Genomic DNA, 277,089 nt, shown 5'->3' with positions numbered 1-277,089 from the left:
TACGGGTACGGGTCCGTACCTGTAGCATCAACCTTCATCGTCTGGTTCTTCTTCTGTGTTTTCATCGTCTGGTTCTTCTGTGTTTTCATCATCTGGTTCTTCTTCTGTGTTTCCATCGTCTGGTTCTTCTTCTTCTGTGTTTTGATCGTCTGGTTCTTCTTCTGTGTTTTGATCGTCTGGTTCTTCTTCTGTGTTTTGATCGTCTGGTTCTTCTTCTGTGTTTTGATCGTCTGGTTCTTCTTCTGTGGTTCCATCGTCTGGTTCTTCTTCTGTGGTTCCATCGTCTGGTTCTTCTTCTGTGGTTCCATCGTCTGGTTCTTCTTCTGTGGTCTGATCGTCTGGTTCTTCTTCTGTGGTTTCATCGTCTGGTTGTTCTTCTGTGGTTTCATCGTCTGGTTCTTCTTCTGTGGTTTCATCGTCTGGTTCTTCTTCTGTGGTTTCATCGTCTGGTTCTTCTTCTGTGTTTTGATCGTCTGGTTCTTCTTCTGTGGTTCCATCGTCTGGTTCTTCTTCTGTGGTTCCATCGTCTGGTTCTTCTTCTGTGGTTCCATCGTCTGGTTCTTCTTCTGTGGTTTCATCGTCTGGTTCTTCTTCTGTGGTTCCATCGTCTGGTTGTTCTTCTGTGGTTTCATCGTCTGGTTCTTCTTCTGTGGTCTGATCGTCTGGTTCTTCTTCTGTGGTTTCATCGTCTGGTTGTTCTTCTGTGGTTTCATCGTCTGGTTGTTCTTCTGTGGTTTCATCGTCTGGTTCTTCTTCTGTGGTTTCATCGTCTGGTTCTTCTTCTGTGGTTCCATCATTTGGTTCTTCTGTGGTTCCATCGTCTTGTTCTGCAGATCTACGAGGCCATCGATAACCACGACGGTTCGTTTTGCGCTGAGCTCCTGTCCTTCAAACATCCCCACGTGGCCAACCCCCGCCTGCAGGTGAGACCCCGCCTCCCAGGTGCTGTCAGCGTTGCTAGGATACAGACTCACCTGTGTTTGTGTTGCAGCTGGCGAGTCCAGAGGAGAAATGTCAGCAGGTTCTGGAACCGCCGTACGATGAGATGGTGGCAGCTCACCTCAGGTCACTGATTATTGATTATAGATTAATGATGATGGATTATTGATTACTGATGACTGATTAGTGATTATCGATTATTTATTAGAGATTAGTCAGCCAGATGTTCCTGTTCTGATAGAACCTTCTAGTTTTTTCCTCTGGCTGATAAAATATGATTAGTTTAACTGATTCAGAGCAGCATTTATTCCACGCTTTGATCACATTTATTGACCTACCTGAACGCTGTGATGTCATCGTTACAGGTGTACCTACGCTGTGGCCAATCACGACTTCGTTGAGGCCTACAAGTTCCAGACGCTCGTGGTTCAATATCCTTCAGAACTGCACAGAAACTGATCAATAACGATAATCAGTAATGCCAATCACTCCTAAAACTGATCAGTAATCAGCTCCTTGACCCGAAACGTCCTTCCTCAGAGCCTTCCAGTCCCACAAAGAGGAGAACTGGTGAGTAGAACGTAGTGGAACGTTGCAGGAATGTTATAGAACGTTTCAGAACGTTTCCGTGTTGTTTCAGGGCGCTGCCGGTGATGTTCTCCGTCACTCTGGATCTGAGGATCTTTGCCAACAACGTGAGACTTTTCTAGTTTTGTTGTTCTCAGACAGACTCAGTTCTCTACATCTAATATTTATGTTTCTTTATCATTAGTCTATTTGTATGGGAATAAAAACATAAATGTACTGAATATAATGAGCTGGACCTCTGAAGAAGAAGAAGAAGAAGAAGAAGAAGAAGACCTCCCTGTGTGGCTGAAAGCTCCAACATTAATGTTTCCAGGCTGAGCAGCAGCTGCAGAAGAAAGCGAAAGGTCAGCCAGGAGAGATGCTGGAGAAAGCAGCAGAACAACTGATGAGCTGCTTCAGGGTGTGTGCCAGTGACAAGTACGTGAAAACTACTGCAGTATTTACAGATACAGTTCTGTCTATCTGTATGCATACATATACATACATACATATATATATATATATATATATATATATATATATATATATATATATATATATATATATATATATATATATATATATGTATGTATTTACGTATGTAGTACTGTGTGTACTACATGTGTATATATATTACTGTATGTGCTACATGTGTGTGTGTACATATATATATATATATATACATACATACAGTAGGTACAGAAAGTATTCAGACCCCTTGAAATGTTTCACTCTGTGTCATTGCAGACATTTGCCAAAATCAAAAAAGTTCATTTTATTTCTCATGAATGTACACTCAGCACCCCATCTTGACAGAAAAAACAGAAATGTAGAAATTTTTGCAAATGTATTAAAAAAGAAAACCTGAAATATCACATGGTCAGAAGTATTCAGAGCCTGTGCTCAGTACTGAGTAGAAGCTCCTTTTCAGCTCGTACAGCCATGAGTCTTCTTGGGAACAAGTTTTTCACACCTGGATGTGGGGATCCTCTGCCATTCTTCCTTGCAGATCCTCTCCACTTCTGTCAGGTTGGATGGTGAACGTTGGTGGACAGACATTCTGAGGTCTCTCCAGAGATGCTCCATTGGGTTTAGGTCAGGGCTCTGGCTGGGCCAGTCAAGAACGGTCACAGAGTTGTTCTGAAGCCGCTCCTTTGTTATTTTAGCTGTGTGCTTAGGGTCATTGTCCTGTTGAAAGGTGAACCTTCGGCCCAGTCTGAGGTCCTGAGCACTCTGGAAGAGGTTTTCCTCCAGGATATCTCTGTACTTGGCCGCATTCATCCTTCCTTCAATTGCAACCAGTCGTCCTGTCCCTGCAGCTGAAACCCCCCCCACAACATGATGCTCCCACCACCATGTTTCACTGTAGGGATTGTATTGGGCAGGTGATGAGCAGTGCCTGCTTTTCTCCACACATACCGCTTAGAATTAACACCAGAAAGTTCAATCTTGGTCTCATCAGACCAGAGAATCTTATTTCTCATAGTCTGGGAGTCCTTCATGTGTTTTTTCAAACTCTATGCGGCTTTCATGTGTCTTGCACTGAGGAGAGGCTTCCGTCGGGCCACTCTGCCATAAAGCCCCGACTGGTGGAGGGCTGCAGTGATAGTTGACTTTGTGGAACTTTCTCCTATCTCCCGACTGCATCTCTGGAGCTCAGCCACAGTGATCTTTGGGTTCTTCTTTACCTCTCTCACCAAGGCTCTTCTCCCACCATTGCTCAGTTTGGCTGGACGGCCAGGTCCAGGAAGAGTTGTGGTCGTCCCAAACTTCTTCCACTGGAGGCTTATGGAGGCCACTGTGCTCTGAGGAACCTTGAGTGCTGCAGAAATTCTTTTGTAACCTTGTCCAGATCTGTGCCTTGCCACAATTCTGTCTCTGAGCTCCTTGGGCAGTTCCTTCCACCTCATGATTCTCATTTGCTCTGACATGCACTGTGAGCTGTAAGGTCTTATCTAGACAGGTGTGTGCCTTTCCTAATCAAGTCCAATCAGTTTAATTAAACACAGCTGGACTCCAATAAAGAAGCAGAACCATCTGGAGGAGGATCAGAAGAAATGGACAGCATGTGAGTTACATATGAATGTCGCTGCAAAGGCTCTGAATACTTCTGACCATGTCATATTTCAGTTTTTCTTTTTTAATACATTTGCAAAAATTTCTACATTTCTGTTTTTTTCTGTCAAGATGGGGTGCTGAGTGTACATTAATGAGAAATAAAATGAACTTTTTTGATTTTGGCAAATGGCTGCAATGACACAGAGTGAAACATTTCAAGGGATCTGAATACTTTCCGTACCCACTGTGTGTGTATATATATATATATATGTATATATATATATGTGTGTGTGTGTGTGTCAGGGTAGAGACTGCGATTTGGTAGAATTGGAGTCTCTACCAGTAGAAACTCCAATCCTACCAGTAGAGATGGAACTTTAAATCTGACCCCTGACCCTAACCTTAAAAAAATTACTGTGTGTACTACATTTGTATATATATTACTGTGTGTACTACATGTGTGTGTATATATAGTACTGTGTGTACTGCATGTATATATTTTCTACTCTCCAGTCGTGCAGGAATTGAGGACTCAAAGAAATGGGGCATGATGTTTCTGAGCAACCAGCTGTTCAAGATTTACTTCAAGGTGAGGTTTAAGGATTGATGGTTGATTGGAGCCTATTGATTGATTACTGATTGATTGATTGATTGAAATGTTTATTTCGAATAAAACAAATAAAAAACAATTCAGAAATTAAACTGATTACAAAACATATTATTAAAAAAGGAGTAGGTTGAAGTGAAACTTATAGAAACCTACCCCCTTTACAATCTTATATTCATGAAATTAAATTGACATACTGTTTTAGCAGCATACAACTGAATTACTTATTCTCAGCAATCTCCAGTAAAGGCATAATGAACATTTACAGCAAAACATATGCAACATTAATATTGAAAACGAAATACCTTGTTATATTTCATTTCTAGCATATTTACAAAGGACAAATGTTTTAGAATTTCTTTTAAATAATTGAATATTTGTACTTCTTTTTATGTCATCACTTAACTTGTTCCACATTTTAACCCCGCAAACAGAAAGACACTCTCTTTTTAGCTTTGTCAGCATACATTTCTTTAAAATTAAGTTCCCCTCTCAAATAATAACCCCCTTCTCTATCATGAAACAGTTTTTGAACTTCACTCGGTAGTTCATTTTTCCTTGCCTTATACACAATTATAACAGTTTTATACTGAACCAAATCAAAAAAATTCATTTCTTGTCATTTTAAAAACAGTTCATTTGTATGTTCTTTATATCCAACATTATGAATAATTCTTAGTGCTTTTTTCTGAAGTATAAACAAAGGTTGTAAATTTGTCTGGTAAGTGTTACCCCATACTTCTAAACAATAATTTAGATATGGCATTACCAATGCAGAGTATAATATGTACATCGCTCTATATGGAAAAAAATGCCTTGCTTTACCCAGAACTCCAATACTTTTTGCCAGTTTAATCTTTACATTTTGAATTTGCGGTTTCCAACAAATTTTTTCATCGAGCAGTACTCCCAAAAATTTTATTTCTGACACTCTCTCAACTATTACTCCATTCAAGCTGATCCGCGCCTCAGTATTACATTGTTTGTTTCCAAACAACATGTATTTGTTTTTTCCAAATTAATTAACAGCATATTTACTTTAAACCATTGGGTCACTTTTTCCATTTCCTGTATAACCTCTTCAATCATTTCTTTTAAGTTTTCCCCTGAACAAATAATATTTGTATCATCGGCGAATAAGATAAATTTCAATTATCAGTGTGTCTGGTAGTAATGGTTGATTGGAGCCTATTGATTGATTATCAGTGTGTTTGCAGATCAATAAGCTCCATCTGTGTAAGCCTCTGATCAGAGCCATCGACAGCTCCAACCTGAAGAATGACTACAGCCCTGCTCAGAAGGTCACCTACAAATACTACGTGGGCCGCAAGGCCATGTTCGACAGCGACTTCAAACCAGGTTATTGATCTTTTTTATTAACATTTGTTAGTATGTAATATCAAGCATTCAGAAATGTCTAACATGTGAAATAGTGAAGTGTACTGCATTTACAGAATGTGAACAGCAGGTAAACCTTACTTACACCTGACTTAAGCTTGAGTTAAGCCCAACCTAAACCTGACTTACACCTGACCTAAACCCAACCTAAAACTGACCTAAACCCAACCTAAACCTGACTTTAACCTGACCTACACCTGACTATAACCTGACTTTAACTTGTCTTTAACCTCACCTACACTTGACTTTAACCTGACTTTAACCTGACTTTAACTTGACTTTAACCTGACCTAAACCTGATGTTATCCTGACTTAAACCTGACTTTAACCCGACTTTAACCTGACTTACACCTGACTATAACCTGACTTAAACTTGACTTTAACTTGAATTTAACCTGACTTTAACTTGTCTTTAACCTGACCTACACTTGACTTTAACCTGACTTAAATCTGACTTTAACTTGACCTAAACCTGACTTTAACCTGACCTAAACCTGACGTTATTCTAACTTTAAGCTGACTTCAACCCAACTTTAACCCGATGTTGTCCTGACCTAAACCTGACTTAAACCCAACTTTAACCTGGTTTTAACCTGACGTCATCCTGACCTAAACCTGACTTGAACCTGACCTAAACCTGTTTTAAACCCCGACTTTAACCTGACTTTATCCTGACTTGAACCTGACCTAAACCTGACTTAAACCTGCAGTCTAGAACTAGTTTAGTTCAACCTGGTTTTGTTCCTGCAGCTGAAGAGTTCCTGTCCTTTGCCTTCCATCACTGCCATCGGTCGAGTCAGAAGAACAAGAGGATGATCCTGATCTACCTGCTGCCAGTCAAGATGCTGCTGGTTAGAGGGTTTTACTGGTTATACTGGTTAGGCTGGTTTTACATGTTCGACTGGTTCTACTGGTTAGATTGGTTCTACTGGTTTTACTGGTTATACTGGTTAGAGCCTTTATACTGATTACACTGGTTAGATCCTCTATACTGGTTCTACTGGTTTTACTGGTTAGACTGGTTCTACTGGTTAGACTGGTTCTACTGGTTAGTCTTTATATTGTTTATACTGGTTATACTGGTTAGAGCTGATATACTGGTCATTCTGGCTTCATCTAGGTTATGCTGGTTAGACAGTCCTGGTTCAAACTGATTGTACTAGTTCCAAGTTCTCCCAGTTTGACTGCGGGTTGTTGTTTCAGGGCCACATGCCGACCCATCAGCTCCTCAGGAAGTACGACCTCATGCAGTTTGCTGACGTCACCACGGCTGTGAGGTAAGCAGGGGGCGGGGCTTCAGGTGATGACATCACAGCATCAGGTGGTCTGACAGGTAATGATGTGTTGCAGTGAAGGAAACCTGCTGCTGCTGAACGAAGCTCTGAACAAACATGAGACCTTCTTCATCCGCTGCGGCATCTTCCTGATCCTGGAGAAGCTGAAGATCATCACCTACAGGAACCTGTTCAAGAAAGTGTGAGTTACCAAAATAAAGCTCCTAAATTTTACCTACAGGAACCTGTTCTCCAAAATAAAGCCCCTAAATGTCACCTACAGAAACATGTTCAAGGAAGTGTGAGTTACCAAAATAAAGCTGATATCACCTACAGGAGCCTGTTCTTCAAAATAAAGCTCCTAAATTTTACCTACAGGAACCTGTTCTCCAAAATAAAGCCCCTAAATGTCACCTACAGAAACATGTTCAAGGAAGTGTGAGTTACTAAAATAAAGCTCCTAAATATCACCTACAGGAACCTGTTCTCTAAAATAAAGCCCTTAAATGTCACCTACAGAAACATGTTCAAGGAAGTGTGAGTTACTAAAATAAAGCTCCTAAATATCACCTACAGGAACCTGTTCTCTAAAATAAAGCCCTTAAATGTCACCTACAGAAACATGTTCAAGGAAGTGTGAGTTACTAAAATAAAGCTCCTAAATATCACCTACAGGAACCTGTTCTCTAAAATAAAGCCCTTAAATGTCACCTACAGAAACATGTTCAAGGAAGTGTGAGTTACCAAAATGAAGCTCCTAAAAATGACCTACAGGAACCTGTTTCAGAAAGTGTGAGTTACCAAAATAAAGCTCCTAAATATCACCTACAGGAACCTGTTCTCCAAAATAAAGCCCCTAAATGTCACCTACAGGGACGTGTCGAAGGACATGTGAATTACCAAAATAAAGCTGCTAAATATCACCTAAAGGAGCCTGTTCTCCAAAATAAAGCTCCTAAATGTCACCTACAGCAACGTGTTCAAGGAAATGTGAGTTACCAAAATAAAGCTCCTAAAAATCGCCTACAGGAACCTGTTTCAGAAAGTGTGAGTTAGCAAAATAAAGCTCCTAAATGTCACCTACAGGAACGTGTTCAAGAAAAAGGGGGTTGCCAAACTAAAGCTTCTAAATATCACCTACAGGAACCTGTTCTCCAAAATAAAGCTCCTAAATATCACCTACAGGAACCTGTTCAAGAAAGTGTGAGTTATCAAAATAAAGCTCCAAAATATCTCTTACAGGAACCTGTTAAAGAAAGTGTGAGTTAGCACAATAAAATTCCTGAATATCACCTACAGGAACCTGTTCAGGAAAGTGTGAGTTACCAAAATAAAGCTCCTAAATATCAAAAGCCAGGATCCTGTTCTTCTAAAGGTCCTTACACACCGGGAGCGATGCGAATAAACGATGCGAAATTGCGAAATATTCGGATGCGAGTTTTGACGCACCTGTCCATACATATCAAGCACGATGCGTTTTTGCGACTTTCCGAAGGGGAGGAAGACGTTGCCGTAATGTATTTCCACCTCTTCTTCTGTTTTCCACCTGCCTGGCCACTCCTCGTCATTTCTCCCTCCTCTCTCTTCTCTCTCACGTACGTGTCCCTCAAATTCCTCCACATCTTCTTCACTTCTTCAACTATAAAGTATGAATAATAATAATATCTACCATATGCCACAGATACTAAAAGCAGAAAACACAACACCGGACGGATTATTTTCAGTTCTGATTAGATGCGTTGCGATGTCTTTCTGTCTTGATATCATGTACTGTAATGTGAGTCGGGGCCAGTACCGGGTAAGCACAACATTAAACTATAATCCATAAACGTAAGGTAACAACCGAGACCTAATTGATGACCGTGACATCAACGCAATTGACAGTGAAAAGTATGTTGTATGCCGGTGAATGGGATGTCGCAACAACACGCAATCTGATTGGTCAGAAGTGGTCACAAAGAATGCGAAACTTTAGAAAAATCGACCATGATCCGAAAAAATAAATGCCGCAAAATCGCTGAGCAAGAAAACGTTGCCGATGTGAACGCGTGTATTGACAGGATACAGGTTCGAAAAAAAATATTGACGTCCGAAAAAAACGCACGTAAAAAACGCACCCGGTGTGTAAGGACCTTTAATGAAACTCCTGAATATTACCTACAGGAGCCTGTTCAAGGAAAATGATGGATGGATGGGTGGATTGATGGGTGGATTGACGACTTTACGTTCTCTGGTATCTCCAGGTATCTCCTGCTGAGGACCCACCAGCTGCCTCTGGATGCCTTCCTGGTGTCTCTGAAGATGATGCAGGTGGAGGACGTGGACATCGATGAGGTTCAGTGCATCCTGGCCAACCTGATCTACATGGTGAGGACCTACAGGTAGACTCACCTGAGCAGCAAGTGGAGTGGAGCTGATCTTTTCCTTCTTCTTGTCTCCTCAGGGCCACATTAAAGGCTACATCTCCCAGCAGCACCAGAAGCTGGTGGTCAGCAAACAGAACCCGTTCCCTCCTCTGTCCTCGGTCTCCTGAACCCTGTTACCCACAATCCTCTGGACTGTTGCACACCTCAGCCCTCCTTTTCTACTCTTTTATTTTGTACTGTTGAATAAATCTCTGCTGGTTTGTAGAACGTCCGTCTGATAGGTTATTCTCTGAGCATTCTGGGTAATGGAGTCTGTTTCAGTAGAATTTCTAAACACTTTATTAACCCTTTAAGCTTCAGTCAATTCCAGCCGTTTTCAGTACAAAAAATCGCTAATATTCTATTTTTAAATAAAAAAAATTACGAAAAATACAGGGAATATTGGACGGGCATCGCGAGGTGCATTTCCTTGAAAATGACCGATTCGGGGATTTTATACGACTTCAGGACATGTTTTGGACAAAATAGTTTACTGGCTTGTGTCATCTGGATGTAAAAGGTTGGATTATGGCCGTTTTTTGTGGAATCTTTTTTTTTGTGTGTAATAATGAACCCGGAAATGTGAGTCGCGCTGTGTGCGTTGAAGCCGTGTATAGAGAACGGATGGATGAATATTTGTTTTTGTCGGACAAATGTGTTTTTCTCACCCGCTGTAGTAATCGCATCTGAAAGTGGTTTATACCGGCAGATTCATGAGAATCTAAGCTTTCCATCGGCGTATAGTGTTTGTATAATCGTGTTTGCAGCCGTCGGACATTCTTGAAATTCCTATGCAAATTAGTAGGTGTACCGCCGGCGGTACACCTACGACGCACTGAAGCGTAAAGGGTTAAGGTCCTGCAGCTCTGAGGAACCAGAACAAGTCAGTGATGTCTTCTGCTCTAAGATCATTTCTGAAGGTTTCAGAAGGTCTTGTTCCAACATCGTCAACCTGAGACTCGTCAAACGTTCCAACGTCTACCTGAGACTCATCAAACGTTCCCACATCGGCAACCTGAGACTCATCAAACGTTCCCACATCGTCAACCTGAGACTCATCAAACGTTCCCACATCGTCTACCTGAGAGTCATCAAACGTTCCCACATCGTCTACCTGAGAGTCATCAAACATTCCCACATCGTCTACCTGAGACTCATCAAACGTTCCCACATCGTCTACCTGAGAGTCATCAAACGTTCCCACATCGTCTACCTGAGAGTCATCAAATGTTCCATCGTCTACCTGAGACTCCTCAAATGTTCCCACAGCGTCTACCTGAGACTCATCAAATGTTCCCACATCGTCTACCTGGGGGTGGAATGGCTCAGTGGGTAGAGTGGCCGTCTTGCAACCGAGGGTTGCAGGTTCGATCCTCGGCCCGTCATGCTCATGTTGAGGTGTCCCTGAGCAAGACACCTAGCCCCTAATTGCTCCTGATGGGTCGTGGTTAGCACCTTGCATGGTACACTTTCAGTGTGTGAATGTGACGTAAAGCACTATATAAATACAGACCATTTACCTGAGACTCATCAAACGTTCCATCATTACCTGAGGCTCATCAAATGTTCCTTCGTCTTCTGTGTCCTTAAACCAGAGAAGGAACACTTCATTTTACAAAAGTGTTACAGTCCTGGAACCATCTCCAACATTTCTGTCATTTTCCATCTGTTTGTTTGGATGTTCTGCATCGTTATTGAATCTTTACATCTATTTTACCCAAAATACAGGAAAAAGAACTTGAAATCAACATATCAAAGCTCTTCGTGATCATCCTTGGTCATTTTGTGCTGCAGTTGAGTTGTTTTCCATCTTGTTTTGGCTTTTTCTTGCCACATTTTGGCCCTTTTACATCCATTGTGTTAGATTTGCATCTCATTTGGGTTTTTCCATAATTTTTCTGGTCATTTTCTCTCCCATTATGGTTGTTCATAAAGAAAATAATATTTTTACAATGATTATAGAACCTGGAACCAGCATGTTTTCAGACATTACCAACACTGGAAATAATGGAAAACACCTTTAGACCTGTTTTGGGTTCAGAGAGTTGAAACCTCATTCAGACATTTATTTTAATGTATTTATTCAAAGTCAGCAAATGTAAGTTTACACATTTCAAATAGAACTTCCTAAAGGAAACATCTGAGACTTCATGTTTCTGCAAATCATCGACCATAGAACAAACGTGTGGTTATTATCAGATTAAAATATCTAAATTCTATGATTTTAGCTTCAGTGAATATTTACTGGTTCCTCGGAGACCCGAGAGGAACTTTGGATCAGCTGATCGGTTCTCCAGAAGATGGTCCTAGATGTTAGTCTCAGCTCTGTTGGCTTTAAATAAACAGTCTGAAGGTAGCGGCTCAGCGGACCTCGGGGTATTGGCCGGAGGTCATGTGACTCAGTAGACCTCGGGGTATTGGCTGACCTGGGAGGTCATGTGACTCAGTAGACCTCGGGGTATTGGCTGACCTGGGAGGTCATGTGACTCTCGGCGGCCTCCAGCCTCGGTCGGATCCAGTTCAGGTACCGGGACAGTTTGGTGAAGACGAAGCCACCGGAGGACGATGACTTCAGCAGCCCAGTCAGGAAGGCCGTCCCTCGCTCCACCGTGGCGACCGGCGTTCCCAACAACAGCCCGTCAAATGACCAGCCCACCTCAGACCTCGACTCGGCAGGTAAGGGTTCCTGGTTCTGGAGCTTCAAGGTTCTGCCAAGGCTCTGAGACCCATTCTGAGCGTTTTGGGTTTGGTTCTGGATCCGGTGCCCTAAAGGTCCACCTGATCTCTGGGTCTCAGTGTGGTTCCCTGAAGGTACATGGGACCTGCTGTGAGATCTGTTTGGGCTCTGTCGGGTTCTGTGTTGGTTCCCTGAAGGTTGGGTCTTCATGCAGAACATCTTGTTACTGAGCGGATGTGAAATGTTTAAGTGCCTGCGACACTCGTCCAGCGTCATGTAGACCAGGTCCTGGTTCTGATTCTGGTTCCAGTCCCGGGTCAGTCTCTTGGCGACGCCGGTCCTCCCAGAATGCATCAGGATGTTCTCGCTGAAGTCCTTGGTGGGCAGGCAGAGGTGGATGAGGGCGGGGCCAAAGGGCAGCAATCCGTCTAGTTGAAGGAGGGCGAGGTCGTTGTCATGGCGATCCGCCTGGAAACGGTTGTGGAGGAACAGCGCTCGGACAGGGAGGAGGATCTTCCTGTTGCCTAGGAGACGAGATAAGACAGGTGAGTGAACTCTTATTGTGAAAATGAAGCAGGATGTTCATAGTCGGCGGTCGGCACCGGTGAGCACGAAGAAGTCGGAAGGTTTGGGGTTGGAACCAGAGGCAAGGAGGCAGCGGGACGCGGTGAGGACGGAGCGCCGGCCCAGAACCACGCCTCCACAGAGCTCCGCCCCCCTGCTGCTGCTGCTCAGCAGCGACACCTGGAGGCAGAAACAAGCACTATCTGCACCATGTTTGGTTTATTGGGGTTAAATGTCTTCTTCAGGGCTTACCTGCCAGGGACAGTTTCCATGGCGACAGGTGGAGGCGGCGGCGTCCGGAAGGCGTCCGCAGGGAAACTCCGCTGAGGACACAAAGACCTTCAGTTATTGGTCGGTTAGTGGGAGCTGTTTGTTCAACTTTTATCTTGAAGCCCACCTTCAGGTTGGCAGCTCCTCCCATCGCTCTGCAGCTTGAAGCCCGACATGCAGGAGCACCTAAAGCTGTGAAAGGACGCTGTGCACAGCTGGTCGCACGCCGCCGGGCCTCCAGTCGGACACTCGGACACCTCTGGAAGAGACCCATCAGTCAACACAACTAACCCGACTCTGCGGTGGAGAGGTGGGCGTGGTCCTACCTGGTTGCTTGTACTGTGGTGCGATGGGTGGCGGCCCTCCGTCTCCCAGTTCTCCCGGTTCAACCAGTTCACAGAGCCGTCCGTGGCGGGGGGCGGGGCAGGAGCAGCTGAAACCGCCCACCATGTCGGTACAGTTCCCTCCGTGAAGGCAGGGGTTGGGTTCACACTGGTCACCGTCTCCATGACAACAACACCTCTTAGTACTTGGGTACAAGTACTTCATAATAATCATTTACTTAGAGTTGAAAGTTAAAGTAGTAAATACTCAACACGTTGAATCTCACTGTAAGTATTCAACCATCCAGTTTAGGCTGAGCAGAGAAACGTTGATCTGTTGTTAGTTTTTACTAATTAAAACAGTCGCTAGTTAGTTACCAGTTAGTTGCCAGTTAGTAAAACTAAACTCATCATAACAAACCATCCAAACTAAATATTGATCACTCCTACAGCTGAATACTAACGTGTTACAGGTGTGTTGTTCTTGACGTGTTATAGGCGTGTTGCAGTTGACATGTTACAGGTGTGTTGATGTTGACATGTTACAGGTGTGTTGTAGTTGATGTGTTACATGTGTGTTGTAGTTGACGTGTTACAGGTGTGATGATATTGATATCTTAAAGGTCTGATGTAGTTGATGTGTTACAGATGTGTTGATGTTGATGTGTTACAGATGTGTTGCAGTAGACGTGTTACAGGCGTGTTGTAGTTGACGTGTTACAGGTGTGATGATATTGACATCTTAAAGGTGTGATGTAGCTGATGTGTTACAGATGTGTTACAGGCGTGTTGTAGTTGACATGTTACAGGTTTGTTGTAGTAGATGTGTTACAGATATGTTGTAGTACACGTGTTACAGGTTTGTTGTAGTTGATGTGTTACAGATGTGTTGATGTTGATGTGTTACAGGCGTGTTGTAGTTGACATGTTACAGGTTTGCTGTAGTAGATGTGTTACAGATATGTTGTAGTACACGTGTTACAGGCGTGTTGTAGTTGACATGTTACAGGTTTGTTGTAGTAGATGTGTTACAGATATGTTGTAGTACACGTGTTACAGGTTTGTTGTAGTTGATGTGTTACAGATGTGTTGATGTTGATGTGTTACAGGCGTGTTGTAGTTGACATGTTACAGGTTTGTTGTAGTAGATGTGTTACAGATATGTTGTAGTACACGTGTTACAGGTTTGTTGTAGTTGACATGTTACAGGTTTGTTGTAGTAGATGTGTTACAGATATGTTGTAGTACACGTGTTACAGGCGTGTTGTAGTTGACATGTTACAGGTTTGTTGTAGTAGATGTGTTACAGATATGTTGTAGTACACGTGTTACAGGCGTGTTGTAGTTGGCGTGTTACAGGCTTTAGTTTTCAGTTAAACGGAACTCACCGCAGTAAATGGTCCAGAACTTGATCTGTAAACAAACAAACAAGTCAGAGCGGTTTGATGGTTCTCGTGTTCTCGTGCTCTAGTCAGTCTGTCTAAACCAACCGTCTGGGTCGTGTCCTCGAAGTATTCTCGAGCCTCCTCGTAGCTGCACATCTCCTCGTAGCATTCCCTCTCCAGGTTCCCTTGCAGGATCTCCTCCAGCAGGAACCGATTGGCCCGTTTGGACCGCAGGAACCCGCCCACGGCTTCAGGTTCTGTGCGGAAAACTGACACCAGAACCCCACCTTACTGGAACTAATGATGCTCTGAGGTCCACCAATCAGACGCTCTGTGTTTACATACGTGTTTATTACACTAGATTCATGTTTACATATGTGTTTATTACAGTGTGTTCTATGTTTACATACGTGTTTATTACAGTCTATTCTATGTCTACATACGTGTCATTACAGTCGGTCCCATGTTTACGTTTAGTACAGTCTATTCTATGTTTACATACGTGTTCATTCATATATTTCTATCAGTCCAATCACCATTAGTTGTCTGTATGACCACCACTTTAATTGATTATTAATAAGTGATTGAATTATTGGTGAAGTCTTACCGTCTCCGTGGACCTGAAGGAAACATCTGAGGAGGCCGATGGCGATCAGAAATGCTGCCATGATGCCGACGACGACACACTGACTGCAGCCTAACACACACACAAACACACAACCAGTACACACACACACACACGCACACACACTCACACTCTGCTGTTCACAGCTCTGACAAACAGCTGCTTACAGTCAGTTAAACTGTTTAACTGCTGCAGATTTATTGAACGTCTTCTTTTATCTCATCTCTAATTGTTTATCTTCAGCTCGTCTCCTGAGTTTCTGAGTTCCTCAGTTCCTCTAAAGAGTTAACTCGGTTCTCAGGTTGTTCTGGACTTTGTTCAGGAAGAACTTCACCAAACAAGCAGCGACCTCTGAAACTGTTTATTTGAGGTAAACAAGGCTTCATCAGCAGATTAATCATTTCATGGGTTCAGGTTTTTTAGCTGAAGCTCAGAGATCCAGGAGCTGCAACCGATTTACACTGCAGCCCTTAGTTTATATTAGTATTATTATTATTAATGTACTGATCCACTCTCAAACTTTCTGTCCACATTTTTAAAACTGAGGTTGTGAAATTCATTTTTTCAGTAAACATTTTCTCCTTCATGCTGGAAAATCAGAATCATTTCATCCAGAAGTTTTTACAGTTGGACATAATGTTCTACATTAGTTCTAAAGTTCTCCATGATGCTGATAAGAAACGTTTGGTTCTCGGTTTTTATTTCATCTTCAGCTCATTTCAGGCAAAAACAAGAAAGACAAAACACAGAAACAGGCTTTTGGTTGACAGAAGATTAAAGACTAAACTAAGTTCTACTGGAAGCTGCAGGATTCAGTTTAACACGTGATGAAATATGTGAAAGTAGAACCTGTTTAACCGTCAGACATCTCAAACTAGAACCAAGAACTGGTTTTCGTTGAAGAAACAACAAACTGGTTTCATGTTTTTCTGTTCGATGAAGAAACAGATTCTTCTCCACGTGTTTCCAGCAACGGTTCTGCTGCCTCATGTCTAGAACCACAAAGAACATGTGAAGAACCGAGAGGAGAACCTAGAGAACTTCACCAGCTGCTGACTGGACCAAAGTCAACGTTGGTTCTGTGGCTCAGATATGATCTGTCCTCCAGTTGGGTACTGACGTGTTACAGGCATGTAATAGACATGTTACAGGTGTGTTGATGTTGATGTGTTACAGGCATGTAATAGTAGACATGTAATAGATGTTTTACAGGCCTGTTGTAGTTAATGTGTTACAGGCATGTAGTAGATGCATTACATTTGTTGTAGTAGACGTGCTAAAGGCATATTGTAGTAGCCGTGTTGCAGGTGTGTTGATGTTGATGTGTTACAGGCATGATGTAGTTGACGTGTTACAGGCATGTTGTAGTTGACGTGTTACAGGTGTGTTGTAGTTGACGTGTTACAGGTGTGTTGTAGTTGACGTGTTACAGGCATGTTGTAGTTGACGTGTTACAGGCATGTTGTAGTTGACGTGTTACAGGTGTGTTGTAGTTGACGTGTTACAGGTGTGTTATAGTAGACATGTCACAGGTGTGTTGTAATAGACGTTTTACAGGCCTGTTGTAGTTAATGTGTTACAGGCATGTAGTAGATGCATTACATTTGTTGTAGTATACGTGTTACAGGTGTGTTGTACTTGAAGTGCTATAGGCATGTTGTCAATGTGTTACATGTGTTGTAGTAGACATGTTACAGACGTGTTGTAGACGTGTTACAGTTGTATTATAGTAGACATGTTACAGGCAATAGAGTATTACAGAAATGTTCCAGGCGTGCTACATGACCAGCCTCTTGATGGCGCTGTGGTTCCTCTTCCGGCGGGTTCCGTTCTTGTCCTGGGGAACCAGCCGGCTGACGCCCTCTCGGATCCAGCGCGTGAACTTGGACACCTGGGTGTAGATGCCGTACTTCCCATCGCGGGCGCAGCCTTCGCCCCAGCTCACGATACCCGTCACGAAGTAGGTGTCCCGGTAGCGTGTGACGTGTGGTCCGCCGCTGTCGCCCTGACAGGCGTCCTTGGCGATGGAGTCGTACCCGGCGCAGAACATGCGGGCGGAGATCTTCAGCCTTGTGGACTCCAAGCAGGTCTTTCGATCGACGTATGGAAGTGTGAGGCGCTGCAGGATGGTGGACGGCCGCCGACCTTCACCCAGACGCCCGAAACCGCTGACTATCCCATCGGGCTGATTCATCAGGACCTGAGAGGATCAAGGAGGAATGCCACGTTACCGTCAAAACCCTGCTGAACCTCACCTCAACTACCTTTGAAGATCATCTCCAGAAGTTTCAGAGACTCTCAGATTTTCTAACGATGTGCGGGAGCCAAGAAGAAATGCCCCTCTTCCGTAGATCAGGAAAGACCTGGAACCACCATGGTTATCAGATGATAAACTCTGGAACTAGTCTCCTCATACTCTAGATGTTTCTCCAGACGTTTCCTCTCTGCTCACTAATTCGTTTTTTGGTGTCTCATTTTAGACCTTCTAAATCCTGTTTGTGTTGTATAAATCTTCAAAATTTCATTCATGTTGTTTTGGACCTTCTAAGTCCTTGGGACTTCATTAAACATGTACACACATACGACTTCACATTTTCTGACATAAACCACAGCCGAACAAACATTGGCCATGTCCATGCTAAGCTAGCATCATGAGACAATAGCTGGTCTGGAGGTTCACCTTTTCGGCGAAGTCCTGCTCAGGTAGACAGGCTGGCAGGATGTACCTGCTGAACTTGATGGGCGTGGCCAGTTTGATGAGGGCGATGTCGTTGTGGTAGGTGTTGGGTTGGTACCTGTTGTGGGTCACGATGGTCTCCACCGTGTGGTCGACTTCGTTACTTTCATTCACCAACCTGTCAAACTCACCTGGAACAACCAACAGGTGAGTCTCTGGTCATTATAAACACAAATAAACTAATTCTGATGTTCAGACACTTTCTGAGAAGATCCTGACTCATTTTACCCACTGTGGACTCATTTTATTCCACTGTGGACTCAGGTTAACCCACTGTGGACTCATTTTTAACCCACTAGTGACTCATTTGAACCCACTATGGACTCATTTTAACCCACTGATGACTCACTATAACCCACTGTGGACTCATTTTAACCCACTGTGGACTCACTATAACCCACTGTGGACTCATTTTAACCCACTGTGGACTCACTATAACCCACTGAGGACTCATTTTAACCCACTGTGGACTCACTATAACCCACTGGACTCATTTTAACCCACTGTGGACTCACTATAACCCACTGAGGACTCATTTTAACCCACTGTGGGCTCACTTTAACCCACTGTGGACTCAGGTTAACCCACTGTGGATCATATTTGCTCTCTAATCTCAAACATTTTGTGATGGTTTAACCCTTTAAGCTTCAGTCAATTCCAGCCGTTTTCAGTACAAAAATCGCTAATATTCTATTTTTAAATTAAAAAATTACGAAAAATACAGGGAATATTGGACGGGCATCACGAGGTGCATTTCCTTGAAAACGACCGATTCGGGGATTTTATACCGACTTCAGGACATGTTTTGGACAAAATAGTTTACTGGCTTGTGTCATCTGGATGTAAAAGGTTGGATTATGGCCGTTTTTTGTGGAATCTTTTTTTTTTGTGTGTAGTAATGAACCCAGAAATGTGAGTCGCGCTGTGTGCGTTAAAGCCGTGTACAGAGAACGGATGGATGAATATTCGTTTTTGTCGGACAAATGTGTTTTTCTCACCCGCTGTAGTAATCGCATCTGAAAGTGGTTTATACCGGCAGATTCATGAGAATCTAAGCTTTCCATCGGCGTATAGTGTTTGTATAATCGTGTTTGCACCCGTCGGACATTCTTGAAATTCCTATGCAAATTAGTAGGTGTACCGCCGGCGGTACACCTACGACGCACTGAAGCGTAAAGGGTTAATAATTATTGTTTTTCTGACTTGCTGAGTCACAGACAGAGCTTACAGTGTGCTGGACTGTGATTGGCTGTTGAACCTACCGAGCTTGACGTAGATGTACTGTGATTGGTTCATGCAGTGGGCGGCGGTCAGGATGATGTATTCGTTGAGGATTGTTCCACCACAGAACCCCTGGTGATCCTCATTGAGGAGCAGAGCCTGGGAAGATAAAACTCCATTTATGATGTACAATGAAGTTAATTGGTGGAAACATCAGCTACAGCTGGAAACACCTGATTGACTGGCAGGTGCTCCATCTGGTATCTGCTCAGCCACTTGAGTCTTTACCTGCCATGGACATTCTCCAGGTGGACAGTCTTCTCCGTTGACGATGCGAGTCATTCCGGCCATCTGAGAGATGATCCTCTGCTCGGTAACTCTTGGTAAGATGGTCTTTGCGGAGGACAGAACGTCCATGTCTCGCTGCTCAGTGTTGTTGATGGTACCGTTCAGACCCATCACGTTCTCCACCGTCGCATTGACCGTCGTCACATTGGCCGTCATGTTCCTCTCGTACCTGAAGACGCTCCGGATGTTTTCCGTGATGAGGGCTCCACATTTGAATTTCTCTGGAGTTGGAGAGAAGTTTAGAGGATTTTTGAGGAGTTTCTTCAGTGAAAGAACCTTGAGGTGGGATTGAGAGCAAACTGGAGAACATGGCTGCCATCAGACCTCCTTGGTTCCTGAGTCTCACCGTTGGAGTCGCAGGATTTATCGTCCGATGCTAAGAAGTATCCGTCAGCGCAGGAACACTGGACGCTGCCTCGGACCACGTTGCAGAAATGTTCACAGCCGCCGTTTGTGTTTTCACAGAGTTCAGGAATAACTGCAGAACAGAAGAAACACAGTTTAAACCACCAGTGGAGCACCTGGACCTTCTAACAACAGCACCTGGACCTTCTGTCCAAACCGCTGAACGCGTCAGGAAGGGGAGGCAGGGCTTTGCTCAGGCTGTGTATAGCCGGGGTGGAGAACTGTTGACCCGCACTGGGGACATTGGTGGACGATGGAAAGAGGACTTTGAGGAACTCCTGAATCCGGTAAACATGTCCTCTATGGATGAGGCAGAGCCTGAAGACTCTGGGTGATCTTTGTCCATATCCGTGGTAGAGTTTGCTGAGGTAGTTAAGAAGCTCCTCAGTGACACCAGGTGTGAATGAGATCCTCCCTGAGATGCTGAAGGTTCTGGACGTCGTTGGACTGTCTGATCCTCTTTGTGGTCTTCATGGATCTCAAGGATCAGCCTCAATGAGAAGGGTGTCTGGTTTGGGGACCTCAGGATCTCTGCTTTTAGCAGATGATGTCGTTCTGTTGGTTCCTCTGACCTTCAGCAGTACTGGAGCGGTTTGCAGCAGAGTATGAAGCAGTGGAGATGAAGATCAGAACCTCCAAGTCTGAGGCCATGGTTCTCTGATGGAAACTGGTGGATTGCTCCCTCTGGGTTGGGGGGAGTTACTTCACCAAGTGAAGGCATTCAGGTATCTCAGGATCTTGTTCAGTAGTGATGGAAAAATGGAGCTAGACATGGACAGGAGGATTGTTGCAGCGTCAGCAGTAATGGAGGCGTTGTATCAAACCATCGTGGTGAAGAGGGAGCAGAGCCTCAAGGAGAAGATCTCAGTTTACCATCCATCTACGTTCCAACCCTCACCTATGGTCATGAGCTCTGGGTAGTGACCCAAAGAATGAGATCATGGATACAAGCGTCTGAAATGAGCTTCCTCTGTAGGGTGTCTGGGCTCAGCCTGAGAGATAGGAGGAGAAGATCAGACATCTGGAGGGAGCTCAGAGTAGAGCTGCTGATCCTTCACCTCTAAAGTAACCAGTGGAGGTGGTTTGGACATCTGATTCTGATCCTCCAGGGAGACTTCCTTTGGAGGTTTTCTGAACACGTCCTCCTGGGAGGACACCCGGGGTAGAACCAGAACTCTCTGGAAGGATTATATATCTCATCCGGCCTGGGAACGCCTGGGGATCCCCCAGGAAGAGCTGGAAAGTGTTGCTGAAAGGAGGAAAGTCTGGAATGACCTGACCCTGGACAAGAGGAAGAAGATGGATGGATGGATGGATGGATGGAGACAGTTGTACACTCCAGCAGAACCTCCTATGGGGTTCCCTAGAGAAGACAGTTGTAGGTCTAACTCCTCTAATTCCCTCAGCTGCTCTGCAGGATAAACTGTTCCACGACCATGAAGGAATGACACGGTTCCTCCTGAATCTGAAGTTTGACAAGAGATCACATATCTCATCTGGCCTGAGAACACCTCGGGTTCCCCCAGGAACCAAATACTTCTGGTAAAGAAACATCTGGAATGATCTACTGCCACCAAGAGAGTCTGAATCAGAAGATGGATGGAAGTTCTCCAAGACTGTGATGGAACCTTTATTAAAACCCAACCTCACCTCCAACTGAACCTTTGATTCAATGAATGTTCTGCAGCAGAACTTTTGATTCAATGAATGTACGTTCAGAGTTGTTCTCACCGACTTGGCAGTTGAAGCCCTTGTAGCCCTCCTGGCAGTAGCAGGTGTAAGTACCAATCCCATCTTTGCAGCGTCCGCCATGATCACACGGCTGCGACTCGCAGGCATCGCCATCTGCAGGACCAGCAGAGCAGGTTCAATTTGTTCTGCTGGAGAACGTCGGTACTGCATCGCGTTCTCACCAGAGGCCAGAACACACAAACTTTAGAACTTGAGCATCTTTATGTTTCAGGGTTTCTGAAAGAACTTCCTTACCCACATATTTGGCCCAGAAGTCATTCTGAAAAAAACAAAACAAAAAAAACCCCAGACGGTTTAGAAAAACTTTAGAATGGATCAGAACATTTTAGTTTATCAGAAACTGAACAGACTAGGATTCTGGTTAGAACTCTAGTCTGTCTGTTCTAAATGTTGGATTTAGTTTCAGATCAGTCAATAAAATCAAGAAATGTTCCAAAACTTGATTTAGTTGAACCTGGTTCTACTTAGATGTTTTTTAAAAAGCTGTCAGTGTGGTTCTACGTGTTCTGGTGGTCTGAGGGTGGAGGAGGTTCTTGTAGTGTCCTGTTGGTGTGGTTCTATGTGTTTTGTTGATGTGGTTCTATGTGTCCTGTTAGTGTGGTTCTATGTGTTCCCTTGATGTGGTTGTACGTGTCCTATTAATGCCGTTTTACGTGTCCTGTTGGTGTGGTTCTACGTGTTCTCTTAGTGTTGTTCTGCGTGTCCTGTTGATGTTGTTCTATGTCTTCTGTTGATGTGGTTCTACATGTCCTGTTGGTTTGGTTCTATGTGTTCTGTTGATGTGGTTCTACGTGTTCTGCTGATGTGGTTCTATCTGTTCTCTTAGTGTGGTTCTGCGTGTCCTGTTGGTGTGGTTCTATGTGTTCTGTTGATGTGGTTCTACGCGTTCTGCTGATGTGGTTCTATCTGTTCTCTTAGTGTGGTTCTGCGTGTCCTGTTGGTGTGGTTCTATGTGTTCTGTTGATGTGGTTCTACGTGTTCTGCTGATGTGGTTCTATCTGTTCTCTGAGTGTGGTTCTGTGTGTCCTGTTGGTGTGGTTCTGTGTGTTCTGTTGGTGTGGTTCTACGTGTTCTGTTGGTATGGTTCTATGTGTTCTGTTGATGTGGTTCTATGTGTCCTGTTGGTGTGGTTCTATGTGTCCTGTTGATGTGGTTCCATGTGTTCTCTTAGTGTGGTTCTACGCGTCCTGTTGGTGTGGTTCCATGTGTTCTCTTAGTGTGGTTCTACGTGTCCTGTTAATGCCGTTCTACGTGTTCTGCTGATGTGGTTCTATCTGTTCTCTTAGTGTGGTTCTGCGTGCCCTGTTGGTGTGATTCCACATGTCCTGTTGATGCTTCCACATGTTCTGGGAGGTTCCTACCGTCTTCTCTCTGTTCTCAAAGATCTCCCGGGCTTCCTCCCAGTCACAGCGCTCCTCTATGCATTCTCTCTCCATGTTTCCTTGTTTGATCTCCTCCAGGAAGCTGTTGGCTCTCCTGGACCGGATCAGAACCTGGCTGGCTGCCGGGCCGTCCAAGAACACTGGAGAGAGAACTGAGACGTGGATTAATGGGAACACATTCCTGCAGAACATGTTCAGTGTCACCTGGATCTCAAACTATCAGTTATTAACAGTCCTGATGGTGGAGCATGGAGGTGGTGGTATAATGATGCTAATGGCATTTCTGGATGAAGGTCTGAGGAGGAACCGGATGCAGAAGAGGAACATTCCAGCAGGAGAATATCCACAGAACAACATCACATCAGAGCTTCTCCACTAGAACCTAGTAGAACCAGAACGTCTAAAACAAGACGATTATTTTCCCAGACGAGTCGGAAGACAAGTCGCTCAGAATTACTTCAGATCAGATCAAAATGACTTTAATTCAGTGTAAAATGACTTCAATTCAGTTTAAAATGACTTCAATTCAGTTTAAAATGACTTCAGATCAGTTTAATTGACTTTGAATCAGATTCCTCCATCTTGGTCCAACAGTTTCCTCCTTTAGTTCCACGGAGTTCCTGCTGTGGATCCTGAATCTAGATACAGTAAGCTAATCTGTTAGAAGTAATCTGATTACTGTGAGGGGCTTCAGTTCCCCTTTATCTCAGCAATGAGATCAACATCATCAGACACAGAACGGATCCACAACCCTCCAGAACCTGAATGAGAACCCTCCAGAACCCAGATCAGAACCTACCATGAGCAGAGGCCGGCCGGAGCAACAGGAGGCCCAGAACCAGACGGAAACACCAGAACATGACGGACAGAACCTGAAGAAGCTCAGAGGACTGTAGAGTCTGACTGGAAGCAGCAGGAGGACGATGACCTGGAGGGGCGGGAGTCAGCTGACCTACTGGGAGGGGCTTATCTGGGGCTACCAGGAAGAGAACTACAGCTCCCAGAATGCTCTGCTGCTAACGTATACACATTAGAGAACTGCAGCTCCCAGAATGCCCTGCTGCTAACGTATAAACATTAGAGAACTACAGCTCCCAGAATGCCCTGCTGCTAACGTATAAACAGTAGAGAACTACAGCTCCCAGAATGCCCTGCTGCTAACGTATAAACAGTAGAGAACTCCAGCTTTAACAGAGTTAAACTGCTGCAGCTTCATCAAACAGAAGAACAAAAAGGTGGGAGGAGCCTCAGCGCTGCAGCAGCCAATCAGCTTGATGAACCTCCACCAGGAAGTTCATCTGACCAGAAATGAAAACGTTTTATAGTAAAAGAAAAACAAACATGGAAACGGTCAAAATAACATACAGATAAATGAATTTAAAGCAAATTCTGTGATTAATTAATGCTTTAAATGTAGAAAACTGGACGTCTTATAATAACAAATCTAACTAAAAAGACAAACAGAAAGCAAATATTTCATTAATGAGTCATAAAAATCTGCTTTATTGGTTTTGTTTTGTTTTTTGTTTTTTGTTTTTTTACATCAAACTGATTTTATTTCCATAAAATAAAATTAGAAAATAAACATAAACATCAAACATCAAAGATTCTGGTTTGTAAACAGAAAAATCATCTTAGCTCAAATCTGACCTTTCAAAATAAGAGTCAATTAATCATTAAATAGGAGCCAAGGATGTTTTCTTTAATTATTTTACCTTAATTACTTGTTATTTTATTATATTTATTATTACAGGATGGTTATTTTTTATTTGTCTTATTTAACTGTAATATGTTTTATTTTTATTGTATTTATTATTACAGAATGATTATATTTATTTTATCTTATTTAATTGTTATTTTATTATATTTATTATTAGAGGTTGTTATTGTTTATTGTCTTGTTTACCTTTTATATGTGTTATTTTTATTGTATTTATTATTACAGAATGATTATATTTATCTTATTTTATTTACTTATTTTATTTATTATTACAGAATGATTATATTTATTTTTTCTTATTTACCTGTTATTTTATTATATTTATTATTACAGGATGATTATTGTTATTTTATCTTATTTACTTGTTATTTTATTGTATTTATTGTTACCGGATGATTCTTTTATTTCTCAAACGCGCTGACCAGTTTACATCTAAACCAGTTTCTGGTCCATCGGGGGTCCTGGTGTCACCGGGTTCTTCATCACTTCCTGGACCCAGTCCACCAGCGCGGCCATGTTGGCGTACAGCCCATAATACCCCGGCTGAGCGCAGCCCCGCCCCAGGCAACCACGCCGGTCAGGAAGTGGGTGGAGCCGAACAGCGTGACCAGCGGGCCGCCGTCGTCGCCGCGGCAGCTCTCCTGCTGGCCCTGCAGGTAGCCGGCACACAGCATGGTACCGGTCAGGTTGAACTGGGCCCGCTGGGAGCACTGGGAGTTCTGGATCAGGGGGACGGTCATCCTGCGGAGGACGGGCGAGGAGACGGCGCTGCTCGGCCCGGCGCCAGTCCTCCTGCCCCACCCCGACACGCTGTGGTACCGGACCTGGAGCAGCTCCCGCTCTGCCAGGGCCCGGGTCGGCAGGCAGACCGGAACCACCAGCCGGGTCAGAACCAGGGGGCGGAGCAGCCGCAGCAGACCCACGTCACTGTCACCTGTCGCCCTGACGAAGCCGGGATGAACCATCACCATGGAAACAGATACCCTCTGTTCAGTACCGTCGTCTACGTCCAGGTTCTGTTCCCCTGGAAACGGAGGATTACAAAATAAAATGCTGTAATATTCATAGAACTACAAAATAAAATGCTGTAACATTTATAGAATTACAAAATAAAATGCTGTAACATTTATAGAATTACAAAATAAAATGAAGTCATATTTATAGAATTACAAAATAAAATGCTGTCATATTTATAGAATTACAAAATAAAATGCTGTCATATTTATAGGATTACAAAATAAAATGCTGTCATATTTATAGAATTACAAAATAAAATGCTGTCATATTTATAGAATTACAAAATAAAATGCTGTAACATTTATAGAATTACAAAATAAAATGAAGTCATATTTATAGAATTACAAAATAAAATGCTGTAACATTTATAGAATTACAAAATAAAATGATCTCCAGTTCTCTTAAACTCTCGGATACCTGCCACCACCGTCAGGTTGTCGGGGTTGTTGCTATGGATACAGTGGGCGGCGGTGATGACCCAGTCAGGTCGGACCAGAACTCCTCCACAGTGACTGTTCCCATTCAGCTGGACCAGAACCTGACCAGAACCCAGAGGAAGAACCTTAATGTTCAGGTACAGGTGAGTCAGCAGGTATGTCGGGAATAAAGTCAGAGTCTTCAGGATCATGAAGGTGTCTCTGTTCAACCTGGCTATGTCTCCATGGTAACTGATGCTGTGGAGCTAGATCTCCATGGTAACTGATGCTGACAGAACAGATCTTGATATGTTGAAGTGACTTCCTAGTCCAGGTGTGCAGGTGTGGTTACCTGCCAGGGACACTCTCCTGGAGGACAGTGGTTTCCTCCAACCACTCGGGTCTGAACAGCATCCGTTTGGTTGAGTCCAGGTTCTTCTCGAACCAGCTGACCACATGGAAACTCCACTGAAACAACAGGAAGTGGTCATCTAGAGAGAAGCTACCAGAACCTTTAGACACCAGGAGACTGGGGCTTCTAACCAATCGTATCTAACCATCACCATGACATCGTTGCAGCTACGTCCTCATGTGTAGAGGCTAAATCTTCTTCTATTCACATCTGAACAATCAGAGGAGAAAAAACTCCAGAATTACTTTGTGTCTTGAGTTTGATCGTTATGAAGGAAACAACATATGAATGAGTGAATGTTAGCTTTCTAGAGGAGATACACCCAAATATTACTGTAAAAAACATCTAAAACCTGAATATTAATGTAATAAAACATCTAAAACCTGAATATTAATGTAATGAAACATCTAAAACCTGAATATTAATGTAATAAAATATCTAAAACCTGAATATTAATGTAATGAAACATCTAAAACCTGAATATTAATGCGATAAAATATCTAAAACCTGAATATTAATGTGATCAAATATCTAAAACCTGAATATTAATGTAATAAAATATCTAAAACCTGAATATTAATGTAATAAAATATCTAAAACCTGAATATTAATGTAATAAAACATCTAAAACCTGAATATTAATGTAATAAAATATCTAAAACCTGAATATTAATGTAATAAAATATCTAAAACCTGAATATTAATGTAATGAAACATCTAAAACCTGAATATTAATGTAATAAAACATCTAAAACCTGAATATTAATGTGATGAAACATCTAAAACCTGAATATTAATGTAATAAAACATCTAAAACCTGAATATTAATGTAATAAAACATCTAAAACCTGAATATTAATGTAATGAAACATCTAAAACCTGAATATTAATGTAATAAAATATCTAAAACCTGAATATTAATGTAATAAAATATCTAAAACCTGAATATTAATGTAATGAAACATCTAAAACCTGAATATTAATGTAATAAAACATCTAAAACCTGAATATTAATGTGATGAAACATCTAAAACCTGAATATTAATGTAATAAAACATCTAAAACCTGAATATTAATGTAATAAAACATCTAAAACCTGAATATTAATGTAATGAAACATCTAAAACCTGAATATTAATGTGATGAAACATCTAAAACCTGAATATTAATGTAATAAAACATCTAAAACCTGAATATTAATGTAATGAAACATCTAAAACCTGAATATTAATGTAATAAAACATCTAAAACCTGAATATTAATGTAATGAAACATCTAAAACCTGAATATTAATGTAATAAAACATCTAAAACCTGAATATTAATGTAATAAAATATCTAAAACCTGAATATTAATGTAATAAAACATCTAAAACCTGAATATTAATGTGATGTAACATCTAAAACCTGAATATTAATGTAATGTAACATCTAAAACCTGAATATTAATGTAATGTAACATCTAAAACCTGAATATTAATGTAATGAAACATCTAAAACCTGAATATTAATGTAATAAAATATCTAAAACCTGAATATTAATGTAATAAAACATCTAAAACCTGAATATTAATGTGATGTAACATCTAAAACCTGAATATTAATGTAATGTAACATCTAAAACCTGAATATTAATGTAATGTAACATCTAAAACCTGAATATTAATGTAATGTAACATCTAAAACCTGAATATTAATGTAATAAAACATCTAAAACCTGAATATTAATGTAATAAAACATCTAAAACCTGAATATTAATGTAATAAAACATCTAAAACCTGAATATTAATGTGATGTAACATCTAAAACCTGAATATTAATGTAATGTAACATCTAAAACCTGAATATTAATGTAATGTAACATCTAAAACCTGAATATTAATGTGATGTAACATCTAAAACCTGAATATTAATGTAATGTAACATCTAAAACCTGAATATTAATGTAATAAATGTCGGATATCTAGCTCTTCTTTGGAACCTTTGGAACGTCTGGTTTAAGTTCCTGAACTTGGTCTGTAAACCGGCTGCAGATGAACATGAACATTAGAACCCAGCCTCCTTTGGTTCTAGATAAATGTGTTCTATCGTAGATAAATGAAGGTGGAACCCTGAGCCACGCAGCTCCGTCCGTCTTCTGCCAGCTGGTACCCTTCAGAACAGAAACATCTCCGACGTTCTCCAGAACCGTCACAGAACTGGTCACAGAGTCCGTTCAGGTAGAGACACTTCAGAGAGTCCTTAAACACTGAGGAGAACCACAACCAGCATCAGTCGAGCATTAGCAGAACCTTAGCAGAACCTGTTCTCATGTGTTCTGCTTCCTGGTCAAACCTTCTGAAGGTTCTGAAGGTTCTACCTGTCTGACAGTACCGTCCCTCGAAGCCCTCAGAACACTGACACTCATACGAGGTTCCCATGTAAACACAGGTTCCGTTGTTCTGACACGGGTTCACCAGGCAAGGATCCCGACCTGACGGGACAGAACATCATAATATTAGATCATTAGAACTTCATGACATTAGAACATCAATCACAGAACACGATCATTTATAACTATAGAAACGACCTGACAGAACATCAGAACATGAGATCATTAGAAAATCAGAACATTAGATCATCAGTCATAGAAAACGATTAATTATAACTATAGAACCAACCTGATGGAACATTAGAACATTAGAACATCAGTCAAAGCAAACAATTAATCATAGCTACCTGACGGAACCTCAGAACATCAGGTAATTAGAACATTAGAACATTAATCACAGAAGCAAATAAATTTAACTACAGAACCGACCTGACAGAACCTCAAAACAATAGAACATCAGAACATTAGAACCTCTGAAAATTGAAACATTAGAACATTAATCACTGTGCTTGGATTAGGAAAATTTGTCTCTAGCCACTGTGGCTAAAGTGCTAGAATTTATCCACACTTTTTCAGTATCTGTACTGCGGCGCGCAAAGTTGTGGACAAAAGACAAGACAGTTGAGGACATCATCTTGGGCTTTGGGAAATACTGATACAATATATTTTTCACCCTTTTCTGACAGTTTATAGAACAAATAATTAATCACTCAATTGAGAAAGTAATGGACAGATTCATAAACAATGAAATGACCAATTAACGCCAGCCAAATAGCAGCTGAAGGCCTGAATAGCAATAATACAGGAAGAAAAAACGCATGGGTTAACAAGTTGGGATGCACAAGGACCAGGGGATTGGGGATGAGGGAAGTGTGTGTGTGTGTGTGTGTGTGTGTGTGTGTGTGTGTGTGTGTGTGTGTGTGTGTGTGTGTGTGTGTGTGTGTGTGTGTGTGTGTGTGTGTGTGTGTGTGTGTGTAGCAAAGGGAGAGGGGTGTTGGTGGAAATGGAGTAAGCCAGGTGCAGAGAGCGAGAGCTGTAGTCTGAATCCTTTTTTCTGATTGGCTGAGTGTGCATCTATTAATGATCGGAAGCATTCGGGTCGTTCCGGTTATACTCGGTAGCGCTCCTCAGTAAAGGAGACGCGGTTTGTTATTTTCCTTAATTATCGCTCTGCAAATTACGAAAAGTTGTAAGTTAACCTTTTTTTCACATTTATTAGGCAAAATTAGCGTCGCCACCGTGGCTAAACATGCTAAAAATGGCTTCGCCATCCTGAGGAAGGCTTCGCCTATGGAGAAGTGGCAAATGGCTAGCGCAAGCACAGAATCATAGAAAATAATTAATCATAACAACAGAACTGACAGAACCTCAGAACATGAACCATAGAGAACAATAAGTTTCTAGTGTCTCTGTGGTGGTTCTGTCTCCTTGTCCTGTCGATGTTCTTCTATCTCCATGGTTCTTCAGGTGTTAAACCTGAACTGATGGTATCTCCTCATCCTTCTGTTCATGTTCTCAGTCATCCAGTTCCTGGAGATGGTAGGAGCAACTGGAGGTTCTAGAAACATCTTCCAGAACCTCCAGTTGGTTCCTTCTGAAGCTCCTACTATCTCATCCTGTAGATGTTCTTCTATCTCCATGGTTCCAGAGGTTCCTCTCTACTCTGCTGTAGAACCCCTCTGTGATGTGTTCAAGGACCGTTGGACTGTTGGCCTGCTGATCTGCTGATCCTTTGTGTTTTCCTTTGTGTTCTGCTGACTCATCGGATGGTTCTGGTGTTCTTCAGATATCTGCTGGGTGTTTGGTGGTTGAAGGTTCTGCTGATATGTTGGATGGTTCTGGTGTTCTTCAGATATCTGCTGGGTGTTTGGTGGTTGAAGGTTCAACTTTGAGTCAAAGTTGATCAGAGATATGACTCTGAAAACAAACTGCTGCAGACAGAACAATTGAGAACCAGGAAGAACTAACAACAGACGGAGGTACTTACGTTCATATGTGAGCCAGAACTGCCTCTGGAGAACCAACAGAACATAGTTAAGTATTATGCTATGTTATGGTTCTGCTGTTAAACTAGAACCAGAACGTTTCTGACCGTCTTGTCGTCGTTCTCGAACACCTCTCTGGCCTCCTCGTAGTCACAGATCTCCTCGATGCATTCTCGTTCTAGGTTCCCCTGTTTCAGCTCCTCCAGGAAGCCGCTGTTGGCTCGGCGGCGCCGCAGAACTGAGTCGGCCTTGGGCTTCTGGAGGAACACTGGAACAGAGAACATTTTGGTTTAAAGACCTCAGGAACAAGGAGGAACCCTGGAACATGTAAACCTGAACCGGAAGCCTTAATGCTGACATGACAAACTGATCCCAGTCCAGTCTGATCTCCAGTAGACCAGTAGAACCACATTAGAACCACCTCTAAAGAACCACAACTCCTAATGGTTCCTGACGTTCACATTTAAGGAATAATCTTTTTACTAAACATCCTCAACAACCTGAAATTTATCCAGAAAAATATATTCAGTTTCATCAACATCCTCAGTTTATCATTTCCACATTACAACTTCCAGATCACAGAGTGTCTACAAAGGAACACAACATTTAGTCACCTGGAGCTGAACCATGGAGGATTTACTGGAGGATCACAAAAAAGACCAAAAAACACAAAATACAACAAAAATGACGGAAAAAAAACGAGACAAAAAACAAAAGTCAGAAAACAAAAGACACAAAGCAACAAAACCAAGACAAAATATTCCAAAAATGAGACACAAAAAGAAAAAAGAGAAATCTAGTATTTTACTTTCTGATCCAAACAACTTGTCATGGTCTAGAAATGGTTTTAAATTTATAGTTTTACTAATTTACAATCTGCAGTTAATGTCTTCTCTGGAATTTTTACACTTTGAGGGCCAGATTGGACCCTATGGAGGACCTGATTGGACCCTATGGAGGACCTGATTGGACCCTATGGAGGACCTGATTGGACCCTATGGAGGACCTGATTGGACCCTCTGGAGGACCTGATTGGACCCTATGGAGGACCTGATTGGACCCTATGGAGGACCGCTTTTGGCCTGTGGACCACATGTTGGACACCCTGGTTTCCTGTGTCCACATTCAGCTTTTTAGAAACTGCAGCTGGAGATTTATTTTCATGATAAACTCTCTTGAAACCCAAAGATAACAAAGCAGAGCTGAACGTCTTACACAGAATGTTTACTGTAGAGTGATCAATAAATTCAGTCTTTGACCTCAAACACAGATTTAGAACACAGAAGGAGGATTTTTCTGCTCAAAACAGAAACCAGAGAAAACAAGATAACAGTTTTAGTTTCATGTTCAGACCTGCAGCAGCAGCAGAGAAACCCAGAACCACCAGAACCACCAGGAACCCGAAACAGCTCCTCGTCAGCAGCATGACGGCAGATCTAACCCCAACCTAACCCTCCACCGCAACCACAGGGTTTATTCAGGCCCCGCCCACCCACTATGCACCGCCCACAGACAGCTAGTTAAGACCCGCCCACCGAGCTGTCACTTGGCCCCGCCCACTGACCCTCTGAATCATGAAAACAACAAGATCAGTAAACAAAGGAGGACATGGGTTCTCCGAAGAACCTAAACAGCTGAAATAATCAACTGTAATCATTAATCTGATTGTAAATCATCGTTTATTGTTTATTATCTAAGCTTTATCTGTTGATTTTAGATTAAACGCAGAATTTAATGGTTCTGGATTGTTCTCCTGATATCCACTGAAATCCATATTATTGTGTATCTGTGATGAGACAGGACCCAGTCAGGCTGGTGCACATCTTTCAAGAGGTGGCAGGAGTTGGTAGTGACAGACATGGTTTAGACCTTTCTGCTAATACATGGATCATTGTGATGGTGGAACCTGGGTTCTAGTTAGAACATTTTGGATCATTGTGATGGTGGAACCTGGGTTCTAGTTAGAACATTGTGGATCATTGTGATGGTGGAACCTGGGTTCTAGTTAGAACATTGTGGATCATTGTGATGGTGGAACCTGGGTTCTAGTTAGAACATTTTGGATCATTGTGATGGTGGAACCTGGGTTCTAGTTAGAACATTGTGGATCATTGTGATGGTGGAACCTGGGTTCTAGTTAGTTAGTTAGTCTACTAACACCTGGTTTGTCTTTGGTCAATATGTTTTAAAGAGGTAATATTTTACCCTGTGTATAACTTTAGGAACTGTTGGCATGTTATTTGATATTTTAACATATTTATATAATTGTCTACCTGAGAAGGTTTTTCTTTTTTCTTTTTTCTTTTTTTTTTTGGAGGTTGTCTTCTCTCAAACCCCTTGAGGGATTTTTGGCAACCCTCCTTCACACTTTTAATGTAAGAAATGCGAATTGTTTGTTTAACTTTGTGTGTGAAAAATAAATCAAATCAAATCAAATCAAACCTAGTAAATCATTGTGATGGTGGAACCTGAGTTCTGGTTAGAACCTTGTGGATCATTGTGATGGTGGAACCTGAGTTCTGGTTAGAACCTTGTGGATCATTGTGATGGTGGAATCTGGGTTCTAGTTAGAACATTGTGGATCGTTGTGATGGTGGAACCTGGGTTCTAGTTAGAACCTTGTGGATCATTGTGATGGTGGAACCTGAGTTCTGGTTAGAACCTTGTGGATCATTGTGATGGTGGAACCTGAGTTCTGGTTAGAACCTTGTGGATCATTGTGATGGTGGAATCTGGGTTCTAGTTAGAACATTGTGGATCGTTGTGATGGTGGAACCTGGGTTCTAGTTAGAACCTTGTGGATCATTGTGATGGTGGAACCTAAGTTCTGGTTAGAACCTTGTTGATCATTGTGATGGTGGAACCTGGATTCTAGTTAGAACCTTGTGGATCATGTTGATGATTTTTTTAATAAACTCTCAGAGTCGTTGAAATACTTCTTTAATCAGTCGATCAATCGATCAGGAACAGTCAATAACTCATTAGTAGTCGGTTCTCTTCCGTCCCTCAGCTGGTTCTGTTGGCTGCTGGAGCCTGGGTGTGGTTCCTGGGTGGTTCTGTTGGTTCTGTGGCTGCGGTGTGGTTGTGGATCCAGTCCAGGTAGTTGGAGACGCGGGTGTAGATGCCGTAGTTCCCGGGTCGGGCGCATCCCTTTCCCCAGCTGACGATGCCCAGCAGGAACGTGGTGTTCTTGTAGCGGGTCACCAGTGGACCGCCGCTGTCACCTTTACACGAGTCCTGTCGGCCGTCGAAATACCCGGCACAGAACATGTTCTGGGTCAGCACCACGCCGCTCTGCTCCACGCAGTCCTGTGTCCGGATGCGAGGAACCTGGAGGCGGCGCAGCAGGTGGGAGGTGGGACCGTTCTCACTGCGACGCCCCCAACCGCTGACAGTGTGCAGACGGACCGCCCACAGCTCCCGGTTGGCCAGTGGCCGGGTCGGCAGGCAGGCCGGAATGGAGAACGGCGTGAAGACGATGGGAGAACCCAGACGCAGCAGAGCGATGTCGTTATCGGCCGTTCTGGGCTGGTAATCCTCGTGCATGATGATCTCTGAGACCTGGACCTCCTGCTCGCTGCCTTCATGGACCTCCGTGTTGTGTTCTCCTGCAGATCAAAACAGAACATCAGCCATCTTCAGGGTCTTACTGGAGAACATACCCTCAAAAAGATCCTATCAATATTAAGGACTGAAGGTTCTACTGTAGATTAAAGACCAGGTGAAGGTTCTGCTGTAGATTAAAGACCAGGTGAAGGTTCTGTAGATTAAAGACCAGGTTTGTGTGTTTGTTTGTTTTATTAAGATCCTCTATTAGCTTTTGCAAAGCAACAGCTATTTTTCCTGGGGTCTTCATAATTTCATTTGTGACAACACCAAAAAGCAACATGTACACAAGGTTCTATTGTGGATTAAAGACCAAGTGAAGGTATTTTCCTGGTTCTGGACTCTCTAACGGGTTCTTCAGGATTCATACCTGCGACCACCTTCAGGAACTGGATCTCGGTGTTCTCCAGGCAGTGCGACGCCGTAAGGATCCAGGTGGGTTTAAGGATCATTCCTCCACAGAACCCTTTGCCTTTGTAGAGCAGCAGAACCTTCAAACAGAACCAGCAGCAGTGAAGACTGTGGTTCTGCTGGATCAGAACTTGCAGCAGAACTCAGCCTACCTGCCACGGACATTCCCCTCTCGGACACTCGGTACCGCCAACGATCCGCAGATGGTTCTCCTTCTTTTCTCCCCCAAGAACCGGAACCATGCCGCACGCTATGGACTCTGCACCAACAACAACAACACAGCTGATGAGCCTTCTGTTTTGATGATCTCACCATGTTCTAGCAGTTCTATAGAACCTCAGTGGATGTTCTACCTTCAGCCTTGCAGTTCCGTCCGTCCTCATCCAGGAAGTATCCATCTGCACACGAGCAGTTCAGTCTCCGTCCGTCCACGTCCTCCTCACAGAAATGTTCACAGCCTCCGTTCTCCAGGTCGCATCTGTCGGTGTCCTGGAACTCTGAGAACATCTTACATTAAATCTGAAGAACTCGGAGAACATCTGAGATTAAACCTGAAGAACTCTGACATCTTCAGATCTGTTGTGTGTCTGTTGTGCGTCTCTGTGTGTTGTGTGTCTGTTGTGCGTCTCTGTCTGTTGTGTGTCTGTTGTGCGTCTCTGTGTGTTGTGTGTCTGTTGTGCGTCTCTGTGTGTTGTGTGTGTGTTGTGCGTCTCTGTGTGTTGTGTGTCTGTTGTGCGTCTCTGTGTGTTGTGTGTGTTGTGCGTCTCTGTCTGTTGTGTGTCTGTTGTGCGTCTCTGTGTGTTGTGTGTCTGTTGTGCGTCTCTGTGTGTTGTGTGTCTGTTGTGCGTCTCTGTCTGTTGTGTGTCTGTTGTGCGTCTCTGTGTGTTGTGTGTCTGTTGTGCGTCTCTGTGTGTTGTGTGTGTGTTGTGCGTCTCTGTGTATTGTGTGTCTGTTGTGCGTCTCTGTGTGTTGTGTGTGTGTTGTGCGTCTCTGTGTGTTGTGTGTCTGTTGTGCGTCTCTGTGTGTTGTGTGTCTGTTGTGCGTCTCTGTGTGTTGTGTGTCTGTTGTGCGTCTCTGTGTGTTGTGTGTGTGTTGTGCGTCTCTGTGTATTGTGTGTCTGTTGTGCGTCTCTGTGTGTTGTGTGTCTGTTGTGCGTCTCTGTGTGTTGTGTGTCTGTTGTGCGTCTCTGTGTGTTGTGTGTCTGTTGTGCGTCTCTGTGTGTTGTGTGTGTGTTGTGCGTCTCTGTGTGTTGTGTGTCTGTTGTGCGTCTCTGTGTGTTGTGTGTGTGTTGTGCGTCTCTGTGTGTTGTGTGTCTGTTGTGCGTCTCTGTGTGTCGTGTGTCTGTTGTGCGTCTCTGTGTGTTGTGTGTGTGTTGTGCGTCTCTGTCTGTTGTGTGTGTGTTGTGTGTCTCTGTGTGTTGTGTATGTGTTGTGCGTCTCTGTGTGTTGTGTGTGTGTTGTGCGTCTCTGTGTGTTGTGTGTCTGTTGTGCGTCTCTGTGTGTCGTGTGTCTGTTGTGCGTCTCTGTGTGTTGTGTGTCTGTTGTGCGTCTCTGTGTGTTGTGTGTGTGTTGTGCGTCTCTGTGTGTTGTGTGTCTGTTGTGCGTCTCTGTGTGTTGTGTGTGTGTTGTGCGTCTCTGTGTGTTGTGTGTCTGTTGTGCGTCTCTGTGTGTTGTGTGTGTTGTGCGTCTCTGTCTGTTGTGTGTCTGTTGTGCGTCTCTGTGTGTTGTGTGTCTGTTGTGCGTCTCTGTGTGTTGTGTGTCTGTTGTGCGTCTCTGTCTGTTGTGTGTCTGTTGTGCGTCTCTGTGTGTTGTGTGTCTGTTGTGCGTCTCTGTGTGTTGTGTGTGTGTTGTGCGTCTCTGTGTGTTGTGTGTCTGTTGTGCGTCTCTGTGTGTCGTGTGTCTGTTGTGCGTCTCTGTGTGTTGTGTGTCTGTTGTGCGTCTCTGTGTGTTGTGTGTGTGTTGTGCGTCTCTGTGTGTTGTGTGTCTGTTGTGCGTCTCTGTGTGTTGTGTGTGTGTTGTGCGTCTCTGTGTGTTGTGTGTCTGTTGTGCGTCTCTGTGTGTTGTGTGTGTTGTGCGTCTCTGTCTGTTGTGTGTCTGTTGTGCGTCTCTGTGTGTTGTGTGTGTGTTGTGCGTCTCTGTGTGTTGTGTGTCTGTTGTGCGTCTCTGTCTGTTGTGTGTCTGTTGTGCGTCTCTGTGTGTTGTGTGTCTGTTGTGCGTCTCTGTGTGTTGTGTGTGTGTTGTGCGTCTCTGTGTATTGTGTGTCTGTTGTGCGTCTCTGTGTGTTGTGTGTGTGTTGTGCGTCTCTGTGTGTTGTGTGTGTGTTGTGCGTCTCTGTGTGTTGTGTGTCTGTTGTGCGTCTCTGTGTGTTGTGTGTGTGTTGTGCGTCTCTGTGTGTTGTGTGTCTGTTGTGCGTCTCTGTGTGTCGTGTGTGTGTTGTGCGTCTCTGTGTGTTGTGTGTCTGCTGTGCGTCTCTGTGTGTCGTGTGTCTGTTGTGCGTCTCTGTGTGTTGTGTGTGTGTTGTGCGTCTCTGTCTGTTGTGTGTGTGTTGTGTGTCTCTGTGTGTTGTGTATGTGTTGTGCGTCTCTGTGTGTTGTGTGTGTGTTGTGCGTCTCTGTGTGTTGTGTGTCTGTTGTGCGTCTCTGTGTGTTGTGTGTCTGTTGTGCGTCTCTGTGTGTCGTGTGTCTGTTGTGCGTCTCTGTGTGTTGTGTGTCTGTTGTGCGTCTCTGTGTGTTGTGTGTCTGTTGTGCGTCTCTGTGTGTTGTGTGTGTGTTGTGCGTCTCTGTGTGTTGTGTGTCTGTTGTGCGTCTCTGTGTGTTGTGTGTCTGTTGTGCGTCTCTGTGTGTTGTGTGTCTGTTGTGCGTCTCTGTGTGTTGTGTGTGTGTTGTGCGTCTCTGTGTGTTGTGTGTCTGTTGTGCGTCTCTGTGTGTTGTGTGTCTGTTGTGCGTCTCTGTGTGTTGTGTGTGTGTTGTGCGTCTCTGTGTGTTGTGTGTCTGTTGTGCGTCTCTGTGTGTTGTGTGTCTGTTGTGCGTCTCTGTGTGTTGTGTGTCTGTTGTGCGTCTCTGTGTGTTGTGTGTGTGTTGTGCGTCTCTGTGTGTTGTGTGTCTGTTGTGCGTCTCTGTGTGTTGTGTGTGTGTTGTGCGTCTCTGTGTGTTGTGTGTCTGTTGTGCGTCTCTGTGTGTCGTGTGTCTGTTGTGCGTCTCTGTGTGTCGTGTGTCTGTTGTGCGTCTCTGTGTGTCGTGTGTGTGTTGTGCGTCTCTGTGTGTTGTGTGTCTGTTGTGCGTCTCTGTGTGTCGTGTGTCTGTTGTGCGTCTCTGTGTGTCGTGTGTCTGTTGTGCGTCTCTGTGTGTTGTGTATGTGTTGTGCGTCTCTGTGTGTTGTGTGTGTGTTGTGCGTCTCTGTGTGTTGTGTGTCTGTTGTGCGTCTCTGTGTGTCGTGTGTCTGTTGTGCGTCTCTGTGTGTCGTGTGTCTGTTGTGCGTCTCTGTGTGTTGTGTGTCTGTTGTGCGTCTCTGTGTGTTGTGTGTCTGTTGTGCGTCTCTGTGTGTTGTGTGTCTGTTGTGCGTCTCTGTGTGTCGTGTGTCTGTTGTGCGTCTCTGTCTGTTGTGTGTCTCACCCAGCTCACAGTTGATTCCACTGTATTGAGGTAAACAGCTGCAGATGTAAGAACCAGAATGAGTCGAACAACTTCCTCCGTTTAGACACGGTGCAGACCCACAACTGTCTGGGACTAAAACACAACAATAACACAATCACACAACAGTAACACAAGAGGAACACAACCGCTAACTCTCCAGTTACCGAGTGTTAATATTTGTGTTGACTGATTTTCTAATGAAGTTAAACTGAACTTACTGTTGTACAACTTCCAAAACTCGTCCTGAAGGAAACACAAACACAGTCAACACACACTGACACACAACAGCTACACAACTTCTGGTACCGCTACTAAGTTCTGGTACCGTTACTACGTTCTAGTACCGCTACTAAGTTCTGGTACCAGTACAAAGTTCTTGGACTATTATTAACTTGTGGTACCAGTACTAACTAGTGGTACCAGTTCTTACTTGTGGTACCAGTATTATGTTGTAGTACCAGTACTTAGTTGTGGTCCTAGCACTAACTCGTAGTACCAGTTCTATGTAGTAATAGCAGTACTTACTTGTGGTAGCATTTCTTAGTTGTGGTACCAGCATTATGTTGTAGTACCAGTACTTAGTTGTAGTCCTAGCACTAACTCGTAGTACCAGTTCTATGTTGTAATACCAGTGCTTAGTTGTGGTACCAGTACTAACTTGTGTTACCAGTACTATGTTGTGGTACCAGTTCTTAGTTGTGGTATTAGTACTAACTTGTAGTACCAGTGCTTAGTCGTGGTACCAGTACTTACTTGTGGCACCAGTAGTAAGTTGTAGTACCAGTACTATGTTGTTGTACCAATGCTTAGTTGTGGTATCGGTACTAAGTTGTGCTACCAGTACTATGTTGAAGTACCGGTACTACTTCGTACCGTCAGCTCCGTGTGCTCAAACACTTCTCGGGCCTCTTCATACGAACATTTCTCCTCCAGACATTCTCTCTTCAGGTCTCCCTTCTGAAGCTCCTCAAACCAGCCGGAGTTGAACCTGCGGGTCCGGACCAGAACCCCGTTGGCTCTGGCCGGGTCCACAAAGACCTTATGACCTGGGTCCCGGGGGACGTTCCAACCCAGGTCCAGGAAGATGTTCTGGCCCGGGTTCTGCAGGACTGAAGAACAAAAAACAGCAGCTCAGGTCAGAGTTTATGAAGAACCATTTCAGAGATCCAACTTCCTGTCTAAACTTTAAGCTTTTATTAAAGTAGTTTTCAATCAATAATCTGTCAATAGATTGACCGACCAACAGCTCTGAGGTCATTTGTTGATTTTCACCTCAAGAAGAAACATCTGTTGTTTGTTTGCAGATTATTTTGTGTTAGCTTGTAGCTGCTATTAGCATTAGCTCCTGTTAGCAATAGCGCCTGTTAGCTGCTCAACCAACAGACATAAATCAGGATAGAGAAAAGTTCTCAGCTGAACTCCAGATATCAGAGAAGTTTCTTTGGAATCATGTAAGGTTATTGTCATCGCAAAGACCAGATAATGACCAGATAAAGACCAGATAAACGTATGAGACTCTGATAGAGCCTGTATGAATGTATAAATATATAAAGGAGATGAATTAAAGCTCCACTTCAGATGTTCTGGTTTGGTTTTCTGACCTGCAGCCGATCGGCAGCCGTGGACGATGAAGACGAAGATGACGAGGACTTTGAGGATCATGGCTGCTGCTGCTCTGGAGGTGAAAGTCTGTTTGAAGCTGCTGGTCAGACTTTATTGATCTGTTTGGAAAAAACCTTTTCCTGCTCAGTGTGATGAAAACATGGAGTTTGTCCTCCAGAGCTGAGCAGGAATCTGAATAAACCATGACTAACGCTAACCCTTTGAACCAGAAACCTTGTAATCCTACAAACCATGATGGTCACTCGAAATAAAAATAAAGAGTGAAGGAAACCCTACACCAACTAATCCTACTAATCCTACTAACCATACTAACTCTACTAACCCTACTAACCCTAATGTGGATTTTTAATTAATTAAAAAATACCATTGATAGTAGAGAGAAAGCTAATTTTCCTAATCAGCGGTTTTAAAAATGTTTCAAACGAATGTGAACTCATAATAATATGACAACGTGTGTGTGTGGATTAAATCAGAAAGAACACGTCATATAATCATTAGATGAAGTAAATTAATCAGTTTGAGATGCGTTCAGGGCCTCACGTCACGTTGGAGTTTATAGAAACCAGAAACTTAAATCAGAACATCGACTCTTAAACTTCACAGAACAAATGTAGAACCAATGTGCAGATTGTGAGAAGAACCAAAAGTTTACTGTCAGAAGAAGAACATTTCAGAACATGGAGCCACAGAACATCACAAAACACCAGAATCACGTTACAGTCGCTGGCTTATAGACACAAGCCCCGCCCCCTCACATATACAAGCGACCCCCGCCCCCTCACCTTTCCAGATAGATAGATAGATAGAGCTAAACTATTTTAAAGGTATAATTTCAGTGAATCTAGAGTTCCGTTGTGGAACCAAACAGAACAGATTCAGAGGAGGATATCAGTTTAATCAGGATCTTTGGTGGACAGTAACTTTGGTTCTTCTTGTGTTTCAGCCCGTTGCCATGACGTTGTCGATCCAGTCCAGGAAGTTTCCGACCTTGGCGTAGACGCCGTACATGTTCTCATTGGCGCATCCCTTCCCCCAGCTGACCACGCCCGTCAGGAACCAGGTCTTCTTGTAGCGGGTCACCAGCGGGCCGCCGCTGTCGCCCTCGCAGGCATCCTGGCCGCCGCTCCGCTGCCCGGCGCAGAGCATGTTCCTGGTGATGTTGAGCTTGGTGTGGAGACGGCACTCCTGCAGAGGAACTCTTGGCAGAACCAGGCGCTGCAGGAACCGTGCCGCCGGGCCCAGCTGGGCCAGACGGCCCCAGCCCGACACAGTGGAGTGGCGGACGGTGGCCAGCGTCCGGCTAAAGGTGCTGTTCCGGGCGGGGAGGCAGATGGGAACCACGTGGCGACCCAGTTTGAATGGCCGGTGCAGCTTGAGCAGCGCCAGGTCGCTGTCAGAGCTGGAGTGGTTGTAGCCGTTCTGGACCAGAACCTTCAGAACCCGCCGCTGCTGCTCTGTCTTCTCATCCTCCTTCAGGTCGTGTTCACCTGCACAGGTAGGAACACAGGGAACATAGATCTGGTTAATTTAATCCATGTTTATTTACTTAATCCTGGTTTATTTTCTCAAAGTCTCAGGTCAACAGGTGAGTTTCAGGTCAACAGGTGAGTCTTACCTGCGGTGACATGGAAGATGGCGATAGGTTTGTGCCAAACACAGTGTGCTGCCGTTAGAATCCACTGATCTGATAGAACGATGGCTCCACAGGTGAACCTGTCGTGTTCCGTCAGCAGAGCCTGAACGGATCAATAATCAATCGATAAATTATCAACAATCAGTCAGTAATCAATAAATAATCAATCAATAGTCAAATGATCAACAATAAATGATCAACAATCAATCAATGGGGTTCTATAACAGACTCAGGTTCTTTAATGGACTCTGGCTCTTTAACAGACTCAGGTTCTTGAACAGACCTACCTGCCATGGACAGTGTCCTTTGGGGCAGATCTGTCCATTAACTACCCTGGGGGCGAAATGAACCAGAGGTTTTCCACAGACAACAGGATCTGATAGAAACATGAGAACCAAACAGATCAGAAGGTTTACAACTGTGGAACACGTTTTAATGCACAGTGTTTCTTTGAGGTCCTCAGATGGTTGCTATGGTGTTTAGGTTTGGTGCTATGGTGTTTGGGTGGTTCCTAGGGTGTCTAGGGTGGCTGCTATGGTGTCTACAGTGGTTGCTATGGATTCTAGCTGGTTGCTATGGATTCTAACTGGTTGCTATTTTGTCTGGATGGGTGTTATGGTGTCTGGGTAGTTGCTATGGTATCTAGGGTGGTTTGTATGGTGTCTAGGTGGTTTCGATGGTGTCTAGCTGGTTGCTATAATGTCTAGGTTTGTTTCTATGTATTCCAGCTGGTTGTTATGGGGTCTAAGGTGGTTGCTATGGTGAGCCTCTCACACCTTGCGGTCTACAGGTGCTGTTGTCCTGGTCCAGTCCGTATCCCGGAGCACAGAAGCAGAGGTGAGAACGATCCGGAAACTCTCTGCAGAAATGTTCACAGCCGCCGTTTCTATAGCGACAGCCATTGGAGGTCAGGCGGACTGGAAACACAAACAAGCTTCAGCTTCAGCGGTCGAATGTGGTTGTGGTGAGGGTTTGGTTGCCATGGCTCCTACCTTTGTCACAGTTGTATCCATGGAAACCAGGTGGACACTTGCAGATGTAGGTGCTGAGGTGGCGGGTGCAGGTGGCTCCGTTCTGACAGGGAGACGACAGGCAGCGATCTGCAGCTGGAACAGGAAGTAGAACATCAAACACCCGGACGTCCCTCGTCAGGGACTTATCAAACCAAACGTACCTGTGTAGGTTCTCCAGAAGTTCTCCTGAGCACAGAGAGAACACATGTTAGTGTACAAGTGGAGAACAAGTGGAGAACCGAGAGAGAACCCGGGTTGGGGTGAGTTTCCACTGACCAGCTGTTGGGGCAGAGCAAAGATCTCCTTGGCCTCCTCGTAGGAACATTTCTCCTCCATGCACTCACGCTCCAGGTTCCCCTGCCTCAGCTCCTCCAGCAGGAAGTTGGCCCGGCGGCTGCGACGCAAGAAGACGTCGGCCTCAGGTCTGTCCAGGAACACCTCACCTGTACCTGGAACAGGGCGGGGCTTAAACACCTGCACTCAGACTGATTCACATCAATGTTAGAGACCTTCTGATGGAACCCTGAACTCTAGAGGTTCCTGAAGATGTTTCACCTTCATTTCTAACTGGCTGCTGGGAGGTTCTAGATATTTATTCTAAGGTTCCACAGGAAGAACTGTGGTATAGCAACCCGGTCTCACAAGGATTCGTGAAACTGTCACGTAAATTAATCTATGGTTTCGTGCGCACCAACACGATTTTCTCATGTTTTTCGTGCTGCAAACAACGAAATTCAAACCAATGTATTTCAAGCGGAAGTTATTTCGTGCCACTCAGAACGTATTTCAAACAGATGTGCTACAACCGGAAAAACTACTGCAACGTCGGGTTTGATTTTATTTTCATATCTGAATCTTAATCACACCCAGCGGTGTAGTCTACGTGATACGCAGGTGTACGCCGTATACCCACTATAAATGTTCCAAATTTCTGTATACCCACTTAAAAATGTGCAAAGATACGTATACCCAGGGGTGTAAACACGCAGGTATACACCTTATACCCACTAGAAAAGGTCCTGAGTTTCCATATAACCACTTAAAAATGTGCAAACACATGTATCAGTATGTTTTATTGACATAACGTCCCCTTTTGAGTAAACTCTCTGAAAAAAAATATGCAAGGTCAGGGGGTGGTCTAGTAGGAGCGTGTCCGATTTGGTGTCACTAGACCCAAAAATGACCGAGCAGGAATGTTTTTTTACATGTTTGAAGGCCTCAGGCTTCTTCACTACTAGCAGGCCTCACTGCTGAATAAAACGGGTTCCCGTGGGGCTAGACCCTTGAAAACAGGTACAGTGCTTCATGTGACTGCTCTGAATAGTCCCACACAATATCAGACTTGAATTCCACTGGGAATGACTTTTATGATACTTGTTGCACAAAATGTCTCCTTCATTTGAAGTCTTCAGATTTACGGACCCTTGACCCCTTCAAAGGTGTTTTCACTGCAGACTTGATCCCAGAGCATTCAGCACACCCTGTTCTATGACTTTATGCACTTTGGTTGATGTTCTCACACTGTAAGGCACGCAGCAAGCAGTCACGTTACCCGTCATCAGGCCAATAGAAAATAATAGGGAGAAAAAAAGGTAAACATTTTACAATTTTCAGACCTTTATTGTGAGACCGTTACGTTTTGTTCTGTGGACAAACGTAGGTATTTCACATTTGGCTATGAGACTGGGTTGTCAAAGAAAATGTATGAAAGCAAAGGTCCAGAACATCATAATGTCTGAATTAGTGTGATATATGCTGATGTAACCTGGTAGTTACATTAGGGTCTGCATGGAATCAAAACTGACCGTCAAATAAATTCAGTACGGTTCAAAAACATTTAGACATTTATTAATAAATAACTTTTTATGTAACTGTATATCTTAAAATAAAGTGCAGAACTTTAAAAAAGTGGCTGAACAACCTGAACCAACTTCTACACATCTTTAACAATACATAAATCTCATAAATGTAAACATTTGAACACTTTCACATTGTTTTCTGTCTTCTATCCCTAATATCTCTGCTGCTTAATGGGAGAGCTGAGCTGCTGCTTGTCCTGCCAGTGTTTTCAATCATGGCCTGAATGGTGTCAGAGCTGTTCTCAGACATATTTAGAGGAGCTCATTGGTGAGTCTGGAACAATATTTGGTTTGGATTATGTTCATAGTTCAGAAAGCTGCCTTACAGCTGTTTGCTGAGCCAAACATGGTCAGCATGTGACCACAGGCTCTTTGATGGAAGAGCTACAGGAGATGATTCAGGAGAAATCCTACAGCTGATGTGGGAATGGAGGATCATATCTAGAGGAAGCCCTCATCCAACCAGCAGACGACCCACTGAGCTGGAGCAGGACAAGGCCTCAGTCTGCCCCACCTGGTGAAGGTGATGGAGGAGAGACAACTTCTTCCATCTGAGAGAATCTTCTCAGAAACACGGCAGATATTCACTGAAAGAAGAAATGGTATCAGCCCATCCAAGCTCAGCCATCTGATTTTTCTGAATGTCAGCCTGCTCTGAGGACATTTATACTGTTTGAATACTGAGTCTGGTTCTGGTTCTGTTCTGGTTCTGTGGGTTCATGTGCAGAGTTTTGTTCATTTGTTTTTTGTGCAAAAAAGTTTTATTGAAATATTAAACAAAAGCAAGAATACCTGTTTTTGTAACAGAGCAAATGTACAAAATGAGTCAATTATAAGGCTTCTCATAAAAACACTGAATGAAAAAGAGTTTGTCAAAACACAAATGATTCATATTTGCCAGGTTAGGCAAAAACATGAGGCTACAAAGAATAATAAATTAGGAGCCGTTTGGGAGCCGAAAGAACCGGCTTTTCTTTGGAAGCAGTGCCAAAAGCTCTCTGAAAAGAGCCGAACTTCCATCACTACTGTCCTCTCTGTCCCTCATCTCTCAGCTGCTTTTTGAAGGCAGAGCTGTGATGTGATTCAGTGATGTCATTGGCTGAGCAGCGTCACGTGGGATGCCTGAACTCGTACATAATTGGTCTGTGCGTTTCTGAGCCGATAGACCAATGATAAACACGGGAAAGCTGCACCCTGCACCGGTAAAATAGAAGCGACCTGTCAGATTTACACCCGTATAGACGGCGTCTGGGTCCGGATCCGGACCGCGGTCGGCCTTTAGTGAGCCCTGTTCTCAGCCAGACACCCCCCCCCCCCCCCCCCCCATCCAGCTTCACCGCTTCCTGACACAGAGAAGACAAATTTATGAACAGGAAAGTGAACGTTATATCAAAAAACATACTAATACATGTGTTTGCACATTTTTAAGTGGTTATATGGAAATTCAGGACCTTTTCTAGTGAGTATAAGGCGTATACCTGCGTGTTTACACCCCTGGGTATACGTATCTTTGTGCATTTTTAAGTGGGTATACGGAAATTTGGAACATTTATAGTGGGTATACGGCGTACACCTGCGTATCACGTAGACTACACCGCTGGGTGTGATTAAGATTCAGATATGAAAATAAAATCAAACCCGTCGCTGCAGTAGTTTTTCCGGTTGTAGCACATCTGTTTGAAATACGTTCTGAGTGGCACGAAATATCCTCCGCTTGAAATACATTGGTTTGAATTTCGTTGTGAGCAACACGAAAAACATGAGAAAATCGTGTTGGTGCACGAAACCATAGATTAATTTACGTGACAGTTTCACGAATCCTTGTGAGACCGGGTTGGGTCTAAGAACCTGTGTTCACCACCAGGCAAGTTCTCACTGGTGGAAGCCGAGGTACCAAGAACGTTTCTGGGATCAGTTCCATCATCAGCCCTAATCTGTTCTCCACCCTGAAGAGGTTCTGCAAGGAGGGTTCCTGAAAGAGGTTCTCCAGTTATGGTTCCTGAAAAAGGTTCTACAAGGATGGTTCCTGAAAGGGGTTCTATAATGATGGTTCCTGAAGGAGGTTCTACAACAACAGCTCCTGAAAGAGGTTCTATAGGGCAGGTTTCTGTGATCAGAACACATAGTCACCACCTATTGTGCACTTGTAGAGCCGTTCTAACGTTCCTCAGCAGTCAGTTTTAGAACCAGCCTCACCTGGAGATTTGTGAGGTCAGTCATGTGATCTGAGAACGACAACCTGATGGAGAACATGTTGAAGAACCAGAATGTGAGGTTCTGACTACCGGGAACCTCTGAGGATAACCTGACCTGAACCTACGGCTGGTTATACGCTGACGTTCTGCTGAGAACTATGGATGGTGAAAACAGAAGAAGCAGGACTGACCTCCAGGAGTCCCGGTGCATTCTGGGATGAAAACCTCAATGAGCAGTAAGAAGACAAGACGCTTCAGTCCTCTGCTGACCGACGCCATGTTTGTTCTGATCAAAGGTCGGAGAGCGGAGCAAACACGGAGCTGCTGTCAGCCTGGAACATGCTTAGTACACGCTTTACTTTGAAAACATGCTTTACTTTGTAAACACATTAACTTTATAAACATGTTTAAGTTTATGAACACACTTTACTTTGTAAACACATTAACTTTATAAACACGCTTAGTACACGCTTTACTTTATAAACACATTAACTTTATAAACATGCTCAGTACATGCTTTACTTCTTAAACACGCTTAAGTTTATAAACATGTGTAGTACATGCTTTATTTTAAAAACACGCTTTACTTTATAAACACATTGAACTTTATAAACACGCTTAGTACACGCTTTACTTTATAAACATGCTTTGCTTTATAAACACATTAACTTTATAAACACGCTTAGTACACGCTTTACTTTATAAACACATTAACTTTATAAACATGCTTAGTACATGCTTTACTTCTTAAACACGCTTAAGTTTATAAACACGTGTAGTACATGCTTTATTTTAAAAACACGCTTTACTTTATAAACACATTGAACTTTATAAACACGCTTAGTACACGCTTTACTTTATAAACATGCTTTGCTTTATAAACACATTGAACTTGATAAACATGTTTAACTTTGTAAACACACTTAACTTTAAACACGCTTAGTACAAGTTTTACTTTATAAACATGCTTTGCTTTATACACACGCTTAGTACACGCTTTAGTTTATAATCATGCTGAGTACACACTTAACCTTATAAACACGCGTTACTTTGTAAACACGCTTAGTACATGCTTTACTTTAGAAGCATGATTGTTACATGTTTAACTTTAAAAACATGCTTAGTACACGTTTAACTTTAAAAACTGTTTATTACACGTTTCTGAGCTGTCAGCAAACATCTTATGAACTCATTAACTCTTACAGCGTCTATAATCATTATTGTTATCTTTAATAATAATGATTGTAGATAATAATAATAATTACGATCTATTATCATTATTATCCTTTACCACTATTTTTATTATGATTAATATTATCGTCTGGCCTGGGAACGCCTCGGGATCCCCCAAGAAGAGCTGGAAAGCGTTGCTGGGGGGGGGACGTCTGGAACAACCCGGCCCCGGATAAGCGGAAGAAAATGGATGGATGGATGGAATATTATCATTACTATCCATTATTACTATTATTGTTATCATTATTATCTATTATTATGATTATTATTGTTGCTATTATTATTATTATTAGCTATTTCCACTCCTAAAGTCACTGCCACCTGATGTCTACCAAACGATTTCCAGTAAAACCTGAGAGTTTCTGATTAATTAAAAACCAAAACCTGTCCCAAACGTACATGCGAGTAATGACTTTAACGGGTTAGCCCTGAAAAAACACTCAGAGAATCCATCCACTTTATGTTTTTATTGTTCTTTAAAGGCTGCTCGTGCTTCAAACAGGTCAAATAAAGGCACAATAATAAATATGTATAATTTATTCTTGTTTAATAGTTCATATGACGTCATCAATAACCATCAAACAGAGACGTGGAATCAAAGCTGAGGGATTGTAAACAGTTGTAGTTCCCCTCCGGTTCTCCAGGGGGCGACACTGCCTCACTGCAGCTGCTTCAGGAGGTCAGGGATGAAGTCCTGTCCATCTTTCAGCTCCTCCTTCCACTGCTGAGGAACAGATTCAGGCCCGGAGGCCCCGAGAAGAGCTCCGAGAGCCGCCCCCCGGTTACAGTTCTCCCCTGGAGAAAACACACAAAGTACTGCAGTAGAAGTACTACTAACTCCAGCCCCCCGGTTACAGTTCTCCCCTGGAGAAAACACACAAAGTACTGCAGTAGAAGTACTACTAACTCCAGCCCCCCGGTTACAGTTCTCCCCTGGAGAAAACACACAAAGTACTGCAGTAAAAGTACTACTAACAGTAGAGGTTACAGTACTACCAACAGTACAGTTACAGTAGAAGAGCAACAGAACGAACCTCCACAGTTGGTGTTGGTCAGAATTCCTCCTCTGAGGTCATCGTGGAACTCATGGGCCAAATAGAACAAACTGGACAGAGCTCCTGTTAGAACATTAAAAAACAGAACATAAAAATAAATCAATAATCTGTTAGAAGATTAAAATAAATCAATAAACAGGACAGAACTGTTAGAACATTAATTATTCTAGTCCTCAGATCATCAGTAAAAAAGTATCTGAACTTTTGTTTTTGGTTCCTGAAGATGTTTCATCTTCATCCAAGAGTCTTCTTCAGTTACACAGTTACAGGTGTTCTACAGATGTTCTACAGATGTTCTACAGGTTACAGGTGTTCTACAGATGTTCTACAGGTGTTCTACAGATGTTCTACAGATGTTCTACAGGTTACAGGTGTTCTACAGATGTTCTACAGGTGTTCTACAGATGTTCTACAGATGTTCTACAGGTTACAGGTGTTCTACAGATGTTCTACAGGTGTTCTACAGATGTTCTACAGATGTTCTACACGTTACATGTGTTCTACAGATGTTCTACAGGTGTTCTACAGGTTACAGGTGTTCTACAAATGTTCTACAGGTTACAGGTGTTCTACAGGTGTTCTACAGATGTTCTACAGGTTACAGGTGTTCTACAGGTGTTCTACAGATGTTCTACAGATGTTCTATAGGTGTTCTACAGGTTACAGGTGTTCTACAGGTGTTCTACAGATGTTCTACAGGTTACAGGTGTTCTACAGATGTTCTACAGGTGTTCTACAGGTGTTCTACAGGTTACAGGTGTTCTACAGATGTTCTACAGGTGTTCTACAGGTTACAGGTGTTCTACAGGTGTTCTACAGATGTTCTACAGGTTACAGGTGTTCTACAGATGTTCTACAGATGTTCTACAGGTGTTCTACAGGTTACAGGTGTTCTACAGATGTTCTACAGGTGTTCTACAGGTTACAGGTGTTCGACAGATGTTCTACAGATGTTCTACAGGTTACAGGTGTTCTACAGATGTTCTACAGGTGTTCTACAGGTTACAGGTGTTCTACAGATGTTCTACAGATGTTCTACAGGTTACAGGTGTTCTACAGATGTTCTACAGATGTTCTTCAGGTTACAGGTGTTCTACAGATGTTCTACAGATGTTTTACAGGTTACAGGTGTTCTACAGGTGTTCTACAGATGTTCTACAGGTTACAGATGTTCTACAGATGTTCTACAGGTTACAGGTGTTCTACAGATGTTCTACAGATGTTCTACAGGTTACAGGTGTTCTACAGATGTTCTACAGGTGTTCTACAGGTTACAGGTGTTCTACAGATGTTCTACAGATGTTCTACAGGTTACAGGTGTTCTACAGATGTTCTACAGGTGTTCTACAGATGTTCTACAGATGTTCTACAGGTTACAGGTGTTCTACAGATGTTCTACAGGTGTTCTACAGATGTTCTACAGGTTACAGGTGTTCTACAGATGTTCTACAGGTGTTCTACAGATGTTCTACAGATGTTCTACAGGTTACAGGTGTTCTACAGATGTTCTACAGGTGTTCTACAGATGTTCTACAGGTTACAGGTGTTCTACAGATGTTCTACAGGTGTTCTACAGATGTTCTACAGATGTTCTACAGGTTACAGGTGTTCTACAGATGTTCTACAGGTGTTCTACAGATGTTCTACAGATGTTCTACAGGTTACAGGTGTTCTACAGATGTTCTACAGGTGTTCTACAGGTTACAGGTGTTCTACAAATGTTCTACAGGTTACAGGTGTTCTACATGTGTTCTACAGATGTTCTACAGGTGTTCTACAGGTTACAGGTGTTCTACAAATGTTCTACAGGTTACAGGTGTTCTACAGGTGTTCTACAGATGTTCTACAGGTTACAGGTGTTCTACAGGTGTTCTACAGATGTTCTACAGATGTTCTACAGGTGTTCTACAGGTTACAGGTGTTCTACAGGTGTTCTACAGATGTTCTACAGGTTACAGGTGTTCTACAGATGTTCTACAGGTGTTCTACAGGTTACAGGTGTTCTACAGGTGTTCTACAGGTGTTCTACAGGTTACAGGTGTTCTACAGATGTTCTACAGGTGTTCTACAGATGTTCTACAGGTTACAGGTGTTCTACAGATGTTCTACAGATGTTCTACAGGTTACAGGTGTTCTACAGATGTTCTACAGATGTTCTACAGGTTACAGATGTTCTACAGATGTTCTACAGGTTACAGGTGTTCTACAGATGTTCTACAGGTGTTCTACAGGTTACAGGTGTTCTACAGATGTTCTACAGATGTTCTACAGGTTACAGGTGTTCTACAGATGTTCTACAGATGTTCTACAGGTTACAGGTGTTCTACAGGTGTTCTACAGATGTTCTACAGGTTACAGATGTTCTACAGATGTTCTACAGGTTACAGGTGTTCTACAGATGTTCTACAGGTGTTCTACAGGTTACAGGTGTTCTACAGATGTTCTACAGATGTTCTACAGGTTACAGGTGTTCTACAGATGTTCTACAGATGTTCTACAGGTTACAGGTGTTCTACAGGTGTTCTACAGATGTTCTACAGGTTACAGATGTTCTACAGATGTTCTACAGGTTACAGGTGTTCTACAGATGTTCTACAGATGTTCTACAGGTGTTCTACAGGTGTTCTACAGGTTACAGGTGTTCTACAGATGTTCTACAGGTGTTCTACAGATGTTCTACAGGTTACAGGTGTTCTACAGATGTTCTACAGATGTTTTACAGGTTACAGGTGTTCTACAGGTGTTCTACAGATGTTCTACAGGTTACAGGTGTTCTACAGGTGTTTTACAGATGTTCTACAGGTTACAGATGTTCTACAGATGTTTTACAGGTTACAGGTGTTCTACAGATGTTCTACAGGTTACAGGTGTTCTACAGATGTTCTACAGATGTTCTACAGGTTACAGGTGTTCTACAGATGTTCTACAGATGTTCTACAGGTTACAGATGTTCTACAGATGTTCTACAGGTTACAGGTGTTCTACAGATGTTCTATAGGTGTTCTACAGGTAATATGATGGACTATGATGGTTTGTGCTGAAGGTAAACATCTCAGAGTCTTTCAGTCAGAACTAAACAAGCTTCCTGAATGAAGGTGGAACATCTTGTAGAACTAGAACCAGAGGTCCAGCTGGTGCTGTCGTTCTGGTGGATCTACAGAAGGTTTCTCCAGACCTTTAGTGTAGCAGGCGAGACCGAGGTGGTTCACGGCGTCTTGATGGACCTTCATCCTGTCCTCAGAGGAACCGGGGAACCTCCAACACAAACAGCAACAGTTACTAACACGTCCTGGTTCTAGACTCAGAACCTTCACCTGTGGACGTCTCACCTGGCCGCCTTCCTCATGAAGCTCTGGCAGGTGTCCCAGGTGTCCAGTGCCTTCAGAGCGCGCTCGGCCTGCTGGCGGACGCTGGCTCCGCCCACCACGGCGTACAGCGCCCGGCTGTAAATGGACACGTAATCAGGAACCCTGGGGTGAGGATGGGTGAGCTTCACGAAGTCCACTGCCGCCGACACCTGCAACAGGTGAGTTACAGGTCAGTCAGGTGAGTTCAGAGGTCAGAGTGGTGAGGTCAGAGGTCACACAGGTGTTTCAGGAAGTTTCAGGATGATGAGTCACTCACAGCTCGCTCCTCATTGGCTGAAGTCGACAGCAGGACGAAGGGGAGGATCATGGGAAGGCAGCCGATGGCGTCCAGCTGACTGTCAGGGAATGAAGAGCTCAGCTTCAACCGCGAACGTTCCTCTGCGAACATCAAGATCTGCGATAACAGAACGTTAGAACACCGTTTCTATAAAAACACCAGGATCTAAGATAGCATAACGTTAGAACACCATTTCTATAAAAACACCTGGATCTAAGATAGCATAACGTTAGAACACCGTTTCTATAAAAACACCTGGATCTAAGATAGCATAACGTGAGAACACCATTTCTATAAAAACACCAGGATCTAAGATAATAGAACGTTAGAACACCGTTTCTATAAAAACATCAGGATCTAAGATAACAGAACGTTAGAACACCGTTTCTGTAAAAACACCAGGATCTAAGATAACAGAACGTTAGAACACCGTTTCTATAAAAACACCAGGATCTAAGATAGCATAACGTTAGAACACCATTTCTATAAAAACACCTGGATCTAAGATAATAGAACGTTAGAACAACGTTCCTCTGCAAACATCAAGATCTGAGATAACAGAACGTTAGAACACCGTTTCTATAAAAACACCTGGATCTAAGATAGCATAACGTTAGAACACCGTTTCTATAAAAACACCTGGATCTAAGATAGCATAACGTTAGAACACCATTTCTATAAAAACACCAGGATCTAAGATAATAGAACGTTAGAACACCGTTTCTATAAAAACATCAGGATCTAAGATAACAGAACGTTAGAACACCGTTTCTGTAAAAACACCAGGATCTAAGATAACAGAACGTTAGAACACCGTTTCTGTAAAAACACCAGGATCTGACATAGCAGAACGTTACATCAACGTTTCTATGAAACGTTAGAACGTTATGCGGAACGTTACGGCAATGTTTCTATGAGGAACGTTACATCAGTGTTTCTTTAAGAACATTCCCTGAGCATTTCCATGACAACATTAGAGCAACGTGTCCCTGAGAACGTTCCCTCTATGTTTGTATAAGAACATTACTGAAACATTTCTCTGAGAAAACTACAGCAACATTTCTCTGAGAACGTTGCAACAACGTTTCTCTGAAAACGTTTTATCAGCGTTTCTCTGAGAACGTTTTATCAGCGTTTCCCTGAGAACGTTTTATCAGCGTTTCTCTGTGAACGTTTTATCAGCGTTTCTCTGAGAACGTTTTATCAGCGTTTCCCTGAGAACGTTTTATCAGCGTTTCCCTGAGAACGTTTTATCAGCGTTTCCCTGAGAACGTTTTATCAGCGTTTCCCTGAGAACGTTTTATCAGCGTTTCCCTGAGAACGTTTTATCAGCGTTTCCCTGAGAACGTTTTATCAGCGTTTCTCTGAGAACGTTTTATCAGCGTTTCCCTGAGAACGTTTTATCAGCGTTTCCCTGAGAACGTTTTATCAGCGTTTCTCTGAGAACGTTTTATCAGCGTTTCTCTGAGAACCTTTTATCAGCGTTTCTCTGAGAACGTTTTATCAGCGTTTCTCTGAGAACCTTTTATCAGCGTTTCCCTGAGAACGTTTTATCAGCGTTTCTCTGAGAACGCTCCATCAGCGTTTCCCTGAGAACGTTTTATCAGCGTTTCTCTGAGAACGTTTTATCAGCGTTTCCCTGAGAACGTTTTATCAGCATTTCTCTGAGAACCTTTTATCAGCGTTTCTCTGAGAACGCTCCATCAGCGTTTCCCTGAGAACGTTTTATCAGCGTTTCTCTGAGAACCTTTTATCAGCGTTTCCCTGAGAACCTTTTATCAGCGTTTCTCTGAGAACCTTTTATCAGCGTTTCCCTGAGAACGTTTTATCAGCGTTTCTCTGAGAAACTTTTCTCAGCGTTTCACTGAGAACGTTTTATCAGCGCTTCTCTGAGAACGTTTTATCAGCGTTTCCCTGAGAACGTTTTATCAGCGTATCTCTGAGAACCTTTTATCAGCGTTTCCCTGAGAACGTTTTATCAGCGTTTCTCTGAGAACCTTTTATCAGCGTTTCCCTGAGAACGTTTTATCAGCGTTTCCCTGAGAACGTTTTATCAGCGTTTCCCTGAGAACCTTTTATCAGCGTTTCTCTGAGAACCTTTTATCAGCGTTTCCCTGAGAACGTTTTATCAGCGTTTCTCTGAGAAACTTTTATCAGCGTTTCACTGAGAACGTTTTATCAGCGCTTCTCTGAGAACGTTTTATCAGCGTTTCCCTGAGAACGTTTTATCAGCGTATCTCTGAGAACGTTTTATCAGCGTTTCCCTGAGAACGTTTTATCAGCGTATCTCTGAGAACCTTTTATCAGCGTTTCCCTGAGAACGTTTTATCAGCGTTTCCCTGAGAACGTTTTATCAGCGTTTCCCTGAGAACCTTTTATCAGCGTTTCTCTGAGAACCTTTTATCAGCGTTTCTCTGAGAACCTTTTATCAGCGTTTCTCTGAGAACCTTTTATCAGCGTTTCTCTGAGAACGTTTTATCAGCGTTTCTCTGAGAACCTTTTATGAGCGCTTCACTGAGAACGTTTTATCAGCGTTTCTCTGAGAACATTTTATCAGCGTTTCCCTGAGAACGTTTTATCAGCGTTTCTCTGAGAACGTTTTATCAGCGTTTCTCTGAGAACCTTTTCTCAGCGTTTCCTTGAGAACGTTTTATCAGCGTTTCTCTGAGAACGTTTTATCAGCATTTCTCTGAGAACCTTTTATCAGCGTTTCACTGGGAACGTTTCATCAGCGCTTCTCTGAGAACGTTTTATCAGCGTTTCCCTGAGAAAGTTTTATCAGCGTATCTCTGAGAACGTTTTATCAGCGTTTCCCTGAGAACGTTTTATCAGCGTTTCCCTGAGAACCTTTTATCAGCGTTTCTTTGAGAACCTTTTATCAGCGTTTCTCTGAGAACGCTCCGTCAGCGTTTCTCTGAGAATGTTCCCTTAGTGTTTCTCTGAGAACCTTTTATCAGCATTTCTCTGAGAACGTTTTATCAGCGTTTCTCTGAGAACCTTTTCTCAGCGTTTCTCTGAGAACCTTTTCTCAGCGTTTCTCTGAGAACCTTTTCTCAGCGTTTCCTTGAGAACGTTTTATCAGCGTTTCTCTGAGAACGTTTTATCAGCGTTTCTCTGAGAACCTTTTATCAGCGTTTCACTGAGAACGTTTTATCAGCGTTTCCCTGAGAACGTTTTATCAGCGTATCTCTGAGAACCTTTTATCAGCGTTTCCCTGAGAACGTTTTATCAGCGTTTCCCTGAGAACGTTTTATCAGCGTTTCTTTGAGAACCTTTTATCAGCGTTTCTCTGAGAACGCTCCATCAGCGTTTCTCTGAGAATGTTCCCTTAGTGTTTCTCTGAGAACCTTTTATCAGCATTTCTCTGAGAACGTTTTATCAGCGTTTCTCTGAGAACCTTTTATGAGCGTTTCACTGAGAACGTTTTATCAGCGTTTCTCTGAGAACGTTTTATCAGCGTTTCTCTGAGAACGTTTTATCAGCGTTTCTCTGAGAACCTTTTCTCAGCGTTTCTCTGAGAACCTTTTCTCAGCGTTTCTCTGAGAACCTTTTCTCAGCGTTTCCTTGAGAACGTTTTATCAGCGTTTCTCTGAGAACGTTTTATCAGCGTTTCTCTGAGAACCTTTTATCAGCGTTTCACTGAGAACGTTTTATCAGCGTTTCCCTGAGAACGTTTTATCAGCGTATCTCTGAGAACCTTTTATCAGCGTTTCCCTGAGAACGTTTTATCAGCGTTTCCCTGAGAACGTTTTATCAGCGTTTCTTTGAGAACCTTTTATCAGCATTTCTCTGAGAACGCTCCGTCAGCGTTTCTCTGAGAATGTTCCCTTAGTGTTTCTCTGAGAACGTTCAGTGGTGGTTCTCACATCGCTCGGTTCCGTCGGCCGGTCCTCCTGCCAGTCGGAGAAGAACGCCCGGTGGAAGGACTCGGCGTATGAGTCGTTGTGCGATCCGGGCGAGGTCAGGAAGTGGACGTAGTCGGCCAACACGGCGCCTCGAGGCTCCGGACGGGAAACATCAGAGAACTTTCCAGAGACCAGAGTCCGAGCAGCTCTGAGAGAACACAGAACATTCAGGGTGTTCTCACCAGCCTGGAGACCTGCAACACAACAAGGACACACGCAGACACGCAATCACTGCTGCACACGCACACAAAACCACACAATCTACAGTTGCGTTGTCTAGTGTAGTATAGTGTAGTGTTGTGTAGCATTGTTTAGAGTTGTGTAGCGTTGTGCACCTTGGTGGTAGTGCACGGAGCCTCTGGAGGACTTCCATAAATCCAGTTTGTCATGGAGGATGATGTTTCCGACCACATCAGGACGTTTGGAGCCAGATGACCAGGCAGAGCGACCGCTGCCAGCTGCAGCACAACAACACAACAGCACATGAGGCCCGTCCAGTAATTGATGACATCATCAGCAGGTGACTGTAGTCCGTACCGGTGTTGGACAGGGTGAGGATGCTGGATGGGTGTCTGTCTCTGGGGGAGCTGAAGCCTGAGATCCAGCCTCCAAAGTCTCTGCGGATGTCCTGGACATCATAGTACCAGTGGACCGGCATGGACATGGAGTCGGCCGCACACATGGCCCACAAGGCCTCGCCCACCGACCGCCTCATCTGGACTCACCTGGATCTACCTGGATCTACCTGGATCTACGTGTAGCACAGAGACATGGGTTAGTGAGGAGCTAGCATCTACAGGCTAGGAGTGAGCATCTACAGGCTAGGAGCTAGCATCTGTACAAATGAACCGAGGCATCGAGGCGTGTCTCGAGTAAAAGTGGGCGTGTCAGATGAAGCTTCGCTTCGAGGCTTGGGTCGCTTCTGAAAAAGTCACGAGACCGATGACAAACGAGGCCTCGGTTTGTGCAGATCACGTGATTGGTTCGTTCAACGTATCGCTGTCCCATAAAAACGTTTCAGATCTCGAGCTCCACTGTGGGTGTTGTTGGCGTTTGTGGAGAGAGGAGTGAGAGCGAGTTGTAGTTAGTATTATTCAGTAAGTATTATTAGTTAGTATTATTCGGTGTGAAATAGCAGTAGCTGGAGGAGTAGGAGAAGTGTAGGAAGAGCAGCAGTTTAGATTATTTCCCAACTGCAGTGCTTTGATGTGAGATATTAGATATATTTTTCTTTTACATTGGTTTATGGGTTGTGTAAAATTATGGGTGTTTGTGTGTCAGTTTTACCATTTGTAAATGTAACTTCTGTATTTGGTGTCTGCACCTTCTGTCACCTTCTTCAGTCACATGGGAACTAGACACTGACGTGTATGTAAAGAAGCCACTGGGAGCCACAGTTCTACAGCAGGGCCTACAAAGCATGTGTTAGTTTCTGTGTTACCTGTTCTGAAAGACAACATGTGTAAGTGAAATATGTACAAAAGTTTTATTATTAATAAAATGAGCTGTAAACTATACACTGGTGTTGGGTAATGATTGATTCATGTGATGGTGCATATATAAATATATTTATATTTATATTGTGGTGACAGTGATTTTACAAGAAAACACTGTAAGAACATTCACATTCCTGCCAGTTCCATGTTTGTTGGTTGTATCACAAATACTCTCTCACAGATGGAGCAAGGAAGAAAGAGGAAGTCCTCACCCGTGTGGGAGCATTTTGAGTTGACTACTCATAATAAGGTTTTTATGTGTGAAAACTCATAATATATTGGATACCTGCCATATATTGAACTATCAGTCCTAATATGTATGATTTTATTAAAGGTGAGGTGTTCCAAGGAGCTGGAGAAATATTGTCCAAAAAAAAGAAACCACCTAAATCCCAGCTCTGTGGAAAAATTCTCTTATTTTTGAATAATATCAAATAAAATGCTGTCCCTGCTTTTGTTTTTCACTGGTACCACAAGCACAGTCACAAAGCAAAAAGTAGCACAAGCACATTTTATTTATGTCGCCCTCATTACAATTAAAAGTATCTAAACACTTTACAGAAATCCAGAACCTGACCTCAATCAAGCAGTCAAACTACAGATCTCAGATCTCTCCCCATTTGTTTCCACTTTCCTCTCTCTCTCTGCTGTCAGGAAAAACAGACACTATATTAAGTATATTACATGTTTATTGGCATTATCATTTAAACACAATTCAAAGCTTCACATAGCAAAGCCAGTGTGTCATTATAGGCACTCTGCCTGTTGTACTGTATTTGTCCACTTGATGGCGCAGTAGAGCAAAAGAAGCACCATGAAGCTTTGACCCATGAGTGAACCAACTGGATGGAAAGCCTCAGTGCTTCATGAAGCTTCATCTCGCCATCACTAGAAATTACCATCTAGAGGCCAAAAACTAGCTTGCAGAGGCAAGAAACTAGCCTCTAGAGGCTAGAAACTAGCATACAGAGACTAAGAACTAGCATGTAGAGGCTAATAACTAGCATTGTGAGATAAGGAACGAGCATTCCTACACCAGTAACTGCTCACTGGCATCTCTAGGCTAACAACTAGCATTAATAAGGGAATTTTTGGTGATTCTGGGTAACAACCTACTTTATTTTATTTTAGCTTTGTTATTTATGGTAACTCTGAATTTCTATCAATATATATTTCTATCAATAAATAAAAACAGTTTGTCAGGTTGAATGAAAGTGTCTTGCAGCAGCTAAATGACCTGAAATAGAAAAACAGCAAGTTACACGTCCTGTTAATCGATAAATACATGATTAATAAATAAATACAGTATGTTAAATATTAATGAATAAATACAGTAAATATTATTGAATAAATACAGCAAGTTACACGTCCTGTTAATCGATAAATACAGTAAGTTAAATATTAAAAACTAAATAAATACCGTAAGTATTAGTGAATGAATGAATAAATAATTATTAATAAATAAAAATAAATACAGTAAGTTAAATATTAATGAATAAATACAGCATATTAAAAACTAATGAATAAATACAGCAAATATGAAAAAATAAATACAGCAAGTTACACACCTTGTTAATAGATAAATATACAATATTAATAAATAAATAGAGCAAATTAAATATTAATACATAAATACAGTTAGTTATACATCCTGTTAAATAAATACAGCAAGTTATGTGTTAATAAATAAATACAATAAGTTAAATATAAAATAAATACAGTCAGTCAAATATTAATTAATTAATGCAGTCAGTTAATTATAAATAACTAACTAAATAAATACAGTGATTTAAATGTTAATAATTAAATAAATAAATACAGTAAGTCCAATATAAATGAGTAAATAAATAAGTAATAAGTTAGTAAACAAACAAATAAATAAATTAATTAATTAATTAGTTAATGGTCAATGTCCTGTTATTTTCCAGCTGATATTAATGAATAAACACAGTTAAATGTCCTATCAGCGGCCGATATGAGAGAATAAAGCCAGTAAGTCAAATATTAATTTAATAAAAACAGTACATAGTAAGGAATAAATACAGTAATTTAAACGTCCTGTTAGCTGTTTTTTTTTAAATAAACAGAGTTAAACGTCCTCACCTGTGTGCTTTCTGCTTCAGTTACACCAGTTTTAATAAATAACTACAGTAATTTCAACGTTAGCTATTTTTAAAGAACAAACAGAGTTAAACGTCCTCACCTGTGTGCTCTCTGCTTCAGTTACGCCAGTTTTAATAAATAAATACAGTAATTTAAAAGTACTGTTAGCTGTTTTTAAAGAATAAACAGAGTTAAACGTCCTTACCGGTCTGCTCTCTGCTCGCTCTGCTTCAGTTACGTCATTGCTGTTACGACATCGTTACAAAACGACAGGAAGTGCTAACGTTAGCATGACAGGCTAAATAACGGTTCCGGTTATACCAAGCGTGTGTTTCTGTGGACTGTCGGAGCTTCATTCATTCTGGTGGTGTATTTATTTTACGGTGTTGTGTTTATTTCACACTAAACCGGCGCTACGGAGGCCGAAGGAGCTCAATGCAGAAAGCGAAGTCTGTTGAAGTTATTGTTCTTGCCTCCCACAGTCTAAACTGTCAGGCAGCCCGCCTCTGTATAAAACGAGATTTATTTGAACACTCAAACCTTTATGGTGTTTTAATAAATTGAAAAGGGTCATGAAACTATCACAAAGATGAGAGACACAAAGGCTACCTTTAGTTTTTTAGTGTAAAATACGTTTATCTTCTTAAAGCCTGACAGACATTTGTCGGATGTAAAAATCCTACTGACACTACGGCGGCCGCTATGGACCATTGTGAAGCGAAGGATAAATCAGTTCAGAGCAGATTATGACTGTTAGCAGATAATTAGCTTCAACTAAACTGCCAATTACTGAATTGTGTTTTTAATCGTTGCTCCGCAGTCAATTCATGTCGGTAGAACCTGCTGTTTGCCGTTAGCTGTTAGCCGTTAGCTCGGAGCGGCTAGCTGTTAGCTCCACGGCTATTGAATGAATTAACACGGAGGCTACTCTAACTACCGGAGCTGCTTAGTGCTTCATTATCTCCCGTTAAAGTGCCTCTGGTACCACTGAACAGTCTGTCCGGTACCGGTACCGGTGACCTCCGGTGCTTCTGTTGTTAGCGCGGTGTTAAGCTAGCTGGATGCTAACGGTCAGTCTGGGATGGAAACGGCAGAGTTACCGGAGACACAAGTCGGTAAGAATCACTAACAGTTTACAGTTAACCGGTTAGATGTAATTAAAGTTAACATAACCAGTCAGAAAACAGGTTAAAGTTAACATAACCAGTCAGATAACAGGTTAAGGTTAACATAGCCAGCTAGATAACAGGTTAACGTTAACATAAACAGTCAGATAACAGGTTAAGGTTAGTTAAAGTTAGCATAACCAGTCGCATAACAGGTTAAAGTTAACATAACCAGTCACATAACAGGTTAAAGTTAACATAACCAGTAAGATAACAGGTTAAAGTTAAATTAAACAGTCAGATAACAGGTTAAAGTGAAAATAACCAGTCAGATAACAGGTTAAAGTTAACATACCCAGTCACATAACAGGTTAAAGTTATCATAATCAGCCAGATAACAGGTTAAAGTTATCATAACCAGTCAGATAACAGGTTAAAGTGATCATAACCAGCCAGATAACAGGTTAAAGTTATCATAACCAGCCAGATAACAGGTTAAAGTTATCATAACCAGCCAGATGACAGGTTAAAGTTAACATAACCAGCCAGATAACAGGTTAAAGTTAAAATAAACAGTCAGATGACAGGTTAAAGTTAACATAACCAGCCAGATAACAGGTTAAAGTTAAAATAAACAGTCAGATGACAGGTTAAAGTTAACATAACCAGTCAGATAACAGGTTAAAGTTAAAATAAACAGTCAGATAACAGGTTAAAGTTAACATAACCAGTCAGATAACAGGTTAAAGTTAACATAACCAGTCAGATGACAGGTTAAAGTTAACATAACCAGTCAGACAACAGGTTAAAGTTATCATAACCAGTCAGATGACAGGTTAAAGTTAACATAACCAGTCAGATAACAGGTTAAAGTTAAAATAAACAGTCAGATGACAGGTTAAAGTTCACATAACCAGTCAGATAACAGGTTAAAGTTAACATAACCAGTCAAATGACAGGTTAAAGTTAACATAATCAGTCAGATAACAGGTTAAAGTTAAAATAAACAGTCAGATAACAGGTTAAAGTTGACATAACCAGTCAGATAATAGACAGGGGGGAAAAAATTAAGCAAAAGCCAGATCAAACTACTGAATTTTTAGAAGAGTTTTGAATGTCGAAAGTGAGTCAGAGTTGCGGATGGGAGGTGGAAGTGAATTCCAGAGTTGGGGGGCAGCGGCTTCGAAGGCTTGGTCCCCCAAAGTCCGGTGCTTAGTACGGATGATGGGCATCAGGAGGTTTGAGTGTGCAGAGCGAAGGTGACGGGAGGGTCGGTGGTGTTGGAGGAGGTCAGAGAGGTAAGAAAGGGCCAGGTTATGGAGGGACTTGTACGTGAGGAGGAGAAGTTTGAAATGGATACGGTATGGAACCGGGAGCCAGTGAAGCTGTTTGAGGATGGGGGTGATGTGCTCCCTGGAGTGGGTGTGGGTAAGAAGGCGAGCAGCAGAATTCTGGATATATTGTAATTTTTGCAGTTGAGTGAAGGGAAGACCAAAGAGAAGGCTATTGCAGTAGTCAGGTCTGGAGATAATGAAGGCATGAATGAGTATTTCAGCAGTGGTGAGGGAGAGTGAGGGGCGGAGACGTGCAATGTTGCGGAGGTGAAAAGACGTTTTGGTGACGTGTTTGATATGTGATTGGAAGGAGAGGGTGGGGTCCATGATGACGCCGAGGTTGCATACAGAGGGGGAGGGGGTGACATGATGACCGTCAATTAGCAGTGTGAAATTCTGAGCAGAGGGGAGAAGAGATTTGGGTCCGATAAGAAGTTCTGTTTTGTTGGTGTTAAGTTTTAGAAAGTTGTCCATCCAGGTTTTCTTATCAGATAGGCAGTTGGTTATGGTGGAAAGGATGATGGGGGTGATGGATTTAGAGGAAACGTAAAGTTGGGTATCGTCGGCATAGCAGTGAAAGTTAAGTCCATGGTGGCGAATGATTTGACCGAGGAGGAGCATGTAAATTGTGAAGAGGAGGGGTCCAAGCACCAAACCTTGGGGATCGATAACAGGTTAAGGTTAAAGTTATCATAATCAGCCAGATAACAGGTTGAAGTTAACATAACCAGCCAGAAAACAGGATAGAGCTAGTTAAAGCCTGGATTTGTTGATCCTGTTAACAGAATAATTCTGGGTTTGTTGTTTTTGTTTTCAGAGCGTGCAAAGACGTTCTGGGCTGAGGAGGACGTGGACCAGGCGTTTGACGGGTTCTTTGTGTACGTGGACCACCTGAAGAGGGTTCTGAAGGCCCACACGGCCACAGACAAAGGTTTGGCTCTGTCTCCTTGCTGGTTTTAGCATTGTGTTTCCGTGGTGACACTGGTGTTGTTCTTCAGAGTATGTCCAGGCGCTGCGGCTGTTGGAGTGTCTGGAGGGTTCGTCCTCGACGTCTCCAGCAGATCAGGACTCCTCGGTGGTCCAGGTGGTCATCGGCTCAGGTAGGACCAGTCTGAAGGTGCAGCAGCCACGGGTGAGCCTCGGTTTCACTGTGTTCTCGTCTACAGATGAGCTGCTGCCGGCTCAGTTCTCCCACAACAGCCCCGCCTCTGATGGAACCCAAAGCTCTGCAGCGCCACCTGCCGGCCAGGACGAATTACTGCCACCTCTGCTGCCAGAACAGCTGCAGTACCAGCTGCACACCTGCTGCAAGGTGACTCACCTGGAACTGTTCTATCTGGAACTGTTCCCCTCTTCTAACCGGAACTGTTCTTCTCCTGCTCTAACTGGAACTCTTCTTCTTCTGTTCTACTGGAACTCTTCTTCTCCCGTTCTAACTGGAACTCTTCTTCTCCCGTTCTACCTGGAACTCTTCTTCTCCTGTTCTAACTGGAACTCTGCTTCTGTTCTACTGGAACTCTTCTTCTCCCGTTCTACCTGGAACTCTTCTTCTCCCGTTCTACCTGGAACTCTTCTTCTCCTGTTCTACTGGAACTCTTCTTGTCCTGTTCTAACTGGAACTCTTCTCCTGTTCTAACTGGAACTCTGCTTCTGTTCTACTGGAACTCTTCTTCTCCCGTTCTACCTGGAACTCCTCTTCTCCCGTTCTACCTGGAACTCTTCTTCTCCTGTTCTAACTGGAACTCTGCTTCTGTTCTACTGGAACTCTTCTTCTCCTGTTCTAACTGGAACTCTTCTTCTCCTGTTCTACTGGAACTCTTCTTCTCCTGTTCTACTGGAACTCTTCTCCCGTTCTAACTGGAACTCTGCTTCTGTTCTACTGGAATTCTTCTTCTCCTGTTCTACTGGAACTCTTCTTCTCCTGTTCTAACTGGAACTCTTCTTCTCCCGTTCTACCTGGAACTCTTCTTCTCCCGTTCTAACTGGAGTTCTTCTTCTCCCGTTCTAACTGGAGCTCTTCTTCTCCCGTTCTAACTGGAGCTCTTCTTCTCCCGTTCTAACTGGAGCTCTTCTTCTCCCGTTCTAACTGGAGCTCTTCTTCTCCCGTTCTAACTGGAGCTCTTCTTCTCCCGTTCTAACTGGAACTCTTCTCCCGTTCTAACTGGAACTCTTCTTCTCCCGTTCTAACTGGAACTCTTCTTCTCCCGTTCTAACTGGAACTCTTCCTCTCCTTTTCTAACTGGAACTCTTCCTCTCCTTTTCTAACTGGAACTCTTCCTCTCCTTTTCTAACTGGAACTCTTCTTCTCCTGTTCTAACTGGAACTCTTCTTCTGTTCTCCTGTTCTAACTGGAACTCTTCTTCTGTTCTCCTGTTCTAACTGGAACTCTTCTTCTGTTCTAACTGCAGCTCTTCTTGTCCTGTTCTAACTGGAACTCCTCTTCTCCTGTTCTCCTCCAGACCTGCCTTCCCAGTTTACCCAGCATGCCTCAGTCCACGCCTCCGTTCTGGGGTCAGAACCCACTGAAGGTTCCGCTGCTCTGTGGGTTTAAAAGGCTGAGTGCCGTTCCGCTATCATCGCCAGGAGGGGGCGGAGCCAGCGAGGACGAGGGCGACCAATGCGACTGGGACGTCATCTACAAAGCACCGTGTGGACAGAGCCTACGTAACTATGACGACGTGATGCGTTTCCTGCTGGCAACAGAGAGCTACGATGTCCTGCAGGTCAGCTGGAAATACTCTGTTACTGGGGAAAGGACTCGAGTACTCCCAGACCCCAGATTACATGTTTTTACTGACTTCATTTGACAAATGTTATTTATTACACATCAACTATTTAAGTTTTATATATATAGATATAGTGAATGTGTTTAATGATTTATTTCAGAAAAGATTTAAGAAATAGTTGAATTAATATATTGTAGTTTAGATGTTTGAATAAGAACCAGAATCCTTCGTTTTCTCGCTGCAGATGGACTTCTTCACCTTCAGCGCCGCCGTCCGATTGGACCCGCCCCCGATGGCGGGCCCTCGGCGCCCGGAGCAGGACCTGAGCCGGGGGGCGGAGCCGACGCCGGTGGAGCTCTGCGTCGGGGACGGTGGCGTCCGGCCGGCAGAGTTTAGGTACCGGAAGGACCGCTGGCCGCACGGTTGCTTCCTGAGCCGCGGCCCGGCGCTGTTCCATGACTGCTGCGACTGTCTAGACGGCTGCAACGATGCAAGCAGCTGCGCCTGCATCGCCATGACCACCGGGGGGCGCCACTACAACCACCACAGGCTGCTGGAACCAGTGCTGTCAGGGTGAGGAAGAATGAGTAAAGGTTGTTGATGATGATGAAGGTGGTGGTGATGATGATGATGAAGGTGATGATGATGATGATGATGAAGGTGATGATGAAGGTAATAGTGATGATGATGAAGGTGATGATGATGATGGTGATGGTGATGAACGTGATGATGATGATGATGAAGGTGGTGGTGATGATGAAGATGACGATGTTGATGAGGATGAAGGTGATGGTGATGATGAGGATGATGTTAAGGATGGTGATGGTGGTGATGAAGGTGATGATGATGATGAAGGTGGTGATGATGGTGGTGATGATGAAGGTGATGATGAAGGTGGTGGTGATGATGAAGATGACGATGATGATGATGAAGGTGATGGTGATGATGAGGATGATGCTAAGGATGATGAAGGTGATGATGAGGATGGTTCCATCAGTGTGTGAATGGGTGAATGTGACATCCTGTAAAGCGCTTTATAAATACAGACCATGTACCATGATGGTGATGATTTTGGTGATGATGATGATGGTGGTGATGGTGTTTCCATGGTAACCCTCCCTGTCTCCAGGCTCTATGAATGCGGTCCGTGGTGTGGCTGTGACCGGTCTCGTTGTCAGAACCGGCTGGTCCAGCGAGGGGTCCGGGTTCGGCTGCAGGTCTTCCAGACTCCGGACCGTGGTTGGGGTGTCCGTTGCCGTGACGACCTGGACCGCGGCACCTTCGTGTGCGTCTACGCCGGCGTGGTGCTGCAGCGAGTCCCCACTCCCACCGAGCCGCCGCCGCCCAAGCTGACCCGGGCCGACCTGCCATCGGACGACGAGGTGGAGGTGGTGACAGAGTGGCTGGCCCCGCCGGTGTTGGAGGGGCGGAGCAACCTGCTGGAGACCCCGCCCCCGCCCACCTCACTGCCGCTGCATGTCCCCGTCATCCAGAGACATGCTGATGCCGCCGCCGTGCCTCAGGACCGGGACAAGGTGTGTCTGAGTCTGTCTGACCAATCAGCAGCATGCAGGCCCTGCAGCAGCCAATCAGAGCAGACCAACAGAATGACTTCTTTTTGGAACATATCTTTACTTTTTATATGTTTCACATTTTAAGTTTCTTTATTTTGTCGACTTTTCCTAAAAATAATTATTTGTTCTGGTAGAAAACTTTGTTTACTCATTGAGTTTTACTTTTAGTTTTATTTGTAGTTTTACTGGTGGTTTAGTTTGTAATTTTACTGGTGGTTTAGTTTGTAGTTTTACTGGTGGTTTAGTTTGTAGTTTTACTGGTGGTTTAGTTTGTAGTTTTACTGGTGGTTTTGTTTGTAGTTTTACTGGTGGTTTTGTTTGTAGTTTTACTGGTGGTTTAGTTTGTAGTTTTACTGGTGGTTTAGTTTGTAGTTTTACTGGTGGTTTAGTTTGTAGTTTTACTGGTAGTTTTACTGGTGGTTTTGTTTGTAGTTTTACTGGTAGTTTTACTGGTGGTTTAGTTTGTAGTTTTACTGGTGGTTTAGTTTGTAGTTTTACTGGTAGTTTTACTGGTGGTTTAGTTTGTAGTTTTACTGGTGGTTTAGTTTGTAGTTTTACTGGTAGTTTTACTGGTGGTTTTGTTTGTAGTTTTACTGGTAGTTTTACTGGTGGTTTAGTTTGTAGTTTTACTGGTGGTTTAGTTTGTAGTTTTACTGGTAGTTTTACTGGTGGTTTAGTTTGTAGTTTTACTGGTGGTTTTGTTTGTAGTTTTACTGGTAGTTTTACTGGTGGTTTAGTTTGTAGTTTTACTGGTGGTTTTGTTTGTAGTTTTACTGGTAGTTTTACTGGTGGTTTTGTTTGTAGTTTTACTGGTAGTTTTACTGGTGGTTTTGTTTGTAGTTTTACTGGTAGTTTTACTGGTGGTTTAGTTTGTAGTTTTACTGGTGGTTTAGTTTGTAGTTTTACTGGTGGTTTAGTTTGTAGTTTTACTGGTGGTTTAGTTTGTAGTTTTACTGGTGGTTTAGTTTGTAGTTTTACTGGTGGTTTAGTTTGTACTTTTACTGGTGGTTTAGTTTGTACTTTTACTGGTGGTTTAGTTTGTACTTTTATTGGTGGTTTAGTTTGTAGTTTTACTGGTGGTTTAGTTTGTAGTTTTACTGGTGGTTTAGTTTGTAGTTTTACTGGTGGTTTAGTTTGTAGTTTTACTGGTGGTTTAGTTTGTAGTTTTATTGGTGGTTTAGTTTGTAGTTTTACTGGTGGTTTAGTTTGTAGTTTTACTGGTCATTTTGTTTGTAGTTTTACTGGTGGTTTAGTTTGTAGTTTTACTGGTGGTTTAGTTTGTAGTTTTACTGGTGGTTTAGTTTGTAGTTTTACTGGTGGTTTAGTTTGTACTTTTACTGGTGGTTTAGTTTGTAGTTTTACTGGTGGTTTAGTTTGTAGTTTTACTGGTGGTTTAGTTTGTAGTTTTACTGGTGGTTTAGTTTGTAGTTTTACTGGTGGTTTGGTTTGTAGTTTTACTGGTGGTTTAGTTTGTAGTTTTACTGGTGGTTTAGTTTGTAGTTTTACTGGTGGTTTAGTTTGTACTTTTACTGGTGGTTTAGTTTGTAGTTTTACTGGTGGTTTAGTTTGTAGTTTTATTGGTGGTTTAGTTTGTAGTTTTACTGGTGGTTTAGTTTGTAGTTTTACTGGTCATTTTGTTTGTAGTTTTACTGGTGGTTTAGTTTGTAGTTTTACTGGTGGTTTAGTTTGTAGTTTTACTGGTGGTTTAGTTTGTAGTTTTACTGGTAGTTTAGTTTGTAGTTTAACTGGTGCTTTTGTTTGTAGTTTTACTGGTGGTTTAGTTTGTAGTTTTACTGGTGGTTTAGTTTGTAGTTTTGCTGCTGGTTTAGTTTGTAGTTTACTGGTGGTTTAGTTTGTAGTTTTACTGGTGGTTTAGTTTGTAGTTTTACTGGTCGTTTTGTTTGTAGTTTTACTGGTGGTTTAGCTTGTAGTTTTACTGGTGGTTTTGTTTGTAGTTTTACTGGTGGTTTAGTTTGTAGTTTTACTGGTGGTTTAGTTTGTAGTTTTACTGGTGGTTTTGTTTGTAGTTTTACTGGTGGTTTAGTTTGTAGTTTTACTGGTAGTTTTGTTTGTAGTTTAACTGGTGCTTTTGTTTGTAGTTTTACTGGTGGTTTAGTTTGTAGTTTTACTGGTGGTTTAGTTTGTAGTTTTACTGCTGGTTTTGTTTGTAGTTTTACTGGTGGTTTTGTTTGTAGTTTTACTGGTGGTTTAGTTTGTAGTTTTACTGGTTTAGTTTGTAGTTTTACTGGTAGTTTTGTTTGTAGTTTAACTGGTGCTTTTGTTTGTAGTTTTACTGGTGGTTTAGTTTGTAGTTTTACTGGTGGTTTAGTTTGTAGTTTTACTGCTGGTTTTGTTTGTAGTTTTACTGCTGGTTTTGTTTGTAGTTTTACTGGTGGTTTTGTTTGTAGTTTTACTGGTGGTTTTACTGGTGGTTTAGTTTGTAGTTTTACTGGTGGTTTAGTTTGTAGTTTTACTGGTAGTTTTACTGGTGGTTTAGTTTGTAGTTTTACTGGTGGTTTTGTTTGTAGTTTTACTGGTGGTTTAGTTTGTAGTTTTACTGGTGGTTTAGTTTGTAGTTTTACTGGTGGTTTTGTTTGTAGTTTTACTGGTGGTTTAGTTTGTAGTTTTACTGGTGGTTTAGTTTGTAGTTTACTGGTGGTTTTGTTTGTAGTTTTACTGGTGGTTTTGTTTGTAGTTTTACTGGTGGTTTTGTTTGTAGTTTTACTGGTGGTTTAGTTTGTAGTTTTACTGGTAGTTTTACTGGTGGTTTAGTTTGTAGTTTTACTGGTGGTTTTGTTTGTAGTTTTACTGGTGGTTTAGTTTGTAGTTTTACTGGTGGTTTCGTTTGTAGTTTTACTGGTGGTTTTACTGGTGGTTTAGTTTGTAGTTTAACTGGTGCTTTTGTTTGTAGTTTTACTGGTAGTTTTACTGGTGGTTTAGTTTGTAGTTTTACTGGTGGTTTAGTTTGTAGTTTTACTGGTAGTTTTGTTTGTAGTTTAACTGGTGCTTTTGTTTGTAGTTTTACTGGTGGTTTAGTTTGTAGTTTTACTGGTGGTTTAGTTTGTAGTTTTACTGCTGGTTTTGTTTGTAGTTTTACTGGTGGTTTAGTTTGTAGTTTTACTGGTAGTTTTGTTTGTAGTTTAACTGGTGCTTTTGTTTGTAGTTTTACTGGTGGTTTAGTTTGTAGTTTTACTGGTGGTTTAGTTTGTAGTTTTACTGGTGGTTTAGTTTGTAGTTTTACTGGTGGTTTAGTTTGTAGTTTTACTGGTGGTTTTGTTTGTAGTTTTACTGGTGGTTTAGTTGTAGTTTTACTGGTGGTTTAGTTTGTAGTTTTACTGGTGGTTTAGTTTGTAGTTTTACTGGTGGTTTTGTTTGTAGTTTTACTGGTGGTTTTGTTTGTAGTTTTACTGGTGGTTTAGTTTGTAGTTTTAACTGGTGGTTTTGTTTGTAGTTTTACTGGTGGTTTTACTGGTGGTTTAGTTTGTAGTTTTACTGGTGGTTTTGTTTGTAGTTTTACTGGTAGTTTTACTGGTGGTTTAGTTTGTAGTTTTACTGGTGGTTTTTGTTTGTAGTTTTACTGGTGGTTTAGTTTGTAGTTTTACTGGTGGTTTAGTTTGTAGTTTTACTGGTGGTTTAGTTTGTAGTTTTACTGCTGGTTTTGTTTGTAGTTTTACTGGTGGTTTAGTTTGTAGTTTTACTGGTGGTTTAGTTTGTAGTTTTACTGGTGGTTTAGTTTGTAGTTTTACTGGTGGTTTGTTTGTAGTTTTACTGGTGGTTTAGTTTGTAGTTTTACTGCTGGTTTTGTTTGTAGTTTTACTGGTGGTTTCGTTTGTAGTTTTACTGGTGGTTTAGTTTGTCGTTTTACTGGTGGTTTTGTTTGTAGTTTTACTGGTAGTTTTACTGGTGGTTTAGTTTGTAGTTTTACTGGTGGTTTAGTTTGTAGTTTTACTGGTGGTTTAGTTTGTAGTTTTACTGGTGGTTTAGTTGGTAGTTTTTACTGGTGGTTTAGTTTGTAGTTTTACTGGTGGTTTCGTTTGTAGTTTTACTGGTGGTTTAGTTTGTCGTTTTACTGGTGGTTTTGTTTGTAGTTTTACTGGTAGTTTTACTGGTGGTTTAGTTTGTAGTTTTACTGGTGGTTTAGTTTGTAGTTTTACTGGTGGTTTAGTTTGTAGTTTTACTGGTGGTTTTGTTTGTAGTTTTACTGGTAGTTTTGTTTGTAGTTTTACTGGTGGTTTAGTTTGTAGTTTTACTGGTGGTTTAGTTTGTAGTTTTACTGGTGGTTTAGTTTGTAGTTTTACTGGTGGTTTAGTTTGTAGTTTTACTGGTGGTTTTGTTTGTAGTTTTACTGGTAGTTTTACTGGTGGTTTAGTTTGTAGTTTTACTGGTGGTTTAGTTTGTAGTTTTACTGGTGGTTTAGTTTGTAGTTTTACTGGTGGTTTAGTTTGTAGTTTTACTGCTGGTTTTGTTTGTAGTTTTACTGCTGGTTTTGTTTGTAGTTTTACTGGTGGTTTTGTTTGTAGTTTTACTGGTGGTTTAGTTTGTAGTTTTACTGGTTTAGTTTGTAGTTTTACTGGTAGTTTTGTTTGTAGTTTAACTGGTGCTTTTGTTTGTAGTTTTACTGGTGGTTTAGTTTGTAGTTTTACTGGTGGTTTAGTTTGTAGTTTTACTGCTGGTTTTGTTTGTAGTTTTACTGCTGGTTTTGTTTGTAGTTTTACTGGTGGTTTTGTTTGTAGTTTTACTGGTGGTTTTACTGGTGGTTTAGTTTGTAGTTTTACTGGTGGTTTAGTTTGTAGTTTTACTGGTAGTTTTACTGGTGGTTTAGTTTGTAGTTTTACTGGTGGTTTTGTTTGTAGTTTTACTGGTGGTTTAGTTTGTAGTTTTACTGGTGGTTTTGTTTGTAGTTTTACTGGTGGTTTAGTTTGTAGTTTTACTGGTGGTTTAGTTTGTAGTTTTACTGGTGGTTTTGTTTGTAGTTTTACTGGTGGTTTTGTTTGTAGTTTTACTGGTGGTTTTGTTTGTAGTTTTACTGGTGGTTTAGTTTGTAGTTTTACTGGTAGTTTTACTGGTGGTTTAGTTTGTAGTTTTACTGGTGGTTTTGTTTGTAGTTTTACTGGTGGTTTAGTTTGTAGTTTTACTGGTGGTTTTGTTTGTAGTTTTACTGGTGGTTTAGTTTGTAGTTTTACTGGTTTAGTTTGTAGTTTTACTGGTAGTTTTGTTTGTAGTTTAACTGGTGCTTTTGTTTGTAGTTTTACTGGTGGTTTAGTTTGTAGTTTTACTGGTGGTTTAGTTTGTAGTTTTACTGCTGGTTTTGTTTGTAGTTTTACTGCTGGTTTTGTTTGTAGTTTTACTGGTGGTTTCGTTTGTAGTTTTACTGGTGGTTTTACTGGTGGTTTAGTTTGTAGTTTTACTGGTGGTCTCGTTTGTAGTTTTACTGGTGGTTTTACTGGTGGTTTAGTTTGTAGTTTTACTGGTGGTTTTGTTTGTAGTTTTACTGGTGGTTTCGTTTGTAGTTTTACTGGTGGTTTTGTTTGTAGTTTTACTGGTAGTTTTACTGGTGGTTTAGTTTGTAGTTTTACTGGTGGTTTAGTTTGTAGTTTTACTGGTGGTTTAGTTTGTAGTTTTACTGGTAGTTTTGTTTGTAGTTTTACTGGTGGTTTAGTTTGTAGTTTTACTGGTGGTTTTGTTTGTAGTTTTACTGGTGGTTTAGTTTGTAGTTTTACTGGTAGTTTTACTGGTGGTTTAGTTTGTAGTTTTACTGGTGGTTTAGTTTGTAGTTTTACTGGTAGTTTTGTTTGTAGTTTAACTGGTGCTTTTGTTTGTAGTTTTACTGGTAGTTTTACTGGTGGTTTAGTTTGTAGTTTTACTGGTGGTTTAGTTTGTAGTTTTACTGGTAGTTTTGTTTGTAGTTTAACTGGTGCTTTTGTTTGTAGTTTTACTGGTGGTTTAGTTTGTAGTTTTACTGGTGGTTTTGTTTGTAGTTTTACTGGTGGTTTAGTTTGTAGTTTTACTGGTGGTTTTGTTTGTAGTTTTACTGGTGGTTTAGTTTGTAGTTTTACTGGTGGTTTAGTTTGTAGTTTTTCTGGTGGTTTAGTTTGTAGTTTTTCTGGTGGTTTAGTTTGTAGTTTTACTGGTGGTTTTGTTTGTAGTTTTACTGGTGGTTTAGTTTGTAGTTTTACTGGTAGTTTTGTTTGTAGTTTAACTGGTGCTTTTGTTTGTAGTTTTACTGGTGGTTTAGTTTGTAGTTTTACTGGTGGTTTAGTTTGTAGTTTTACTGCTGGTTTTGTTTGTAGTTTTACTGGTGGTTTTGTTTGTAGTTTTACTGGTGGTTTTGTTTGTAGTTTTACTGGTGGTTTAGTTTGTAGTTTTACTGGTAGTTTTGTTTGTAGTTTAACTGGTGCTTTTGTTTGTAGTTTTACTGGTGGTTTAGTTTGTAGTTTTACTGGTGGTTTAGTTTGTAGTTTTACTGGTGGTTTAGTTTGTAGTTTTACTGGTGGTTTTGTTTGTAGTTTTACTGGTCGTTTTGTTTGTAGTTTTACTGGTGGTTTAGTTTGTAGTTTTACTGGTGGTTTTGTTTGTAGTTTTACTGGTGGTTTAGTTTGTAGTTTTACTGGTGGTTTTGTTTGTAGTTTTACTGGTGGTTTTACTGGTGGTTTAGTTTGTAGTTTTACTGGTGGTTTTGTTTGTAGTTTTACTGGTAGTTTTACTGGTGGTTTAGTTTGTAGTTTTACTGGTGGTTTTGTTTGTAGTTTTACTGGTGGTTTAGTTTGTAGTTTTACTGGTGGTTTAGTTTGTAGTTTTACTGCTGGTTTTGTTTGTAGTTTTACTGGTGGTTTAGTTTGTAGTTTTACTGGTGGTTTAGTTTGTAGTTTTACTGGTGGTTTAGTTTGTAGTTTTACTGGTGGTTTAGTTTGTAGTTTTACTGGTGGTTTAGTTTGTAGTTTTACTGGTGGTTTCGTTTGTAGTTTTACTGGTGGTTTAGTTTGTCGTTTTACTGGTGGTTTTGTTTGTAGTTTTACTGGTAGTTTTACTGGTGGTTTAGTTTGTAGTTTTACTGGTGGTTTAGTTTGTAGTTTTACTGGTGGTTTAGTTTGTAGTTTTACTGGTGGTTTAGTTTGTAGTTTTACTGGTAGTTTTGTTTGTAGTTTTACTGGTAGTTTTGTTTGTAGTTTTACTGGTGGTTTAGTTTGTAGTTTTACTGGTAGTTTTGTTTGTAGTTTTACTGGTGGTTTTGTTTGTAGTTTTACTGGTGGTTTAGTTTGTAGTTTTACTGGTGGTTTAGTTTGTAGTTTTACTGGTGGTTTAGTTTGTAGTTTTACTGGTGGTTTAGTTTGTAGTTTTACTGGTGGTTTCGTTTGTAGTTTTACTGGTGGTTTAGTTTGTCGTTTTACTGGTGGTTTTGTTTGTAGTTTTACTGGTAGTTTTACTGGTGGTTTAGTTTGTAGTTTTACTGGTGGTTTAGTTTGTAGTTTTACTGGTGGTTTAGTTTGTAGTTTTACTGGTGGTTTAGTTTGTAGTTTTACTGGTAGTTTTGTTTGTAGTTTTACTGGTAGTTTTGTTTGTAGTTTTACTGGTGGTTTAGTTTGTAGTTTTACTGGTAGTTTTGTTTGTAGTTTTACTGGTGGTTTTGTTTGTAGTTTTACTGGTGGTTTAGTTTGTAGTTTTACTGGTGGTTTAGTTTGTAGTTTTACTGGTGGTTTTGTTTGTAGTTTTACTGGTGGTTTTGTTTGTAGTTTTACTGGTGGTTTTGTTTGTAGTTTTACTGGTAGTTTTGTTTGTAGTTTTACTGGTGGTTTTACTGGTAGTTTAGTTTGTAGTTTTACTGGTGGTTTTGTTTGTAGTTTTACTGGTGGTTTCGTTTGTAGTTTTACTGGTGGTTTTGTTTGTAGTTTTACTGATGGTTTTGTTTGTAGTTTTACTGGTGGTTTAGTTTGTAGTTTTACTGGTGGTTTAGTTTGTAGTTTTACTGGTAGTTTTGTTTGTAGTTTTACTGGTAGTTTTGTTTGTAGTTTTACTGGTGGTTTAGTTTGTAGTTTTACTGGTGGTCTAGTTTGTAGTTTTTCTTGTAGTCCTCTTCCTGGTTTCTGGTTCGTGGTCCTGACTCCAGGCTACTGTTTTTTTTGTCGTCAGTTTCAGATGGTTTTGGTGGGAGGAGCCGAGCCGACGCCTCCTTCAGCAGGTAAACAAACAAACAGAAAGACTTGTTGTTAATTTTATCCACATTAATTCTGGTTTTCATTCAGTTAAAGACGAGAGTGACGATAAACAGCCGTGATTGGTTCCTGTGTGTCAGGTGACCAGAACCAGAAGGTTTCCATGACAACGTTGCTGCAGGTCAGAACGACAACGAACATCCAGAAAGACTTAAAGAGGACGATGGACGACGTGTGTCTGATCGACGCCAGCAGGGAGGGCAACGTGGGCCGCTTCATCAACGTGAGACCATAAACAAACAACATAAATAAACAACAACAAACAACACTAATGATGGCAGCAGGGAGGGCAACGTGGGCCGCTTCATCAACGTGAGACCATATACAGCATTAACAAAACAAACCGCAGCATAAACAACATAAACTACATAAACAAAACAAACGGCAACATAAACAACCAACAACAACGAACAAAACAAACAAACTAAAACAACAACATGAACAAAACAAACAGCAACAAACAAGACGAATAAAACAGTCGTGACGCCATGTGTAGTTTATTGTCGTTTTATTTTGATTATCAACGTGAGCAATATAAACAAGAACCCAGACACATGGATCTCTAATCCTGGTTGAACCTGAATTCTTTCTTCCTGTTATTTTATCCTGTTTATCCTGTCGTGATGTCACTCACCTGTCTGACCATATTTGGATGTTTGGCTCCGCCCACAGCACAGCTGCCAGCCCAACCTGTTCGTGCAGAACGTCTTCACGGATTCCCATGACCCCTCCTTCCCTGTCGTGGCGTTCTTCACCAGCAGGTGAGCAGGAGGTGGAGCCATCTTCAGGTGATCTCTGGTTCACCTGTTCAGTAATAAATGTGTCTATCAGGGTGGAGGCGGAGCTATCTTCAGGTGATCTCTGCTGCTGGTTTACCCGTTTATCTCTGTCTATCAGGGCGGTGGTGGCCGGCACTGAGCTCACCTGGGACTACGGCTCCGACTCGCCCGCCTCGTCGCCGTGGCAACAGGAAGCGGTTTGTCTGTGCGGCGCTGACGGCTGCAGACAGAGGTTCACCATCCAGGAGAAGCTGTGTGACGTCTGCGACGCTCAGACGGAGGCTCAGTGAGATTTATATCCAGACCACTGATTTATTAGCAAACTTTGTAATAAACAGTAAAATCAGACGAGTTCAGTGCTTTTATTTTGAAAGGCTGTCAGGATGTTTGTTCCTCCTTTAACAGAACCGAGTGTTTAAACTGTTTTCAGCAAGAATAACCCTTTAAACTACAATCAACTTTTATATTATGCTAAATAAACCTTTAAATTATGTAAAATAAACCTTTATATTATAATAAACCTTTAAACTGTAATAAATAAACCTTTATTTTATACACTCAGAAAACTGAAACAGTAATATACTCAGTTTATTTGGTGAAGCATTTTTACACTTCAAAAATCTAGCAAATTTTAAAGCTGTGAAATCGATTCCATATAATCAGGGAGTTTGAATTGAGGCAGCTGTGTACGACCACATGGAGCAGCATCACTTCTAAAATGAAGTATGTAAACTAAAAGCCTCCGTTAATGTAGCAGCATCCATACGTCTAAACCACACTGAGTAAATACAACTGGAAAGCTCAGCGCATGGGACTGAAGATTCGGCTTTTATTTCACCAAACTAACAGTTTTATTAACTAAATGTACCACAGTACACTAACACAACACACTTCAGCTGTTTACATGAAACTCAACACAAACATCGTTAGCTTAATGCTACGTTAGCTTTAATCAGACTGAGCAGCTAGCTCGGTTAGCATCGCTAACATTAAAGCTAATATTTACTGGATGCTAACTCTCTTCCCTGGTCAGCACACACATAAATAAACTCCACCAACATCTGGAGTGCATGGTACACATTATATCTGACACTACAGCTTCATATAAAGTAACAGCAGCACCGATAAGAAAATAAACGCTTACCGACCAATCAGAGTCAATAATATGTGTCTGCAGCCGGATGCTGTACGAATACGACCCGCACGAATAATCCCCGCATGAATACGGCCCTACACTTCCGGTAAGTTTAGAGCACTTTCTAAAGAGAGCGCCACTTACCGAAAGCAGCACGAATACGCCCGCACGAATAGACCTTTTCGCAGTGACGTCAGAGTCGGGGACACGTGACCATACCTTCCTTAGCAACGCACGCCGCCATTTTAAGAGGGGGCAACAAAGTCATTAGCAACCATGATTTGACCGCCGAAACCACGCGGTTTTGACCCGGAGAAAAACGTCTGGTGATTATTTCGGAAATCTTGAGCCAAAAGCCAAGCTACGGTATAAAGAAAAAATAGAACTGGTTGGTTTGCAGTCATGTCCGTACCAAATTCCTCTGGTTTCATGGGAAAATGACCCTACCACGTGTCCAGATCTTCATTGGCACTCCATTTACGAGTACCTTATCAACAGCCCAGGCATCCACACAATGGAGAAGATGAAGACTTATAAAAGCCTGGACTCATACGTTTTCTTTGAGGTATGCTTATATTTATATGTTTTTGTGCATACAGGTCAATGTCAGAATGATAAATGCTTTGTAAGATACGGCTACACCAGCTCCGCTATGCTAAGCTAATGTTAAGCTAACGGGGTGAGCCATTACACCTTTTAATTTCAAGTGGAAGTCGTGTATGTATATTAGTTAGATGTGCATTATCAAAACTAAGAGTCAGATACCTGTAAATGAGCTCTACCCACCCGAGGCCCAAGGGTATGAGGTGCTAACAATAATGAGGACAATGCTGCTGATTACAGCAAAGTAGTTAGCAGAACGAAAGGGAGGAGAGAAGGGAGACTTGTTTGTTCAGTATTGAGTTTAGGAGTGTTTAACAATAGCAGTGTGAGTAGAAAGAGCCCTGACTTTTTGTGGGAAGCACAGCTAGCACTAGCCTAAGCTAAGTAGCTAGCCCTCAACATTTCAGATAATTATAGACATCATAAGCTGCAGTCAATTCCAGCCACTTTCAGTACAAAAAAATCGGTAATATTCTATTTGTAAATAAAAATATGACGAGAAATACAGGGAATATTGGACGGGCATCGCGAGGTGCATTTCCTTGAAAACGACTGATTCGTGGATTATATACCGACTTCAAGACATGTTTTGGACAAAATATGTTACTGGCTTGTTTCGTCTGGATGTCCAAGGTTGGATTATGGCCGTTTTTTGTGGAATATTTTCATCTGTGTGTAATAATGAACCCGGAAATGTGAGTCGCGCTGTGTAGTTGAAGCCGTGTACAGAGAACGGATGGATGGATATTCGTTGTTTGTCGGACAAATGTGGTTATATTACCCGCTGTGGTAATCACATCTGAAAGTGGTTTATACCGGCGGATTCATGAGAATCTAAGCTTTCCATTGGCGTATAGTGTTTGTATAATCGTGTTTGCAGTTTCAGACATTTAGCAAATTGCTTATGCAGATCTCAAAGTGTACCGCGGGCGGGACACTGAAGTGCAACTGAAGCGCAACGGGTTAAGCTTATTAATTAATAATTTCAGAAAATCAGTTAAGGGTTAATAATTTCATGAAACACAACATACCATTGACGAAATGCTGACTGCAAACATAGGACCATTTTGACTGTGGGCTCCATGTGGTTCCATCATTGTTAATCCGCTTCAATGCTTTGAGCCATAAAGTCCTTTTCTGGCCCTTTCCAGTCGGAATTCTGAAAAAGGAAATGTTCTTGTTGCTCCATGAGTGAGAACTACAGCCAAAAACAGCGCAGGTTTTGGGCATATCTGCTTTTGGTCGTTAAAATCGGGTGGGAAAAGTGGGAAAGTACTGGTCGTCAAGGCAAAGCATACCCCTCTTAAAATGGCGGAATCGCGTTGCTCGGGGCAGTGACCGGCGGTGACATTCGATGATGACGTTTCGGAAAAAGGTCTATACGGCCCTACCGCAATTTACGTTTTACATTGGCGATTTCATTCAGAATATACTTACAACACAAAAGGATTATTCAAGGAGAATTCCCCACGAATACGACCCGCACGAATAATCCCCGCATGAATACGGCCCTTTGAACGGGGAATTCTCCTTGAATAATCCTTTTGTGTTGTAAGTATATTTTGAGTGAAATCACTAATTTAAAATGTAAATTGCGGTAGGGCCGTATTCGTGTGGGCGTATTCATGCAGCCTCCGGTAAGTGGCGCTCTCTTTAAAAAGTGCTCTAAACTTACCGGAAGTGTAGGGCCGTATTCATGCAGGCCGTATTCATGCAGGCCGTATTCATGCAGGTCGTATTCATGCAGGTCGTATTCGTGCAGCATCCGGCTGCAGACATACACTTCTCATCAGAGTCCTTTCAGTGTCTGCTGGTAGAATCAGTCGAAGGTAGAAAACTGGTTAAAACAAGCCAACAGGCAGAAAAACTGTTTGTGGAAAAGGTTCTGCTGCTCCACCGATAAATAAACCAACAGTTATTATATCAGAATTAAATAAAAACAGGAGAACAGAGTCTCTGCTGCCTCCTCCATAGGACCTGTCAATCATTCCATTCTTTGCTGAGATAATCCATCCCACCTCACAGGTGTGCCATATCAAGATGCTGATTAGACACCATGATTAGTGCACAGGTGAGCCTTAGACTGCCCACAATAAAAGGAGACTCTGAAAGGTGCAGTTTGGTTTTATGGGGGGGTCCATTCCTCTTCAATATCTGTGTGAAGTTGCTGGATATTGGGGGGAACTGGTCCACGCTGTCGTATACGCCGATCCAGAGCATCCCAGACATGCTCAATGGGTGACATGTCCGGTGAGTCTGCTGGCCATGCAAGAACTGGGACGTTTTCAGCTTCCAACAGTTGTGTACAGATCCTGCGACATGGGGCCGTGCATTATCCTGCTGCGTTATCCGGCTTCCTGGCTTTCCCGTATGAAGCGCTGTAAACTCTATTTTAAGGTGCAGACAGCACAACTGAGCCTTTCTGAAGAGCAGCTGGCGTGACAGTGTTTCAGTCAGGAGCTTTCTAACTGAGCGAGCCAACCTGAAGAAAGCGTGGAGAGACGATGCCGAGGTGTGGGAAGAATTTTTTGAAGAAAGACCAAATGAATGTGTTTTAGAAATGTTTTATATGTAGACTTGTGATGACACAGTACGTCTGTTCCTCTGATTTTATTTTTTTTATTCAGAATGTAAGAATCTATTTTTATAATGCCCTCTGAGCAGACAAAGCTTTGGGCCCCCCCTCAGATCTCTGGCGCCCCCTGGGGAGGCGTGGAGCTCAGGTTGGGAACCAGTGTGCACGTGAATGTTATGCTGTCATCAATGGTGCTTTGTGACATTTGTGAAGCTGTTGGTTTATCTGACAGCTCGTTGAATGATGCTTTTCCTCAAACGCATCGCCCAGAGACCCCCTAAGGGACCAAACCCTCCGATCACATCAGGATAAAGCTCTAAAATGCTTCTGGGTTGAAGACGTCCAGCAGCCGCTTTGATGTCCTGCTGTCAGTGTGTCTGTAAATGAACAGGAGCCCCTACAAGCTCAGTAATGTTGTGTACTCATGGGAACATGCCGAGTCCTTTAGTGCTTCCCTAATGAACGGTAATGATCTGAACTGTGTTTCTCTGTCTGGAAATGAGTTCTGGACTTTTTCAGTTCTGCTGCCCCTTAAGCTTCACGGGCCCGTATTCGGGCCGAAAATGGCCGGCTGAAGTTTAACGGCAAAAGCATTTTTAGCTTTAAACGGGACGATAGAAACACTATACATCCATGGAAAGCTTAGAGTCTCATGAATCCGCCGGTATAAACCACTTTCAGATGTGATTACCACAGCGGGTAATATAAACACATTTCTAAAACAAACAACAAAAGTTTAAAGGGACACATGAAGGGCATAACTTACGTTTTGATGGTCTTTTACCGGTCAACGATGAAAATAATCCACAAAAACCGGCCATAATCCAAGAGTAGTCATCCAGACAATACTAGCAAGTATCATATTTTGTCCAAAACATGTCTAGAAATAAGTTAATAATCCACAAATAGCTCGGCTCCGTGCACGTCCACGTGGCGCATGGTGGCGCTGCGCGTTCCATAATTCACTGCATTTTTATCCATAATTTTATGAAGCTTTCTGTAATCCACACGATCTCGGTCAGAAAATGGCGACTGAAGCCTCTGCTTTCGATCCCAACCGCATTTCAACCAATCAAGTGACTCATCGCTGCCTCCGAAGCCTAAACAGCCAGCCGTTGCCCAGACCGATGGATCCATAGATATATACAAACACTAGATGGCTCGTGAGCGCTGTCAGCCTATGGGGAGCGACGTCGCCACATGGCGGCCATCTTGGGACAGGGCTGCTCGATCACTCATAACATTAAAGTCAATGGAGCATGGATTTTAAAATCACTGTAGATTGCTCAATTTTCAACCGATTTTACAACAGCTTGGTTTGTTATAAACGTCAGAGATGTACTTCTTTTACTGCTTACATAAGAATAATTAAAACCATTGAATTCATATAATAATGAACACAGATATCAGCTTTTTTCAGCATAAATGGATGTAAATGTAATTTTAATATTTAGCATTGCACTTTTTTATTACTATCAGCTTTCTAATGCACAGATAAAAAACAAAGCTCAACCAAAATCAATGCACAACAAACAGAGATGTTGTCTTTTCTTTTCATGAACCTGGTGCCTACATTACCCACAATGCATTTCGGCTGCAGGCAAACTAATCCAGGCATAGATGTATACAAACAATAAGTCTAAGGTCTCAATCAAAGTCTCTTAACAAGTAAATAAATACAACCACAACCACAAAGAATGTAATTTCGCCTAAAGATTCGGTTCTCAAAAAACGTTGGTCTCAGGAAAACCTAATAATTGAAAATCAGATTGTGAGTAACACCATCTTCAATGTGAGTAGCCAGGCAGAAAAGACACACAACTATGCCGCATTTTTCAGAACGAAAAGCTGCGATTTCGGAATTGAGCCCGAATCATAGCCACGTTAATAAGGCTTGTAATAAACTAAACCGTTTGTAAATCAATCAAGAATTGAGCGAGTTATGAGTGTTAAAGTGAGGAAATCATCCACCTTACCATTGACTACAGTACAGTGCGCCAGAGCAGTCCCCTGTCCTAAGATGGCCGCCAAGTGACGACGCCGCCGACTTCGCCTTGAGACATCCAGTGTTTGTATATATCTATGGATGGATCTGGTGAGTCTCATCTCTCCACTAAATTCAGAGCAAAATGACGCCGGAGGAAACGTTTGACTGACAGGGCTGATAGCCAATGAGCTTGCTGAATAGCCGAGAGGCGGGCTTTAGCGGCTCTGTGTGAGTTTTCACACCTCCGGCTCTCCTGCTGCAGCTTTTCTCTGTCTCCGTCTGTGCCTCTGATTCAGATCAAGATCCACACTGAAGCTTATCTGAAGTGATTTTTTTTAGTTCTTTATGAGTTTTTGGAATGAAAATAGTGTGAAAAAACGCTAATAAACGACTATATACCATTTTTTCACAGGGTGTACATAGGGTGTCCAAAATTGACATAATTGGGCATATTAGTACAAAAACGTGTGAAACACTCATTTCTTGTAGTATTGCTCTGAAATTTTGTCCTGAACTATGTAAGACCCCAAGCTGTTGCCTTGTTGTGTTTCAAGCTCTCACAGTGCTGCCACACTAATTTTCAGGTGTTATATTAGGGAAAAATTTAGGCGAGAATAAAATTCCTCCTAATTCAGTGTGTTCCAACATAAATAACTCTGTGCCAGTAGAACCTAGAGTAATTCTGACTGCACTGGGTGACAATGCAGGTTGTCAGCTTTCAAAGGAGACCCCAGCCATGCCTGTACTCCAAACAGTTCAAGAACAGCATTCAATTTACTTTCTGTACATCTTCAGTAGAAATTTCAGGCGAAAATTGACCGCAGCTTAAGGGAGGAACTCATTCACACAACAAGCAAGAAGAGCGAGTTTTACTGATAAATATGGAATCACTTTAGATATGTTTAGGATTTTTGGAAGATTTTTGCTCATTAAAAAAAAAAAAACATTTACAAGAATTTTCTTGCCAAATTTGTTTTTTAAATAAAACTTTTAAGGAATTACTGTAATTTTCTTCCTGAAGGTTTTGCAAATTTTCAGAGATTTGTGGATTTTTTTTGCTGAATTTTTGGATTTTTTTCCAGACAAGGAAACAATATTTTTTGGTAAATGAAGGCAACAGGAGGGTTAAAGATAAATACAGCTGGTGTCTGAACGTGGAGGATGAGGTCTCCAGAATTAAACCCAGAACAGACTGACTGTGCTCCACATCCATCTCCTCAGCAGAGACTGAGCCTCACAGGAACAGAGTTATGACCAAAACGGACATTTTCACCTCAACCATGTTCTGTTTCCTCAGTGCCACAGCTTATGGCTGTTACTCTGACTGCTTCCATGGAAGTTAAAGGGTAGAAATCAGTACGTTTGCACATGACAGCAGCAGTGTTCTCTGATGAACTCCATGGAGATTCAATTCAATTTTATTTTATTTATATAGCGTCAATTACAGTCAAATCGTCTCAAGACGCTTTACAGAACCCATATGCCTGAGATGACTCTGACATGTTCTGCTGTCATCATGGAGTAAACCGTTAGATGTAAAATCATTTCATGGTGGTCAGGCTGTTCTCTTCCTTCTTCTGTGTTTATTTACAGCTATCGGTGTGTGTCGTGTGCACGTTTTGTTGGGTTTCAGTCACCGAGGAGGACCGTGTGGGTCACCAGGCTCAGGAACTGTTATTTTGGGGGTCGGGCTGAAAGGTTTGGGAACTCCTGCTTCAAACTACAATAAATAACCAGTAAACTATAATAAATAATCTTTAAACTGTAATAAATAAACATTTAAACAAAAATAAACCCTTATTTTATAATAAAAAAAATACTTGATATGAGCTGCAGTTTTCTGACCGGCCGCTCCACCTGGGGGCGCTGTGTCCTCCACCAGACCAGAATGCAGCCTCCTCAGCAGAAGAAGCAGACCTCCGGGTCCAGACACCGACTGTCCTCCGGACGTGTAGCCGACCATGAGTGCTCTCCTGCGGCCTGCCGTCCTGCTCCTCCTCGGCCTCTCCCTGGCCGTCCTGCCCGCGTCCTCCTCCCGGTTCCGGATCCCTCCTCACGACCAGGTGGCCCGGATGGCCCGGTTCGTCGCCCACCGCTGTGACTGGGCCTCCATGGCCACCGTGTCCACCCACCCGCCGGTGGTCGGTCAGCCCTTCTCCAACGTCTTCTCGGTCAGCGACGGTCCTCCGGGGACCAGCTCCGGGGTGCCCTACCTGTACCTGACCCGGATGGAGGTGTCGGTCCAGGACCTGCAGGTGAGTCCAGAAACCTGTTCAGTAGCGACTGGCGGTGGGTCAGAACCTCCACAGAGAAGCCCTTAGACTCTGGTTTATACCGTATTTAAGCTCGTTTATATGCAGAAATATGCATAAATATACATTTAAATTAGTTTAAAGTGTAAATACTAGTAATGTTTACACTTTAAACGCATTTTTATGTACATAAATATACATAAATATGAATTTAAAGTGTAAATATTCTGTTAACTTCTGTTCTTTCTAAAATATTTACACTTTAAACTCATTTGTGTATTTATACATATAGATGGGTTTTGTAGAATATATTTTAAACTCATTTATTTATAAATATGTGTAGGATATATACGTGGATTGACTTGTAGCTTCTTAAGATGTTCCACCTTGGATCAGAGGTGGAACATCTTCAAGAACCAACGATGAGTTTTGTGTCTTATTTTTGTCGTTTTGTGTCATTTTGTTGTTTTGTGCTTTAAATGTTCCAGAGTCTGTCGATAAAACTCCACTCTTCAGTTTGTGTTTAGCTGTAGCATGACTCAGCAGTTTGTGCTGACAGTGACTCAGCAGTTTGTGTCATGCGAGGGTCTGCTGCAGATAAGAGTTTATCTGTGAAAACGCTTTAAGCTGCAGAACAGTAGCAGAGTTCAGGTTCATTACTGAGGCAGTGAAACCTGTAAAAGGCTAAAAGTTCAGTTTTTATTAAACTGTAGAAAGCTGCAGATCAAGTTCAGTTTTTATTAAAGTTTATAAAACTGCAGATAAAGTTCAGTTTTTATTAAACTTTAAAAGCTGCAGATAAAGTTCAGTTTTTATTAAAGTTTATAAAACTGCAGATCAAGTTCAGTTTTTATTCAAGTTTATAAAACTGCAGATAAAGTTCAGTTTTTATTAAACTTTAAAAGCTGCAGATAAAGTTCAGTTTTTATTAAAGTTTATAAAACTGCAGATAAAGTTCAGTTTTTATTAAACTTTAAAAGCTGCAGATAAAGTTCAGTTTTTATTAAAGTTTATAAAACTGCAGATCAAGTTCAGTTTTTATTCAAGTTTATAAAACTGCAGATAAAGTTCAGTTTTTATTAAACTTTAAAAGCTGCAGATAAAGTTCAGTTTTTATTCAACTTTAAAAGCTGCAGATAAAGTTCAGTTTTTATTAAACTTTAAAAGCTGCAGATAAAGTTCAGTTTTTATTAAACTTTAAAAAGCTGCAGATAAAGTTCAGTTTTTATTAAACTTTAAAAGCTGCAGATAAAGTTCAGTTTTTATTAAACTTTAAAAAGCTGCAGATAAAGTTCAGTTTTTATTAAACTTTAAAAGCTGCAGATAAAGTTCAGTTTTTATTAAACTTTAAAAAGCTGCAGATAAAGTTCAGTTTTTATTAAACTTTAAAAGCTGCAGATAAAGTTCAGTTTTTATTAAACTTTAAAAGCTGCAGATAAAGTTCAGTTTTTATTAAACTTTAAAAAGCTGCAGATAAAGTTCAGTTTTTATTAAACTTTAAAAAGCTGCAGATAAAGTTCAGTTTTTATTAAACTTTAAAAAGCTGCAGATAAAGTTCAGTTTTTATTAAACTTTAAAAAGCTGCAGATAAAGTTCAGTTTTTATTAAACTTTAAAAAGCTGCAGATAAAGTTCAGTTTTTATTAAAGTTTATAAAACTGCAGATAAAGTTCAGTTTTTATTAAACTTTAAAAGCTGCAGATAAAGTTCAGTTTTTATTAAACTTTAAAAAGCTGCAGATAAAGTTCAGTTTTTATTAAACTTTAAAAAGCTGCAGATAAAGTTCAGTTTTTATTAAACTTTAAAAGCTGCAGATAAAGTTCAGTTTTTATTAAACTTTAAAAAGCTGCAGATAAAGTTCAGTTTTTATTAAACTTTAAAAAGCTGCAGATAAAGTTCAGTTTTTATTAAACTTTAAAAGCTGCAGATAAAGTTCAGTTTTTATTAAACTTTAAAAGCTGCAGATAAAGTTCAGTTTTTATTAAACTTTAAAAAGCTGCAGATAAAGTTCAGTTTTTATTAAACTTTAAAAAGCTGCAGATAAAGTTCAGTTTTTATTAAACTTTAAAAGCTGCAGATAAAGTTCAGTTTTTATTGAGGACAAACTTCTCTGGACAGAATAAAGTTCAGACTGAGTTAAAAACAGGATCACTGATGTGGGGTTAGAAATAAGTGCAGACGTGGTGTTGGTCTGAAACACTGAACAATGATCCTAAACCTGAACGGTTTAGTTTATATTTGGGTATAATCTGTCTAACTAGTAATAAACAGACTCAGACTACTGATGACAGTAATGATACTAACAGAGGTCAGTAGGTGGCGCTAGTTCTCCATCTGACTACAGCATGGAGCTGATGTGTGTTCACTCATCAGTAAAGTTCATTAATTCATCTTTTAACATGTTTACCATTTATTCTGAAATACAACAAAATAAACAGCTACAAAGCAAAATAATAAATAAATGTAGTTCATAAAGCAAACTGTAGTTCAGTCTAAATAACAAACATTAAAGTGTTGTAAGAACTGGAAAGTTGGTCATAAAATAATAAATCCAGGTTACTGCAGACAGCTGCTCTTCTCTGACATCGTTACTTCTTCTCCAGATGTTGAGGTAGTGTTCAGTGTTCTGATGTCCAGGTGTTGAATTCCTCTGTAATGAACGAGCACACGCGTGTTCTAAACCGGTCTGATATTGGAACCTGTAAAATCCTGCTCCCTCTGATAATTTAACTGAGTAGCCGCTTTCGAATGGTTAAATTAACTACCAGTGACGTCTGTTAACGGCAGCTTTTCCTCTCATGGGTTTGGCTCTTGGTAAGTTGTTAGGTTAAAGTTTAGAGGTTAGGAAAAAAACCCAAGGATAAGTTTGTAATTATGTCACCCACGGCCCCAAAGACGAGTCACCTCTCAGAACCTTTTTTAGATGTAATGCACACAATAACCTGACTTTCTACCACCAGAGAAATATAAATAATTAGTGATTATGATGGGCATAAAGTGAATTTCCAATCTGTTAACTTTAGCTGCAGGAAAAATGTTTATTATAATATTTCAGCAGGGGCAGCATGAGCTCTTAAATCACAACAATCAAACATTAAAATTATTTCAGTGGCTCAGCATGACTCGTAAGTAGAACTATGCTTTCATAAGAGAGAAGTAATAATCACCCAGAGTACATAATTTGGAGACAGAGCAGCCGGCTTGGACATAGTCGACTGCTCACCTGAGACCCGACAAGCCTTTGAGAGCCGCCGGGGTCCAGGGGGAAGTGGACGGGGGTCCGGACCAGATTTAGATCTGCAGGTATCCAATTTAGTTGTTTGAGCCAATAAAAACTTTGTTAATCCATTCTGGTGTTGTTCCTTTGGAAATAATAGAGTCCAGTAATGTTCCTTCAGTCAGTGTTAAATCCAGATCACAGTTCTGTAACCCTCAATGCAGAATAAGCAGTACTTTGGTCCATAATTCCATCAGAACAGTTATTCCTTTGCAGATCATGTTGAATCCCCCGTCCAGAGTTACGTGGTAAAATCCCCTTAGCTCAGGGCATTTCTACCCTGGTTTGCATCGAGCGACTTCCACCCAACGACCCCCAACTAGCGTCTGGATCAGATATAATTTATAGTGAACTGAACCTTTTGCATAAGCAATGACTGCACCCTTAATTAACACAGCAATGACTCATACTAAGTTAATTTGAGCTTCATCTCTACCCCCTCCCCCCTCACACACGTGTACCATGCACCGACCACATGGACACCTCCACTTTTAAGGAACTGAAGCTCTCTGCCCCCCCGATCTCTCCTGTCTGCAGCTCAGAGCAGGCCTCTGATCAGGAAATAGAGAAACAGATGTCAGCCTCTAACTGTCGCTGGCATCCCATTGTGCAATCTTTTGGACAATGTGTACAGACTTATTAAAAAAACCCAATCTATTCTGAGTTTAATCTTTACGGTGAACATTTGACCCTGGTTCACTTAACTCCTGACTTCTCACCTCTTTACCTGTTTAAAACCTCTTATTTTAACATTTATCAAAACTCTTAAAAGCATTCCCATTTCATAAAGCATAAGTTCCCCTTTTTAGTCAAATCTATCAAACACATCAGTTTCTATGGTAACCAAGAACACTTTCCACAGTGAGCTGCTGTTCTGACCTGGTTACTTCTTAAAACAAAGATTATCATGACAACCTTTCAAAAATAATCAAACCATCACTTTTTACAGTGAGTCACGCTTCTGATTTTTACACTGTTTCAACATTAAGGAATGTAAGAATAGACACTTGGTTAGTTCAAACTCATTCATTGGGTTATGGCATAACTTGATCCTAAATCACAGGTTATAACATCACAATGTTCCCTTATTCAGCTGTTGTTCTGTCAGAGTCTCCCTCTTGTGGCTGATTCTGGGATCTCATATCTCCATGCTCTACAACAAACCTCAGTGGTGGAAGAAGCTCCTGGAAACCAGCTGCAGGTTTCAGAGGACAGCACCTCTACTAATAAATAATTATTAATGAACAGTAATTATTGGACGGTCCATGGGTCTTTCTTCCTTCCTTTATTATCTTCGTGGGTTTTTAGGATCACATGGTCCAAAGCAGCAGAAGCCAAAGAGCTGTTTAACTTCTAGCCACACATTTATTATTCAGCCAAGGAACATGCTGGAGTCCTGGGATGACCAGCGTCCGTCCATCAGCAGCAGTCCTCTAAAACAGACCAACAGATTGGGATGAACTTTCCAGAGAAGGTCAGAAATGCCTCAAGCATCAGGTGATCAGATTTTATCAGTGATGTTTCTTATAGTCTGGATCTATGGATTGGTTAAAGACGTCTATCACTGCCAGATAGCAGCACAGCTTCACTGTAACCATGACAACAAGTGAATACTACAGCATGTCTCTATATTCGATCCAAACTCGTTTACAGGCTTCACGACGGAGTTTGATGATGTCATCACTGTGCACCGGTAAATCCACACGTTATTTTATCTGATTTCATGATAGGCAGAAAAATGAGAACGATATCGACCGATATTACATTTAATGCCGATATCAGGCCGATAATATCAGATATCAACTTTTATACTTTTTAACGTCCAGAGATTCAGAAAATTTCAGAAGTTTGAATGAAAATAATAAAAATGAAACCAAATGGTTCATTTAAGATTTAATCTACCTGTCAGGTGTCTTACCTGTCCTCTCAAGTGCCTTACTTGAGAGCCTCCGGTTGCGAGACGGCCACTCTACCCACTGAGCTATGCCTCCCCTACATGTCTTACCTGTCCTTTCCGGTGTCTTACCTGTCCCCTCCAGGTGAACCCCCAGGCGTCTCTGTCCATGTCTCTGGCTCAGACTGATTACTGCAGACAGCAGGGCTTCGACCCTCAGAGTCCTCTCTGTGCTCACATCATCCTGTCTGGATCTGTGCTGCAGGTACACACTCACCTGTTCTCACCTGTTAGTCCAGGTGTTCCAATCTGACCAATCACACGACTTCTCTGTGTCTTCAGGTAAACGGGACGGAGGAGGAGTTTGCAAGGAAATCTTTGTTTGTTCGACATCCGGAGATGATCGACTGGCCAACGGACCACAACTGGTTCTTCGCCAAGTTCAACATCACACAGGTACTACTAAAGTACTGCAAATAGTACTTCAAACAGTACTATGAATAGTACTAGTATTAATACTATTAGTACTGTGAATAGTACTACTGATACAATCATCGGTACTGTTGTAGTACTACCATCAGTACTATGAATAGTACTACTAGTACAACCATGCTCTGTGTACTTCTCGGGGTATTTCAGGTATTAAACATTTCCGTCTCTCAGCCAATCAGATCGCAGCAGCTCACCTGTCTCCTTCTCCTTCCAGGTGTGGGTTCTGGATTACTTCGGTGGAGTGAAGACCGTCTCTCCAGAGGAATACTTCCAGGCCACGCCGTTCAAACACCACTGATGGGAGTTGTAGTCCTACGGGTGTGTTTGTAGTCCTACGGGTGTGTTTGTAGTCCTACAGGTGTGTTTGTAGTCCTCAGGGGGTGGCCATGTTGATTTAAAAGAACAATGTCACTTTAAGAAGACCCTGAAAAACCAGCAAACTTCAGATTTTCTGAAGTTCTCCCATTTTAGTGGAAAATCTGAAGTTTTTATAGACTTTTTAAGGAGGGTTTTTAAATATGAATCCACATTTCGTCAACACCAGGTTTTATTTTAAATTTATGATGTCATTGTGATTTATTTTTGATAAATCTTTCTTTTTTTGATCTTTTCCAGATAAGTGCCTTCAGAATCATGAGACGAAATGACTGCAGATTTATCCTATTATGAGCTTTATCACTTTATTCATTCAGAACCTTGAATTCTACTTTAAATTAAAAATCCTCTCATATAAGTTGTTCATTTCAGTGTTTTTAGGCTTTAATTTGAATTAAAACATTTAAATTCAGCCTTTAAAGTGAATAAATCTGCATTAAATGTGTGAAATTGTTTTTGTTGTTTGGACATAAATCAGAACATTTAGATCCATCATTAAACCAGTAGAAACCGTTGAATCAATCCAGAGGAAAGCTTTGAAGTCATTTTGTTTTTCTCTGCATTATTGTGATTTTTATAAAACAGTTTTTATTCTCGTTTATTTTTAATAACTTCGTCAGAGGCTTTTATTTCAATATGAAACCTTTACTTTTAGTTGTGTTGCTGCAGAAAACCGACTTTATAACAAATGAAACGCACAAGAAACTACTCTTATTTTGACATATGCTTAAAAACGAGCTTGTTGGGGGCGGGGCTAGTGTATGATGTGGGCGGGGCTTGTAGTATTTCCTTGTTTGAGGGCGGGGCTTCAGTCATCCTTTAGATCTGGATGCTGCTGGAACCAAAGTTTGCTGTTAAACATGATTGTTGTTTGTATAAATAAAGGTTTGAGTTTAAAATGAGACGTTTGGATTCAGTTTTTATTGTTTCTAAGAGTGTGAACGTCTGTGGAACAAAATAATAAGTAATAATTCAGATCCCCTTGGTCGGTCTGGTGAGGAGGTTCTTTAGTGTTCTAGATGATGGAGTGAAGATGAGGAGGTTCTTTATTGTTCTAGATGATGGAGTGAAGATGAGGAGGTTCTTTATTGTTCTAGATGATGGAGTGAAGATGAGGAGGTTCTTTAGTGTTCTAGATGATGGAGTGAAGATGAGGAGGTTCTTTATTGTTCTAGATGATGAAGTGAAGATGAGGAGGTTCTTTATTGTTCTAGATGATGGAGTGAAGATGAGGAGGTTCTTTAGTGTTCTAGATGATGGAGTGAAGATGAGGAGGTTCTTTAGTGTTCTAGATGATGGAGTGAAGATGAGGAGGTTCTTTATTGTTCTAGATGATGAAGTGAAGATGAGGAGGTTCTTTATTGTTCTAGATGATGGAGAGAAGATGAGGAGGTTCTTTATTGTTCTAGATGATGGAGTGAAGATGAGGAGGTTCTTTAGTGTTCTAGATGATGGAGTGAAGATGAGGAGGTTCTTTATTGTTCTAGATGATGAAGTGAAGATGAGGAGGTTCTTTATTGTTCTAGATGATGGAGTGAAGATGAGGAGGTTCTTTAGTGTTCTAGATGATGGAGTGAAGATGAGGAGGTTCTTTAGTGTTCTAGATGATGGAGTGAAGATGAGGAGGTTCTTTATTGTTCTAGATGATGAAGTGAAGATGAGGAGGTTCTTTATTGTTCTAGATGATGGAGAGAAGATGAGGAGGTTCTTTATTGTTCTAGATGATGGAGTGAAGATGAGGAGGTTCTTTATTGTTCTAGATGATGGAGAGAAGATGAGGAGGTTCTTTATTGTTCTAGATGATGGAGTGAAGATGAGGAGGTTCTTTATTGTTCTAGATGATGGAGTGAAGATGAGGAGGTTCTTTATTGTTCTAGATGATGGAGTGAAGATGAGGAGGTTCTTTATTGTTCTAGATGATGGAGTGAAGATGAGGAGGTTCTTTATTGTTCTAGATGATGGAGTGAAGATGAGGAGGTTCTTTATTGTTCTAGATGATGGAGAGAAGATGAGGAGGTTCTTTATTGTTCTAGATGATGGAGAGAAGATGAGGAGGTTCTTTATTGTTCTAGATGATGGAGTGAAGATGAGGAGGTTCTTTATTGTTCTAGATGATGGAGTGAAGATGAGGAGGTTCTTTATTGTTCTAGATGATGGAGTGAAGATGAGGAGGTTCTTTATTGTTCTAGATGATGGAGAGAAGATGAGGAGGTTCTTTATTGTTCTAGATGATGGAGAGAAGATGAGGAGGTTCTTTATTGTTCTAGATGATGGAGTGAAGATGAGGAGGTTCTTTATTGTTCTAGATGATGGAGTGAAGATGAGGAGGTTCTTTATTGTTCTAGATGATGGAGTGAAGATGAGGAGGTTCTTTATTGTTCTAGATGATGGAGAGAAGATGAGGAGGTTCTTTATTGTTCTAGATGATGGAGAGAAGATGAGGAGGTTCTTTATTGTTCTAGATGATGGAGTGAAGATGAGGAGGTTCTTTATTGTTCTAGATGATGGAGTGAAGATGAGGAGGTTCTTTATTGTTCTAGATGATGGAGTGAAGATGAGGAGGTTCTTTATTGTTCTAGATGATGGAGTGAAGATGAGGAGGTTCTTTATTGTTCTAGATGATGGAGTGAAGATGAGGAGGTTCTTTATTGTTCTAGATGATGGAGTGAAGATGAGGAGGTTCTTTATTGTTCTAGATGATGGAGTGAAGATGAGGAGGTTCTTTATTGTTCTAGATGATGGAGTGAAGATGAGGAGGTTCTTTATTGTTCTAGATGATGGAGTGAAGATGAGGAGGTTCTTTATTGTTCTAGATGATGGAGTGAAGATGAGGAGGTTCTTTATTGTTCTAGATGATGGAGTGAATATGAGGAGGTTCTTTATTGTTCTAGATGATGGAGTGAAGATGAGGAGGTTCTTTATTGTTCTAGATGATGGAGTGAAGATGAGGAGGTTCTTTAGTGTTCTAGATGATGGAGTGAAGATGAGGAGGTTCTTTAGTGTTCTAGATGATGGAGTGAAGATGAGGAGGTTCTTTATTGTTCTAGATGATGAAGTGAAGATGAGGAGGTTCTTTATTGTTCTAGATGATGGAGTGAAGATGAGGAGGTTCTTTAGTGTTCTAGATGATGGAGTGAAGATGAGGAGGTTCTTTAGTGTTCTAGATGATGGAGTGAAGATGAGGAGGTTCTTTATTGTTCTAGATGATGAAGTGAAGATGAGGAGGTTCTTTATTGTTCTAGATGATGGAGAGAAGATGAGGAGGTTCTTTATTGTTCTAGATGATGGAGTGAAGATGAGGAGGTTCTTTATTGTTCTAGATGATGGAGAGAAGATGAGGAGGTTCTTTATTGTTCTAGATGATGGAGTGAAGATGAGGAGGTTCTTTATTGTTCTAGATGATGGAGTGAAGATGAGGAGGTTCTTTATTGTTCTAGATGATGGAGTGAAGATGAGGAGGTTCTTTATTGTTCTAGATGATGGAGTGAAGATGAGGAGGTTCTTTATTGTTCTAGATGATGGAGAGAAGATGAGGAGGTTCTTTATTGTTCTAGATGATGGAGAGAAGATGAGGAGGTTCTTTATTGTTCTAGATGATGGAGTGAAGATGAGGAGGTTCTTTATTGTTCTAGATGATGGAGTGAAGATGAGGAGGTTCTTTATTGTTCTAGATGATGGAGTGAAGATGAGGAGGTTCTTTATTGTTCTAGATGATGGAGTGAAGATGAGGAGGTTCTTTATTGTTCTAGATGATGGAGTGAAGATGAGGAGGTTCTTTATTGTTCTAGATGATGGAGTGAAGATGAGGAGGTTCTTTATTGTTCTAGATGATGGAGTGAAGATGAGGAGGTTCTTTATTGTTCTAGATGATGGAGTGAAGATGAGGAGGTTCTTTATTGTTCTAGATGATGGAGTGAAGATGAGGAGGTTCTTTATTGTTCTAGATGATGGAGTGAAGATGAGGAGGTTCTTTATTGTTCTAGATGATGAAGTGAATATGAGGAGGTTCTTTATTGTTCTAGATGATGGAGTGAAGATGAGGAGGTTCTTTATTGTTCTAGATGATGGAGTGAAGATGAGGAGGTTCTTTATTGTTCTAGATGATGGAGTGAAGATGAGGAGGTTCTTTATTGTTCTAGATGATGGAGTGAAGATGAGGAGGTTCTTTATTGTTCTAGATGATGGAGTGAAGATGAGGAGGTTCTTTATTGTTCTAGATGATGGAGTGAAGATGAGGAGGTTCTTTATTGTTCTAGATGATGGAGAGAAGATGAGGAGGTTCTTTATTGTTCTAGATGATGGAGAGAAGATGAGGAGGTTCTTTATTGTTCTAGATGATGGAGTGAAGATGAGGAGGTTCTTTATTGTTCTAGATGATGGAGTGAAGATGAGGAGGTTCTTTAGTGTTCTAGATGATGGAGTGAAGATGAGGAGGTTCTTTATTGTTCTAGATGATGGAGTGAAGATGAGGAGGTTCTTTAGTGTTCTAGATGATGGAGTGAAGATGAGGAGGTTCTTTATTGTTCTAGCCACAGTTCAAGCATCCAGATGCAGCTTCATCCATCTGCTTCCAGTGTCCTAAATGAATAACAGCTGGAATCGGTCTGTGTGGATTCAGGATCCCCGTTAATGTTCCCCTTCAGTTCACCAACGAGAATCCAAAGCAGAACCTAGAAGGAGTCCAGACCAGTGGATGTACAGGGTTAGTGGGTTTTTTAGGGGTTAGTGTGATAATCAGGGCTAGGGTTTATTTTATGGCTAGCAGGATTTATCAGGGTCAGTAGGGTTTATTCGGGTTTGTAGGGTTTTTTAGAGTTAATTAGGGTTTGTAGGGTTAGCAGGGTTAGGGTTTATTAGGGTTAGTAGGGTTAGGGTTTATTAGGGGTGATGATGGAGGGCTCTGTGAGTCTTTCATTTGCTTTGGGTTCCTGCTGAACTTTTATTTTTCTAAATATAATCTATTGTAATCTGACACCAGAGTAAATACTGGAGGATTTATAAATAATCTGATTACTGTGGTGGACAGATTAGAATCATCTGACATTTCAGTGATGTTGAAACTTCCGAAACTCTGAGCCCATGGTTCCATCTGAGGAGAGGTTTACAAGTGTAGTTGGGTATGTGTGTGCAGTTGTGTATTTATCTGTGTGCATCTGCAGCTCCTCACCACTTGTGTGTTGTGTAGCTGTGTGGTGTGTGTAGTTGTGTGTATCTTTGTGTGTGTGGGGGGGGGTGTATGTAGTTGTGTGTCTGCAGCTCCTCACCACTTCCTGCTTCAGTCGAGTCGACGCTTTGAGGGGAGCAGTTTGCAGAACGTTGTTTCTTCAGTTCGACGGTTTAAGATGAGGTTCTGGACGCTGGTTCTGGTTGGTGCCTCCATGATTCCCCGGACAGGTGAGAACCTCCAACACACCTAGACGACCTTAGATGAGAGAACCTTAGATTAGAGAACCTTAGATTAGAGAACCTTATAGAAACATCAGCTTCTGATGGTTCTCTGTGTGGGTTCTACCTGAACATGGTGGTTTCCAGACTCAGAACAAAGAAGCTGTGGAGGATTTAAAAACGTAGAACTGTGAGCAGCTTTAGTTGAAACTGGAGAACTCCAACATGTTTGTGGAGAACCTTCAGACTGAGCTGATGCAGACGAGGCTCTTTGTTCGTCTGCAGCAGGAAATAGATTTAGGTCGATGTTTTCAGACGTTAGGAGGAAAGTCAGAGTTTTTCTCTCATGTTTGGTTCGATGTTCCATTCATGTTCTTAAAGAGAACCCACCAGCAGGTTTGTTCTGTTTTCTGTTAAAGAGTTCCCAGAGTGACGCCATTTATCAGCCAGAAACTAAAAACAGAAGACAAATCTCCAGATCTACAACTGGAACTTATTGTGATGAGTTTGGTTCCATCAGAAAAATGAACTCTGAACTTCAGGTTGAGATGTTTCTTGATGGTTTTCTATCTCCATGGTTCCTCAGATGTGCTTCTGTAGAGATTCTGTCCTCCATGTCCTGGTAGCCAGTCATCTCCTCAACTGTAACTGTTTTTCTGTCTCCATGTTTCACTATGCTGAATGGATCTCAAACACCTTTCTGCTCTGTTCACTGTCTTTGAGCCATGCTGCATTTTACTCTGTCTAAAATTTTCCAGAATTACTAAAAATGTGTCTAATATGACTTAAATTTTGTCCAAAGTAACCAAATATGCCAAAATAACTCAAATGTGTTCAAACTTTCTCAAGAATTGTCCAAAATAACCTGAAACGAATTTAAGATGACTAAAAAAATGTCTAAAATAACCTAAAACTTGTCCAAAGCCGTATAAAATTGTCCAAAATTTGGTAAAATTTCATCCAAAGTAACAAAAATAAAATAACTGACTCAAAATTTGTCCAAACTTACTTAAGAATTGTCCAAAATAGCCTGAAAAGTCTCCATAATTACTGGAAACGGGTTCAGAATGACTCGAGCTGAATTTAAAATGACAACAGAAGAGACAAAAAAAGATGCATCTCCACATGTTCCACCATGCTGGATGTTTCTCCAGATATTCCACAATGCTGGATGGTTCTCCAGATGTTCCAGGATGTTGAATGGTTTTCCAGATGTTCCTCCAGAAAACACTGCCTGCAGTTCACCCAAGAACTCTCTGAACGTTTCCCTGGGGTTCTGATCTGAGGTTCTTGAAAGTTCTTGTGGAGAACAGAATCCGTAGAGTAGATGTTAACGATGTCTGAGCAGCTGAAAATGAATCCAGGTCAACTCTGTTTCCATTTCCTTCATCTGTCACCAGAAAAAAAACATTTTCAAACATTGTTATAGAATCTAGTCTTCTAGGAGTGATACCTATGGTCCATACCTAGGGTTGATATCTACGGTCCATATCTATGGTCCATACCTATGGCCTGTATCTACGGTCCATATCTATGATTGATATCTACGGTCCATATCTACGGTCCATACCTATGGCCTGTATCTACGGTCCATATCTATGATTGATATCTACGGTCCATATCTACGGTCCATACCTATGGCCTGTATCTACGGTCCATATCTATGATTGATATCTACGGTCCATATCTACGGTCCATACCTATGGCCTGTATCTACGGTCCATATCTACGGTCCATACCTAGGGTTGATATCTACGGTCCATATCTACGGTCCATACCTATGGCCTGTATCTACGGTCCATATCTATGGTTGATATCTACGGTCCATATCTACGGTCCATACCTATGGCCTGTATCTACGGTCCATATCTACGGTCCATACCTATGGCCTGTATCTACGGTCCATATCTATGGTTGATATCTACGGTCCATATCTACGGTCCATACCTATGGCCTGTATCTACGGTCCATATCTATGATTGATATCTACGGTCCATACCTATGGCCTGTATCTACGGTCCATATCTATGGTTGATATCTACGGTCCATATCTACGGTCCATACCTAGGGTTGATATCTACGGTCCATATCTATGATTGATATCTACGGTCCATACCTATGGCCTGTATCTACGGTCCATATCTATGATTGATATCTACGGTCCATATCTACGGTCCATACCTATGGCCTGTATCTATGGTCCATATCTATGGTTGATATCTACGGTCCATATCTACGGTCCATACCTAGGGTTGATATCTACGGTCCATATCTACGGTCCATACCTATGGCCTGTATCTATGGTCCATATCTATGGTTGATATCTACGGTCCATATCTACGGTCCATACCTAGGGTTGATATCTACGGTCCATATCTACGGTCCATACCTATGGCCTGTATCTACGGTCCATATCTATGGTTGATATCTACGGTCCATATCTACGGTCCATACCTAGGGTTGATATCTACGGTCCATATCTACGGTCCATACCTATGGCCTGTATCTACAGTCCATATCTATGGTCGATATCTACGGTCCATACCTGTGGTTGATATCTACGGAACACTTGGAATAGTTAGTGGCATTAACATAATGGTGGAATCTCAGAGAACGTTAGTCTTTATGTCATCAGTGATATCAATCCAATCATCAATCAGTGGAGCCTCTAAGATGGACACAAGCTTCCTGTCTATTAGAGGTGTAACGGTACACAAAAATCACGGTTCGGTTTGGTTCGGTTCTCAGTTAAGGGGAAAAATGAAAAAAAACCAGCTGATATCAGAGCTGGTATGACTTTCTGGCTGAAGTGTGGACGAGAAGGAACTTCATAACTGGGCTCTATTATCTAAAATAGGAAATCTATTTTCTTGTAATTGCTTTTTTTTTATTTTAAACAACACCATTCAGTTAGGCTCTTGTTTACCACCATAAATATACTAGTAGGCTAAAAAAAATACACAATGTAGTCATTTATCTGTAGCAAAGAGTACAACAATAATGTAAAGTTACTGTAAGCTGACCTTCATCAGTTTAAAACCTCAGTTCTGAACAACGGAGTACGGCAGTAGATCTGCTGCTATGAAAACACCGTGGACTTGGTTATTGCTTTAGCCCGTTCTGAAATGCTAGGCAGGGTTTGATGAAATGATGCTGGGAGCATCGTTTGTACAGTTCTCTGTTTTTCCTAGCAGCAGGGATAGTTAGACTTGGATGGAGCTTTTTCTAATGTGTGTCTAAGGTTGACGTGTTGCTGGATGCAGAGCTGAGGACAGCTTCAGTGTCGGCGTACGGCTTTCGTCTTGTCCACTTGTTCTTCTACTTTTTCTTCACTGGGAAACCGAAGTGATCCCAAATGGGTGATTTTAATGACGCCGGAGCGTCTTCCAGCTCTAGCTTCTTCTTGTTGTTGCTAGCATTAGCCATGAAGCTCCAGCAGGAGAAAAACGATCCGTCACATCCTGTGGTTCACTGGAAACTCCTCCTTGTTTTTAGTTCCGCATACTGTGCTACTGTGAGCCAGAGAAGGCCCACCACAACAGTGGGCACTACAAAGTTTTAGGTTTCGCAATTAAAACAATTCTGTACATTCTTAATAGTCTTAAAATTTTCGTACCGCGGTACACCTCTGTACCGAACCAAACGGGCCTGTACCGAATGGTTCGGTACGAATACGTGTACCGTTACACCCCTACTCTCTATAGAACCTCTCTCTGAGGAAGTAGTCTGGAAGTTCTTCATTGACTCTCTTTGTACTAAAGGAACCACAGTAGACAGGAACTCCATTCTCTGCCCTGACCTTAGATCTGAGGAAGGAAGATCAGAGAACATTTCAGGAGTTTGGTTCTTTTTGTTCTCCTGAACTAACCTCCAGATCTTTTGGGTGGGCCCATGAGTGGGTTCCTTCTGTCTAAGAGGTGTTTAGGTAGAACCTCATCTGAAATACCTGCCTGAAGAGGGAAGCTTGAGATGGAAATGTAGGGTCCCTAAATCTAGGATCTTGTTTTATCTGTCTTCATTTTGGAGTTCATGGGTGAAACCATAGTCTGTTCTAGAGAACACAGAACCTCATGAACAGATGGTCTCACTTCCTGTTAGAACATTCAGATGGTTCTCCAGCAACCAGAATCTCTACTGTTTCTTTAATGTTCTCGACTGTGCTTCTTTAACGTTCTCTGCTCTGTTTTATTAATGTTGTCTACTTAAACTCTGACATGTTGTTAGCTTTCTTTAGTCTCCAGGTTCTAGTGAGAACTCTGCAGAACCTGTCTTGCTAATGAAACCAATGTGAATCAGTGTGTTTGTGAGTCATGAAGAGTTCTGGTAAACAAAAAGTGTGACGATGTTTCCGCTGGTTCTGAACATTCTGGGTAGGTTTAGTCACTTCATGTTCTCCAGCTGAGAGTTCAGTTTCAGTGGAAACTTTTTGCGTTCATTTCTGCCTCTGCTGTTCTAACAATCTGATGGAGACCGAAAATCAGTCACTGAACGATTAAACTGTAATGAGTCAGCTGTTTATGGAGGGTGTTATGTGACTCGCACTGACATCTAAACCAGACTAATCTCCTTTTCTATTTTTACACGATTCCCCAAAGCAACACAGCATCATCTCTGTATAGAGTGACTTTAAGTTGTTTGTATGATCAATGGAAGGCCAGAAAATACCTAGATTTAGAACCAAGTTTCACTCTCACCACCATGATGCTGCCACCACCGTGCTTCATTTCATGATCGTGTGTTTGTGATGTGTGGTGTTTATTCTGATGGACATAATTCTTCAGATGTCATCAGAGAGAAACTTCCTGGAAACTCATCAAATCGACCTGCAGCCGAGGCTCCGCCCACCTGTGATGTCATCATGGTTCTATCAGCAGAAACTTAAAGTCTGACAACATTTTATTCTAATGTCTGAAGACATTTTATTCTAACGTTCGACACCATTTTATTCTGTTCAAATGTTTTAAGTGTTTGATGATTCTGTTAAACCCGGTTTGCTGAAACAGACGGAGGGCAGAAGGAAGAGGACAGAGTTAGAGTTCATCCTTTAGGTTAAGGTTTTAGTGTGTGTCAGTAAAACACACACACAGTAACACACAACCACACAGTAACACACACACAGTAACACACACACACACACACACACACACACACACACACACACACACACACACACACAACCACACAGTAACACACACACAGTAACACACACACACACACACACACAACCACACAGTAACACACACACACACACACACACACACACAGCTGTTACTAATAACCACGGTGAGCAGAGGAGGAAACCACTGAGCTTCACATCGACTCAGAACTTCCTGAGGAGAAACTGAACGTGAGAGAAATCAGAAGTTGAGCTTTAGATGTTCCATCAACTGTTCTCTGTTCTTCTGTTCTCTGTTCTTCTGAAGGTTCTGGACACCAGTTTAACTTCAGACATTCTATGAACTGTTCTCTGTTCTTCTGATCCCTCAGAGGCCCTGAAGTTCTACGATCCAGAGCTCTGCTTCATCCTGGACGGGTTCCTGGGACTCTACGGCCTCGTCATCACCGGGATGTTCATCAAGGAGAGGGTGGGTTCTAACAGGAACCTCTGATATTTGGTTTGTTTATCTCATTTAGAACATCTTCTGTTCTCTAACCATGGTTTCTGTTTGTCTTTAGTTCTTTAGAACCAAAGTGAAGGAGGAGAACGTCTATAGCGTGAGTCACCATCCTTCATTACTGAAGAACCTTGAGTTTGTTGTGTTTTGTTCTCTTTGGTTCTATTAGTAAATGTTCCTTCGTGATGATGACTGAATGTTCTCGTGTTCAGGATCTGGGAGGTCCGGGTTCTGGAAGCTTTCCGCTGATGAGAGACGCGGAGAGAGGAAGGGTGAGTTCCATGTGGTTCTGCAACAGAACCGGAAGTTCTTACAGTCAGACTTCAGAAGGTTCCAGCAGTTGCTTCTACATTTGTTCTCCAGAGAACCTTTGTGGTGTTGGTTCTAAACATCTCCGACTGTTACTGGGTCTCTTTAGGATCTGTTTAAGGTTCTCTCAGGGTTCTGAAATTAATCGTGAAGTTATGACAAGAATCTGAACTGATCCTCTGGAACTACACAGTGGATAAGAGATGAGAACCTTGTAGAACCCCAAACACTCGCTGGAGGAGACTGAGAAAACCCTAAAAGACTCCGTGGCAAACTAAGAACACCCATAAAGAACCTCATAAGGAACCCAGTGAACTCCAGAGAACCAATGAAGAACAAATAATCCCCAAGAAACGTTAAAAGACCTCTAAAGTAGTAGAGCCCTAAAGTACTCTCTGAGGAACAATGACTCACAAAGAAGTCTGACAGAACCCAGAGAACTCAGGGAACAATCAAATCCTCGAGGAACTTTAAAGAACTATTACTTCCAATAAACACTGTGGAACTTGAAAAGACTCTTTAAAAAACAGAGTAATGTCTAATCAAAAAATGACCCTCAAAGAACCTTTAAAGAACCAAATGAAGTCGAAGAACAATCCCCAAAGAACACTAAAAAAACAAACAAAAGGCAGCCTTAAAGGAACCCCAACAAACCCCAAAGAACCCAGTGTGAGAACCCCTTTAAGACACTAAAGAACAGTGTCAGTCTCTAAAAACAAACCCCAGAGATCCTGGTGTGAGAACCCCTTAAAAACAAAGAAACCTGAGAACCAACAGTGAACTCAAAACAATAACATCTAAAAAGATCTACGATAAACTGAGAACTCAGACAAAAAACTCAGAATGAACCTTACTGGACCCTGTAGTTCTCTGAAAGAACTCTGGCTAATGTCCACAGAACCCTCAATATCAACATTGGAACAGTTTCTCTGGGATCTTAATCGACTGCTAAAGGTTGAGGAACCTTCTTTTCTGCTTTTCTAGAACAGTTACGATCAGGAGTGACAAGGTTCCATAATCCTGCTTTGATAAACATTCATAAAGATAAACCCTGAAGAACTGTCTAGAAGTTCCAGAACATTTGATAGAACCTGTTAAACTGTGGACTGATTTTTCTCTGTGATGTTCTGTCTTTTAGAACCGCAGAACTGATGACGACACGTACACGGTAACCGACACAACGTTCTCATTTTTATTCCTAAAGATGTTTGTTTGTTTGGAGGTTCTGCAGCTTTTTGAACTTGTTCTGTAGATAACTTTAGAACACAAAATGATCGTCTTTACTTGTTGTGTTTTTATGTTCTGCATGTTCTTTGTTATTTACATGATGTTGGTTCTAATTTCAGGATCTGACCAAACGTACCGACGGAGAATATAAGGAACTTCCTCTGAAACGAGAGGTCAGGGGTTCTCGAAGTTCTTCATGTTCTTTAGATTCTTCATGTTCTTTAGGTTCCTTTGGTTTTTAGGTTCTTAGGGTTTTTTTTTGGTTCTTCAGGTTCTTTTGGCTATTCATGTTCTTTAGGTTTCTTTAGTTTTTACTTTTTCTGGTTCTTTAGGTTCTTTTGGTTTTTAGGTTCTTCATGTTCTTTAGGTTTTTTAGGTTCCTCATGTTCTTCATGTTCTTTAGGGTTTTTTTTAGGTTCATCAGGTTCTTTAGGTTCTTTAGGTTCTTCATGTTCTTTAGGTTTTTTAGGTTCCTCATGTTCTTCATGTTCTTTAGGTTTTTTTTAGGTTCTTCAGGTTCTTTAGGGTTTTTTTAGGTTCTTCAGGTTCTTTGGGTTTATTAGGTTCTTCAGGTTCTTTAGGTTCTTCAGGTTCTTTAAGTTTTTAGGTTTTTTAGGTTCCTCATGCTCTTTAGGTTCTTTAAGTTTTTTATTTTTTTAGATTTGTTATGGTCTTCATGTTCTTTAGGTTCTTTTGGTTCTTTAGGTTTTTTAGGTTCTTCGTGTTCTTTAAGTTTTTAGGTTTTTTAGGTTCCTCATGTTCTTTAGGTTTTTTAGGTTCTTCATATTCTTCATGTTCTTCAGGTTCTTCATATTCTTCATGTTCTTCAGGTTCTTCATATTCTTCAGGTTCTTCATGTTCTTCAGGTTCTTCATATTCTTCAGGTTCTTTAGGTTCTTCATATTCTTCATGTTCTTTAGGTTCTTCATATTCTTCATGTTCTTCAGGTTCTTCATGTTCTTTAGGTTCTTCATATTCTTCATGTTCTTCAGGTTCTTCATATTCTTCATGTTCTTCAGGTTCTTGATCAAAGCGTTTTTTCAGATTTACTGACGTTTGGTTCTTGATGTTTCAGCAGCGTCAGAGGAAGACCGATCAGGTTTATCAGGTGAGAACGTTTTCTAGAACCTTCTGTTCAGTTATTAAGCCTCCAACACTGACTGACTGATTATTGATTCACTGATTTATTATGAATTGATTGTTGATTGATAATTGACTGATTATTGATTATTGATGTGTTCAGGGTCTGAGTTCTGCCACCAGAGACACCTATGACTCCCTGCAGATGCAGCCGCTTCGCTAAAGAACCACAGTTCTAGATGTGGAAGCAGGACTGGGACCAGGACTGGAAGCAGGACTGGAAGCAGGACTGGGACTAGGACTGGGACCAGGACTGGGACCAGGACTGGAAGCTGGACTGGGACCAGGACTGGGACCAGGACTGGGACCAGGAAGTCTTTATTTTTCTTTCCTTTCTTTTTGTTGAACTTCTATAAAATCTGGTTCGTTGGTTAAAGTTCAGCCTCAGAAATCTGAGAAGTTCCAGTTTTTTTCCTGAATTGTTCTTTAAACCTGCTGAGATTATTAGAAATGAGAATTAGATTCATTAGAGAACAGGAAGTTCTTTTAAATCAATTATTATGAAAACAGGAAGTTGCTTTAAATAATTTATTATGAAAACAGGAAGTTATTTGAAATGATTTATTAGAGGACAGGACATTTATTTAAATGATTTATTAGAAAACAGGAAGTTATTTTAAACATCATTTCAGTCATTTTTTCATTTAAAAACACCAAATGATTTCAACATTTCAGCTTCTCTAATGTGAAAAACTGTTTTTTTATTCATTCATATTTTCAGCTTTTTGCTGATGTTCTTGTGGATCAGGACGACATTTATTGTTATTTTATCACATTTAGGCTCTTCAGGTTCTTCAGGATCTGAACAGAAAGATGAATTTCAAACAACATATTTGACCAGAAGGTTGTATATCTGGACGTTAAATCAGAAACAGAGTTTGTTAAATTCAAGTCAGTGAATTTCCTTCTCTGATTTCGATCTTATTGATGTTTCAGTTTATTTTAGGGAGTTTGTATTCAAATTATTTACAGTTTAAAGAGTTTAAAGTTCATTTACCTCCAATATTATCTTGTTAATTATTAAAACTAATTAATCGAATGAACCAAGAGGAGAAAATGCTCCCAGATAAAAACAAACATTAACTTCTGATGTTAATATTCGTCTTGAAATCGGCTCAAAGCCCCAAAACATTTCAGAAATATCCAATAAATAAACGAGTTGTTCATCATTCAACTGTAAAAATTAACATTAGATTTTCTCGTCACGGTTTTACAGGACGCTGCAGCTTTAATGTTTTCTGTTGCTTTGTTCATATAAAATATTATAAATGCTTGAATCCTTTCTTTTCATTTTCTTGTATTTTTCTGATGAGTTTTAAACAACAGCGTAAATGAATCACTTGTTCTGATGTTTTCCTGAGAATTTCTGCTGTTTGAACAACAGTATATAGTAGTATATCGTCTATTTTGCTTTATTAATAAAATCCTGTTTGAAAAAACATATTCAAGAGTTTTGTGTTTTCAACTATGGATTTACATAGTCTTATGGATATTTTAAGGATAAATATGTTTTTTAAAGGTTTATTTACGACTATGTTGTGTCATTTTATTTATTATCTACTATTTCATTAAACAGACACCTTTATCCAAAGGGGCATACTTTTTTATTTTATTTCATTTGTCTTGTGTTTTGCCGTTTCCGCTAACAACGGTTTTATTTTGAAATGTACAGGAAGTAGTATTTGTGCTAGCAGCGGCTAACTGGACGCTAGGAAACAGCTGGTTAGCATTTAGCATTTAGCCTCCTGCGCTGCCGTAAAATGGCCGCAGGACCACAGCGTTAGTATCAGTACTAAAGTAAACAATAACGTAAACAAAGCGACGCGTTCATGAATTAATTCAGCTTCTTTAACGAGCTAATTAGCAGCTAACAGTTAGCTTAGCTCCTGACCACAACACGGAATCCCTGCGTTTCTTCGCTCGTCCGCAGCCGCAAACTTTAACCTCAAAAAACGCACATTTTCAAAGTGTGCAAATGGAAACAAACGCACCGAAGAGACGAGACAACAAGAAGTCTCTGCGGGTGAAGGTGATTAGCCTCGGGAACGCAGAAGTCGGGAAGGTAAAGGACCAAAGGATTAAATTAGACAGACTCTAAATGGACCTCCGGCAGGATTTAACTAGAGATTTATCAGCTGTGATGAAGCTTCCCGTTGGTCCTTTTCTTACATTTAAATGATTTAAATGGGCTTTGAAATATAGTGTTCGCTTTAATAATCAACATTTCTGCTCATTTAGATGTCGACTTTAATGATTTTTGAGGCTCTGATTTAGTTTGTTAAATCTGTCGCCAGACTCCAGTTAAAAAATCAATTAATTTGCTTTTAACCACAAACTCTCCCCCAATCCAGCAGCTGTTGAGTGTTTATGTGGAAGAGTATTTTATTTTCTATAAATCGGCGTATATTCCATTCATGAAGTTAAACACGTGTTCTGTATTCCCATTAATTGGCAGCAGCATCTCTGCAGCGGTTCAATTAGACAGAAGTGGTTTCAGCTTGGTGAAAAGAATTCTTCTGACGGCTCTGAAATCATCGTATTTTTGTTTTTAACATTTTCTAAAGTGTCTAAAAATGTATTTAATATGTAAATGACAGCTTTCAGATGAAGATTCTACTTTGAAATGTTCCAGAGCTGCATCATCAAGCGTTACTGTGAGAAGAGGTTCGTCCCAAAGTACCTGGCCACCATCGGCATTGACTACGGCGTCACCAAGTGAGTCCAGCGCTGTCCAGGTGTCTACATGTGTGTACAGGTGTGTCCAAAGTCATCATGTCTGTGTGTTGCTTCAGAGTGCAGGTACGAGACCGAGAAATCAAGGTGAACATCTTCGACATGGCCGGACACCCCTTCTTCTACGAGGTGAGGAACACCTGTCTTCTTCTGTGGTGTCACCTGTCTTGTCCTGTCTTCTTCTGTGGTGTCACCTGTCTTGTCCTGTCTCCTTCTGTGGTGTCACCTGTCTTCTTCTGTGTCTCAGGTGCGTAACGAGTTCTATAAGGACAGTCAGGGGGTTCTCCTGGTGTACGACGTCGGCCTCAGAGAAAGTTTTGACGCTCTTGACTCCTGGCTGGGGGAGATGAAACAGGAAATGGGCTCGCAGGCCAACATGGACAGTATTGTGTTCGTCGTCTGCGCCAACAAGGTGAGTCTCAGCCAATCAGAGACAATTATATCCTCCACCAATCAGAGACATCCTGAACTTTACCCATCTCATATAAGTGTTTTTGTTCAGCTGCAGTTCACTGTGTTGGTTTGAGTTTCAGCTCAGGTTAACTTCTCAGATCAGGGTTTAACCTCGTACATGTGCAGGTGGACCTGACGAAGCGGCGGGTGGTGGACGAGGGTGAAGGCCGGCTGTGGGCGGAGTCTAGAGGCTTCCATTACTTCGAGACGTCGGCACAGAGCGGTGAGGGCATCAACGAGATGTTTCAGGTACGCCATCGTTAACTGGTCTGTGGTGGCGTTGAACTGGTCTGTGGTGGCTTTGAACTGGTGGTGAGCTCTGTGTCCTCCACAGGCATTCTTCTCCTCCATCACTGATATGTGTGAAAACGGCGGGAAACGCCCGGCGACTGAAGTCAGTGTGGGCTTTACCAAGGAGCAGGCCGACACCATCCGACGCATCCGCAACAGCAAGGACTCCTGGGATATGTTGGGCGTGAAACCAGGCGCCACACGGTGAGTCACTGTAAGAAAGGCATGTTTACCCACTGTGGATTCATTTCTACCCACTGTGGATTCATTTCTACCCACTGTGGATTCATTTCTACCCACAGTGGACTAATTTTAACCCACTGTTGACTCATTTCAATCCACTGTTGACTCATTTGTACCCACAGTGGACTCATTTTAACCCACTGTGGATTCATTTCTACCCACTGTGGATTCATTTCTACCCACTGTGGACTCATTTTAGCCCACTGTTGACTCATTTTAGCCCACTGTGGATTCATTTCTACCCACTGTGGACTCATTTTAACCCACTGTGGTCTCACTTTAACCCACTATGGATCATTTTTAACCTTGCCAGCAAGTTGATTTCACGTGATATTTGTGAGTTCACAAATCTCTCAAGAAACCATCTTGCTCCGCTCCAGCATTCACTTTTCGTACAGCACCAAGTTGGCACGGGCCAATCACGCAGCAGTATTCGTGTGTGGGGCGGGATATCCGGGTGTGAAGACGACACCAAGCACCAGTAGATCAAAACAAACACGGCAACGGAGGACAACGATCGTGTAGATGCTGCTATTAAGTCAGTTTTAGCTGAATCTCCTATCGCTTCTTTGAAGGAAGAACAACGAGAGGCGCTTTGCTCATTTCTGGATGGTAAAGATGTTTGTGCTTTTTTACCTACGGGTTTTGGTAAGAGTTTAATCTACCAATTGGCTCCGCTCGTTGTGAAGATCCCGCGATTGGCTAAAAACAAACCTGTCAGAGGCGGGACATACTGTTGCATTGTCCAATCCGTGCCTCTTTCCTCCGAACGGATTTACATGGAGCGGTCCCAGATTGATATTGTGGAGTACTATCAAGTACTACACAATTATTAATCTGGCTATTGCCAGGTTAGATCATTTTAACCCACTGTGGATTCATTTTAACCCTTTAAGCTTCAGTGTACCGCCGGCGGTACACCTACTAATTTGCATAGGAATTTCAAGAATGTCCGACGGGTGCAAACGCGATTATACAAACACTATACGCCGATGGAAAGCTTAGATTCTCATGAATCCGCCGGTATAAACCACTTTCAGATGCGATTACCCAGCCCGATCTCACGAGGATTCGTGAAACTGTCACGTAAGTTTTAGTTTCGGTTTCGTGTGCACCAACACAATTTCGTCATGTTTTTCGTGCCGCTCACCACGAAATGCGCACCAATGTATTTTAAACGGCGGACTTTTCGTGCCACTCAGAACGTATTTCAAAAGAATGTGTATATTATATTTTTAATGTAAAACCGTGGCGAATCCAACGCTATATTTTGCATGACATCGTCCCTAACCATAACCCTAACCATAACCCTAACCATAACCTAACCATAACCTAACCATAAGCCGGTGGTACACTTACCAATTTGCATAGGAATTTCAAGAATGTCCGGCGGCCGGCGGCCGCAAACGCAATCACACAAGCAGTATACGCCGATGGACAGCTTAGATCGTCATGAATCCGCCGGTATAAACCACTTTCAGATGTGATTACCACAGCGAAAAACATTTCGTGGTGAGCGGCACGAAAAACGTGACGAAATCGTGTTGGTGCGCACGAAACCGAAACTAAAACTTACGTGACAGTTTCACGAATCCCCGTGAGACCGGGTTGGATTACCACAGCGGGTGAGAAAAACACATTTGTCCGACAAAAACAAATATTCATCCATCCGTTCTCTATACACGGCTTCAAAGCACACAGCACGACTCACATTTCCGGGTTTATTATTACACACAAAAAAAAGATTCCACAAAAAACGGCCATAATCCAACCTTTTACATCCAGATGACACAAGCCAGTAAACTATTTTGTCCAAAACATGTCCTGAAGTCGGTATAAAATCCCCGAATCGGTCGTTTTCAAGGAAATGCACCTCCCGATGCGCGTCCAATATTCCCCGTATTTTTCGTAATTTTTTTTATTTAAAAATAGAATATTAGCGATTTTTTTGTACTGAAAACGGCTGGAATTGACTGAAGCTTAAAGGGTTAACCCACTGTGGACTCATTTTAACCCACTGTGGACTCACGTTCTGTATGAGCAGTGATGGCTTCATGTTCCTGCTGTGTCGTTTCTAGGGAGGAGGTGAACAAGGCGTACAGGAAGTTGGCGGTTCTGCTGCATCCTGATAAATGCGTCGCTCCGGGCAGCGAGGACGCCTTCAAGGCCGTGGTGAACGCTAGAACGTCGCTGCTGAAGAACATCAAATAGACTGAACTGGACTCACTGCTGGTTGTTTGTTTGTTGTCTTGTGTGCCATGTTGTTATGCCAACCACCAGGTTAACCTGGTTAACCAGACTAACTCACCCAATCTAACTTATTTATGTGGAGACGGACAGAAGCTGAGCAGGGACAAACCTCCCCTGATGTTTTAGGTTTAAATATGTTTACTTTCGTTAAATTTAAAATTTTCATCATCAGAAAGGTTGAAATGAATATTTCTGGTTGTGATTCTGATGTTGAAGTGGAGAATCCAAACATTTAAAGTTCTGTTCTGAGTTTTTGTTGCATTAGAAGCGTGATGAGGCGGTTAGTTTGGTTAAATGTTTATTTTTTTTAGTTCTGGATGCATTGGAACGTCTTTTAAAGCCAAATCAGAACAAGTTAAAGTTAGAACATGTTCTGGATCCAGACCTGCCAAGAACCGAACCAGAACCAACATAGAACCAGACTGGTTTATTTATGGACTTCTCTGGGTTTGTTCCCTGGAACGTATTTATTTATTATTATTTATTGTGTCAAACTGATCATGTATGTTCGTTTATTACACATTTAAACTTGTTCCGTCTTTATTCCTGTTTGTGATCATGGATTTTTTTTTACAGATGTGTTCCAGTCTAGTTCCCTAAAGGTCTCGTTTCTGAGCTTTAACTCTATTTATTTATTTAGCTTCTGAAACTGTTCAACTGTTTGTTGCTTTAAATTATTCTTTCTCACACTTGTTCACCTTTAGTGACTCATTTTCTGCAAGTTACTGATTTAATCTACTTTTACATAATTAGTTCTCTCAAAGTTCTTCTTTTCCCCCTCATTAAGTATAATTAGTTCCCTCAAACTGCCAAACAGTTGCCTGAAATTATTTCAGAGATCTAATGTGAACCTCACATGAGAACTGTTCCCTGAAATACATCTCTAATCCAGATCTATTCATTCTCAGCTCTGAAGTGACTCCACTAGTTCCCTTAAGTGTTCTTTCCTAGATAAAAAGTTTAATCAACTGCAGGTTTTTCAAGGAGATTCTGCAGAAAGTTTCGGCCGTTTTTCTCTGAATCCTTGAAATCGGATTTGTCTTCCAGCACGAAGGTTTCCATGATGAACGTTGAGGTGAAGAACAGACGAGTCTGTTAGTTTGTTCCCACAGAAAGCATGTTGTCATAGTTTTATATTTTATATGTGTGTCCGCAGGACTGAATAAAAACAGGCTGAGCTTCCACTGCAGCTCTAATGTCATCTTTATCTAGAAACATCAGGCTCATCTTATTTGGAAAAGATCTAAATGCTTTTGGTTCTGGTCTGTTGACACCTAGAAGAGCTGCAGCTTTGGTGGAAGCTAAAACTCAGGCCTAGTAGAAATTCAGAGAGGCCATGGAGGAGGACTTTTGGTTGGCCTTGAGAAAGTTCTGGCCAACTGACACTTCGGGAAGGAAGGGAGAATTCGACCCAGGCTGACAGCTGGAGAGAGAACTGAGGATGTTGTCGGGCGGTGGAAAGAACATTTCAAGGAACTGTAAAACCTGCTTAACGCATCCTGCAGTGAGGATCCTGAAGACTCTGGGGAATCTTCGCCCTAATCCATGACAGAGGTCACCAAGGTAGTTAAGAAACTCCTCAGTGGCTCCAGGTGTGGACAAGATCCTCCCTGAGATGCTGAAGGTTCTGGACATTGTTGGACTGTCTTGGCTGACACGTCTCCACAATGTGGACATCAGGTACAGTACCTGTGGAGTGGCAGACCGGGGTGGTGGTTCCCATCTTCAATAAGGGGGACCAGAGATGGAGTTCCAACTATCAGGGTATCACACTTCTCAGCCTCCCCAGGAAAGTTTCCTCTAGGATGCTGGAAGGGAGACTCTGACCGATTGTTGAACTTCAGATTCAGGAGGAACAATGTGGATTCTGTCCTGATTGTGGAACGGTGGATCCGATCTTTACACTGGTGGAGCTGCTGAGGGGGTCATGGGAGTTAGATCTATCAGTCTACATGTGTTTTGTGGATCTGGAGAAGGTCTATGACTGTGTCCCCTGAGGACCTCTGTGGGGATACTGAGGGAGTATGGGGTACCAGGCTCTCTGATAGGAGACATTCAGTCCCTGTACAACCAAAGTGAGAGCTGTGTCCATATACTCAGGACAAAGTCAGACTTGTTTCCAGTGGGTGTTGGACTCCTCCAGGGCTGTCCCTTGTCTCTGATCCTCTTTGTGGTCTTCATGGATCTCAAGGATCAGCCGGGGTGAGGAGGGTGTCTGGTTTGGGGACCTCAGGATCTCTGCTTTTAGCAGATGATGTGGTTCTGTTGGTTCCTCAGATCTTCAGCAGCACTGGAGCGGTTTGCAGCTGAGTGTGAAGCAGTGGGGATGTGGATCAGAACCTCCAAGTCTGAGGCCATGGTTCTCTGATGGAAACCGGTGGTTTGGTCCCACTGGGTTGGGGGGAGTTTCTTCTCCAAGTGAAGGAGTTCAAGTATCTCAGGATCTTGTTCACCAGTGATGAGAAAATGGAGCTAGAGATGGACAGGAGGATTGGTGCAGCATCAGCAGTATTGAAGGCGTTGGACTGAACTATCAAGGAGAAGATCTCAGTTTACCATCCACCTACGTTCCAACCCTCACCTATGGTCATGAGCTCTGGGTGGAGACCCAAAGGATGAGATCATGGATACAAGCGTCTGAAATGAGCTTCCTCTGTAGGGTGTCTGGGCTCAGCCTTAGAGATAGGAGGAGAAGCTGTCGCCTCCTTACATCAGAGACTTTCTGAGCCTGGAGGAGACCCTGAGGTCGACGCAGAACCTGCTGGAGGATTATCAGGACTGAAGGACCTGAAACGACCCGCTGCCTCCTGATCCCACATCAGTAGAAGGAAATAGTAAACACTAAATATAAGGTGTCTGTTTATAAAAACACATATAATAAAAAGAATGAGAAGATAGTAAAGAATAATGACATTTAGAAACCAAAAACTTCTGTTAGCATCAACACTGTTCAAGTTTGAAATTAAGTAAAATACTTAGAAGTGCTAAACATGAAGAAAAACTGTTACAAAGGTTACTATAAAAACAGTAAACTGACAAAAAATAAATTTAAGGTTGAACATATTTTAACTTTAGATAAAAAAAACATGTAATAAACGTGGAATAATGTGAAAAATACCAGGATTAAATTAGAAATATGGAAAAAGAAAAACTTAAAGATTCTGTCCAAAATTAAAACCCCTAAAACTACAAAAGACTTGAAGGGTCAAGAAATGGAAAAGTAGTTTGTAATTTTAGACAATACTGTTACAAGTAATCTGATTACTGTTGGTCCCAGTGATTACAAGTAATCTGATTACTGTGGGTCCCAGTGACTGCAGTAATCAGATTACTGTGGGTCCCAGTGACTGCAGTAATCAGATTACTGTGGGTCCCAGTGACTGCAGTAATCTGATTACTGTGTCGACGTGTTTCCTGACACAAACCCGGTGTGACCTGGTTGGAGGTCGGCCAATCCCATCATGCACCTGAACTCTCCGTTAATCTGTGATTAATGAGGTCCTTGGAGTTTCAGGGAGTCCTCAGACATCTGCTGCCTTACATCAGCTCAGGACACCAAGAGCTAAAGGTTCTCCTCCAGGAGCTAAAGATTCTCCTCCAAGCCTGGAGAACGATGACAGAATGGTCCAAGAGGAATGGGTTCCGTCGGAGGAACTAAAGCAAAAAATGCTAAGAGGAACGCTGAAGATGGAACAAAGAGGAAACTCAGGAGAAGCTGAAGTCTTCATCTGGAACCAGAAGGTCAGTGGATCAACCAAACCGTTCATCTGAGTTCTTTAAAGGTTTTATTTCTACCTGCTCTGGTTTGGTGACCAGACGTTAAATCAGATCCACCATCTGTTCCATCAGCCCCGTTCAGCTCAGAACTCATCTAGACTCATCACGTTTCAACATTTTCTGCTAATTCTAATTCTAATTATCAGGTTGTTGAGCTGCAGGTTCCACATGAGCACAGCCAGGCGGAAACTGAACTTTAAGGTAGATAAAATCGCCTGGGTTCAGGTAAATCCCAGAGAAACCTGTTTAAATTTACTTCTAACTGCTCAGAATTCAGTGAAGCTACCTGGCCCAGCAGGAGCCAGAAAAGATGGAGGCTAAAAGGCTAGTTCATGGAGGCTAACAGGCTAGTTCATGGAGGCTAACGGGCTAGTTCATGGAGGCTAACGGGCTAGTTCACGGAGGCTAACGGGCTAGTTCATGGAGGCTAACGGGCTAGTTCACGGAGGCTAACGGGCTAGTTCACGGAGGCTAACAGGCTAGTTCACGGAGGCTAACAGGCTAGTTCACGGAGGCTAACAGGCTAGTTCACGGAGGCTAACAGGCTAGTTCACGGAGGCTAACAGGCTAGTTCACGGAGGCTAACAGGCTAGTTCATGGAGGCTAACAGGCTAGTTCATGGAGGCTAACAGGCAATTAAATGGAGTCTAACAGGCTAGTAAATGGAGTCTAACAGGCTAGTTCATGGAGGCTAACAGGCTAGTTCATGGAGGCTAACAGGCTAGTTCATGGAGACTAACAGGCAATTAAATGGAGTCTAACAGGCTAGTAAATGGAGTCTAACAGGCTAGTTCATGGAGTCTAACAGGCTAGTTCATGGAGTCTAACAGGCTAGTTCATGGAGTCTAACAGGCTAGTTCATGGAGTCTAACAGGCTAGTTCATGGAGGCTAACAGGCTAATTCATGGAGGCTAACAGGCTAATTCATGGAGGCTAACAGGCTAGTTCATGGAGTCTAACAGGCTAGTTCATGGAGGCTAACAGGCTAGTTCATGGAGTCTAACAGGCTAGTAAATTGAGTCTAACAGGCTAGTTCATGGAGGCTAACAGGCTAGTTCATGGAGGCCAACAGGCTTGTTGACAGAGGCTAAAATGCTAGTTAACAGAGGCTAACAGGATAGTTAACGGAAGCTAACGGGCTAGTTGATGGAGTTTAACAGTCTAGTTGATGGAGGCTAACAAACTAGTTAATGGGAACGAACAGGCTAGTTAATGAGATTAACGGGCTAGTTAAAGGAGGCTAACAGTCTAGCTAACGGAGGCTAACAGGCAGATACATCCAGCACAGTGAAATTTCCTTCTAGAGTACATGAAGTCTGTAGAGGTGGTTTAAATGTAAATGGTAAACATCTCTAACATTAATTTTTCCCTCTACTGAAAACCTGTGGGTTCTTAGAAGAACGTCGGACATACTGATGCCAAAATAGGAGAAATTCACCTTTAGTTTCAGTTTTAGTTTTTTTAGGAGCAACTAACTGCAGGTGTTGAGGGAACATCTGGATCTTCTAAAGGTTTCAGTGATTCATGATGATATAAAGCCGATGCTGTGACTTTGCAGGGAGGTGGAATCACCTGGTAACCATGGACGACGGCTGCATGCTGGAGAACGGCGACTGCAAGGTGGCGCCGCACGGCCCTGATGTCACCTTCAGCACCTTAAGCCCCGCCTCCGGCCTCCAGCGCAAACGGCTGCTGTGGCAGAACGCCGTCAGAAACATCATCGACCAGCACAACCTGTACACCCTGAGGCTTGCCGGGGGCCTGGACCGAGGACGGCACTGCATCACTGTGACCGACGCCTACATCGCTGAAATCAACAGGTAGACACACCTGTTAGAGTCAGGTTTACCTAATGCTGACTTCAGGTTAAACTACAGAGATCAACAGGTAGTTAAAGAAAGTTTTCTTCCCCCATTTTACACCGCTTTTACTAGGTATCAACTGACAACAAACACGTGTTTCAAAACTGGAATCACCTAGTAACGAGACAATTTCTGAGTTGGAATCTTACATTGATAGACTGTACAAAATGATGCAGAAACCCGAGAACAACGCACTCGAGAAGAACTCAGCTCTAGCGACAATGACAGACATATCCACTGACATACGCCAAATGAGATCCTCAATAGAAGCGATGCAAAAACAGCTAGCAAAACGGGACCTTCTTCAAAAACTTAAAGAAGATGTTGATGATTTAAAACAGTCTTTGGATTTTCATGTCGCCTTAACAGAAGTCTTGAAGCAAGAAAACGCGTCGTTGCGCCTAGAGGTTAGCCAACTTAAAGCTGCTGTCCGGAGTTTGAATCGCAGCGTCTCCCAAAACACTGTTGGTCCCTCCCTCTGATTTCGCCCCTTTATTTGTGCACGCGCTCAGTACATGAGAGAAGTGCCCGGAGTGCTGCAGCATCTCGCCTGTTTTGCTGTTTTCCCCTCTTCTACATTTAGTACATTTAGTAAATAATAAAGGAATTACGTTAGAATGCTGTATTGAGTCTAACTTGTCCTAATACCAAAATAACATGAATCTGCTAGGACGAACGAGTAAAGTTTCAATATGTGATTACACTCGTGTATCCCTCTGGATGACGTTGTTAATCAAACTTAGTGCATTTACGCGTGTACATGTGTTACATTGTTTATTTATTTCTATCTAGAGTTCAGAACTGCATGACTCCTCTGACGAAGAGTATGTCCCAGACGCCCCAACATCTTCCTCCAGAGGTCGGGCATCTAAACGAAGCCGTCAGGCGGGCTATGGAGGCCGTGGTCGGGGAGCGACGCGAGCACCCCGAGCCAAAAAACGTCCTGCAGTCTCTTGGCCTGACAAGCCGTGGGATTGGTAACTTTTCTGGAAGTTGCTGAGCCCTGATGCTCTCTCCTCCACAAGCAAAACAAATGTGCGCGCAGTTGCGTAACGCGTAGCTCGCCCACCTCTGCATGGGCTTGCTTGCTGTGCGCGTAACCGTTGATTGACAGCATGACAAAGCTGAAGCTCGAACTTGATTGGTCGGCAGCGACCGGCGCTTTTTGGAATAACATGGGGGTCTATGAGAGGAAGGCGGAGCTCAGGAATAAATTTTCATATCGCGTTATACTAACTTTATATTATAGTATCGAACTAGACTAACACATTTAAGCTTTGTTAAAAAATGATACATAAATTGAAAACAAACGGAAACTCCGGACAGCAGCTTTAACGATTTGACAGCAACTTTACAAAAGAACTCAATAAATGCTCAAAACCAGATTCTTGATTTGCTGTGCAGGAGTATGCGGGACAATTTCATTATACATGACCTCCAAGAGCAACCAAAAGAAACATATCAGACAACTGAACAAATAGTTAAATCATTCTTCAAAACTCACCTCAAGATGGAAGATCGCGAAGTTCAACAAATCCAACTGGCACGGGCACATCGCTTGGGCCAGCGGCAAGAGGGAACACCCCGAAGTCGTCCCATCGTAGCCAGACTTGTGGATACCAGGCACAAGACCATCGTCATGGGGAAAGCCAGAGAGCTAAAGGGGTCCAAGCTCTCCGTGAGTGACCAGTTTCCCCCTGAGATTATGCAGAGACGCAAGCTGCTCCAACCAGTGTTTGCCGAGGCAAGGTCCATGGGGAAGAAAACCAGGCTATCCATTGACAAACTATATATCAACGGCGAACTTGATCGTAACTCCAAAATAACTTCTTGGCTTACCGGAGGAGACTACAGCAGCGGACATGCTTCTGAGCTAACCGAGGTAAACACCGCCGCAACTCAATGACGTCATCAGAGCGCCCTCAGTTCCCAGTCTTCAATACTGTTCTGATTCTTTTGAACTCTTTATTTTCTTTCTTTTATTTTTGAGTTTTGTTGTCTTATCTGTTTGATTATATGTAACTCTAACCCTTTTTTTCAAAGCAATATTTCTCTGCAATTAACAATACAATTTTTCACTTTAACTTAGTTTTCACTCCAAACAAATATAGCATATAAGCTGATTACTACTTGCGTACGCAATTTCTTTTTCACCCTTGTCTAATCTTCTTTATCTCTTTATTTTTATTATTATTATTATTATTATTATTATTATTTGCGGTAAGGGGGAAGTTAATGCAACTCTCTTGACTCACTATTTTTATGTTGTGTGTTTTTTGTTTTGTTTGTGTTGTACCTTTGCACTTACAGGAGAATACATTCATAAACACCTACATACACACACCTTCACACCTCCATGGACATGTCAAACTACCTTTGTTACCATTTCAAGATGACATCTCTCACATTTTTAACATGGAACATTGGAGGAGTTGGCTCACAGGTAAAAGAGAACAAAATACTTAACCACCTCACTTATCTACAATCAGACAATTGTCTTTTACAAGAAACACACTTTGCTAAAGATGAAAACAATACATTGCGCACTTCACAGTTCAGTCACATATTTTCTTCCTACTATAACACCAAACAAAGAGGGGTATCTATTCTCATAACAAAAGAATCTCTTTCATTCACAATAACACCATAACTGACCCAGAGGGAAGATTTGTCATTTTAAACATAACAATAAATAATAATCCAATAACGATAGCAAGCATTTGTGGGCCAAATTCTGACTCCCCATCATTCTTTCACAACTTTTTCTCAACAATTTCCAGGATTTCAGATGGCCCAATCATAATTGGAGGAGATTTTAACACTAATAAATCCATCATTGGACAGAAGTACATCTAACACCAGACTCTCACAATCAACTGAAATAATTAAGCAATATATGGAGGAGCTTGGTCTTGGCGATGGTTGGCGGCTGCAAAATTCCACAACAAGAGAATATTCATTCTTCTCTCCGGTCCATAAATCATATTCATATTGACTTCTTTCTCCTTAGCAATTCTATTCTGCCAAAACTTTCAAATTTCACAATCCACCCCATAATAATAAGTGACCATGCACCCGTTACTCTCACCTGGAATCAAACTCACCTTGATAGAATGATTACACCCCCTAGATGGCGCTTCAATACTTCTCTTTTAAAAGATCAGCACTTCAATAACCTAATTCAAAGACAATGGGCATCCTTCCTAGAAATAAATGAGTCCCCAAAGTCATCACCATCGGTTCTATGGGAAACGGGGAAAGCAGTTTGAAGAGGGATAATCATTTCATACTCCACATACAGAAAGAAAAAAGAACAACAACAACAATCAGAACTGGAACGTAAAATCAAACAACTCGAAATCATTAATGCAAATAATCCTACAGAACAAACTGAAACAGAACTGCGGCAATATAAACTCCAAATAAATGATATAATACACAAAAACAACATTTATGATACAAAGACTCCGTCAAGAAGCTTTTCAACACTGCAATAAGTCCAGTAAATATCTGGCAAACCAACTCAAACAAAATCAGGAAAAAACACGCATTGTTAGCATAAAGAACTCAGCAGGGAAGCCGACACAATCCCCAACAGAGATTAACAAAATATTTAAAGATTTTTATGCAAAACTATACTCATCTGAAAATGACACATTTCAAAACGATATAAACACATTTCTCACTGACATTGAGCTTCCAAAATTAACTCAGGAACAACAATTAATGCTTGATTCACCAATAACAGATAAAGAACTGGAGAAGGCACTAAATTAATGCCAAACAATGAATCCCCTGGTCCTGATGGCTTCCCTGCTGAGTTCTATAAACATTTCTGGTCTATTCTCACTCCACTTTTTCAAAGAGTTATCACAGAAATAACAGAAATATCTAGATTACCCAACCATATGAATTCTGCCATAATCTCACTTCTTCTTAAACCTAATAAAGATCCAACCACCTTCTAGCTACCCCCCCCCCCATATCACTGATCAACGTCCACCTCAAAATAATCACCAAGACATTATCCCACCGTTTAGAAAAAGTAATTCTGTCCATAATTCATTCAGATCAAACTGGATTTATAAAAGGTAGACACTCTTCAAACAATACACGCAGACTGTTCAACTTACTGGAATATTCGACGTCACAACAACAACAACCAACAATCATCGTCTCACTAGATGCAGAAAAAGCATTTGACAGAGTTAACTGGTCATTTTTAACATCTACTCTCCAAACATTCGGCTTTGGGGAATCATTTATAAACTGGATTCACATTTTCCACACCTGTCCCACTGCCACAGTACTAACTAATGGACTAACATCACAACCGTTCACATTGGACAGAGGAACTAGGCAGGGATGCCCACTCTGTCCCCTTCTCTTCACCATATTCAGAGAACCTCTCGCTGCTGCAATCCGCCAAACCCCAGGTATCACAGGAATAAGAACTCCCACTGCACATCATAAAATAAGCCTATATGCTGATGATATACTCCTCTACCTTCAGCAACCATACACCTCTCTCACAGAAACAATATCTCTCATAAAAACATATTCACATGTCTCTGACTATTCCATCAACCTTCATAAATCTGTTATACTCCCAGTACGGTGGGACGACTGGAATGTGGCAGCCCATAATACCACCTATTCTGATATGCACAAACTACATCACATACTGAGGCATTAATATTTCCCCCAGGCTGTCAGAGTTGGTCAGTTTAAACCTCTCATCAAAACAATAACAGCCTTAACCGGTGGAAAAATCACCTTTTATCACTCATAGGTCGAATAGCTGCAATAAAAATGTTCATTCTGCCAAAAACCACTTAACTTCTGTCTATGATCCCAATTCTTCCCAATCAATCCTGGTTTAAATCTCTGGATTCAATAATAGCATCATTTTACTGGAAAAATAAAACCCCACCAATCAAACTCTCCACATTACAAAAACCCAGATCACAAGGAGGCCTCAATGCTCCTAATTGTTTTCATTATTCATTAGCTATCAATTTACAATATATATACAAATGGACACACCCCACTCCATCTGACAGGACCTGGCAAGAAACAGAAGAAACGTTTGGTCAAAACATTCTGCAGTACTTCAATAAAACAACATCCATGCTTCAAAATCTCAACAATATCCTCCACTCTGACAGCCTGGTGGAAACTCCACATGAGCACCTTCTAGACTAACACCTAAAAGGAATAATCTGGATCTTCTAATGAACAAAAAACCCTTACACTCTCACACATGGGCAGAGAAAGGCATCACACAGTGAGAGCACATCTTTCACAATAACACACTGGTTTCATTTCCATATCTTGTCCAGAGGTTTGGCATCAGGAGAACACAGTATTTAGAATATTTCCAATTACAATCCTCAATCATGTCCTATTACAAAACCAGAAATATAAATCTTGAATTACCCCCAGAACCTTCAGAACTTCTCCAAATTAAATCTAGAAAAAACTCACAGCCAAAATATATCAAATAAAAACTAAATCAGACAAAACAATCTCCATCCCACACCACAAATGGGAACATGACTTACAATGATGATGCCAGTTTCTGGACAAAGATCTGCAATGACATCTATACCATGTCAAAAAGCACAAATCTACAATTGATACAATACAAAATAACACAGAACACATTTTACAAGACAGAAACTCTCAAAATTCACCTCAATGTATTAACTGCACCTGTCAAGTGGGGCCTAGTTATTTGAGATCCCAGGAGCAACCACCACCTAAATACAAGCTTTAAGCAGACCAATGAAAAGTTAAAATGAGAAACACTATAAGTTAACCACATGATTATGCTTATGCTTGATGCAAGAATGATTTTAATAGGCTGATATATATTCTGGAAATGATGATTGCTATAGAAGAGAATGATTTAAAATAAGTTATTTGATCATGCTAAGAAAAATGATTTAAAGAAGTGATTCAGTGTAACTAAGTGAGTTTTGAATGGAAGTAATCTGTGCTGTTCTGAGCTGTATGCAGACAGGATGGGAAAAGCAGAAGTCTCCTCAGAAATGAGGAACTTGGAGTTTCCACAGGATGACAGGATGGGCTCAGGCCTACATTGTCATGACAACTGAAGTGTGTGTAACAAGTGGATGTGTTAACAGAAAAGATGGAAAGAATGATGTATGCGTGATAGGAAGAAGGTTGTGTCTTAAACCTATGAATTAATTACCTGGGCGTACCTATTAGTTAGAATTGTGTGTGAAAATGTGTATGTGCTAAGCTGAAGTCGAGCTAGGGTATAAAACCCAGAGACACAGACACTGAATTGGGAGTTCTCCCCTGGAGGGGGGAGATGCTGCTCGCCGGAGCTGCCGGGGAGCATCGCCAGAGTTCTGAAGAATCTTCACCGGACCCTTTTGCCCAAGAGACGTGAAGACAACGCAGGACTTAGGCTCCAGAGTTCGCTGAGAACATCGTTGGAAGCAAAGTCTTTTTCTGACTTTGTTCAACAAGCGAAGACCACACTCTGCTGAAAGGAGAGTCCTGAGAGGTCTACAGTTGTCCAAAGAGATGAAGAGAGGCAAGCACCCATGGCATCCAGAGAGGCACAGGAGGCAGCAGCAGAGGGCTGCTCCACTCCAGGGGCTGGAGGACCCAGTGACCCACCACAGCCTGATGAGACGGGGGCTTTCCACCACCACCACCCGACTGAGAAGACAGCTGAGACGCCCGCACTTGTGTTCCAGCTGCTACTAAAGATAACTGCCAGACCAACGATTGGCTATCGGGACCTTTCCACTCCCCCTGCCTAGGAAGAACACCCTCCACCCACAAAGAAGACTTCGTACCGAGTCTACTGGTCGATCGAGTGGCTCTCCCAGACGCAGGTCAAGACCGGGCGTGGCAGCTAAGGCCTGGCTGTCCGCTCTCTCTCCTAAATTTACTAATTAGAGAAGATTCTTAGGTACGCTCAGCTTAGTTACTTTAGTATAATTTATAATCAGAAATAATTAAATTGTTTAATCATGAATTGATGCTGTGCCCTTGCTAAAACTTGCTTAATAAAACGCTATATTGCATTTAAAGAGAAGTCTAATGAAATGATTATGATTCACCTATTCTGCATAGTGGTAAAAAGTTAAGTTGATTGTGTGCATTAAATCTAATGGTTCTTAAAGGTTACTTTAATCCAACTAGTTATTTAAACATTACCCCTGAGGTTAGTTTTCCAAACCTCTAAAACGAACCTAGGAATATCAACAAGTGCCACAGTTTTAAGAGGAAAGCTGTCGTTAACAAACGTGTTCAATAAATCAATTCTACTACTTAGGAGGGCTGCTTAGTAAGCGAGTATTTATTGGAGTAAGAGGGGTAAGACGTTTGGAAGAAGACAGTTAGGACCTAGGCGAGTATTCCTCGACACCAGCTTAATTATTCTGCTGAAACCTGTCAGGTGGAATACTAATAGGCAGATAGAATCTAACCCTTTAAACGGAGAGCTGGTCCTGATTTAACCTGAGGCAAGGGTTAAAGAAGGCTATACTGAACGACATGGCGTCCCTGGGTGGGCTTGACTACGACTAAGAGAGAAGTGCCCAAAAGAAGATTCTGAGGGTCCGGCACCGACACCTAGAATCAACCGCCAGAACCTTTCAGTGGAAACTGGGGAAGAGAGGGCCAATCTCTTCTGACCGAGGGTCCACAGCTGCGGAGATTGGGGAAGGAAAAGGACGAGACCTTCTGACCGAGGATCCACAGCACGGGTGATCAGCCGACAGAGAGACTCGGGATCATCACGCCTGACGGGAGGTACAGTGAGAACCGCAGGCTAGAAGAAGCCGCAGTGACCTTGGGCCAGCGCACCCCAGAAAAGAGGCACCGCGGAGCAGCCAGACAGAGTCTGCACTCATCCCTGCTCAACGGTCCTACGAGAGGTTTTGAGGAAGCAGACAACTCGAGACGACAAAGACGATGGCTGAGAGCCAGTCAGAGAAAGATGTACTCGTCCCTGCCAAAGAAAAAGAGCCAGTTCAAGAAGACGCGAAAGTCGGAGGCTCCGATGAATCAGAGGAAGAAGATTCATCCTCCAAAACCCCAGTGCCCGGGGAAACAACGATCAGTGAAGTGGTAAGAGAGTCCGCTTCGAAGAAGCTTCACCCAGGTTCCACTCCGGTACCAGAACCAGATTGTACTGGTAGGAGAGGGATGGAGCAACTGTCTGCAAGAGACACAGATGAGGAAATGAGAGTTACAGGACATGCTGCATCGCAGGGTGAGAGCTCAGACGCAGATGAGGAAGTAAGGCCAAAAATAGAGTTGGCCACATCAGCTGCAGGCACCCCGGCTGCAGAGGCAGAGAAGCGGCTGTAGAGGATGGCAGCTGTCACTAAGGAAATGAGTAATTGAAGCACCAGAGAGTCCAGACGAGATTGGGGGGCTCACTGATTGGGAAACGACGAGGTGGATCGTTTCGTCCAGAAGAGAAGAATTGCTGTCAGGATCGAGGAATGGGACCAAACCCCTAAAAGAAAAATTGTCCCAGAGAAGTACGTGGAAGAAGTGGTGCGGGTCGTACATGAAGCGCTTGGCCATGTGAGCACACTACCTACCCGTAGGGAGCTGGAGAAGCTGCAACTCTGGATTCCAGAGCGCCGTATACGACAAGTACTGAGGGCCTGTGAAGTATGTGGTCGATACAACGCAGGATGCCGAGGGCGAAGAGTAGACGGGCTCACCATCCGGGAGCACTATTCCCTGGGGTTCTATCTGCATGGACGTAGCAGGCCCAATGGGGGTTGCAGGGAGAAGAGGTGAGAAATACCTTTTAGTGCTGGTGGACTCTATGTCATTCCATATGGTTACTAAACCAGTGAAGAAAGCTAACAGCTACAGTGTGGTTAGCATGCTAAGAAGAGCTAAATACGAGAAGCCTGACATAATAAAGCAAGTTTTAGATAGCAATACAGTTTTGCTTGAAAGAAGAGGAATCCAAGAAGTGGAGCAGCTAGAGCCAGTTCCAGATTAAAGAAAACCAGGAACCAGAAACCATGGCTACGAGCACACAAGGCTTACCACCCTTCGTCGGAGTAGCCAACGTTAAAGGGGTGGTTACTATGCAGAGAAATACAACGAGGCTCTGGGCAGGCAGAGCCCTGAAGAAACTGGATGATGCTGAAAGCAGAATCCTGTCAGATGATGAAGAGATGCAAGTCATCGGCGGCTGTGAGGACACATCTGAACTGTTGCAGATCGTGGGGGAAGTGACCGTCACCACTGAAGACGATGGACGGACGCAGCTGGGTGATGTGGTTAACCTGTCTGCTCCAGAGGATGATGAGTATCTTTTAAAATGACCTGGTGTTAGCTACCTGTGATCTCAAGGAGAGGGTGTCAAGTGGGGCCTAGTTATTTGAGATCCCAGGAGCAACCACCACCTAAATAAAAGCTTTAAGCAAACCAATGAAAAGTTAAAATGAGAAACTATATAAGTTAACCACATGATTATGCTTATGCTTGATGCAAGAATGATTTTAATAGGCTGATATATATTCTGGAAATGATGATTGCTATAGAAGAGAATGATTTAAAATAAGTTATTTGATCATGCTAAGAAAAATGATTTAAAGAAGTGATTCAGTGTAACTAAGTGAGTTTTGAATGGAAGTAATCTGTGCTGTTCTGAGCTGTATGCAGACAGGATGGGAAAAGCAGAAGTCTCCTCAGAAATGAGGAACTTGGAGTTTCCACAGGATGACAGGATGGGCTCAGGCCTACATTGTCATGACAACTGAAGTGTGTGTAACAAGTGGATGTGTTAACAGAAAAGATGGAAAGAATGATGTATGCGTGATAGGAAGAAGGTTGTGTCTTAAACCTATGAATTAATTACCTGGGCGTACCTATTAGTTAGAATTGTGTGTGAAAATGTGTATGTGCTAAGCTGAAGTCGAGCTAGGGTATAAAACCCAGAGACACAGACACTGAATTGGGAGTTCTCCCCCGGAGGGGAGAGATGCTGCTCGCCGGAGCTGCCGGAGAGCATCGCCAAAGTTCTGAAGAGTCGACACCGGACCCTTTTGCCCAAGAGACGTGAAGACAACGCAGGACTTAGGCTCCAGAGTTCGCTGAGAACATCGTTGGAGGCAAAGTCTTTTTCTGACTTTGTTCAACAAGCGAGGACCACACTCTGCCAGACAGAGAGTCCTGAGAGGTCTGCAGTTTTCCAAAGAGATGAAGAGAAGACAGCACCCATGGCATCCAGAGAGGCACAGGAGGCAGCAGCAGAGGGCTGCTCCACTCCAGGGGCTGGAGGACCCAGTGACCCACCACAGCCTGATGAGACGGGGGCTTTCCACCACCACCATCCGACTGAGAAGACAGCTGAGACGCCCGCACTTGTGTTCCAGCTGCTACTAAAGATAACTGCCAGACCAACGATTGGCTATCGGGACCTTTCCACTCCCCCTGCCTATGAAGAACACCCTCTGCCCACAAAGAAGACTTCGTACCGAGTCTGCTGGTCGATCGAGTGGCTCAACTAGACGCAGGTCAAGACCGGGCGTGGCAGCTAAGGCCTGGCTGTCCGCTCTCTCTCCTAAATTTACTAATTAGAGAAGATTCTTAGGTACGCTCAGCTTAGTTACTTTAGTATAATTTATAATCAGAAATAATTAAATTGTTTAATCATGAATTGATGCTGTGCCCTTGCTAAAACTTGCTTAATAAAACGCTATATTGCATTTAAAGAGAAGTCTAATGAAATGATTATGATTCACCTATTCTGCAAAGTGGTAAAAAGTTAAGTTGATTGTGTGCATTAAATCTAATGGTTCTTAAAGGTTACTTTAATCCAACTAGTTATTTAAACATTACCCCTGAGGTTAGTTTTCCAAACCTCTAAAACGAACCTAGGAATATCAACAAGTGCCACAGTTTTAAGAGGAAAGCTGTCGTTAACAAACGTGGTCAATAAATCAATTCTACTACTTAGGAGGGCTGCTTAGTAAGAGAGTATTTATTGGAGTAAGAGGGGTAAGACGTTTGGAAGAAGACAGTTAGGACCTAGGCGAGTATTCCTCGACACCAGCTTAATTATTCTGCTGAAACCTGTTAGGTGGAATACTAATAGGCAGATAGAATCTAACCCTTTAAACGGAGAGCTGGTCCTGATTTAACCTGAGGCAAGGGTTAAAGAAGGCTATACTGAACGACACACCCAAGACATTACAGACAGCTACATTCACGCCATTTGGTTCTGTTCACCTGTTTTCCTGGTGACAGAATCACTCTGTGCCCTCCTGGACTGCCACATCCCATAATCCCCCTCACTCTGCCTACTGGGAGACGTATCATCCACCACACTCAACCCTTCATACACTCCACTCCTGCTGACAGCCCTAACCATCGCCCAGAAAACCATTCTCACTAACTGGAAATCAAAGACGTCAATAAGCATACCCCAATGGAAAAACTTCTTATCTGACCATATTCTGACAGAGTACCAATCGACAAAACCTGATTTTATGACAATGGATCCCCCCCAATTTCAAACCACACTCATAAATTTCCTACAAAACTAATTTGTTGACCAGCTCCTCTAATGTTTCATCCATCTGCACCTTTTTATCTCCCACTCCAGAAAAGCCTACCTTCTTGCCTGTTTTTTTGTTTTTAATTTTAATTTTATTTTTGTTTTTGCTGCCTTGGTTTACTGTTTATTATTATTATTATTATTATTGTTGTTTTCTGTATTGATTTACTTGTACTATTTTTTGTTTGCTATTGTATATAGTTTAAAAAGGGAGGGGGGGATGAGAGAAAAGGAAAAAAAGAGAAATACATATATATTTATAAAGAAGAATAGTGGGAAGGGGGGAGGAGAGAGGAGAGAGGGGGAGGGAAGGGAAGGAGGGGAATAAAGGTGTGTGTGTGTATATAAAAGAAGATTAAAAATGATAAAATACAGTGATGGCAATATGAATGGTTGTAATAATGATAGTAAAGTATAAGAAAGGGAAAAGGGAAGAAAAAGAAAGAGGGGAAGGAAGGAAGGAGAGAAAAAGGAAAGAAGAAAAGGAGAGGGGAGGAGGGAGAGGGAGGGGAGGGAAAGAGGAAAACAAAAAAAAGAGAAATCTTGTGACACATTATCCCTCAGTTTTTGTTTTAATGCATCACAAAGTCGACAAACACATCCTACCACCAAGTGAGCCGGCAGTTAGCTTCACTTTTTTAATGCATCACCCCTAAATAGGCATAGAAAACAATCATTAACGAGGATTCAATGTGTTGCTTAAAGTTTAATTTTCTTTGGACAGCTCCTTCCTACAGTTCTTTTCAACCATTACTGCTACTCTGACTAAATTTCATTAATTTCCCCTTCAAATATATTTTGTTACATCTCCTTGATCCTTGTTTTTTTTCTTCTCCTTTCTTTTGCTCCCTCATCTCCCCCTCAATTTAGCATTATCATACTATAATGTGTGTCGACTTCCTTTTGTTGTCTGTTTGCCATGTTTTTTTCTTATTCTTTTATTTACTTTTTTTAGTGATTTATTATTATGACATTGCTGTTTAAAACACTGCCTCTGCTTCAGCCCTCCTCATTATCTCTGATGTTACTTTTATTGTTATAACCAGCTAAACAATCACCAAGAAAGTACCACAAACTAGCACATGTACACACTCACCCCTACACTCCCGCACACACACAATACTCACAACTTATTGTATGTTTCAGTTTTGTACCCCTGTTGTCTGTTTTTTTTTTTGTTCATTGCACAATGTTTTGTATGCTTACATGTTATTAAATGTGAATAAAGGGGAAAAAAAGAAAGTTTTCTCTCTGCGTTGTCTTGCAGGCAGATGAAATAAAGTTTTCTCTCTGCGTTGTCTTGCAGGCAGATGAAATAAAGTTTTCTCTCTGCATTGTCTTGCAGGCAGATGAAATAAAGTTTTCTCTCTGCATTGTCTTGCAGGCACATTTAATCAAATTTTCTTTCTGTGCTGTCTTGCAGGCAGATTCGTAACAAAGCGTCTCGTGGAGCCTTCTGGCAGAAACGTCGATCGTCTGCAGCTCGAGTTCATCCGACGACACCAAAGATCTCCACGGCGACGCACAACAGACATGACCCACTGAGCGACACCGACTTCTTCGTTTCCTGTGGATCGACTGTCCGAGGCGTCTTCATTCCCACCATGCAACACACATTCAAGTAAGAACACACCTGGAGTGAAGCTCCTCCTCCTCAGGATTGCTAAATTCAGTGTTTCTTTGACTGAACGGCAGCTTTCTGTGTTGAATCTGAGGTTCTTATAGAACCTTTGCTGACCCTGATGGTTCCTCCTGTAGGTCCTCGGACCTGGAGCAGCTCTACCAGCAGTTCTCTTCGGCTCAGAGGAGAACCTCGCTGGTGGTCACCAACACCATTGACCTGTTGATCCGGCTGCTGGTGTCGCTGCTGACGTGGCCGCCGGGCTGGGGGGGCGTGGCCTGCGATTGGCTGGCCGGCCTGTCGGCGCTGCTGTGGGCGGGAACCTGCGTTCTGTCGCTGACCCGGAGGGAAGTGACATCATCACCGCGGTGGCTACGTTTCCTTGCGCTGATCAGCTGGGTGTCGCAGGCCGCCCAGGTGCTGGTGGGCGTGTTCACCTGGGCGGACAGTGACCACTCCTGGTACGTCTTCTTCTCGCTGTTCTCCACCTACACGCTGCTGCCGCTGCCCCTCCTCTGGGCCATCGTCGCCGGGGCAACCACCTCCACCCTGCACCTGTTGCTGGACGTCTGCTGTCACTACGGCGACCACACCTTCATCCAGAAAGTGGGTTCTGTGGAGGAACATTGCTGATGGCTTTTCATTTTTAATGGCAGCTTGTGGGATTTGGTTTAAAAATGATCTGAAAAACTGTTCACAGCAGCTCCACCATCTGGTGACACATATGTTGGTTGTATCTGTGCAGGTGTTGTCCAAGGCCTTGCTGTACCTGGCCATGAACACCGCAGGTCTGTTCATCCACTACCTGTCTGACCGCACCCAGAGACAGGTGATGAAGAAAGTAGCACACCTTTAGCTCCACAGCCCTTCGAGTGTCTCTCCTTCATTCCACCGTTATCCACAGTTCTGTTTTTTTTAAATATTTATTATTTTCTGTCAAACACACGCTTACCTTTTGTTGTCTGCCATACCCCTTGATTCAACCGCCTGTAGTTCTTTGTTGTTTTACCTTCTGTCACTGATTATCAACCATACACAGATTAACCACTACTCACCCTGTAATTACTTCCTAACCCTAATTTCTCCCTACCCTCTGACCATACCTATAAAATGTGTTCTTTCTAAATGTTCTGGGTCGATTTACCTCCACAGGCTCATGCTCTGTGTTTGTCAGAATACCAATAAACACCATCTACCGCAAACTAGCAAGGACTAAGAGTAAAATTTCTTCAACTCAGGCCTTCCTGGAGACCCGGCGCTGCATCGAGGGGCGAGTCCGACTGGAGAGGGAGAACCACCGACAGGTCAGGGGCGTTTCCAGGTGTCCTTAATATTAGGAACCCCTCTAATCACCACCTCTAACCTGTCCACACCTGGATCCTCAGGAGCGCCTGGTGATGTCCATCCTTCCTCGCTTCCTGGTTCTGGAGATGATCGCTGACATGGCCATCATGGATGACTACCTGCTGCCACAGCAGATCCAGAAGATCTACATCCACCACTACAAGGACGTCAGGTCCACAACTTTAACCCTAACTAGCCTTAATGCACCCCTAACTAACCCACCCCTATCTAACCCGAATCCACCTCTAACTAACCCGAATCCATCTCAAACTAACCCTAATCCACTCCTGACTAACCTTAATCCACCTCTAACAAACCTGAACCCAAACTAAAGACTAGAACCCTGAGGAACATCTTGTGCTAGCTGTAAATTAGCATGTACATGACTGTAAATCACCCAGAATAGAACCCTGAGGAGCCCCTTGTGCTAGCTGTAAATCACCAAATGACCCAGAATAGAACCCTGAGGAACTCCAGCATTAAATGAACTCCTTTTGTCTGTCAGCTGCTAAAGAGTCGAGTCTTTCCAGAACATCCAGACGGGTTTGAAAATGAACTGATGATGATGGAAAGCATGAGACGTTCTCGGACTTGGAGATGGTGGAACTATTAGAATGTTCTGACTCTACTTTGTCTCCACAGCATCCTGTTTGCAGACATCATCGGCTTCACGTCGCTCTCGCTGATTCTGTCAGCACAGGAACTCGTTAAGACTCTGAACGAACTCTTCGGTCGCTTTGACAGGCTGGCTGAGGTCCTCATTTATTTTATATTTATCAGTAGTTTTAATTTTGTGTTGTATGAGCTCCATATATACAGTTTCCTCCATTAGAGGTTCCATTAAAGTGTTTTATCTTCATATATTCAGTAGTAGTTTCGCAGAACTGTGTCCCCAGAAGCTTCCTGTAGGTGTACACGTCTAAATACAGTCTGTGGTTGATATTTCACTTCATGGACTCCATCTAATGAGGCTCCTACTGTCAGGTAGAAGGAAGAAGAGGCTAAATAACATGGTGAACATGAAGGCCTACTATGTGTGCTGAAGAACCTAAGATGAGAAGATGATGGAAGACAGGAGGATGACGTGGTGTTTCTGTCTGTCTTTGTAGGAACATCAGTGTTTGCGCATTAAGATCCTGGGTGACTGTTATTATTGTGTGTCAGGAGTCCCAGAGCCCCAGAGAGGACACGCTCGCTGCTGTGTGGAGATGGGCCTCAGCATGATCAACACCATACGGTAACCTCTATACCTTCTGTGTCACGAACTAGGGAGGGCTGGACCCGAGCAGAGAGCCACACTACCAAGACCAGAGGAGATTTCGAATGATTTATTGCAGGGGATGAATAGTGGCTCGGTGGGGGGAAAACCAGGGTGCAGGAGCGGGGAGCAGCTGGTGTAGTGGGGTTTTTTGGCCAGGAACGGGGGGTCCAGGCAGGAACAGAAGGGGTCCAGGCAGGAACAGAAGGGGTCCAGGCAGGAACGGGGGGTCCAGGCAGGAGGAAATCGGTGATGAATGGGTTGGGGAAAACGGACGAGGGTTCTGGGTGGCTGGATCCCGGACAGCTGGGTCTGAGTGGAGGCAGGAGAAAACAACGTAAGAAGAAAGGCAGGAAGTCAAACAGATTTTGCAAGAGGCTAGAGAGCGAACTGAACTGTGTGGTCTTTGTTCAACAATCTGGCAGGGAGTGGAAGGATGAGCCGGTTCTTATTGCTGGGGTGAGTAATCAGAGTGATGATCGTCAGCTGTCCGGGAGCCGTAGAGGAGGTTGATTGCCTGAGTGGAGTCAGCTGGGAAGCTAGACTCCACTCAGGCACCGAGCTGCAGAGGGAGATACAGGGCAGAGGAGTGGATGGGAGACAGAGAGAGACAGGGGAAGAGGAGCAGACAGGAAACCGAAGAGACAGAGGGAGAGACAGAGACAGAAAGGGGGTATTGGGGAGGTCAGGTGGGAAGGACGGGGGTGAGGAGGGAGCCCTGACATTCTGTTCCTCCATCCAGAGATGTTTTCAAGGTTCCTCCACACTGTCTGAGCTTCACACTAACTCTGGTTTCCATGGAGAACCCCTGAACCAAGTCTGAAGCAGCTGAAGTCTGTTTTTACAGCTGGATGGAGAAAATAGTTCACTGTGTGCGGAGTCATTTTAGGAGCTCTGATTAGGGGAACTATGACTCCTTCTAGACCCCCTGATTAGGGGAACTATGACTCCTTCTAGACCCCCTGATTAGGGGAACTATGACTCCTTCTAGACCCCCTGATTAGTGGAACTATGACTCCTTCTAGACCCCCTGATTAGTGGAACTATGACTCCTTCTAGACCCCCTGATTAGGGGAACTATGACTCCTTCTAGACCCCCTGATTAGTGGAACTATGACTCCTTCTAGACCCCCTGATTAGGGGAACTATGACTCCTTCTAGACCCCCTGATTAGTGGAACTATGACTCCTTCTAGACCTCCTGATTAGTGGAACTATGACTCCTTCTAGACCTCCTGATTCCTGCTGACTCTGTGCTTCACTGGTTTTTAGTTGCTCACTGATCTTCCTGGATCTTTTTCCATCTTTGTCGAGTCTCTCAGTTAGATGTTTCTTTTCCTCTGTTCAGTTCTTCTCCATGTGGAGCCATGATGCAGACATAGATAGACCCAGTCCATAGGTCCAGGACTGAGAACGTTCTGCTGTTCTCAGCTCATTTAGAACCATGTTCATCAGTTAGACTGACTGGAATCACAGCTGGACTTCAGTTCTCTGAGGTTCTACATTGTGTTCTGTATTGTGAGTTTAGCCCCCACAGTGTCTTTGTGTTATTATGATTATGATCATTGTTCTGCAGGTACGTTCGTCGGGAGCTGCAGCAGGAAGTGGACATGCGGATCGGTGTCCACTCGGGTTCGGTCCTTTGTGGTGTTTTGGGTGTTCAGAAGTGGCAGTTTGACATCTGGAGTTGGGATGTGGACGTAGCCAACAGTCTGGAGGCTGCAGGAGTTCCTGGGTCAGAAAGTCTTTGTTTTATCACATTCATCTGAAAGTTGTCAAACTACACAACTTATCCAGAGAAGTAGAGACGTACCAAAGGCAGGACATTTGTGAATAACTTCATGGACTTTCAGGCAGATTCACGTCTCGCAGGCGACTCTGGACTGTCTGGGTGGGATTTACGAGGCGGAGGCGGGGCATGGCCAGGAGAGAAATGAGTTCCTACGGAAACACAACATCGACACCTTCCTGATCCGCCCGGCGCCACGTGAGGAGGCAGAGCCTCCAAAAACGAGACGTCTGAGCTACGAGGAGATGACAACGTGGAGCGCTGAGCTGCCGTTTGGAGACATTCTGGGGATGAACTTTGTAAGGACGCCTGTCATCCTCAGCTCTCTGGTGCCGTTTCTGTGATTCTCACCTTTTCTGCTTTGTCTAAATCAGATTCTCGCCACCTTCACCAACGGCTCCCTGACCCAGCTGCCCAATCAGGTCGCAGCTCAGCGGTCTGGGTCACGGGAGGTCAACAAACGGATTCGTCAGGCCATGGAGGTCCGGAGCAGCGAACGAATGAGGAAGGAGCACATCACCACCTTCACTCAGGTGTTCAAGGACTCTCACATGGAGGGAAAGGTAACCTGATCCCTGTGGGGGCGGGGCTTGTCTCAGGTGTGTCCAGGTGAGTGATGTCTTTCTGTCTCTCAGTACTCCCAGATGAGAGATGAACTCTTCAAGTCCAACATGGTCTGTTCCTTCATCCTGCTGATGCTGCTGATGGCTGTACAGGTGCTCATCCCCTCCCCCAGGTACACCTGTCTGCCCACTCACTGTTCTTCTGTTAACATCTTTAGCTATAATTTCTGTTAGTTCCTGTTGTCATTTACCTGAGAACATCGTCTGCATAGAACCGGATTTTTCCAGCAGGTTCTCAGTCGGATCCTTTCATTTGTCGTGTTTAAACAAAAAAGTTTGAAAGTAAACTAATTATTGTTTGTGTGAAATCATCCGTGGAATCACCTGACAGGCCTTACCTTAGTAACGTTTTATTAAGGTTTTGTTAACGTTCTATTAACATTATCCTTGGATCTTCAGATATCTTCCAATGGCGGCTCAGTTCGTGGTCAGCGGCGGCGTCTACTTCCTGCTGCTGCTGCTGACGCTGGGGAGGAGTTTAAGCATTGCCCCGCCCCCCTGCAGTCGCTCTGCTGCTGGATTCATGAAACTAAAAACGCACGAACGCTGCTGACGCTCACCGCTGTCACCATCAACTTCAGCGTCGCCTCGGCCGACATCGTGAGTTTAACCAAACCATCGTTAGGTTCTAAAGAAGCATCAGGTTTCACAACACTGAGTTCTTCATTCATTCCTTCCTTCCATCCTTCCTTCATCCTTCTTTGCTTCCTTCCCTCATTCTTCCTTCCTTCCTTCGTTCGTTTGTTCCTTCCGTCGTTCCTTCCTTCGTTCCATCCTTCCTTCCTTCCTTTCTTCCATACTTCCTAATATCCTTCCTTCCTTCCTTCCTTCCATCTTTCCATCCTTCCTTCATCCTTCTTTCCTTCCTTTGTTCCATCCTTCCTTCATACTTCCTTCCTTTGTTCGTTCGTTCGTTCCTTCCGTCCTTCCTTCCTTCGTTCCATCTTTCCTTCCTTCCTTCCTTCCTTCTTTCTTTCCTTCCGTCATCCCTTTGTTTCATCCTTCCTTCCGTCTTTCCTTGCTGCCTCCCTTCCATCCTTCCTTCATCCTTCCTTACTTCCTTCCCTCATCCTTCCTTCCTTCATTCCTTCCTTACTTCCTTCCTTCCTGCTTTCCTTCCTTCTTTTCTTATATCCTTCCTTCCATCCATCTTTCCCTCCATCCTTCCTTCCATCCATCTTTCCCTCCATCCTTCCTTCCTTCATTCCATCTTTCTTTCCTTCCTACTATGCTTCCTTCCTGATGTCCTTCCATCCATCCTTCCTTCCTTCCTTCCTTTCTAATATCTTTCGTTCCCTCATCCTTTCTTTCTTCATAATATCCTCCCTTCCATCCTTTCATCCTTCCATCCTTCCTTCCTAATATCCTTCCTTCCCTCTTCCTTCCTAATATCCTTCCTTCCATCCTTCCATCCTTCATTCCATCCTTCCTTCCTAATATCTTTCCTTCCATCCTTCCTTCCTTCCATCTTTCCTTCCTTATATCCTTCTTTCCTTCCTTCCTTCCTCAGCTGTGGTGTGATTCATCAGAGTCGTCCATTAACAGCAGTGACTACCTGTTGTCTCCGCCCACCTCCACCTGGCCTGACATCAACATATGCACCCATCCAGAGGTGAGCCTGAGGCGTGACCTCACTGTGATGTCATGTTAGCCATGTGTGGTGCTAACCATGGCTACCTGTGTGCAGTACATGTTGCTGAGCGGTGTGGTTGCCATGGTGACATGCGCCGTGTTCCTGCGGCTGAGTTGCGTGTTGCAGCTGGCCGTCCTGCTGCTGGCCGCCGCCCACTACACCTACGTCATCGAGACGCACAGGTACAGCCAGGTGTTGTTGAGCCACACTGCTACTTACCAAAGGGGCAGCATGGCTCAGTGGGTAGAGTGGCCGTCTTGCAACAGGAAGGTTGCCGGTTCGATCCTCGGCCCGTTGTGCTCATGTTGAGGTGTTCCTGAGCAAGACACCTAATCCCTAATTGCTCCTGATGGGTCGTGGTTAGCGCCTTGCATGGCAGCTTCCGCCATCAGTGTATGAATGTGTGTGTGAATGGGTGAATGTGACGTATCATGTAAAGCGCTTTGGGTACCTTACAGGTATACTAAAAGCACTATATAAATACGGACCATTTACCATTTACTTTCTGTTGGTCTGTGTGTCTCTCACCTGTTGTTGTTCTTGTCCTCAGGTCCCACCAGCTGTGCAGGAAAGGAGTCTGTGTGGTTCTCATGGTGATGTTTGTGGTGGCCGTCCTCTACAACGGATGGAAGGTTCATTCTGTTTTCTTTCTTTTTGTGGTTGTTTTGTGTGTCTTTGTGGTTGTTGTGTGTCTTTGTGGTTGTTGTGTGTCTCTTCGTAGTTGTTTTGTGTCCCTTTGTGGCAGTTTTGTGTGTCTTTATCTCTGTCTCAGTCCTTCTTCTTCGGTGGTAGCTGGAGGGAACTGCCCGCTTGGACTTTCTGTGGCGTCTCCAGGCGAGGAAGGAAGTGGAGGACATGAAGGAGCAGCGAGAACACAACGAGTGTCTGCTGCTCAACATCCTGCCGGCTCACGTCGCAAAACACTTCCTGGAGAGAGACCGCAACAACGAGGTATGACACTCACCTGTCCAGGTGTGTTACACTACGTCACCTGTCCACAGGTGTGTTACACTACGTCACCTGTCCACAGGTGTGTTACACTACATCATCTGTTTACAGGTGTGTTACACTACATCATCTGTTTACAGGTGTGTTACACTACAACACCTGTCCACAGGTGTGTTACACTACATCACCTGTTTACAGGTGTGTTACACTACAACACCTGTCCACAGGTGTGTTACACTACATCATCTGTTTACAGGTGTGTTACACTACGTCACCTGTCCACAGGTGTGTTACACTACGTCACCTGTCCACAGGTGTGTTACACTACATCATCTGTTTACAGGTGTGTTACACTACAACACCTGTCCACAGGTGTGTTACACTACATCACCTGTTTACAGGTGTGTTACACTACAACACCTGTCCACAGGTGTGTTACACTACATCACCTGTCTACTCAGTGCTACTAAAATGGTATAAAGGGCATAAACACAACTGTGTGTGTTGTGTGTCTCTTTTCTGTTGCGTGTCTGTTGTGTGTGTGTGTGTGTGTTGTGTGTCAGGAGTTGTATTCCCAGACCTATGAGCGGGTCGGAGTTCTCTTTGCGTCTCTTCCTGGGTTCTCTGAGTTTTACGAGCAGAAAGAACTCGTCCATCAACACGTGGAATGTCTGCGCCTCCTCAACCTGATCATCACCAACTTTGATGAGGTCACCACACACACACACACATACACACACACACACACACACACACACCTGTAACCTGTAGAACATCTGTAACACCTGTCGAACATCTGTAGAACACCTGTAACCTGTAAAACACCTGTAACCTGTAGAACACCTGTAACCTGATGTTTTTTTTTAAATCTTTTTTTGTATCTGTGTGATGTTTTTGTGTCTTTGTTTTGTGTCTGTGTGATGTTTTTGTGTCTTTGTTTTGTGAGTCTGTGTGATGTTTTTGTGTCTTTGTTTTGTGTATCTGTGTCATGTTTTTGTGTCTTTGTATTGTGTATCTGTGTCATGTTTTTTTAATCTTTTTTGTGTGTCTGTGTGATGTTTTTGTGTCTTTGTGATGTTTTTGTATCTTTGTGTTGATGTTTTTGTGTTGTTTTGTGTATCTGTGTGATGTTTTTGAATCTTTGTTTTGTGTGTCTGTGTGATGTTTGTGTGTCTTTGTTTGTGTATCTGTGTGATGTTTTTGTGTCTTTGTTTTGTGTGTCTGTGTGATGTTTTTGTGTCTTTGTTTTGTGTGTCTGTGTGATGTTTTTGTGTCTTTGTTTTGTGTGTCTGTGTGATGTTTTTGTTTTGTGTATCTGTGTGATGTTTTTGTGTCTTTGTTTTGTGTGTCTGTGTGATGTTTTTGTGTCTTTGTTTTGTGTGTCTGTGTGATGTTTTTGTGTCTTTGTTTTGTGTGTCTGTGTCATGTTTTTGTATCTTTGTTTTGTGTATCTGTGTGATGTTTTTGTGTCTTTGTTTTGTGTGTCTGTGTGATGTTTTTGTTTTGTGTATCTGTGTGATGTTTTTGTGTCTTTGTTTTGTGTGTCTGTGTGATGTTTTTGTATCTTTGTTTTGTGTATCTGTGTGATGTTTTTGTGTCTTTGTTTTGTGTGTCTGTGTGATGTTTTGTGTCTTTGTTTTGTGTGTCTGTGTGATGTTTTTGTGTCTTTGTTTTGTGTATCTGTGTGATTTTTAAAAAATCTTTTTTGTGTGTCTGTGTGATGTTTTTGAATCTTTGTTTTGTGTGTCTGTGTGATGTTTTTGTGTCTTTGTTTTGTGTGTCTGTGTGATGTTTTTGTGTCTTTGTTTTGTGTATCTGTGTGATGTTTGTGTGTCTTTGTTTTGTGTGTCTGTGTGATGTTTTTGTGTCTTTGTTTTGTGTGTCTGTGTGATGTTTGTGTGTCTTTGTTTTGTGTGTCTGTGTGATGTTTTTGTGTCTTTGTTTTGTGTGTCTGTGTGATGTTTTTGTATCTTTGTTTTGTGTGTCTGTGTGATGTTTTTGTGTCTTTGTTTTGTGTATCTGTGTGTGATTTTTTTGTCTTTGTTTTGTGTGTCTGTGTGATGTTTTTGTTTTGTGTATCTGTGTGATGTTTTTGTATCTTTGTTTTGTGTGTCTGTGTGATGTTTTTGTATCTTTGTTTTGTGTATCTGTGTGATGTTTTTGTGTCTTTGTTTTGTGTGTCTGTGTGATTTTTTTTAATCTTTTTTTGTGTATCTGTGTGATGTTTTTGTGTCTTTGTTTTGTGTGTCTGTGTGATGTTTTTGTATCTTTGTTTTGTGTATCTGTGTGATGTTTTTGTGTCTTTGTTTTGTGTGTCTGTGTGATGTTTTTGTATCTTTGTTTTGTGTGTCTGTGTGATGTTTTTGTTTTGTGTATCTGTGTGATGTTTTTGTATCTTTGTTTTGTGTGTCTGTGTGATTTTTTTAAATCTTTTTTTGTGTATCTGTGTGATGTTTTTGTGTCTTTGTTTTGTGTGTCTGTGTGATTTTTTTAAATCTTTTTTTGTGTATCTGTGTGATGTTTTTGTGTCTTTGTTTTGTGTGTCTGTGTGATGTTTTTGTATCTTTGTTTTGTGTATCTGTGTGATGTTTTTGTGTCTTTGTTTTGTGTGTCTGTGTGATGTTTTTGTATCTTTGTTTTGTGTGTCTGTGTGATGTTTTTGTGTCTTTGTTTTGTGTGTCTGTGTGATGTTTTTGTATCTTTGTTTTGTGTGTCTGTGTGATGTTTTTGTGTCTTTGTTTTGTGTATCTGCGTGATGTTTTGTGTCTTTGTTTTGTGTATCTGTGTGATGTTTTTGTGTCTTTGTTTTGTGTGTCTGTGTCATGTTTTTGTGTCTTTGTTTTGTGTATCTGCGTGATGTTTTTGTGTCTTTGTTTTGTGTATCTGCGTGATGTTTTTGTGTCTTTGTTTTGTGTGTCTGTGTCATGTTTTTGTGTCTTTGTTTTGTGTATCTGCGTGATGTTTTTGTGTCTTTGTTTTGTGTATCTGTGTGATGTTTTTGTGTCTTTGTTTGTGTATCTGTGTGATTTTTAAAAAATCTTTTTTGTGTGTCTGTGTGATGTTTTTGAATCTTTGTTTTGTGTGTCTGTGTCATGTTTTTGTGTCTTTGTTTTGTGTATCTGTGTGATGTTTTGTGTCTTTGCTTTGTGTGTCTGTGTGCAGCTGCTGGACGAGTGTTTCTTCCAGGAGGTGGAGAAGATTAAAACCATCGGCAGCTCCTACATGGCAGCTTCTGGTCTGTCACCTGACCCACAGGTGAGTCATGTGACTGACGCTGTGAGCTGATTGGTCCATAGGTCACCAGATGTGACGCTGTGTGTGTGTTTGTGTGTCTGTGTGCAGGAGTGTGAGGACAGCTGGCATCACCTCAGTGAGTTGGTTCTGTTCGCTCTGGCCATGATGGAAACGCTGAAACACATCAACACACACACAGGAAGTGACTTCCAGCTGAGAGTGGGTACGACAACACACACACACACACACACACACACACACACACACACACACACACACACACACACACACACACACACACACACACACACACACACACACACACCTGTGTGATGTCATGGCTCCATCTTTACCTGTGTGACGTCATGGACAGGTATCGCCCATGGGGCCGTCATTGCAGGTGTGATTGGAGCCACTAAACCTCAGTACGACATCTGGGGAACCACAGTCAACATGGCCTCTAGGATGGAGAGTACCGGGGTCAGCGGCAAGATACAGGTAGCACACCTGTCTGTCTACCTGTCTGTCTGAACACCTGTCTGTCTGAACACCTGTCTGTCTACCTGTCTGTCTGAACACCTGTCTGTCTACCTGTCTGTCTGAACACCTGCCTCTCTCTCTACCTGTCTGTCTGTCTTAAGGTTCCAGAGTCCACCAGCTGCATTCTGGTAGAACGAGGTTTTCTGCGACAGTTCAGAGGGAAGATTTACATCAAAGGCATCAGCGAACGTCACGGAGAGGTAAGTGAGAAAGGTAAACATCAGACAGGTAAACATCAGACAGGTAAACAGGTAAACATCAGACAGGTAAACAGGTAAACATCAGACAGGTAAACATCAGACAGGTAAACATCAGACAGGTAAACAGGTAAACATCAGACAGGTAAACATCAGACATCGTCTGAACAGCTAACCTATAGACACAGGAGGTTCTAACAGGTTCTGTTGTGGCTCTTTCAGGTACACACGTTCTTCGTGTCCAGTCAGGAGGAACGTTCCAGCTTCGTGGAGCGTGGTGGTGGCCGGGGCTTCAGCCTCAACAGGAACACTCTGGGAGCCGTGGTCTACAGCCTGGTCCAGGCCAGGAAGAGGGAGAAGCTGAGGGAGGAGAACGGAGGGTTCCACCTGGTGGAGGCCCAGTAGAATGGAGGGTTCCACCTGGTGGAGGCCCAGTAGAACACATGGTCTGGATAAGGACGTTGCCATAGAGACGGAACTCAGTCGTTCTACTAGTGAAACAACCACAGAACAGGTTCTGTATATGATGGAACCAGAACATGAAGAAGTTCTCCAAGGAACCCAGAATATTTAAACATTTTGTTAATCAGTTTTCAGGCATTCGAAGCTCAGATTTGGTGAATGTTCCCGAAGGAACCAAACATCTTAGATGAAACATTGAAGGACCGTTGGAAACATGAAGATGTGATCAGGAGAGCCTGTGGTTCTGGAGTTTTTAAAGATCGTCTTCTGATGTCTCCTGGTGGAACCTGGTTGTGACTCATTTTGTTCTTTTGGAGCTCCCATGATGCTTTGCAGGATCCAGTCTTTAGATGAGCAGAAACTGAAGGACAGATTCTCTCTGGAGACCTGAACATTTGTTCTGCTGGACCTGATGGTTCCTCTGACCGAGTCGTGACTCTTGAGGACTAAACAGATTCGAGGCGTAAAAGTGAAGAAGTTCTGCTTTTAATTTGAAGCTCAAACCGAGGAAACGACATTTTCAGAGACGCTGCAGAAGGTTCTGATGGACTCACTGGATTTCTGGATTCAGATGTTTTTCTCATGAGGATCGTCTGGACGAATGAAGAGACAAAAAGAACTTCAAGCTGAAGAAAACGTGTTTAAGAGGATTTGACTTTTTCAACCATCAGGTCATCTGAAGCTGGAACAACAAACTGTGACCAGTAGGTGGAGCTGTTTCTGGAATAGAACTCCTGGTAAACTGGACCAGCAGACATTTTTAGATCGGTAATTTTTAAACTTTATTTGATTTAAAATCTGTTTTCTACTGACTGAATTCTGGAACCATAAACGTAGAAAAATCAGCCTTCAGAAGGAGAAACTCAATAAAAACCAGGAAAGAGATGGAGTTCATCTGGTTGGTTAATATCATCCATTATCCATCCATCCATCCATCATCCATTCATCATCTATCCATTCAGCCATTCATCATCCAACCATTATCCATCCATCATCCATCCATCCATCCATCCATCCATCCATCCATCATCCATCCATCCATCCATTATCCATCTATTCATCATCTATCATCCATCCATCATCTATCATCCATCCATCATCCATCAATCGTCCATCCATCATCCAGGGGCGGCATGCCTCAGTGGGTAGAGTGGCCGTCTTGTAACTGGAAGGTTGCCGGTTCGATCCTCGGCCCGTCATACTCATGTCGAGGTGTCCTTGAGCAAGACACCTAACCCCTAATTACTCCTGGTGGGTCGTGGTTAGTGCCTTGCATGGCAGCTTCCGCCATCAGTGTGTGAATGTGTGTGTGAATGGGTGAATGTGACATATCATGTAAAGCGATTTGGATAAAAGCGCTATATAAATACAACCATTTACCATTATCCATCCATCAATCATCCATCCATTGTCTATCATCCATCCTTCCATCATCCATCCATCAATCATCCATCCATCCATCATCAATCATCCATCCATCATCCATCCATCATCAATCATCCATCCATCATCCATCCATCCATCATCATCTCGTCTGTTTCAAAGGTTTTCAGGTCAGTGGTCAGTCTAGCGTCTTTCGTCTTCTAGCTAAAGTCCACCCCTCTGTAAGAAGGACTTACCTAGAATCAGTTCTCCATGCTTTATTCTGTGGTGTTGGATTATTGTAACTCCCTGTACATCGACATTGACCAATCAGAACTCAACATCTGCTGTTGTCCAGAATGCAGCAGCTCATCTCCTAATCTGAGAACATAACGCCGCTGCTCTCCTCACTCCATCAGCTTCTGGTTCAGGAGGGATTTTAAAATTCTTTTATTTGTTTTTAAGTCTCTGAATGGACTCAGAACATTTATTTGACCTTGTTAAAGTGCTTCAACCCTCCAAAACCCTGAGGTTAGCTGACCTGATGGTCAATTCCTCCATTCCTCATGAGAACCAGAGGAGATCCCATCGATCCTCTCTGTGGGTCTGAGAACAGCCTCTCCATTTTAAACTCATCTTCAGACCCACTAGTTCCTCCTTAACCTCTGGCTGAGTCCTTCTAACGGACCTTCATCTGGTTTAATGTTTCTTATTGTTGATGATTCATTTTACTGTAGAGCACCTGGACAGGTAACGACCTATCACATGTTCACCTGTACAGGTAACAGTCTGTCCCAGGGCTATACATAGAGACAAACAATCACACCTACAGACAGTTTAGAATCACCAGTTATCCTCAGCATGTTTGTGGACTGTGGGAGGAACCTGGAAAAAAGCCACACATGTACAGGAGACATGAAGGCTGAATCCCAAACCGCCCCCTACACACTATCCCTACACACTATCCCTACACACTATCCCTACACACTATCCCTACACACTATCCCTACACACTATCCCTACACACTACCCCTCCGTTTGCGCGTTCCCGCGGAGGGTCCTCCATATTAAGGGCCGTCCCAAACCGCGTAGTGCGGAGGGGGAGTGGACTGTTCAGCCCTTAAATAGCGAGTCTGCATCGATGCTCACTCTGGACAACTTTTTCAGGAAGTGCAACGTTGAAATGGAGGAGGAAACAAACATATTGATGTGAGTTCCACATGCGTCCTTTATTTCTCCCACGCCTTTTCACACTGACAGAACATCACAAAAAGAGTGGTGTAAAAAGATAAATCAAAAGAAACAAATCTTCTTCTCTGCTGACCTTTGATTTAATTGTGCACCCCCTGACACCTTAAAATTTGAACACAACTGACAGAATTCATTCATTCATTTGTTGGATTGAAATGCCAGATAATAGGATTGGAAAACATGTGAGTGAAAAAAAAGTGGGACGCTTTCGTCTTCTGGAAGCAGCAGCGATCCTTGTTAGTTGCAACCTGTGCCACAGCGCTACAGCCATGACAGTAGGCGTCTTTGTGTTACCATGGCGATGACGTCTTCCGTTTTCCGGTGAGGCGACAGGGCGTCCCATTCCTGACGATCGTATTTATACCCTCCCCCTTCAATAATCAACCCGGTCTCACGGGGATTCGTGAAACTGTCACGTAAGTTTTAGTTTCGGTTTCGTGCGCACCAACACGATTTCGTCACGTTTTTCGTGCCGCTCACCACGAAATGTTTTTCGCTGTGGTAATCACATCTGAAAGTGGTTTATACCGGCGGATTCATGACGATCTAAGCTGTCCATCGGCGTATACTGCTTGTGTGATTGCGTTTGCGGCCGCCGGCCGCCGGACATTCTTGAAATTCCTATGCAAATTGGTAAGTGTACCACCGGCTTATGGTTAGGTTATGGTTAGGTTATGGTTAGGTTATGGTTATGGTTATGTTTAGGGACGATGTCATGCAAAATATAGCGTTGGATTCGCCACGGTTTTACATTAAAAATATAATATACACATTCTTTTGAAATACGTTCTGAGTGGCACGAAAAGTCCGCCGTTTAAAATACATTGGTGCGCATTTCGTGGTGAGCGGCACGAAAAACATGACGAAATCGTGTTGGTGCGCACGAAACCGAAACTAAAACTTACGTGACAGTTTCACGAATCCTCGTGAGATCGGGCTGCAATAATAGGTGCCCTCCACAGCTGCGAGTGTGACTTCTTTTGGAGTGACACTCGGTAGTGGAGGGGGAGTGTGTAGGGGGGGTTTGGGACATAGACTGTATATAAAGATGGACGTAGCATCTGGCTCCAGAATTGAAGCAAACCCGGAAGTGTCAAAAACTTGCAATATCCCGCCGTCCGCTAGGGTTGGCTCCAAAAAGCTTTTTCTCCATAGACCCCAATTCATTTTTGGAAAAAATAAAATTTGATAGACTGATGTTCTACAGCTCAGGATTTTTTCCCCATTAGTTTTCATGGTCAAAATGAGAGATCAGGTGGCCGATCTTAAAATAAATCAATACTGAATTTTAAATAAATCATTAAAGTTGGCAGAGCCAGGGGCGTGGCTATACTTGATGGACAGCAACAGAAGCCTCTGCGGTAAAATGTGGGCGGGATAAGAGAGTCCTCAGCCAATCCTGCCCCTAGTTGCTCTCCGGTCCAGTCTGTTTGATGACGCTTTTTACGTCACTGGCTCCAAATAATCCAAAACGGCGACCAGGAAGTAGCAAAATCCGGGCTTCATTTTCTCGCCGTTGAAACCAACGGGTGACGTCACGGTTAGTTTATGCCTGATTTGGGATTCAGCCTGAGACTCCATGCAGGAAGATCCCAGGAGCAGGGACCTTGTAGTTGTAAGGTGTTGGTGCTAACCACCGAGACACTGTGCAGCCCTCAGACAGGAAGTACCCCTTCAAAATGAAATACATTCAACATTATTGCAGACAGCATTTAACTCCTTCAAAAATAAAACTCAGTCAGATCATTGTGCTGAAAAACAGTAAATCTATAAGTCTGTTTTTACTGTAAAATTTTAAATATATAAGTCTGTATATTTAGATAATACAATTTATCTTTTAATATATATGGTTTACATATATATATATATATATATATATATATATTAATGTATTAGTTCTTTTATGATATATTTTCTGCTTATTAATGTATGATGTCATTATGAGAAATGTTTTATAATGTCTGTTAAACCTGGAGTCCCTCTATGTGCATCTCTCTCTCTCTCTCTCTCTCTCTCTCTCTCTCTATGTATATATATATATATATATATATATATATATATATATATATATCACCATCCAAATAATCAGAATCAGGTGTTCCAATCACTTCCATGGCCACAGGTGTATAAAATCAATCACCTGGGCATGCAGACTGCTTTTACAAACATTAGTGAAAGAATGAGTCGCTCTCAGGAGCTCAGTGAATTCCAGCATGGAACTGTGATAGGATGCCACCTGTGCAACAAATCCAGTCGTGACATTTCCTCTCTCCTAAATATTCCACAGTCAGCTGTCAGCTGTATTATAAGAAAGTGGAAGTGTGTGGGAACGACAGCAGCTCAGCCACCAAGTGGTCGGCCACGTAAACTGATGGAGCGGGTCAGAGGATGCTGAGGCGCATAGTGCCAAGAGGTGGACAACCTTCTGCAGAGTCAGTGGCTACAGACCTTCAAACTTCATGTGGCCTTCAGATTAGCTCAAGAACAGCTTCAGCAGAGAGCTTCATGGAATGGGTTTCCATGGCCGAGCAGCTGCATCCAAGCCGTACATCACCAAGTGCAATGCAAAGCCTGGGATGCAGTGATGTAAAGCAGCCGCCACTGGACTCTAGAGCAGTGGAGACGCCTTCTCTGGAGTGACCAATCACGCTTCTCCATCTGCCAATCTGATGGACCAGTCTGGGTTTGGCGGTTGCCAGGAGAACCATACTTGTTGGACTGCATTGTGCCAAGTGTAAAGTTTGGTGGAGGGGGGATCATGGTGTGGGCTTGTTCTTCAGGAGCTGGGCTTGGCCCCTTCGTTCCAGTGAAAGGAAATCTGAATGCTTCAGCAGACCAAGACATTTTGATCAATTCCATGCTCCCAACTTTGTGGGAACAGTTTGGAGCTGGCCCCTTCCTCTTCCAACATGACTGTGCACCAGAGCACAAAGCAAGGTCCATAAAGACATGGATGACAGAGTCTGCTGTGGATGAACTGGACCGGCCTGCACAGAGTCCTGACCTCAGCCCGATAGAACACCTTTGGGATGAATTAGAGCAGAGACTGAGAGCCAGGCCTTCTGGTCCAACATCAGTGTGTGACCTCACAAATGAGCTTCTGGAAGAACGGTCAGAAATTCCCATAAACACACTCCTAACCTTGTGGACAGCCTTCCCAGAAGAGTTGAAGCTGTTCTAGCTGTAAAGGGTGGACCAACATCATATTGAACCCTATGGATTAGGAATGGGATATCACTTATATTAATATGTGAGTCAAGGAAGGTGAGCCAATACTTTTGGCAATATAGTGTGTGTATCTATCTATCTTTATGTATGTATGTATATATATATATGTTGTTGTTAGTCCTTCACAGGCGAAGAAGACCTTGACTTCTTCATGATACATGAGGGGTGGCATGTGTGCGGAGATGGCTAATTAAGTCAATCCTTGCACAGAGAAGTCTGTTGCAGTGGGGGCAAGGGATAAGCGGGGCTGACTATCTTGTCTGCGCTGCCGTCTCTGCACTATGCTAATGATGCATCTCTGCTCAGCGTCAGACACACCAGTGTTTACAGTGGATCACCAGACAGAGCGTTCCTCAGCGTTCTCCTCCAAGGTAGCAAGAGGAACAAACTGGGTCATAAGAGTGTAAGGGGGGAATGAATGAAGTCATGACTTGCGCATGAATCAGATTTCAGTGAGGGAGAGTTGCGTGGGATTGTCAGCCTCATGCTCTTGTCCCAGTCCATCTGGATCCGGTGGCATGACATAGTCTAGATGTCCTGCTAGTGTGTATATATATATATATATAAATCATCCTTTAGATGTTAACTGTTGTTTACGCTGCAACTGTAAAATCTTTTTTCCCACCATATTTCCTGTTTTCTTTCTTCCATCCTGAATTTCTTCCTCAAAGTGAACAGAAAGCAGCAGAAATCCAGAATATTCTGCTGGAGTTTGGTTCCACCACGGTCCTCCGGTTCTAACTGATGTTCTGCTGATCACATGACTTTGAGGAGATAAATGTAAAGAATGTGTGACTAAATAAAAACCTCCAGTTTCATGAAAGATTAAACTGTTTCAGAGCTGGACCAGAAAACATCAGTCGACTCTTCACTGAGTGTGTAAATACCAGTTAGACTTTTTAATGAAGACCCAGATATTAAACATTCTAATGTTTATCATTTGCTGAACTGTTTATTCTCATGTTCATATTGACTCATCTCTGACAGACATTGTTGAAAATCAGCCTATTCTTCAATTAACCAAACCAACAGAATATGTGTGAGGCTATTTCTGCCCAGTTCTTTTGATGGAGTAGTCAGGAGACTTCTTCTTAAAATCAAAAGCATTTATTCCAGTGCTGCGTTGTTCCGCTGTCCTCTGTCACAGCTGATGTTTTGTTGTTATCGCTCTCGTAGGAATGACTTCACCGCTGCAAAGCAAGATTAGAGACTGCACACACACCAAGCTCATGTTCTTTACTGATTACGGCTTACGTCAAAAACTGTCTGTACTTTGCTTATCAATCACTTTATGTCTTGATCCTCCTTGCATTCAAACACATGAGTAATAAGTAAAATAAAGCTGGACTTTTCTTCTTTGTTTCATTACAGTCACACCGTGGTAATGATGCTCTTCACCTTCCTGTTCCTCAGAACCAATACAACTAATTATGAAACACACCATTTCCCACAACATTAATGATTTTATTTCTTATTGAACAAATACTTCTGATTGTTTTTGCTGTGGTTTAGATTATAATTACCGTCATTTCCTGCATTTACTTTCATTTATTTTTTTACATTCACAGTCAGAGATCTTTGTGCTGTTGCTGTTAAATAATGAACTCTTTCTGCTATTTTTTCATATCCTTTTATATGATTTTTATGACGTTTTTGGCTCCACTGAATGTTTTTTCATTGATTATTTGCCTGAAGCAAATAATAAATGAAAATGTATTTATTCTATTAAATGCAACTTTATTTCGTATTTTGGGTCTTTCTCTGTGTTTTTATCATTTTATTGTAAATTAAATGTAACTTTATTTAATATTTTCAGTCTTTCTGTTTTTTTCATTTTATTGTAAATTAAATATGACTATATTTCGTATTTTCAGTCTTTCTCTGTGTTTTTTAAATCATTTTATTGTAAATTAAATATGACTATATTTCGTATTTTCAGTCTTTCTCTGTGTTTTTTAAATCATTTTATTGTAAATTAAATATGACTTTATTTCGTATTTTCAGTCTTTCTCTGTGTTTTTTAAATCATTTTACTGTAAATTAAATATGACTTTATTTCGTATTTTCAGTCTTTCTTGGTGTTTTTTCATCATTTTTTGGTAAATTAAATTTCCTCAGGTGTTGCTCCATTCAGCCTGCTGACGTCACGTATGTCTCCACCAATCAGCAGCTCCAGGAGTGGTGACCTTTGACCATTGTGTGAATGATCAGCTGGAGGTCAGAGGTCAGCTGACTGTCCAATCATCTCCGGATTGATTGATCATTACCGGGAGGAAGCCCCGCCCACCGGGCTGTCAGTCCCGCAGCGGAGCCGCTCGGATCAGTAGACGGACGGAGCCGAACGGAGCCGAACCATGACCGACACGCAGACCCTGTCCGGGTCCGAACCGGACCAGCTGGTCTTCTTCGTTAACGGAAAGAAGGTAAAAAAATGAATCCGGTTTGGTTTGAAGGAGCTGAAAGAAGCAGAGGAAATGAATGTGGAAAGGATTTAATGTTTGATCAGGTTATTGATGAGTTGTTTCAATGTTTGTTTAATCACATTATTGATTATTGAGCAGGTGTTATCAATGTGTGTTTAGTAATATGGATCTCAATCTTTTCCTGGTTAAATCTGCAGAAATGAATTGATAAAAAAACAGCAGATTAAAAGTAAATAAATCAGATCAGAGCTGTTTTCTGTAGTAGTATTTGTAGTATTATTTGTAGTATTATTTGTAGTATTTGTAGTATTATTTGTAGTATTTGTAGTATTATTTGTAGTATTATTTGTAGTATTTGTAGTATTATTTGTAGTATTTGTAGAATTATTTGTAGCATTTGTGGGAGTATTTGTAGTATTATTTGTAGTATTTGTAGAATTATTTGTAGTATTTATGGGAGTATTTGTAGTATTATTTGTAGTATTATTTGTAGTATTTGTAGTAGTATTTGTAGTATTATTTGTAGTATTATTTGTAGTATTTGTGGGAGTATTTGTAGTATTATTTGTAGTATTTGTAGTATTATTTGTTGTAGTATTTTGGTATTATTTGTAGTGATCCAGGTTCTTTGAGCCTTAAGGCTCCAGTTTGGTGTTTATAGTGAATAAATCAGATTAAAGCTGTTTTCTCTAGTATTTATCATGGCATTTGTTGTAGTATTTACTGTAGTATTTGTGGTATTATTTGTAGTACTCCAGGTTCCTTCAGCCTCAAGGCTCCAGTTTTTGGTCTAAAGTGTAAAATGTGGCATCACGAGGGAAGCAGAGAAGCTTGAATTATTGACCAGAAAATGAATGTTTCATCTGTAATGGATTAAAGCGGATCTGAATCTGTTCTGAAGGTTTATTTCTGACAGTTTGATGTTCAGTTAATCTGCTTTGATTTCTGTTTTCCTCCAATCAGAAAGCTTCTCTTCCTGACTGAATGTTTGGTTGCAGGTGGTGGAGAAGAACCCAGATCCAGAGATGAACCTGCTGACGTTCCTGCGCAGAAAACGTACGTTTAGATTTCATGAGAACAAAGTTTCTCAGTGAGAACGGAGCAGCTGGACTCTGTCCTCCACTTATCAGTTCCTAGCATGCAGCTCTCTGGTTTATGATTGGTTAGAATACGTTCTACTAACGTTCTACTAACGTTCTACTGACGTTCTTCAGTCAGTTTCCCAACATGCAGCTCTCTGGTTTATGATTGTTAGAATACGTTCTACTGACGTTTTTCAGTCAGTTTCCCAACATGCAGCTCTCTGCTGGTTTCTGATTGGCTCCACCAACGTTCCACCAATGTTCCACCAACGTTCTTCAGTCAGTTTCCGGCTTCATTCAGATGGAATCAGAGCAGAAACATCTCTGATTCACTGTGAGGTCAGTGACTCAAAACAAAGTCCTGCTCTGATTGGACGGCAGGAATTCAGCTGTTTCCAGGGTTCAGGAACCTCCGTAAAGAGAACATAAAGACTCATAGAGTTCCTGTAAAACGGATTGTTCAGCTATGAAACATTTGAATAAAAAAATCTTTCATGTTATCCTCCTTCCATCAGTATCTCTTGTGTTTTGTGCTTCATTTCATGAGCGTGTGGTGTTTACTCTGGTGGTGAAAATGCTCCATTCTGGTCTCCTCAGACCAAAGAACCGCCTTCAGAGGAGTCATAGAGTCTTGGTGGCCTCTCTCTCTGGTCTCTTTCTCCTTCAGAGGAGTCATAGAGTCTTGGTGGCCTCTCTCTCTGGTCTCTTTCTCCTTCAGAGGAGTCATAGAGTCTTGGTGGCCTCCCTCTCTGGTCTCTTTCTCCTTCAGAGGAGTCATAGAGTCTTGGTGGCCTCCCTCTCTGGTCTCTTTCTCCTTCAGAGGAGTCATAGAGTCTTGGTGGCCTCTCTCTCTGGTCTCTTTCTCCTTCAGAGGAGTCATAGAGTCTTGGTGGCCTCCCTCTCTGGTCTCTTTCTCCTTCAGAGGAGTCATAGAGTCTTGGTGGCCTCCCTCTCTGGTCTCTTTCTCCTTCAGAGGAGTCATAGAGTCTTGGTGGCCTCTCTCTCTGGTCTCTTTCTCCTTCAGAGGAGTCATAGAGTCTTGGTGGCCTCTCTCTCTGGTCTCTTTCTCCTTCAGAGGAGTCATAGAGTCTTGGTGGCCTCCCTCTCTAGTCTCTCAGGTCTTGAGGACGTCCTGCTCTAGTCACATTTATTCATGTTCCATCTTCCTTCCATTTCTTAATGATGGATTTAACTGGACTCAGGGAGATCTTCAGGAACTTTAAATGTTCTTGTATCGTCCTGACTGATGCTCTTCAACAACCTTTCTTCAGAGTTTCTTGGTTCTTCAGTCTTCATGGTGTAGTTCTATCCGTTAGTTCTAATCCACCAGAGACTGGACCTTCCAGATCTAGGAGTTTTTAATCCTCCAATCACTGACGTCAGATCAGATCATCCATTAATGACTTGTGGACCAGCTCAGTTCCATCAGAGAACCTTTAAAGGAGGAGAATATTTATGAAATCAGAGATTTTAGATTTTACATCTTCATTAATGACATTACCGAAAAGAAACCAATTTTCACTTTGACATGAAAGACTCTTTTCTTGTAAAGTCTGGTAGAAATTATCTGACTAAATTGACCTTAATTCATTGTTGAAAAGCAGTCAAAGTAGAAAACCTCCTGCAGGTGAAACGTTTCCAGAGACTGAGGTTGGGATTCCTTTTGATGGATCCAGTCGTACCTGATAACGGACTCTAGAAAGATCCAGAACATCGTTAAAGGCAGTTCAGACCTCCAGTACTGGAGAAGAATTTCTTCAGCTTCACACTGATGAACAGTGTGTGTGTGTGTGTGTGTGTGTGTGTGTGTGTGTGTGTGTGTGTGTGTGTGTGTGTGTGTGTGTGTGTGTGTGTGTGTGTGTTTGTGTGTGCAGTGGGTTTAACAGGAACCAAGCTGGGTTGTGCTGAAGGTGGTTGTGGAGCGTGTACCGTCATGTTGTCCAGATTCCAACCAGACACCCAAAAGTTGCTGTATCCTCACAGTGGGTTCAAGGGTGTGTGTTTTAACTGTGTGTGTCTGTTGGGTGTGTGTTAGTTGTGCTTTAGGTGTGTGTGTGTTTGGTGTGTGTCTAAGTGAACTAACTGAACCTTCTGAGATCTTTAACTCCGTCCAGTCACTTCTCCGTTAACGCCTGCCTCACACCCATCTGCTCACTACACCTGGTTGCTGTGACAACGGTGGAGGGAATCGGCAGCGTGGCCAGAAAGCTTCACCCTGTTCAGGTTCGATCCAGTTATTTAAAAATAAATAATCTCCAACCCTTTCTGAACACAGTGATGTTTCATCTCAGACTGGTGTTCATCCATGGTGGCCACCAGGGGGCAGAAGAAGCAGAATAAAGACCTCATTACCAAAACTGTTACTGATGTTAGAAGAACAAGAAGTCCAAAACCCAGTCCAGAACCGGGTCAAAACTTGTATAAAACCCTGGCTGAAACCAGTATAAAACTAAACCCAGTCTAGTTTGCTTTGTTTAGTTGTTATTTCATTGAACTAGAACTCCACCAACCAATCAGGATGCTTGTTTTGGTTCCAGGAGCGAATCGCCCGGTCTCACGGCTCTCAGTGTGGATTCTGTACTCCAGGAATCGTCATGTCCATGTACGCTCTGCTGAGGAACCAGCCAAAGCCCAGGATGGCCGACATGGAGGAGGCCTTCCAGGGTATTGATCAGTGTATTGATTATTTATCGGGTTATTGATCGGTTTAGAAGTCGTCAGTTCAGACTCACAACTAAACTGTCTTTACCTTCAGGGAATCTGTGTCGCTGCACTGGATACCGACCCATCCTGGAGGGGTTCAAGACCTTCACCGTGGTGAGAACTCATTCTGGTTTGGATTAAACCATTGTAACCCACTGTGGTTTATTAGAAGATGTTCCACCATCAGCTGTAGATTTCCTCCATCAGATGTAGATGTTCCACCATCAGATGTAGGTGTTCTTCCATCAGATGTAGATGTTCCACCATCAGCTTTAGATTTCCACCATCAGCTTTAGATTTCCACCATCAGATGTAGATGTTCCACCATCAGATGTAGGTGTTCTTCCATCAGATGTAGATGTTCCACCATCAGATGTAGATGTTCCTCCATCAGATGTAGATGTTCCACCATCCGATGTAGATGTTCCACCATCAGATGTAGATGTTCAACCATCAGCTGTAGATGTTCCATCATCAGCTGTAGATGTTCAACCATCAGCTCTAGATGTTCCACCATCAGCTGTAGAAGATCTTCTCTGCTCTGTGTTTTTATGTTTTACAGAATCTGGGTTTAATTTCAGGAGACTGTTTGTAGAATAAATGAGTGATCAGATATCAACCTAAGCTCTGATGTGGTGGAGTCTCTGTTCCTGCCATCTGAAGGTCTAAAGTGTGTTGGTATTTTTTCCTCCAGGAGGCGGCGTGCTGTGGAGGCAGAGGGCGGGACAACGGCTGCTGTCTGACCAATGGGAGCGGAGATGAGAAGCTCTTTGATGATGTAAGTATGAGTGTGGTTTCTACAGCAGCTTTAATGTTCTCGCTTGTAAACCTGTGTTTGTTTTCATTCAGGAAGCTCCGCCTCTTTTTGATGCCGCCGAGTTCACACCCTTTGACCCGACACAGGAAGTCATCTTCCCCCCCGAGCTCATGGTAAACACATGCCAGTCAACATGGCAATGATCTGAAATTATGAATCCTTCACAGATACATTTGCCTACATATGTATACAGCAGCATCATCTGCAAACAGTCAAACAGAAGATTTAATTTCAGTCCTTCCTTCCATCCTTGCATCCTTCCATGCTTCCTTCCATCCTTGCATCCTTCCATCCTTCCTTCCATCCTTGCATCCTTCCTCCCTTCCTTCCATCCTTTCTTCCATCCATCCTTCCTTCCTTCCTTCCAAATATCCTTCCTTCCTTCCTTCCTTCCTTCCCTCCTCCCTCCTAGACTCTGTCCAAAGGTCAGAGATCACAGTCGCTCTGTTTCCATGGCGACCGTTCCACGTGGTTTCAGCCGACCAGTTTGGATGAATTTCTGTGTCTGAAATGGAAACACCCCAATGCCCGAGTGGTGGTGGGGAACACGGAAGTGGGTGAGTCAGCCTCCTACACGTTCGTTCGTTTGTTCGTTCATTCGTTCATTCGTTCATTCGTTCATTCTGTCTGTCTGCAGGTATTGAGGTGAAGTTTAAGAACATGGTTTATCCAGTGATCCTTTCTCCGACCTTCATCCCTGAACTGAACGCTGTGACTCACACCGAAGACGGTGAGTACAACTAGTACTGGTGACACCAACTAACCCCAACCTACCCCAACTAGTACTGGTGACACCAACTAACCCCAACCTACCCCAACTAGTACTGGTGACACCAACTAACCCCAACCTACCCCAACTAGTACTGGTGACACCAACTAACCCCAACCTACCCCAACTAGTACTGGTGACACCAACTAACCCCAACCTACCCCAACTCGTACTGGTGACACCAACTAACCATAACTAGTACTGGTGACACTAGCTCTAACTAACCCTAAACAACACTAACTAGTACTGGTGACACCATCTAACTCTAACTAAGCCTAACTAGTGCTGGTGACACAACTAACCCTAACTAAGACTGACTTGTACTAGTGAGATAAACTAACCCTAACTAATCTGAACTAACCCTAACTAATACTAACCATAACTCCTACTGATAACGCTAATTTACCTTAATTCATAATTATACACTAACACTGATTAGTCCCAACACTAACTAATACTAGCTAACATTAACTAACTCTAACTGATCCTAACTCCAACACATGCTTATAACACGAATTAACCCCAACTAATCCCAACACTAACTAACATTAACTAACCCATACTGATACTACTAACTGCTAGTAACTAGTTAGTTCAGATCATTCTCTACATTAACAAACAAACAGAATGAGCAGGTTTTCAATCAAATAATGTTGAGGAAGAAAAACTCAATGAAGATGTTAGAAGTTAGAAACATTTAGCTGAGTCAGTGCTAACCAGTTGGTCAATGCTAACCAGTTGGTCGATGCTAACCAGTTGGTCAATGCTAACAGTTGGTTGACGCTAATCAGTTAGTTGATACTAACCAGTTGGTTGATGCTAACCCGTTGGTTGATGCTAAACAGTTGGTCGATGCTAACCAGTTGGTCGACGCTAACCAGTTAGTTGATGCTAACCAGTTGGTTGATGCTAACCAATTGGTCAATGCTAAACAGTTGATCGATGCTAATCAGTTAGTTGATGCTAACCAGTTGGTTGATGCTAACTAGTTAGTTGATGCTAACCAGTTGGTCAATGCTAAACAGTTAGTTGATGCTAACCAGTTGGTTGATGCTAACTAGTTAGTTGATGCTAACCAGTTGGTCAATGCTAAACAGTTAGTTGATGCTAACCAGTTGGTCGATGCTAACTAGTTAGTTGATGCTAACCAGTTGGTCAATGCTAAACAGTTAGTTGATGCTAACCAGTTGGTCGATGCTAACCAGTTAGTCGATGCTAACCAGTTGGTTGATGCTAACCAGTTGGTCAATGCTAAACAGTTGTTGATGCTAACCAGTTAGTTGATGCTAACCAGTTGGTTGATGCTAACTAGTTGGTTGATACTAACCAGCCAGAAATGAAACATCTTGTGTTTGTTCTCAGGAATTGTGTTTGGAGCAGCATGCACTCTGAGTCACATGGGGGCGACACTGAGGCAAGCGGCCGACAATCTTCCTCCTCATCAGACCCAAGTCTTCCTCGCTGTTCTGGAACAGCTGCGATGGTTCGCTGGACAGCAGATCCGAAACGTGGCGGTGAGTCACTGTTTACTGTCTGTGAGCCGGGTCAGAATGTACCACGGAACAGGATGACCAGCAGGGCAGCAACGTTTCAGCAGATACACCAGCTCCTCTGGGATTAAAGTAGATTAGTTTACCTTCTCCTGAGTTGCCAGGCCGAGGATAGGGTTAGCGTTCCCTTAGGTTCTCCAGGGTTAGGGTTCCCTTATGTTCTCCAGGAAATACTGTTCAGCTGTTTGAAAAGAACTTCATCTTCCTTTTTTTTGTTCCGTTGTTTATTTGTGTAATACAGAAGTGTTGTTGTGTTATTTGTGTAATAGAAGTGTTGTTGTGCTGTTCATTTGTGCAGTAACTATTTCTTATTTGTGTAGTAACTATTGTTATGTTTCGTATTTGTAGAATAAACCTGTTGTTGTGTCTTCAGGCGGTTGGAGGGAACATCATGACTGCTAGCCCCATATCGGACCTGAACCCTGTGTTTATGGCAGCAGGCTGCAGACTCACACTGATGGACAAAGGTAACTCTCCCTTCCTTTATTTTGAAAGGGCCTACATCCCATAATAAATTAGCTGTACAGGCAACAGTCTGCAATCACGTGACCTCTAAACCGTGTTGTCCTTCAGACGGCAGCCGTGAGGTTCAGATGGACGACAGGTTCTTCACAGGTTACAGGAGAACCATTTTGAGGCCGCAGGAAGTCCTGATCTCCGTACACATCCCATACAGCAGGAAGGTACAGCGTCACCCAGCAATCATTGTCTGTCACCCAGCAACCACTGTCTATCACCCAGCAACCACTGTCTGTCACCCATCAACCACTGTCTGTCACCTAGCAACCACTGTCTGTCACCCAGCAACCACTGTCTGTCACTCAGCAACCACTGTCGGTCACCCAGCAACCACTGTCTGTCACCCAGCGGCTGCTTCCTGTTGCCTGGTAACCACAGGTGTGTCCTCCTGACTTTGTCTTTCCTCCCCAGAATCAGTTTGTCTCCGCCTTCAAACAGTCTCCTCGCCGCGAGGATGACATCAGCATCGTCACTGCAGCGATGAGCGTCACCTTTACGGCGGGGACGAGTGTGGTGGAGGACCTGAGGCTGAGCTACGGCGGCATGGCGCCCACCACGGTGCTGGCTCGGACGACGGCCAGACGCCTGCTGGGAAGGTAAGACGTCTCCAGAGATGACTGAAGGAAGGTAGGAGACAGGAAGTAACCGTCCCCTGTCCTGCAGGCCATGGGGGGAGGAGCTTCTGCAGGATGCCTGCTCCTCATTGGCTGAGGAGATGAGCCTGGACCCATCAGCACCAGGTGGCATGGTGACATACCGACGGACTCTCAGCCTCAGCCTGTTCTACAAGTTCTACCTAACGGTGCTGCAGAAGCTGCGACTGCAGGTTCTCTGGTTCTGTTCATTGGTTCTATGGTTCTCTGTTCTGTTCTCTGGTTCTGTTCACTAGTTCTGTGGTTCTGTTCTCTGGTTCTGTTCACTGGTTTTCTGTTCTGTTCTCTGGTTCTGTTCACTAGTTCTCTAGTTCTGTTCTCTGGTTTTGTTCACTGGTTCTCTGTTCTGTTCTCTGGTTCTCTGGTTTATTTAATGTTTCCGTGTCACCTGTCAGGGTGTTGCCGTGGACGACGTGTCCTCAGATTGTCTGACAGCTACACAGGTTCATCATCCAGAGACGCCGACCAGCGTCCAGATCTACCAGGTAGCCGGTGGTCACATGACTCCACCAGGAGAAAGACTTACCTGAAAACATCTGGTCCAGGTGTGTCACTCTGCTCTCCTCCTGTAGGCGGTGCCAGAGGGGTGGAGCCAGGATGACGTGGTGGGCCGTCCCATGATGCACCTGGCGGCCATGAAGCAGGCCACAGGTGAGGCCGTTTACTGCGACGATGTGCCGCTGTACGAGAACGAGCTCTACCTGGCCCTGATCACGAGCACCAAGGCCCACGCTCGGATCCTGTAAGACAGCTGAACACTCCTGAACACACCTGGACACACCTGTGCAGTCTAACTCACACCTGTTCAGTCTAACTCACCTGTTCAGTCTAACTCACACCTGTTCAGTCTAACTCACCTGTGCAGTCTAACTCAGGTCTGTTCAGTCTAATTCACCTGTGTTTTGTGTTGCAGGTCGGTTGATGTGTCAGCAGCAGAGAACTCTCCAGGTGTCGTTTGCTGCCTGTTTGCCAACGACGTCCCCGGCAGTAACGCCACCGGACCGATCGAATACGATGAGACCGTGTTCGCCGATGGCCAGGTATGTTTCTGTGAATCGACCAATCAGGCGGCTCCTTGGGGTTCAAGTGGGTCACATTTCCGTCCTCCGTCCAGGTGACCTGTGTGGGACACATCGTTGGCGCTGTGGTGGCCGACACCCAGCTCCATGCTCAGCGAGCCGCCAGAGCCGTCAGGATCGAGTACGACGAGCTGCCGCCGGTCGTCACCATCCAGGTGAGACTCACCTGAGCTGCCGTCAACCAATCAGAGGGTTAGTTTCAAGCTGATTGCTGTTTGTTGTTTGAATGACAGGAGGCCATCGCCGCCCAGTCTTTCTATCAACCAATCAGGACCATCCAGAAGGGAGACCTGGAGGTGGGGTTTAAACAGGCCGACCACATCCTGGAAGGTAAGATGACCTCCTCTGATTGGTCCTCAGGTATTGATTATTAACAACTAATAAGTGATCACTGTCAGGTGAGATTCACATCGGAGGTCAAGAACATTTCTACCTGGAGACCAACGTCACTCTGGCTGTTCCCCGAGGAGAAGATGGCGAGATGGAGCTGTTTGTGTCCACGCAGTCGGCCTCGAAGACACAGGTACAAGTGCTGCAAAACACAGGTCCAAGTACTGCAAAACACGAGTACAAGTACTACAAAACAGCTACAAAACACAGGCACAAAAGTACTACAACACACGGGTAGAAAACACAAGTACAAATACTGCAAAAACAGGTGCAAGTACTGCAAAACACAGGTACAAAACACAGGTACAAGTACTGCAAACACAGGTACAAGTACTGCAAAACACGAGTGCGAGTAGTACAAAACACAGGTAAAAAACACAGGTATAAGTACTACAAAACACGGGTACAAGTACTGCAAAACACAGGTACAAGTACTGCAAAAACAGGTACAAGTACCGCAAAACACAGGTAAAAAATACAGGTACAAGTACTGCGAAACACAGGTACAAGTACAGAAAAACACAGGTATAAGTACCACAAAACACAGGTACAAGTACTGCAAAACACAGGTACAAGTACTGCAAAACACGGGTACAAGTACTGCAAAACACAGGTACAAGTACCACAAAACACAGGTATAAGTACTGTAAAACACAGGTACAAGTACTGCAAAACACAGGTACAGGTACTGTAAAACACGGGTACAAGTACTGTAAAACACAGGTACAGGTACTGCAAAACACGGGTACAAGTACTACAATACAGGTACAAGTACCACAAAACACAGGTATAAGTACTGTAAAACACGGGTAAAAGTACTGCAAAACACGGGTACAAGTACTGCAAACTATAAGTAACACAACTCAGGTAATAATATCGCAGTAAACAGGTACAAGTACTGCTAAACGTGGGTCCTGTATTTTTCTTTTTGGTACCTTCTGCTCCAGGCGCTGGTGGCCAAGGCGCTGGGTGTCCCCGCTAACCGGGTGGTGGTTCGAGTGAAGAGGATGGGCGGAGGTTTTGGAGGGAAGGAGAGTCGGACCACCCTGTTGTCCACTGTGGTTGCCGTGGCAGCGAACAGGTATGTCCCTGATCAATGACCAATGATAAACCGCTGAACATGGTGAGACTGTCTTTGTTTCAGGCTTAAAAGGCCGGTCAGGTGCATGTTGGACCGAGACGAGGACATGTTGGTCACTGGAGGACGACACCCCTTCTATGGGAAGTACAAAGTGGGTGGACGCCCCCTGCTGGCCGGTCATGGTAGTGTTGGTTGTTTCTTTTACAGAGTTGTGTACTAATCTTTGGACTCGCTGCAGGTCGGGTTCCTGGACAGTGGCAAGGTGGTGGCTCTGGACGTGTCCTACTACAGCAACGCTGGAAACTCCAAGGACCTGTCCCCATCAGTGAGTACTGCCCAGATCACTGCCGCCTCCTCCTGATGGTGTTCTGACATCATGTGTTCTCTCTCAGATCATGGAGCGTGCCCTGTTCCACATGGAGAACTCGTACAGCGTAGCCAACATCTGCGGCCGTGGCTTCCTGTGTCGGACCAACCTGCCATCCAATACCGCCTTCAGGGGCTTCGGGGGGCCACAGGGCATGATGGTGGCCGAGAGCTGGATCACTGACGTGGCTCAGTGCCTGGGCCGCTCGGCCGATGAGGTTAGTGATGGCTAAAGACCTGCAGTGTCTAATCAGTGTGTCCGTCCTCCTGCTGACACCTGAGACTAGCAGCGTCCAATCAGTGTCTCCGTCCTCCTGCAGGTGCGTCGGTTGAACCTGTACAAGGAAGGCGAATTGACGCCCTACAACCAGGTCCTGGACCATCTGACCCTGGACCGCTGCTGGGACGAGTGTCTGTCCCGCTCTGGATACCAGCAGCGCCGAGCTGCCATCGACCTGTACAACAGGTGAGCTCCTGTTTATTTTTTTGTATTTTTTTATACTTTATTTTTATAGAGTCAGTTATTTTACAATGCACATAAAAAAACACACTAAACAAAACAAAAAACAAACAAAAAACAAAACAAAACAAAAAAAAACACAAAAGGCACAGATGGGGAGAAGAAGGAGGGGGGTGAGGCAAATCACAATAACAGCATGTGTCCACAATAAGAAGCAGAGCCAAGTCCAGAGCCAGGTGAATATAGATAGCCAAATATATCAGCTCTTGCAGCTCCCTCCGATCACAATCTCTTCACTACCTCGAGGTGAGACAAAGGTCTCCCTACTTAGGCACTTAATCAGTACCTACAGAGTATATCCAGCAGTACATGAGGTTAGTCCTGTCCAGCAACTGTTACCGGATCTTGTTGTGATGAAGGGGCAGTCACTCCATATTAGCTGTCCATTTCCTCCAATATGAATTGAATTTGTCCATACACAGGTTCAAGGAGAAAGTCAATCTTTCCATGTCATATATTTCTTTGACAATTCCAATCCACTCCTCTTTTGAAGGAGGGCTCTTTAATAGCCATCTTCGTGTGATAGCTTTTTTACTACTAACATTATTTTAACCAGATATTTATCAGGAACGCTGATTGTAGGAGAGATATTACCGAGGTAGACTGTGCAGAAATCTAGTTTTAGCTCAAAGCCTATAATCAATTTAATTTCCTCTACTACATCCCTCCAATAAGATCGTATAATCGGACAATCCCAAAAAACATGGAAGGGATCCGCTTGAACGTTTCCACATTCTCTCCAGCACCTACCATAGCTTGGCTGACCTTTCTGAAGCTGTTTAATTTTTGGAGTGATATAAAATCTAATTATATTCTTCCACGAGAATTCCCTCCAGTGACCTGAACTGGACGTGCTCCTTTGAACTTTACAAATGTTTCGCCATTCCTCTTCTGAAATTGTTGTTTGTGCTTCTCTTTCCCATTTGGATTTAATGTAAAGAGTGGAGGAGTCATTAAGTGATTGTAAACAGGAGTAGATTCGAGTCGTCAGTTTCTGGTTTAATTTAGATTTGTATGCGTCAATTAAAATATTCACTAAATCAAAATCTCCTTCCTCTGTTGTCTTTATATCACGGTTAAAATGGGTTCTAACTTGAAGGTATCTGAAGAAGTCTTGGTTTTCTAGGTTGTAGTTATCTTTACATTTTTGAAAACTGTGTAATCTCCCTTTATCAGAGATAAGACAACACGCTGTGATACCTTTAGAAAGCCGTTGTTTGAAACGCCCATCCAGCTGGGCAGGTTTAAAATCTTCATCATGTGCCACCCATCGTAACAGTTTAATGTGGTTTTCCAGTTTGTTTTTACGGCATTCACTGAACCAAATGTTTAAGGGCGTTTTTGTCCAGCTGCTTAAGTTTTGTTTGTGCAGTAAATATAGGTTTCTGTCTCCAAGCAAGCTCTGCAGGGTCTATCCAGTTGACTTCATTCTAAACTTTTCCATTTGGCATTGTAATGTGGGCTGCACAGATAAATCAGGTATCAGATTTATAATAGTTTTCAATATTTGGCAAAGATAGTCCTCCTTTTTCTTTGGGCAATTGTAATGTTTTGCATCTGATCCTTGGTTTGAGGCCTTTCCATATAAACGTGGATAGCATTCTTTTCCACTCCGTTAGTTGTTTTCCAGGTATTTCTGTTGGTATAGACATAAAGAGAAAAAGCAATCGTGGCAAGATACTCATTTTAATTATATCTATTTGATTATGTAAGTCCAGTGGTAGAAAACTCCATTTATTTAAGTCCATCTTTATCTCTTTAGTAATCGCTAGACAGTTAGTTGTGTAAATGGTGGATAAGTCTTTTGGGATTTTTATTCCTAAATATTTAATAATCTTATTCTCCTATTTGAAATTACAAAGGTTAACTATTTGTAGTGACGGAATATAATTAAATGAAATAATTTGTGTTTTGTGGATATTTAATTTATAACCCGAATAATAACCAAACGTCTTTAAGGAGGACATTAATTTTGGTAAACTCAGTTCTGGCTGCGAGAGGGTGATTAAAATGTCTGCATAAAGACAAGTTTTAAACTCCATATCTTTAATCCAAATTCCTCTTATGTCCTGGTCTTCTCTAATAGCCTGAGCCAAAGGCTCGATAAATAGTGCAAACAGGGCTGGACTTTAGGGACATCTCTGACCACAGCCTCTTTCAAGTGACACCGGATTGGACAAGCTACCATTTATTTTAATTCTGGCTGAGGGGGAGTAGTATAAGTTTTTAAGATATGTGATGATTTTAATATCAAACCCAAGTCTTTGTAATGTTAAATATAAATATTCCCAACTAACTGAGTCAAATGCCTTTTCGGCATCAAGACTAAGGAGAATGGATTTATCTTTACTTTTACTCATGTGTTCCATTAAATGTAAAGCACGTCTTCCTGTGTCTGTCTTGTTTTAAGGAATCCCGTCTGATCTTCATCTATTATATCCGGAATAATATTTTCTAATCTTTTTGCAATTATTGATGCATATAGTCTAAATTTAAAATAGATATCGGCCTGTATGAACTGCATTCAGATTTATCTTTGCCCACCTTAGGAATTACAGAGATGATGGCATGTCTCCAGGATGCTGGAGTTGCTCCTCCATTAAGTGTAAAGTTAAAACACTTCAGTAACGTTGGTGACAGTAACTCTCTAAATGTTTTATACCATTCTGCAGAGTATCCATCCTCTCCTGGCATTTTATTTGTTTTGAGTCTGGAGATAGCGATATCTAGCTCTTTTTGTGTTATTCCATTCATCATTATTTTATTCTGTTCTAATCCAATTGATGGTAAGTCCAGGGAATTAAGAAAATGTGTAATGCTCAAACAGTCTGCTCCTTCCGGTTGTGTGTATGGGTTTTTATAGTAATTTTCAAAGGACTTTTCTATCTCATCCAATTTATGACATGTTTTTCCAGAATGTGCATCTTTAATTTTGTGGATGGACCTTTCCTCCTGCTGCTTTCTTATCCTCCAGGCTAAGAGTTTTTTAGCTCTTGGTCCGTTATCATAGTACCTTTGTTTAGTAAATTTAGCCTTCATTTCTTCATGACTGTCGTATAGTTTGTTTAGGTTATGTTTACAGAGTTTAATCTGATCCAATAATTTGGGGTCATTAAGTTACATGTGTTTCATTTCAAGATTTCTCAGTTCCTGTAACAGTCTTTTATTTGTTTCTGTTTCTCCCTTTTTTTAACTGAGGACCATAATATAAGTTTTCCTCTAATTACTGCCTTGGCGGCGTCCCATACAGTACCAGGTGACACTTCATCGGTGTTGTTTTGTTCTAAATATTCTTTAAATTCCTTGTGGATATATTGCTTACACAACGGATCGTTTAATAAACTCGTGTTAAGCTTCCAGGTCGTATTTTTTATTTCGGTGTCTAGATGCAGGGATAAGTATACACCTGCGTAGTCTGAGATATCTTTAACTCCTATTTGACACTTCGAGATTCTGTATCTTTCTGAATTAAACATGAAAAATAATCGATTCTTGAGTGGGCATTATGAGGATGTGAGAAGAATGTAAACTGCCGTGACGTTGGGTTTAATTCCCTCCAAACATCCATCATACCTACTTCAAGGAGAAGTTTCTTAACGGTGACTGTCTCAGGATTCGTTCTTTTTGTTACATTAGTAGAGTCGAGGGAGGGTTGTAATTGTATGTTCCAGTCTCCACCACAAATGAGGATCCCGTCTGTCTCTTCTGCAATCAGATCAAATATTTTCTTCAAAAATATTTTATCATTACCTGGGGGTCTATACACATTTAATAATATTACCTTTTTATGGTCGATGTAACCTTTAACTAAAATGTATCTTCCCTCAGTATCCTTTATCTGTTCGGAGAACTGGAATATAATTTTGTTAGAGATTAGTATTAGAACTCCTCACTTTTGTCCGCGTTCATAAGATGAGTAGTATGCATTTTTAAAGCCCAAGTGTTTAAATTTTTCATGCTCTTTGTCACTAAGGTGAGTCTCCTGCCAGAAAATAATATGTTGTTTTTCTCTTTTCATTTTAGTGATCAGCTTGCTCCTTTTGATAGGATTTTGTAGCCCATTAACATTCAAAGTGATTATATTATACTCCTGATTTAACATTCTACCTCTCTATTCTAATGCACGTTTTCCCCCTTCATTAATCTAAACAAGTAAATAAAAAACCATCTGTGCAGAACAAAACAACCAAACAAAAATAAAAATAACCTCCAACAGTGAAGTAAAGTAACAACTTCTGAACAGGGAGGGGAGGCCTCCAAAAGGAGGGCCCCTCCAGATGCATCTTAACATCGTCCTATAAGCGAATATAGTTCGCACAGTTAGTGGTTTGGTGCAGCTTCAAACACCCAGTGAAACAGTCCAGACAATACTCTCTTAATAATGCGAGCTATGACCGCTTATTCTCATAAAAGAAACAGAAAAGGGTACCTTCACAAAGAAAAAGCTCTTGTCAGTTCTAGTCTTTTTTTATACAATTATCATCATTAATAGTCTTATATTCTTCTCATTATAACTCACGAGTACACCTCAAGTCGTGCTCTCTCGGAGAACTCGCTGGAACCTCTGAAGCTTCTCCCTGGCTCGTTCGATGTCTGTGGCCCGGTTCCGACGTCTTGAGGATCCACTGACCTGCCAGGCGTTTTCTCCCAGCTTCTTGCGGGCTGCCACAGCTGTCAGAGATGTGTCAGCAGTTGTAGTACTCTCATCGGTTACTTCATCAGCTGTTAGTAGCCCCTTTTTCAGCATATCCTCCGTCGCCTCCTCGGCACTGTTGTACGTGATGGGTCCCTCTTCATAAAAGACTCGGAGTTTAGAGGGTGGGGGTGTTTGGAATCTGAGTCCCCGTTTTTTTAACAGTTTCCTCAATGGCGCATATTCCTTCCTTTTTTTTAAAAATAATTTCTGCAGGGTAATCGTGGTCGAAGTACACTCTTTTCCCATTAAAATGTATCTGTTTCTTTTTCCATGCTGTGCTCAGCACCAGATCCTTAGTTTTATACATGAGGAAGTGAGCAATCATGGATCTCGGGGCAGCTTGCGGTGATGGTTTTGGTCCGAGAGACCGGTGGCAGCGTTGTAGTTTAAGGTCAATGTCCGGGAGTTGCAGCTCTACTTTAATAAATTTCTCCAGAAACTCACATGCATTGCTCCCTTCTTCTCCCTCGGGAATCCCGAAGATGCGGAGATTATTTCTGCGGGAGCGTGTTTCCAAGTCTGTTAATTTGGACACAATACGCTCTTGCTCCTTTAAAACTTGGAGAAGTGCATCCTTCGCGTTAACACTCCACTCCTCCACCTCGGCGACTCGGTTCTCCACCTCCTCCGCCCTAGCCTCTGTGTTCTTTAGCTCTGCCCCGATCTCGCTCAATTTCAGGTTAACTTCATCTTTGAAGTTTCCGATCTCTTCCCTCATGTCTCGTTTGATTGTCTCGCAGAATCCTCTCAGTTCTTTTTTCATGTCCAGATGTCCCGCTTTTATATCAGCACGGATAGCATCTATGCTAGTTTGCAGAGCATCCATTATAGCTCGCACATTAGCATCATCTGCGTCGACGTTTCCTGTTGCCATATCTTCGTTTTTCTCACTATTAGGACTCGTTGTGGTCTTAGCGTTTCTTAGTCGATATTTCCCCATAGAAGTATTCCGGTATCAGCACATATATTGCTCTAAAACGAGGGAAATGTCGGACCCCTCTGGGAGCTCACAAACTACACCACAGACCAGATCGCGGCCATCAGGTGAGCTCCTGTTTAACTTTACAACAGGTGAGCTCCCGTTTAACTTTACTACAGGTGAGCTCCCGTTTAACTTTACTACAGGTGAGCTCCCGTTTAACTTTACTACAGGTGAGCTCCCGTTTAACTTTACTACAGGTGAGCTCCCGTTTAACTTTACAACAGGTGAGCTCCCGTTTAACTTTACTACAGGTGAGCTCCCGTTTAACTTTACAACAGGTGAGCTCCCGTTTAACTTTACAACAGGTGAGCTCCCGTTTAACTTTACAACAGGTGAGCTCCTGTTTAACTTTACTACAGGTGAGCTCCCGTTTAACTTTACAACAGGTGAGCTCCCGTTTAACTTTACTACAGGTGAGCTCCCGTTTAACTTTACTACAGGTGAGCTCCCGTTTAACTTTACTACAGGTGAGCTCCCGTTTAACTTTACAACAGGTGAGCTCCCGTTTAACTTTACTACAGGTGAGCTCCCGTTTAACTTTACAACAGGTGAGCTCCCGTTTAACTTTACTACAGGTGAGCTCCCGTTTAACTTTACAACAGGTGAGCTCCCGTTTAACTTTACAACAGGTGAGCTCCCGTTTAACTTTACAACAGGTGAGCTCCCGTTTAACTTTACAACAGGTGAGCTCCCGTTTAACTTTACAACAGGTGAGCTCCCGTTTAACTTTACAACAGGTGAGCTCCCGTTTAACTTTACTACAGGTGAGCTCCCGTTTAACTTTACTACAGGTGAGCTCCCGTTTAACTTTACAACAGGTGAGCTCCCGTTTAACTTTACTACAGGTGAGCTCCCGTTTAACTTTACAACAGGTGAGCTCCCGTTTAACTTTACAACAGGTGAGCTCCCGTTTAACTTTACAACAGGTGAGCTCCCGTTTAACTTTACAACAGGTGAGCTCCCGTTTAACTTTACTACAGGTGAGCTCCCGTTTAACTTTACTACAGGTGAGCTCCCGTTTAACTTTACAACAGGTGAGCTCCCGTTTAACTTTACAACAGGTGAGCTCCCGTTTAACTTTACAACAGGTGAGCTCCCGTTTAACTTTACAACAGGTGAGCTCCCGTTTAACTTTACTACAGGTGAGCTCCCGTTTAACTTTACTACAGGTGAGCTCCCGTTTAACTTTACAACAGGTGAGCTCCCGTTTAACTTTACTACAGGTGAGCTCCCGTTTAACTTTACAACAGGTGAGCTCCCGTTTAACTTTACTACAGGTGAGCTCCCGTTTAACTTTACTACAGGTGAGCTCCCGTTTAACTTTACAACAGGTGAGCTCCCGTTTAACTTTACAACAGGTGAGCTCCCGTTTAACTTTACAACAGGTGAGCTCCCGTTTAACTTTACTACAGGTGAGCCCCTGGTAACTTTTCTTGATAAACGATGACTGCAAAGAGACACCGAAACAAACACATAAGGATCACTGGTTGAAGTGAAATGAGGGAGAAGAAACAGAAAACAACAGAAACATGCAACAACAACAATGAAACTCACCATAACCAGACAGACATACAAATACACGGAAAGGAATACTAGATGCAACACAACGACAATACTAAAAATAACAGCAGAGAAAGTCAGAAATTAACAACAAACAAGATGTATAAAATGATCCCAGATAGACAAAGAACAGACAATCAATGACAATAATGAGGTACAGACAGACAGTCGACCACTAAAACACTCAGAACTGGAGTTTTATTGTGGTTTTGTGTCAATCTGAGTCTGAAGACAGATGGGTCACCTGCTCAGGTGAAGGTTCTGATCTACCTCTACAGTTAGAGGGTAGGGTAAGGGTTAACTCTAACCAAATCAAGAGTTTCAGGTGAGCAGGGACAGAACTTAAATACAAATATTCTGCCATAAAGACACAGCAGGTTAGTTTGGTGAAACAGGTGATTGGAGTTAACCCTAACCCTGGAGGAGGAATGTTTCCTGACAGCAGGAAGATAAAACTTTAGAACAGTTTGAGAGAATAAAAAATCAGAAAGTCAAAACTCTTCTTCTGTTCTTTGCTCAGACAGAACCGCTGGACCAAACAAGGCCTTGCTGTGGTTCCCACCAAGTTCGGCATCAGCTTCACTGCCGTCTTCCTCAACCAAGTGGGTTCTTACCCTAAACTAACCTTAACCTCATAACCCTAACCCTAACCTTAACCCATTAACCCTAACTCTACCTCAACCAGGTGTGTTCTAGCTCTAACCCATACTGTTGAAGATTCCTGCAGAAACAGCTGTTGGGGTCTTCATGTTGGGTTCTTCGTGTTGGGTTCTTCATGTTGGGTTCTGGTTTGTGTTCAGGCCGGTGCTCTGGTTCACATCTACACTGACGGTTCGGTTCTGCTGACCCACGGAGGAACCGAAATGGGACAAGGACTCCACACCAAGATGGTCCAGGTACAGGACATCAGGAACCATCAGCTTTTTACTGGTTTTAAAATTATACATCAGTTCTTTAAAGCTTTGTTACTTTAAGATTTGTAATGTCTGCACCATCATGTGGCCATTAGAGGAACTGCAGCTCTACATTAAAAATAGTTAAATATTTAAGTACTGAAGTTGTAAGGCCTGGTTTAAAGCGTTGACAGATTTATGGGATGTCAGGAAGCTTTTGTTTAGTGATAAACAACCATTCAGGGATGTAAAACACTGAATCATCTGCACACGCGTTGATCCTTATGTCCTTAAAGTTTCGTCTTTGGGTGTTCCAGGTTGCCAGTCGGGTTTTGGGGATCCCGTGTTCAAAGATCCACATCTCAGAGACCAGCACCAACACGGTGGCCAACACCAGTCCGACTGCCGCCTCCGCCTCCTCCGACCTGAACGGCGCTGCGGTGCTGAACACCTGCCAGACGCTGGTCAAACGCCTGGAACCATACAAGGCCAAGAACCCCAAAGGATCCTGGGAGGACTGGGTGAGGATGTGAAGAACATCAGGATAGAACCACAGCCGTAGCAGCTGTGACTCTTACAGAGATAATAATAATAATCAAATACTGAGTTTGATTTGTCAAAGTGGTGAGAATCTTTAAAACATTTGCTGTATTTATTTGGGTTCTGAATCTGTTGTCACAGTGTTTCTGTGTGTTGCAGGTGAAAGCAGCGTATTTCGACAGAGTCAACCTCAGTGCAAACGGGTTTTATAAGTGAGTTCAGTCACTGGTTCGGTTAATGTTTGACGGATGAACAGAGTTTTACTGCTTCTGTTTCTTATCAGGACTCCAGATCTGGGTTATGACTTTGATTCGAACTCGGGCCGAGTGTTTAACTACTTCTGTTACGGCGTGGCCTGCTCGGAGGTGGAGATCGACTGTCTGACTGGAGCTCACAAGGTCTCAAAACTGAAGCTGAACAACCAATAAATTCATTAAACAAATAGTTTAACAAATCAATTCAACACACAGAAGCATAAAACACAACAAAGTGATAAAAACAATTATAAAGTGACATAAATCCAACACAAGGGGGCGTAATGCAGCTACAGCACTACATAAACTGACATGTCAAATTTAATCAGTTAATCAATTAAATCAATTAACTTTAATTAATAATGGTTCCCCTTCAGGATAAGTTTTTACACATAAATCCTGTTGCAATCTGTGCATTATACTCTTCTATGCTGATGACACCATCACATCTTTAAACATCGTTAAGGCGTATTTAAATTAGTCTTTCAGAATCTGAAACTGAATCAAAATAATGATTCCTGATTACAACATCTACAGAAACTGACCATGTTTTTCATGTTCCAGATTATTCCACATGTAAAGAAACATGTGGAGAGAGCTCTTCTGAATTTCTTTGCACCTGATTTGCTGAAAAGTGAAAATAAAACACCACCATCTATGAGCTGAGGATATAAAACTCCAACAGTTTAGTCACAAACATCAGACCAGCTTCAGTTTAGTGTCTTCAGATTGGGGTTTTATTTGGAGCTTTGACTGTTTCTGTTTTGTTCCAGAACCTGAGCAGCACCATCGTGATGGATGTCGGTCACAGTCTGAACCCAGCCATCGACATCGGACAGGTCAGTGAATCGCCAGTATTCTGTACTTCCTCACAGTAATCAGCTTAATTCTAACAGTAGTGTCTCTGATGTCAGATTACAAACGACCAGTTCAGATTTTTTATTACATTCAGGCTCCACAGCAGGAACTCTGTGGAACTAAGGTGAGGTTCTTTGGTTCCTCCTTCAGTCCTTCGTATGTTCTCCTTTATTTCTGATAAACCTCAGCGTGGAGGAATCCAGAGTCCACTCATTTCTGCTCACATCTTCTCACATTCTGATACATTGAGAGTGGATGGAGTTTATGTTTAGGTGATGTTATCCAGGGCTGGAATATTCTGTATTTCATCAACGAGTCAGTCACCAGTAGACATCAGATCTGATGCTTTTACTGTGGAGGTCAGTGCTTCCTGTGCTCCCGCCTCTGTAGGTGGAGGGAGGCTTCATGCAGGGTTTGGGTCTCTTCACCCTGGAGGAGCTCCATTATTCTCCTCATGGTGTTCTCCTCACTCGGGGTCCAGGTTCCTACAAGATCCCGGCCTTCGGCGACATCCCGACCCGGCTGACGGTGTCGCTGCTGCGTGACGCCCCCAATGATAAAGCTGTGTTCGCCTCCAAGGTACCCACTCTGGTTCTGTTCATCATCAGAACGTTCTGAAGATAAATGCTGACCCATCTCCTCCTCACCAGGCTGTAGGTGAACCTCCGCTCTTTCTGGCGGCGTCTGTTTTCTACGCCATCAAAGATGCCATCAGTGCAGCCCGGTCCGAGTCGGGCCTCAGTGGTCCCTTCAGGCTGGACAGTCCTGCCTCGGCCGAGAGGATCCGCAACGCCTGCAGCGACCGGTTCACCAAACTGGTAGGAGAACCTCCTCCTGGATCGCTAGGGCTCTTTATGGGTCTGATTGTTGGTTTATTAGCTGGAGAGATGAACAGCAGGTGGCGCTAACGCTCGCTGAGATCATTCAGAGAGCTTCAACAATAAAGTGAACTTATCTTCTATCTGTTCCGTCGCAGTAAAAACATTCTGTGATGTTTAAAAATTTCACAGTTTGCAGATGACACCATCCTGTACATCAGAGAAAACCTCTACTCTCCTGCTGCTGAGGATTTCTTTAGTTTCTGTTTCTGGAGTCACAGCTTTGATCTAGATCATTAAACTGTTTAAAACCCATAGAAAAGTTTGTATCCTCAGCTTTTCACTTTATCTCCAAAGTAAATAGAAAATGATGGTATTAAACATTTTATTAGACGTGTAAAAATTAAAGATCAGTGATTTGTTTTTGGTAATATTTAATAAAAGACATCATCTTGGTTTCCTGGTGTTGTTAGTCCCTCAGTTCTTTAGACCCAGTGGTTTTTGTGTTGCAGTGTCCTGCTGCTGGACCGGGAACCTTCCAGCCCTGGTCTGTTCAGGTGTAGGACAGAAGAGCAGCAACACCATCAACAGCACGTCTTCATAAAGAACCACTGAACAGGAAGCAGAGTTCTCCCTCCACACTAAAAGCATGTAAATCCTGATTAAAGACGTGTCAGTTCTAAAGAACTAATCAATAACTGAAGATTCACTCACTAATATGTAATTAATAACCCAGATTTATTAAAGAGGAGCTGATTTGGTCTTATTTTACTGTTACTCTTATTGAATCTGTTGCTGCAGTTTTTCTCATCACATCTGTAAAATAAATCTGAATGAAATGATGGTTCTGTAACGATGAAACAAAACTTTTAGAACTTTAATGAGACGTTCCTTCCATTGAGCCTCAATCATCAGTCTTCTGTTAATAAAGTTAGAAGGATTTGAATCTTTTCCTGCATTCAGCTCCTCTCTGAGCTTTAACATTTACAGCATTTAGTGTAGAAAAGTTCCATTGTGAAGCCAGAAGGTTCCAGAGTTCTGCGTCTTTAAGGAACCCCTCCCCTAAAAGCCCCCTCTCGTCTGATTGGTCGACTCCTGGAAGCCTCCTGATTGGCCGGTGTTTTTAACCGGCTGATAAAGAAGTCCGTTTAACATGAACATGACACTTTACATGAAGTTTGGGTTAGATGGTTTCTATGAGAAGGAACATGAAGGTCTGAGATGTTCCTGACTGAAGCTCAGCTCTGTGCTGCCTGGAGGTTAAATGAGAACCCACCATGTGACTGACATTCTTCACACTGGATTCACAGTTAGCATGAAGCTGTGAACATCACTGCAAACATCTCCTATGTGCATGTGAGCTTCATTTAATACGGAGAACCCCTGACACATCTGAGGGAGGTTTAGACTGGAACTTAGACGATTATGAAGTAAATCAGTTCAAAAGCAGCACAAATACTCCTTCACAGGGAGGTTTCACAGATTAACAGCAAAGAATACCAAACAATTTTTAAAGAAAAACACTTAAATGGCACCATTAATCAACCAAAAACTGTTAAAACTGGAAGAATCTGACGGTTTCTCCATGAATCCTCTGGAATCTGCTGAAAAGCAACAACATAAACATCTGGAGATCCATTCAGCATGGTGGAACATCTGGTGATCCATTCAGCATGGTGGAACATCTGGAGATATGCAGGAGAGTAGAGAGGAAACATGGAGATAGAAAAACATCTCCATGATGAGGAGAGAACATTAGTTCAGTTTAACATCTGAGGAAACATGGTGGTTCCAGATTTTTACGTCTTTTAACATAAATCATCAAGCAACTGTTCACAGAATAATTGAGACCAGTTAAATCCAGTTAAACCAGTATAGAAACCAATTAAATCCAGTAGAACCAGTACAGAGCTGAAAACAAGCCCAGGGTTAGGTTAAGGAATCCTCAATTAAAGATTAATAACATGCAGTTCTTTATTATAGTACTACAGTAATATAATAGAATAAGGTAATATATTAGTACTACAGTAATATAGTACTCCAGCAGCAGTACAATAATACTACAGTATAGTGGTAAAATTGTAGTATTATAGTCCTCCAACAGCAGGGGGCGCTGTGTTCTCCTCTGATCTCCTCTTAAAAGTAGCTCAGTCCAGCTTCAGCTCAGTCTCAGGATCATGGCTCCCAGGAGGATGGAAACCAAACCTCTGATCTTCTGCCTGAAGACGCTGCTGCTGCTGTACTCCTTCATCTTCTGGGTGAGAACTTTATTTGTCTGCTGTGTTTCTTCATATTCTGGCTGAGGACCTGGTTCATCTTCTGGTCCATCTTCTGATTTTCCTTCTCTGCTGCTGACTCCTTATTTTTTAGCTCACAGCTCAGATTTCACTTAAACCATTGTTCATGTTTTAGACATGTTTCTGTAAAGTTCCTGTTTTCTGCTGGTTCAAACCAGATCAGCCCAGTTGTTGAGTTAAATTAAACGGAGAGTTTATTGGTTTACCGGTTAGAGGTCAGACGTTCAGTAATTATCTGGAGTCTGAGGAATGAGGAGAGAAGCTCCGACACCAAGACGATAATGAAGACCTGAACTCACAGTGACGCTGCTGGGGGTTGGTTTTTACTAGTCCTGTTTAACTGGTCATGTTTTAAATAGTCATGTTTTAGCTATTCCTGTTTTTATCTGGCTATCATCACTACTGGTCAGGTCTTTAACTAGTTCAGCATAGTAACTAAATGCTGCCTCACCTTGCTTGGTTCTTGTTCTTGGGACACACAACAAACCAGTTCCAGATGACCTAAGGGGTCTGGATGCTTTGAAGGGAACTAGAAGATCGAGCATATACTGTGGTCCAAGACCATTCAGTGCTTTATAAACAAGCAGTGAGATTTGAAGTCAATCCTTTGACTCACAGGAAGCCAGTGCAGGGATTTAAGGACTGGTGTAATATGGTCCAGTTTCCTAGTGTTGGTAAGGACCGCGATGGCAGCATTCTGGATCAGCTGCAGCTGCCTGATTGATTTTTTGTTAAGACATGTGAAGATGTCATTGCAATAGTCTAACCTACTGAAAATTAATGCATGAATATTGTTTTTTCATGTCTTGTTTAGACAGAAACCCCTTAATTCTAGCAATGTTTTAACTAGCTATCATCACTACGAGTCCTGTCTTTAACTAGCTGTCATCACTACTAGTCCTGTCTTTAACTAGTCCTGTGTTTAACTAGTTACATCACTACTAGTCCTGTCCTTCACTAGTTATCATCATTACTAGTCCTGTCCTTAACTAGCTCATTGCTACTAGTTCTGGTTGTTGTTTACTAACCCAGTTTGTGTTCTGGTTGTTGTTTACTAACCCTACCACCACGAGTACGACTGTTGACTCGTCTCTAGTTGTGACTTTGGTTGTTGCCTCCGTCTGTTACCTGTCCAGGTGTGAACCAGACTCAGTTCCTGATTGTGTTGTTGCTGTGTTGCTTTGTGTTGAAGTATTTGGGTTTGTGATTGGGGTTAGGGTTAGGATCGGCGGTTTGGGTTGTTTCTGGTTCTTCTTTTCTCTACCCACTCCTGTTCTTCTGACTGCTTTCCTGAGTCTGAACTCACAGTTTGTTGCTTTGAGCTTCTGTTGTCGTGTGTTTGTCATTTTGTCACTTTGCTGTTGGAGTCATGTAGAGCTGAATCACTGAACTCCTCCCTCTGGTTCAGACCAGTTAGAGGTTCGTTTTTATCACATCAGTTAGCACACTTACAACATGGAACATATCGTTCACACTAATTAATAATGAGGCTGATTTTTAACGAACCTGTGAACCCGATGGTCTGTTATTGGGTCAGAACAACTGATATGGTTCCTCTGGATTAGGTCAGTGTTTTCATTGATAACCAGTATTTACCTAGTTAAATAAAGGTCAGGTAAAGGTCAAATAAGGGTGAAATGAAGGTGAAATTAGTAAATAAACAGATATTTATGTGACACTGAACAGAGCTGCTGCTGTTCCCTCCATGTTCATGTGTTCACATCACTGCAGAAGGTTCCAGAGAATAAATTGATGAACTATATTTAGTTTTTAATAACCCTCCTGCATTCCTTCCTGACCTGGCCTGTGGCTCCGCCCCCTCAGGTGACAGGTGTGGTCCTGCTGTCAGTGGGACTATGGTGGAAGTTCATGCTGGGTCCGTACACTCTGCTGATCTCCAGTGGTCCGTCCAACGCTCCCCTAATCCTCAGTGGTACCGGAGCCGCCATCGTGCTGTTCGGGCTGTTTGGCTGCTTCGCCGCCTGCAGGGGGCGCCCCTGGATGCTGAGGCTGGTAGGCCTGAGTCTCTTTCTGGGTTCTGCTTCCTGTCAGCACAGTGACGAGATGCTGTTAGTTGTTCTGCATCAGTCTGTTCTGTGTTGAGACTCTTGGTTCTGGTCCAGGTCTAGGTCTAGTCCTCTAGACTGCCTCAATGACTTCAACCACAACATATTCAACATTCAACCAAAACCAAAAAAGTTCCACCAATGTTCTAGGACCAGAACCAAAGAGCTTCAGAGCCAGAGCTGGTTCTTTAGTGGGTAAAATTTTCGATCTTCAGCTCTACTGACCACAGATGAAGGTGGAACAATGACCGGAGGTTGTCCTTCAGTAAAACCTTCTGTTTCTTTCCTGCTGACCCCTCTTCAGTATGCCATCTTCCTGTCGCTGGTCTTCGTGACGGAACTCATCGCTGGAATCTCTGGATTCGTCTTTCGTCACGAGGTCAGAAAAACTCCAGAGTTTGCATCGGATCAGCTGTTGGTTCTAATGGATTCTGTTGGTTCTGACAGGTTCTGTTGATTCTGATGGTTCCTGTTGGTTCTGACAGGTCCTGTTAGTTCTGATGGGTTCTGTTGGTTCTGACGGGTTTCTGTTGGTTCTGTTGGGTTTCTGTTGGTTCTGATGGTTCCTGTTGGTTCTGATGGGTTTCTGTTGGTTCTGACAGGTCCTGTTGGTTCTGATGGGTTTATGTTGGTTCGGATGGGTTCCTGTTTGTTCTGATGGATTCTGATGGATTCTGATGGGTTCTGTTGGTTTTGATGGTTCCTGTTAGTTCTGATGGTTTCTGTTGGTTCTGATGGGTTCTTTTGTTCAGATCAAAGGAACATTCCTGAGCTCGTTCGGTGAGGCAGTGATGAGATACGATGGACGAGACGACAGAAGTCTGGCTGTAGACGGCGTCCAGCGCAAAGTGAGTCTCAGATTAACAGCTAATAGTTCTTCATTAGAGACTCTGTTTCATTACAGAGGCTAGAAATAGTTGAAGAGTCCTGATAAATCCTCAACAACATTCAGTTTAAAGTCAGATTCATGATAAATCCTCAACAACATTCAGTTTAAAGTCAGATTCGTGATAAATCCTCAACATTCAGTTTAAAGTCAGATTCATGATAAATCCTCAACAACATTCAGTTTAAAGTCAGATTCATGATAAATCCTCAACATTCAGTTTAAAGTCAGATTCATGATAAATCCTCAACAACATTCAGTTTAAAGTCAGATTCATGATAAATCCTCAACATTCAGTTTAAAGTCAGATTCATGATAAATCCTCAACATTCAGTTTAAAGTCAGATTCATGATAAATCCTCAACAACATTCAGTTTAAAGTCAGATTCGTGATAAATCCTCAACATTCAGTTTAAAGTCAGATTCATGATAAATCCTCAACATTCAGTTTAAAGTCAGATTCATGATAAATCCTCAACATTCAGTTTAAAGTCAGATTCATGATAAATCCTCAACAACATTCAGTTTAAAGTCAGATTCGTGATAAATCCTCAACATTCAGTTTAAAGTCAGATTCATGATAAATCCTCAACATTCAGTTTAAAGTCAGATTCATGATAAATCCTCAACATTCAGTTTAAAGTCAGATTCATGATAAATCCTCAACATTCAGTTTAAAGTCAGATTCATGATAAATCCTCAACATTCAGTTTAAAGTCAGATTCATGATAAATCCTCAACATTCAGTTTAAAGTCAGATTCGTGATAAATCCTCAACATTCAGTTTAAAGTCAGATTCATGATAAATCCTCAACATTCAGTTTAAAGTCAGATTCATGATAAATCCTCAACATTCAGTTTAAAGTCAGATTCGTGATAAATCCTCAACATTCAGTTTAAAGTCAGATTCATGATAAATCCTCAACATTCAGTTTAAAGTCAGATTCATGATAAATCCTCAACAACATTCAGGTTAAAGCGCAGCAGCTTCTCACAGACTGATGTTTCACCTCTTTGATCATTTACTTCTAAACAGATAAAATAAATACTCGGTGTGTTTTGTTTGCTGATATTGTTCATATGTTTGCTCTTCTACTTATGCAGAGTTTTATTCAGTCATTCATGATTCTAATTTTTAATAACTTAATGACATCCTGCTTGTTAATGAACTGAACGCTGTCAGTCAGTGACTGTAAAACCACCAAAATGAGGACCTTCTGTATTTACAGTTCTGATCGTATCACACCGGTGTCGCAAGTGTTTTTGTTCATATCATATGTTCATTTGGTTCTCATGGTTCTGTTCTTATTCCTTCATACTTTTAGTTCTCATGTTAATAAATCACATGGTTTTTATTTGGACATGAACCAGCAGAACTGTCTTCCATTGACTTCACTCAAAGATTGACAGACTGAATGTCAAAGTAATTAAAAATGACCAAGAAGCTAACTCAGATGTTGAAAATAATGTGGATGTAAACTTTGAAGTATTGTTTCTTTATAAACCATTTACGTCTAACTGCTTATAATCACCTGTAGGGGGCTAAAAATGTACTAAACTATTAATAAACGCACCAAAGGTTTGTCTTTTGGTAGTTTTGGTTGTTTTTTTAAATGCAGTACTTTTAAACCTGCATCCTTCACTTAGCACCGCCCACAACGACTGTGATTGGCTTCAATAAATACATAAAACCAGAGTGTTTTAATCACCTGTTGAGGTCATCAGGTGAAGTCAGACCTTGAAGTTCTATAGAATGTTCTTGAAAACAAAGACTGTGGTTCTTTCTATGCTGATGATGTTCTAACATCTGTGTGTGATTGTTGAACAGAACCCATTTATTCAGCCTGTTTCCTCTTCAGCTGCACTGCTGTGGAGTTTATAACTATACCAGCTGGTTCAGCAGTGTTTATTTCTCCGTCGGAGGGATCCCTGCCAGCTGCTGTGTGACATTCTCCGACTGCAGTGGAACTGACCTGAAGAACACCACTGTGGCGGGACGCAAAGTCCACAAACAGGTCAGCAACACAACCAACATTAACCTCTGCTGCTGGAGTCACAATGAAACCATCACATCAGAGCAGCTCTGGTAATATTAACTTTTTTGTAAACTAAAAATTTGCTTAAAGAGGTTTAAAAGTTGTTTTTTTTATTTTTCACGAACTCCAAAGCCGACAAGTTGACTGAGATGGTTCTCCAAAATTAATATATGTTGATAGAAACTGAATTAAAATGATTGTCTAGATCAAGTCCAGATTAGAGTGCCTGTATAACCAGAGTAGCGACAACTGGGGATTTGACGCCATTTTGTTTCCATTCACTCAATATGGGACTCGCAGCGCGAGGTGCACATTCACGAAAACTATGGATTGTTTACTGATTTCAAGACATGTTTTGGACAAAATATTTTACTGGCTTGTTTTGTCTGGATGTTCAAGGTTGGATTATGGCCGTTTTTAGTGGAATATTTTCATCTGTGACTAGTTTTGAGCCTTCAAAGGTGAGTTGTGCTGTTTAGGTTATTTGCTGTTTGTTGGACAAATGTGTTTATATTACCCGCTGTGGTAATCACATCTGAAAGTGGTTTATACCGGCGGATTCATGAGAATCTAAGCTTTGCATGGGTGTATAATGTTTCTATCATCGAGTTTGCAGCTTCGGTCAATTTAGCAAAATAAGTTTGCACATACGGGCCGCTGAAGTTTAACGGGTTACCCCGTTAAACTTCAGCGGCCCGTATTTCATGAATCTCCATGCATGAAAATGGTCAAAGTCAAAATAACCACAACTGCCTAAAATCACATCAAACTTTTCTATCTGTCATTCACCCATACATCATAACATGAAAGTACATACATGGGACTAACCTGGCACAAAAACCATGAAGTCGGTTTCCATCCCACTCTCCAGACTTTATTTTCACAGTTTCCTTCTTTCACTATTACTGGGAAATCTAAACATGTGGAATCCCTTCTCTGATCGATTTGTGCACCCAAAGGCACAACAGCCCGTCATTTTTCAGGTATTTATGAAGCCAAAAAAGACCTAGAATTACTCTCTGCGGTGTAAACAACGTTAAAAGGAAAACCCGGCGTTCATGAATTGGAAACAAAATGGCTCCTATACATCACATGACCAAAATTTTTTGGACCCGTCATGTCGCCACTCTGGTTATACAGGCACTCTATTCCAGATGTTCCCACAGCGCCACCTGCTGCTGCTGGGTTTTATTTTATTTTAGTATTGAACCTTTATTTAACCAGGCTAAACACGGTCTGGTACCTTCTACACCAGCTGATCTTCAAGTCAAAGGGAATCATTAGCAGCTGATACTTTACTAAGATGTGAAACTAGAATATTTGATGGACGATGATCATGATGACGATGATGATGAAAATGATGATGATGATGACGATGATGATGATGATGATGGTGATGGTGATGTGATGATGATGATGATGGTGATGGTGATGTGATGATGATGATGATGATGATGATGATGATGGTGATGTGACGATGATGATATTGATGATGATGATGATAATGATGGTGATGTGATGGTGATGATGATGATAATCATGATGATGATGATGGTGATGTGACGATGATGGTGATGGTGATGTGATGGTGATGGTGATGTGATGATGATGATGACGATGATGATGATGGTGATGTGATGATGATGATGATGATGATGATGGTGATGTGACGATGATGATGATGATGATGATGATGATGATGATGATGGTGATGATGATGGCGATGTGATGATGATGGTGATGTGATGATGATGATGATGATGATGATGATAATCATGATGATGGTGATGGTGATGATGATGATGATGATGATAATCATGATGATGATGGTGATGTGACGATGATGGTGATGGTGATGTGATGATGATGATGATGGTGATGTGATGATGATGATGATGATGATAATCATGATGATGATGGTGATGGTGATGATGATGATGATGATGATAATCATGATGATGATGGTGATGTGACGATGATGGTGATGTGATGATGATGATGATGATGATGGTGATGATGATGGCAATGTGATGATGATGGTGATGTGATGATGATGATGATGATAATCATGATGATGATGGTGATGGTGATGATGATGATGATGATGATAATCATGATGATGATGGTGATGTGACGATGATGGTGATGTGACGATGATGGTGATGGTGATGTGATGATGATGATGATGGTGATGTGATGATGGTGATGATGATGATGATGATGGTGATGTGATGATGATGATGATGGTGGTGATGGTGATGGTGATGTGATGATGATGATGATGATGATGGTGATGATGATGATGGTGATGTGATGATGATGATGATGATGATGATGATGGTGATGATGATGATGGCGATGTGATGATGATGGTGATGATGATAATCATGACGATGATGGTGATGTGACGATGATGGTGATGTGATGATGGTGATGGTGATGATGATGATGGTGATGATGATGATGGTGATGGTGATGTGATGATGGTGATGATGATGATGATGATGATGGTGATGATGGCGATGTGATGATGATGGTGATGTGATGATGATGATGATGATGATAATCATGATGATGATGGTGATGTGACGATGATGGTGATGTGACGATGATGGTGATGGTGATGTGATGATGATGATGATGGTGATGTGATGATGGTGATGATGATGATGATGATGGTGATGTGATGATGATGATGATGGTGGTGATGGTGATGGTGATGTGATGATGATGATGATGATGGTGATGATGATGATGGTGATGTGATGATGATGATGATGATGATGATGATGGTGATGATGATGATGGCGATGTGATGATGATGGTGATGATGATAATCATGACGATGATGGTGATGTGACGATGATGGTGATGTGATGATGGTGATGGTGATGTGATGATGATGATGGTGATGATGATGATGGTGATGATGATGATGGTGATGGTGATGTGATGATGGTGATGATGATGATGATGATGATGGTGATGATGGCGATGTGATGATGATGGTGATGTGATGATGATGATGGTGATGTGATGATGATGATGATGATGATGTGATGATGGTGATGATGATGGCGATGTGATGATGATGGTGATGTGATGATGATGATGATAATCATGATGATGATGATGGCGATGTGATGATGGTGATGATGATGGTGATGATGATGGTGATGTGATGATGATGATGATAATCATGATGATGATGGTGATGTGACGATGATGGTGATGGTGATGATGATGGTGATGTGATGATGGTGGTGATGGTGATGATGATGATGGTGATGATGATGGTGATGTGATGATGGTGGTGATGGTGATGTGATGATGGTGATGATGATGATTGTGGTGATGATGATGGTGATGATGATGGTGATCAGGGGCGCTGTATAGGGGTGAAAAGTTAGGACAATTCCAAGGGCCCATGGATGACAGGGCCCCCAAAAAATATGTTTTAATTATTACACTTAAAGCTGCTGTCCGGAGTTTCTGTTTGTTTTCAATTTATGTATCATTTTTTAACAAAGCTTAAATGTGTTAGTCTAGTTCGATACTATAATATAAAGTTAGAATAACGCGATATGAAAATTTATTCCTGAGCTCCGCCTTCCTCTCATAGACCCCCATGTTATTCCAAAAAGCGCCGGTCGCTGCCGACCAATCAAGTTCGAGCTTCAGCTTTGTCATGCTGTCAATCAACGGTTACGCGCACAGCAAGCAAGCCCATGCAGAGGTGGGCGAGCTACGCACTACGCAACCGCGCGCACATTTGTTTTGCTTGTGGAGGAGAGAGCATCAGGGATCAGCAACTTCCAGAAAAGTTACCAATCCCACGGCTTGTCAGGCCAAGAGACTGCAGGACGTTTTTTGGCTCGGGGTGCTCGCGTCGCTCCCCGACCACGGCCTCCATAGCCCGCCTGACGGCTTCGTTTAGATGCCCGACCTCTGGAGGAAGATGTTGGGGCGTCTGGGACATACTCTTCGTCAGAGGAGTCATGCAATTCTGAACTCTAGCTAGAAATAAATAAACAATGTAACACATATACACGCGTAAATGCACTAAGTTTGATAAACAACGTCATCCAGAGGGATACACGAGTGTAATCACATATTGAAACTTTACTCGTTCGTCCTAGCAGATTCATGTTATTTTGGTATTAGGACAAGTTAGACTCAATACAGCATTCTAACGTAATTCCTTTATTATTTACTAAATGTACTAAATGTAGAAGAGGGGGAAACAGCAAAACAGGCGAGATGCTGCAGCACTCCGGGCACTTCTCTCATGTACTGCACGTGCACAAATAAAGGGGCGAAATCAGAGGGAGGGACCAACAGTGTTTTGGGAGACGCTGCGATTCAAACTCCTGACAGCAACTTTAATATTAAGCCCAGTGTTTTAATATTGTGTGTTTCAAATATAATACAGTTCATATTCGCTATGTTTTTATTGCACTAAAAGTTGAATATCCATTGACAAAAAGTAAACATCTATATTGACTGACCACCTCCCTGTATCTGCATGAAATGGTTTGGTCCGCTTTAGCGTCACTCTGACATAAATTCCAACAAATTATTTTTTATCACATCATGAGCATTATGAAATTATTTATGAATAAACAAATAACCTTCTGTCTGTACTGGCTGATGGACAGTTGGAAATAGTGAGTATCTTACCTCAGCCTGCATGTAAGTTACAGGTAATATTAAAATAATACAGTTTTATATGTTCATTAGGGCCATTAAATGGCAGACAGATAGATACAGACTTCATTATTATCTCCCTTCAGAACACACACACACACACTAATGAAACATTGTTTTTAAAGTATGTAATCAAGTGGTGATGATACAGAAGTGCAAATAATTTGTGTCAATGCTCTGTAGCCATCTACTGGTATGTGGAATATTTTAATATATATATACTGTATATATCACAGACAGTATATATGCATTACATGCATTTTGTACTTCCTACAGAGCCAGGGCCCTCTCATATAGAACCAACAGTCACAGCAGAGGAAGAAGAACAAGAACAAGGGAAAGAGAGACAGGTGGAAGAATGTAGTGGAAAGGCAGAAAGTGTTGACCCAGGTTTGTGGCCAGCAAATTTAACTGACAAAGACAGAGAAGCTATTGTGAGGGCATTGTCCACTCGAGATGATGATGATGTACTGCCACAGGATTCTGAGGGAAAACCATTCCCAGAATACTTATGGTACAGTAAGGCAGCTAATAGGAGGGAAAAGGTGAAGAGAGACTGGATAACTCACAGCAAATCCTGTAATTCACTGTATTGCATCCCATGTGTGCTTTTCTCACATTCACAAAAAAGACCTTCTCTGAGTGCACTGAACAGCCAAAGTGGATATAAAATGTCTGATGTAAAATGGCGTCGAATGTATGACAAATTCCCTGTCCAAGAGAAGAGTACACCACACAGGGACTGCTATTTGAAATGGAAAAACTTGCAACAGTCAGTAATGGCTGTTAGTGGGATTGACTCTCAGTTGCAAAAATGGATCCAGACAGAAACTGAGAAAAACAGAGCTCTCTTGCAGAGAATTCTAGATGTAACACTGCACTTGGCATCAAGGAATTTACCTTTCAGGGGTAAAACTAAAGACCTAGATAATGTCCAAAATGGAAATTTCTTAGGCACACTAGAGCTTTTGTCTCATTATGATCCACTGCTTAATGAGCACTTGCAAAAAGTCAGGGACCAAAAAAAGGAACCAGGCTGACACATTATCTGAGTTCTGACATTCACAATGAATTCATTGATTTATGTGGTAGAAGAGTTTTGAAAACGATTTTGAAGGAACGGGAAGAGGCTATTTATTTTTCAGTCATCTGTGATGCTCCACCAGACATTTCCCACACTGAGCAGAATGTGGTGCTCATCAGATATGTGAGGTATAGCAAAGAAACAGATGACTGGGAGATCACAGAACGGTTCTTAGAATTTAAGGACTTTCACAACAAAACAGGAAGTGAGATAGCAGAAATGATTGAAAATGTGCTTGATGACAAAGGGATGAACATTGGAGACTGCAGAGGGCAAGGTTATGGCAACGGGGCAAACATGTCAGGAAGGGTCAAGGGAGTCCAAGCCCAGATACTAAAGAAAAATCATCTTTTCCCCCTGTGCCTCTCACACCTTAAATCTTGTAGGTGTGCATGCTGCATAGACGAGCCCAGAAGTAGCAACATTTTTTGGCTGCATCAATCGCCTTTACTCACTTTTTAGTGCCAGCACAGAACGCTGGGCCATCTTTTAAGAGAAAACCGGTTGCTCTTTGCATCGCCTCTCAGATACCCGCTGGAATGCAAGAATCATGGCTGTTAAACCTGTAGCACAACACCTTCCTTCTGTCACAGAGGCCCTTGACAGTATACTCACAACATGTAGACTCACCAGTGAGGCCAGATCAGAGGCTAGTGGTCTGAAGAACTACTTCATGTCATTCAATGCCATTGTCCTACTCACTGTCTGACTCAAAGTACTGCAGTGCATTGATGACAGGAATGTGGTTCTCCAGTCTGGAAAAATCTCTCTTGACTCAGAGGTAGCTAATATCAGTGCCTTAACAAAAGAGATGCTGGCTCTTTGAGATGGATGGAAGTCACTGCTGTCTGAGGCCACACTGATTGCAACACAAATGGATGTTACACCTCAGTTTAACCAAGAACATGTCGGAAAACGGATTCTTTTGTTACTGCTACTGAGGGAAAAACACGACGCAAGGAAGACTCAGAGTCAAAATATTCAGTTAAGAATATTTAGTAAAAAATGCAAAGGATGGACAGATATACGTGCACGCAGATTCTAACTTGGTCAGACGCTGACAGCAGAAATTGCTAAAGCTAGACAAATGGTTTTCTGCATGCAGCTGTGATCACAAGAAAGAATGAATCTCTGAGCTAATACATGAGTTTTTAAACTAAGAAATTGCAGTCTTCTGATTGGCCCCACGCTGAGACAGCCTCTCCGGATGTCTTGGGTCTTGTCCAATCACCTCCGTCTTCCTCCTGCAAGAGGTGTCTCTGAATGTGTGTGTATGTGGCCGCCCCCTGTGACCTTTACACAGATCTTTAAGAGCTCAGTTCTGCTGAGATCTGCAGATTTCTGTTCCATTTGGTGTTGAATTAAACTATTTACTGATTCAGTTTTATTCAACTTAACTTTAAACAACAATTTGATAATTTAATCTCACCTTATGGCAGATTTGAATGATCCCATTCCCTTTATTGATTTACTTTAATCTTATTTTATTAATATCAGATTCCTATGTTCTTTCCCATTTTATGGTTAATTTAATACATTGCTAATTTAGATTCTTCTATAGTATTTTCTCACTAAGCTAAATATATTAATCCTAATTCTCAACAGTGTTTTAACTTTTATTCTTGTTTAAGCTTTGTAGTGGGGGCCAGTTGCCCCACTACGTAAGATCTCTGTGTAACCTGATCACTCTATGCATTAACACTTTAATCCTAAGCTCTAGGTCTCAAAATATCTAAGTCTCACCATTGAAACATCAGAGAATCCAGGAGCCAAATCTGCAGATGCCAAGATGTAAAGTGTTTTTTTTTTTCGATACAGCACAGACACAAACAAACACTTGAGAAAGGTCCCAGGAGCCCTCTGAACCCACCGTCTGACAACTGAACCCCTTAAACCCTCCGAGCAGAGGTCAGTTCAGGCCCTTAACTCATCTCTCTTTTTGCCACTGCCAGTATTTGCACAATTAAGGAAAGAGCGAATCTTTACTCCCTAATAATTTTAATCAAAAAACTCTTGGCTTGCCGGCACCTCCCCTGTGGCAGACAGCCTCCCCCAAGCTTTCTCACGCGAACACCTGCACCCTTATCTCCAAACAATACTTTTGTTGATATTGGCAGTAATTCCGGAGGAAACAAACCACAGACTATCTGCAAACCATTTCAGTCAGAGGGCAAAAGGCCTGCTGTCAGATACACACACAGACACAGATCCAGCATCTAGCTGCTGTTTGAACTTTTCACCCTCCCTCTGCCTTTCTGTGCGTATGTGACAACCTGCACATCCAGAACGAGAATTCAAACATGCACCCATAAGCACTTTAATACATTTGAGTATAGAGTTAATACAAGTTGCAAGCACATTAATATATGATTAACACATAATATGATCAAACGAAGATTAATAATGATTATCAGTAATAGTAAAAGAGTAATTAAATGATGATTACAAGTAATGAATAAAAGTAATAACATGATTACTAAGCAAAAGTAATTAAAATGATGATTATAAGTAAAAGTAATAAAATGATGATTATAAGTAATAAGTAAAAGTAATTAAAATGATTATAAGTAATATGCAAAAGCAATAAAAACATGATAGTTTAATACACATGCAAAAAATGAATATTCCCCACAAACACAGTCGGCAAAAGAAAAGAAAGAGATTTCACGATGAGACCTCTCAAGAGGAGGCAACTCAGGACAGTGCAGCAACAGTGTTTTGGAACACAGTGTTTTTTACTGCTATGGACAGCATCATAAGTAACCTCGACACCAGGTTCCACACCACTGCAGAAATAGTTGAGGAATTCTCTGCTGTTTTAAAAGTTGGGCAGATCAGTGAGGATAAAGTCACTTCTGTATGCCAGCCACTTGTCAAAAAGTATTCCAGAGATCTCACGTCTGATTTTGAAAATGAAATAAGACACCTTAACTCAGTATATGCTGCCACTTTCCCCCTAAACCTGTCTCCTCTTGGTCTCCTGAATGCTATTAACAAGATGCAACTACAAAGTATTTTTGGAGAAGTCTGCATTGCTTTACGCATATTTTGCACATTGCCTGTGACTGTTGCTGGTGTGGAGAGAGCATTCAGTAAATTAAAACTGATAAAAAAAAAACTATTTGAGGTCCACCATGAGTCAGGACAGACTTTGCAGTCTTGCAATGTTGTCTATTGAAAGTCAGTTAGCCAGAAAACTAGACTCCAAAGACTTAATCAATGACTTTGCTACCCAGAAGGCTCGGCGCTGGACTCTTGGTTAGTCAGGCTGAGCAATGACTATTCAGATAATGCTAACAGCCAAAAAGAGTTCTTTGAGTTCTTTCTTCTTATTTGTAACATGTTTACCTTTTAATTTGATGTTTTTTCTTGTTGGCATATATGTGCAGCTATAGGTGTTGTTTTCATTGTTTTGAAATGATTATGTTAAGTTATTCTACTTGAGAAGTTAATATACAGTATGTTTAAGTTTGTTTTTATTTATTTATTTATTTATTTTCATATATTTTTTATATATTTTTTTCATTAATGTTACGACATTTTTCCATGCTGTGGTTTAAAATAAAAAACATTGAGACTGTAATAGATGTCACTTAGTACATTTTTATGGTGGCTGTTAATCTTGCATCAAATGGTGAACTGGATGATGTTTGCAGATTTGCATGTACAAATCACCAGTAGTAAATCTTGCTAGTACTAGTCTAGAACTACAAGAAGAAAGACAGTTGCAAGCCTTTAATTAGAGTCATGTAAAGCTTTGATGAGACAGTTAGGTCCTAGAGATGTGGTAACAACGGTAGCGCAGCAGCACAGAGGGGGCCCAATTTAATTTTTTTTCATGGGGCCCAAAATTCCTGGCGACGCCCCTGATGGTGATGATGGTGATGGTGATGATAATGGTGATGATAATGGTGAAAATGATGATGTGATGGTGATGAAGCTCATAATGGTGATGATGATGATGATGATGATGATGATGGTGATGAAGACGTTGTTTCTCCAGGGTTGTTATGAGGTGGTGACATCCTTCACAGAGAGCAACATGGGAATCATCGCTGGAGTCACGTTTGGTATCGCCTTCTCTCAGGTATTACTGTAGTACTACTCTGTATACTGTAGTACTACTCTGTATTTTGTAGTACTGCTCTGTATTTTGTAGTACTGCTCTGCATACTGTACTACTCTGTATACTGTAGTACTGCTCTGTATATTGTAGTACTACTTTGTTATTCTGTAGTACTCCTCTGTATATTGCAGTTCTGCTCTGTTTTACTGTTTTCATTACTGATTTACTCATTGTTTTCGTCCACTGCTGTGTTTAAAAGCTTGTTTTCTTTAAAAAGCCACAAACTGTAGAAACAGAATGAAATTATCCAAATCATCAGAATCACTTCATTCTCCACACAGATTCTGGTTCAAACCAACAGTTTGAACCAACACATTTACAGTTCCTGATGTTCTGGTTCCACACAGCTGCAGGACTTTAAATGAACCACAGTGAAGAACCGTGACAGAAACGATTCAGTAGTGTTAGGGTTAGTTCAGAGGGTTGGAGGGGAAAAGCTGAGTGCAGAATAAAGAAACTAAACCAGATATTACATAATGATTTAAATCATATATTAAATGCTATTTTAAATCATATATTAAGTACTAATGTAAAGTAGATAATAAATTGTTGTGTCTGTTTCAGCTCATTGGAATGTCTTTGGCCTGTTGTTTGTCTCGCTTCATCAACGCCAACCAGTACGAGATGGTTTAACAGGTAATCCATCTTTAAACTAAACTAAACTAACCAGAGATGGTTTAACAGGTAATCCAGGTTTAATCTAAACTAACCAGAGATGGTTTAACAGGTAATCCAGGTTTAATCTAAACTAACCAGAGATGGTTTAACAGGTAATCCATCTTTAAACTAAACTAAACTAACCAGAGATGGTTTAACAGGTAATCCAGGTTTAATCTAAACTAACCAGAGATGGTTTAGCAGGTAATCCATCTTTAAACTAAACTAAACTAACCAGAGATGGTTTAACAGGTAATCCAGGTTTAATCTAAACTAACCAGAGATGGTTTAACAGGTAATCCAGGTTTAATCTAAACTAACCAGAGATGGTTTAGCAGGTAATCCATCTTTAAACTAAACTAAACTAACCAGAGATGGTTTAACAGGTAATCCAGGTTTAATCTAAACTAAAATAAACTAACCAGAGATAGTTTAACAGCAGTGGTGGCTGGCCAATACAGGGCGTTAAGGGCACCCCCCCCCCCCCCGTGTTTTTGATTTTTAATTTTTAAAATAAATATTTTTTAAAATAAACAATAATCAGTTATTTTTAGCACCATATGTGTTTAAATTCGTCATGTACAAAATAATTAGATTTTTCAGGGAAAATAGTTTCCTGCTCATCTCTGCTGAGCTGCTGGAGAAATCTCCCCTCAACTAGCAGAGCAGCCAATGACCAACAAGAGATTAGACATAGCAACAGAAATTTATCCAATCAGCGTCGTTGAATCTGATGCCCAGAGGGGTGATATCGATTTCGCCCCAAGCCAAGTGAGCATGTGTGAGTGTGGTGGGTAACTGTGACAGTAACAATGATGGCGACACAGACGGTGAAAGTGTACGATCTGTTCTCCTAAATCCTTCTGAAAGGAGAACATTGGTGGAAAAACTCAAAATAAAACAGCGAGGCCCAGATCAACCTAAAATCAAAATAAGTCAACAAACCAGCAAGAAAGGTAAATTTTATACAAGAGGCTTCTCTCATAATTGGTACAAGAGGAAGGCTTGGCTAGCTGGGTCTAGTCATGCAAATGCTTTATATTGCTTCCCGTGTTTGCTCTATAAAACGGCTGGGACAGACACGGCATGGACTGTTTCAGGAGTAAGAGATATGAAACATTTATCCGAGAAAATAAAGAAACATGAGAGTAGGAGGGCACATATGGAGAACACCGTTAAGCTAACGATGCTAGGCAAGGCTAACATCGCGACGCAGCTAGATGAAGAGATGAAGAGTGACACACAGTTCCACACTGAACTGTTCTGAAGTGGCCTCCAATGATCCCTGATCTGAATTCTACTGAACATCTGTGGAAGCAGCTGAAACATGCAGTCTGGAGAAGGACAGCCTTCACACCTGAGACAGCTGGAGCAGTTTGCTCAGCAGGAGTCCACACGTGCAGAAGTCTCACTGAGAGTTACACAAATCACCTGACTGCAGTGACGAGTTTAAAAGGTTGGACAACAAAATATTAAGTTAAGGGTACCATCATTTCTGTCCAGGCCTGTTTCATATTCATGCAAAGTAATCTTCAACAGAAGAGTACTGTCTGTCTGTATACACACACACACACACATTTATTCCCTTGACCAGATTTTTCTTTGTATAAAGTTGACTTTAGCACATCATCCATAATGTATTGCACTGAGTAATGTGTGGATATTTTGTCTAAATAGTGTTTCTTATGTAATCTGCTCATCATTTTCTGGCTTCTTCGCTGAAATGTTGAAATCATCCAAATTGTTGCAGATTGTATTTTTCTTTGTCTGCTAACTGAAAAATCACTTAATTGTTGCAGTTCTGATCAGTTAGTAACATTTATCTTTGTCATAAACTACTGTACAGTATTTTTCTGTTCTAGTATTAATTTCTTAATATACTTAACACTTAACATAATACTTGAGTTGTCAGTTCAACGCTAATGCACTGTTTCATGAGCTCAGCTGTAGAGATCATTTATTGCCAAAATTGTGGTTACGCAATATGTTGTTCATGTTTTGTGCAAAAATGCCTCAAGTTATTAATATTGGCATTAAATAATTATTATTTCTCAGAGCACTGATATCCTGCCGTTTCTGTTCAGTTGTATCGGGATGCTTACTGAAACTGACTTGATGTGGGACAGCCCCACCTAGAATATTTTTCACCAGCCGCCACTGTTTAACAGGTAATCCATCTTTAAACTAAACTAACCAGAGATGGTTTAACAGGTAATCAAGCTGTAACCCAACCCAAACCTAACCCTAAATCTTAACTTAGACTTAAACCTAAACCTGAACTTAATGCAAGTTTAAACCTAACCCTAAGCTAAATGTGAACCTAACCCTAACCTAAATTTAAACTTGACCCTAACCTTAGCTTAAACCAGCGTAACTCCTGGATGAGTAAAAACTGCACCAACTTCCTGTTTTCTGTCTTTTCCAGAGAGATGAAGAAGTGTGTCGCCGTGGAAACCTGTTGTATTTATTTAGTGTTTTGCTGTGAAAAAGGGAACGTTTTTTTTAAAAATTAATAACAGTAATATTCTGGTGGAGTCACACTGAAACCATCCCTGAAGAAACACTGAAGGACTTGTTCCATTGTTCTGACTTTAACTTTGATTCTATTCTGAGCGAGGAAATAAACGGTGGAATCAAACTGGGTCGTGTTGATGAATCCCATGAAAGCATCACATATGGGAGAATCTAAATGAGTTATAAAATGGAAAATGTGACAAGAACTGTACATAAAAAATAATCACTGTGGAGGTAAAAAAATATTATTATTATTATTCTTAGAAAGTTCATGGTTTTAACGTCACAGTAAAGATTGTCACATTTCAAATGGAAAACCACGATCTATATGAAGGCAGAGACATTTTTATGAAAAGCTCTGAGGTAAGTTTGTAAAGCTAAGACATGTACACAGACGGTGTCATGAAAAGAGACTACACAAAATACACGACATCATCTGGCTCAAAGACACGGCTGACCTCCACCATCCTGGACCATGGTGTTCTACCAGCAGAGTTCTTCACAGTCCACTGTATGGACAGAACATCTAAAGGTAGGTGTCTGTCTGACGACCAACAACTGGTGCAGAAATGTAGTTTATCTCTCTAAGTCCTGCTAACCCAATCTGGAACGTTTAACCATCAAATGTCGGCCTTTCTACCTGCCTCATTAATTCTTCTCCATCATCCTCAGTGCTGTCTTCATTCCCCCCAGGAGGACACGGATGCTGCTTTAGCCTAGCTACATGAGGCTATCTCCAGCTAGCAGGCTAACCACAGGGAAGCCGCCCTCATCGTGGCCGGGGTCTCCATCCTCCACCTGTCCAGGTACAAGCAGCGGCTGAAGCCATCAGCCCTGAAGGAGAGAGAAATGACGTGTTGGTCTGACCAATCAGAGGCCGTCCTGCAGGACGCCTTGGAGACAGCAGACTGGGAAATGTGCCAACCAGCTAGCACCGGTGTTCACGGAAACATCCAACCTGTCCTCTCCCAGTACTTCATCCCCAGGTGCTTGAAGCAGTCCGTCATTGTTCCAGTCCCCTAGAAAGCCCAGCTGTCTGAATGACTACCGGCCCATTGCTCTGACTTCTGTGGTGATGAAATGCTTCTTAATAGATGCAGAAAAAAACAAGAAATACATGAAATACTTCTTAATACATGAAGAAAACAACTATATATATATGTGTGTGTGTGTGTGTGTGTGTGTGTGTGTGTGTGTGTGTGTGTGTGTGTGTGTGTGTGTGTGCATTGTGTGTTTTTTCAGTCTGTAACAGGAGCTCAGTGCATTTCACCGTTTTTCTCTGTATAATTGTGTTGGTAATTAATAAAGTTCTTCAATCTTGAAACATCATAAATGAAACCTGATCAAAATAAAATTGTCTCAAATCATAAATCAGCTGTTAGTGAAAAATAAAACATACCAACATTAAATTTCTAGAAAAAAAAGAGAAAAGAGTTGTAATGTTGCTAAGAAGCCAGCAGGAGGCGCCAACATCAACCCTAATAAACAGTTTATTCATTCATTAACAAGCTTTAGTTTCTATGACGGCGTTTTAGGGCCACATTGACTTTTTTTTTTTTTTTAGACTTCGAGAATAAAGTTGTCATTTTACGAGAATAAAGTCGTAATTTTACGAGGATAAAGTCGTAAAATTACGAGAATAAAGTCGTACTTTTATGATTGAATAAGAATGAAGCTCCGAGAAGTCAGTCAAGAGTAGCTTACAGGAAGATCTCCTCGTTGACGACCATCTCTTCTGTATTGCTGTTCCACATTGTTAGCAGGTAATGTAACATCCACATCTATGTCTATAAAATGGTTTTTGTTTTAGCTAAAAATTGGTTTGAGGTACAATTTAATTAACTTGTTATCTAAGGCTGCCTCCAGCTAACTATCAAGATAGCTAGATAGTTAGCTAAATTTGCTGGTTCGTAGGTTAAATATTAGCCCACGGTTTTTCAAAATTATCCACGTAATAATTTTACGAGCCAGGTCTGTGAGTCGGCGTGCCACGTTTTGGACAGTTACTGATAATTCTCGTACAATTCTGTTAAATGTCGGGCTAATGTTCTGCACTCAGACTGATCGGTGATGTTTCTGTTTCCTTCGTCAGAATTGGGAACCTCAGTAGATGATGCAGCTAAGCCTACTTCAGAAGATGCCATAGCAGAGGACAACTGGAAAATAAAAAACAGGTAGCACAAGGTAGAGCCTATTTATAATGCCTATTTGCTCCCAAGTCTAGCTTCTACCATGGCACGAGTTTTCAAGTTTGTTTTGAATGTGTTTATCTATGGAAGTTGTCTTAGTGATACACCTGTTCTCAGATATAATTAGGTCATACAAGCAAATATCACATTCCTGTGGTGTGATTGTAATTAACACAAATGCGCTCAACCGTGACAGATTCAATGTCAGCTCAAATCAAATCAAACATATAACATCATGGGGAGCAAGATAACAAACATTATATTTACTAGTATCTGAACGCACACTAAGTTCACCACAGTATTAACAATAATGGTCCGAAGAAACTCTCCCCCTCTCATTAAAATTTTGATTACATTCTAATGAGAACTTTTCTACACTCACCATTCACTTAGTTGTTTAGTACTCTTTCTTGTCATTAGCTGCTCATTGTTTTCCTTCATTTTAACTTCCCTGTTTTTTATTCTGCAGATCCAGGATCAGGGCCGGCCCTAGGACTTTGGTGGCCCTAAGCAAGAATTTTTTTGTGGCCCCAAAACATGCACAGGGCAACTACCAAATCACGTGCACAGCTTGTAATTGGGTTAAAACACACATGCACATGAGTAACAACATTAACAGATTTATGTTTTATTGGAATAAAGACAGGGACAAAATGCGAATCCCACACATATTGTGGTGTGGCCCCCTCTAGTGGATGTGGCTATAAACAACGGCATAGAGTGTTTATGCCAGCGGCCGGCCCTGTCCAGGATGACAGAGAAGTCTGATATTGTAGCTTTCTTGAGAGTTCGAGGTGTTCCAGAGGAAACAGTCAATTTGATTGAAGAGCAAAAGGTACTGTCCTGATAGTACTATAAAATAAAACAGTCCCACAGCCGGTTTTGTTTTGTAACTCTGAGGGGGCAAGAAAATGAACCTTTAAGAAGTTTGATTTCCATAAACTAGACTGAAAGCAATATTTGTTATTTCCAAATGACATATTGCAGCATTTCCAAATCATAGAATTTGGTTTCTATGTTGTAATTATGAATACACACGTGGACAAAATTGTTGGTACCCCTCAGTTAAAGAAGGAAAAACCCACAATTCTCACTGAAATCACTTGAAACTCACAAAAGTAACAATAAATAAAAATTTATTGAAAATTAAATAATCAAAAACAGCCATTACTTTTGAATTGTTGATTAACATAATTATTTAAAAAAACAAACTAATGAAACAGGCCTGGACAAAAATGATGGTACCTCTATAAAAGATTGAAAACTATTTGACCAGAGTGACATGATTAACTCAGGTGTGTCATTTAATTGACATCACAGGTGTTTCCAAACTCATAATCAGTCAGTCTGCCTATTTAAAGGGAGACAAGTAGTCACCCTGCTGTTTGGTGAAAAGGTGTGTACCACACTGAACATGGACAACAGAAAGCGAAGGAGAGAATTGTCCCAGGACATCCGAAAAAAAATGATAGACAAACATCTTAAAGGTAAAGGCTATAAGACCATCTCTAAACAGCTTGAAGTTCCTGTGACAACAGTGGCTCATATTATTCAGAAGTTCAAGACCCACGGGACAGTAGCCAACCTCCCTGGACGTGGCCGCAAGAGGAAAATTGATGACAAATTGAAGAGACGGATCGTTGGAATTGTATCCAAAGAGCCCAGAGCAACCTCCAAAGAAATTAAAGGTGAACTCCAAGGCCAAGGTACATCAGTGTCAGATCGCACCATTCGTCGTTGTTTGAGCCAAAGTGGACTTCATGGGAGACGACCAAGGAGGACACCACTGCTGAAAAAAACTCATAAAAAAGCCAAACTGGAATTTGCAAAAATGCATGTTGACAAGCCACAAAGCTTCTGGGAGAATGTCCTTTGGACAGATGAGACCAAACTGGAGCTTTTTGGTAAGGCACATCAACTCTATGTTCATAGACTGAAAAACCAAGCATACGAAGAAAAGAACACTGTCCCTACGGTGAAACATGGAGGAGGCTCAGTAATGTTTTGGGGCTGCTTTGCTGCATCTGGCACAGGGTGTCTTGAAAGTGTGCAAGGTACGATGAAATCTGAAGACTATCAAGGCATTCTGGAGAGAAATGTGCTGCCTAGTGTCAGAAAGCTTGGTCTCAGTCGCAGGTCATGGGTCTTCCAACAGGACAACCATCCAAAACACACAGCCAAAAACACCCAAGAATGGCTGAGAGAAAAGCGTTGGACTATTCTAAAGTGGCCTTCTATGAGCCCAGATCTGAATCCCATTGAACATATGTGGAAGGAGCTGAAACATGCCATTTGGAGAAGACACCCATCAAACCTGAGACAACTGGAGCTGTTTGCTCATGAGGAGTGGGCCAAAATACCTGTTGACAGCTGCAGAACGCTCATTGACAAATACAGAAATGGTTTAATTGCAGTGATTGCCTCAAAAGGTTGTGCAACAAAATATTAAGTCATGGGTACCATCATTTTTGTCCAGCCCTATTTCATTAGTTTGTTTTTTTGAATAATTATGTTAATCAACAATTCAAAAGTGATGGCTGATTTTGATTATTTAATTTTCAATAAATTTTTATTTATTGTTACTTTTGTGAGTTTCAAGTGATTTCAGTGAGAATTGTGGGTTTTTCCTTCTTTAACTGAGGGGTACCAACAATTTTGTCCACGTGTGTAGTACTTGATTTAGTAAGAATCTGTTAAATAAATTGTGCGCAAATTTGCTCAAAGTGTTTGGTTAAACAAGCTGACCGAAGCACTATCTTGATGCTTGTTCTATCTGGAGTATGAAACATAAATGGATTACTGAGGAGGGCTGTGTAATACGACAGTGACTTTTTTAGCTGGAGTGATCACTACTATGCTGATAACAAGCGTTATATACCATACAACTCTGCATCAGAACACTTGCACAGCAACTGATGCATGTTTTCTTTGCTTTTTACTGGACATATTTAAGTTTCTTGTTTCTCACATTGTTCTCTCACATCTTTAGTTAACAGACCTGTCCCTTCCCTATTCACAGATTGACAGAGAGGTCGTCTTGCTCATGGAAGATGCACAACTGTCCAATTGTCTTCCATCATATGGAGATAGGGTTGCCCTGTTCAACTTTTGCAAGCGTAACACAAACTCATCAAAGCGGAAACAGAGTCTTTTTGAGAAACTAAGACAGAAACTCAAAGTTAGAAAGAACAATGACAAAGAGGATGAGGAGCCAGAGACATCGAACAGCACAGAAAGTAGAACAAAGCAGCAGACAAGAAAAACTGAAATAGGATGGATTCACAGTGACAATAATGTGACAAAACAAGTGAGAACAAAACAGGGTGGAGGGACAAGAAAAGTCACAATGAACATTAAGGCTACTTTTGACGACATATTACAACAAGGAAAAGCCCTGTTCTTTCCAGAAGGTGAATCTTGCAAAGGTCATGAATCTGACCTTGAATTTGATGTTTGGGATTTCAAGCAAATTTCTCTTCCCAAGGAAGTTTCTATTGAACAAATATTCAACACTGTCAAACTCCCAATTTTGTGCTTTTACTTAGCAACTAAGCCAAAACTAGTGTTTAGTGAGGAGTCTGATGTTGAGCTTACTTGTTACTGATGTGTCTGAACCTGATGTTGAGCTGCTTGATGAAAGTTTAACACCAGAGTTCACAACTACTGAAATCAGTGATCCGGTCACAAACTTTGCTGTCCTAGGCGATGTCTTGGAAGTCACAGAGGCAGACACGTCTGATTCTGAAATCATATTTGGTGCACAACTAACAGCTGATGATGAGTCTCTCAGTGACACACTGATTTACCGTCCAGATCAGCTCCCTCCTAGCACTCTTCATACTTAGCCTGAAATAACCTTAGTCTTACACCACTCAAACAGCTTCAGTGAAATGATAGAGGCATTCTCTGACCCTGACATTATGAACAAAACCCTGAAAGTAAAACGTCTGCTTCCTTACAACTCAGTAGAAAAGGGGAGTGGTTCTGGTGTAGTCAGAGATGTCTACTGTAGTTTCTGGACAGAGTTTTATGAACGTTGCACACTTGGAATGACTTTGAAAGTGCCTTTTCTCAGACATGATTTTAGTGCTGCTACATGGAAAGCAATTGGACGAATTCTCCTGAAAGGGTTTCAAGATTACCAGTACTTACCCATCAGACTAGCTCCACCTTTTTGAGAAATGGTGCTTCTTGACAGAGTTAACAGTGATCTGAAGACAAGTTTTCTTCAGTTTGTGAGCTGCCAAGAGAAGGATGTCTTCAGACAGGCTTTAGAATATGTGGTATCTGATCTGTTACATGTATTACTTAATAAGTTAGTAGTATAGAATCTGTTTTGTTTGTTCTAGTATCTGATATGAGTTGCTTGTTTTATGTAGTGTCTGCTCTGGTGTCTCTGACCACAGATGGAACCTGCATTATATTCAACCCATGCCATGGGAAAGTGTTCTCCTGTTTACAGAGCCCTGCTGGAGGTGTTTTTATGAGGGTTCTTCTGTCTAAAACACTGATTTAGGGATTCTTCAGCTGTTGTAGACAAGGGGGAGTTGTTTGGGAATGCTCTCTGCTTTCCCCATATGGTAGGCAATAAAGAACCATTTGTTTTAACCCCTCCTATATGTTGAAAACCTATAAAATCTGATTGCTGGTCATTGTCAGCAAGGAGGATTCAATTGGCCGACTCCTTCCAGGCAGGTTCTGTCTGTACTGATGCTGCTCTTTCTTTTAATAAAATACTTTTAAAGAAAGTCAGTGTCACGGACGTCTCTCCTTCACCTGCACATCATGGACACCAGAGAGAGGAACAACGACAAATTCTTTTCATCCGTCGATGCAGATGATCTTCTTGAAGTACTGGACACTTATGAGTGTAGAAAGACTGTCACTGCTGCTACTCTGTCACACATTTTGAACAAAATTTCTCACAAGGAACTCATTCAAAAAACGATGTTGTAATCGACTGCTGGAAAGAAGTTACACAGCTACAGTTCAGTCTTAGCTCAGAGGAACTGGCCCAAATATACACCAACCTCAAACCAACCGGAAAAAAAGTGATAGGGATAGTAAACTTTCCTTCAGAGATGACAAAGAAGGAGGCGGAGGTAGCCGACCACCTCAAGAAATACATCAGGGAACTCAATGATGAGAAACTTGGGAAATTTTTACGGTTCTGCACTGGTTCTGATTTGCTTGTGACTGGACACATTATGGTTGAGTTTGCAGTTCAAACCAACTTCACCAGACGACCCATAGCACATACATGTGGAATGATCCTTGTACTGTCTGACAGCTATGACAATTTTCCAGATTTCCGAAGCGAGTTTAATTCCATTCTCGAGAGTAACATCTGGATAATGGACATTGTATAAGCAGAATGTGTGGGTCGTCAAATGCAGCAGATTTTTTCTCGGTGAAATCTAGTTTTGCTGCTTTACTGTGTTTTGACCTGTTTCTGTGTCTATTTTACATCACACCAGCTTTCATGCAACCACAGTTTTGATTTACTTGCAGAAACTGTAAAATGGTTGAAAATGGTTGTGATGAAGCCAATGTTTCTACATCTTATCAGAAAAATGTATTCAACAGTTGTGATGAAAATGATATTGCTGGTTATTCACAACAAAAATGTACTGATCTGTTGTAATCAGACAGAGTTTACTAATGGTTCTTGCTGTTAGAATGTCTTTGTTGCTGAGGATTACAAAAGTAAGTGAAAGGCCGTGATTTCCTGAGGTCATTTGCATATCTATGTAAAGAGCTTTATTCTCAATGTTTACCCACTAATGAAGTTAGTAAAGGACACGTTTGACATCATGTGTTTGAGTCATTTTTAATGAAAAATATGCATTTGTTAAGCATTTCTAATGTTCCCTCAGTAGTGGCAGAAAAATACATTAACTTGTTTGCGTAAACTCTGTTACTGACATTCTTTGCATTGGAAGGCCTATTTCCATTTTAAGCTGATGTATTTACTTGTATACGACAGTTTGTTTTCTCCATTATGGGTCAAAATGCAAATGATTTTTGCTGGTATTAATTGTACATAGGGCTGCTGTAGTATGACATAGCCTGAATAAGAGTCCTTCAGTTTTATGGGATGGGACATGCTCTAGTGGTAACCACTCATACAATGTGTTTGAATATCAAAACAAAGAAAAAGAAAAGCATCAGTTGGAAAGCTGGTCTAATTCAGACAGGAATGCTACAATGCCATGTCAAAGAATCTAAATATTGTCAAGTATCTCATTTCTTAAAAATGAGTATGGATCAATGGCACTGTATGCATCCACAGGAGGGTTCCAACCATTTTCACACACGAGGAGAATGCAGAGCTCAAAAACAGTCTCATCACAGGGGTACTGTCCCTTGGGTGTGCACTCTTCCTTGCACAGAGTAACTTCCTCAGGTGATACAGTCTGGAGTTTGTCCTCTGCTCTGTAGAGTTGTGGCATAGACAACATGAGAATGGGCCGTCCACTGTCCACACCATGTGCAGGCCTCGATCTTATCTTGTGTGTATTCCATGTTCTGACAACCTCATCGAGTTCATCCTGTGACAGTTAGAATGACAGGCGAATGACAATGCAACCACTGCTACCAAAATAAACAACCAGGGCTCTATTTTTGTGACGCAGCTCAGGGTAGTGCAGCTTTGAGCACCCTGCGCAGTGGAAATTTAGTGCCAAAACAGTGCGCCGAAGGTGCGCTGAAAGCTCGCCATCTCATTTCAGGGCGATAAACAATGACAGAAACCACTATTTAATGTTGCCGTCGATGCCAGCGTATACAGTTGCATCTATATTAATTGTCCCACATCAAAGACGTTTGTCCTGACGGCAGCTGGAAGTGTGATGTAAACAAACGAGTTCTTATGTTTTACGCCGTGGATGTTACTTTGACCTCACGGAGGAGAAACTACAGGACGGAGAGAGGCTGAACAGCATGTGATGTATCAGCAAACAGAGCAGCAGAGCGCACGGAAGAGACCACCTGCTGCACAGCTCAGGCCTTAAATGTGAGTGTTCATGTTCTGGCCACAATTTACTCTCTTAAGAGATAGAAGATTACTCATGAAACAAATACATTTTATTTAAATGCGTCTCCTTCTTCTTCCTCCTTGCGCGCTTGGACTGCTTTTTGGAGAAAGAAGGAGCCTGAGGAGAGCCGTCCTCTGGTCAGCTGAGTCTCTAGCTGCCTCATCATCTCATGAGATTGAACGCAGAAGCTGCTTATTTCGCAAATAAACGGTTAATCAAACGTATTTGAATCTTTGTCTTTGTGTAATCCGGAGTTACTCATTAGACGCCAGGTCTATGAAAAAGAGCCCTCAGAGTTTATTTGTAAGACCCTACAGTATGTAAAAGGTGAAAGCTTTTCCAACACTGTAGCCTACCTGGATGAGATTTAGGAAGCAGAACCGTACGAGGTTTTTGTCCAGGAAATCTCCACTGAAATGTCCGTCATCTTTGAGGGTCTGGAAAATGTCCATCCAAAATTGTCCAAGATCTTCCGCAGGAAGATCTGCATGTCTCTGACGTGTCCATTTTCAGAGCCTAGGTCAGCTCTCAGCCGCTGTGGACAGCCTCCAATGCGTGTCACAGCGTTTATGAAATAGTCAGCAATTACCTTGGGATTACTGTTAGTTGTGTATGCCTCCATCCACATGATGTGACGACTGAACCCATCAGTACAGCCATTAATAGCAATGCCATAAGGCTTGAACTTATCGTAGGAGTCCATATTCCATATGGCGTTGGGTGTGCAGGTGTAGTGCCGACGTCGTAGACGCCTTGCCCGCCATATCTCCACTCCATCTGGATCCAAAATCTTGATTACCATTCTGACGGTTTCTTGAGATATTACAAACCCCCTCTGAATAGCCCGCTGATGTATCCAGCGATAGCCCTGCAGTTGCCCAGTACCAGCCAGCTCCTACTCGATGAAAGAGACGATTTCCTCCAAGTCTGTGTGATTCTTCCCCCGAAATAGGCCCATTTTTTTGCATATTCTTTTTAAAGTTCTAATGCTAATAATAATGTGATGTAGGTGGGCCAAAAGTTGAAGAATCTCCTTGTTTGTCAAATCTATACTGAAGTATAGTTTCACATCGCACTCCACAGGTCTCATTTTTATGACGCAGGGCACTGTATTCTGGTAAAATTACGACTTTATTCTCATAAAATTACAACTTTTTTCTCATAATATTACGACTTTATTCTCGTAAAAGTACGACTTTTTTTCTCGTAATATTACGACTTTATTCTCGTAAAATTACGACTTTTTTTCTCGTAATATTACGACTTTATTCTCGGAAATGTACAACTTTATTCTCGTAATTTTACGACTTTATTCTCGTAATATTACGACTTTATTCTCGAAGTCTAAAAAAAAAATTAATGTGACCCTAAAACACCATCGTAAGTTTCTGCTAATGAACGATGACAAAAAATAAAACATGAATCTAATAAATCACAGTCAGATCCATAAACATCTTTCCAGCTCTGGTCACCCCCAAAATCAGTCTATCAAATTTTATTTTTTCCAAAAATGAATTGGGGTCTATGGTGCAAAAGCTTTTTGGAGCCAACCCTCGTGGACGGCGTGATATTGCAAGTTTTTGACACTTCAGGGTGGGCTTCAATTTTGGAACCAGATGCTACGTCCATCTTTATATACAGTCTATGGTCACCCCATGGAGGATCTATGGAACAGTCCAGATTTCCATCTTCCAGTGTTTATTTCTAACTTCATCAGAGGAACGTTCCACCTCCTCACGGAATAGAACATGTTGGCTGAATCCCAAACCGCCCCCTACACACTATCCCTACACACTATCCCTACACACTACCCCTCCGTTTGCGCGTTCCCGTGGAGGGTCCTCCATATTAAGGGCCGTCCCAAACCGCGTAGTGCGGAGGGGGAGTGGACTGTTCAGCCCTTAAATAGCGAGTCTGCATCGATGCTCACTCTGGACAACTTTTTCAGGAAGTGCAACGTCTAAATGGAGGAGGAAACAACATATTGATGTGAGTTCCACATGCGTCCTTTATTTCTCCCACGCCTTTTTCACACTGACAGAACATCACAAAAAGAGTGGTGAAAAAAGATAAAACAAAAGAAACAAATCTTCTTCTCTGCTGACCTTTGATTTAATTGTGCACCCCCTGACACCTTAAAATTTGAACACAACTGACAGAATTCATTTATTCATTTGTTGGATTTGAAATGCCAGATAATAGGATTGGAAAACATGTGAGTGAAAAAAAAGTGGGACGCTTTTGTCTTCTGGAAGCAGCAGCGATCCTTGTTAGTTGCAACCTGTGCCACAGCGCTACAGCCATGACAGTAGGCGTCTTTGTGTTACCATGGCGATGACGTCTTCCGTTTTCCGGTGAGGCGACAGGGCGTCCCATTCCTGACGATCGTATTTATACCCTCCCCCTTCAATAATAGGTGCCCTCCACAGCTGCGAGTGTGACTTCTTTTGGAGTGACACTCGGTAGTGGAGGGGGAGTGTGTAGGGGGGGGGGTTGGGATTCAGCCGTTTAGTGCCATCGTGCATGAGGGAAATACACATAGAGATAGGAAACATGTTAGTTCTTTAACATGATTGGCTGTTTGTTTCATCTCCTCCTGTGATTGGCTGTCTGATCCGTCCTGTTGCTCTTCCCCCCGCCCCCTCCTGGTGCCACTTCCTGGTTAACGGAACCGGAGCCGCTGAAACTCACCGACAGCAGGCGGAGTCTAACCCCGGCTCACTGCACCTGCTCCCCGGACAGAGCAGCGGGAAGCAACCGGGACCGAAGCACCTCCAGCGGCCAGGAGCAGCGCCGACACACGGTGAAGGCCGGACACGGAGCTCCGAGCCTCCCGGTGAGTGTAACCGAGCTGACGGTGTTTGCGGCTGTGAGCACCGGGAGTTTACCGGTTAGTGACGGGCGGAAACACGCAGCGTTAAAGGGTTTATGTGTCCGGTGTGTTTCGACGTCGATTATCCGGTTTAACATTCGTTAAATGAAGCGGGAGCAGCGTGGATCCATTACCGGACAGACCGCCTTTAGGCTCGTCCATCTTCGACTATAGTGTTTTAAAACAAGGTGGTTCCATTACCGGACGCAGCCTTCAGCAACTCGATGGACGCCCGTGTGACGGAGCTGTCTCTGATTGGCTGCAGGGCTGATTTCAGCTAATTGATCTTTAATAAACTCACACACCTGTTCAAAACTGAGGGGACGGTGCTACCAGAGCTGTCCGGTAATGGATGGAAGGAATAAAATAATGTTTAAACTTCAACATGTGGACCAGTTTTAGTGCTGCTGATTTTAGTAAACCCGGAACTGAAGAGAACAGAACTTCATGATTTAAGGTCCAAACATTTAATCAGAGCTCTGATAGAAGAATGTAAAAAGAAAAAAAACAACAACTCATAATCAGACTGAAAATAATCTGAATAAAAACTGACTGGAAGAACATCCGAGCTATAGATGCTGTAGTTTACAGACGGCCCCTGAACAACTCACAATCCTATCTATCTAGCTATCTATTTGTCTGTCTGTCTCTCTATCGTCTTGTAGTAAAGTGAATTGTTTGTTTAATTGATCAGCTATCTAGGATTGATCAGGTACATTTTCTGATCACATCCTATTTGTCCTGTTTCTGATGGTGAACTGAAACCATCCCTTCTTCTTCTTCTGTGGTTTATTTCAGGTGGGGTCTGTGGGGTGAAACGTTTGGCTGGAGACCCCATCAGGGACCCAGAGGGTCTGGCCGTCCTGGTTGGTCCAAAGTGTATGAGGTCAGGATCTGGTTGAGGATCTAATCCTGTAAGAGGCTTAGCGGCTAAGTTTGGCACTGCCCTGTAAAGCTCTGCACCATGATGCAGATCTGCGACTCCTCCAACCAGAAGAACTCACTCTTCACCGCTATGACCCGCTTCATCGGCGCCGTCAACAACATGGACCAAACGGTGATGGTGCCCAGCCTGCTGCGGGACGTCCTTTTGGATGACGGCGCTGAGTCCAAGCCGGGTTCCTCCTTCTTCCACCACGACATGTACAGCTCCTACGTCCTGCTCAAGTCCATCAGGAACCACATGGAGTGGGGCGTCCTGCAGGGAGACCAACGGCGGCGGGACAAAGACGACGTGACGGAAGACGACGATCTGGAGAAACAGTTCCACTTCCACCTGAACGGACTCCACACCGTCCTGTCCAAGCTGACACTGACCGCCGACACGCTGACCAACCGCTACAAGGAGGAGGTCGACTGCAGGAAGTGACACCAACCAACCAGGTCCACTTCCTGTCAGCTCCAGGAACTGACAGAAAGTGACCACAAGCCAACCAGGTCCACTTCCTGTAAGCTAAAGGAACTGACAGGAAGTGACCACAAGCCAACCAGGTCCACTTCCTGTCAGCTCCAGGAAGGGACCACCCACCAACCAGGTCACTTCCTGTCAGCTCCAGGAACTGACAGAAAGTGACCACAAGCCAACCAGGTCCACTTCCTGTAAGCTAAAGGAACTGACAGGAAGTGACCACAAGCCAACCAGGTCCACTTCCTGTCAGCTCCAGGAAGGGACCACCCACCAACCAGGTCCACTTCCTGTAAGCTAAAGGAACTGACAGGAAGTGACCACAAGCCAACCTGGTCCACTTCCTGCTAGATCCAGGAAGTGACCACCCACCAACCAGGTCCACTTCCTGTCAGCTAAAGGAAGTGACAGGAAGTGACCACCCACCAACCAGGTCCACTTCCTGTAAGCTAAAGGAAGTGACAGGAAGTGACCACCCACCAACCAGGTCTACTTCCTGCCAGCTCCAGGAACTGCCAACTGTTTAGATTCTCCATCAGTCAGCTGTTTGTTTGGTCCAAACATCTTCAGATCACTGATGAAAGAAATTACTCTTTCCTCATGATCCAAACATTGCTTTAACGGTTTTCTGATGTTAAACTAACGGATTAATGATGAACATCGTTTTATTTATTCACCCGTTAAAACTCTGAAACAGAAATATTCAGTCAATTGAACGTTTTTAACATTTTCTCACCAAACATTCAAACCAGTCACATCTGCACCTGAACTTTTCTGTTAAAACAGGAACCAAAGAACCCATCGGACGTTCTGCTCCTTTTACTGTTCGGTTCTTTCCTGTTTAGTTTTGACTCTGAGAACCTTTGAACGGTTTCTAACCTGACCAAGTGCTGAGATTTTAAAAACTCTGAACTTATGTTGCTTCGATTCCGATGTCTCTGAATCCGTCTGACGTCCACAAACATGGTGGAAGATGTCAAAGTGTCCTTGAAGCAGCAGAAACTAGACGCTGGATGAAGGTTTCTGCAGATTGTTTCACTCTGTCTGTTCCTCACCTGCTTTTCTTTGCACTTTTTCTCTCGTATTTTCGTGCTGCAGATTCCAAACTATGCAAACATCGACTCACCAAATGCTTTGATTTTTATGTGAACTCAAGAAAACGTGTTGATTTCTTCTCCTACAAAGTTCAGAAGCATAAGAACATTTCAGGTTGAAGTGAAGAAACAGATTTACTGCAGAGTTTATGATGTTTATATAAGATGGAAGTTCTTCACTTGGAGCTTCTGAAAATCAGGACTTTCTGTTTTCAAATTGGTGGTTTTAGACATTTTATAGACAAAGTTTCTTCTGAAAACACTTTGATATTTGGAAATGACAGAACTGAAGATAGTCCCAGAAACATTCATTCATTGTTCCACTAAGTTGAAAACCACGTTTAACGAACCCGAATCTCAATGATGAGAACCAGCCAGAAACATTGCAGATGAAGCTTTAATCTGGAATAAATGGAGTCGCTGACATTTTTTTATTAGCAAACTGTGTCTAAAAGTCTGAATGTTTCTGTTTAATGTTCTGCTTGGAAATTAAAGGTCTGCTGAATATTTTCTGTTTTAATAAATTCTGAGATAATCAAATCTTCAAGTCTGTGAATGTTTAGACACAAACTCTGATGTTCTACAGATGTTCTAGTCTTACTGATCCCCACCAGGTCTTTTAGGGAGGTTTATTTTGGAAGCCCTTGTTAGTTGTTGAAGAGGTTCCGGATGTGTTTTTAGAACTTATTAATCCTGAAAGGGAGTTTCTGTGCCAGATGTTGCTCAAAAAATGACAGTAACATGAGAATAAACCAGCAGTAGAACCTTTAAAGTGTTTTAAACTGAGTCAGGAAGTCCACAGAGGAACAGTTTAAACTGTACAGCGAAGACGGCTTCAGGATGTTTGACTTCAGATATAAAATGCTTCTATTTTATATGAAGTCCATCTGCTCAACTGTAATCTCCCATAATCCCTCTGACCTGAGAGCTGAACAGACTCAACCAATGAGTCAGTGAATGCCTCATCGTCAATTTATAAATGATTCACTCTGAATCTAATTTTAACGCTGAACAATTTCAGCCTTTTGCTTCTAATGGGACTAAACAGGTTGATAAAGTCTGTAATAATAAAAAGGAAGTTCTACAGAGTTTGTCGTAGATGATGTGATGGTTGTGAATCAGGAACTAAACAAAAACCTGAATCACAAGACTCTTCCAGAAACATCAAAAACATTTCAGTCTGATTCTTTCTTCAGACCAACAGTTTCTCCGGGAAATGTTCAGATGTTCTCTCTACAGACTTTATTCCACATCATGTTTAAATCTTTGGCTGTTTTTCTGAAACTTTAGGACTGAATGACTTTATTTATCCAAAAACACAGATAGAATCCAGTTAAACAGGAAGTGTTTCTGCTCAGAAACAGAGACTTTAAACTGAACACCAGATCTGACCTGAGGTTCTGTTTTATTCCCTGTAGAACTCTGCAGTAAGATGTGTTCTGTTGACGCCCCCTGCTGGCTCCACCAGGTAACCTCACCTGAAGCTGCTCAATGTTTTCTCTGGATGTTAAAAGACACAAACTGCAGAGTTAAAAGACACATTTTTATTGAATATTCATATCAGTGTTTCTGCAGCTCTGTCCACTGGTCGATAAATATTCAATGTTTCACTGTTGAAGTTAAAGGTAACCATCAGGTAGGAAGAAGTTAAAAACTTAAATGGTTTTCTGTATAAAACATTCTGCTGTTTCAGGACAAAGAATCAGAATCAGTTAATGAACTCAGATCTAAATACATAAAACCTAAAAAACAAGGTAACAGTCCAGGTGCTGATTGGATGAACACGCTGCGTCCTGATTGGTCAGACAGACTCTACATGCAGAGAGAGAATAATTTCAGAACAGCGTCTCTGAAAGACAAAAAGACTCAGATTAATTCACAGAAACATGGAAGACAGGTAACAGGAGGACGGGTGTGTCTGGGATGTTACCTGGCGAAGGGGATGTATGACAGACCGTACCTGTGAAACAGACAGAGAGGTGACATCAGACAGGTGATATCAGACATCCAGGGTTCTGGTCACATTAAACATGTTTCCTGCAGACTGAAGTCATTGTATTTGGTATTTCTAAGAAACATCGTAGAAACTCGCTTTCAAAGCAAATAGTTCCTCTGGATGGCATCACATTGGCCTCCAGTACTACTGTGAGGAATCTTGGAGTTATTTTTGACCAGGACATGTCCTTTAACTCACACATAAAGCAAGTCTGTAGGACTTCCTTTTTTCACCTGCGTAATATTGTAAAAATCAGGAACATTCTGTCTCAGAGTGATGCAGAAAAACTAGTTCATGCTTTTGTTACTTCCAGGCTTCACTATTGTAATTCCTTACTATCAGGTTGTCACAATAGCTCTCTTAAACATCTACAGTTGATCCAAAACACTGCTGCCAGAGTACTGATGGGAGTTACCAAAAGGGATCATATTTCTCCTGTACTGGTTTCTCTTTCGTTGGCTTCCTGTTAAATCTAGAATAGAATTTAAAATCCTTTAAACTGTCATTCTTAAGATATGCCCTACAGGCATGGAAAAATGACAAACTCTCACAGCGTAAAAGATGGTGCACAGCTCAGTATCTTCAGTTCTTCTGGGGGTGTTACTACTGTTAAGAATTACTCCTGGATTTTTGTCAATTATTGCTCTCTCAAACATCTTCATTTGATCCAAAATGCTGCAGTCAGAGTACTGACGGGAGTTAGCAACAGAGATCATATTTCTCCTATTCTGGTCTCTCTTTATTGGCTTCCTATTAAATCCAGAATAGAATTTAAAATCCTTCTTCTGACATATAAAGCTCTTAATAACCAATCTCCATCATATCTTAAAGATCTGATAGTACCATATTATCCTAGTAGAACTCTTCGCTCTCAAGCTGCAGGCTCACTTATTCCTAGAATTTCTAAAAGTAGAATGGGAGGCAGAGCCTTCAGTTATCAGCTACTCTCCTGTGGAACCTGCTCCCAGTTTGGGTTCTGGAGGCAGACACCCTCTCTATTTTTAAGACCAGGCTTAAAACGTTCCTTTTTGACAAATCTTATAGTTGGGGCTGACTGGGTGACCCACAGGGGTTCGGCTTGTGTCTTCATTGCACAGCTGACCCCCTCTTGGACGTCCCTTCGTTCTGCCCCTAGTCATGCTGCTATAGGCCTATAGGCTGCTGGGGGACCTCTCTATCTACCTTTGTATTTAGTATATATGCCGTTATTGCATTACACTAACTCTGTTTGTCCCTGTGTCCTTCCTCCGAGTGTCCCTGGTCCCAGAGCTGGATGCTTCAGATCTGTGGTTGCTGTCCCACCAACTGGCCCTACCTCTACCTCTACCTCCTTCCAGCAGCAAATAAGATAAGATAGACTTTATTGATCGCACAAAGGAGAAATTCACCGTTGCAGAGCTCTTAGGAACAAACAGAGGGGTGCAAAAAGTCACGAAAGGTGCAAGTACAAGATAATAAAGATAGTAAGAAATGGTAAAATAGTAAAAATGTACACATCTAAGGATAGGAAACTTTTCTTATATACATTGTTATAAGATAGAAAACTTTTCTTATATACATTGTTATAAAATAAGATATTACACATAGTAACAACTACACAGAAGTGTTCTACAGTCTGATGGCAGTGGGGATGAAGGACCTGTGGTAGCGCTCCTTCTTGCACTGAGGGTGTCTGAGTCTCGTGCTAAAGGAGCTGCTCAGCTCCACTACAGTCCGCTGCAGTGGGTGGGAGCTGTTGTCCATGATGGATGAGAGCTTGGTCAACATCCTCCTCTCACCCACATCCATCACAGAGTCCAGTGGGCAGCCCAGGACAGAGCTGGCCCTCTTGGTCAGCTTGTTCAGTCTCTTCATGTCCCGCTCTGTGCTGCCCGGGGCCCAGCAGACGACAGCGTAGAGGAAAGCAGAGGCTACCACAGTGTTGTAGAAAGTCCTTAGTAGAGGTCTGCACACTCCGAAGGACCTCAGCCTCCTCAGAAGGTGGAGGCGACTCTGGCCCTTCTTGTACAGAGCATCGGTGTTGTGGGACCAGTCCAGTTTATTGTTGAGGTGAACACCCAGGTACTTGAAACTGTCCACTGTTTCAATGTCCTGCCCCTGGATGTTCACTGGTGGATGTGGGAGTGTCCTTCTCCTGAAGTCGACCACCATCTCCTTCGTCTTACTGGTGTTGAGGCACAGATGGTTGCACTCACACCAGTCCACAAAGTCCATGATGACCGACCGATACTCCAGCTCGTTCCCCTCAGACACACGGCCCACAATGGCGGAGTTATCGGAGAACTTCTGGAGATGGCAGCTGTCCGTGTTGTAGGTGAAGTCCGAGGTGTAGATGGTGAAGAGGAAGGGCGAGAGGACGGTGCCCTGGGGCGCCCCGTGCTGCAGACTACCACCTCTGACTCGCAGCCGCGCAGCCGCACGTACTGTGGACGGTCAGTGAGGTAGTCAGTGGTCCAGGCAGCGAGATGTCCATCAACTCCCGCGTCCACCAGCTTCCCCCGCAGCAGCGCCGGCCTGATGGTGTTGAAGGCGCTGGAAAGTCAAAGAACATGACTCTCACAGCGCTGCCGGCGCTCTCCAGGTGAGTGAGCGCTCGCTGCAGCAGGTAGATGACGGCGTCTTCTACCCCTATGTTGGGCCTGTAGGCAAACTGCAGCGGGTCCAGGTCGGAGCTCACCACTGAGCGGAGGTAATGGAGGAGGAGCCTCTCCATGGTCTTCATGAGGTGGGAGGTGAGGGCGACAGGTCTGTAGTGGGCCAGTTCCTTGGCGTGAGCTGTTTTAGGGACTGGGACCACACAGGAGGTTTTCCACAGGACGGGGACCCGCTCCAGGCTGAGGTTCAGGTTGTAGAGGTGGCAGAGGACCTCACAGAGCTGGTCCGAGCAGGTCCTCAGCAGCCTGGGACTGATGCCGTCTGGTCCAGCAGATTTCCTCTGCTTCAGTCGCCTCAGCTCTCCCTTAACCTGGTCTGGTGTGAAGGATTTTGGGGGGGGGGGGGGGGGGGGGGGGAGTGAGGTGGGCTGCAGGGGGTGGGAATAGTCCATGAGGGTGAGTTGGGGGCCGGTGAAGGTGTCGCAGGAAGGGGAGGGTCTGCTGGGCTGGGGATGTGTGAAGAGGGGGGAGCAGGAAAGGGGGCAGAGGGGGTGGGGGGAGAGTCAAATCTGTTAAAGTAACAGTTCAGCTCGTCCGCCCTGCGCTGGTCTCCATCAGCTGTCCCTCTGGCACTCTGTCCATGTCCAGAAATGTTCTTAAGTCCTCTCCACACGTCCTGCGCGTTGTTCTGAACCAGCTTCTCCTCCAGCCTCTTCCCATAGTCCTTCTTGGCCCTTCTGATCCGCCACTGGAGCTCACGCTGCACTCTCTTCTGCTCCTCTCTGTCCCCTGAGATGAAAGCCCGTTTCTTCTGGTTCAGGAGGGCTTTGAGCTCAGGGGTGACCCAGGGGTGGTTGTTGGAGAAGCACCGTACCGTCCGAGTTGGCACAGTGCTGTCCACGCAGAAGTTGATGTAATCTGTGATGCAATGCGTGAGGCCATCGATGTCGTCTCCATGAGGACTGTAGAGCAGCTCCAGTCTGTGGTCTGGAAACAGTCTCTGAGTCTCTCACTGGCCTCATCTGTCCATGCCTTCACAGTTCTCTTCTGCACAGGTCCTCTTCTCACCTTGGGTGTGTAGTGGGGGAGCAGATGAACCAGGTTGTGGTCCGAGCGGCCCAGTGGGGGGAGGGGGGCAGCGGTGTAGGCGCCTTTCACATTCACATACAGTAAGTCCAGTGTCTTGTCGCCCCGCGTGTGACACGTGACATACTGTGTGAAAGTAGGGAGAAAGGCAGAGAGGGAGGCGTGGTTGAAGTCTCCACTGATCAGGACGAGCGCCCGGGGATGGCGGCTCTGGGCTTCGCTCACGGCGCTGTGGAGTCTTTCACACGCTGTCCCTGCATGAGCTGATGGTGGGATGTACACGCAAAACACAATCACGTGCAAAAACTCCCTCGGTAGATAATACGGCCGCAGCGCCACCGTAAGCATCTCCAAGTCCCGCGTGCACAGCTGTTCCTTCACGTTTGCTGGGTTACACCACCGCTCATTCACGTACACAGCCAGTCCTCCCCCAGACTTTTTGCCGCTTCCCACCGCGTTCCGGTCTGCGCGCGCGAGTGTAAATGGTTCCCTACATAAAGAGTCAGGTTCTGCTCCAGGTTTTTTTCCCTGTTTAAAGGGAGTTTTTACACTGGGAGTTCATATGGGTTCTGAAAAGCGTGTTTAGACAATCTGACCTGTAGTTGGCGCTATATAAATAAACTGAATTGAATTGAATCAGATAGGTGACCTCAGACAGGTGTGTGCTTTACCAGGTAAAGGCCACAAACTGCAGCACACAGAAGAGCAGAGCCAGTCCATAATTCTTCCACTGCAGAGAAACAACGACATGATTTAGACTGATAGACAGGTGTACAGGTAGACAGGTGACATCAGACAGGTGTACAGGTAGACAGGTGACAACAGACAGGTGTACAGGTAGACAAGTGATGGCTTCTCACCCAGAGAGCAGCGCAGAGCGTCAACACCAGACACACCTGCAGAGACAACGTGATGCATTCAGGTGAAAACTGTAATCTAAAAGTCTACCAGCAGCTGCTACTTTAAGGTTCTCACCAGCATGACAGCGGTGGCCAGCGCTCGCTCTTTAGCACACATGGTTCTCAGCTGCCGGCTCGGTCCAATCAGGAACATGGTGCTGAAACACAGAACCACCGTCTGAGCTGCACCACCAGAGGGCGGCGTTCCCTTTAAACTTACACTGGAGGGTCTGGGAATGATGTGTAATGTAGTTCATCCAACCCTCCCTTTAAATCTACACTGTAGGGAATGATGGGTAATGTAGTCAGTTCATTCAACATGACACTAATTTGGGTCTGTTTGGGTCTGATTGGTTCTAACGGTTCTGGTTAGTTCTGGTTGGTCCTGGTTAGTTCTGATTGTATCTAGTTAGTTCTAGTTGGTCCTGGTTGGTTCTAGTTGGTTCCTGGTTAGTTCTGGTTGGTTGTAGTTAGTTCTGGTTGGTTGTAGTTAGTTCTGGTTGGAACCTGGTTGGTTCCTGGTTGGCTGTGGTTAGTTCTGGTTGGTTGTAGTTAGTTCTGGTTAGTACCTGACCAGAGCGCAGATGTTTCCCACACTGTAGAGGACAGCAAACACAGCAAGACCAACACCTGGAATCCACAGCAGACAGGTACCCTGAGACAGATGGACAGGTGTTACCATGGCAAAAGACAGAGCGGTTACCGTGGATACAGACAGACTGTTACTATAGAAACAGAGAAGCCATTACCTCAGGTAACGAGAGCGGGACAGAAAACGCCGAGACAAAAATGACAGACAGACTGTTGCCGTGGCAACAGAAGACCGGAAAGCTCCCGTTGAAATGGATAAAGAGAGGAAACTAAAGACAGCCATTTTCTGTGTACAGGTGTGCTGTCACCACGGAAACACAGAGAAAGAGAAGACAGAAGCATTGTTGCCATGGGAACATTGGAGGTAAAACAGTTTGGACAGGCTGTTACCATAGAAAAGAACAGAAGAAGAAACAAGATGGGTTGTTCAGTCAGAAAACAGATCAGACAGTTGCCTTAGTAACAGACGGTTGCCATGGTAACAGATGGCGTGGCGTCGGGGTGTCCTGAACTCACCAGGATGGAACTCACAGTGCCCAGAACAAAGCAGATCAGGAAACCCTTCATCCTGGTTCCCCACGCCAGGGTCGACGCCTGATTGGCTCTCTGGAGAGATGACGTCATCATCATTGATATCATCATCATCAGTGTTCACATTCATTATTATTTATAAATGTTTAGAATGTTTGTTGTATTTACATTATTAGTTTATACTACATTTATTATATTTATGTATTTGTATTTACATCATTTATTTTTATTGTACATTTATTATATTTATATGTACATAATTTGTTTTTATAGTACATCATTATATTTACAGGGTTAGGTCATTAAAGTTACCCAGTTTTCCTTAAACTCAATAATATAATAATAGTAATAACTCTCTTCTATTGAAAACATAGTTTGATCTCTTTAATGTGTGAATTAAACCTGAGAGGATCTGGAACTAACATTTATACTTAAAATGAGGGACATTCATGTTTTACATCTCTTGTTTCATCAGTACAAACATATGATATATATATTATAAATTATAAAGGCAGAAAACAGCACAGTTTAGGTTTGATAAAATGATTAATTCAACTATAGATGTTAAATATGAAGGTCTTTGATGTGAGTTAAACCTGAACATTTACTAATAATTTAACTTATAATTAGGCCGAATCAGCTGTTAATAGTTCCTGATTGAGGTGTTTCCATCCACCTGTTGATAACTTTGACCGGATATCTGTGACAACCAGGAAAAGTGAAAAACGGGAAGATTCTCGGTGGAATTCTGCAGCGTGTGTTTTCCAAGTTTGTAAGCGGGTTTCTGGAGTTTTTTTCTGGATGGACAACAGAGATACTGATGTCTTCTGAAAGTGAAACCCCACTGGATCAGAACATAATCATTTAGTGTCCGTGTGTTCACATCTGACTGACTTATGGGCATATTTTTGACTCTAAAACCGGCTTCCCGACGGCGCTAACTAGTTCCCCGCTAAGGAGCAGCAGCTAATATGCTAAATGCTACAAACAGCACCTCCAGGATGCCGCTCCCGTCCGCGTTCCCTTCAGCGCTCCCGTCATCCTGCCCGCTCAGAACCCTCTTCAATTTATCCATGAAGTTCCGACTCAACCCTCCAGAGTCTTCAGAACCTCCAGGAAAAGTAACTTTCAGGTATTTTCAGGTGTTCCACCGAAACAAGAGGCATCAACAGGTGCAGCACTTCCGCCTGCAGTACCGCCTCTGACCACAACAGGACCAAAGGAGGCGCTATTTCCCCGCAGCTGATTTATTCATGCAGGTATATTTATTTACAGGTGAGCACAGACAGGTGCACTGATGATAAACATGACAGAGTTATGGACTAAAAACAGACAGCAATAAGAGAATTAAAGTACATCTTTTTTTTTTAAATTTTACCTTTTTTACCCACATTTGACACCAGGATCATCTTCTAGACGAGGTTCCTGCTGGTTTCTAATTTATTTTAATAATCAGATGGAGCTTCAGAATAAGACGAGGTTCCTGCCGGTTCCTAATTTATTTTAATGTTTCATTAAATATGATTGTTACTATATTTGACTGTAGATAGAAGCTGACTCTGAGTCAATCAGGAGGAAGGACTTTCTATTACAGGTGTGTTACCTGTAATAGAAAAAGAACAAAATCCAGGATTTATTACAAGAATCTTTCACTGCATCCTCTCCTAGTAGTTTAATGTGTTTCAACCTCTGGTTCCCAACATTAAGGAGTGGCTGGGTCAGTCTGATAGGTCACCATTGGAAGAACAAGTCTGTAGTTCATATAAACTACCAGTGGTTCCAGGTGTGTCCAGGTGAGCTTCAGGGCACCTTGACCCGGGTGGAGCTCCAGTAGACGGGCTGAGGGACCAACACCTGGACATGACACGTTGGACATGACTGTTTCCTCCACAACCACTCCTCGATGCACTGCAAAGACACATCACAGTCAGGTACGCCTCCATGACACACCTGGACACCTTTAAAGGCAGATTTGCCTGCACAAAGTCACCTGCTGCATGTTAGCATGACCTCACCTACCTGAAGAGGATCAGGTAGAGCAAACAGAGGCTCCCTGAGGGTTTAGGAGTGATCCTCAGGTGATCTGGCTGTGGTCTGACCTCTGTGTGTCAGGTGTGTTACCTGTGTATCTCAGGTGTGTTACCTCTTTGTGGAAGGTGTGTGAACACTGCAGCTCTCTGGTTCCTCCACTGCCTTGCTGTAAGTCGTTGTGACAGATAAGACACACGCTGTAGGCGTCACTCTGCAACACAAACGGGGTTTCTGGTCACAATGCGTCCTGTTGTATTAAAATCAAAGTGTCTTTAAACCTACCAGAGACATGACGTTTCGTCTCCTGAACTGGCTCCGCCTCACGGAGGGCGTGGCCTCTGGGATTGTGGGTATGAGGGAGGGTCTTCGCTCAGTGGTGGGGATGGTGGCTTCCTGCGGGGATGGAAGGAGGCGGCGGGAGGACGACCGATGCAGCAACACCTTGGCCGTTAACGGAGCTCGAGTGGACGAGTGCAGACGAGACAGCTGCATGGCAGAGAGCGTTGACTGGAAACACAGTGAAGCTTCATTTAGCTTTTAGACACATGAGAGGACTTTACAGGTGGCTCACGAACACATGATGGAAAATATGATAAATAAAAGACCAAATATAACAACAGATTTCAAGCAACAAGACTCAATAAAACCTGCAGTTTACAACAACAGTGAGAACAGATCTATGGAGGATTGTGACCTCTGGAAAAACTGCTTTAGTGAAGTAGAACAGCAGAATATTTCTTCTGATGATCACAAACTCATTCTTTACAAAGACTGTATTTACAATTCAGAACACAAAGTAGAGCTTCAGAGAACCAAAGAGTCCAGCTGTGACTCCAGTCAGTCTAACTGATGAACATGGTTCTAAATGAGCTGACAACAGCAGAACCTTCTCAATTCTGGACCTATGTCTGCATCATGGCTCCACATGGAGAAGAACTGAACAGAGGAAGAGAAACATCTGACTGAGAGACTCGACAAAGATGGAAAAAGATCCAAGAAGATCAGTGAGCAACTAAAAACCAGGGAAGCACAGAGACAGCAGGAATCAGGAGGTCTAGAAGGAGTCATAGTACCGCTAATCAGGAGGTCTAGAAGGAGTCATAGTTCCACTAATCAGAGCTCCTAAAATGGCTCCACAGACAGTGAACAACTTTCTCCATCCAGCTGTAAAAACAGATATCAGCTGCTTCAGACTTTGTTCAGGGGTTTTCTATGGAAACCAGAGTTAGTGTGAAGCTCAGACAGTGTGAAGGAACCTTCAGAACATCAACCTCTATGAACGGAGGACCAGAACTAAACCTGGTTGCTGCTCAGAACTAAACTTTCAGATGAAAGTTTGCTGAAGAACATTATAAGAAGCCTGATGGATGCCGGAGAACATTCTTTGGTCAGATGAAGATCAATGAGTTGGGCTCAGATGGAGTCCGGATGTTTGGTGAGAACCTGACCAGGACTACCACAGTGGATGGATGGTCCTGACAGTGAAGCACGGAGGTGGAGGTGTGATGATGTGGGGCTGCATGAGGTCAGAAGGTGTTGAAGACATTTCTAGATGCAGCATGAAGGTCTGAGGAGGAACCAGAATACTGGCTGACCAGATGAAGAAGAGGAACATTCCAGCAGGAGAACATCCAGAGAACAACATCACACCAGAGCTTCTCCACTAGAACCAAACTAAACCAGGACCTGAACAGTGTGAGTCCTGAAGCCAGCAGAACCTTTGAGGTGTTCTTCAGAGAAAGGTAGAGCAACCCAACCCCTCCAGCAAAGAGCAGCTGAAGAAACCAGAGAAGAATGTGAGAAGATGTGAGCAGAAATGAGTGGACTCTGGTTCCTTCATGAGAAGTACTGAAAGAGGAACCAAAGAACCTCATCTTAGTTCCACTGAGTTCCTGCTGTGGAGCCCAGATTTTATCTAGAATCTGATCTGTTGTTTGTAATCTGACTTCAGAGACTCTACTGTTAGAAGTAATCTGATTACTGTGAGAGATTACAGATTAGAATTACTGAACATTTAGATTCACTAAACTGTTGTATGATGTGGAATAACTGAATGACAGAAGTGGAAAAGGTAAATAAATGATAGTTTCAGTAATAAATACTAATAAAAAATACTAATTATGGGCTACAGAGGACAGGAAAGCAGTAAAATATCTGATGGTTTCACTGTTTTTAGCTCCTTATCGTCTGAAATGTTTGCTTCCTCCTCTGCCTGTAATTAGCTTGGTGGGTAAATAATCTGATCCCGTCAACACGAGTGTAAAAGCCTCATTAGAGGCTCTGAGGACACGGTTCTCTTTAGCACCCAACTAGAACAAAGTGGTCTGAGCCAACTGAGCCGCAGCTAAAAATGGAACATCTGATAGATGAGCTGCTGTGAAGGACCTCCACTGATCTCACTGACTTTGGTCGTGGAACTGCAGCTGAATCTGCTGGAAGTAAACAGTCTGTTCCTCTACAACCTCCCAGCAGCAACCTGACATATATAACCATCAGCTCCCACAGGACAGAAAGGAAGACCTTCTGTTTGACATTAGTTGGAGGGAAAATAATGGACAGTAATGGACCAAACTCATAGAAAACAGAGAGAGGTTTGTTTGTTTCTACTGCTTCAAATGGTTCCAGTTTGGTTTCAAAACAGCAATAAAACTAGAAAAGCACTCAGAGAGTGCAGATCTCCACCAAGGATAGAGAGGAAAACAGGAAACCCATGCAGTAAAGGACCATGAGCTGGAATCAAACCTGCGTCTCTGACACAGTTCTGTTTACAAATCACCTTCTTAACCAGTTGAGCTATCTGGACGTCTTGCTCCAACTTGTTGGACGACATACTAACCTATGATGTTTTTGTCATATTTTGGACCACATACTAAACCACATACTAAAAAATTCAAAGTGATCCAGAATCCAGGATCCTTTCCGGATTGCCACCAGCTCTTCCTCTTACCATAGTCTACATCCCCTCAAAATTTCATCTGAATCTGCCCAGGCATTTTTGAGTTATCTTGCTAACAGACAGACAGACAGACAGACAGACACACAAACGCCGGGTGTCACATAACCTCCTTGGCGGAGGTAATAATATCAAAACAATGTCCACTGGTACAGCTGCGAGCAGAATGATTCCTCCCCCTATGAGGCTGTATCTTCATCTATGAGGCTGTATCTTCAGGTCCTATGAGGCTGTATCTTCAGCTCCTATGAGGCTGTATCTTCAGCTCCTATGAGGCTGTACCTTCAGCTCCTATGAGGCTGTATCTTCAGCTCCGATGAGGCCGCATCTTCAGCTCTATGAGGCTGTATCTTCAGGTCCTATGAGGCTGTATCTTAAGCTCCTATGAGGCTGTATCTTCAGCTCCTATGAGGCTGTATCTTCATCTATAAGGCCGTACCTTCAGCTCCTATGAGGCCGTACCTTCAGCTCCTATGAGGCTGTATCTTAAGCTCCTATGAGGCTGTATCTTCATCTATGAGGCTGTATCTTCATCTATGAGGCTGTATCTTCATCTATAAGGCCGTACCTTCAGCTCCTATGAGGCTTTATCTTCATCTATGAGGCTATATCTTCATCTATGAGACCGTATCTTCAGCTCCTATGAGGCTGTATCTTCAGCTCCTATGAGGCTGTATCTTCAGCTCCGATGAGGATGTATCTTCATCCATGAGGCCGTATCTTCAGCTCCTATGAGGATGTATCTTCATCCATGAGGCCGTATCTTCAGCTCCTATGAGGCTGTATCTTCATCTATGAGGCTGTATCTTCAGCTCCTATGAGGCTGTACCTTCAGCTCCTATGAGGTTGTATCTTCATCAGCCTTTAACTCCAATGACCTGCTGTAGATGGAGGTATCGTCTCTAATAAGCTTCTGGCAGCTCCTTGGGAATTTTAGTCCATTCCTCGTGGGCGATGGTCTCCAGCTCATCGATGTTCTCCGGTCTACGTGCTGCAGCAGCTTTCTTCAGATCACCACAGGTTCTCCATTAGATTTCAGTCTGGAGGTTGTGATGTCCACTCCAGAACCTTCCAGACTGTCTTCTCTAACCAGCCTTTGTTGGTTCTGATGTGTGGTTGGGGTCGTTGTCTTGCTGGAATGTCCAATTACACCCAAGCTTCAACTTCTTCAGGGACTGAGGGACGTTCTTGTCCAGAACATCCTGGTACTTCCTGAATCCATGGTGCCTTCAACACGTTGGAGACTCCTGGTTCCATCAGAAGCAGAGCACCCCCACAGCATCCCAGATCCACCACCATGCTTCACAGCAGGCAGGGTGTTCTTCTCCTCGTAGGCCTCGTTCTTCCTCCCAGATATTCCTCTAATCCATAGGACCAAAGAGCTCTAGTTTGGTCTCATCAGTCCATAGAACCGCCTCCCAGAACTTCTGTGGCTCTGATAGGTTGTTTCTAGCAGACTGGAGACCTTTGTTCTTGTGGTGTGTCTTCAGAAGCGCTGTCCGTCTAGGAGATCTGGCATTAAGTCCTTCAGCATGGAGTGTGTCCACAGAAACATTAGTTCCTCTTCCAGCCAGATCTTCCTGCAGGTCCTTGGCAGTAAGCTGAGGGTTCTGGTCCATCTGTCTCCAGGAATCTGGATGTCTTCTTTTTTTTTCCCACCACGACCATGTAGCGTACCCACAGTACCGGTGGATTTGAACTTACTAATGATGCTTCCAACAGTGTCTCTGGGAACATTCTAGAGCTTGTAGATCTTCTTGGACCCATTTCCTTTCTGGTGCAAAGCAACTATCTCCTCTGTAAACTTCAGGACATCTCTCTGGTCTGAACCATGGTGCTGCTAGAGGACAAAGTGTTCTCTAGCAATTTATAGACGTCAGTATTACTCAGTGTTCACCATGTGCGACTTCACCTCAAAATGTCTACATACAGGTGGATGGCATCTGAGTTGTACTGCCATTATGTGTACTACCTTAGCATTATATATAGGCCTGGAAGGTTCTAGAGTGGACATCACAACCTCCAGACTGAAACCTAATGGAGAACCTGTGGTGGCTCTGAAGAAAGCTGCTGCAGAACGTAGACCTGAGAACATCGCTGAGCTGGAGACCATCGCCCACGAGGAATGGACTAAAATTCCCAAGGAACTGCCAGACGGTTGTTAGAGACGATACCTCCATCTACAGCAGGTCATTGGAGCTAAAAGGTGCTGAAAATAAAGCCTCATAGGACCTGAAGATACAGCCTGATAGGACCTGAAGATACAGCCTCATAGGGGGAGAATCATTCTGCCTCCTGCTTTTTTAAAAAAAAAAAAAAAAAAAAAGAAAAGAAAGAAGTTTCATGTTGGATGAATTCTGAATTAAATCTTGATTTCTGCTTTGGTTTTATATCCAATAAACTAACTGTCCGCCTCTCCTCGGCAGCTGGAATGTTGCTCATTTTGCCAGAATGTCAGAAACATCTGGAAGTTGAATCATTTTACATGTTCTGGAGCTTCTGACGTTACCTCAACTTCCTCCTGGTTGGATGCTGAAACTTTCTATTCTTTGTGAATGTTTGAAGAACTTCACAGTTGTTCAGGTTCTGCTGATGGACCCTGTGGAAGGACTTTTAGATACCGTTTACACTGACGACTGTTTTTAAACTCTGGGTTGAGGTTCTTACCGGACACGGCAGTGACGCCCGGCGGTCGGCCTTCATCTGGACCGGAGCTTCTAAGCTTCTTCTGCTCTCAGGTCTTCCTCCCTCTGACTTCTCTTCCACCTCCTCTTCCTCAGTAGATTTCTTCTGAAGTTCTCCACCTCTGTAACGGTGCATCCAAGCGTTGAAGATCTTGGCATCTTCCTCCTCGTCCTCCTCTTCCTCCTCATCCTCCTGTTTTTCCTCTTCCTCCTCCTCCTCTGGCAGCAGAGGGATTGGGTCAAAAAATACGTCAACTTCTTCTTTGTCTGGATCCATCAGAAGAAAATGTGGTGCTAACAGCTAATTAAGTTCAGCAACACTTTCTCCTGAGCTTCACGAAGCTACAGTCAGGCTAAGATAAGAGCTGCTAGCTTACGGTGATGCCAACACGTTATTTAAATTACAGCTGATGAAGCCAGCTGGGTGACAGGTGAGCAACAGGAAGTGGGATTAGCAGCTGATCCAGGTCTGATAGTCGATCTCTGAACATCCATCCAGATTCAGCATTGTCCTCTCAGAGGTTCTTCATCCACCTTCACCCAGTCGTCTTCGATGTTTCTGCTCTTGTTTCTGCTCCTGGATTGTGTGCTGCTCTGAAGTTAATCCATTTACTGCAGGAGGAGCAGATTAGAACTGATTAATGTCACTTCACTACCTTCAACTGTTAGCTGTAGAGTAATCTAACGAACAGAACCATCAGTCTGGATCTCATCAGATCCAATGTAGAACACAATCTATAATACAAACTATTAGTCTGGACCTCATCAGATCCAATCTAGAACACAAGCCATTAGTCTCGACCTCATCAGATTCAATCTAGAACACAAACTATTAGTCTGGACCTCATCAGATCCAGTCTAGAACACAATCTAGAACACAAACCAAACCATGAGTCTGGACCTCATCAGATCCAATCTAGAAGACAAACCATTAGTCTGGACCTCATCAGATCCAATACAGAACACAAACAATTCATCTGGACCTCATCAGAACCAATCTAGAACACAAACCATTAGTCTCGACCTGATCAGATCCAGTCTAGAACACAATCCATTAGTCTGGAACTCATCAGATCCAATCTAGAAGACAAACCGTTAGTCTCGACCTCATCAGATTCAATCTAGAACAGAAACCATTAGTCTGGACCTCATCAGATCCAGTCTAGAACACAATCTAGAACAGAAACCATGAGTCTGGACCTCAACAGATCCAATCTAGAAGACAAACCATTAGTCTGGACCTCATCAGCTCCAATCTAGAACACAATCTAGAGCATAATCTATAACACAAACCATTAATCTGGACCTCATCAGATCCTATCTATAACACCAACAATTAATCTGGACCTCATCAGAACCAGTCTAGAACACAAACCATTAATCACACAAACCATTCATTTATGACGACATTCATTTATGATGACTGTGACTGACACAGCTGTGAACAGTCAAATGTCTCTGTAAGGTGTCTGTCTGTTTTTAGTGTTTTTTAGTCCTTTTCTATTGGATTTTAGTATACGTTTTTAGACTCTTTCATTTAAGGCTTTTGGGATTAATTTGTAGCAGTGGATTGGCAACGTGAATGGTGATACTTGGTGGATCTGAACTAGGCCTGTCTAGCAGCCAAGCCAACAGCCTTGCTGTAGCCACCATTTGCCTTGGGCTCCCTGCTGCAGCCCATCCATCCACCAGGCTAAGCCAGGCCCAGGTGCTGCTGCAGGTTATCCATCCACCAGGCCAAGCCAGGCCCAGGTCCTGCTGCAGGTTATCCATCCACCAGGCCAAGCCAGGCCCAGGTCCCGCTGCAGCACATCCATCTGAGATCTGTTGGACTCTGCTATAGCACCACACTGGTCAGTGCTAACTGCTGCTGCTACTGCGGGAGCTTGCTACAGCTCCACACTGTTGGAGCCTAGTGAACCAGGCTGGGGATCTGCTGACATAGGCCAGGAGGCTGCTGGACCAGGTCAGGCCTTTGCTGACAACAAGACCGGATAATCTGAAAAAGCCATCCATAATAATGACCACCAAAGAGATAAAAAAGGATGTGGAAGAATTGAAAACTTTCATCAACATGATGGGTGAGCAGCTGGAAACCACATTAGAACAGCAATGAACTATCATGAGCCTTATGAAGGAGTTTCAAGAACTTAAAAAGCTTACTGAAGAACAACAAAACAATCAGCTTTTTGGAGACAAGAGTTGCAGATCTTGAACAATACACAAGGCTTAATGATGTGATTATTTCCGGATTGACCCTTAGACCACCCTCATATGCTTATGCTGTGAAGGGAAAAAATGGAGATGATGACAGTGAGCAAAATACCTCAACTGAGGAACAGGTAACCCTGTATCTCGAGAGTAAAGTTATACATTTTGACAGAAAAGGTATTGAAGCCTGTCACACCTTACAGTCTCGGAATCCAAACGTTAAACCTATGGTTATTATGAGATTTGTGAATAGAAAGGACAAAATGAATTTACTAAGACAGGGAAGGAAATTAAAAGGCACAAATGTATATATTAATGAGCATCTCTCCAAAGTGAATGCAGAACTAGCAAGGAGAGCAAGATTTCTTAAAAGACAAGGAAAGATTTTGGCTACTTGGACCTCCAACTGCAAAGTGTATGTGAAGACGGGCGCATATGAGAATGCTCAAGTTATTTGCATTAGAAGTTCAGAGCAACTGGATAAGTTGTGCAATATCAGCTAAAAGATTATTGCCTCGGAGTGGTTTAATCTAGTGTGTATTAGAATGTATTCTTAGTGCAAGTATAACTATTGTCCACTGTTGGTTACACATGGTGTTTTCACTATCAAAAAAGGGAATACAAATTGCTCATCTAAATATTTGCAGTTTAAAAAACAAAATTTATGAACTATCTTCTGTCCTAGAGTCAAAAATTCATATAATGGCTGTTACAGAAACACATTTAGATGACACTATAGATGATGATGCTTTGGCAATAGAAGGATACAACATTTTCAGGCTTGACAGAAACAAGAACGGTGGAGGAACTGCATTTTATGTACAAAATCATATTCCAGCTAAAATAAGAGCTGATCTAAGCCAATCTGATATTGAAGCACTTTGGCTTCAAGTGCATTTTCCACATCGTAAACCCATTCTGATTTGCTGTTGCTGCAGACCACCATGTGAGAATATTGAAAATCTGCATAAAATATGTACAATGATCCAAAATGCAAGTGATACAAACCATGAAATGTTTATTCTTGGAGATATGAACATTGATTGGTTTTCAAATGACTCAATGAAAAAAACTCTGATTAATACAATTACCATATGTAATCTGGAGCAGTTAGTGAATTCACCAACAAGGATCAACACAAATAAAGATGGACGTACGACATCTACATGTGTTGATCATATATATACAAATTGCATTGAGAAATGTTCTAATATAATTTCAGTACCCGTTGGTTTCAGTGATCATAATGTAATTGGTGTGGTTTTTAAAACAAAAATTCCTCGGGCAGGACCTAAAGTAATTTTTAGAAGAATGTAGAAATCCTTTTCGAATAGTGATTTTATCATGGATGTGGAAAATGTAAAATGGGATTCAGTACTAGAGAATACACATGCGGAGTCTGCATTGAACAATTTTTGTAAACTATTTTCAGATGTGTGTGACAGACATGCTCCGATAAAAAAAACTCTCTCTGCGAACTTTTAAGTCTCCTTGGTTAGATGCAGATTTGAAACAGTTAATGAAAGAAAGAGATCAAATGAAGAGTTCATCTGTAATTTCTGGGAACACTGACGACTGGCAAACTTATCGGTCACTAAGAAACAAAGTAACAAAAATAAATAGGCAAAAGAAAAAAGAATACTACCATACAAAATTTAGAGAATGTGGAAATAATACTAAACACTTGTGGAAAATCATCAATGAACTACTAAGTCGAAGCAAAATGAGAAGAAAGTCAACATTTATTGAGCAGAATGGAGTTTTTATTACCAAACCTTTCAAAATTGCAAACTACTTCAGCAATTACTATCAAAGAAAAGTGGAATTAATATGAAATGAGATGCATGGAGCTGGTAGTAATAGGTCGGAAACAATTATCACAAAACAAATTATGTCTAAGAAAAACTGTTCTTTTATTTTCAAACCTGTTGAAACTAAAGAAATTCTAAAACTAACAAATATTAACAGCGATAAACCCTGTGGAGTTGACAATATGGATGGGAGACTGCTAAAGATTGCAGCTGAATCAGTTGTCCAGCCTTTATGTCATATTTTCAATTTATGTTTTGAAGAAGGCATTTTTCCCGATTTATGGAAAAAATCAAAAGTAATTCCTGTTGTAAAAAATTCAAAAGAACCATTGTCAGGGCAAAATAGCAGACCCATAAGCATTTTACCTGTTTTGAGCAAACTGATGGAGGGTGTTATGTTCAAACAGATTCAAAATTATTTTAATGAAAACCATCTCTGTACGGATGTCCAACATGCTTATAGGGAAGGCTATTCAACAAGTACAGCCCTCACAGCTCTTACTGATGACTGGTGGAAGCAGATTGACACTCAGCACTTGATTGGAGCTGTGTTTCTTGATTTTAGCGCAGCCTTTGATCTAGTTGATCATCATCTACTGCTTAGAAAACTCGCAGCATATGGGTTGAAAAGCTCAGCGGTGAGTTATCTAAGTAGTTATTTGACAAACAGAACAAAATGTGTGACTTTCAATGGCAGTCTCTCAGACCCGGTAATCCAATTGTGTGGTATTCCACAGGGCAGCTGCCTTGGCCCTTTATTATACAGCATTTTTGTAAATGACATGCCAAAGGTTTTGCGTAAAGCCAGTATGACAGTGTATGCTGATGATACAACTATACATGTCTCTGGCCCAAACCTGGATCAGGTCAGTAGCTTACTACAAAAAGAGCTAACTGACATTCATGAATGGGTTGTGGAAAACAGGCTAAAATTGAATATATTAAAAACAAAATGCATGACATTGGGCACTAAACGAGCAGTGAAATAGGCTCCAAGATTACAAATTCTACTGAACAACCAATTGTTAGAACAAGTAACAGAGATTAAACTGCTGGGAGTCACTTTAGACCAGACCATGTCATGGAAAACACACATTAATAATATTGTATCTAAAATGGGCAGAAACATATGTCTTATAAAATGTAATGCCAATTTTATGTCTACAGAAACAAGAAAACTGGTACTGCAGTCTTTGGTCTTATGTCATTTAGACTATTGTTCTTCTGTATGGTCATGTTCAGATAAAAAATATCTCGATAGATTACAGATAGCTCAGAATAGGGCTGCCAGAGTACCTCTTGGCTGTCCCTTTCGAACTCATGTTGAAAAAATGCATCTATAACTATCATGGATGAAAGTCAAAGACCGACAGGAATTTAGTTCTGTGTTATCCCTTCATAAAATCTGGACCTCACACAAACCGTTTATCCTGTTCTCTAAACTTCAACCTACCTGTGATAGACACGAGTTTAATACAAGACAAGCTGCAAATGTTTCATTTTTGTTACCTCGGCCAAAAACAAATGTACTGAAAAAAACCTTTATGTATAGAACAGTTTCAAAATGGAATATTTTGCCTCCTTATGTGAGAAAAATTAAAAATCACTGTGCATTGAAAGTCAATCTGAAGAAGTATATGGGAACTTGATCAATATATTCTTAATGTATTATTATACGATTTTAACTGTATGATTGTATGCTATTGATGTAATTTTAAACTGTCATGATGTTTATAAATGTTAATTGTAGTGATCCACTGTAAATACAAGAATTTTTAAGGACCCCAGGAAGAATAGCTAACTGAAAGGTATAGTTAATGGGGATCCTAATAAATAAACAAATAAACAAACAAAATATGGACCTCATCAGCGCCAATCTAGAACACAATCTAGAGCATAATCTATAACACAAACCATTAATCTGGACCTCATCAGAACCAATGTAGAACAGAATCTAGAACGAGGTTAAAACCTATTAATAATGTTATAGGGTTAGGGCTAGGGTTAGATGTTGGATGTACTGCCAAATTCTCTGAAACGCCTTTGGAGACGGCTTATGGTAGAGAAATGAACATTCAATACACCAGCAACAGCTCTGGTTGACATTCCTGATGTCAGCATGCCGATTGCACGCTCCCTCAAATCTTACCACATCTGTGGCATTGTGCTGTGATAAAACCTTTCAGAGTGTCCTTTTATTGTGGGCAGTCTGAGGCACACCTGTGCACTAATCATGGTGTCTAATCAGCATCTTGATATGGTACACCTGTGAGGTGGGATGGATTATCTCAGCAAAGGAGAAGTGCTCACTATCACAGATTTAGACAGATTTGAGAACAATATTTGAGAGAAATGGTGATATTGTGAATGTGGAAAAAGTTTTAGATCTTTGAGTTCATCTCATAAAAAATGGTAGCAAAAACTAAAATGTTGCGTTTATATTTTTGTTGAGTGTATGTTCACAGAAGCCCTCTGGGCTGATATACATGACTGACTTCACACCAATATTCTACTTGAACCGTTTCTTCAGAAAGATATTATTTATGGTTTTGGATTAGAAAACAAGGACTATGACTTCTTGATTAACAATGCCCTCATCCTCGGGAAATTTTATATACATAAATGCAAATACATGATGGTAAATCCTAGGTTTTATGTGTTTTATAAGGAATTTCTATATCTTTCACCAAAGCCCTTACAAAAATGAAAACTAAACATGCAATGAAACTGTTCAACTTGATTGATAATTAAACTGTTTCATTACCAAATACCATTGAAATTGTGTTCCACAACGTTCTGTTAAATGATTTATCAATAAAGAGGAAAAAAAAATTCTATTTCCTCATCACGTGCACCAATGACGTACATATAGAGCTAGACCGCTCACTGGCCGCTGAGAGGCGGTAAATAGGAGCTGACTTCCGGTAGTGGTAAGACGTGGTGTCAGATTGGAACGTCAGCACGGTATGTGACTTTGTGTTTCGTGATTTACCAAGGTACAGTAAACTTCTGTGTTGGAATCAAGTCACAATGCTTGAAATACGTTGAGAACACCAGACCAGGAGGCCCTAGACCAGCACTGGCTGGGTTTTTCAGTGACTGCAGCTGAGCAGACTCTCCTCAGGAGAGCGCCCAGTTCGCTGTCATACTCATGGCTCGTCATTCCCCCTGTGCCTGTGGTCTCACTCTGACCTGGTGACGGGTGACAAGGCTATTTTTGTCATCAGAAAATATGTGTTAATGAACTAGAAATCTGTTTGAGAAGGTGAGCAGCACGGCATGATCATATCTGACACTGACAGTGCATACGTCACTGCATAGCACTTAGCAGTTAGCACTTCTGCTAGCTCCTTCAATGCCACCAGTTTGATTCCTTCTCTGGAATGTAAGTGAAAGGAAACGTGCTGACACTCACCTTGCAATCATCCCATCATGAACCTGTTAATGTAAGTGTCTCTGTTGTTATGGTTTCAGGTGGGTGTGGCTAATATCTGACCATGGTGAAGTCGTGTGCTGCCCTCTCCTGCACCAATCCATTTGGAATATTTCCTTTCATAAGTAAGTGGCTCTTTTATTTGGGACATTCTGCCTCAAATTTGCTCTGCTTCTTTGTTTGCAAACAGAAAGTCCTTCTGACCTTGGCTTGAGTGCTGCACTCAGCCAGTTTAGCTGAATCACTAACTGTACAGTGTAAGCTGGTGTGACTACCAGTATTCAGTGACAGTCACAGTGCATCATTGTCTATGGATGGATTATAATATGCCACACATTTCAGGTTTCCCAAGCAGTCCAAGGACAGCACACTGAGAGATCAATGGATACAGGCCATCAGTAGAGAAGTGGTGAGGACCAAGAGGAGATGATCATAATTATGTCTGCAGCAACCATTTCAGGGAGGAGGACTTCATCCTCTCAAAACATGCTCAACACAAGCTTCTCAGGCCAGGAGCTGTACCATCCCTCAGTTTGGGGAAACCAGAGAAAAAGGTTATGTTCCTTAATTGTTAATGGTTGCTCATTATTTCAGTTTAGTTCTTTTCTTGTCAGTTTGTGTGGCTATGAAAATGATTCAGGATCGGTTTTTGGCTTTCATTGTGATTTGCAGCCATTCGTTGTGATAATGTTTTCTTTCAGGTATTGGTGAAACAGAAACACATCTTTTGGGAATTTGCCATGTTAATTCTTTTATCAAATGTTGTAGATGGCAGTGAGGACAACCCAAAGCAGCCCGGCAGCAGTGGCATTATACCAGCACATCCACATGGAGTCCTTTACTAAAACAGTTCTATTTAGAAATCAGTGACTTTCCAATATCCTTATTATTTCCAGCAATGCCTATAAATTCCTGTATTTTGAGTAAAAACTCCTGGATATTTTGAAGCCTTTTGACGCACTGAAAATTAGTAATTTGTTCACTTTGTGAAAATTATGTAGAAAAGTACACTTTTGGTGAGATTTTTAAAAAGCCATGCATCTCATATCGTCAAACTGCTTTTCTTGAAACAATTTAGGCTATTTCTGGGAAAACAGGCTACTTCCTAAGTTTCAAACTGAAACATTTTGTTTTTGCCCTAAAGTTGGCGTTTTATAGCAAATTGTTCATGGACTTTTATTGTGAAATATATATTTCCTACAATACTCCTATATTTTCTCAGAGAAGACTTTTATTTTGTCATATTTCTGTCAGGTGCACTTGATACCCTGTAAATATTTTATTGGAACATGGATATTTGCAACTGAAGCTACAAGTGGTGTAACTATTGTAATGCATTTATCAACACAAACTTTTGTCTGGGGGGTGTATTTTATATTTTTGGTAACAAGTTGGAGCAGTATTCCTTTGTAAAAATAAATAAATACTTTCAATGGTTTCCTTCGTTATATAGTGCCTGTTTGTATCTCTGGAAGTATTTGGTCTAGAAAGTCATGGCTGAGCTCAAACTACTCAAAAATCTCCAGATTGACTGAAACTTCAGCCTCTGTTTGCAGTACTAAGGCTGAGGCCTGTGAACTTTCCATCCCTCTTTACCATAAAACATAATTTAGATTTTTTGACTACTGCATGTGCTGCTTTTCAAAGTCCAACTGAATAATGTGAATTGGAGAAAAATTATTTAAAACACTAATTTTCTTATTTGGCATTGGTTTGAATATTTTCTAGAGCCCATGTAAGTGAAACACTAATGCTGCAGAAAGTATGACACATTTGTTATTGACACAATCACTGCATCAGCATTCAGCACTCATTATCATTGTGTGGTGGTCTCTGTTGTAGGCAGAACATGTGAAGAGGCTAAATATGAAGGATAGTGGAATGGAGGCTCTGTGTTCTGCTATTATACGAGTGTGATTGCTGTAGAAACATGCCTTCTGCTTTGTTTTTTCTTGTCTGTGAGGGCTAAACAACGCTGTGATTGCCGTGAAAACGTGCCTCGGACAGAGATTTTATTGTCTGCTAACAGTAAAAGCCGTAACATAACACATATTGTCCCATCAGTGATGACAAGCAGGCCTTGAAGTTGGTGTATTCACACAGGATCAAATAGCGCTCCATAGCTTCTTGCCACTACCGGAAGTCAGCGCCGATTTACCATGGCGCCGCTGTTGTCCGCCAAGCAGTGAGCGGTCTAGCTCTATATATACGTCATTGGTAGGACCTGTGCGTAAATGCTTCTCCTTTGAGTTCTCAGCTCCTTCCAGTTTGACTTGACACATAGACTGCTTTGCACTCTGTCACCTGTACCTTCAGAGCTCTGAATAAAAGAACCAAAGATTTATTGCAAAGAACAAAAAGGTTTTGCCTCCACAGCAGCTTGTTTTGAAAATGATTGTATTTGATGATTGAATGTTCTTATTCATTGTAATACTGTGTGATGTGTGCTAAAAGAGGAACGAGGACACGAGCTATCATCAATATTATTTCATCTTACATGTCTAATTTTAAAAAAATATGACATTATATAAATATGCACTACTGTTCAAAAGTTTGAGGTCACTTAGAAAAGTCCTTTTTCTAGAAATCAGTTCTTTTCAGTGAAGATAGCATTAAATAAATGATAAATCCAGTCTTGACCTTATTAATGTGGTAAATGACTATTGTAGCTGTAAACATCTGATTTTTAATGGAATATCTCCATAGGGGTACAGAGGAACATTTCCAGCAACCATCACTCCTGTGTTCTAATGCTACATTGTGTTAGCTAATGGTGCTGAAAGGCTCATTGATGATTAGAAAACACTTGTGCAGTTATGTTAGCACATGGATAAAAGTGGGAGTTTACATGGAGAACATGGAATTGTCTGGATGACCCCAAACTTTTGAACGGTAGTGTACAGAAGGATATGGAAATCATAACACAGTGTTTGAGCGGTCGTAGGTGAGCTGGTCTGCTTGAGCTGCAGTGAGTACTGGAGAGGACTTCATACATAGACATAATAAAGAGTAGACGCCGCATCGACCGCTACTGTCCATTGGGGCTGACGAGCGGTGGGGCCGCCATCTTGGTCCGGTCATCCGCTTCACTCAGCGCTGTTTGACAGCACATTTAATCCATCTTAACTCTGAATATTAAACTGATTTTCACGCGACAAATGGTTCGGCGTATTTTAATATTCATAGCAGGAATAATAGATGGGTCATTCCAGAATTGGAGGACGATTTAGGCATCCTAACCTTTGAAAAATCGACCCTTTATTTTATCATTTTCTGTCACGTATTTAAGAAAACCAGGTAGTAAGGCATCAAATAATGTGATTCGTCCAGCTCAGGCATTAAAGTTACACTTTTTATGAAATGTTTTATTTGATGTGCGCCATGCATAGTGCAACCCTGTTATGAACACTCAGGAACCTGAAAAAAATATAATTTTTTCAAAAATGTTTAATAAATCCTTTACCATTAAGTAAAGAAGGCCACATTCACATTGGATAATCATTTAATTTCAGTTGAGACTTGACCTCTATTAATTTAAACAACTTTTGAACTCTGGCATGCCCAACTTTTCAATATTTGCATGTTTTTTGTTTGTTTTTTGTATTGAATTGCAAATATTTGCTCAAATCCATTACATTTCTGTAGAAATTAATTAAAACATTTTAAAATGTCTGTTGTAAATAATCTTAACATGAACATTGAAGAGTTCAGTTCAGTTCAGTTGATAATCTCATCCAGGTGGTTATTGCAACATTGACATACTTTTGCTACCTGGTGGTAATAAAAGAAACAAATAGTAATTTATATTCCAGAAAACATAGTAATACATTTAAATAAGACAAGTAAATTATGCTAAATTATACAGACACATTTTATTTTACTAGATAATTGGTTGTCCCTCATGAGTTGTCTGAAGGAAATGCAACCCTGTTACTCTAATTACAGTAACAGGGTTGAAAATCAATGCTAATGTTAGCTTTTTTTCAGGAATAGATGCTAGCTGAGGAATATAATGTTACTGTTAGCATCAAGGACAGACTTAGTTATATGAATAAATAAAGAAAACTTTTAATTTATTTGTATTATTATGATAATATGAGTAACAGGGTTGCGTTGGTGAGAGTGACCCACTCAGTGAAGGCTTAAAAGATTGCCAAAATATGAAAGATAGAAGAGAGACCTTACCTTTGGTAAATGCTAAATGGTTGTATTTATATAGCGCTTTTATCCAAAGCGCTTTACATGATATATCACATTTACCCATTCACACACACATTCACACACTGAGGATATCCCTGGTGTTCCCGATTACCCAGCACGCCACCCAGGGGGTGCATTTCCATCTGACAATGGCTGTGGTCTCCACCCCCCCCCCCCCCCCCCCCCCCCACTTTTAAAAACAAACTGACGCCCTTGGTAAACACACACACACTAATATATGTTAGAGAAGCAGAAAATAGCTGTAAAGCCAATTATTTTAATAATTTGAAGAGACAATATATGATTACGCCATATACACATATATATATACAAAATACTGACTAATGAACACATATTTCTATATAAAACAATAGATAGAAGTTATATATCAGAAAAAATGAATATATCTAAATCATAGATGGAGTATCAACATCATTCACATATATACAGGCTATAATAGATAAAAGTTATATATCAGAGAAAATCATACTACATATATAAATCATGTATGGAGTATCAATATAATCAATATATCAGAAAACTGACTAATGTGTTCATTAGTATTTTGTTTATATATGTATATATAGTAACCATATATTGTCTCTTCAAATTATTAAAACAATTGACTTTACTGCCATTATCTGCTTCTCTAACATATATTAGTGTGTGTGTGTTTGCAGTGTTTGCAAAATACCTGTCTACAGGCGAGCTTAATATCAGAATATTCTATTACCTATTATTATTATTATCTATTATTCCAGCTATGGATATTAAAATACGCCAAACCATTTGTCCTGTATCATAGCTACATGTATGACGTTTGCAGCAAAAAATAAAAATAAAAAACGAGTGAAAATCAGTTTAATATTCAGAGCTAAAATGGATTAAATGCGCTGTCAAACAGCGCTGAGTGGAGCGTGTGACTGGACCAAGATGGCGGCCCCACCGCTCGTCAGCCCCAGTAGGCAGTAGCGGACGATGCGGCGTCTACTCTTTGTTATGTCTATGGCGAGAACCGTCAGCTCTCTGCGCAGGCGCAGACCTGTTCTGTGTGAGGTCCCTTTAAAGGGGCGGAACCGCCGTTAGCTGCTCTGTAAACACTATTAGCCGTTAGCTTCCGCAGCTATCGGCAGGTTAACGGAGCTTTAACCGGGAGAACGGAGAGCGTGCAGGATGGGTACGTGCTCACCGAGCCTCTTACTCTGTTCACCGGGTTTTAATCGTTCGGAACCTGTGTCCATTCTGTTGGCCTGTTAGCCAGCATTAGCCTGCTAGCTCCACTGATCCACACTCCAGGCAAAAAAACATTCACTTTTAACAAACCGGCTGAGGAAAACATTAAACTCTAGAGGTGCCATTAATGCTGACAGGTGATTGTAAGTTTGAAGCTGTTAAACTTCAATTCGGCGTGTTTGTGAACACCAGAAAACAATAATTTTAATCAAAGTAAACTTGTTAGCATCAGATGCTAGCTGCCGTTAGTGGGTGTTTAATCTGCTAACTATCAGTGTTTCTCATCTGTTAGCCTCAATATTACAACTGTTTCATCCACAGCAGTGCATTTATTTAACATCCATCACCAGTTAACTAGCACTGACCGAGCTGCAGACACAGCTGGAGGTTAAACTCAATTAATATGTCTATGAGACCTGAAGACTAGACTCTAGATAAACTGAAGACTAGATTTAGGGATCCTAAACCCAGGTTTAATGAGCCTTCCTGTGCTGGTATCCACCCTTAAATCTGATGGTTTCTATTAGTCCAGACTGAAACCTGTTGGTTTGTTTAGCAGCAGTCACCTGATAAATACATAAATAAATACCTGTCTGTGTCACTCACCTGTATCAGCCTGTTTATATGCCACAACTACAGGTGACACCAGGACAGGTGGGTTAGTACAGACAGGCCTGTTCCCAAAACCAGTTCACCAAATTAACCAGGACTAGTTAGTGTGAGGGCTGCACAGTGGAGTAGTGGTTAGCGATTTTGCCTTGCAGTAAGAAGATCCCTGGTTCAAATCCCGGCCTGGGCCTGGGATCTTTCTGCATGGAGTTTGCATGTTCTCCCTGTGCATGCGTGGGTTTTCTCCGGGTACTCCGGCTTCCTCCCACAGTCCAAAAACATGCTGAGGTTAATTGGTTACTCTAAATTGTCCATAGGTGTGATTGTGTGTCTGTATATGTAGCCCTGTGACAGACTGGTGACCTGTCCAGGGTGTCCCCTGCCTTCACCGAGTCAGCTGGGATAGACTCCAGCACCCCCCATGACCCTAGTGAGGATAAAGCGGTGTATAGAGGATGGATGGATGGATGGATAGTTAGTGTGACTCTGTGTAGGTTAGTATACTTAGTCTGGATTATTATCAGGTTAGTTTAGTTAGTATGGGTTTTTATCAGGTTAGTTTAGTTAGTCTGGATTACTATCAGGTTAGTTTAGTTAGTCTGGATTATTATCAGGTTAGTTCAGTTAGTCTGGATTACTATCAGGTTAGTTTAGTTAGTCTGGGTTTTTATCAGGTTAGTTTAGTTAGTCTGGATTACTATCAGGTTAGTTTAGTCTGGATTACTATCAGTATAGTTTAGTTAGTCTGGATTATTATCAGGTTAGTTCAGTTAGTCTTGGTTATTATCAGGTTAGTTTAGTTAGTCTGGATTACTATCAGGTTAGTTTAGTTAGTCTTGGTTATTATCAGGTTAGTTCAGTTAGTCTGGATTACTATCAGGTTAGTTTAGTTAGTCTGGGTTTTTATCAGGTTAGTTTAGTTAGTCTGGATTACTATCAGTATAGTTTAGTCTGGATTACTATCAGTATAGTTTAGTTAGTCTGGATTATTATCAGGTTAGTTCAGTTAGTCTTGGTTATTATCAGGTTAGTTTAGTTAGTCTGGATTACTATCAGGTTAGTTTAGTTAGTCTTGGTTATTATCAGGTTAGTTCAGTTAGTCTGGATTACTATCAGGTTAGTTTAGTTAGTCTGGATTATTATCAGGTTAGTTCAATTAGTCTGGATTACTATCAGGTTAGTTAGTCTGGGTTTTTATCAGGTTAGTTTAGTTAGTCTGGATTACTATCAGGTTAGTTCAGTTAGTCTGGATTATTATCAGGTTAGTTCAGTTAGTCTGGATTACTATCAGGTTAGTTTAGTCTGGATTACTATCAGTATAGTTTAGTCTGGATTACTATCAGGTTAGTTCAGTTAGTCTGGATTATTATCAGGTTAGTTCAGTTAGTCTTGGTTATTATCAGGTTAGTTTAGTTAGTCTGGATTACTATCAGGTTAGTTTAGTTAGTCTTGGTTATCAGGTTAGTTCAGTTAGTCTGGATTACTATCAGGTTAGTTTAGTCTGGATTACTATCAGTATAGTTTAGTCTGGATTACTATCAGTATAGTTTAGTTAGTCTTTCTCCACATATTAACTCCAACTTCTTCCTCCTCAGCCTCCTCTCTTCCTCTCTCCTCCCTGCGCCTCCTTGTTCCTCCTCTCCGCCTGCTGACAGCTGCAATGTGGCAGGTTGCTCGCCAACAGAGCGTGAAGCATTATGGGATGCTGGAGGATTTTGTTTCCATGGTTACTGATGCCATCCCCCAATTTGTAACGGAGCGACAGAGGAATCTGCTGCTGCTGGCTCTGAGGGCCAAGGTGGGTATTGAACTAACTAACCAACTAAATCACTCACCAAGTAACCAACAACCCAACAAACTATCTATCTATCTATCTATCTATCTATCTATCTATCTATCTATCTATCTATCTATCTATCTATCTATCTATCTATCGTGAAAAAATGAGGACACCCCATTAAATATTCAATTCTTTATCAGGAAATGTTCACATATCGATGTCTAATGTCGTTTTTATTTATCTCTGAAAAGAAAGTGAGTTAATTGCAGGTAAACAACAAAAAATGTCCTTGTTTTTCAAATTAAGCAAAACATATCAACAAAAATGTATATTCTGAGGAAAAAATTAGGACACCCTACCCATTAATAGCTGGTGTTACCCCCTTTGGCTGAAATAACTTCAGTGTGATGCTTCTTGTACCATCTACCAGTCTCTGACGTCGGTCTGAGGAAAGTTCACCCCACTTCTCAATACAAACTTCTTTCAGCTCTGAGTTACTTGATGTCAATTCACCCCACAGCATCCCAGTGGGATTAAGATCTGGGGTTTGATCTGGGCTTCGGCCATCCCATGACTCTCCATTTCTTAGTCTTCAGCCAGTCCTTGGTGGATTTACTGGTATGTTTTGGGTCATTGTCATGTTGCATGGTCCAGTTCTGCTTCAGCTTTAATTTTTTCACAGACAGTCTCACATTATCCTCAAGCACCCTCTGATAGATGGCAGAATTCATGGTGGATTCTGTAATGGAGAGCTGTCCAGGTCCTGCTGCAGCAAAACATCCATAAACCATGACATCTCCACCTCCATGCTTCACAGTTGGTATGAGGTTTTTTCCCTGGAATGGTGTTTTTGGTTTATGCCAAACATGTCCTCTGTTCTAGTGTCCACATTATTCTATTTGAGACTCATCTGTCCAAAGAGCATCATTCCAGAAGCCTTAGTCTTTGTCTTTGTTCTCTCTGGCAAACTTCAGTCTGGCCTTCATGTTTGTCTTAGAGAGCAACGGTTTCCTTCTTGCACACCGTACATGAAAGTTAAACTTGTGCCGTCTCTTTCTGATTGTAGAGGCATGCACCTTCACATCAACGGTAGCAAGAGCCTGCTGTAAATCCCGTGATGACATTTTAGGGTTTCTGGAGACTTCTTTTAGCATCTTGTGGTCTGATCTCGGGGTGAACTTTCATGGACGGCCAGACCTGGGCATGGTGGCAGTTGTTTTGAAAGTCCTCAACTTGTAGACTATTTTACTGACAGCGGAATGACTGATTTCAAATTCCTCTGAGATGTTTTTAAATCCTTTACCAGACTCATAAGCTGCTACAGTCTCCTTTCTGATGGCCCCAGACAGCTCTTTCAATCTCTCCACGGTGTTCATTCTCACTTCAACAGTCAGGAGCTCTCCACACTAAATGTCTGAGGCTTAAATAGGGACAGCCTCTTTCCAAATGCTGACGAATGTTCTAATCATGTGCACCTGATGTGAAACAACTGTGTGATTTGAGCGATTTTAAGTGGCAATAAATGTTGGGGTGTCCGAATTTGTTCACATGACTATATATATGATAATAATTACTGAATTTTTAAATAAAAACAAGATTAGATGATGATATATTGTTTTTATCACGAGGTGTGAGAATAATCTCTCTAAAATGTAGAGAAAGATAAAAACACCAGCAGTAAATGGTAAAAACATGTCAGTTCTCTGTTTCCAGCTTTGTTTCTGGAAACACAGAACATTTTTAAGTCATGGAAATAACAAAATTTATTAAAATTAACCACATGTAGAAGTTTCTGAGCAGAACATGATGGTCCTGATTCACTGTGTCGGTTCTTCAGGTGACCCTGTCTGACCCCGACTCACCTGCCGTCCACAAACACCTGGACAGGATCCGGTCTGTCTCCAGGGCAACGGTGAGGACGAACTCGGACTGATTCCTCATTTTGTCCTGTTAACTGTCCATATTAGAGATGAGAGGGAAGAAGACATCAATACAAAGAGTACATCATCATGGAGTCGTCATAGAGTACATCAATACACAGAGTACATCATTACACAGAATACATCATTATACAGTTCCAGTTGGGATTCCAGTCAGTCTAACTGATGAACATGGTTCTTAAATTGATTGTTTTCTGCTGTTAGTAAGACTTCCAGCTTCTCTCTGAGCTCCTTAATTGTAATGTTAAAGGCTGTTCTGTGACATTGTGGAGCAGCAGCTGAAATGACTTGATTCAACTGGAGTCATGTGACTGCAGGGAATTCTGAGATATCGAGGAGTAAAACATCCTGAAATGGTGTTTCTGTCAGCAGCTGGACCAGGAGGTTGATGAATGTTGTTCTGCTCTGGAAACTCTCAGCAACAAACTGAAGCAGACTCCTGATGACACTAAGTGCCTCCTACAGGTCAGTGCTGCCCTGAACCTGTTAGCATGAACTACCATTTCTCCATCAGTATTTATATAAACTACCATTCCTCCATCAGTATTTATATAAACTACCATTCCTCCATCAGTATTTATATAAACTACCATTCCTCCATCAGTATTAATATAAACTACCAGTCCTCCATCAGTATTAACATAAACTACCAGTCCTCCATCAGTATTTATATAAACTACCAGTCCTCCATCAGTATTTATATAAACTACCAGTCCTCCATCAGTATTAACATAAACTACCAGTCCTCCATCAGTATTTATATAAACTACCAGTCCTCCATCAGTATTTATATAAACTACCAGTCCTCCATCAGTATTTATATAAACTACCAGTCCTCCATCAGTATTAACAAAAACTACCAGTCCTCCATCAGTATTTATATAAACTACCAGTCCTCCATCAGTATTTATATAAACTACCAGTCCTCCATCAGTATTTATATAAACTACCAGTCCTCCATCAGCATTAATATAAACTACCAGTCCTCCATCAGTATTTATATAAACTACCAGTCCTCCATCAGCATTAATATAAACTACCAGTCCTCCATCAGTATTAATATAAACTACCAGTCCTCCATCAGTATTTATATAAACTACCAGTCCTCCATCAGTATTAACATAAACTACCAGTCCTCCATCAGTATTAATATAAACTACCAGTCCTCCATCAGTATTTATATAAACTACCAGTCCTCCATCAGCATTAATATAAACTACCAGTCCTCCATCAGTATTTATATAAACTACCAGTCCTCCATCAGTATTAACATAAACTACCAGTCCTCCATCAGTATTAATATAAACTACCAGTCCTCCATCAGTATTAATATAAACTACCAGTCCTCCATCAGTATTAATATAAACTACCAGTCCTCCATCAGTATTAATATAAACTACCAGTCCTCCATCAGTATTTATATAAACTACCAGTCCTCCATCAGCATTAATATAAACTACCAGTCCTCCATCAGTATTTATATAAACTACCTGTCCTCCATCAGTATTTATATAAACTACCTGTCCTCCATCAGCATTAATATAAACTACCAGTCCTCCATCAGTATTAATATAAACTACCAGTCCTCCATCAGCATTAATATAAACTACCAGTCCTCCATCAGTACTTATATAAACTACCAGTCCTCCATCAGTATTTATATAAACTACCAGTCCTCCATCAGCATTAATATAAACTACCAGTTCTCCATCAGTATTAACATAAACTACCAGTCCTCCATCAGTATTTATATAAACTACCAGTCCTCCATCAGTATTAATATAAACTACCTGTCCTCCATCAGTATTAACATGAACTGCCAGTCCTCCATCAGTATTTATATAAACTACCAGTCCTCCATCAGCATTAATATAAACTACCAGTCCTCCATCAGTATTAATATAAACTACCAGTCCTCCATCAGTACTTATATAAACTACCAGTCCTCCATCAGTATTAATATAAACCACCAGTCCTCCATCAGTATTAACATAAACTACCAGTCCTCCATCAGTATTTATATAAACTACCAGTCCTCCATCAGCATTAATATAAACTACCAGTCCTCCATCAGTATTTATATAAACTACCAGTCCTCCATCAGCATTAATATAAACTACCAGTCCTCCATCAGTATTAATATAAACTACCAGTCCTCCATCAGTACTTATATAAAACTACCAGTCCTCCATCAGTATTAATATAAACTACCAGTCCTCCATCAGCATTAATATAAACTACCAGTCCTCCATCAGCATTAATATAAACTACCAGTCCTCCATCAGCATTAATATAAACTACCAGTCCTCCATCAGTATTAATATAAACTACCAGTCCTCCATCAGTATTAATATAAACTACCAGTCCTCCATCAGTATTAATATAAACTACCAGTCCTCCATCAGTATTAATATAAACTACCAGTCCTCCATCAGTATTAATATAAACTGCCAGTTCCATCATTGTTTCCCTGTGTCCTCCAGGAGGTCTTCAACCAGAACTTTGATTTGGCCCTCCAGTCCTTCATATCAGACTTCCTGTCTAGGATCGACCAGATGTTCCCCGTCCCAGACTTCAAGCAGGTGAATCTTTCCACCCAGAAAGTATGTCCTCATAATGGGATTCATTACCAGGTTTCAGAACAAGTGGATCCTTCCACCCAGAGGTCCAGAAAGTAGGTCCTCATCAGGTTAACTACCAGGTTTCAGATTCTCACTCTGATCTAACTTGGATAGAAATTTAGGAAACGGTTAAAAATCTGGATATTTATGCAGAGTCAAAACTCTTTCAGACATGGTTAAAACTCAGTGATATTATTGTACAAAGTAAATGAAACAGCAGCTGCTCTCTCTAACCTGGATTCATGGGGATCAGGCGGCCTCTTGGCTCAGCACTGCCCCTGGTGGCCTGGATGACTGTCTGCAGGAGGCCGACAGAGAAGACCTGAGGGAGCTACTGACCAATCAGAGCAGTCTAGCAGGACGAGCCCCCACCACAGGTAGGAAAACACACACAGGTAACTGATCACATCCAGGTAATTCAGGTGTTCTTTACTGATTCTGTCGTTACCTTCAGTTGCCTGTGATGCTGAGAAGACCCTCCTGTCCGCCTGGTCCCACCCCTTTTTCACCAGCCTGACCAATCCTGATCCTCCTACCGCTGACACTGTCACCCAATCAGACCGCCCGGTTCAGCTGGATGTGGAGCTGGTGAAGGTGGAGGTGGTGGTGATGACAGAGGACGAGCAGGAGGATGTACAGGAGGCTGTGATTGGTCAGAACGAGTCACCAGGGAGCCCAGAGATGACCAATGAGAGCTCAGCAGCAGACAGTAACACATGTCTAGTCGCACATGTAGTACTGGAGGAAGACAGGTGAGATTTTTAGTGTAGTACTGGAGGAGGACAGATGAGATGTTTACTGTAGTACTGGAGGAGGACAGGTGAGAGTTTTAGTGTATTACTGGAGGAGGACAGTTGAGAGTTTTAGTGTAGTACTGGAAGAGGACAGTTGAAAGTTTTAGTGTAGTACTGGAGGAGGACAGGTGAGAGTTTTAGTGTAGTACTGGAAGAGGACAGGTGAGAGTTTTAGTGTAGTACTGGAGGAGGACAGGTGAGAGTTTTAGTGTAGTACTGGAAGAGGACAGGTGAGAGTTTTAGTGTAGTACTGGAGGAGGACAGTTGAGAGTTTTAGTGTAGTACTGGAGGAGGACAGGTGAGAGTTTTAGTGTAGTACTGGAAGAGGACAGGTGAGAGTTTTAGTGTAGTACTGGAGGAGGACAGGTGAGAGTTTTAGTGTAGTACTGGAAGAGGACAGTTGAGAGTTTTAGTGTAGTACTGGAGGAGGACAGTTGAGAGTTTTAGTGTACTACTGGAGGAGGACAGGTGAGAGTTTTAGTGTAGTACTGGAGGAGGACAGGTGAGAGTTTTAGTGTAGTACTGGAGGAGGACAGGTGAGAGTTTTAGTGTATACTGGAAGAGGACAGTTGAGAGTTTTAGTGTAGTACTGGAAGAGGACAGGTGAGAGTTTTAGTGTATACTGGAGGAGGACAGGTGAGAGTTTTAGTGTAGTACTGGAAGAGGACAGTTGAGAGTTTTAGTGTAGTACTGGAGGAGGACAGGTGAGAGTTTTAGTGTAGTACTGGAAGAGGACAGGTGAGAGTTTTAGTGTAGTACTGGAGGAGGACAGGTGAGAGTTTTAGTGTAGTACTGGAAGAGGACAGTTGAGAGTTTTAGTGTAGTACTGGAGGAGGACAGTTGAGAGTTTTAGTGTACTACTGGAGGAGGACAGGTGAGAGTTTTAGTGTAGTACTGGAGGAGGACAGGTGAGAGTTTTAGTGTAGTACTGGAGGAGGACAGGTGAGAGTTTTAGTGTATACTGGAAGAGGACAGTTGAGAGTTTTAGTGTAGTACTGGAAGAGGACAGGTGAGAGTTTTAGTGTATACTGGAGGAGGACAGGTGAGAGTTTTAGTGTAGTACTGGAAGAGGACAGGTGAGAGTTTTAGTGTAGTACTGGAGGAGGACAGGTGAGAGTTTTAGTGTAGTACTGGAGGAGGACAGTTGAGAGTTTTAGTGTAGTACTGGAGGAGGACAGGTGAGAGTTTTAGTGTAGTACTGGAAGAGGACAGTTGAGAGTTTTAGTGTAGTACTGGAGGAGGACAGGTGAGAGTTTTAGTGTTGTACTGGAAGAGGACAGGTGAGAGTTTTAGTGTAGTACTGGAAGAGGACAGGTGAGAGTTTTAGTGTAGTACTGGAGGAGGACAGGTGAGAGTTTTAGTGTAGTACTGGAAGAGGACAGGTGAGAGTTTTAGTGTAGTACTGGAAGAGCACAGTTGAGAGTTTTAGTGTAGTACTGGAGGAGGACAGGTGAGAGTTTTAGTGTAGTACTGGAAGAGGACAGTTGAGAGTTTTAGTGTAGTACTGGAGGAGGACAGTTGAGAGTTTTAGTGTAGTACTGGAGGAGGACAGGTGAGAGTTTTAGTGTATACTGGAAGAGGACAGTTGAGAGTTTTAGTGTAGTACTGGAAGAGGACAGGTGAGAGTTTTAGTGTAGTACTGGAGGAGGACAGGTGAGAGTTTTAGTGTAGTACTGAGGGAGGACAGGTGAGATGTTTATCTGGCTACTAATCACTTTTTTCTGTCAGGTTGAAGGACTCCCCTGGAAACTGTGCTGACCAGTCAGAGGACACAGGTAACTACATGCCCATGTAGACACACACACACACAGGTGACCTGAATTAAAGCTTCTTTCTGTCTTTCCAGTGGGCCAATTGGATCATTCCTGCTCTGAGGTCACAGCCAACGCTCTGTACAGCATTTCCCATAATTCCCAGCGGGTGGCTCACAAGTGTCCTCAGTGTGGGAAATGTTTCATCTACCGCTCTCAGGTACTCACCTGTCCCAGGTGATCTGTCGTGTTACATTCAGGATGATCAGAAAGAACATGTGTTTGTAGAAACTTTATTTAACCCACTTTGAGATCTGCATAAGCAATTTGCTAAAGGTCTGAAACTGCAAACGCGATTATACAAACACTATATGCCGATGGAAAGCTTAGATTCTCATGAATCCGCCGGTATAAACCACTTTCAGATGTGATTACCACAGCGGGTAATATAAACACATTTGTCCGACAAACAACGACTATCCATCCATCCGTTCTCTATACACGGCTTCAACGCACACAGCGCGACTCACATTTCCGGGTTCATTATTACACACAGATGACAATATTCCACAAAAAACGGCCATAATCCAACCTTGGACATCCAGACGAAACAAGCCAGTAAGATATTTTGTCCAAAACATAGCTTGAAGTCGGTATAAAATCCACGAATAGGTCGTTTTCAAGGAAATGCACCTCGCGATGTGCGTCCAATATTCCCGGTATTTCTCGTCATATTTTTTATTTACAAATAGAATATTAGCGATTTTTTGTACTGAAAATGGCTGGAATTGACTGCAGCTTAAAGGGTTAAACTGGTCAGAGACCTGACAACACAAAACATTCACAACAACACCAAAACACACAAATAATAAACCAGTAGTGATTAAAACACATAGAAAACCAGTTTAGCTTCTACAGAAAAAACATTGAAATAGGTAAAACCACTATAAACGCCCTGATGCTGGACTCAGGTTCACTGGACTCAGTCTGACCTGAAGACTGAGCTTTGATTTCTACATGTTTAGACACTTTTATATATTGTGTCATTTGGTAAGGAGGATCAGCAAAATAATTTTATTGTAAATACGTCGTTTCTGCGTACATCACGATAAACCTCTTGAATCTTGATTAATCAGGTTGATGAACTTAAGTTTATAAGTTTGAAAACAGCCGACCAACAGCCAACAAACTTAAGTTTGATAAACTTAAGTTTGATAAATCTGATTAATCAGATTTGATCGCCTTTAGTTTTATAAACTTGCGTCACATCGACCTGAGCTCTGTTTCCAACTCTCTGCAGGTCATTCGACACCTGCGCACCAACAAGTCCTGCGGTTCGTCCTTAATGTCCAACGGGACCCTGCAGAGTGGAGCCAACAGCAGGGACAAAGAAGCACGCCCCCCGGAGCCCCGCCCCCGGAGCCTCGCCCCCTCAGGACACACTCGTGCTTCCAGTGCAACGCCGTCTTCAAGACCAAAGCCGAGCTGCTGTCTCACCAGAGAAGCCACCGGGCGCGTCCCGTCTACCACTGCAGTCAGTGTGACAAGGAGTTCCACCACCTGTCCAGCTTGACCAATCACAAGCAGACCCATCTGGACAAGGGAGGGTTCACCTGTAGCAGGTGTGAGAAGGTGTTCCAGTCGGCAAAGGAAAGGGACACCCACCGGCTGCAGCACCGGCTGCCCGACCTCACCTGCACCGTGTGCGACCAGACCTTCAGCTCTCAGACCCAGCTGCTGAGACACCTGCAGACGCACTCAGTGGAGGGAGCTGAACCCTGCTACCGCTGTCGCTTCTGTGACCAGACCTTCTCAGGTAACCATCCAGGTAGAGACCAGACCTTCTCAGGTAACCAAACCTTCTCAGGTAACGTCCAAGTAGACCTCTGAGACCAGAGCTTCTGAGATAACAGTCCAGGTAGACCTTTAACTGATATTATGATCCAACAGTCTTGTACAGTTTTTGGCTGATTTTTGTTGTTACTTGGAAAGAAAAGACGTCTTTAAAACCTGCAGGTTCTTGGGCTTAAAGGAAGTGAAGCAGTTAGAAACATTTACTGTATTTCCTCTGATCAGAAGGTAAAGAACAAACATGAGAAATGTAAACATTTAATAGGAAAAAGATGATTCCTTTGTGTCTTTTTTCCAAAGGGCTAAAACCTGGAGGACAGCAGGTGTTCAGAGAGGTCCAGAGGGTTGGACTTCATCAGCTGTAGTTGTCAGTGAATGCAGCTGTTTATAGTTTAGCCCCGTTTCCCTGTGCTGATGCTGCTGTTTCCAGAGTTGGACTGTCAGTACAGAAAATGTTGAAGAAGTTGAAGAAGCTGAACAAGGGATGGACCATGTCAGGGTTTAGTCTGCTGGTCCAGTGAAGGACTAGCTTCCTGGACTCCACCACCTTCTCCTCCACTTCAGACCCTGGAGGCTTTTTAGTTAGCTAGCTAGCTATCAGGGCATCAGGACTGGTCGCTGGTTCAGTTTAGAAAGTGCCTACCACTTTCTAAACTGAACCAGCGACTAGTCCCCAATATCCGAATATTCAGTCGCTACGGCGGTATTCGAATACTAATTTTGAGATCCGAATATTCGACAACAATGCGAATATTCGGAGCCCATCTCTCACCTTCGCCTTCGGCCCGCTTTGGCTTATCCCGTTGTGTTTGGCTCATCTCAGCGCATCCTTTCGTGTTTGTTACCACCATCCGACTGGCGAAGGACCTGTCGACTCTTACGTCACGCTCCGCTTCGTTGCATAAACACAAGACAAGATGCCAAAGACCTCCACTGTTTGGGAATTCTTCAGTTTAAATGAAGACAAGACGAAGGCAGTGTGCAAAATCTGCGATTTGAAATTAGTGCACCATGGCAGTACAGCAAGCATGAAAAGTCACCTGAATGCTGTAAGTAGTTGCTATTTTTTCATATTAACCTACAGTTAACACTGCTAACTGCATATCCTACTGTCGCCATGATGAAGCTCAGACGGTAACTTACTCATGCTAAAATAACGTCGGAAAGTATTTAAACTGGCTGAATGTTTAAATTAACATTACGGGCAATGTAGGAAAATGACTGGTTGCTGAGCCTAATAGTATAATTTGTTCATAGATGCATCACAGCCGTCAACATCTTCCACCTCGACCCCCAAATACACGCAGCAGACCCTTCATTTTCACAAACCAGTCACGGAGACAAGAAAGAGAGAGATAACGGATGCCACTGTGGATTTTATTGCCTTGAACATGGGACCCATTAGTGTGGTAGAAGGTGACGAAAGTGACGGGTTCAAAAATTTAATTAAAACGCTGGTACCTGAGTACACTGTCCCCAAACGCAGCAGCATTTCACAGGCGTTCTCTCTGAAGTACAGTAATCTCTGTGACCATGTCACAACTCTTCTTCAGAAGTCCACTGCCGTGAGGTTTACACAGACATTTGGACATCAGTGAGTATGGAGGCTGTGCTTGCGCTAGCCATTTGCCACTTCTCCATAGGCGAAGCCTTCCTCAGGATGGCGAAGCCATTTTTAGCATGTTTAGCCACGGTGGCGAAGCTAATTTTGCCTAATAAATGTGAAAAAAGGATTAACTTACAACTTTTTCGTAATTTGCCGAGCGACAATCAAAGAAAATAACAAACCGCGTCTCCTTTACTGAAGAGCGCTACCGAGTATAACCGGAACGACCCGAATGCTTCCGATCATTAATAGATGCACACTGTCACGTGTCTCGTCTCAGCCAATCAGAAAAAAGGATTCAGACTACAGCTCTCGCTCTCTGCACCTGGCTTACTCCATTTCCACCAACACCCCTCTCCCTTTGCTACACACGCACGCACGCACACACGCACACACACACACACACACACACACACACACACACACACACACACACACACACACACACACACACACACACACTTCCCTCATCCCCAATCCCCTGGTCCTTGTGCATCCCAACTTGTTAACCCATGCGTTTTTTTCTTCCTGTATTATTGCTATTCAGGCTTTCAGCTGCTATTTGGCTGGCGTTAATTGGTCATTTCATTGTTTTCCAATCTGTCCATTACTTTGTCAATTGAGTGATTAATTATTTGTTCTATAAACTGTCAGAAAAGGGTGAAAAATGTAGTGTATCAGTATTTCTCAAAGCCCAAGATGATGTCCTCAACTGTCTTGTCTTTTGTCCACAACTTCGCGTCCCGCAGTACAGATACTGAAAAAGTGTGGATAAACAAAATTCTAGCACTTTAGCCACAGTGGCTAGAGACAAATTTTCCCTAGTGCAAGCATAGACTGTATATAAAGATGGACGTAGCATCTGGCTCCAGAATTGAAGTCCACCCGGAAGTGTCAAAAACTTGCAATATCACGCCGTCCGCTAGGGTTGGCTCCAAAAAGCTTTTGCTCCATAGACCCCAATTCATTTTTGGAAAAAATAAAATTTGATAGACTGATGTTCTACAGCTCAGGATTTTTTCCCCGTTAGTTTTCATGGTCAAAATGAGAGATCAGGTGGCCGATCTTAAAATAAATCAATACTGAATTTTAAATAAATCGTTAAAGTTGGCGGAGCCAGGGGGCGTGGCTATACTTGATAGACAGCAACAGAAGCCTCTGCGGTAAAATGTGGGCGGGATAAGAGAGTTCTCAGCCAATCCTGCCCCTAGTTGCTCTCCGGTCCAGTCTGTTTGATGACGCTTTTTACGTCACTGGCTCCAAAAAATCCAAAACGGCGACCAGGAAGTAGCAAAATCCGGGCTTCATTTTCTCGCCGTTGAAACCAACGGGTGACGTCACGGTTAGTTTACGCCTGAGTGCAAGCACAGGGAGGCGTACATGGCTGTCACATGTCACTTCATAACTCATGAGTGGGAACTCTGTGACTTTGTGCTGGAAACCAAAAAAATGGAGGCAAGCCATGCCGGCTTCAACATAGCACAACAGCTAGGAGCAGCGGGGGGGGGGGGGATTTAATATTCCTAATTTAAAAAGAGTTGCTATTGTTCACGACAACGCCAGCGACAGGAAGCTGTGCACCGAGATGCTGGCCAAAGAAGCACAAAAATGGGGCCAGGTCCGAGGGTCTGCTGCTCAGGGCACACGTTACAGTTGTGCATAAATTCAGCTTTAAAACAGGAGTGAACATGCCGCACAGTTGCTGCTGCTCGTAATCTCATTGGACACTTCAAAAAAAGTGCAAAGGCAACAACAGCCCTTCACGAGAAACAGAAGCAGCAGAACATTCCTGAACACAAACTCATTCAGGATGTCGCCACTCGTTGGAATTCGACGTGTGAAATGCTCAGCCGGCTGCTTGAGCAGAGATGAAGAGTGACTGCTGTTTTATCAGATTCAAGAGATAACAAAAAAGTTGATGGACTCTGGAGCGACAGCAGACCAGTGGAAGCTGGCACAGGAGGTAACAGACGTGCTGGGGCAGAATTGCTGTCTCAGGAAGAGAATCTCTCTTTGTCTGCTACTCTGCCGATGCTGTTCAACCTGAAGAAACACCACCTGTCACCTGAGGAGGATGACAGCCCTGCCATCGCAGAGATGAAGGAGACACTGATAGTGGAGATGGCAGCTGATGATCGGATTTGGATCCCAGCAGCCTTTATCTCCTATCCTCTGCTCTGGACCAGCGCTTCAAACAGCTGAGATTCCTCGACAACGAGAAAAAGGATCTCGTCCACATTGAGGTGTGAATATTATTATTATTATGTTATTGTTATTATCATTATTATTGTTATCATTATTACTGTTATTGCTATTATTATCATTATTATTGTTATTATTATCATTATTACTGTTATTGCTATTATTATTTTTATCGTTATTGTTATTATTATTTTACCTAAATTTAGTGAAATTATATATTTAGTTACGCATTTATTCCTATGTCATACTGCTTTATCTTGCCTGACCCATGGGATTTGAGGTTTGACTAATGTTTTTGATTTAAAGGTTATCTGCTTGGCTCAACATCTGCACCAGCAGCCGGTGACTCGGGAGGCGTGAAAGGAGCCGGCATGGCGAGGACGCTGCTGCTGTACCACCGCCAAGAATAAAAAAGCAGCAGGAGATATCCATGCTACTGCAGTCAGACTCCGATGATGACAATCCTGAGGAGCAAGACGAAAGTGGCAAAAGAGAGATGGGATAGTATTTGGTGGACTCTACCCGAGTTCAGTCTGGGCCGCTTGGATGGTAAAAGCAGAACTCGGACCGCTATCCAAAGCTGGCTTTGGATGCTAAGTTCTGCCTCTGCGTTCCGACAGAGCGCATGTTTTCCAAAGCTGGGTACATTTTGAATAAAACACGAAGTCCACAGTTACCTGAAAATTTGTTTGTTGGAAACAGCAAATTCAAAATGTAAAGATTAAATTGGCAAAAAGTATTGGAGTTCTGGGCAAAGCAAGGCATTTTTTGCCATATAGAGCGATGTACATATTATACTCTGCATTGGTAATGCCATATCTAAATTATTGTTTAGAAGTATGGGGTAACACTTACCAGACAAATTTACAACCTTTGTTTATACTTAAGATAAAAGCACTAAGAATTATTCGTAATGTTGGATATAAAGAACATACAAATGAACTGTTTTTAAAATGACAAGAAATGAAATTTTTAGATTTGGTTCAGTATAAAACTGTTATAATTGTGTATAAGGCAAGGAAAAATGAACTACCGAGTGAAGTTCAAAAACTGTTTCATGATAGAGAGGGGGGTTATTATTTGAGAGGGGAACTTAATTTTAAAGAAATGTATGCTGACAAAGCTAAAAAGAGAGTGTCTTTCTGTTTGCGGGGTTAAAATGTGGAACAAGTTAAGTGATGAAATAAAAAGAAATACAAATATTCAATTATTTAAAAGAAATTCTAAAACATTTGTCCTTTGTAAGTATGCTAGAAATGAAACATAAAAAGGTATTTCATTTTCAATATTAATGTTACATATGAATTGCTGTAAATGTTCATTATGCCTTTACTGGAGATTGCCGAGAATAAGTAATTCAGTTGTATGCTGCTAAAACAGTATGTCAATTTAATTTCATGAATATAAGATTGTAAAGGGGGTAGGTTTCTATAAGTTTCACTTCAACCTACTCCTTTTTTAATAATATGTTTTGTAATCAGTTTAATTTCTGAATTGTTTTTTTTTTTTGAAATAAACATTTCAATCAATCAAAAAAAAATGAAAATATGTTGGTTTTCTGGGCACACAATTTGAAGAAAGTGTAATATTGTGTGTAATATTTACCACTTTTTCATTGCACTATTTTTGTGCTTCTGTTTGTTTACATTGGCGTTATTTAATTTTTGACACAGTATATGTGTGTGTGTGTGTGTGTGTGTGTGTGTAAATATATTGTTACTATAATAATAAACGGTGTTCATTGTGTTTATAAACGAGTAATGTAGGTAAATGAATAACACTGTCTCATGTCCCACCTCCCCGAACGTTACGATAATTCATCACGGCTCATACAGCCACATATAGAAAGTGGACTGTTTAACCTTTCTTTAACCTTTGGACAAGAGACACAGTAGAATGTGCTTTTTCCTTTGAAGTTTTTGCACTTCTCATGGTCTTTATCTTCTGATCAGAGAGGGAACACCTGCAGTGAGAGATCCTAACCTGACTTAACTTCTCCAGCACGGTTCTCCGGGTTTTAGATGTTTCTTGTCTTCAGCTGCAGACCTGATGTTGATTTCATTAAATGTGTGTTCAGGTGTGACTCAGCTCCGTATCCACCAGCGAACACACACCTTCCGGTCATACCAGTGCGACCAGTGCAGTAAAACGTACGGTTCCCTGACGGGCCTCCACTCCCACCGGGCAAGCCACAGCGCCGACAGCCGCTTCCTGTGTTCTCAGTGCGGCAAACGCTTCAAGACCCGGGACGGCCTGGAGGGACACCTGAGGACACACACCGGAGAGAGGCCCTACCGCTGCCCCTACTGCCCCAAGGACTTCACCGCGCTGGCCGGCCTCAATGTGCACGTCCGGCGGCACACCGGGGAACGGCCGTACGTGTGCACGGTGTGCGGTAAAGGCTGGCCTTCTGGTGGCGACCTGCAGAAACACATGAGGACGCACACCGGAGAACGGCCCTACGTCTGCCAGGACTGTGGAAAGGCCTTCTCCATCTCCTGCCACCTGACGGAGCACCGCCGGATCCACACCGGTGAGACCACGGGAACACCTGTAAAAACCTGTACACCACCTGTAAACACCTGTACAGTCAGTAGAATGCTTGTAAACACCTGTACAGTCACTGAAAGTAGCATGTCGTCATTCATCTGACAGATTCTACGCGTGTTGAGTGTTTTGGACACTTTCTGGACTCTCAGATATAGTTTTGTATCCAGGTGAATATTTATTTCCAGGTGTGGTTTTATCTCCAGGTGTAGTTTTGTTTTCAGGTGTAGTTTTATCTCAATTCAATTCAATTTTATTTATATAGCACTAATTACAGTCAAATTGTCTCCAGACGCTTTCCAGAACCCATATGAACCCCCAGAGCAGCTCTAAGGAGACAGTGGCAGAAAAAAACCTTGAGCAGAACCTGACTCTTTATATGGGGGAACCATATCACAGATGATTCATACAAAGCAGAAGCTAACATATAAATTGATTCATAGTTTCCTGTTCTGGTGTACAGCTCTGGCATTAAATCTACTACATATGTAGCTGGTAGTAAAATTCAAACAGTATGTAGAATATATCAGGTATAGTGAGGGCGATGCAGAGTAGACTGGTGGAAATGGGCAGCTGGAAGCAGCATCCAACAGTGGACAGGTGTAGTTTTGTCTCCAGGTGTAGTTTTGTCTCCAGGTGTCCTCTTGTCTCCAGGTATAGTTTTGTCTCCAGATGTTGTTTTGTCTCCAGGTGTCCTCTTTTGTCCAGGTGTCCTCTTGTCTCCAAGTGTTGTTTTGTCTCCAGGTGTCCCCTTGTCTCCAGGTGTCCTCTTGTCTCCAGGTGTAGTTTTGTCTCCAGGTGTCTTCTTGTCTTCAGGTGTCTTCTTGTTTCCAGGTGTCCTCTTGTCTCCAGGTGTTGTTTTTTCTCCAGGTGTCCTCTTGTCTCCAGGTGTCCTCTTGTCTCCAGGTCTTGTTTTGTCTCCAGAGGTCTTGTTTTGTCTCCAGGTGTCCACTTGTCTCCAGGTGTAGTTTTGTCTCCAGGTGTCCTCTTGTCTCCAAGTGTTGTTTTGTCTCCAGGTGTCCTCTTGTCTCCAAGTGTTGTTTTGTCTCCAGGTGTCCTCTTGTCTCCAGGTGTCCCCTTGTCTCCAGGTGTAGTTTTGTCTCTTGGTGTCCCCGTGTCTCTAGGTGTAGTCTTGTCTCTAGGTGTCCTCTTGTCTCCAGGTGTCCTCTTGTCTCCAGGTGTAGTTTTGTCTCCTGGTATCCTCTTGTCTCCAGGTGTCCTCTTGTCTCCAGGTGTAGTTTTGTCTCTTGGTGTCCTCTTGTTTCCAGGTGTCCTCTTGTCTCCAAGTGTTGTTTTGTCTCCAGGTGTCCTCTTGTCTCCAAGTGTTGTTTTGTCTCCAAGTGTTGTTTTGTCTCCAGTTGTTGTTTTGTCTCCAGGTGTAGTTTTGTCTCCTGGTATCCTCTTGTCTCCAGGTGTCCCCTTGTCTCCAGGTGTTCTCTTGTCTCCAGGTGTAGTTTTGTCTCCTGGTATCCTCTTGTCTCCAGGTGTCCCCTTGTCTCCAGGTTTCCTCTTGTCTCCAGGTCTTGTTTTGTCTCCAGGTGTCCCCTTGTCTCCAGGTGTAGTTTTGTCTCCAGGTGTCCTCTTGTCTCCAAGTGTTGTTTTGTCTCCAGGTGTTGTTTTGTCTCCAGGTGTAGTTTTGTCTCCTGGTATCCTCTTGTCTCCAGGTGTAGTTTTGTCCCCAGGTGTAGTTTTGTCTCCAGGTGTCTTCTTGTCTTCAGGTGTCTTCTTGTCTCCAGGTGTCCTCTTGTCTCCAGGTGTTGTTTTGTCTCCTGGTATCCTCTTGTCTCCAGGTGTCCTCTTGTCTCCAGGTGTAGTTTTGTCTCCAGGTGTCCTCTTGTCTCCAAGTGTTGTTTTGTCTCCAGGTGTCCCCTTGTCTCCAGGTGTCCTCTTGTCTCCAGGTGTAGTTTTGTCTCCAGGTGTCCTCTTGTCTCCAGGTGTAGTCTTGTCTCCAGGTGTCCTCTTGTCTCCAGGTGTAGTTTTGTCTCCAGGTGTTCTCTTGTCTCCAGGTGTAGTTTTGTCTCCTGGTATCCTCTTGTCTCCAGGTGTCCTCTTGTCTCCAGGTGTAGTTTTGTCTCTTGGTGTCCTCTTGTCTCCAGGTGTCCTCTTGTCTCCAAGTGTTGTTTTGTCTCCAGGTGTCCTCTTGTCTCCAGGTGTAGTTTTGTCTCCTGGTATCCTCTTGTCTCCAGGTGTAGTTTTGTCCCCAGGTGTAGTTTTGTCTCCAGGTGTCTTCTTGTCTTCAGGTGTCTTCTTGTCTCCAGGTGTCCTCTTGTCTCCAGGTGTTGTTTTGTCTCCTGGTATCCTCTTGTCTCCAGGTGTCCTCTTGTCTCCAGGTGTAGTTTTGTCTCCAGGTGTCCTCTTGTCTCCAAGTGTTGTTTTGTCTCCAGGTGTCCCCTTGTCTCCAGGTGTCCTCTTGTCTCCAGGTGTAGTTTTGTCTCCAGGTGTCCTCTTGTCTCCAGGTGTAGTCTTGTCTCCAGGTGTCCTCTTGTCTCCAGGTGTAGTTTTGTCTCCAGGTGTTCTCTTGTCTCCAGGTGTAGTTTTGTCTCCTGGTATCCTCTTGTCTCCAGGTGTCCTCTTGTCTCCAGGTGTAGTTTTGTCTCTTGGTGTCCTCTTGTCTCCAGGTGTCCTCTTGTCTCCAAGTGTTGTTTTGTCTCCAGGTGTCCTCTTGTCTCCAAGTGTTGTTTTGTCTCCAAGTGTTGTTTTGTCTCCAGTTGTAGTTTTGTCTCCTGGTATCCTCTTGTCTCCAGGTGTCCCCTTGTCTCCAGGTGTAGTTTTGTCTCCAGGTGTTCTCTTGTCTCCAGGTGTAGTTTTGTCTCCTGGTATCCTCTTGTCTCCAGGTGTCCCCTTGTCTCCAGGTTTCCTCTTGTCTCCAGGTCTTGTTTTGTCTCCAGGTGTCCCCTTGTCTCCAGGTGTAGTTTTGTCTCCAGGTGTCCTCTTGTCTCCAAGTGTTGTTTTGTCTCCAGGTGTCCTCTTGTCTCCAGGTGTAGTTTTGTCTCCTGGTATCCTCTTGTCTCCAGGTGTCCCCTTGTCTCCAGGTGTCCTCTTGTCTCCAGGTGTAGTTTTGTCTCTTGGTGTCCTCTTGTCTCCAGGTGTCCTCTCTTCTCCAAGTGTTGTTTTGTCTCCAGGTGTAGTCTTGTCTCCAGGTGTCCTCTTGTCTCCAGGTGTAGTTTTGTCTCCAGGTGTTCTCTTGTCTCCAGGTGTAGTTTTGTCTCTTGGTGTCCTCTTGTCTCCAGGTGTCCTCTTGTCTCCAAGTGTTGTTTTGTCTCCAGGTGTCCTCTTGTCTCCAAGTGTTGTTTTGTCTCCAGTTGTAGTTTTGTCTCCTGGTATCCTCTTGTCTCCAGGTGTCCCCTTGTCTCCAGGTGTAGTTTTGTCTCCAGGTGTTCTCTTGTCTCCAGATGTAGTTTTGTCTCCTGGTATCCTCTTGTCTCCAGGTGTCCCCTTGTCTCCAGGTTTCCTCTTGTCTCCAGGTGTAGTTTTGTCTCCTGGTGTCCCCTTGTCTCCAGGTGTCCCCTTGTCTCCAGGTGTCCTCTTGTCTCCAGGTGTAGTTTTGTCTCCAGGTGTCCTCTTATCTCCAAGTGTTGTTTTGTCTCCAGGTGTTGTTTTGTCTCCAGGTGTAGTTTTGTCTCCTGGTATCCTCTTGTCTCCAGGTGTCCTCTTGTCTCCAGGTGTAGTTTTGTCTCTTGGTGTCCTCTTGTCTCCAGGTGTCCTCTTGTCTCCAAGTGTTGTTTTGTCTCCAGGTGTCCTCTTGTCTCCAAGTGTTGTTTTGTCTCCAGTTGTAGTTTTGTCTCCTGGTATCCTCTTGTCTCCAGGTGTCCCCTTGTCTCCAGGTGTAGTTTTGTCTCCAGGTGTTCTCTTGTCTCCAGATGTAGTTTTGTCTCCTGGTATCCTCTTGTCTCCAGGTGTCCCCTTGTCTCCAGGTTTCCTCTTGTCTCCAGGTGTAGTTTTGTCTCCTGGTGTCCCCTTGTCTCCAGGTGTCCCCTTGTCTCCAGGTGTCCTCTTGTCTCCAGGTGTAGTTTTGTCTCCAGGTGTCCTCTTATCTCCAAGTGTTGTTTTGTCTCCAGGTGTTGTTTTGTCTCCAGGTGTAGTTTTGTCTCCTGGTATCCTCTTGTCTCCAGGTGTCCCCTTGTCTCCAGGTGTCCTCTTGTCTCCAGGTGTAGTTTTGTCTCTTGGTGTCCTCTTGTCTCCAGGTGTCCTCTTGTCTCCAAGTGTTGTTTTGTCTCCAGGTGTCCTCTTGTCTCCAAGTGTTGTTTTGTCTCCAGGTGTAGTTTTGTCTCCTGGTGTAGTTTTGTCTCTTGGTGTCCTCTTGTCTCCAGGTGTCCTCTTGTCTCCAAGTGTTGTTTTGTCTCCAGGTGTCCTCTTGTCTCCAAGTGTTGTTTTGTCTCCAGTTGTAGTTTTGTCTCCTGGTATCCTCTTGTCTCCAGGTGTCCCCTTGTCTCCAGGTGTAGTTTTGTCTCCAGGTGTTCTCTTGTCTCCAGATGTAGTTTTGTCTCCTGGTATCCTCTTGTCTCCAGGTGTCCCCTTGTCTCCAGGTTTCCTCTTGTCTCCAGGTGTTGTTTTGTCTCCAGGTGTCCCCTTGTCTCCAGGTGTTGTTTTGTCTCCAGGTGTAGTTTTGTCTCCAGGTGTCCTCTTATCTCCAAGTGTTGTTTTGTCTCCAGGTGTTGTTTTGTCTCCAGGTGTAGTTTTGTCTCCTGGTATCCTCTTGTCTCCAGGTGTCCCCTTGTCTCCAGGTGTCCTCTTGTCTCCAGGTGTAGTTTTGTCTCTTGGTGTCCTCTTGTCTCCAGGTGTCCTCTTGTCTCCAAGTGTTGTTTTGTCTCCAGGTGTTCTCTTGTCTCCAAGTGTTGTTTTGTCTCCAAGTGTTGTTTTGTCTCCAGTTGTTGTTTTGTCTGCAGGTGTAGTTTTGTCTCCTGGTATCCTCTTGTCTCCAGGTGTAGTTTTGTCTCCAGGTGTTCTCTTGTCTCCAGGTGTAGTTTTGTCTCCTGGTATCCTCTTGTCTCCAGGTGTCCCCTTGTCTCCAGGTTTCCTCTTGTCTCCAGGTCTTGTTTTGTCTCCAGGTGTCCCCTTGTCTCCAGGTGTCCTCTTGTCTCCAAGTGTTGTTTTGTCTCCAGGTGTCCCCTTGTCTCCAGGTGTCCTCTTGTCTCCAGGTTTAGTTTTGTCTCTTGGTGTTCTCTTGTCTCCAGGTGTAGTTTTGTCTCTAGGTGTCCTCTTGTCTCCATGTGTAGTCTTGTCTCCAGGTGTCCTCTTGTCTCCAGGTGTAGTTTTGTCTCCAGGTGTCCTCTTGTCTCCAGGTGTAGTTTTGTCTCTAGGTGTTCTCTTGTCTCCAGGTGTAGTTTTGTCTCTAGGTGTCCTCTTGTCTCCAGGTGTAGTCTTGTCTCCAGGTGTCCTCTTGTCTCCAGGTGTCGTTTTGTCTCCAGGTGTTCTCTTGTGTCCAGGTGTCCCCTTGCCTCCAGGTGTTGTTTTGTCTCTAGGTGTCCTCTCTTCTCCAGGTGTCCTGTTGTCTCCACTTCTTGTTTTGTCTCCAGGTGTCCTCTTGTCTCCAGGTGTAGTTTTGTCTCCAAGTGTCCTCTTGTCTCCAGGTGTTTTTTTTGTCTCTCGGTGTCCTCTTGTCTCCAGGTGTCCTCTTGTCTCCAAGTGTAGTTTTGTCTCCAGGTGTCCTCATGTCTCTTGGTATCCTCTTGCCTCCAGGTGTTGTTTTGTCTCTAGGTGTCCTCTTGTCTCCAGGTGTCCTCTTGTCTCCAGGTCTTTTTTTGTCTCCAGGTCTTGTTTTATCTCCAGGTGTCCTCTTGTCTCCAGGTGTCCTCTTGTCTCCAGGTGTAGTTTTGTCTCCAGGTGTTTTTTTTTTGTCTCTAGGTGTCCTCTTGTCTCCAGGTGTCCTCTTGTCTCCAGGTGTTGTTTTGTCTCTTGGTGTCCTCTTGTCTCCAGGTGTTTTTTTGTCTCTAGGTGTCCTCTTGTCTCCAGGTGTCCTCTTGTCTCCAAGTGTAGTTTTGTCTCCAGGTGTCCTCATGTCTCTAGGTATCCTCTTGCCTCCAGGTGTTGTTTTGTCTCTAGGTGTCCTCTTGTCTCCAGGTGTCCTCTTGTCTCCAGGTGTAGTTTTGTCTCCAGGTGTTTTTTTTTTGTCTCCAGGTGTTTTTTTTTGTCTCTAGGTGTCCTCTTGTCTCCAGGTGTCCTCTTGTCTCCAGGTGTTGTTTTGTCTCTTGGTGTCCTCTTGTCTCCAGGTGTAGTTTTGTCTCCAGGTGTCCTCGTGTCTCCAGGTGTCCTCGTGTCTCCAGGTGTCCTCTTGTCTCCAGGTGTCCTCTAGCTGTTCTGAACAGTTGTGTTTCTGTTTTCCAGGTGAGAAGCCGTTCTCGTGTCCAGAATGCGGTAAATGTTTACGGAGGAAGTTTGATCTGAAGAAGCACATGTTGTCCCACAGCAACGTGCGACCATACGGCTGTATCTACTGTTCAAAGAGCTACACCCGTAAAACCCATCTGAACAGACACCTGCTGACCCACAGGGCTGCAGACGGACAGGTGGAGACGGAGGAACCCTGAACTAAACTCATTCAGCTTCTCATCCTGGATCCTCAGCAGATCTGTGGGTCGGGCTGAGAGAAACTAAACCCTGACAGGATTTAAAGTTCAGGAACTCATCATGAAAGTGGATCCAGAGTTTTGTTTTTGTTTCATTACAAACTACTAATGAAATGTCCAACAAATAGTAATTAGACCATGAATGAACTGTTTAGACCCGGTTTCTGGGTCAAAGGTCCTTTTAGAGACTGGATGCTGAATCCTCAGAAATCACCAATGACATTTCAGTTCAAGGTTAAAGGCTGCTGTAAAAAATACACACAAATCTGTCAACAAAAGGGCTGAAATGTCTGTAAAATGTCCAAATACATCAGTCAGATATGGGAAACATCCAGAAAGTATCAATCAGTTGATGCATAAAAGCCAAGAACTGACTTATTCCCTGCTGAACATCTGAGTGTTGATGGAATAAAGACATGGTTTATGACAGAACATCAGTGTTTATTCAGCTTTAGAGGGAAGCTTCTAAACATGGTGACATGAAACCGTCTTCAGACTGACAGCAGCTGCTGAGGCTCTGCAGGTTTAGAGTCTGAAAACAGGTTTAATTAAAGGTAAATTCTAATTAGTATCAGATCACCACAGGGCAAGGTTAATCATCTGGACTAATTATTACATGATCATTAGAGAGGTTCTGATTGGACGGCTCACAGGAAGCAGGATTGTGATTGGTTAGTGAGGACACACCAGTTCTGTTTGATAATGCTGATCTGTCATGTTTGTGTTGACTTAAATCTGTAAAATGTTGTTTTGTGAACGTCATGGCTGCTAGTTTTGACCTCCTTCTGTATCTGTGCTTCTATAAACAGAGACTTAATGAGACCAGAGGTGAGATGTGGATAAACTTTATTAGCAGCTTGCTGCTCTGACAGGAAATGATGTCATCTGGTTTCTGTCTAGTCGTCGTCTCCTCCCGTCTTCTCGATAACTTTCCTCATCCACCTGCTCATCCTGAACAGGTGAGTGTAGAAGCCGTACTTTCCGTCGCGGTCGCAGCCTTCTCCCCACGACACCACGCCCACCTGGTACCAGCGGTTCTCTGCCGGGTACTAAACAGAACACAGGAGGGTTCTTCAGTCTGCTGCTGTCATCGTTTAGAACATGGAAACAGGCTGTTTAAAGGCTATTAATGGTCATAATAAGATATTTATACAACAAAATCTGAAATATTTCTCCCAGATATTACAGAAACACTTTTCAGGAAATATCTGATGTCAGATTGTGACTGTTGGACAAACCACAGATCAGTTTCAGTTCTGTTTTGTTTCCATACTTTAGGATGCTTGAGTGGTTAATAACCAGTCTTATGTAGAACAATAAATGTTCTTCTGTCAGGATGAAGGTTCTCACCTTCATCACAAACGGTCCACCGCTGTCTCCCTCACAGGCGTCGCCTCGTTGGCTGTCTTCTGGTTTATATCCTGAAACACAGCGTCTGTATTTAGACTGACCCAGGACCGTAAACCATCCTGATACTGACTGACAGATCAAACCAACCAGACCCTCAAAGTAGCACTGGAGGATAAATCAACAGTTTCAGAGGATCCACCGTCTGGAGAACATGTGTGAACCTTTAAGTAGTTCAATTTAACCTTTTCCATCCTTAGTAAAAAGTCAACATGCAGTTTCTTGCTAAGTGAACAAATGGAGAAGTGTTACCAGCACAGAACATGTTGTTGGTGATCCGGACTGAGGTGGAGGTTCTGCAGATGTCCTGGTCCACGATTGGTAGATGGATCTGCTGGAGGACTGTGGGTAAATTTCTTGCTGCTGGGTTCCAGGTTTCCTTCAGGTTTCCCCAACCGGTCACTCGTCCCTTAAAGCCTTCAGTCATCAGACTGGCAGGAAAACAACAATCAGAGGGTCAGAAACTCGTCAACAGGAAACACAATCGTACGAACGTTACTGGATTTTACATGAAGTCAGACCCGTGTTCACATTTGATGTTTCCTCCTGAAGATCTAAAGGTGGACAACAGATCCAGGACAACCTGGATCTAGCTTGACGATTGCAATTCCTTATTATCGGGTTGTCCAAATAGCTCAAACATCTACAGTTGATCCAAAACACTGCTGCGAGAGTACTGACAGGACTTAGCAAAAGAGATCATATTTCCCCTATACTTGCTTCTCTTCACTGGCTTCCTGTTAAATCCAGAATAGAATTTAAAATCCTTCTGACATATAAAGCTCTTAATAACCAATCTCCATCATATCTTAAAGATCTGATAGTACCTTATTATCCTAGTAGAACTCTTGGCTCTCAAACTGCAGGCTCACTTATTCCTAGAATTTCTAAAAGTAGAATGGGAGGCAGAGCCTTCAGTTATCAGCTCCTCTCCTGTGGAACCTGCTCCCAGTTTGGGTTCTGGAGGCAGACACCCTCTCTATTTTTAAGACCAGGCTTAAAACGTTCCTTTTTGACAAATCTTATAGTTGGGGCTGACTGGGTGACCCACAGGGGTTCGGCTTGTGTCTTCATTGCACAGCTGACTCCCTCTTGGACGTCCCTTCGTTCTGCCTCTAGTCATGCTGCTATAGGCCTATAGGCTGCTGGGGGACTTCTCTTGACGCACTGAGCCCTTCTCTATCTACCTTTACATTTAATATGTATACCGTTATTGCAGTACATTCACTCTGTTTCCCCCTGTGCTATTTCTCCGAGTGTCCCTGGTCCCAGAGCTGGATGCTTCAGATCTGCGGTTGATGTTCCACCAGCTGGTCCAGTCTCCACCATGTCCACTGTGGGATGCTGTTGCTGACCTTCCTCCAGCCCTCTGCTTCCAACTCCCTTTTCCACCAGTCAATTCTGCATTGCCTTCACTATACTATTATGCTAACTTACATACTGTTTGAATTTTACTGCTAGCTATATATGAAGTATGTTTAATGTCAGAGCCGTACATCATCAGAGTAAACTATGAGTCAGTTTTCAATGTTAGCTTATACTTTGTCTGTGTCACATATCCTGTCATGCATGTATCCAAATGTGTGTTGTGTTTTCCTTGCTTTCCCACCCCTCCCTCTTCTCCCATCCCTCCCCCTTGCCCTCTTCTGTCCCTCTCAACCCCCCCGGCCAGCAGGCAGATGGGTCCCCCCTATATAGAGCCGGGTTCTGCTCGAGGTTTCTTCCCTGTTAAAAGGGTGTTTTTCCTTGCCACTGTCGCCTTTGGGCTTGCTCTGGGGGTCAGGCATTTGGGTTCTGTAAAGCATCTTGAGACGATTTGACTGTAATTGACGCTATATAAATAAAATTGAATTGAATTGAATCTTTAATTCAGGGTTCACAGGAAAACATGCTCTGTTGAACTCTCACTTCCTGTTCTTTTTTCTCCTGACTGAATGAAGCTGTTGTTGGTTTAACTGAATAAATCCAGAGACCTTCTACCAGAACCACCTGAACTGTCTGTAGCTCTGAGCTCCTCATCTGACGAAGCTCAACGTTCCTCAATCTTCTAGGCACTATAAGTTCACCAGGTTTGAGGGCATTCTTTGTTTCAGATCTATAATTTTCTGGTAGAAGACCTTTGCTCTGGTGGAGAATGATTTTAGGTTTGCTGGAGTTTTGCTTACTAAAAGTGTCAATGAAAGACCTTGCTGAAACACTGAACTATGTCTGAACCCCTTCAGGGACGGTTCAGTCCAATTACGCAGTGACTGGTTTACTGGAAGTATTTGAGTTTTAGTAGGATTCAGGCTTTTCAGCCCATCGTTAGTGTCCAGGACGTCTCCAACAGGTCATACCTCTGGATTAGTTAGGTTAGTTCGGAACATTGTCTGTTTCTGTGTTTGTCTTACAACTTGGCGACCTTCTTGTTGGGGAGACAGACCGGGTGGATCTGATCAGTGAATTTTACTGGTCGTCTCATGTGCAGCAAGGCGATGTCTCGATTCAGGTTTTCCTTCCAGTTGTACTTGGGGTGGACGATGATTTCATCGATGGCGACGATCTTCTCAACTCCACGCTCAAACCTGAGAAGATATCCCATCAGCTGTCTGTAGTAACATGGATCACATAGACGATGTGAACATTAGAACCCAGGTGGCATCTTACTTGGCTCGGTTGTGTTTTCCCAGACGGACCAGGATGTCGTTGGTGGTGAAGTTCTTGTTCCAGGGCGGGTACAGGATGCAGTGGGCTGCAGTGAGGATCCACTCATCACTGATCAGACTGGCTCCACACAGCAGCTCCTGTGGGCTGCGTTTGTACAGCATCACTTGCCTGTCAACAGGAACACCTGATTATTATGGGATTAATGAACACTGACATGTTATCAGTTTTATTAAAGTCTGTGTTGTTGGGATTGTTGCTCGTCTAGTTTTATCAATCATCTCTTAGATATTGTAGCATCTATCTGTTTATATAAATGTATGATTTGGTTATTGAAATTATGATGATTTTATTGTGGATGCTCCTCAATGAAGAGATGACACAGGTAGATCAAGTTAAGGGTACTTTAATACAGACGAGCTCATGATCCAGGCATCATGCGGTAAATGGACAATGGATGTTCTGAGTAAGATTATATAGGTCTTGTGGACCCACCTGCATATAGTTTACATTAAGACACGTAGAGAGAGGGCCCCAAGTCTCGACTTACTGGCACCATACTCAGCTAGAATAAACATTTAACATATGGTTTTCATTCTCCCTTACATTCTTAGAGGCCAAAGAAAACATGTACCCCAGAAAAACACATACCATCAGTTATTTTCTTATAGATGTGGTTACCATGGTGATGGCCTGTCATAGGTGTGGTTACCATGGTGCTGACGCCTGTTATAGGTGTGGTTACCATGGTGGTGATGCCTGTTATAGGTGTGGTTACCATGGTGCTGACACCTGTTATAGATGTGATTACTATGGTCAAGGCCTGCTATAGGTGTGGTTACCATGGTGCTGAGGCCTGTTATAGGTGTGCTTACCATGGTGATGGCCTGTTATACGTGTGGTTGCCATGGTAATAGCCTGTTATAGATGTGGTTAACATGGTGATAGCCTGTTATAGGTGTGGTTACCATGGTGATAGCCTGTCATAGGTGTGGTTACCATGGTGACGGCTTGTTATAGGTGTGGTTACCATGGTGATGACGCCTGTTATAGGTGTGGTTACCATGGTGCTGATGCCTGTTATAGATGTGATTACTATTGTGATGGCCTGCTATAGATGTGGTTACCATGGTGATGATGCCTGTTATAGGTGTGGTTACCATGGTGATGGCCTGTTATACGTGTGGTTGCCATGGTAATAGCCTGTTATAGATGTGGTTACCATAGTGATGGCCTGTCATAGGTGTGGTTACCATGGTGATGGCCTGTTATACGTTCGGTTGCCATGGTGATAGCCTGTTATAGATGTGGTTAACATGGTGATGGCCTGTTATAGGTGTGGTTACCATGGTGATGGGCTGTTATAGGTGCGGTTACCACGGTGATAGCCTGTTACAGGTGTGGTTACCATGGTGACAGCTTGTTATAGGTGTGGTTGCCATTGTAATAGCCTGTTATAGGTGTGGTTACCCTGGTGATAGCCTGTTATAGGTGTAGTTACCATGGTGATAGCCTGTTATAGGTGTGGTTACCATGGTGATAGCCTGTTATAGTTATAGTTACCATGGTGCTGAGGCGTCCTCGGCATCGTCGCCTCCAACGATACGTTTCTCTCTGTAGGACGCCAGCAGCTCGTCCTCCTTGGCGTCCGTCTTGCCCTTCTTTTCAAACAGGGGGCGCTGTCCACAGTCTGAAACACAACCAGCCAGTAAGCCAGTCAGGAAGATGGGTAACTAACAAGTACATAACCAGTCAGTAGGTCAATAAACCGCTAACATAAGCTGGGCAACTGAACCTGTATATCTGATGATGACAAGACAGTTCAGGAATCAGCTGTTAAGCAACCAGTTAAACAGTCATTAAACCAGTGTCCTGTCTCACACTTTCACTCAAGCAGGTAGTCAACCAATTTACCAACTAGTTTCTGAGTCAGCACCAGATTAAATAAACTAGCCAGTTAATTATCTAATGACATTATGCCCAGAGTGTTTGGTAAACAGATATCTAGTCACCTAAGAGCTGAGAAACCAGTAAACCAGTTAGTAAAGCTGTAAACAGCCATCACACCAGTAATTTAAATGGTCAGTGAAGCAGATCCAACCCTAACCCAATCAACTGAACCATCAGTTAAGGAGCCAGGTAACTAGGAGTCAGTTAACCATAGTAACCAGTTAGTCTGCCAGTTTAATCACTACTAACCACTTAATGAGTTTCCTCCATTTCTTTTTAAAGCTATAAACTTCCTGCTAACCTGGCTCTAAACCAGCTAACCAGTTAATTATCTCATCTGACACTAAATAAACCTTTAGTAAGTTTCAGAAAATGAATAAAAAACTCATTGGTTGTGGAATCAACCAGGTCCAAACAAGTGTTCCTTTTCCAGTCAATCAACCAGACTATTGACTGGTTAGTTGTATTAACTTCTTCATGACTAGTTAACTGACCAGTAGATGACTGGTTAGTTGTATTACCTGCTTCATGACTAGTTAACTGTCCTACCAGTAGATGACTGGTTAGTTGTTTTACCTGCTTTATGACTAGTTTACTCTGACCTGTAGAAGTGTGTTACTGCTGGACCTCATCATGATGTTTGCTCTTTATCTCCTCCATATCTATGTTTTAGAATAAAATGCTTTTTGGTGCTAAATTGGTGCTGAGGTCCACTTCATGCTGCAGCTCCTGAACCTTCATGTACCAGATCTGGAGGCTGATATGGGATGTGAGCTGCATTAGAAGCTATAATAACCCCTGTAGAGCCTGAGAGGAACCATAAGGAGAACTAGAAATGAATCTGAAGTCACAGGTTGTAGAAGTAACTCACCGCTCTCTCCTTGTCCAAATGTTCGTGGGTTGAAGAAGAGTTTCTTGGCGGGCCCCAAGACGGATCGCTCCATGCCTCCGGTTTCCGTCGTCTGTTCTCCACCAACCAGAGGATCGTCTGGGAGACGTTCAGGAGCAGTTAGATAAACACCAACTCTTCCGTGACAGTAGATTGTGTGTTTGAACTTTACCACACAGTTCCAGGTCACAGTAGTCGACTGTGATGTTTCCAGAGACGTCCACATAGCACCAGGGGCCCTCGGGGTCGTTGTCAGGGTTCCTGCACTTGTTGCTCAACAGAATGACCTCAGGGATGAACTCTTTGTCCTGGCTGAGGGCCGTTGCTTCCGGTGACGACCACTGCAGACAGGTGTGGCCTCCCAAGGTGACGTCCAGGTCGCCAACGTAGTCGATGCCATAGCTGGGTAAACACTCTGTATTTCTGACCGACTTAGGGGTCACAGTAGGGGGGACAAAGTCCTCACCTTGAAGGAGAAGACAGGAAATGGAGGTGTGAGTGCTGCAGCAGCACCAACAAGATGATGTAGTGATACGACAGGTGATGTAGTGATGCTACAGGTGATTTAGTAGTACTACAGGTGATGCAGTGGTACTACAGGTGATGTAGGGGTACTACAGGTGATGTAGTGATGCTACAGGTGATGTAGTGGTACTACAGGTGATGCAGGGGTACTACAGGTGATGTAGGGGTACTACAGGTGATGTAGTGATGCTACAGGTGATGTAGTGGTACTACAGGTGATGTGAAGATACTACAGGTGATGTAGGAACAGGTGATGTAGTGGTACTAGAGATGATGTAATGGTACTACAGGTGATGTGGGGATACTACAGATGATGTAGTGGTACTACAGGTAATGCAGTGATACTACAGCTCAGTCCCAAACCGCCCCCTACACACTCCCCCTCCACTACCGAGTGTCACTCCAAAAGAAGTCACACTCGCAGCTGTGGAGGGCACTTTAATTGAAGGGGGAGGGTATAAATACGATCGTCAGGAATGGGACGCCCTGTCGCCTCACCGGAAAACGGAAGACGTCATCGCCATGGTAACACAAAGACGCCTACTGTCATGGCTGTAGCGCTGTGGCACAGGTTGCAACTAACAAGGATCGCTGCTGCTTCCAGAAGACGACAGCGTCCCACTTTTTTTTCACTCACGTTTTTTCCAATCCTATTATCTGGCATTTCAAATCCAACAAATGAATAAATGAATTCTGTCAGCTGTGTTCAAATTTTAAGGTGTCAGGGGGTGCACAATTAAATCAAACGTCAGCAGAGAAGAAGATTTGTTTCTTTTGATTTATCTTTTTACACCACTCTTTTTGTGATGTTCTGTCAGTGTGAAAAAGGCGTGGGAGAAATAAAGGATGTGGAACTTAAATCGATATGTTGTTTCCTCCTCCATTTCGACGTTGCACTTCCTGAAAAAGTTGTCCAGAGTGAGCATCGATGCAGACTCGCGATTTAAGGGCTGAACAGTCCACTCCCCCTCCGCACTACGAGGTTTGGGATGGCCCTTAATATGGAGGACCCTCCACGGGAACGCACAAACGGAGGGGTAGTGTGTAGGGGTAGTGTGTAGGGATAGTGTGTAGGGGGCGGTTTGGGACTGAGCCTACAGGTAATGTGGTGGTACTACAGGTGATGTAGGGATACTACAGGTGATGTAGTGGTACGACAGGTAGGATGAACGTGGATGGAGGGACAGTTTATACTAAGGCAGCGGTATGAGTGGACACTTGCCACATGTTGGGACCCTGCATATCTCTTTCTGGACCGTGGGGTCTTGGGTGAAACACCAAGGGCCATCTGGATTCTTGTCAGGGTTCCTACAGAAGTTCTCCACCAGAATGCTGTTTGGCTCTGAAACATTATACTCCCTGCAGACAACCAGGTAAACACACAGGTAAACAGGTAAACCAGACTAAAGTTAGATCTGTCAACCAATCAGTGTGTTTCTCCATTAGTTAACTACATAATTAATTAGTTGTAGGGACTCATTATTAATCTGTTTGATTACTGGGTTATTAGTTATTTAACTGTCTGGACCTTTGATCTTTAGTCAGCTGTTTAGTTAGTAGCCTAACCCTAAATCTGTATTTGTTCTTCTGTTTGTCTGCTCATTAAATTCATTAGTTAATTGGTTTATATGTTCACTTGATGGCTCCTCTTTGTTGAGTGAGTTAGTTCGTTAGTTAGTTTATATGTTCAATAGACGGCTCCTCTTTGTTTAGTTAGTTAGCTGTTAATCAGGTCTTTAGTCTGGTTTATTTATATCTTAGCTTAATGTCCCTCATTTTTTGTTAGTTCTTTAGTGTGGTTAGTTTGTTGGTTGAGTTGGTAGTTAAGTGTTGGTTATTCTGTTTAGTTTCATCATGTTGGTTCCTCACTAACTTGTTCTTTCTGTACTTAATCCACCTGCTGGTTACTTTAATTTATTATTCCACTGATGAAGTTGTTGCTCGGTTGGTTGCGGTGCAGTTCCTAAGTTAACTACTGGTTTATTGGTTCAGTTTTCGGTCATTGATTGTTCAATAATTAGACAGTTCCATAATTTGTGCTATTAGTTAACATTTTTAAAGGGTCGGATCAGTTATCTCTTCATCAGGTCTAGTTAGTTCCATGGGTTAGTTACCGGTAGATGGGGTGGGGGAAGCGATGCCTCCAGTGTTGACACATCTGACTCGTCTTTAGTTAACGTTTTTTTAAAGGTTGGATTAATCTCTTTGGTTCCTTCATCGGGTCTAGTTAGTTCCATGGGTAGTTGGATCAGTTATCTCTTCATCAGATCTAGTTAGTTTCATGGGTTAGTTACCGGTAGATGGGATGGGGGAAGCGATGCCTCCAGTGTTGACACATCCGACCAGTCTTTGTGATGTTGATGTTTCCTTCATAGTTCAGTCCCTGACCAGAGATGCACTGACCTGCGGAAACACACTGGGTCAGCATAACGTACGTCACATTCAGCTTTCCAATCATTTATTTATATTTACCTTCAATGCACTGTCTGACCAGGTTGATGTTTTCTGCTGTTCTCGTCATCTGAGTTCCCTTACAGTCTGCAGAACAGAAGTTTGGTGTTTGTTTACTTAGTCTGAGATGTTCTGGACTTTGATTCTGTTTGTGGTGCAGCTGAATAAACTCCACTTTACAAATAACATTAAAATTAAACCCTGCTCTTCTGCATGGACCCAGCTGAAGCTAAATGAATTCATTCAGGGGTAGAAGAGTCTGTTAAAACCGTTTTAGTTGTCTCCACTAGATTCTACAATCTGATGCCAAACTGGTCTAAATAAACACTAAACCAGCTGACAGAGCACTTCTGTTGGAAATGTTTGCTTAGCTGTGTTTCCAGTCTGTGTGCTAAGTTAAGCTAACTGCAGGGGAGACTGATTTAGTTTGTTGTAGTTCTGACTCTAACCCCTCCCAGAAGCTGCAACCAGCTGCAAAATGATGAGAATTAAATTTCATTTTCAACCAGTTCATTATGAATGGATGTTAATTTACTGAAATATGAGGCTTTTTGTTTTATCTAATAATCAGAAATAACCTAAATGCACAGATTTATTTTGAATAGAGCAACACAAACTCTTTATTCTACGATCGCCACCATCCACACCAGCAAGTGTTCACATGTAGCTCCGTAAAATCAGAGACAGTCAATGGGACTGAATACAAGATGAATTAAACAGCAGGTGGCACTAACTCTCCAATCAGCAGCATTAAAAGAAGCAAGTGGAAATCAGACCCATCTGTTATTTGTTTTATGTCCTAATAACTAGAAGGTTGTTGCTCCTTCATCGCTCCACACAGCTGGAGTTTCTCTGGAATCACGTTAAGATTCATTAGATTTATTTCAAACATCTGATTGAGCTGAAAGACAGATATTTCAAAAAGATAAAGACAAAGATGGCACTGACACTTAATCAGAAACAACCAGACAGTGTGTTTTTATTCTTATTAAACTAGTGCTTCCACTTTCTTTTGTCAAGTTAAGCTCAAAGGTTTAAAAATAATTAGTGGATTAATGGAGTAGATGATGGTGCAAATGAAAGCTTTCCTGATTTTCATTGACTTATTTGACAATAAACTGAGTGTCTCTGAGTCCTGGACTGTTGGTAATGTTTATACCGGAAATTATTGTTCAGGAGGTACTTACGCAGGTACTCCACCCTAAACCCTAATGTTTAAACTGGAACTAAACATGGGAGTCATTGTCCAGCAGGTACTTACCTAGGTACTTCTCCCAGAAGGTCTCCTGGAGGAACACAGTGAGTTCTGTGGTTAAACTGGAACCTGATGTTAGAACTGTTCTAAGGGATGAAGACAAACTGAAATTGTACCGTTTTATCCGTCTGTTCGAACACCTCTCTGGCTTCTTCATGATCGCAGATTTCCTCCACACACTCCCGCTCCAGGTTCCCTGACACACGAAAACACACAAAGATGCACACAAGTCATGGACACACTATGACACACATGACAGTCTGTGTGGTTGTGTGTTTAATAATAATACATTTTATTTGGCAGCACCTTTCACAACACCCAAGGTCACTTTACAGAGGATTAAAAAAAATTATGTGTCATCATTCTGTTTCTCCTTGACTGACTTCCCAAAAGAACCAATCAGAGTGGAGTTTGGTCCGTCAGAACCAATCAGAGCAGACCTTTAATCCACCTAAAGTTCTTCTTCTTCTCCTCTACAACAAACTTCTAACATGCTGTAAAACAGGAAGTCTTTGTCCAGTAGGTGGCATCATTTTGGTCTGCTTTATTTTTAATTTTTTAATCCGAATCCAACAGTCGTGGTTTCATATTGAGGCACCAGAAGCTGTAATAATAATGTAGTAATAATAATATAACAGGTATGTTACCTGGTTTCACCTCCTCAAAGATCTGATTGGCTCTTCGGTTTCGGACTAAAACTTGCGACGCCAGGTGGCTGTTGAGGAAAACTAGAAAAACAAGGAAAATCAGTCAACATGTTGACCAATCAGCTCCCACAAAGATGATGAACTGTTCTAGCCTTTAAACCAAACCAGGTCCATCATTTACCCCAGGACTGAAGTAGTTATAGTTTAGGTTAATCGTGGGGACGTTAACCAAGTATTCAGCTCCTTAGTAAAACTCACAGTACTGCGATAAAGAAGTACTGGACGTTAATCAAGTATTCAGCTCCTTAGTAAAACTCACAGTACTGCGATAAAGAAGTACGGTTAGGATTAAGGCTACGGGTTAGTTAGGTTTGATGTTAAGGGTTAGTTAGGCTTAAGGGTAGGGTTATGTTTGGGTTAATTAGGGTTAAGGTTGGGTTAGCCAGGGTTAAGGGTAGGATTAGGGTTGGGTTAGTTGGTGTTAAAGAATAGGTTCGAGTTGCCAATGAGGATTGAGGAAGACATTTGGAGAACATAAAAACTAAAGATTAGAAATAGAAAAGTGGACTGACTTTTGTTGACTTATCAGGAAATCTGAACTCTTTATCTGACATCAGAACAAATATTGTACTCCAACTTAGAAGTAATCAGATTACTGTAAAATGGTTTATCATTTTGTGTTTCTGTATTTACTGTGAATAAACTCAAAGCTGTGCAGATTGATTCATGAGTACAGCTTTAACTAAGATTACTGTCACTACTAGCATTTGTACTACTACTACTTTACTACAACCAGCACCTGTACTAGCACTACTAGCAGAGCTAGGAAGAACACAACAAGGGTTTCGTACCATTGGTAGCCACACAGCTGTGCAGGAGAAGCAGCAGAACAACGGCTGCTTTAGATGTTGGTTCTATCATGATCCAGACCTCCGAGCAGAACCTCAGAACCAGATCTAGCAGTCTTCAGTGTGTGTCGCCTCTCTGTCCTCTGTGGGGGAATATTGACCAAAGGGTCAAAGTATGAGTCGTCTGATGTTCAGCGTGGGTTTTCCACATGTTTACTGAACTCAACGTCCACTCAGTAGGTCATCCTACTGCAGTTAAAAACTGGTATTTGCAATGTCTGTTCATCAACTCATCGTTTTAATTCATAAATCATTTCTAAAATGTAAAAAGTCATGAAAGTCATAATTTCTCACAATCACAAGAGGTGGAAGAAGCCCTCAGACTTTCAGGTAAAAATACTGTAGTCTTGAAATACAAGCTAAAGTTCTGACAAATGCACAAAAGCAACAACAATGAGACACAAACAACTCTGGTTTGATCAGCAAGAAGACACACGTCAGAAAACATGGACAGCAAAGGAATCACAGAGACACAAAACAACTACAAAGACACAATAAAGACCCAATAAAGACATAAAACAACCCCAAAGACACAATAAAGGCACCAAACAATCACAAAGACACAATAACGACACAAAACAACCAGAGACACAATAACGACACAAAACAACCACAAAGACACAATAAAGACACAAAACAACCCCAAAGACACAATAAAGGCACCAAACAATCACAAAGACACAATAGACACAAAACAACCACAAAGACACAATAAAGATACAAAAAAGTCACAAAACAACTACAGAGACACAATAAAGACACAAAACAACCACAAAGACACAATAAAGGCACCAAACAATCACAAAGACACAATAACAACACAAAACAACCAGAGACACAATAAAGACACAATACAACCCCAAAGACACAATAAAGGCACCAAACAATCACAAAGACACAATAGACACAAAACAACCACAAAGACACAATAAAGATACAAAAAAGTCACAAAACAACTACAGAGACACAATAAAGACACAAAACAGCCACAATGACACAATAAAGACACAACAAACACACAACAAAGACACCAAACAACCACAAAGATGTAATACAGACACAAAACAAAGAGATTACAGACACCCCTTAGAACACAGATTTCATTATATTCTGTCTCCACAGCTTGTTGCATCATCTGTTGTGTCTGACATCCTAAAATAAAAACATTCTGCTACTTTTGAGTTCCACTCTGAGACATTTGTGAGGAAAAGAAGAGGACAGAAACCTGCTGCTCGTCTCCTCTGAGTTTAACAATCAGCATTATTCTGTCTTAGTTTATGTCCCAAGCAGGGTTCCCTCCAGACACCTGGAGTTCTTTGTCTCCTGAGCAGCCCCGAAATAGGTTCTGTAGGGACGGTTCCACGAAGAGGTTCTGCAGGGATAGTTCCTCAGAGAGCTTCTATAGGGACGGTTCCTCCAAGAGGGTCTGTAGGGACGGTTACAAAGGGACGGTTCTACAGGGACAGTTCTAAAGGGAGGATTCTATAGGGACGGTTCCAAAAGGACGGTTTTAGAGGGAGGATTCTACAGGGACAGTTCTATGTGGACATTTCTATAGGAACGGTTCTATAGGGATGATTCTATATGGACGGTTCTTGTAATTGCAACAAAGGCTTGAGTTTTCCTAAAACAGCCTTAAGTACCTCTGTATCTCTGAAAGTCATCAGAATGGAATTTTAAAGGAAACATGAGTCTGGTTTGGGTTACTGTCTGAATACAGTTTATTGATCCACCTTCTGTGTGACTCTTAGATCAAATATTTACCTGCAGATACTGAGGTGAAAGTCTTACAGCAGAGTTGTTGAGCTCGTATCATGCAGACAAAGAGCTGAACAGTTTGAGTATCAGGTTACAGCTTTAATAAAGTCACCTACAGACTGTTAAGTCCAAGATTTTTTGGATTTTATGCTTTCTCTGCCCACCACCAAGTTAAAGCTGTTGAGGCTAAAAATCTGCTGTCTCATGTTTCAGGAGAGCTAACGCTGCCCCCTTGTGGCTAGTCGTAAATGTTTCTGTTTGGTTCTTTAAGAAGTTTCAACTTCATCCAGTAGACTTTCTTCGCCCTCTTTCAAAGACTTGAGTTGCTCTAAAAGAGTTAGGGGTTGGGTTAGGGTTAGGTTAGGGGATGACCCAACTCCCCCAAGGGGGTGTTGGGGTTTGCACAGGCACAGGGGCTGTTTTTCTTTGTTCTTGTGCATTGTATTTAAAAAGTAAATGCTGTGTGTTGAATATATGTTGGCCTGACAATGCACTCTTGAATCTACAGGACTGCCTCCAGCACACAGACTGGGACCTTTTTGAACACCAGGAACTGGACACATTGACAGGGACTACTGGAACTGTGTCTGTTGACAAAGTCATCCAGGTTTTTCCGAACCAGAAACCCTGGATGACCAGCCGGGTCCGCTCACTCCTCAAGGTCCACAATGCTGCTTTCAGGTCAGGTGACAAAGCTCTCTACAGTGCGGCTCAAGTTGACCTGAAAAAAAGGAATAAAGGAAGCCAAAGCGGACTATGAGAGGAGGATAGAGTCTCACTTCACCAGCAACAGACCAGGGAGGTGTGGCAGGGTCTGCAGAGCATCACAAACTTCAGAGGCTGTGATGTGACATCAGGAGACCCGAGAGTTGCTGTCAGAGGAGCTCAACTGCTTCTTTGTGTGGCCGGATGGTTTCTCCCTCCTTGCCACTGTGTGGCACAGGGTTAGAGTGAGAGGTGACGTCCCCCGCAGGGAACTGAATCTGGACTTCCGAAGGAGCCGACTGTGCACGGGCAATCCTAGCCCGAGGCCCAGGCTCCCGTGACCTCCCATGCCAACGCCTCTGTTCCCCGCTGGAGTCTCCATAAAAGTAACGTGGGGAGCGGGCTCTCCCTGGAGGGTCTCGCCTTCGCCAGAGAGGTTGTCCTCTGTCAGCCATATGCTGTCTGTCCATGTCTCCATTTTATTGTTGTGCATCATGGTGTCCATAATGTCTGTATTCATCCTGGCGTGTGCCATTGTGCCATCCATCACGCCCTTCATGTACGTCATATGTGTACTCGTGGTAAATGGTCTTGCTCTTATATAGCGCTTTTCTACTCATCAGAGTACTCAAAGCGCTTTTACAACAATTGCTCTCATTCACCCAGAAACACACACATTCACACACTAATGTGCAGGTTGCTAATCAACCTGCAACATCAGTCAGTATACATTCATACACCAGTGGAACAGTCACTGGTAGGCAATTCAGGGTTCAGAATCTTGCCCAAGGAAACTTCGGCATGCAGCACATGACTAGGCGAGAGCGGGAATCGAACCGCCAACCCTTCGATCATCGGACGACCCGCTCTACCACCTGAGCCACAGCCGCCCCGTATCTGTCCCTACCTCTGTCCCGATGTTGTACATTGTATGGTCGATAATATCCATATGCGTCCCGGCGTGTATCACTGTACCACTCATCCTGTCCACGTTCTTCATTTTTATAGTTGTGGTCTCTGTCCCTGTCTCTGTCAGGAGGCTGTTCACTATAGGGTCTATGGGGATGGCTAGTAACTACGTCATCGTGTCCAAAAACGTCACTTCCGTGTCCTACCAAACCAACGATATAATGGTGCTGTGTTGTGTCCCGTGTTGCAACAATAGAAATGATGTAAATAAAACGATATCCTTCTACCGCTTTCCTCTGGACGAAAAGGAGAAGAGAAGATGGCTGACACTGATAAGGTAAGTCGGATTTCTAATCTTAGAAAATACATTTAGCGCCGGGAGCTAACGTGCGCTAGCTTGTATTAGCCGCTTGAATCATGTTATCTTTTTGTGTTATGAGGAGTGTTTGGGCCACATTACAAAAGAAACTAAAAGTGGTCGAGATTAAAGTCTCTGATAATAAGTTTATACTTTTAATTTATAAGAATAAAGTCTGCCGAGGGAGACTTTTGTCCCAGTTTTGGGGACTTGGACTTGCTTGACCAATCTGCCCAAAATACTCGACTTGACTAGGATATGGGTCTATGTGACTTGGATTTAATTGAGTCCAATACTTGGACTGACTTGCTAAAAATGTTTGACTAAGATTGTTTTAACTGTTATGGATTCATGATTAGTGTAAAGAGATGCGTAGTTATTTACATATGCAAATTAGCCATGTGCTCCCGGCAGAAGTTAGCGCTAGAGTGTGCTGCTGGGAATCTTTAGAGTATACTTTTCAAATCTAACATAACAACTCTAACAAAGCCAAGTAAACGACATTTAACCTCACACAGATGATAAAGCTAGCTTTATTTCTGACATCCTGTGTTTGTTAGCTTACGCTACTTAGCTACTCACCTCAACACTGTACGTTTTCCTTTTCATTGACGCCTGCACTTTCCCTTTAAAACCACCTGCCAGCACACTAACTCTTACAACTCTGTTTGAGTTGTAAGAGTTAAGACCTCGCTTTACCGACTTCGGAAAATCCGCAAAATAAGATGTCACAGTGAAAAAGGTGACCGGTTCTTTCGCTACTGCCATTGTGTTTTCATTCGGTACGCCGCGGCTTGGACACGGAAGTGGTCCATGACGTCACACTAGCCATCCCCATAGCGTCTGTACTCATCCCCACGTGTGTCCCTATAGCGGTCATACTGTTCACGTTCGTCATAATGTATGCATTCATGGTTCCCGTATCGCCCATATCTATCCCCATGTGGCTCTCTGTATCCCTTGTCTCGTTCATATCTGCCATATTTGTCCTGTGTGTTGTCTCTATGGCGTCTGAATCTGTCAAATCGGTCCTGGTGGAAGTCTCTATCTCATCCATATCCGTCATAACGGTCCCTACTGTACTCCCTGTAACGTCTGTTGTCTGCATATCGTCTGTCAGTGTATCCTCTGTATGATCTGTCCCTATCGTAGTGTCCTCTGTCCGGATTCCTGTATTGCATGTACCCCCTATCCTGTCGTGTTTGTGTCCTGTAATCCCTATCTTGTATATCCACCTTGTACGTTCGTCCATAATTGTCCCTCCTGTAGTCCCTGTCTGTCCAGTCCCGATGTATTGTCTGCCAAGGTGTCATATTTTCCGTAATGTTATAGTCTGTGTTGTGTGTTTGTTAATCAACAAAGGAAGCACAGTAACAAAAAATAATGTTTACTGCGCAAAAACGGCCTCAAGGGAGTGAAAACTCTTTTCTATAAAACTATAACCAAGGTTTGACAAAAGGAAATAACCTTAACCCAATCTTCCCAGATTTTTTCTTTTTTTGGTCTTTGTTTTTTTTTAAATTTTTTGTCGCTTTTGTGTTTTATAGTTTTTTGTGTTTTTTTGTGTTTTTTTTGTTTATTTTTTATTTTTTGTTGTGTGAATGAAGTGTGTGGTCTGTGTGAAAATAGTGTGTATATGTGCAAGAGTGTGGTGCCAGTATCAGTGTAAGTGGAAAGAATGTGAGTGAGTGAGTGAATGTGTGTG

The 277,089-nt window shown here is 42.3% G+C and overlaps 23 protein-coding genes and 4 long non-coding RNA genes across 142 annotated transcripts in view; 17 read left to right on the top strand and 10 right to left on the bottom strand.

Moving 5' to 3' along the window:
* LOC127531811 (PCI domain-containing protein 2-like) overlaps positions 1 to 9,476 on the top strand; it is a 17,979-nt gene extending 8,503 nt beyond the window's left edge. For 2 of the 3 annotated variants that reach the window (XM_051941970.1, XM_051941971.1), the window contains 13 exons: positions 834 to 923; positions 992 to 1,065; positions 1,305 to 1,370; positions 1,468 to 1,509; positions 1,580 to 1,634; positions 1,841 to 1,944; positions 4,078 to 4,153; positions 5,389 to 5,530; positions 6,320 to 6,420; positions 6,773 to 6,846; positions 6,920 to 7,045; positions 9,087 to 9,210; positions 9,287 to 9,476. In XM_051941970.1, coding sequence (XP_051797930.1) covers positions 834 to 923; positions 992 to 1,065; positions 1,305 to 1,370; positions 1,468 to 1,509; positions 1,580 to 1,634; positions 1,841 to 1,944; positions 4,078 to 4,153; positions 5,389 to 5,530; positions 6,320 to 6,420; positions 6,773 to 6,846; positions 6,920 to 7,045; positions 9,087 to 9,210; positions 9,287 to 9,376 — 1,164 coding nt within the window. In that variant the 3' untranslated portion in view covers positions 9,377 to 9,476. Of the gene's footprint in view, positions 924 to 991; positions 1,066 to 1,304; positions 1,371 to 1,467; positions 1,510 to 1,579; positions 1,635 to 1,840; positions 1,945 to 4,077; positions 4,154 to 5,388; positions 5,531 to 6,319; positions 6,421 to 6,772; positions 6,847 to 6,919; positions 7,046 to 9,086; positions 9,211 to 9,286 lie in introns of all 3 variants that reach the window. The other variant, XM_051941969.1, reaches the window with a different exon arrangement.
* Positions 9,477 to 11,312: 1,836 nt separating this feature from the next.
* On the bottom strand, positions 11,313 to 15,273 carry LOC127531813 (vitamin K-dependent protein Z-like). Its single transcript, XM_051941981.1, has 8 exons — positions 15,075 to 15,273; positions 14,573 to 14,736; positions 14,471 to 14,495; positions 13,086 to 13,262; positions 12,887 to 13,018; positions 12,742 to 12,812; positions 12,528 to 12,669; positions 11,313 to 12,449 (listed from the first exon to the last, which is right to left on the bottom strand). Exons 1-8 carry the CDS (start codon positions 15,133 to 15,135, stop codon positions 11,692 to 11,694), a joined length of 1,530 nt encoding a protein of 509 aa, XP_051797941.1. The 5' UTR covers positions 15,136 to 15,273; the 3' UTR covers positions 11,313 to 11,691.
* LOC127531832 (uncharacterized) lies at positions 13,792 to 14,446 on the top strand. Of its 3 annotated transcripts, none has more exons than XR_007939025.1 (3): positions 13,792 to 13,941; positions 13,992 to 14,141; positions 14,192 to 14,259. It is a non-coding gene; the product is annotated as an uncharacterized LOC127531832 (long non-coding RNA). The 3 variants fall into 3 exon arrangements; XR_007939023.1 differs by adding an exon at positions 14,342 to 14,446 and having other exon boundaries at positions 13,795 to 13,941; positions 14,067 to 14,266; XR_007939024.1 differs by having other exon boundaries at positions 13,812 to 14,141.
* A 165-nt stretch (positions 15,274 to 15,438) lies between the features above and the next one.
* Positions 15,439 to 24,020, bottom strand: f10 (coagulation factor X). 2 transcript variants are annotated; one of them, XM_022222146.2, is made up of 9 exons: positions 23,737 to 24,020; positions 22,917 to 23,077; positions 21,790 to 21,814; positions 21,535 to 21,648; positions 19,745 to 19,876; positions 19,339 to 19,619; positions 19,092 to 19,209; positions 17,773 to 17,960; positions 15,439 to 17,292 (listed from the first exon to the last, which is right to left on the bottom strand). In XM_022222146.2, the coding sequence occupies exons 1-9, from the start codon at positions 23,795 to 23,797 to the stop codon at positions 16,870 to 16,872; spliced, it is 1,503 nt and encodes a 500-aa protein (XP_022077838.2). In that variant the 5' UTR covers positions 23,798 to 24,020; the 3' UTR covers positions 15,439 to 16,869. The 2 variants fall into 2 exon arrangements, with proteins under 2 accessions (XP_022077838.2, XP_022077837.2); XM_022222145.2 differs by having other exon boundaries at positions 22,917 to 23,089; positions 23,737 to 24,019.
* Positions 24,021 to 24,411: 391 nt separating this feature from the next.
* On the bottom strand, positions 24,412 to 32,364 carry f7i (coagulation factor VIIi). The gene is given in 9 exon segments (XM_051941984.1): positions 24,412 to 25,214; positions 25,217 to 25,681; positions 26,092 to 26,212; positions 26,443 to 26,558; positions 28,613 to 28,750; positions 28,862 to 28,975; positions 30,861 to 30,885; positions 30,966 to 31,126; positions 32,212 to 32,364. Coding segments are annotated over 9 exon segments (1,338 nt in total). The 5' UTR covers positions 32,285 to 32,364; the 3' UTR covers positions 24,412 to 25,089.
* A 1,418-nt stretch (positions 32,365 to 33,782) lies between these two features.
* f7 (coagulation factor VII) lies at positions 33,783 to 40,266 on the bottom strand. Its single transcript, XM_051941930.1, has 8 exons — positions 40,108 to 40,266; positions 39,380 to 39,615; positions 38,725 to 38,749; positions 38,486 to 38,599; positions 35,229 to 35,372; positions 35,028 to 35,134; positions 34,835 to 34,955; positions 33,783 to 34,466 (listed from the first exon to the last, which is right to left on the bottom strand). The coding sequence occupies exons 1-8, from the start codon at positions 40,166 to 40,168 to the stop codon at positions 33,865 to 33,867; spliced, it is 1,410 nt and encodes a 469-aa protein (XP_051797890.1). The 5' UTR covers positions 40,169 to 40,266; the 3' UTR covers positions 33,783 to 33,864.
* A 487-nt stretch (positions 40,267 to 40,753) lies between these two features.
* f7l (coagulation factor VII, like) lies at positions 40,754 to 47,181 on the bottom strand. The gene is made up of 8 exons (XM_022220648.2): positions 47,021 to 47,181; positions 43,052 to 43,224; positions 42,937 to 42,961; positions 42,755 to 42,868; positions 42,539 to 42,679; positions 42,050 to 42,138; positions 41,745 to 41,865; positions 40,754 to 41,616 (listed from the first exon to the last, which is right to left on the bottom strand). Exons 1-8 carry the CDS (start codon positions 47,106 to 47,108, stop codon positions 41,069 to 41,071), a joined length of 1,299 nt encoding a protein of 432 aa, XP_022076340.2. The 5' UTR covers positions 47,109 to 47,181; the 3' UTR covers positions 40,754 to 41,068.
* A 1,333-nt stretch (positions 47,182 to 48,514) lies between these two features.
* On the bottom strand, positions 48,515 to 55,158 carry LOC110970374 (uncharacterized). Of its 14 annotated transcripts, none has more exons than XM_051943257.1 (7): positions 55,010 to 55,158; positions 53,066 to 54,234; positions 52,742 to 53,017; positions 52,447 to 52,634; positions 52,293 to 52,372; positions 49,097 to 49,180; positions 48,515 to 48,926 (listed from the first exon to the last, which is right to left on the bottom strand). In XM_051943257.1, the coding sequence occupies exons 3-7, from the start codon at positions 52,871 to 52,873 to the stop codon at positions 48,721 to 48,723; spliced, it is 690 nt and encodes a 229-aa protein (XP_051799217.1). In that variant the 5' UTR covers positions 52,874 to 53,017; positions 53,066 to 54,234; positions 55,010 to 55,158; the 3' UTR covers positions 48,515 to 48,720. The 14 variants fall into 14 exon arrangements, with proteins under 14 accessions (XP_051799217.1, XP_051799216.1, XP_051799215.1 ...); XM_051943256.1 differs by lacking the exon at positions 55,010 to 55,158 and adding an exon at positions 54,835 to 54,908; XM_051943255.1 differs by lacking the exon at positions 55,010 to 55,158 and adding an exon at positions 54,735 to 54,831 and having other exon boundaries at positions 53,066 to 54,284.
* Positions 49,187 to 52,286, top strand: LOC110970375 (uncharacterized). Of its 3 annotated transcripts, XM_051943192.1 has the most exons (10): positions 49,187 to 49,550; positions 49,653 to 49,714; positions 49,766 to 49,998; positions 50,057 to 50,165; positions 50,206 to 50,314; positions 50,355 to 50,817; positions 50,876 to 51,137; positions 51,229 to 51,337; positions 51,789 to 51,886; positions 52,065 to 52,286. In XM_051943192.1, the coding sequence occupies exons 1-10, from the start codon at positions 49,341 to 49,343 to the stop codon at positions 52,156 to 52,158; spliced, it is 1,749 nt and encodes a 582-aa protein (XP_051799152.1). In that variant the 5' UTR covers positions 49,187 to 49,340; the 3' UTR covers positions 52,159 to 52,286. The 3 variants fall into 3 exon arrangements, 1 of the variants encoding a protein (XP_051799152.1); XR_007939419.1 differs by lacking the exons at positions 49,187 to 49,550; positions 49,653 to 49,714; positions 49,766 to 49,998; ... (1 more) ...; positions 50,206 to 50,314; positions 50,355 to 50,817 and having other exon boundaries at positions 50,865 to 50,904; positions 50,945 to 50,984; positions 51,316 to 51,693; positions 51,727 to 52,072; XR_007939418.1 differs by lacking the exons at positions 49,187 to 49,550; positions 49,653 to 49,714; positions 49,766 to 49,998; ... (1 more) ...; positions 50,206 to 50,314; positions 50,355 to 50,817 and having other exon boundaries at positions 50,871 to 50,984; positions 51,316 to 51,693; positions 51,727 to 52,072.
* A 5,704-nt stretch (positions 55,159 to 60,862) lies between the features above and the next one.
* Positions 60,863 to 76,343, top strand: LOC110970376 (histone-lysine N-methyltransferase SETDB2-like). Its single transcript, XM_051943193.1, has 11 exons — positions 60,863 to 61,381; positions 63,524 to 63,637; positions 63,705 to 63,806; positions 63,873 to 64,018; positions 65,166 to 65,429; positions 65,677 to 66,005; positions 66,562 to 66,967; positions 75,134 to 75,182; positions 75,297 to 75,439; positions 75,889 to 75,977; positions 76,114 to 76,343. Exons 1-11 carry the CDS (start codon positions 61,348 to 61,350, stop codon positions 76,283 to 76,285), a joined length of 1,848 nt encoding a protein of 615 aa, XP_051799153.1. The 5' UTR covers positions 60,863 to 61,347; the 3' UTR covers positions 76,286 to 76,343.
* LOC127532158 (uncharacterized) lies at positions 64,171 to 65,169 on the bottom strand. The gene is made up of 3 exons (XR_007939445.1): positions 64,895 to 65,169; positions 64,391 to 64,844; positions 64,171 to 64,268 (listed from the first exon to the last, which is right to left on the bottom strand). It is a non-coding gene; the product is annotated as an uncharacterized LOC127532158 (long non-coding RNA).
* Positions 76,344 to 84,172: 7,829 nt separating the features above from the next.
* LOC127532154 (protein CREG1-like) lies at positions 84,173 to 91,486 on the top strand. 4 transcript variants are annotated; one of them, XR_007939433.1, is made up of 5 exons: positions 84,178 to 84,550; positions 89,863 to 89,982; positions 90,060 to 90,173; positions 90,424 to 90,567; positions 90,825 to 91,486. XR_007939433.1 is itself a non-coding variant. In XM_051943266.1 (5 exons), the coding sequence occupies exons 1-4, from the start codon at positions 84,257 to 84,259 to the stop codon at positions 90,505 to 90,507; spliced, it is 612 nt and encodes a 203-aa protein (XP_051799226.1). In that variant the 5' UTR covers positions 84,178 to 84,256; the 3' UTR covers positions 90,508 to 90,527; positions 90,825 to 91,486. The 4 variants fall into 4 exon arrangements, 3 of the variants coding, with proteins under 3 accessions (XP_051799224.1, XP_051799226.1, XP_051799225.1); XM_051943266.1 differs by having other exon boundaries at positions 90,424 to 90,527; XM_051943265.1 differs by having other exon boundaries at positions 90,424 to 90,547.
* A 112-nt stretch (positions 91,487 to 91,598) lies between these two features.
* On the top strand, positions 91,599 to 95,214 carry LOC127531915 (uncharacterized). The gene is made up of 3 exons (XM_051942328.1): positions 91,599 to 92,249; positions 93,615 to 94,575; positions 95,203 to 95,214. Exons 1-3 carry the CDS (start codon positions 91,618 to 91,620, stop codon positions 95,212 to 95,214), a joined length of 1,605 nt encoding a protein of 534 aa, XP_051798288.1. The 5' UTR covers positions 91,599 to 91,617.
* Positions 95,215 to 95,828: 614 nt separating this feature from the next.
* LOC127532155 (T-cell surface glycoprotein CD3 zeta chain-like) lies at positions 95,829 to 105,703 on the top strand. Its single transcript, XM_051943267.1, has 8 exons — positions 95,829 to 95,978; positions 101,457 to 101,554; positions 101,646 to 101,684; positions 101,797 to 101,856; positions 103,032 to 103,061; positions 103,240 to 103,293; positions 104,196 to 104,228; positions 104,364 to 105,703. Exons 1-8 carry the CDS (start codon positions 95,927 to 95,929, stop codon positions 104,421 to 104,423), a joined length of 426 nt encoding a protein of 141 aa, XP_051799227.1. The 5' UTR covers positions 95,829 to 95,926; the 3' UTR covers positions 104,424 to 105,703.
* Positions 105,704 to 105,935: 232 nt separating this feature from the next.
* On the top strand, positions 105,936 to 111,414 carry dnajc27 (DnaJ (Hsp40) homolog, subfamily C, member 27). The gene is made up of 7 exons (XM_051943248.1): positions 105,936 to 106,322; positions 106,893 to 106,975; positions 107,053 to 107,122; positions 107,241 to 107,405; positions 107,573 to 107,695; positions 107,781 to 107,941; positions 110,059 to 111,414. Exons 1-7 carry the CDS (start codon positions 106,236 to 106,238, stop codon positions 110,189 to 110,191), a joined length of 822 nt encoding a protein of 273 aa, XP_051799208.1. The 5' UTR covers positions 105,936 to 106,235; the 3' UTR covers positions 110,192 to 111,414.
* Positions 111,415 to 112,140: 726 nt separating this feature from the next.
* si:ch211-132f19.7 (adenylate cyclase type 8) lies at positions 112,141 to 141,980 on the top strand. The gene is given in 24 exon segments (XM_051943191.1): positions 112,141 to 115,827; positions 128,871 to 129,068; positions 129,206 to 129,674; positions 129,814 to 129,897; positions 130,307 to 130,372; positions 130,454 to 130,584; positions 131,055 to 131,166; positions 131,522 to 131,649; positions 133,246 to 133,404; positions 133,523 to 133,757; positions 133,833 to 134,021; positions 134,094 to 134,194; positions 134,481 to 134,548; positions 134,551 to 134,681; positions 135,592 to 135,693; positions 135,769 to 135,896; positions 136,265 to 136,346; positions 136,507 to 136,665; positions 137,226 to 137,372; positions 139,825 to 139,917; positions 140,005 to 140,119; positions 140,270 to 140,394; positions 140,538 to 140,636; positions 140,856 to 141,980. Coding segments are annotated over 24 exon segments (3,543 nt in total). The 5' UTR covers positions 112,141 to 115,588; the 3' UTR covers positions 141,039 to 141,980.
* Positions 141,981 to 149,220: 7,240 nt separating this feature from the next.
* On the top strand, positions 149,221 to 172,435 carry xdh (xanthine dehydrogenase). Its single transcript, XM_051943190.1, has 35 exons — positions 149,221 to 149,359; positions 150,358 to 150,415; positions 152,316 to 152,412; positions 152,556 to 152,664; positions 152,979 to 153,105; positions 153,197 to 153,258; positions 153,839 to 153,922; positions 153,994 to 154,074; positions 154,374 to 154,518; positions 154,599 to 154,691; positions 156,093 to 156,244; positions 156,654 to 156,747; positions 156,854 to 156,963; positions 157,211 to 157,395; positions 157,463 to 157,625; positions 157,848 to 157,937; positions 158,025 to 158,194; positions 158,366 to 158,492; positions 158,567 to 158,686; positions 158,765 to 158,861; positions 158,930 to 159,054; positions 159,869 to 160,002; positions 160,066 to 160,153; positions 160,241 to 160,327; positions 160,395 to 160,586; positions 160,689 to 160,834; positions 168,647 to 168,728; positions 168,927 to 169,022; positions 169,337 to 169,540; positions 169,719 to 169,771; positions 169,843 to 169,957; positions 170,587 to 170,652; positions 171,062 to 171,250; positions 171,322 to 171,489; positions 172,002 to 172,435. The coding sequence occupies exons 1-35, from the start codon at positions 149,291 to 149,293 to the stop codon at positions 172,050 to 172,052; spliced, it is 4,029 nt and encodes a 1,342-aa protein (XP_051799150.1). The 5' UTR covers positions 149,221 to 149,290; the 3' UTR covers positions 172,053 to 172,435.
* On the top strand, positions 159,062 to 159,862 carry LOC127532157 (uncharacterized). The gene is made up of 3 exons (XR_007939444.1): positions 159,062 to 159,211; positions 159,246 to 159,606; positions 159,651 to 159,862. It is a non-coding gene; the product is annotated as an uncharacterized LOC127532157 (long non-coding RNA).
* Positions 172,436 to 172,575: 140 nt separating the features above from the next.
* Positions 172,576 to 191,986, top strand: LOC110969899 (tetraspanin-7-like). 15 transcript variants are annotated; one of them, XR_007939424.1, is made up of 10 exons: positions 172,576 to 173,747; positions 175,611 to 175,799; positions 176,157 to 176,231; positions 176,605 to 176,700; positions 178,598 to 178,753; positions 188,569 to 188,652; positions 189,256 to 189,375; positions 189,462 to 189,509; positions 189,553 to 189,600; positions 189,687 to 189,724. XR_007939424.1 is itself a non-coding variant. In XM_051943249.1 (8 exons), exons 1-8 carry the CDS (start codon positions 173,667 to 173,669, stop codon positions 191,779 to 191,781), a joined length of 744 nt encoding a protein of 247 aa, XP_051799209.1. In that variant the 5' UTR covers positions 172,576 to 173,666; the 3' UTR covers positions 191,782 to 191,986. The 15 variants fall into 15 exon arrangements, 2 of the variants coding, with proteins under 2 accessions (XP_051799209.1, XP_022075769.1); XR_007939426.1 differs by having other exon boundaries at positions 189,553 to 189,643; XR_007939422.1 differs by lacking the exons at positions 189,462 to 189,509; positions 189,553 to 189,600; positions 189,687 to 189,724 and adding exons at positions 191,433 to 191,516; positions 191,774 to 191,986 and having other exon boundaries at positions 189,256 to 189,327.
* An 11,261-nt stretch (positions 191,987 to 203,247) lies between these two features.
* LOC110971997 (mid1-interacting protein 1-B-like) lies at positions 203,248 to 206,999 on the top strand. 10 transcript variants are annotated; one of them, XR_007939440.1, is made up of 4 exons: positions 203,248 to 203,924; positions 204,759 to 205,397; positions 205,452 to 205,495; positions 205,549 to 206,999. XR_007939440.1 is itself a non-coding variant. In XM_022222411.2 (2 exons), exon 2 carries the CDS (start codon positions 204,925 to 204,927, stop codon positions 205,327 to 205,329), a length of 405 nt encoding a protein of 134 aa, XP_022078103.1. In that variant the 5' UTR covers positions 203,248 to 203,924; positions 204,759 to 204,924; the 3' UTR covers positions 205,330 to 206,999. The 10 variants fall into 10 exon arrangements, 1 of the variants encoding a protein (XP_022078103.1); XR_007939441.1 differs by lacking the exon at positions 205,452 to 205,495 and having other exon boundaries at positions 205,603 to 206,999; XR_007939436.1 differs by having other exon boundaries at positions 205,452 to 206,999.
* Positions 207,000 to 207,988: 989 nt separating this feature from the next.
* On the bottom strand, positions 207,989 to 215,362 carry sft2d2b (SFT2 domain containing 2b). The gene is made up of 8 exons (XM_022222414.2): positions 215,151 to 215,362; positions 214,142 to 214,231; positions 213,604 to 213,689; positions 213,111 to 213,192; positions 212,996 to 213,031; positions 212,807 to 212,865; positions 208,390 to 208,419; positions 207,989 to 208,308 (listed from the first exon to the last, which is right to left on the bottom strand). The coding sequence occupies exons 1-8, from the start codon at positions 215,229 to 215,231 to the stop codon at positions 208,272 to 208,274; spliced, it is 501 nt and encodes a 166-aa protein (XP_022078106.1). The 5' UTR covers positions 215,232 to 215,362; the 3' UTR covers positions 207,989 to 208,271.
* A 135-nt stretch (positions 215,363 to 215,497) lies between these two features.
* si:ch211-207l14.1 (histone H3.v1) lies at positions 215,498 to 222,101 on the bottom strand. The gene is made up of 4 exons (XM_022222413.2): positions 221,808 to 222,101; positions 216,470 to 216,694; positions 216,300 to 216,398; positions 215,498 to 216,064 (listed from the first exon to the last, which is right to left on the bottom strand). Exons 1-4 carry the CDS (start codon positions 222,099 to 222,101, stop codon positions 215,957 to 215,959), a joined length of 726 nt encoding a protein of 241 aa, XP_022078105.2. The 3' UTR covers positions 215,498 to 215,956.
* Positions 222,102 to 229,071: 6,970 nt separating this feature from the next.
* On the top strand, positions 229,072 to 230,717 carry LOC127532156 (uncharacterized). The gene is made up of 3 exons (XR_007939443.1): positions 229,072 to 229,404; positions 229,622 to 229,833; positions 230,048 to 230,717. It is a non-coding gene; the product is annotated as an uncharacterized LOC127532156 (long non-coding RNA).
* Positions 230,718 to 234,513: 3,796 nt separating this feature from the next.
* LOC110971726 (uncharacterized) lies at positions 234,514 to 242,421 on the top strand. 3 transcript variants are annotated; one of them, XM_051943246.1, is made up of 7 exons: positions 234,514 to 234,656; positions 236,917 to 237,119; positions 238,939 to 239,013; positions 239,414 to 239,506; positions 241,525 to 241,623; positions 241,916 to 242,039; positions 242,117 to 242,421. In XM_051943246.1, exons 1-7 carry the CDS (start codon positions 234,653 to 234,655, stop codon positions 242,416 to 242,418), a joined length of 900 nt encoding a protein of 299 aa, XP_051799206.1. In that variant the 5' UTR covers positions 234,514 to 234,652; the 3' UTR covers positions 242,419 to 242,421. The 3 variants fall into 3 exon arrangements, with proteins under 3 accessions (XP_051799206.1, XP_051799205.1, XP_051799207.1); XM_051943245.1 differs by having other exon boundaries at positions 239,411 to 239,506; XM_051943247.1 differs by having other exon boundaries at positions 239,411 to 239,506; positions 242,175 to 242,288.
* Positions 242,422 to 243,070: 649 nt separating this feature from the next.
* Positions 243,071 to 259,801, top strand: LOC127530227 (oocyte zinc finger protein XlCOF6.1-like). 50 transcript variants are annotated; one of them, XM_051943243.1, is made up of 7 exons: positions 243,071 to 243,160; positions 243,331 to 243,398; positions 243,907 to 244,231; positions 244,303 to 244,427; positions 245,508 to 246,035; positions 251,944 to 252,399; positions 258,738 to 259,801. In XM_051943243.1, exons 4-7 carry the CDS (start codon positions 244,406 to 244,408, stop codon positions 258,938 to 258,940), a joined length of 1,209 nt encoding a protein of 402 aa, XP_051799203.1. In that variant the 5' UTR covers positions 243,071 to 243,160; positions 243,331 to 243,398; positions 243,907 to 244,231; positions 244,303 to 244,405; the 3' UTR covers positions 258,941 to 259,801. The 50 variants fall into 50 exon arrangements, with proteins under 50 accessions (XP_051799203.1, XP_051799200.1, XP_051799196.1 ...); XM_051943240.1 differs by having other exon boundaries at positions 243,873 to 244,231; XM_051943236.1 differs by having other exon boundaries at positions 243,771 to 244,231.
* LOC110971729 (collagen alpha-1(IV) chain-like) lies at positions 252,411 to 258,731 on the top strand. 19 transcript variants are annotated; one of them, XM_051943189.1, is made up of 2 exons: positions 252,411 to 253,843; positions 256,058 to 258,731. In XM_051943189.1, exons 1-2 carry the CDS (start codon positions 252,958 to 252,960, stop codon positions 258,703 to 258,705), a joined length of 3,534 nt encoding a protein of 1,177 aa, XP_051799149.1. In that variant the 5' UTR covers positions 252,411 to 252,957; the 3' UTR covers positions 258,706 to 258,731. The 19 variants fall into 19 exon arrangements, with proteins under 19 accessions (XP_051799149.1, XP_051799146.1, XP_051799140.1 ...); XM_051943186.1 differs by having other exon boundaries at positions 254,978 to 258,731; XM_051943180.1 differs by having other exon boundaries at positions 254,456 to 258,731.
* Positions 259,802 to 259,808: 7 nt separating the features above from the next.
* Positions 259,809 to 271,743, bottom strand: f2 (coagulation factor II (thrombin)). Its single transcript, XM_022222131.2, has 15 exons — positions 271,598 to 271,743; positions 270,747 to 270,827; positions 270,216 to 270,295; positions 270,106 to 270,130; positions 268,866 to 268,931; positions 268,688 to 268,796; positions 267,616 to 267,752; positions 266,041 to 266,334; positions 265,851 to 265,967; positions 264,593 to 264,719; positions 263,033 to 263,200; positions 262,777 to 262,950; positions 260,639 to 260,817; positions 260,330 to 260,400; positions 259,809 to 260,028 (listed from the first exon to the last, which is right to left on the bottom strand). The coding sequence occupies exons 1-15, from the start codon at positions 271,665 to 271,667 to the stop codon at positions 259,876 to 259,878; spliced, it is 1,851 nt and encodes a 616-aa protein (XP_022077823.1). The 5' UTR covers positions 271,668 to 271,743; the 3' UTR covers positions 259,809 to 259,875.
* Positions 271,744 to 277,089: the final 5,346 nt, after the last annotated feature.

Source organism: Acanthochromis polyacanthus, chromosome 22 (assembly GCF_021347895.1).
Source record: "Acanthochromis polyacanthus isolate Apoly-LR-REF ecotype Palm Island chromosome 22, KAUST_Apoly_ChrSc, whole genome shotgun sequence".
Lineage (NCBI taxonomy): Eukaryota > Metazoa > Chordata > Actinopteri > Pomacentridae > Acanthochromis > Acanthochromis polyacanthus.
This window is presented reverse-complemented; position numbering and strand designations above follow the sequence as displayed.

Coding starts and splice junctions, on each gene's coding strand:
- LOC127531813 (XM_051941981.1), bottom strand. CDS start 15,135: ATGGCAGCATTTCTGATCGCCATCGGCCTCCTCAGATGTTTCCTTCAG. Junction 14,737..15,074: donor CCTTCAGGTCCACGGAGACG/GTAAGACTTCAC, acceptor TTCTGGTGTCAG/TTTTCCGCACAGAACCTGAA. Junction 13,019..13,085: donor ACCACAGTACAAGCAACCAG/GTAGGACCACGC, acceptor GGTCTCTTCCAG/AGGTGTCCGAGTGTCCGACT.
- f10 (XM_022222145.2), bottom strand. CDS start 23,797: ATGTTCTGGTGTTTCCGTCTGGTTCTGGGCCTCCTGTTGCTCCGGCCG. Junction 21,815..22,916: donor TTGAGAACAGAGAGAAGACG/GTAGGAACCTCC, acceptor TGTTTTTTTCAG/AATGACTTCTGGGCCAAATA. Junction 19,877..21,534: donor GGGCTTCAACTGCCAAGTCG/GTGAGAACAACT, acceptor TCTGTTCTGCAG/TTATTCCTGAACTCTGTGAA.
- f7 (XM_051941930.1), bottom strand. CDS start 40,168: ATGATCCTCAAAGTCCTCGTCATCTTCGTCTTCATCGTCCACGGCTGC. Junction 38,750..39,379: donor TTGAGCACACGGAGCTGACG/GTACGAAGTAGT, acceptor TGTTTCCTTCAG/GACGAGTTTTGGAAGTTGTA. Junction 38,600..38,724: donor GTTTTGGAAGTTGTACAACA/GTAAGTTCAGTT, acceptor GTTGTGTTTTAG/TCCCAGACAGTTGTGGGTCT.
- f7l (XM_022220648.2), bottom strand. CDS start 47,108: ATGGCGTCGGTCAGCAGAGGACTGAAGCGTCTTGTCTTCTTACTGCTC. Junction 42,962..43,051: donor TTGCTCTGCCCCAACAGCTG/GTCAGTGGAAAC, acceptor CTCTGTGCTCAG/GAGAACTTCTGGAGAACCTA. Junction 41,866..42,049: donor AAGGACACTGTCCATGGCAG/GTAGGTCTGTTC, acceptor TGATCCGTTCAG/GCTCTGCTGACGGAACACGA.
- LOC110970375 (XM_051943192.1), top strand. CDS start 49,341: ATGTTTCATCTTCATCCAAGAGTCTTCTTCAGTTACACAGTTACAGGT. Junction 50,315..50,354: donor AGATGTTCTACAGGTTACAG/GTGTTCTACAGA, acceptor TACAGGTTACAG/GTGTTCTACAGATGTTCTAC. Junction 50,818..50,875: donor GTTCTACAGGTGTTCTACAG/GTTACAGGTGTT, acceptor TGTGTTCTACAG/ATGTTCTACAGGTGTTCTAC.
- LOC110970374 (XM_051943257.1), bottom strand. CDS start 52,873: ATGTTCGCAGAGGAACGTTCGCGGTTGAAGCTGAGCTCTTCATTCCCT. Junction 52,635..52,741: donor CAGCCAATGAGGAGCGAGCT/GTGAGTGACTCA, acceptor CACCTGTTGCAG/GTGTCGGCGGCAGTGGACTT. Junction 52,373..52,446: donor TTCATGAGGAAGGCGGCCAG/GTGAGACGTCCA, acceptor TTTGTGTTGGAG/GTTCCCCGGTTCCTCTGAGG.
- LOC110970376 (XM_051943193.1), top strand. CDS start 61,348: ATGGAAACGGCAGAGTTACCGGAGACACAAGTCG. Junction 65,430..65,676: donor AGAGCTACGATGTCCTGCAG/GTCAGCTGGAAA, acceptor TTCTCGCTGCAG/ATGGACTTCTTCACCTTCAG. Junction 75,183..75,296: donor GCCGACGCCTCCTTCAGCAG/GTAAACAAACAA, acceptor CCTGTGTGTCAG/GTGACCAGAACCAGAAGGTT.
- LOC127532154 (XM_051943264.1), top strand. CDS start 84,257: ATGAGTGCTCTCCTGCGGCCTGCCGTCCTGCTCCTCCTCGGCCTCTCC. Junction 84,551..89,862: donor TGTCGGTCCAGGACCTGCAG/GTGAGTCCAGAA, acceptor TGTCCCCTCCAG/GTGAACCCCCAGGCGTCTCT. Junction 89,983..90,059: donor TGTCTGGATCTGTGCTGCAG/GTACACACTCAC, acceptor CTGTGTCTTCAG/GTAAACGGGACGGAGGAGGA.
- LOC127531915 (XM_051942328.1), top strand. CDS start 91,618: ATGAGGAGGTTCTTTATTGTTCTAGATGATGGAGTGAAGATGAGGAGG. Junction 92,250..93,614: donor GATGAAGTGAAGATGAGGAG/GTTCTTTATTGT, acceptor GAAGATGAGGAG/GTTCTTTATTGTTCTAGATG.
- LOC127532155 (XM_051943267.1), top strand. CDS start 95,927: ATGAGGTTCTGGACGCTGGTTCTGGTTGGTGCCTCCATGATTCCCCGG. Junction 101,857..103,031: donor GAGACGCGGAGAGAGGAAGG/GTGAGTTCCATG, acceptor TCTGTCTTTTAG/AACCGCAGAACTGATGACGA. Junction 104,229..104,363: donor AGACCGATCAGGTTTATCAG/GTGAGAACGTTT, acceptor TGATGTGTTCAG/GGTCTGAGTTCTGCCACCAG.
- dnajc27 (XM_051943248.1), top strand. CDS start 106,236: ATGGAAACAAACGCACCGAAGAGACGAGACAACAAGAAGTCTCTGCGG. Junction 107,123..107,240: donor GACACCCCTTCTTCTACGAG/GTGAGGAACACC, acceptor TCTGTGTCTCAG/GTGCGTAACGAGTTCTATAA. Junction 107,406..107,572: donor TCGTCGTCTGCGCCAACAAG/GTGAGTCTCAGC, acceptor GTACATGTGCAG/GTGGACCTGACGAAGCGGCG.
- xdh (XM_051943190.1), top strand. CDS start 149,291: ATGACCGACACGCAGACCCTGTCCGGGTCCGAACCGGACCAGCTGGTC. Junction 156,964..157,210: donor ACATCCCATACAGCAGGAAG/GTACAGCGTCAC, acceptor TTTCCTCCCCAG/AATCAGTTTGTCTCCGCCTT. Junction 159,055..159,868: donor AGTCGGCCTCGAAGACACAG/GTACAAGTGCTG, acceptor CTTCTGCTCCAG/GCGCTGGTGGCCAAGGCGCT.
- LOC110969899 (XM_022220077.2), top strand. CDS start 173,667: ATGGCTCCCAGGAGGATGGAAACCAAACCTCTGATCTTCTGCCTGAAG. Junction 176,232..176,604: donor GATTCGTCTTTCGTCACGAG/GTCAGAAAAACT, acceptor TCTTTTGTTCAG/ATCAAAGGAACATTCCTGAG. Junction 178,754..188,568: donor GACGCAAAGTCCACAAACAG/GTCAGCAACACA, acceptor TTGTTTCTCCAG/GGTTGTTATGAGGTGGTGAC.
- LOC110971997 (XM_022222411.2), top strand. CDS start 204,925: ATGATGCAGATCTGCGACTCCTCCAACCAGAAGAACTCACTCTTCACC.
- sft2d2b (XM_022222414.2), bottom strand. CDS start 215,231: ATGGATAAATTGAAGAGGGTTCTGAGCGGGCAGGATGACGGGAGCGCT. Junction 213,690..214,141: donor GCACTGTGAGTTCCATCCTG/GTGAGTTCAGGA, acceptor CATCTGTCTCAG/GGTACCTGTCTGCTGTGGAT. Junction 208,420..212,806: donor CAGTTTGTGGCCTTTACCTG/GTAAAGCACACA, acceptor TCTGTTTCACAG/GTACGGTCTGTCATACATCC.
- si:ch211-207l14.1 (XM_022222413.2), bottom strand. CDS start 222,101: ATGGATCCAGACAAAGAAGAAGTTGACGTATTTTTTGACCCAATCCCT. Junction 216,399..216,469: donor GACGAAACGTCATGTCTCTG/GTAGGTTTAAAG, acceptor TTTGTGTTGCAG/AGTGACGCCTACAGCGTGTG. Junction 216,065..216,299: donor CACACACCTTCCACAAAGAG/GTAACACACCTG, acceptor GTGTCTTTGCAG/TGCATCGAGGAGTGGTTGTG.
- LOC110971726 (XM_051943245.1), top strand. Junction 239,014..239,410: donor GGTCTGTCTCCAGGGCAACG/GTGAGGACGAAC, acceptor TGTTTCTGTCAG/CAGCTGGACCAGGAGGTTGA. Junction 239,507..241,524: donor ACACTAAGTGCCTCCTACAG/GTCAGTGCTGCC, acceptor TGTGTCCTCCAG/GAGGTCTTCAACCAGAACTT.
- LOC127530227 (XM_051943243.1), top strand. CDS start 244,406: ATGTTTCATCTACCGCTCTCAG. Junction 246,036..251,943: donor CTTCTCAGGTAACCATCCAG/GTAGAGACCAGA, acceptor ATGTGTGTTCAG/GTGTGACTCAGCTCCGTATC. Junction 252,400..258,737: donor GCACCGCCGGATCCACACCG/GTGAGACCACGG, acceptor TCTGTTTTCCAG/GTGAGAAGCCGTTCTCGTGT.
- LOC110971729 (XM_051943171.1), top strand. CDS start 252,958: ATGCAGAGTAGACTGGTGGAAATGGGCAGCTGGAAGCAGCATCCAACA. Junction 254,420..254,473: donor AGGTGTTCTCTTGTCTCCAG/GTGTAGTTTTGT, acceptor TCTTGTCTCCAG/GTGTAGTTTTGTCTCTTGGT.
- f2 (XM_022222131.2), bottom strand. CDS start 271,667: ATGATAGAACCAACATCTAAAGCAGCCGTTGTTCTGCTGCTTCTCCTG. Junction 268,932..270,105: donor CTTCTGGGAGAAGTACCTAG/GTAAGTACCTGC, acceptor TCTGTTCTGCAG/ACTGTAAGGGAACTCAGATG. Junction 265,968..266,040: donor CTGTGACCTGGAACTGTGTG/GTAAAGTTCAAA, acceptor AACGTCTCCCAG/ACGATCCTCTGGTTGGTGGA.